The 205566-nt window shown below is 41.3% G+C and overlaps 5 protein-coding genes across 18 annotated transcripts; 2 read left to right on the forward strand and 3 right to left on the reverse strand.

Moving 5' to 3' along the window:
• Positions 1–23309: 23309 nt before the first annotated feature.
• On the forward strand, positions 23310–50204 carry TUBGCP5 (tubulin gamma complex component 5). 4 transcript variants are annotated; one of them, XR_012670557.1, is made up of 25 exons: positions 23310–23577; positions 27536–27589; positions 27668–27776; positions 29866–29962; positions 30563–30673; positions 31231–31310; positions 31803–31938; positions 32964–33081; positions 34510–34599; positions 35148–35241; positions 35545–35791; positions 35980–36182; positions 36934–37049; positions 38392–38660; positions 39656–39854; positions 41284–41472; positions 42416–42598; positions 42966–43050; positions 43154–43274; positions 44255–44433; positions 45225–45350; positions 45944–46032; positions 48523–48623; positions 49736–49851; positions 50148–50204. XR_012670557.1 is itself a non-coding variant. In XM_075134724.1 (24 exons), the coding sequence occupies exons 1-23, from the start codon at positions 23417–23419 to the stop codon at positions 49812–49814; spliced, it is 3135 nt and encodes a 1044-aa protein (XP_074990825.1). In that variant the 5' UTR covers positions 23310–23416; the 3' UTR covers positions 49815–49851; positions 50148–50204. The 4 variants fall into 4 exon arrangements, 3 of the variants coding, with proteins under 3 accessions (XP_074990825.1, XP_074990813.1, XP_074990832.1); XM_075134724.1 differs by lacking the exon at positions 48523–48623; XM_075134712.1 differs by lacking the exon at positions 50148–50204 and having other exon boundaries at positions 49736–49960.
• On the forward strand, positions 50154–137308 carry CYFIP1 (cytoplasmic FMR1 interacting protein 1). Of its 7 annotated transcripts, XM_075134666.1 has the most exons (32): positions 51686–51758; positions 54800–54867; positions 76610–76733; positions 76911–77000; positions 78399–78476; positions 79586–79687; positions 81110–81291; positions 82674–82770; positions 82910–83038; positions 84347–84451; positions 84626–84717; positions 85928–86045; positions 86732–86854; positions 89338–89463; positions 89737–89903; positions 91302–91449; positions 93309–93462; positions 94680–94836; positions 95399–95495; positions 95859–95935; positions 96029–96137; positions 96703–96822; positions 98538–98737; positions 106215–106302; positions 119251–119394; positions 120931–121021; positions 128944–129074; positions 131986–132058; positions 133242–133336; positions 134477–134715; positions 135619–135766; positions 136234–137308. In XM_075134666.1, exons 3-32 carry the CDS (start codon positions 76617–76619, stop codon positions 136396–136398), a joined length of 3762 nt encoding a protein of 1253 aa, XP_074990767.1. In that variant the 5' UTR covers positions 51686–51758; positions 54800–54867; positions 76610–76616; the 3' UTR covers positions 136399–137308. The 7 variants fall into 7 exon arrangements, with proteins under 7 accessions (XP_074990776.1, XP_074990759.1, XP_074990767.1 ...); XM_075134675.1 differs by lacking the exons at positions 51686–51758; positions 54800–54867 and adding an exon at positions 50154–50204; XM_075134658.1 differs by lacking the exon at positions 54800–54867 and having other exon boundaries at positions 51671–51758.
• LOC142074243 (fibronectin type III domain-containing protein 9-like) lies at positions 112031–112981 on the reverse strand. Its single transcript, XM_075134765.1, has one exon. It carries the CDS (start codon positions 112979–112981, stop codon positions 112151–112153), a length of 831 nt encoding a protein of 276 aa, XP_074990866.1. The 3' UTR covers positions 112031–112150.
• Positions 137309–139716: 2408 nt separating the features above from the next.
• NIPA2 (NIPA magnesium transporter 2) lies at positions 139717–153437 on the reverse strand. 5 transcript variants are annotated; one of them, XM_075134755.1, is made up of 8 exons: positions 153162–153437; positions 150327–150384; positions 145545–145605; positions 144956–145178; positions 143204–143260; positions 142330–142420; positions 141587–141747; positions 139717–140684 (listed from the first exon to the last, which is right to left on the reverse strand). In XM_075134755.1, exons 4-8 carry the CDS (start codon positions 145092–145094, stop codon positions 140047–140049), a joined length of 1086 nt encoding a protein of 361 aa, XP_074990856.1. In that variant the 5' UTR covers positions 145095–145178; positions 145545–145605; positions 150327–150384; positions 153162–153437; the 3' UTR covers positions 139717–140046. The 5 variants fall into 5 exon arrangements, with proteins under 5 accessions (XP_074990856.1, XP_074990864.1, XP_074990838.1 ...); XM_075134763.1 differs by lacking the exon at positions 153162–153437 and adding an exon at positions 152748–152961; XM_075134737.1 differs by lacking the exon at positions 150327–150384.
• A 3645-nt stretch (positions 153438–157082) lies between these two features.
• NIPA1 (NIPA magnesium transporter 1) lies at positions 157083–173379 on the reverse strand. The gene is given in 6 exon segments (XM_075134778.1): positions 157083–162374; positions 163663–163823; positions 165122–165212; positions 169119–169166; positions 173017–173269; positions 173272–173379. Coding segments are annotated over 6 exon segments (1173 nt in total). The 3' UTR covers positions 157083–161862.
• Positions 173380–205566: the final 32187 nt, after the last annotated feature.

The raw sequence follows: 205566 nt of genomic DNA on the forward strand, positions 1-205566 counted from the left end.
ACCCAAGCTTACAGTCTACAGAATGACTTGAAATAAAGGCGTTACTTGGCAGTGGTATCACCTCGCGTCTTGAGTAACTCAGCCATAGCAGACTTTCACTTGATGAACACTGAGGATCTTCTTTGAGGCTCTGGTTTGAGTCATCTCCTGAGGGACACTTCTTGAATACACAGACCCGGTCAAGAGTACATGGCCCTCTTCCTGGACCCTGGCGTCCTGACTTACTGACAGTCATCAAGGATATCAGCCAATCCAGCCGTGCCTGGTACTTTGAGAAACTCTTTAATCTCAGTTCCCTCATTCTTGATCCTTTTTGTTTGTTGCTCTTCTTATAAAACTCCTGTTTTGTTTTTTTTTTTTTCCTAATTTACAGCATGAACTGTCTCTGTCCAAGAGTATCTTGGGCTTTGATGTACCACACACCTTATGGTACCAACAAAAAGGTTTTGTAGGGAAATCTAAATCACTGCTTTTTGCAGTAGTTTTAGCTTTACTGACTTCAAGGGTTCAGATGACGCCTAGGGATTGCTCGGGGATTGCTCAGTGCCATCTCTCTTCCTCTGGGGAAGCCTGATGGTTATTCTGCAAAGAAGTCAAATGGATCAGTTTGCTTAAATGTTTTGTCTGGGATTTAAGATGCCCTGTGTCTATTTACTTGGTTAATTTATCTTTATCCTGTCGGAGACCTAAAAAAATTGAGTTTCTCTTTAAAAGGCTCCTGTGTAAACAATTAAAGTAATTAAAGTTATCTGTGTTTGTGTTAGGAGACCTGTTTTCAATCCCTACATGGCCCAGCTAAGAGCTCCCTGCGATCTGAGTTCCAGCCCTACATGTTGCAGCATGGAGTTTTACTGCCTCGACCACGATTCCTTCTGCCCAACAACATGCTCAAATAGAAAGTGTTTAACGTCTTTTCTGATTTAATTAGCGATGCCTCCAATTGACTCATGATGAAAGTAAAACTGGTGTCAACATCAAACTGTGTGGCGTTGCTGAATGCTGTCTGTCTCAATTTCTGCTGCCATTGAATGAGAAGGTAGTCAAGAAAATTAAAACTATTTGATAGGTTTAATAGATTATAGTGATATGTCTCTAGTTTTCAAATGATGGACGTTCGTCAGTCCTCAGTACCCTCATCAGCAATCAGTAAGTAAGGAGATAGCTTCTCAGCTGAAAAAATACACTGGTTTCCACTGTAATCCAAAGCATCTTAAACAGTATTTACAGGAAATTAAAAGTGTGAAAGGATCTTAAAATTCAAAATAGGTTTATCTATTTCAGTTTGGGAAAAACCCAAACCAAATGAAAGAGCACGTGGCTAATATTTCAATCCCAATTAATTTGCCAATCAAACTGGACTGCTGTCTTTCTATTATCATTTTAAGATGTGTAATTTTGCAGTTCAGGAATAAAAAAGAATTCATTTTCTCAGTCTCTCTTTGAATAACATAGCTTTTGCAACAGACCGAAACAAACTACTTACAACAAAACTAGAAAGGGTATTTCCCTATCTGCACCTTGCAGTTCTCCCGCTCGTATTAACTCTGTCTGCTCTTCACATTATCCCTCTCTGCATCAGCCTGCATCAATCCAGAAGCAGCATTCTCGAAAGGCGACTCTTTGGCTGCAGCTGCAAGAATTATAAGCTTATCAACATGAAACAGTTATAGTTTCAGTTTGGTAGAGTGGGGTACTCATGTTACCCGTGTTACCTATTGACAGAAATGTGATTTATTATGTACTTCTGATGTAGAAAACTGTATTTAGAGGTTGAAATACAATAAAATTAAATCAAGAAGAGATGTCACCAAAGCTACACTACATATTATAATACTAAGTTGCAATAAACCCAATTAAAGCGTAAATGAAATTTAAATCAGGTCTCGATTTTTTTTTTTTTACTATGCTATGCTCAGTACAGTTAATTGAAGATAAAAATCATTCTGTTAATACTAAGATTACCTTTCCTTATATAAACTCTAAAAATGACTTTGAGTGATGAGGAAGTCTAGACTAGAGAATTTTACTGAATAAACATAAAATGTAGCTGAATAGAAAAGCAGAACTATTGGTTTTTTGCATCACAAACTCAGAACCAGTTACAGAGCTCCCTTTAGTTTTTGTTATGATGACGGGATTATTCCTGTTACTCTCACATTACTGTCACAGAGCCTTTATAATACAAACATTAGCAAAATAGTTTCAGTAGGACTCTTAACAACCCTTAATTAAACAAGAGCACATGACAGACTCCAATCTCTGGGTTATTTTAGGTGCATAGAATTCAGAGACTCTCTTTAAGAAAATATTTAGGATCATGCTAAATCTGGGGAAATTTTTCTCACCTACACTCTCCTATCATTGGCCTTACTGACAGCTTTTTTTTTTTTGCTCAACCCTACAGCCTTCAACTCTAAAAATCACTCTGTGCAGTTCGGGACCTCCCTGCAGCTCTGGTTGGGACGCTGCTGATGTACTCGGAGCTTCTGCACTCTTTCAGCTTCTGGTGGCCCACACCATTGCCTGTCCGGGCATCCTGGACAAACTTAAAATGGTTAGTTGGACTAACGGACTAACCATCCGCAGGCTGGTCGCAGGAGCCCAGCTCATCTGCATATTCACAGCAAATTTGACACGTCTAAAAGATGTTGAGACTTCATGGTCTTACCACTAGTCTCTCTAGCTGCTGACGTTGGCTGGGCTGCCTATAGATATATGCCTCTTACACATGGCATGTGCAAAGCTGTCACTTCGCTTGTCACAACATTAAAAAAAAAAGAAAAAGAACATGGGGATGGACATCCCTTCGGCAATAATAATAAACGAGTGAAAATAAAAGGTGGGTAAAAGCCGGGGGCTCACCTACTCTGTTTCCCCAGCCCCGGGACTCTGGAAGGGCAGAGTCTGGCACTGCAGGCAGGGAGCTTGTCATATAAAATGATGTCTTCTCGCTGCTTCAAGGGGAACTGGAGAGCATCTGGGAGGCTTAGCTGTTGACACTGGGGTGTCATCTTTTCCCATGGTTATCTGTTTTGGAGAGTCTGGAAAGTCAATCTTTCCTCAAATATCAGACATCTCAGACTCACTTGATCCTTTTTTTAGGAATTTTACACACTCCAACCTCCAAGGTTTACTGATCCATCAGGTATGAAACTCATGAAGACTCAAGTCCACTTGAATTTGAAGCAGGTCACTAAAAATGCAGTTATTTTTAAGCAAGCAACTTAAAACGTGCTCACCATTCTCCACATGACAGACTCTGTTGTTCTGATGTCTTTCTCCAGAAAAATAGTATGACAGATACAAACAGGTTTTAAATTCTCAACACAGCCTTATCACACTGAATGGTCTTAAAAACATGTTGCCATTGTTTTAGTAGAAGTCACGACAGAAATTACTATTAGAAAAAAACCTCTAGCACAACAAAGCCAGTTGCTCAAACATCAACTCATTGGAAAAATAAAACTAAGAGCTACTGCTTTGCCTTAGTATTACCTAAAACCAGATGTCTATCCTTGCTCTTGGTAACACAGCAGGTGGGGTAACTTTCCTGTTTAAAACTGGGTCATGGATCACCTAACTCATTCCTTAAATCTTGATAGAGGAAAATTGCGTGAAAGCTTACCAAAAGGAAACAATTTGACATATAAACCTATTCCTAGGCCAGCTTTTCTCTTCTCATGAGCCTGTGCCTTAGCAGCTGCAGGTGATGTACCATCACCCCACTGCGGTACTTATTAGCCCACACTGATTTTGCAGCTGGTGCAGACTGATTGTCATCGGGATTTTGTACCCGAGGCAAGCCTGACTCAGCCGTGTAGCTCGTAAGCCCAGATAGGGGTTTGAGGGTGTTACATTGGTCATTAAAAAGAATTACTAAATTAAAATCCCACTGCTCAGTTTGAAAAATCCCCTGTGCCAGCAGCTTTCTAATTTGTTCAGGCACTTTGGCAGAAAACATCTGATGGAAGTAGCTGGCATAAATGAAGGAGGGTATCAGAGCAGACTGCAAAACATCACCTGATACAGCAGGAGGATTTTTTTTGCATGTTTGAAAATATATGAATATGCCAGTGTGTCTCATTATTATTCTGATATGCCCCTAAATTTATGGGAGTTGCAGTTATGAAATGCAAATGATGCTAGTGATGTTCTGGTTATTAAGGTGCTAAAGACCGTGGTGATATTCCAGGCACCTGAGCGTGGTCTTAATGTGCGCCTGATACTCTTTGTCACCAGTGCTATGCACGGTGTATGTAATATTGCAAGTATATCATGGCTTCATCCTGCAAAATGCTGAGCACTCTTACTTCTCTGTTTCTGCTGAAAGTGAAACGTGCTCCTGCCGCACTGGAAAAAACTCAGTTTATATTCTGCTGGATTGAGCCTTACATTAACCTACTATAGTTACTTTTATTTTAAGTGCAGTGGCGTAGTCATACAGCTATGCAGCCTTATAAAAAAACAAAACCAGGCTCTGTTTAAGAAAATAAAGGTTGGGAACACCAGCTGTGTTAATTAATTGAAGTTCATTGTGCGGAACATTTAGGATTTAAATGTCCTAATATAAAGTGCTAATTCAAAGGATAAGTGACAGCCACATAGCAGACAGTGTGTTGTTAGGGATAAAGCATTAGAGTAGGATTCAAGCTATCTGGATGCCATCGCTTTTTCTTTTATGCTGAATTACTGCATGGCCTGGGACCAGTCATTTCCCATGTCTGAGCCTCTCAGCGTTTGTCTGTGTCGATCTTGATTGGGAATACTACTGTAATAAATAAAATAAGGACAAATATGTAGCTCTTTGCAAGGATTGAAAACAGTATGATTAAAAGGACACAGCATAAATATCCACGTTTCAGGATAAATTGGAAATTCAGTGCTCCTCTAGCCACACCATCTGCTGAGACCTAAAGGCAGACCTTGACTGGTGTCGTATCTAGAGATAAAACAATTTGCAGCACAAGAGAATAAAAGTATCTCTGCAGCGGACAGATTAAGCTGCTTTTTTTCGCATTCTAATCTGTTAATCATGCACAAGGCTTAAGTATAGCTCAAGGCAGACCAGACATTGATTTAATTTTGCGCTATTTATTGAACTGGATTTAATTTGAAGATATGCTGTTATCCGTTGCGCAGCAGTTCTTCAAAAAAATGAATGTCCATAATGAGATTTCTACCATGAATCAGTGATTGTGCCTTTAAAATGGGTCACGAGTCCAGCCTTTCCAGGCTCCTGCGACTGCAGCTGCCTTTACGACAGCCATGCGGCTAACCTTCGCAGAATTCACTTGAGGGTCAAATTTAGGGGCACTCCATTTAAAGTGCTTACCATCCCTTTTTTCTTTTGTTTAAAAAATAAGTGATGGGGGTCAGTAGCTTAAAGCAACTTCAGCCAGCACAGAAAGCAGAGAATAAAAATTAAAAGAGGGAGTCATGTTTGGAGGTGAGGGGATGAAGTGGTAAATCTGCGCTCAGCCAAGAAGATGGAAGCCGGTGGCCCTGCCGGCGCAGGAGACAGTCCGCAGTGGTGCCTGTGGAGAAGGGGACAGGCCCCAATTTCAGAAGCCGAAAAGGGCTGGGATGCTGAGAACGTGTAAATGTGGTCTGCCACCCATAATGCATGTAATTACTGACAGCATCACAGCAAATCCCAGAGGAAGAGAAACAACCAAACACGGAAATATGCTTCAGGACAAGATGGAAAATCAGCTAAGTAACAGAGACTATTAAAGCATGCTGAAAAGGGGCTTCTATTAATTTCAAAATTTTTGCTTTTATAGTTTCTGGAAGGCTGTGAGCTCCTCCTGCAATGCTTTCACCAGCAAAGCCTTTCTTGGATTTTCTTTTTTTTTTTTTTTTTGGCGTGTGTGTGATTTTAGGGTTGAGTGCACCAAAGACCAGAAGATTCACTGGCCAGCCCTGGAGACACTGTGCTTGTTCAGGGTAGGGTCAGATATTCTGGAGGCATTGCAAGATACAGCACAGTGTATTTAAAAGTGATCGGTGTCCGCACCACATCCTTGCTGACGCTGTACACAGGAGAGCATGTTTCTGAGACTTAGTCCTGGTGCACATCAGTCCTGCTGTCGTATCTGCTGCTGTTCCTTAACTCATCTCACACATGGGACTTGGAAGTGCTGACCAGCAGCAAAGCCTGTGTGCTCCTTGGGGGCAGTGATTGTTGGCTGCCATTGAACATTTCTTTTGCCTAGGAACATGAGGAAATACTTTTGTGAGAATCTAAGAAATTAAATGGGACTAACCTAAAATACTCAAGTAAATAGGTCTGTTAGATCATCTACTCCCTTGCCACATAAGCTGGCTGACTTCATTTAGCACAGTGAAAGATATGGGTATTACCTTCCACGATTTCCTGATTTAAAACTGGATAGCAAAGCAGAGAATCAGATCCCTCATGAACTGACTATATCAGGAAAGCAATAAAGAGGTTGAATATAAAATTGCCAGTGCCAACCTAATGCATCTGTCTTTCTCTCTCTACCTGTTCCTGAGCAAGGCAAGGAATACTTTCAATACTCACCAAGAATTTTGATGTTTTCTTTTTCCTTCTTCTCCTTCTCTCCTCAGTTTCCTCTTAGCCACGTTCCTGGCTTGGTTACAAAATTTATTCGGAGAGTAAATGTACATTTTTGGGATATGAATTGGAAAGAAATGCTAACCACCAGAGGGAAAACTGTGTTGTGGAGATGAATGCATACCTCACCTTGCAGCCCAGAGAGGGCTATAGCTCTTGAGTAAGGTAGGTGGGATTGGTGGGGTGGGGGAATTAGGGAAACAAATTCTTTATTCATTGTCACTGTAGTCCTAAATATTTTCCTTGGGTTTACTGATAAAATCCTCAGGGCTGAAACTGCTGAAAAGGGAAAGGGTATATAAAGCAATATAAACTCTTTCCTTCTTCTAAGCAGCCGTTAGTCCAAGACAGCCGCCATGGATGTCCATCTGTCCAAGTTACTTGCTGGTACTTAGCAGTGTTTTGGACACATGAAAAAGGTTCCTTCTGATTATTTTTTTTTCAAATTCATTAGAAGTATGGTGGACATTTTAAGTTTTTTTTTGGGTGGGAATTATGGCCGTCATAAGTCAAGGTGCTCCTGGAGGGCATAGCCAACTGCATTAAAACACAAACCTAAAGAATACTGAAAAACAAATCCTCTGATGATTACCAAGGGTATTACATTCCCTCTGTAATGCAGTCAACCTATGGGCAGTTAGATGCTGTATCTGACAGCAGTCGCAGAGGAGCGCTTTCTTTTCCTCACGCCTCCGTACTTCTCCACACCCTATCAGCCCACTTTAATCTCTGACTCATAAACAGCTTGGAGATGTTTACTTACTCCTCTGAGTTGATCTATTTCCAGAAATTAGTGGCAGAATGAGACTTTTAGGCAAATAAGGTGACCTTTTCCAATTTAGTTGCTTCTTTGGCCATCACGGTCTTCTCAGAAACATGCCATTTTGGTCGCAGGCCTCCATCTTTCCCTTTTCCTATGGCAGCTGCACATTTATTCCCTGCAGCCCAAGGCACTTTATATTCCTCAGCAGCTCAGACATCAGTTCAACATCTGTTGGTCTGGTCACACAGGGATAAAAAAAATGATTATTTAGTAATTGGCTATCTTTCATAATGTAAAAAGCTGTTTATTCAGTTCCCAAGTGCCACAGTTTCATGACTATCTGTTCTTGACAATGACCGATGGCACACAGATCAATATCTTAACAAAATCAGGGTTGTCTGTAATAGGACCGACCCTTCAATAAGTTTTCCTTTACTTCCCTGACAATCTCTTCATGAGCTTCTGCATGTACTATCTTGTCAAAGCTTGCATTTTTTTACCCAGAGGAGTAAATGGAGAGACAATATCACTGACCCCTCATGACTGTCCTGTTATCATTTCATTTATCGTATGACACCAAATCCAAGAGACTGGACTAACAGCTAGTTTGGCTACATAGCTTGAGGGGCAGCTGCCTTTGGCTGCTCCGATTTTACATGTTGGCAATTTGCTTGGGCTTCACAGAATCACAGGATGGCTGAGGCTGGAAGGGGCATCTGGAGGTCGTCTGGTCCAACGCCCACTTCTTCTGACTTGGTTTTATACATCTGTTAGAAGTATTTACAGCTGAGCCCATCACCCTGTCTACCTTTTACAGTCAATGGAGAGAAAGTGGCAAATTCAAGGTGGAGATTGTTTGATCTAGTACAAATACCAGTTTTCAAATGGGATGAGTCATGCCCAGAAACATCTGTTGCTCTCCATTGACTACAGAGCCCAGAGCCCAAAGCAGATATCTGTACTGGGAATGTCAAATCTGAGCAGATTTAGCCTCCTCTCTCATCTTTGTATTTGCCTTTTAAAGTCTCCTGACACAGCTCTGTACACTCTTTGTGGTCTTCCTCCTTGCTGCTGAACTTGAAAATTTCACCCATAAGGACTGGGTTGAATCTGCATTGTCCTGTCTAAATCAGTTCTCATCTTGTAAGTGTATTGAAATTCCAACTAAGTGATGAAGGCAGACTTTTCCCATGCATCTTCAGATCCAGTGTTTGCTTACTAAGAGTCCTTAAAGAAATCAAAGGGCCTCTGCACATTGACCATACAAGTCAAGCAGGACAAGTACAGCACAGTCCAAGAAATCTCTTGGTGGGCAAAGTGGAAATGGGATACTATCACACTGTAGGCATGTCCTTTCCTACTTACACTTCAGTAATTCACTTGCCTCTTCCAGCTAAGTCACTTTTTTCTGACTGATGAAGAACAAAGTCCAGTGCCTCTTACTTTTTCACCACCCTTTAAATAAGAGCAATCTGTTTCTACTTGTATTTCCTTGAAAGAACTTAATTTGCCAAACACACTGAGCGATATCCCCATCCCAGACATAGTTTGTGCACTTAATCAAGTAATTGCTTTCTGGCAGCCTTCTCTAAGAATCTGCCCTTTCTTTCCCAAATGTCTTTCTGCATATTTCCTGCGCACGTGAGGAAGTTTCCAGTATTTTTGACTGTAGGTGTCCCACTGGGTTGACACCCTTAGACTGGAAGATGCAAGATCCTCTTCCTGCCCCCAGGCAGGTTCTCTCTGACTCCCACCTACACGGAGAGCAGATGCGATACGAGAGATGGATGTCTCAGCCTGTGCAACACCGAGCCAGGCTACTGCTGGTTTAGTCTGGAGACCCACCTTCAGTAAAGCAAACCACTCCTCAGCCTCTCCTTGCTTTTCAAATTTTTCTTCTGTTATTATAGCATTAACTTCACTGTGTTTTGGACACAAGAATATAATGTGAGCATTCAGTTAAAATCTAAGGTGGCCAAATTGACCTTTTATCATAAGAACTTCTTCAAGTTTGTAGTAACCCGAAAAAAGTTACATCTGCCCTCAGATATCAGATCATCTTATTTCTCAGTGTTGAGCTTCCTTATCTTAGTTCCATGATTCTGGGAAGCCGCCCCAATTTATTGCTGTCTGCTTCTTGGTCAACAACTTCATGGCACTGCTGACTGATTTTCTTGCTCTTCACTTTCCATCTCTTCTCCTTTTTTTTTGTTTTTTTTTGACGTTTCATGTTTTATTTAGCCAGCATTAGGCTGACTTCTCTCCTAGTTTGACTTGCTTAGAAGGCAACTCTTCCTCTTCTTTCACAGCTTCTTTTCGCACTACTTTCTTCCAGAAGGTAGCAGGACAGAGTCTAATTTAAGCATGTGTGGCTTAATACCATAGGTGCAGCTTAGTGGAAATTTGCTGTATTGCTCTCCCCTGAAGACAAGCCACCTGAGCTATTGCCAGCTCCCTCTGAAAGTGTTTTCCAAACCAGGTGACATTCGCCAGATGACCAGATGAGAAGTAAAATAAATTAAAAAACTAGCAAGTAGATTCAGAAAACAAACAAAAAGAAACAGAGCAACCACAAGCTTTATTTGCTATCTGTGTTGGAGCGATTCCCAAAGCCCTCTCTGTGTTTTGTTCAGCTAGGAGCTGCCGGGACACGTCTGCGGCTGGCTGGAGCCAGGAGCTGATTCCCTTGAATCTGCCAACCCTCTGCCAACAAATTTCTCGGCACACTGGTGATTCAGCTGAATATAAATGCGCTTCTGGAGACATCCTGTATCCCATGGTCATGACACTTCAGTTTTAAACATGGTATTAATTTGTGACTCCCCAATTTGTGAAACACCGTCTCAGATGATAGCATTAGCTTGTGATCTGCCACCGCACTTTGGAGAGTCCAGGCTGGCCACCTGGCCTGCTCTCTGTTAGTATCAACTTATCAATAGATGGTTTACTTACCTAGTGCAAACATCTCCCTTTTGACAAAGAGCTTAATTAAAAGCTGAATTTATGAGAATCCAAGCATATGAATTTTCGATATTGCAAGCCTCAACAGCCACTTATTTCACGATCGTTTCAGTCGTGAAGAAATATAGCTTATTACTAGCTTTAGACAAAGAGTAATTATGATAAGTTGGGGATTGCCCCGATTACAGCTTGCAGGATCCCGTTTTTGCTGACAGGAAGATGACAAGTTTGAAGGGGCTTGTAAGAATTTGGAGGTGATAAAGTGAGGTGCTCTTTCTTAAAAGGATTAGAGTCTCATCTCAGTGTTATAAAGCAGAACGAAGTCCAATGAAAATACGCAGGTGTTCCAGCCTCGGAAGGAAGTTCATGCATATGCGACCAGGCAAGGTAGGAAGGACTTGTATGGCTTGTGGGACCTATAGGAGTACAAGTTACTAATGTATACCTGATCATAAGATCATAAGATCACCTGCAATGTACTCTGGAACCCACAGCCCTTCTACAGCTTTTCTGCTGTTCATGGCAGCTAAAAAGGCGTTTCAAAATTGTTAGGATCCATCATGACAAATGATGGCAAAGCCAGCCAGCTTAAATCCTTTCCCTAAAACCTTGCAGAACTAAACATTCGCTCCCCCAAAGCCCTTAACTTTCAGAACTTCTCCACCCATAAGTGTGCTAAGACTGTGTACGAGCAAGAGAATTTTTATTATATAAAAATAATCACAGTCAGGAACTTGCACAAAAAATAGCAGGAAAAAATAGAGATCAACTTTGACAGCAGCTCATCCACATCCAACTCCCTTTCTGCGATTTCCAGATGGCATCCATATTATCACTTGTTATGGAAGTCATGTTGATGGTGTCCTAAATGTGCCCGTCAATCATCTTGCTGTGCTTGATGCTGATGTGGGCTTGTCCTAGTTAGAATTCTTGATGTTGTAAGAAGATCCTTCTCTGAGGATTTCCTAAGAGCATTTACTTCGGAATAAGTCAATCTTTTTATTAGTCACCCTAGTGGTTTTCCATGTCCCCTCACCAAAAAGTAGGAGGTCTCCATTGAAAGCATGTATCTCTGGGACGTTCTTAATTTATGACAGTTGTTTGTGGCTTAGACATTCATTGCTCATTGCCTATGCAGATAAGTAAAACTATTTTCTTCCTGTTCTTCCTGTAATACTTCTCTATGCATTCAGGTGTTTTGGAACGCATATAGCAATACTTAGATTTCTTTTATTGAAGAACAAATTTCTTTTGCACTGAATAATATTTTTAACAGATCAGAGCATTCAGAATAATTAAGATAAAGAAATCCAGCTACTCACTATAGTTACCCTCTTCATGGCTAGTAGTGCAGAAATCATACTGCAGTTAGGGTGATGAGAATCACACTTCTGATTCTGGAAAAGTTACCAGTGGCAGGTGCCATGCTCTGTGAGTACAGCTTGCGTCCAAGCTAGTAAGTCCTACCAGTACCTAAGCTGCCATGCAGAGCTCACTGCCTTAGTCTATATGGAAACAGTCTATAAGTGGAAGGGCGTCATCGAATCATGCATGTCAGCATTATGAAGCAGCACTTCAGTGTCGTATTGCTGGGCTCCTTATAGCGCTGTGCTCCTTATTGCAGCTGGAGTGTGGTCTAGACACACCTCCATAAGCTAGGTGTGGAAATCTATTTGAACCTGACAGGTTCAGGTTATTCACTTGAGTTCAGAGTCATAAGAAAGTGTTTATGTTGTTTCTGGACTTTGATCCCAAAAGCAATGTAGCTACATTCATACTGTCTGGTACCCAAGCTAGTAAGACATGCATGAAACCAGCTGTATGTCTGGCTGCACCTGCAGCACTCTTCTATATAAGACCAGTAGAAAGTGGCAAGCAGAGTGTATACCTTCCAGCCACTGCTGGTGGCCTGCTCAGCTGCTCTACACAGAGCTCAGGATATTCTTTGGGGACTGCTTGTCTCTTTACCTGTTTTGCATTCATGAAGCTTGCTTTGGTCTTCTTTCTTCTGCTGCTTCCTGTTAAGCTGTTTTGCTATTGCTGTTATGCTCCCCACTTTATAAGCAGTTCTCTCATGGTTTTGCATGTTTTGCTTTTCACAGCTGCCGTTATGAAACTGAAGCAGCTCTTCAGTTGTAGCTGAAACATTGAGTGTTTCTGTCTTTTACTGGTGGACCACTGGAGAGGTGTCTGTTGGCCCTCTCCATTTAAATGAGCTTCCAGTTACATGCTAGTGTCATGACCATGTTTGCCAGCCAACAGGGCATGTACATTTGCCTGTAATTGTTAGACTTTCCAGAGATGTCTTTTTGCAGCACGCTCTGGAGAGTTTCATGGCATTTTATGTATCTGTAAGCAGAGCTCCATGAACCAACAGCAAATTCACACAGTAAAATTTTACTTAATCATTCACCATTTTGATTAGACTCAGAACCAGTCCAAACATGCCCAAGATTTTAAACAAACCATCATTGTTATTTTACATTAAAATTGCTACCTAGGCACTAGATATCATCCCTAAAGACCTCAAGCAACACATGTTGTAGCAAGTTATAACAAGAGCCTTCTCCTTTTCTGTTTTTAAAATAGGTTTTCAATACTGTGTGGTTGCTATTTTCTTCTGATCTGGAAATAAACTCTAGTAGTTCTTTCACTGAGGGGTTCTCTCTGAGTCAATGCTTGCTCTGCTTCCAACAGCACGGAGTCAGCGCTGCCAGATTTCTGTCACAGAAATTCTGGAAGTAGACAATGGTGATTTTTGTTCTGATGTATAGTTTGCTCGAACTGGGCCACCTACTAATAGTAATTTTAAGAATATTAAAAGCTTTCTATTTTACCAGACATTTTACCAGTTTCCCTCACTAATCTCACATTCTTCAATTCAATTTTCATTACTGATGTGGCCTACAGGACTTTTCAGGACCTGGCTTTCTTCTGTGTTTTGGCAAAAGGCCATTGCATTCTTCAGATTAAGCTGATCTCTTGTTGAGGCCAGCTTGGCTCCCAGTATTTCTTTCAGCAGCAAGACTTGTTTATGCAATGGGAAATCCTCTGAGCATAGAGGTGTTGGGTGAGGATGAAAATATTACAGCCTCCCTAGCAACAGAGCTACCTGGGGTCTATCACTTGGGAATGACCTGCTAAAAAACCATTATTATCCATTTCCAAATCCTCCCTCCTTGATTGTGTCTGGGAATGCTGTGTGAGTTCATGGTGGGTAAACTCTGGTTAGTCCCGTAACTCTCATGGAAAATCATGTAAGTAACTTGGTAAACATTCCCTGCCCCCACTCACCAAATTTAAACACTTGTGGTATTTCAGTCATAGATCAGCTGGATGAAGATTTCTAGTTCCCAGATCACCTGGATAAAAGGGCTAGTAAAACCTTCATAATTTATATAATTTATGCTTGCTGAGCATCTCCAAAGGTATGTATTTGCTAAGATCAGCAAAATGTGTAAGCCAGCTATATTGTAAGGCATAAAGTAAATGCTAATTTGTCTGTAAAACTGCAGTCATGATCTAATGCAAATACTCTTTTTTCTATAGTGATGTGCTACCTGCACAAGTTGTGGGACTAAATTGCATGCAGGCATAGATTTCATCCCCACTAATGCAAAAGTTGGTGCGGTATGTAAGTGTGGGATTTCATTCAGGTTAGTCGACTTTAAAATGAAAAATCATGAAGGATCCTCATCTCCAGCACAGTTCTCTGTAATAAAAAGAATGTATAGAGTTCTGCTTTTTTGAACATACAGAGAATCAGAAAAATTGACAGAGTTTTCATCACCAAGCTGCTTCTCACCAAGCACCCCACAAACATCTCTTCTCAGGATCATGCTGCTATGTTTGTTTAGACTGCTCTGAGGTCTGCCTACCTCTTTCACCATCTGGACTATCTCTCATCCTTCCAGATGCCGCTAGATCAAAACAGTTCTTAGAAAGCCCATGGTAGTTCCTGAGAAACTTCTGAGCAGCTGTCTTTTTTTTTTCTTTTAGGCAGGGATATTACCAGTGTTTTGGGTAAGAAGGCTGCCTTAATCCCTGCTGCCAGCTCAGATGATAAATTAACTTGTAGATTTCTTGTAATTCTCTCAAATAAAGAATAAAGGTTGCTTCCAATTATTTCAACTTGGTTTAATCCATCTTGTAATCATATTAAATTACCAGTGATCTCATAAACAATTTTTTTCCCTCAATTTAGCCCTTCATATAGCAATTATGTCATTTGCTATATGTTCATTAGAAATTTTCAGCTCAAGAAGAAGTTCCAATTAATTTCTCGTACTTCATTTATTCTTAAATTTCATCCTTACAATGTGTCTTCCATTCTATGCCTGGAAATCAGATTCCAACCCCACCACCACCACTGGAGCCCCAACTGCAGTTCTGTTATTCAGCTCAATAAAATGAAATGCCCTTAACAATACCAATGTTGTCACAACTTGGAATAGCCCAATAGACAAGGCATTGCTCATTCCAGCATAGCACCTGAAATGACTTCAGATTTGCTGATTACCTGTACACCCAGGGGCTAGTAACAGATTCACCCAAGCATAAGGTCTGGAAATAACTGAAAACTATGTAGGCTTTTCCACAGAGGTATGAAGAGGTCTTTTCCAAACAACACCCCTTGGAAACTTCTGAGGGCCATTCAAGTCAATGGGAGCCCTTTGCGCTCCCCTTTGCACGGCTGCAGATGACTGCACGAGGCGGAAGGCAGTAGCCAACGGGGACCAGGTGACTGAGGTGTGTTTGGGTGCCAGGAGCAATGCCGCTCACTTGTTTCAAATAGGACAGGGAGCGCTCACTAGTACCATAATATCAAATCCTAGCCCTCTCGTTGTTTGTCTTCGCTTGTATTGGATTCTTCCTAAATGCAGACAGGTCCAAGAGCAAACACATGCTTTTCATTTCCGACTGTTTGGTCTACCATATGTGAGAAACAGTGGTCAAGGACTTGATATCAGCTTGTCAGCTAATGCCAACTGTTAGGATCACGGAGCTATGCAACCTACAGTAGTTGAGGATTTCTCTGGAGCTCTTTTCTTCCAGGTGAATGACTGGACATTTTCTACCATGATGCATGCCCTGGCATGCTGTGCTGCAGTTCTAGCAGCGAAAGTAAAACTTGTGGTGATAGGAAAAAGCCTAGTGAACACAGAGTAGTGCTACAAGTTAGGAAGGGGTCCATGGCCAGCGGTGGATAGAGGTTACAATGGGTACAGAATCACGGAATGGCTCAGGTTGGAAGGTACCTCTGGAGATCACCTGGTCCACCCCCCCTGCTCAAGCAGGGCCACCTAGAGACAGTTGCCCAGGACCACATCCAGACAGGTTTTGAATATCTCCAAAGATGGAGACTCCACAACCTCCCCTGGCAACTTGCGCCAGTGCTCAGTCATCCTCACAGTGAAAAAGTGTTTCCTGATGGTCAGAGGGAACCTCCTGTGTTTCAGTTTGTGCCCATTGCCTCTGGTCCTGTCGCTGGGCACCACTGAAAAGAGCCTGACTCTGTCCTCTTTGCACCCTCCCTTCTGGTACTTATACACATGGATAAGATCCCCCTGAGCCTTCTCTTCTCCAGGTTGAACAGTACCAGCTCTCTCAGATGTGCCTGATAAGACAGATGCTCCAGTCTCTTAATCATCTTTGTGGCCCTTCGCTGGACTCTCTCCAGTATGTCCATGTCTCTCTTGTACTAAGGAGCTGTCGTGGTTTAACCCGGCAGGCAGCCAAATACCACGTAGCTGCTCGCTCACTCCCCCGCCCCCCGCCCCACAGTGGGACGGGGAGAGAATTGGAAGCGTAAGAGTGAGAAAAACTTGTGGGTTGAGATAAGGACAGTTTAATAGAACAGAGAAAGGAAAATAATAATAATGATGATAGAATATACAAAATGAGTGATGCACAATGCAATTGCTCACCACCCACGCTGACCGATAACCAAGTAGCGATCGGTACTTCCTGGATCACGCCTACCATTCATATACTGAGCATGACATCACATGGTATGGAATACCCCATTGGCCAGCTGGGCCAGCTGTCCCGGCTATGTTCCCTCCCATCTTGTGCACCTGGTAGAGCATGGGAAGCTGTCCTTGACTAGGAGGGTACTTAGCAACAACTAAAACATCAGTGTGTTATCAACATTCTTCTCATACTAAATCCAAAACAGCACTAGGAAGAAATTTAACCCTATCTCAGCCGAAACCAGGACAGGAGCACAGCACTGGACCCAGCACTCCAGGTGTGGCCTCATCAGTGCTGAGTAGAGGGGAAGGATCACCTCCCTCGACCTGCTGGCAACACTCCTCCTAATGCAGGCCAGGATACCATTCGCCTTCTTTGCAGCAAGAGCACATTGGTGGCTCATGTTCAACTTGGTGTCCACCAGGACCCATAGGACCTTTTCTGCCGAACTGCTTTCCATGTGGGTGACCCCTAGCATATATTGGTGCTCGGAGCTATTGCTTCCCAGGTGCAGGACTTTGCTCTTCTCCTTGTTGAACTTCATGAGGTTCTTGTCAGCCCATTTCTCCAGCCTGTCAAGGTCCCTCTGGATAGCAGCACAACCCTCTGGTGTATCAGCCACTCCTGCCCATTTTGTGGCATCAGCAAACTTGCTGAGACTACAATTCCCCATCATCCAGATCATTAATGAAGATGTTGATCAGGACTGGACCCAGTACCGACCCCTGGGGTACACCGCTAGTTACTGGCCTCCAACTAGACTTTGTGCCACTGATCACCGCTCTCTGGGTCCAGCCAGTTTTCAACCCACCTCACTGTCTGCTCAACCAGCCCATACTTCAACGGCTTGTCTGTGAGGATCTTATGGGAGACGGTCTCGAAAGCTTTACTGAAGCCCAGGCAGACGATATCCACTGCTCTCCCCTCATCTACCAGGCTAGTACATGCCTGAAGAAACTTAAGGGATTTTGAAAGTTAAATGCTCCACTATTTCATAGATTAAAGAGTTTTACAAAGAAAGCTTATATGGCCAGATCCCTTTGTAAACAAGAGAAATCTGCATTTAAATCTGAGAAGATTTAGACGGTCTTGAAAGCCCAGATATAAGGTATTTTTTCTGTATGAGGGAAGAAAGCTGTAATCACATTCTTGTTTCTCTATCAATAAAGTGATTGCACATCAGTGCAGCTGACAAAACCAAGCAACCATACTGCTACACAAGTTGTAACATTTCTGCACACAGGAACAGAATAACCACATGCTCCCAGAAGGATCTGTCATAGGTGGAAACTTAAGCCAGTGCGTTTACAATGAAAATAAAAATCAAGACAGTTCTAGAAAAGCAAAATATTTTTAGTTGGAAAGGGTACAATAAAAGAAGAAAGCATCTACGTTTTTTACCAAAAAGAAAAGCAGCGTATGGTAAAACTGTCTAAGAAAGTTTGAAGGCTTTAATGAGTGGGAAAAGTGAAGAAAGCAGAACCAGAATATAAATGGCTGTGACAGGCTCCACAAAAGGCAACACTTGCTAGCATTCGTGAAGGCCAAGCCCAGTTCCCAGAGAGGATTAAAAGAATGGTTCCTCAGCCTAATCCACAAACAGGTAAGAAAACCTGGGGCCCAGGGCAACCCCACTCACCTTTTGGAATTACATTACTGAAGGAAAATGCATTATATCCAAGTAAAAATTCAGAGTAAAGCGTCATTATTCCAGCAACGAGGCTTTCCATGGATCCAGTTTCACTAAGCTACAACCTGACTGTTGATGTGCAACTATTCAGTAACATTAGAGATATCTCAGCATTCCAACAATTTGCTGTTGACCGTGAGATAGTGACCTGGGATACAACATGACTTCTATGTTCTGTGACTGAGTCTTCCATGAAACCAAACAGCACAAGGTATTACAGCGGTACCACTACTGCCCTGATGGGATGGATCACATAAACCGAGGTCGGACCTCACAGTCTGTTACCCTCTATCTATGTTATTTAATCTGTACCAAACTATGTAAATATCACACATCTCTTGCTTGTTCTTTGTTTTTAAAAAAATGGGTTTTTTGAAGTCTCCTGCCCATTTTTCTCTGTGCTGGCTGCATCCCTTAAGGTTTCCAGTATCTGCTTTCTACCTCTTTCTTTACCCATCATGTCATATATGTTTGTGTGTTTTTTTCTTGATTTATAAAGAAAACTTTACAAGTCTTTAAGATTTCAGCAATATGCATACCTGAAGGGTGACTGCTGGCCCACCCTGTCCTCCAAGGTCTGTAAGAAAAAATTATAGTCATAATTTTATCTAATATTCTACGCTGTAGTCAAAATAATGCTTTAGGTGCATCAGAACTGTACAATGATCTTTGCTGAAGCTGATCATAACTGTGTAATTAGAAGACTGGCAGTATGCAATCTGTTTCAATAGACACATGACATCCTTGAGTGGAAATTTAACTGCACAGTAAATACTGATTTTTAAGCAGGACTTTAATACAATAGCAAATTCCTCAAATTACCCTTACTGTCCTACTGTCTTCTTTTCAGTTAGTCAGCTTGGTACCATTACAATTTCTTTATCTGCACTCCGCTATTCTCCTTTTCCTTTAGGACTACATCAAATCTTGACTGGTCTCACACAAAAATTTGTTGATCTGCAATTAATGATACTTTTAACAAAGGCCCTGAAATGTCTATTTAAACATATATCTAACTAACAGGAAGCGCAAACCATTATAAATTGCAGACTTAAAGTCAGTTTCAGCAGTTTTTGAAATCTGTCCTACATTATATTCAGTTGTGAAACTCCACAAGATGAAGAATTAAGAGTATGAAGTTATGGTGCACTTCAAAAACTATCATAGTAGAAAGTTATCAGATGACCTCCTTCCTGTTAAGGATAAAGATCAGGTACATCATCTTCCTGTTGCTTTTCAGAGGTATTTTTGTGTAACTTCTGGTGTAAATCATGAGCTTATAGCCTCCTCCGGTATTCAGTCACCTGGATTGATTTTTGCATGACCATAAAGGCAGGTCTTTACTGATAGCTCAGCACTCACATTAGTCTCATACATCCTAAAGTTAGTGTTAAAGGGAAGTACAGCCACAACATATTTATGATAAACACATGTTTATGATATAACAGTTTTCTGTAACCCCCTCCAGCTAATTATTAATTATTTCTATAGATGATACATTGAAAATGAAAAAAAAAAAAAATCTTAAGTACTTCTTTAAACACAGTATTTTAAATATACTCTCCATCAGTCCTGTGGAATTTATGCTATGCTTTGCTGGTAACAGAGGTGACTGATGAAAGTGATGGGAGACCTGACCAGTCTCCTGCATGAAGTGTGAACCTTATGTAGCTGGCTTGTCTAACGGTCCACTGCAGCCTGACATGTTTCACCTGATGGATTGCTTCTCCTGCCTTGAAATCCTGCTTGACAAATTGGCTGATCAATTGGGGTTGAGAAGCAGGGGAGAGATTGCCTGCTCAGAGAAGTTTCTCTAACGGACACAGTTCATGCATTGTAATTCCTACTCCAATATGTGACTGGACACAGGTGTTTATATGACATTACAGAGAGGGACACATCTCCCAAATATGACCTAATCCTATGAGCCAGGGGATCTTAGTTGAAGTGCATCTACTTCACAGCAGTGCGACGTGGAAAGACAGCTGGGTGCAAAGTGTCAGTTATCACATGAAAATCAAGGAATATAAAGGAAACTATTAAGCTTCCTACCATAAAATCTTATTTAAAAAAATAATTTAAACCTACTTTTAGGAGGGCCTTTTTGCCTTCTCCTTGCCCAGTGCTCCCTCCCCCAGCTGAAATCAAATACCAAGCCTTGCTCCTGTAAATTGGCAAAATGAAAATAGAAATGAGTCTTATGATGAAGGAAAGAAAAAAGAAAAAGATTTGCAGCATTAAAGCCTTTTATGGCTGAGGCAGGACAGATGTTATACATTTGTCCCAGCCCTTGTATCCTGTTTTGAAAACCAGCCACAGATTTCTGATTCACCAGCCACAGAGAGTGTACTTTCATTGCCTGGGAGCTTTACGGTATGTGGTTCTTCCCTCACACCTCCAAGGGAATGGATCAGTGAATTGACTTGGGTTAAAACTCCTGGCAAAACAGAAACAAGACTATTTTTAACCTGGATCAATTCCTTCATTCAGTTCACTGTGTTGCTCCACAAACAGCACAGTCGAGGGTGTGGTGTGAGGGGAAATGGACTTGTACGGGGCAGCCGGGAAGCAGGAAACCTTTCAGACAGCAGTGTCATTAAAGCCCATGTTTCATGGTACTCAGCTTGTCACGAGGCAGTTGGTAAGATCTGGAATCTTTCTTGCTGCAGAAATCCCTTTGTTTTTTTCTCATGGAGTGCTGCCATGCTCCTCACGCCACAAAGGGCACAGGTGACACACGCATGCTCTTGTCATGCTGCAAAGGATGGAACTTCCCCTCTGAACAGCAATCGAAGCGATAGCACAGATGTGCTTTTTTATATATATAGAAGTTGGGCGTGAGTGTTGATCTGCTGGAGGGTAGGAAGGCTCTGCAGAGGGACCTGGACAGGCTGGATCGATGGGCCGAGGCCAACTGTATGAGGTTCAACAAGGCCAAGTGCCGGGTCCTGCACTTCGGCCACAACAACCCCAGGCAATGCTACAGGCTTGGGGAAGAGTGGCTGGAAAGCTGCCCAGAGGAAAAGGACCTGGGGGTGCTGATTGACAGCCGGCTGAACATGAGCCGGCAGTGTGCCCAGGTGGCCAAGAAGGCCAACGGCATCCTGGTCTGTATTAGGAATAGTGTGGCCAGCAGGAGTAGGGAGGTGATCGTGCCCCTGTACTCGGCACTGGTGAGGCCGCACCTCGAATACTGTGTTCAGTTTTGGGCCCCTCACTACAAGAAGGACATGGAGGTGCTGGAGCGTGTCCAGAGGAGGGCAACGAAGCTGGTGAAGGGCCTGGAGAACAAGTCTTATGAGGAGCGGCTGAGGGAACTGGGGTTGTTTAGTCTGGAGAAGAGGAGGCTGAGGGGAGACCTCATCGCGCTCTACAACTACCTGAAAGGAGGTTGTAGCGAGGTGGGTGTTGGTCTCTTCTGCGAAGTCACTAGTGATAGGACGAGAGGAAATGGCCTCAAGTTGCGCCAAGGGAGGTTTAGATTGAACATTAGGAGAAATTTCTTTACTGAAAGAGTGGTCAGGCCTTGGAACAGGCTGCCCAGGGAAGTGGTGGAGTCACCATCCCTGGAGGTATTTAAAAGACGTGTAGATGAGGCCCTTAGGGACATGGTGTAGAGGGCATGGTGGTGTTGGGTTGACGGTTGGACACGATGATCTTAAGAGGTCTTTTCCAACCTGTATGATTCTATGATTCTATGATTCTATATATATATGTTAAGTGATAACCACAGTTACATTGTATAAAGAACACCTGAAGCCTTTATATCTAATAATTTTGTTTAAATGCCATTCACAGTATTCCAACTGTTAATTACTACTGTACATACCATTGCAGTGTCTACTGACTGTGTAGACCTTTAGTTAACATCTAAGATAACAAATTATGGCTCAAAACATCGTTTGGCTACGTCAACTAAAGAGTAAAAAGACTGCTGCTAATCTACAGTAGGAAACACATACAATGTCAGAGGAGATGTAGGAACACCAGTCAAGTTTTATAGATTTTTCCTTTGAATGTTTAGTAAGTTAAGGCTTTATAAGAAAGGTGCACTGAGGCCGTCACTTCCTTGCAGTTCTGCATCTGAACCCTACGGTAAGATTTAGCCTACCCAACTAAAAACGTACTAGTGTTTCTTAATACACAGTAACTTACAAGAATTTCAATGTTATTTTATCGTTGTTAGGATTATGAAATTATACTAACTACTGTATTTTTACATAATTCTTCATATTACATTGGTACATTAAATATATTTTAACTTAAAAAAGACATTTCTGAGGCCTTCTTTCTACTGTTCCTCCTGATCCATTGGCTACTCCTTTCATTGTGCCAATATAAATGTTTTAATGGAGAAGAGGAATAAAAAATTTTGGCGGGGTGGATCAGAGTCCAATATTTGTTGATGAGATCAAGCAAGACAAAGCCCAACAACGAAGGGCTTTGCAGCACAGCAGGGACGGTTACAGGAATAGGTCAATAGTAACATTTCCCACCGATTTGGTTAGTTTCTTTCTAGAAGGAAGCTCACGGCCAGGCTGTTGTGTTTGCAGCCCTACAAAACCATACGGAGGGACAAAAGCATTTTAAGCGGCTCAGCAAACGTTTGATATGGAACTAGGACAAAACTGGTTTCCTACTCCACTCCCGACATGCCCGCTCGTGCCCTGTGTACCGAATATCCGCTAATGGTTTGTCCAGCTGTGCGAAAGCAGAGGTTCAGTGGGGGAGGAGGACACCCAGCTGCCTCAGAAGAGCCGGGTGGCGGTGAGGCCTGTTGGTGCAGGGTGGTCTCAGCAAGACGCTGCTGCAGTCTCTGGAGTAGCGCGTACTAAATGAGTACGACTGAAAAGGGTCACAGGGCAGCTGGTGCGACGTGGAGCGCGCAGCCCTTGGGAAAACCTCTGAGCGACGGAGCGTCCTACCCAAACTAAGCGACGTCTGAGCCTCCTCTCAAGACAGGGATTGCGTTTTGGTTTGCTGAAACGAACTCTGCAACGCAGAGCCAGCCCCAGGCCCTGACTTGGACGGCTACTAATAGCGAATTACTCATCCCGGATGATCAAGCCTCTATGGGGGCGTTTCCGAAGACAAGTGACATTTCCGTCACAGGAAGATGCTGCAGAAGTGGGGCCGGAGGGCCCCAGGCGACGCACGCCCCCGGCCCGGCCGCTCCAGCTCCCCCTCCCCCGCCACCGCGCAGGGGAGGCGACCGGCGGCGTCCCCCTCCCCCACGGTCCGCGCCCCGCGCATGCGCACGTGCCCCCCCGCGAAATCCCGGGGGGGAGGCTCTCGCGAGAAGCGAGAGGGAAATCTCGCGAGAAGTGCTGACCGCCCGCGCGGCGGCGGCGGTGAGGGGAGGCTCGGTGGCGCCTCCCGGAGGTGTCGCCCCGTTTTCTACCCCCCCCCCCCCCCCCCCGCCGCTGCGGCCATGGCGGTGCCGCTGACCTCGCCTGGCCGCCGCAGCCGGTTCGAGGAGGAGCAGGACCGGGCCGTCCGCGCACTGGTGCGCAGCGTGACCGGCTTGCCTGAGGAGGAGCTGGGCGGCGGCCGGTTCCAGACGGCGCTGAATTTCGCTTGGTCCAACTTCAGGTCAGCGCCCGCCACCCCCGCCCCGGGGAGAAGCTCCGCGGCTGCGACGGCCCCGCGGTGCCCGTCAGCCACGGGGCGGGAGGCGATCCAGCGGGTCCCTTCGCCCCGCTCCCGCCGGGGCCCACGGGCGTTGCGGAGGGAAGGAGGCCCCGGCGCTGGGCCGGCACCCGGTACTGGGCCGGGCCCCCCTCCTCTGTGCTGAGGGACTGCGGTGGGGTGTGACCCGCTGCCACCGGCTCGGCTGGAAACAAGGAGGGTGCCTTGTGGCTGCTGGGGTGTGGTACAGGGCCGTGTCCTGCCGTACCCTCCGAGCAGGGTGTCAGGGGTAGCACTGGGGGGCGTTTGCGAGTCCCTGTCAGAGGGCCAGTGGCTATCACTCCGTCGCCTCTAAATCTCAGTCTTTCAGGGCTTTTCTCCTGATCCATAAAAAGGTACCTTTCAACATCTTCATTCAGCCGTCCAAAATTTTGTTTGTTGGAAGGAAGTAAAGAAATAATTGTTATATGTAACGAGCAAATAAAGAGAACTCCATCTGATGGAGGTAAAGCTTCTGGCCAAGAATACTATGCTGCTTATACGAAAGTTTATCAGTCTGCAGAAGATAATGTGTTTGATGTTATTTGAGCTTGTCATAAACATGGTCTTTATTAGCCTGTAATATATATATTATCTGTAACCTTTTAATTCTATTACACTGCCATCTAAAATGTCCTTACTAAAGTTTTATACACTGCTTTTTTAGTTACCACAGTTATTGTTTCAGTGTCTGCTGCCTGTTTTTATATGATCTATTTCCAATTTCCCATACTATCACCAACTGCTGCCTCTTCGGAGTCTTAGGTACTTGCTTAACTTCATGCAACAAGTACCTAATCCATTTAATATCAATGCTACTTACATTTTTTTTATGCTGTTTAAATCAGTTTTTTGGGGTGAGCAATAGCATAACTGCATTGCCTCAAGTCAGACTGTGAATTCTAACTACTAATAGGCTCAAATAAGACTATTTTAATAACCAAATAGCCATTGGTCAACAGCAAAGGTGAGTCTGAGGTGTGGGAGAGCTGGGCTTGATCTGTAGCCGGTGTTTTGACAAGTTCAGCTCTGTGCTGAATTTTGAGGAGGCTCGTTATATACTTTGGGAATGTAGGAATATGGTATTTGTACCTGCTGTCTCCCTGTGCCTCACCAGGTTGGGTGGGAGTGTTGATCTGCTGGAGGGTAGGAAGGCTCTGCAGAGGGACCTGGACAGGCTGGATCGATGGGCCGAGGCCAACTGTATGAGGTTCAACAAGGCCAAGTGCCGGGTCCTGCGCTTGGGTCACAACAACCCCATGCAACGCCAGAGGCTTGGGGAAGAGTGGCTGGAAAGCTGCCCGGATGAAAAGGACCTGGGGGTGCTGGTTGACAGCCGGCTGAACATGAGCCGGCAGTGTGCCCAGGTGGCCAAGAAGGCCAACGGCATCCTGGCCTGTATCAGAAATAGTGTGGCCAGCAGGAGGAGGGAAGTGATCGTGCCCCTGTACTCGGCACTGGTGAGGCCGCACCTCGAATACTGTGTTCAGTTTTGGGCCCCTCACTACAAGAAGGACATGGAGGTGCTGGAGCGTGTCCAGAGGAGGGCAACGAAGCTGGTGAAGGGCCTGGAGCACAAGTCTTATGAGGAGCGGCTGAGGGAACTGGGGTTGTTTAGCCTGGAGAAGAGGAGGCTGAGGGGAGACCTCATCGCGCTCTACAACTACCTGAAAGGAGGTTGTAGCGAGGTGGGTGTTGGTCTCTTCTGCCAAGTAACGAGCGATAGGACAAGGGAAAATGGCCTCAAGTTGCACCAGGGGAGGTTTAGATTGGACATTAGGAGAAATTTTCGTTACTGAAAGAGTGGTCAAGCCTTGGAACAGGCTGCCCAGGGAAGTGGTTGAGTCACCGACCCTGGGAGTATTTAAAAGACGTGTAGATGAGGCCCTTAGGGACATGGTTTAGTGGGCATGGTGGTGTTGAGTTGATGGTTGGACTTGATGATCTTAGAGGTCTTTTCCAATCTTAATGATTCTATGATTCTGAGTTCTTTATATTTACCAGAAATATTTTGTGTAATGCATCATAGGATTGCGTTTATTGGTTTTGTAGTTGCATCAAAATAGTTGCTTGTAACAGTTGTTATTCTGAGTCTGCAGACTGGTAATGGTAGCAGGGTTTCTTGAGCCAGGTAAATGCACCCTGTCTTCCACTCCTCTTGTGACATCTCTCCCTGTTTCGGTGACCCAGTTGCTTGTGTAGCTGAGTGCTATTTTAGATTGGGGAATTGTTGGGTTGGGTTTTTTTGAAAAACAACAGGGCAGGAAAACAGAGGGGGTGAGGCAGAGTTGACAACAAACTGTTTTCACAGGGAGGGTTGGGAAGAGGAAGGTTTTTATGCCAGAACTGTTGTGTAAGAAATGTGCGTGGAACTTCAGCCTGAGATTGACTAATATTTTCAAACCATGAAACCTTAGGTTGTAGCAGAATCTCTCTTTAGTTTCAAGTTTGTGAAACTTGTGGTTTGTATTGTTAGATTTGATGATGTTTCTATGCTGTAGTTCTCAGATTCATCTGTTTCTTTCCAGGCAGCACACTAGTCCCATTCGTGATGTTCCCAACTTGCCTAAAAAAATTGATACTTTTTTTGCGTGTGTGTGTTAGGGTCATTAATTAAAGCTTTAAGTAACTGTAAACTGAAGGAAGTTCACTAATAACTTCCCTTCAGCTTAATTTTTCTTCTCAGTGCAGATTCTTTTTTTATTGTTGTCATTCCGGTCTGTTTTTCTAAATCTTCCAGTTCTTGTACTTGCCATCATTTTCCGTTCGAACTAATGATTTCCTATATAAGCTAATGTGCTGTAATAATGAGATAAGCTGTATTTCTTTAACGTAAATGTCAGCTACCTAGTTAATGTTACATTTTATCGTGCTTTTATTCCAAAGCCTTACACATAGCTGAAATCAGACTAATGGGTCTGTAGTTAACAGAGTAATTTTTTCTTTTCTTTAATATGGGCATGTCTTCATCCTCCAGTGAGATTTATTAAAAATCCTTGCTACTTGACTTCCAGTTTTATTTTCTAGTTTATTACTTTGACATTGAGGTGATTTTAGATTGTCTTTCCAAATTCAGTCTATTTAGCTTAACTTTTGCTCCTGATTCAGATCCAGTAGTTTTCATTTCTGTCCATGGTCATGAAGGTTTTACTCCTGTGTTCTGTACAGTTGTTGCTGGAAGCTGAGGCAAAATAGGTTGGCTTTGAGGGCCTACATATAGAGTATCTTGACCTTGTGCTCACTGCTGTCACATCCCGTTCCCTGGTTTTTCTTTCTATATAACTGAAGAACCATATTCATATTCTAATTTCTTCTGCAAAGTCCATCTTATCTTTCACAAGTTCTTATTTTGTCCCTATACATGCTACCTTTGGTGGTATATCTTTCTTTCTTTTGATTAAGCTCTCTTTTCTTTTAGGCACTCTCCTTCAGTATTTATAAAGGAGCTTCATTTGGGTTTAGAGGCCTTCCCATGCGGGTGTTTGTTTTGCCTGTGCTTGTGATGCAAGTCCCAGATAATTCTTGTGCGTTCGACACAGATGCCTTTGACAATACAGTTCTTGATCTCCTTGCTCCACTTAATGTAATGACAGCATACTTTAATTGCTTAGTTTGCTGATACAGTAGTAGTTTTCCATTCAGCTTAAAGTGCTGGTTAAATGTAACCTGCATTCCATTTTTCCATCTTTAAGGTCAATTGTAGGTAATCCTTCTTGAGCTAAGAGACACTGAGATTAAATTTTGTGGATGCTTAATGCTGTTGCTGTATTAAGCATGCATTATTAAACTAATAATGTTGTCCTCATATACGTTAATCAGCTTTATTTTCTTCCTTACTTAAGCTTCCTTTTTAAACATGTTCTAATACAGATTTCTTATACAGATTTCACCGTTTTCTTGATGTGAACAGTCACAAAGTAGAAAGGACGATAGAAGGGTAAGTTTTATGCTTATGGATTAATAATGCATTAGTTAACTTTTTCTGAAGCATTTTTGATACTATTTTTGTTATTAGAATACATGAAAAATTGATAGTTCATTCTGACCTTGGAAAAGCTGCAAGCTGGAAAAGACTAACAGAAAAATTTCTGAACTCGCCACTCCCAAGTATTGAAGAAACAAAGGTATGCATGTTGCAACTTCCTTGTTCTTTTTTTCCAGCACTCTTGTGTTTATACTGACAATGGGGATGTCAGTTGTAATGTTGTGTTGGAAATTGCAGATGACTTAGCAGTGGGGTTTGCAATTGGTGTCTGAGTCATGGATTTGCAGGGCTGTATTCTTTAGTTTCCTCATCTATTTTAGAAATGTGTTTATTGTCTTGTCAGGGTTTCAGCACACGCAGTTTCATGACTTAAAGGACATCTTCTCATTGCAGAGCAGATATTTTATGGTCAACATTGTACAAATGTTGTAGCTAGAACCTAGATGAATCTAGATTCCCATCTATTCTAAACCAATGGCGAACTGAGCTGTTCTTACTCTTCACCCAATTTTTTTACCTTAAGTAATGCATCTGGATGTTTTGATTTTAGTATTCCAAACAGAGTGCTCCTGCCCTGTAGCTTCCTTACTGAGACTATGTGTTTGTTTCACCTTTGATACACTTTGTATCAAATCAGTTTAGTGTATGGACTGGATGGATATGGCAAAAGTTGTCTCACTTAGACTCTTTCCAGTGTGGTAGTTTAATAATGAATTTAATCTTTGAAAACTGAAAGTTCCTGCTATTGGGAAATGCTATTGTGATTTAAGAGATGGTGCTCCATATAATGATATTCTTTAATAGGGCTGTGTGTTCTGAGTTGTAGTCCAATTTTACTTCTCATTGAACTGACATTTACCTTTCTTCGCACTGTTGTAGGTTTCCTCTAATTTGTGGGCAAAACCCCGGAAGCCTCAATAGCTTACACATATCTTCAGTTATTATACTGTACTCTGTAGATTTTTGAAAAAGTACCTTTAGTTGTGTTTGTTTTGAGAGTCGAACAAAAGCCCAAACAAACCAAACCAAAAGCCCAAGCAAGCACTTAATACTTGACTGTTGCAAGTAACATTTGAAAGAGCCTTTTTTTTTTTCTTTCTCCTTTTGAAAATGCAACTGGGGTATAGCTGGAGGTAGATGATATCTCACATTTGGGAAGTTAAACTGCATTTAGTTTTTAGGAGTGGCACGTAACTGGGAAGATTGAGTATTTATCAGTTTTGTGGCGGGTAAGTGAAACACCAGCTCGCACGTGATTCTGTCAATGACCAATGGCGTTCTTTGACAAACTCTTGTAGAGTCAGTAATGTTCGGTAGAAACATAATATATTCCATATATACTAGATGATTATGATGCTGCTTTATCAGAAATTTGATTTTTTTTTTTTAAAAATACAAGTGGATCTCATTCCGAAACAGCTTTTTAAGTGTGTGTCTGTATGTGGCAAAGTATATAGGATGTAGATAGCAGAATCTCCATGTGTCCAGATATGAAATGGTCTGCTGAAGAACTTTGGAAAGTTAGAATTAGACCGAAGAAAAATCTTTCTTTAGTATGAAATGGTTGTGCTGTAAGCAGATATTAGGGAATAGACTGTAACACAAATCTGTGCAGCATACCAGTGTTGGCACAGTATTCTAATCTGATTGAAGGCCTCTGTTTCACAACTGCATTAGTGCAATATGGAGTTAAAGATGCATCCTTAATGCTTTTTGTAGATTTTCAGATAAGGGAAGATAATATGAACAGGATATAAAAATGTAGCAATTTTAGCAAAGTGTTTTAGCTAACTTGATTTTAGCCCCTGTTTGAAATAATCAGCCACGCAAATAAGGGAACCTCAGACTTGGTTTCCTGCAGGACTGTTACCTGTGTCCTTCTGCCTCATCCATGTTAATGTAGCTGTCCATTATCCCTTGTCCTCTGGTGACTTCTTACCTTCACAGTACTTCAGTGAAGTACTCTTTTCCATATTCTCTGATTATCAGCTCAATAAGAGGCAGCTTAGGCTGTGGCTACTTTTGAAATATTTGTATATTGATTGGCTAATTATAGGCAAAAGAGAATGATAACATTCAATATCATGTTGCAGATGTTATTTTTGTAATTCAGGATTGGGGAATGGGAACTAATGGGGAGCATTCCTGCAGGTAATAGCAGGAATTTGTTCCTAACCAAAATCTTTTAGACCACTTACTGACTTACCTTTTTTTAATGTGTTTTAAAGACAGATACACACTATTCCATACTGTCTCTTCTGTTGTGTTTGTCTGATTCTCCATCCAACACCACCTATGTGGAAAAAGCAAGAGTCAAAGAAGTGGGTAAGTTTACAAGATGTTTATATTGCTAATGAAAGATACAGTCCGTTAATGCAATTGATAAGAAGGACATTTTTCCTCTCCATTTTATTATCTCTTTCACTTCAAGGTGCTTTATTGATTGTCTTTTTATGATTTATGCATTTAAAATAGCCTGCAAATCTTTCCTACCCCATTCATGTTACATCGCCTAAATGAGTTTTCCAGCCACCAAAGTACCTCGGGAGCTCTTTTTGACTTGTACCGCTATCACTTACTAATGTTCTCCACCAGTTCAGCAGTGCTTACATGCTCTAAGACAGACAACGGGTTTCTATCCTCAGCCTCTGTCTTGCCCCTCGATAGGAGGTCTGTTGAAACAGCTTTGGTGATGTAAATTCCTATGTTCCCTATGTAGTCAGGGAAATGGAGATACCTTTGAAGGTTTCCAAAGGGAGGTCCCAGCTCCCTCCTTTCTAAAGTAGGACTGTTTCACTCAGTGCCTAAAAATGAGGCTTGTGCTTAAGTTTGAGTGGATACCATCCCCCATTTGTTTACAGTGTTGTGTCATAGACTGAAAGAAGAATATTTCAGACTAACCTAAAGAAAATCTTGCATCTTAAGATTCCTTTTTGAATGATCTCTGCACATTCCCTCGGCGGTGTTTTGAATGCACTTTCAGCCCATTCCAGGAATGTGAATATGAAGAGGTTATCTCAAACAACACTAATTACAGTTGAGTAAGCTTCATGTTTAAGATATAATATATTTTAAGTGTGATTGTTATTTTTAAAGTATTACACATCACATCATGGATATGTGGTGTCTTTTTTTGGAGAGTAAGACAGTTCTGGCTTTATGTTGTTTGCAGTCCGGGATCCTTGTGCATATGTAAATTATACATTTAGAATGTTTCCACTGAGCTAAATGGGACTAGTCACAATAAGTGATATGTTGCTTTCTTGCATGTTTTTCCAGGATTGAGGTATAGGGTAGTGTAACATAATGCAGATAAATGTGCTGATGGTGTGCTATGTTGCATATTTTGACTGTATAAGCAACAAAATTGAGAATTATAAATACGGAATATACATGGTCGATACGTCACAATTTACATGTCATGTTGAAAGTGTATAACCTTGTTAAAGGAACAGTGGTGTAACCTTAAGTGGAAGGGAATGCCTTTTGTTTTAGATTTAGAGTAACAAGGTAATTTTAACTTTGGAAATGTTTTTAGAGGAAAAGAAAGTCAGAGTTACATGATACTATTTTTATATTTGTACTTCTTTTAGAAAAGGAAGAAGAATTTGATTGGGGAAAGTATCTGATGGAAGGAGAAGAAATTTTCTTTGGCCCAGGCGTAGATACACTAGTAAGTAATTTCTTAAGGTGAAAAAACCAAACTGTGTAAACCGGTTTGAAGCATTCTAGAGACCTGGTTGAGTTGTCCTAGTTTGTATGCTTTGCATGTTGATTCTCACAGGATTCCCAAATACATTGCTTCTTACTTAATACCATGAAATACACGCAGACCCAAGCAGAGTAACAGTAATACAAATGCTTTTGATTTTCACCATGTTTTGACTTAGTCCTGCAGCTAAACTGGCTCCTTCTGCTGACCTCTGCCTGCTCCTAATCAGAACTTGCTGTAGTTCTGTGATCTTTTGCAGTTCTCTCATTTGTCCGGTTATTAATGTTATGTATAACTTAAACCAGTCTCTGGTAGACAGTTATGTTAGTCTTAGTGTCCTGAATTTACTTGATAGTGGAAGAACGGAGAGAATAATTGGCTTGAATAGGAAGTGAATATAGATCTGTCTGCCATGTTGTACTGAAGCGTACTGGGTTTTGTTGCACTTAATAGGATTGGTCTGGAGAAAGTGAAGAGGAGGAGGACACTCAGCCTTTGAGCAGGGAGGACTCGGGTATTCAAGTAGACAGGACACCTTTAGAAGACCAAGATCCAAATAAGAAAACAGTACCTAATGTTTCCTGGAAAGGTTAGACTAAGCTATAATTCTTCTGATACAGTCATACATACTCAAATTTAGCAAGCTAATGCGGCTTTACTTATTATTCTTTACTGAGGTATTGTGTTTTAGACCTATAATTGTAGTTTTAAGGTGCAGCTTATTGTTCACTGCTGCTTTTTTTTTATTTTTAACAGTAAAGAAACAATATGGAAGGTTTGATCTGATTTCTGTTGTTGCTAATAGAGAAGAATTGTGTTTATTTCTGTGGACCTATACATGGATATTCCAATATAGCAATGAAAACTTATACAGTAAATGTAGCATGTAGTTGTATGGATATAATGTAAATTTTTATTATTAAGTATCAGAATGCTGAAACAAAATTTGGTTGACAACAGAAACAGTTGACTCAGTTCTGGGTATGAAGCATTTTTGAAAAAAATAGTTTTATGTAATTAAAACACTAGTGGCTTACTCTTGAATAGCTTCAGGGAGTATTAACTGTAGCTGTATATTTTTGCATAGACTATTGCGGGATACAGGGTACCTTGTTTAAGACAACTGCATAATATTCACACGTTGTATAAGCAGTAGCTATCTAACAGTGATTAGGTGAAGTTTTCTTGATAATCACATTTAAGAAAAAAACGTTTTTAGGTGATGTACTAAATGCATAGTAAAAAGGAATATAGTGACAAAGCTGGTGATATTGGCAGTTTATTTTTTAAGTTAGCTTGGTTTTGTATGTATCATTTGAGAATTGCCCAAGACAGAAGCAAATTTTCCGAGGAAAAATTGGAAACTGCATAAATCTCCAAGTTTATTTTTTAGGACTTTTGCAGCTTTTAGGAGATGAGGCATTTCTATGTAAATTAATTTGTGCACAATGGTATCGTATATATGAGTGCAGTAAGGTGAATACTTGTAACTTATTTGAAAAGATCAGTGATTCTGCAGCTGAGCAGATAGACTTATTAATAACTTTCCTGTGTTTTATAAGCATTTCCTGAAATAAATAAAAATACCTCACTGAGTGTCACGTGTTTTCACAGTTGGTGAACCTGATGCCCGCAGCTGGCTGGAGCAGCATGTAGTTCCTCAGTACTGGACAGGAAGAGCTCCTCGCTTTTCACATAGTTTGCACTTGCATTCCAACCTAGCTGCAGTCTGGTAAGAAAACTTGCATATTCCTTACTGGCATATAATGCTAAATAATCACATCTTTGCTGTGGAAGCATAAAGATAGTGTAGTTATTACTGATTTAGTTAAAAACAGAGTTAAAAGGGTACAAATTAATAAGATGAACAAACGAGCTGGTTTTTGTTTTAATAGACTATTTTCCTTTTCATTACATTTGACATGTCAGAGAGAAGGTTTTTCTTTTTCAAAGAAGCAAATCTTATTGTTGAATTTGGTTTGGGTTGACGTTTACGAAGGTCTCTGAGGAGCTAATACAGGTGGGTTATAAGTGGTCCTGAAAATGAGGAGTTCCCTAAAGCTTAACTTTTTGTTTGTTTTTGGTGCCTCCCTTACAAAGTTAGTCTTAAACACAGGTTTTCTTTGGGGAAGGAGCATAAAGCAGTATATCATCGTGATCCACTGTGGTTTTGAAAAGAAAATGAGAAGGAAGTTCAACTAAAAAAAAAAAAAAAAGCCTGATTCTTCCCTCTGTCCCAAATTCTGATGTATCAGTATTGCAGTAATACAGATCATTAGATTTGTCTTTGGTTCCTTAATGTAATAAATTTCTTAATCAAGGAGTTAAATTTATTTTAGTGTGGGTTGGTTATCTAGCTAGTTATGAATGAAAATTTACAGTGAATATTAGGAAATCAGTAACATAAATAAAGCAACGCTGTTTCTGTGGCAGTGTTGTTAGCAGATGTATGTTATATATATGTATGATAGATAAGCAGTATTACTTAATTTGGATTTTTGAATTTTGAACATGATTACATAAATTTTGCCACTGATGATATTAATAAGTCAAAATACTACAAATGCGAATAATCATTCTATACTTTGATAAAATATTAAAAATACTGTGGATGTTTGCAAAGAATTGTGTAACACAGGGTCATAAGGGAAAGTTCTTACGTGGCTGTGGAAGTTTCCATTTTTTAAGTAAACTTCTGGACTAAAGTGTGAATTTTCTTATACAGGTTACGGAAGTTGATATTTTGCTTTTTAGCTTAGTATTTTTAACAGAAAGTAACTCTATAATTCACACCATTGAATGTGAAATAATAAAATAATCAAGGATCAAGAATTTTAAAAAACCCCAACAAACCACAAAACTGAAACCAGCCCTGATTCAGTAATTCAGGTATTTGCTACTTAATTGCTTGTCTTGCTATGTATGACTACACAATATTTGAATGCTTTCCATAGTATTTTGCTTAATGTGAAAACAAACTGCTTTTGTTTATATACTTAAAATACCCCCATGAACACTGAATCTACTCAGATACAATTAGAAGAAAAATGAGCCTTAAGATTATCGCTTCATTCTTACTTTCAGGTGATTCAGCTTATTCAGGTTACTTCTTTCAGGTTATTTCAGCCATTAAAGTGTTTTCATTTCCTTTTTTTCTAAGGGACCACCACTTGTACGCCAGTGATCCTTTATATGTGCCAGAAGAGAGAACACTGGTCACTGAAACTCAGGTTATACGGGAAACTCTTTGGTAAGAGCAACATGAAAAAAGCTTGCATTTTAACTTTTAGTATTTCTCTCAAGGAAATGAGAGATTTATCTTCGAAGTTGTGTCTGAAGAAAGAATTATTACTGAGCTTTTAGCTTGCACCATTGCTGACAATAAAGATGCTGCTTATGTGTGTTAACCATTCAGATTCACAAAGAAGAAAACAGCTTACTACTTTTTGTAGGCGTTGATTCTTCAAGTCTAACTGTTAAGAAGAACCAACTTGTTCTTATCCTGCCCCTATGGCTTTTTAATAGTGTGTCCAATTTTAGAAAGTAGGTTTGAGTCATCCTACAGCTGGAAATTATCTCAACTGGAAAGGAACTTTAGAAGATGTTTGCTTGATGCCAGTGTTTTATTGTTCTTGTTCTAGCAACAACTTACAGTACCAATAGCATCGTAGTTGATCTGTGGTCCCCTTTTATTTGAAAAGAAGCTTTCAGGCAAGGGAGAGCTAATTCTTTTATTAATTACATAATTATGAGCCCATTAAGGGGGGAAAATTACTACTCTCTCTGTTTCTTTTCAAGGCTACTTTCAGGAGTGAAAAAGCTTTTTATATTTCAGCTGAATGACGGAAAAGTGGCTGTGCGGAATGATATTATTGTAACTCATTTAACCCATGTAAGTTGTTTCTGAATCTCAGCTGAATGTATCTGTCATTAGGAAGATGTAATTTTGGGGAATAGGAAATTAAAGTGCTTGTTGGAAAAATCATATTTCCACAATTGTGTTTTGACTAAATTAAGAACGTCTGACTTAATAAAACTGAATGGGCTGTTCCCATATCTGAGAATGTGATGAAGCGATAGAGGTGACAGAATTTTATTATATTTTTATTAATAGAAATATCTTGTGATTTAATTTTTAAGCTTTATAAAATACAGATTTTTATTACATGATTCTAAAAAGTATTTTTTTTTCTAGAATTGCCTGAGATCTGTATTGGAGCAGATAGCGGCATATGGTCAAGTTGTGTTTAGACTACAGAAGTTTATTGATGAAGTGATGGGTCACAGCCCAGAAAGCATAATGCATGGAACAGTTTCCACTCCAAAGAAAACTACCGAAGCCCCGTTCAGAACCTACCAAGCTTTTATGTGGGCCTTGTATAAATATTTCATTAGCTTTAAAGAAGAACTTACTGAAATCGAAAAATGCATTATCAACAAAGGTACGGTGCAAGGGAAATTTTACAAGAGGGGGGCACACAAGGAAATTTTTACGTGAAAAACATTATGCAGATATATTTTGGAACTGTGAAAGATGCCATGCTGCATTTTAAAACCTCATTAATAACACTGACAAAATCTGATTTTCTGTTGGATGTTACCTTTATACATCTTTGGGGTTTTTTTCCAGATAAAACAATCACACTTTCAATAGTAATAGATAAGTTGTCTCCCCGACTGGCACAGTTGAAGGTACTTCACAAAGTTTTCAGCACAGGAGTAGCGGAAGTGCCACCTGACACTAGAAATGTTGTACGAGCATCTCATCTGCTTAATACTCTCTACAAAGCTATTCTTGAATATGACAGTGTTGGAGAAGCATCTGAGCAAACGGTAGGGGAAATCATTTCTTCCTTGATAGAATGAGACACTACACACTAGAAAATTTAGTAACTTAAATTTCTTTATGGTGATGGAGTACACTAGCCTTCAGCTACTGAGAATTGAGGACAAATTTGATAGCCGTAATGCATTACTGTTTTCTGACATGAGTTCACTCAACCTGGACGAAATCAGATTTATGAGGAGATCAGCAGCAGTGTGTTTTTAGGACTGAGGGGAGGAACTGTGGGGAATCAGAGGCCAGGAAGCTGTTTATGAAGGAGGGAGCTTTGGAATAGCTTTCCCTCCTTCTATTTCTACAGCTGCATAATTCAGTTAATGCTGAAATGTAGGAGTTTGGATTTTTACAGTAACTTGTTGATTATACTACTGAAAATATAGTAGATGTCATTATGTCCTTTTGTTTTCCTGTTTTCTACGTTATAAAACCACAGAATGTTTTATGACTGTTCCTTACTGTTTAAGAGATGTTAGAGTGAAAAAAAAACAAAACTGCTGTTTGGTCTAACTGTGATGTCAAAAGTAGCAAGAGGAAGCATGCACAATGTGGGCTTCCATTAAAACTACTAAATCTGTAATTTTTAGTTTAACGTTTTATCTTTAAAAATCCTTAAGTGTAGTTATGTATATCTGATAAACTATAATTGCACAATTAAGAGGTTAGGCTTTGCTGTATTGCTTCTAATGCTTAGTATAAAAACATTCAGCCACTTTTTTTTTTTTTTCCCCCCTTTAAATTCAGGTATCTCTTCTGTTCTCTCTCTGGGTTGAAACTGTGAGGCCATACTTACAAACAGTGGATGAGTGGATAGTCCATGGTAATTTGTTTGATCCTGCAAAGGAATTTATCATTCAGAGGTAGGGTTGCTGATACTGGACACGCATAATACTGTGCAAGTATGAATACAAAACCTGCTGTAGAACCTAGGAAGTAAAGGGTGACAATAAAAGTAGGTTTTCATGTTTGTTATTTTACTTAAGTAGAATTAATTTCTTAATCATACTTTTATAACTTGTCTCAAACTTCCCGTTAGGGAAATTGCATTAGATACGGAGTCCTACCAGGTATTGTTCTGGAATAGAAATCAATTGTTTTATTTTTTCCATCTATAATAAATAATCGGCAGTCCGACTCTGAACATGTTGACTTTTTTAAAAGCAATTAACCATTTTTCAAAACCAAGATGTTTGCAAAAATTACAAAATTTACTTTTTAATTCTTCTACTAATCTATAGTTGTTATAAATCAAATGCTATTTAGAATTAAAATACTCATTGCTTCTAACTTGTAGTACAAGTTAATATGGTGTCTCGAATTACATTCATATATCCTGAATATTATTTGAGCTGTTAATTTCTCTTCTGTTTGTACGCTACATTTTGCTGGTCCCTTTTTTGACAGCTTGAAGTGGAAAGTGAATATAGAAATTAGAATTTTGGCTTGTAATTACAGATCCATTTCCCCCATCTGCCAAACTTAATTGAACCTCTGTCTGTTAGGGCAGGTCAAGGTGAGCATGAAGTCAGAGAACAGCTCTAGTACTATTGTAATAAATCCTTAGTAGCTGAGATCTTTAACATCCTTATTATGTCCTACTTGACTTTTCTTTCTGTGGTTCTGTAGTTGTGTTTTCAGTGCTACCAATGGGGGTGATTTCAACTTTTACTTGTATTTGTGCTTCATTTTAATTATCTAATTTAGGTTGTTTTCCATTTGACTTCAAAGCCCAGACTGTGTATCTGATGTAAACAACACAAAAAAGCAAAGTGAACTAAGAATTGAGTTTTACCTACTCTAGAATTTTTCAGCTTTCCCAGTAATATTTGCTTCTTTGTGGGTTTTAAATAAATCTGCAAGTCAATCATCCATTATTAAGGATGAATGCCACTGAGAATAGTTAACTTCCTGGACAAATTTAATTATAATTACTCCATTTGCCTTGTTTTGGGGGATTATTTGGTTATACAATTGTTTTATCTCCTGTGAACTGATTCTTTATCCTGCTAAAGCTATCATCCTTTCTAGAGGTGTCTAGATAGTTTGTGATATGAATAAGCTTATTTTATGCGGTTTTGAAAGTGCTTCTTGACTAATCGAAGGGAAAGGCAAAGCATAGAGCAAAGATGATACGCATCTTCTAGTAACGAAGTTTCATCTTTTGAAAAGTGAAATACTCAACAGCTTTTTATTTCTTCGCAGAAACAAAAATGTTCCAGTTAATCACAGAGATTTTTGGTATGCTACGTACACATTATACAGTGTGTCAGAGAAGACGGAGAATGAAGAGAAGATGAGTGATAATGCCAGTGCCAGTTCTGGCAGTGATCAGGCCCCTTCAAGCAGGCAACACACTATGGTCTCTTTTCTGAAACCTGTGCTAAAGCAAATCATCATGGCTGGAAAATCCATGCAGCTGTTGAAGAATCTTCAATGCAAAGATGGCTCTCCGCAGCAGGCCGCGTCAAGAGGTGAGATGTCAGTTCATGGACTATCATGCCTTAGGGTATCTAACAGCATGGGTGTATTTTTTGTAGTAGTGTTTCCGTGGTTTTAGAATAATATAACGCTCCGTGATGAGTGTCAGTATCACAGTTGGTAACTTCAGGTCTGATTGAAAACACTTACTCTTCCAATGCAAACAAGTGAAAAGAGCAGAGTGAATAAAGATTGAGTGTTCCCTTTGCTTTTTATTGCTTTAAATTTTTCTTAAACTTGTTTTCATGTGCTTTTGCAAAACATACTTTTTTTGTTATGAGACAAACGAAAACAGCTTGTATGTTCTCATAGTAAAGCAGTTTTGTTTTAATAAATAGTTGTTTTCCATTACTCAGTGGTAGAATAATTCTGAAATAGCATCTGGAACTTTTTTGTTTTTTTTTTTTTTAAAAAGCTTACTAATAATTAGATGAAAGATATTTGGATATTTAGGATATTTATCTTGAATGGTTGTAAAGCATAGTACAACAGTGTAACCGATGTTGACTTTTTTTTTCTTTTTTTTTTTTTTTGAGGAAACAAAATACATTTTTTGGTTTTGCTGATTCTTGATGTTTTGAAGTAGAGATAGTTAAATTATTTTGGAGACTCTCTAGGTTTATTTCCCCCTTTGGTATGAGAATATAATCTGTTCTAGTGAATACTGAAGAGTTGTTTCAGGTGCTAAGAAGTAACTGCCTTTGCACGTGAAGGAGGAGGTTCTCTAACAGTCTCAGAAATATTTCATATTTCAGACACCCATTCAGCAATCCATTTGAACATATGCCTGACCTTAAGCATTGGACTAGTCCTACCGTTTTAGCAATACTTATTTAAATATATATTTGAGGTTTTTCCTGAATAGTGGCCTAAATTTAATATGTTAAAAGTTAGCAAGTAAACGTCGGACTATGGAGTTCTTCTTTTAGTTCAGATGATGTTTTCTCTTAGAACAAAATCTTACCATGGAATGTGTTGCCCAGTTTAGATGCTGAACGAAAGAGTTTGTATACACTGTTCTTGGAATCAGTGCAGTCTCGCCTGCGGCATGGGGAAGAGTCTGTTCCAGATATTATTACAGAACAGCAGGCCACAAAGCAGAGCCTGATAAAGATGCAGTCTATAGCAGAAAGACACTTGGAACTGGATGATGTCCATGACCCACTGCTGGCTATTAATTTTGCGAGGTAAATGAATGATCTTCCTGCTGTGTTGTTGAGAGAAATGTTCTGCCTGGTGACATTTGGTAGACCAAATTTTTATTGCTACTGAAAACAAGCAAGTGCAGAATAAAGAGGAGCACCAACAGTCAGTGACAGAAGCTAAATAAACACTACCCTTGGGCATAGTTAAAGAAAAACAATTAAAATCAGTGAAGAATCTGCTATTCACATCTGTTAGCTTAGAAAATGGGAGTAGTCTTTTATTATAACAGGCTTTTAGCAAGTAAGTGTTTTAATAGTGAATGCTGTTGTAAAATCTAAACTTTTAAATGTGTTTGCTTGGAATTTGTACACAATGTCTTTGATTTGCACCAAGTGTATTTGAAGAATGCAGCTTCAGTTTTGCTGTGCTTAAATAATTTAACTTTAAAAGTCTTCCAAAATTCATGTTAATTGTGTAAAAATTCCTTATTCTTCATAATGAGGGAAGTCATATAGAGGAAATCAACAGGAAAGACAAACTCTGAAAATCTTACTTATTTTGTGATTACAAATAAGAAAATAGCTATTTATGTTTTTCCTAACTACTAGTTGCCGATTTACATGTTCTCATTTCAGTCCTAGGAGGAATTTGTTTTAAAGAAATCATAATTAATAGTAGATAAGACTCTATTGCTTCCCTTGTTTGTTGGGACTATTCTATTTGTCAAAATTGATAGATTAATTCAATGTCTGACTCATCCGGTCCATCAAGGTAATAGCTGGTATGAGCTGGGCTTCCTCTTACGATGGATTCAGCTAGCGAGTAGCTTTTTACAAATTATTATAATAATTTGATTCTTTCTGTGACAAAATAATTAAACTTACCAAGTGTAGACTGCAGATACTCTCTTCCCATGATGTAATATTACAGATAATATACAGGGACTCCGTATTCAAGGTGCCTCAAACCAATTCTCTGTGTGTGTGGTGGGTTTTCTGTTTGTTTGTTTTTTGGTTTGTTGTTTTGTTGTTGTTGCGTTTTGCCGTTGTTGTTGTTCAAATTTTTACTTTGTTTCTTTAATTTTATTTTTCTTTCCTGGGAAGTTCATCTGTCTGCCCTATATGCACAATATAGTTTTAAAAGTTCCTATAATAATGGGTTTGTTTATTAAACTGTGTAGTGTTTGAACTTGATGTTGTTTTTCAGAGTTATTCCTTGAGCAATTATGTGATTATAGTATGCCATCCCTTTTTGATATTCTTATGCCTGGTCTACAAAACTAATATGAAGGATCACTTAATAGGCTTGATATGTACTATAGTTATGAAACAGCTTTTATTATTTCTGTACAACATATTTTAGAGCAGAGGATCCAATTTTGATTAAAATCTTTGAAGGTATGACATTTTTGGTTTATATATTGTATGAATTATGAACCTTCTTCCCTAAGTAGTTTGTTTTATTTTGAAGATTATATTTGGAACAGAATGACTTTCACGAGAAGTTTACTGGTGGAGATGTTTGTGTGGATAGATCCTCAGAATCTGTGACCTGCCAGACTTTTGAACTGACATTGAGGTCTTGCCTTTATCCGCACATAGACAAGCAATATTTGGAATGCTGTGGTAATCTAATGCAAACTTTAAAGAAGGATTATAGGTAAGAAAGTAGATTTGGTTTTCCTTAACTTTTTTTTTGATTACCAGTAGTATGCCATACACTGAAAGCAGAAATTTTATGTTATGTTTCTACTCTAATTTGATAATCAACAATAAAATCATAAAGGGGGATCTAACATGGTAGAATCCTGGGTGAAAACGTGGTCTAGCTTAAATCAACAGCAGAGCTATCACTTGTCTTCAGTGGATGTCCAATCGGGAAATTGTTTCAAACGGTACTTTTAATAGTGTTGTTATTTGAAACTGGAAGACAAATTTTAGGAAGCTAGAGTATATTTAATATGAGATTCAGTTATGCTACTGTAAAACGTATAGGAGTCAAAAGAATATTATGCGGTATTTTTATATTAGTTAGAGTAAAATGGCCTATTCCTTTTACCTTTCAGGTGGTCGTAAGTTGTCATACTTTTAATCTGTCTGAAATATTTAATGTATTTATAATCACGGTTCTTGTGAGAGTTGTAGCGGTACTATTCTTCCTACTTTATCAGAAAAGGAAAATCTGTATCATAATTCTCTGGGGCTCCACATTAACGTCTCTTCTTAGACAGAACTCTCCCTGAAATTGCGTCTCCTTCCCTAAGTTCTGTTTAGGGAGAGGGATGGGATTTCCAAACTCTAAGCTATTTCTGAGAATTGCCTAGCCTGTAAGATAGCTGAATACCATGAGCACTTCCGTTGAAGTTAGTGGGGCTGTTCAAGCTTACAGGAAAAAATGGCTTGGTTATTTTGTTTTATTTGAACGTATGTGAAGGCTATCTGAGGGTTAAGCAAAGGGTTTACTGTGGACTTCATTAAGTTTGTGTTCAATACTGAGTTCTTGTAGTGAAGAGTTTTTATGATTTTTGTTTCTGTAACAGTTGTGTTTGATTTCACTTGTGTGATTAAGACTGAGGAAATGTTTTATGTTTGTTCCTGTTTAGGCTTGTAGAATATTTGCAGGCAATGAGAAACTTTTTCTTACTTGAAGCTGGAGATACCATGTATGACTTCTATACATCTATTTTTGACAAAATTAGAGAAAAGGAAACTTGGCAGAATGTTGCTTTCTTAAATGTTCAACTTCAAGAAGCGGTTGGGCAACGCTATCCAGAGGACAGTGCAAGGTAAAATGCAAAATCCTTCAAATTATAGTTTAGTTATATTTCTTTCACACTTACCTATACTAATGTACTTAACTTGCATAGTGCAATACGAATTATTGCGTACTCATTAAAAGAATCTGTTTTAATGAAGTTTTGAGCTGTTGTCTTCTCTTCTACCCAAGTCCCCCAGATTATATCAGACAGTTGGTATTTAGCAATAAGAAATAAAAAAAAATTAATGAAACTAACCACTAATTTAAAACATATTATCACCAATTAAATCACTTGTTTCCTTGCATAGGTTGTCTATATCATTTGAAAATTAATGAAACTAATCACTAATTTAAAACATATTATCACCAATTAAATCACTTGTTTCCTTGCATAGGTTGTCTATATCATTTGAAAGTGTTGATACAGCAAAGAAGAAACTCCCTGTCCACACCTTAGATGGTTTGACATTGAGTTACAAGGTAGTGAGTTAATATTGCTGTAGTTCTTATTCTAGAACAGATTTTAAATGTTGTATTAAAGTGACTTACATTTTCTGTCTTGATTATCCTCTCCTCTTCTTAGGTTCCTTGGCCTGTGGATATAGTTATAAGCTTAGAGTGCCAAAAAATTTACAATCAAGTTTTTCTGCTCTTACTGCAAATAAAGTGGGCTAAGTATAGCCTAGATGTTTTACGATTTGATGGTAAGAAACTTCTTCAATGAAAGATACTCTAAAAACTTGTTCTGTGGTCTAAAGACTAAAAACTGCTGCTTTCTGCAGTTAGAATTTTGATTCATTCTATAAAATATTAATCTCTATTAGCTTCGCAAATTAGATATATTAAGCAGGGCATGTTTTTCACTTCTTTTCAGCCTCAGAGACAACGCTATTCATGCATTCCCTTTGTCTCTTTGATTCAGGTCTAGTTAGTTATATTGGCAACTTCTTACTTCATTCTTCAGACCTTGCTGTTGAAAGAAGGTCTGTCTACCATACCCTAATGTTTTGCTTTATGTGTAGTCCAAGTTTTTATGAGCAATACCTTGCAAACAAATTAAGAAAACAAGATGAAAAAAATACTCTATTTGAGATTGAAACAGTAAGCTAGCTAGTTGGGAGTACATACTCTAAACTGCAATTTAAATATTTGGGGATTGTAGAAAGAGATGTCTTAGTGTGTCCTGCACCAGGATAATGTTTATACTCTTCCTGTCGCATATAAAGTGGATACACACTTTATGTCCTAGAAAAATAAATAAGAAATTTGATGGGTTCATCTGTGTTTTGTATATCAGTTAAATAATTCTCTTCCTAAAAGCATGTGGTTTTCTGTTGTTTAAACTTTATGGGTATAGCTTTGTGCTTAAGTCTGTTCCCCTTTGTGGACATAGTATATACATTTATTTTTAATGTAGATTTTTTTTAATCCTTTCACATAATCTTTAGCTCTTAAATAGCATTTCCTATTCTAGTATTTATCAAATTGCATTGTACATATACCGTCAAACTATTCAGAATATTGTTGCTATATTTTAATAACACATCTGAATTGCAAGAAAAATCCTACATCAGTATTGTGTGCAGAATAATAAGAAATAACAAATTTCAGTTTTAAGTAACATTTTAGCTACAGTTTGTCTTCATAAGCACTTCAATATAATACTCTTGCCTTTTCTTTTTAGAACTAGTCTGTGCTGCAGAAAACCCACAGGTTAAGGAAGGAGCTTTATTAGAACAAGGAACGCTTCCTCTGTTTGGACCACAAACAGAAAGTATAAAACAACAAATACATCGAATGTTCCTCCTAAGAGTGAAACTTATGCATTTTGTTAACAGCCTGCACAACTACATAATGACTAGGGTTTGTCTTATATTACAATTTCATTTATATTAAGAACATGTAACTGGAGGTGCAGTATTAGTTTTCCTTTAAAACATAAAAAACAAAAATAAAAAGCAAAATCTTTGTCTGATGTCCTTTCTGCAAAATGATTTTGAGCTAAACATGTTTCAGTTTTAACTTGGCAGTTCTAAAGCATTTTTAGAATTACTGATTTAAAAATTCTACATGAATATGATTGATCTTTGGATATTACTAGTTCTTTCTGACTGTTTCTCTCAGATGTAGATGACTGAACCAGAGTAATGTAAAAATAGGTTTCTGTAAGCTGTTACTCTCTTAAGAGTATTATGCTTATAAAAGTGTTACTACAGACATTTTAATTAAATGGATCCTTCTCAAAAACCTCTAGTACACAGGTCTGAAATTGTATACATAACTTAAAATATAAAGGCAATGCCTGTAGAATCATGTTTGCTCTACTATTGCCTTTTTTTGCCTTTAATAAAATTAATATACTCCAAATGAGCTCCTCCGGGAATAGTCTGTCTGCCCTTGTGCAATGGCAATATTCCTATTTATATGAGGAATGTCATTGTTCAGTTATGAGAAGAGCTTAAATTTTTTGCTATTGATGGTATTTTGCTATTGATGGTAATTTGGAGGGTGAGCCTAAAATTCGAGAGGGAAGAGTGAATGAATCAGGCAATTCTAGGCTCTTAAAAAAAAAAAAAAAAAAAGAAAGTATTGGAAGGGAATAATAAGCACTTGTGCGCAACATGGAATTTAATAACTACGGTCTTCTTTTTAAGATTCTTCACAGTACAGGCTTGGAGTTTCAGCATCAGGTGGAAGAAGCCAAAGATTTAGATCAATTGATAAAGATTCATTACAGATATCTATCTACAATCCATGATCGCTGCCTACTGAGAGAAAAGGTGGGTAAAAAAATTGGCATATTTGATGTATTGAGTTTAGCAGGACAAGGAAGTAGTTTAGTACTAATTATGCTTCTATTTTGCAGGTCATACATACTAAGCAATATATAGGTACTCTTGGGGAAATGGTAGCTTTTCCAGAGTTAACATTGAGATCCAGTTTCCCTTGCAAGTCTCGACTCAATTCTATCAAGGAGAGAAGATAAAATTAAATTTTTTATATTGGGTTTTACATGACTCATTTGTTTGAGAGGTGGGAGGATTTGAACTAACTGAGGCTTGGTAATGTAATAAGGATTATACATACTGGCATGGCAGGAAATGGAGGTACCTGGATAGGATTGTAGCCTTTGGTCCCAGATACTGTCTGTGCATAGTAAATGCATCGAAATAGACAGCCATGAAATAAACTAGAGAGCAAATACAAAACACGTCTTAAATTTGGAAGAATCACATTGTACTTAGGAAATGGTTTTTACAGATCAGATTAAATGGCATAGGAACGCCTTTGTATTGCAGCTTAATGATGAAAATGATTATGCTTAATAATGAATTTCTGACTGTTATTCCTTTTGTTTTAATTATTATGTTAGGTGAGCTTTGTGAAAGAAGCTATAATGAAAGTGTTAAATTTAGTACTGATGTTTGCAGACCGTTGGCAGGCTGGTTTGGGGGCTTGGAAGTAAGTATAAATACCTGAAATTCTACATGGTCATAATTTCACAGCTCAGAACATGATTTCGAGATACTTTTTTTTGTGTGAAATAACAGGTCTTTGCTCAGTGTTTAACAGCAGATACCAGAGGCTAATTGCTATTTCTTAGCAAAAGTGAAATTTATATTAGATAGAACTTAACAAGTTTCATGCACTTGTGTCAGTGTATGTTCAGTATTTTCTAATTAAAAAGGTGGCCAATATATAACTTCTAAGTGTTTGAAAAGATTGTAGAGCATAGCAACAAAGAGGGTTTTCTTTTCCTTCATGTTTGTTCGTAACGGTAAAATGAGAGTTTTACAGGTTTGGTTTATGATCATATTTCCTGGCGATGTTTTAAAATTGTAGGCACTAAATGCTGACATTCATTAATTGGTTTATGAAAAGTGGGATTATTTAGTTTGGCCTTCATTCTAGAAGGCAATAATTTTTTGTTTTTCTTTAAAGAAAAAATCATCTAAATCTAATCTCTAAACCTCCTTATTTTTCTAATCGGGACTGTCTAAATTATAAAGCCTTTGTAAAAAATTTGTGGTAAAAATGTGAAGCTGTTGAAGTCAATGAAAGTTCTGCCATTGACTTTGGAGTCAAGATTTTCATGCAGAATGTTTGATTCCATTAGTTCAAATGCTCAGATTTTGTATTATTGGTAAAATCTGAAGTTATTTTTGGTCAATCCTTTCCTATAATACCTTTTCTGTGGAGACAACCTGAGATGGGTGTCATAGTTCGGATTTTTAGAAAGGATGTGTGCTTCCTTCTGTGCCATGATTTAAGTTAGAAACCCACCTGTAATTTCCAAGATAAGATTAATGTGTTGGTCTGTGAATCAGTTGCTCTTCTCTAAGCCATCCCTTACACAAGATTAAAAATAAGATATGGTTTTTTTGGCATAGAATAGTTCAGTTGGAAGGGACCTACAATGATATCCAGTCCAACTGCCTGACCACTTCAGGGCTGACCAAAAGTTAAAGCGTATTATTAAGGGCATTGTCCAAATGCCTCCTAAACACTGACAGGCTTGGGGCATCAACCACCTCCCTAGGAAGCCTGTTCCAGTGTTTGACCATCCTCTCGGTAAGGAAATGCTTCCTAATGTCAAGTCTGAAACTGCCCCGATGCAGCTTTGAGCCATTCCCACACGTCCTGTCACTGAGTCCCAGGGAGAAGAGATCAGCACCTCCTTCTCCACGTCCCCTCCTCAGGAAGCTGCAGAGAGCAGTGAGGTCACCCCTCAGCCTCCTTCTCTCCAAACTAGACAAACCCAAGGTCCTTAGCCGCTCCTCACAGGACATGCCTTCCAGCCCTTTCACCAGCTTTGTTGCCCTCCTCTGGATGCATTCAAGGACCTTCACATCCTTCTTAAATTGTGGGGCCCAGAACTGCACCCAGTGCTCGAGGTGAGGCCGCACCAGCGCTGAATACAGGGGGATAATCACCTCTCTTCACCGGCTGGTTATGCTGTGTTGGATGCACCCCAGGATGCGGTTTGCCCTCTTGACTGCCAGGGCACACTGCTGACTCATATTGAGCCTGCTGTCGACCAGCACCCCCAGATCCTTTTCTGCAGGACTGCTCTCCAGCCACGCCTCTCCCAGTTGCTTGAAGGATGAATGATAGTGGGCAAGTCTCCAAGGCTATGTCTAACACTCAAGGGTTGATCTATGGCCCTGAGGCCAGCTGATGTGGACTGGCTCACATCCATATTTTTCAGGACTAATTCTCTTTGGCATAGATGCTACCTAGAACTTGGATCCTGCTGTCTTGTGGCATTAGGAAGTTGCTGGATTTGGAGTGCTTTTCTGCTTCGAAGTGTCAGAAATAATTTGTGAAGGCTGTTGATAAAGACTGAAACTTGGGGCCTGTGGTTGCTTGCTCTTGGATGTGGCAGGAAAAAGTCATAGCTGATGTATTGTCATCCGTATCTTCTTGGGAAAGGGGAAAAAGGAAAGGAGTGACTATTGTGAACTACATCTTCTCCCGCCTCTGGTGACCGCTAGCTAGTGGAATTCAAGACTGCTTTGGACCGCTAGTCCAAAGTGGAATTCAAGAGTTTGCTGATAGTAAAGCAGTGTGAGTGTCCCTGTTTTATTTGGCAGTGTAGATTTACCCCAAGGAGCTCTGAAGCAATAGGGACCAGGAATACTGTCTTGAAATACAAAGCTGTGTAGGAATAATAGCTGTCAGTTGGAACCACACAGTTCCTCCTAGTCATTGCAGAGATTTCTAAGATGATGAGGAAATTATTAATGCCATTTGATAGTGCTCAGATGCTCCTGTCAAAATTGCCTTTGTTTTCTAGAAGTAGTGTATACAGGCATAACTGAAATATTCTAAGTTCAAGCCAGAATGCTAGACAAAGAGTACTTTTGTCATTTACTGTGAAGTTTTGGTCATATTTTGAAGATAACATAGTGGCTAGTCTGTTAAGCATTCCTCTGTTACACTGTTTCGTAGGATGGAATCCATAGAGAAGATGGAATCTGATTTTAAAAACTGTCACATGTTTCTTGTAACTGTTCTCAACAAAGCTGTCTGTCGAGGCTCTTTTCCTCACTGTAAGTACATAAGGCTTTTCACATACCTGCACTTACAGGGACACAAGCTTTACTAGGAATGTATTTACGTTTTAATCTGGTTTAATGTTTGTCAGTACATCTTAAAGAATATCATTTTGTGAGGTATTCACAAAGGGTCATGAAGCCTTACTTCTTAATAAGTTAACTTTATTATTTTTTAGAGTGTTCGTGCCATGCTTTTTTTATGACAGCTATCTTCAGTTTACCTGTTTTCTTGACGAGGGGATGCTGATGTAGCCAAGCAAGTGACAAGCAGTTTTCTAAACGAATGAAACTAAGTTCTGGAGGGCATAGAAGAGCATTCTTTTTGTTGTTGTTGGATGACAGCTGTGATATATCTTGAACAGATAAAATTTTAGTATTATGGTGCCTCAGCTGCAACTGCACCAAGCTCTTGGCTCTGCCCATCTGTTGGAAGTTACTTCCTCAGTAGCAGAAACAGCAGAAGACCACATGTCTGTGCTTCTACTTGCAGCCTGATACTAGTTTAAATTGCAAATCGGTGCCAGTTTGAGTTAGGGGGGTAACTGCTGAATGGGGTTAGCTGGGATGTAGATGCGTGTTCTAACAGGTTTCTACACTATGTGTAGATGTGGTGCTTACGGACATGGTTTAGTGGTGGCCTTGGTAGTGCTAGGTTAGTGGTTGGACTTGATGATCTTAAAGGTCTTTTCCAACCTAAATGATTCTATGATTCTAAAAGAGGTAGTATCTGACATCACTGCTACTTAGTCTACAAGAGCTTGTCTGCAAGAACTGTCAGTGAGAATGGCTTACTGCATATAACCCCCCCACAACCTTTATTCATTTTTTTGTGTGTACAGCAGTTAGTATTTCAAACAAAGGAGCTAATTTCTTACCAGTTCTTACCGTCTGAAATAACTAATGGAAAACTAATGATGAAAGTGGTGAAATATGATCTAAACTGTCAGAGATTCATTAAACGTCTTACCGTCTTAAATCCTGAAATGTTACAATTTAAAAAATAAACTGGTATCTTCCTTTTAAACTACAGAATTGAATATTGCAATAAATATTTGCGACTGCTGCAAATGCAAATACTAACTACTTTTTTATGGTTTGGTTTGCAGTGGAATCTTTAGCTTTGTCACTGATGGCTGGCATGGAACAAAGTTAACACCTGAGTCCATTGAATTAATAAAGAACTGAAAGCAGCATTTATGTTGAAATCCCCCTGTTAAAAACTGTAAGCATTTTACACTCAAGTTTGAAATGTGTATAACTAAATAATGCTGATGGTTTGGAGCTGTGTAAAATATTTTAAAATGTAAATAATATACAGGTATTTAAGTGTATTGGTTATGGCAGTATTTTTCTCTGTATGCATATGCTTCAACATCAAAAAACATGTACAGTGTAAAATTCATCCTGTGTAAACAGTCTTACTTGAAAATACATAAAATGTATTTCATGCTGCAAAAGGGATTTATTTTTGTTTAATTATGAATAATTGCTGATTTACTTTTTCCATTAATTTTGCAGCTGAATAGGTCACAGGGCACTGTGGAGTGGGGTGACTCAATTCTTGTTATTCAAAAGGTTGGTTGAGTTAATTTTTAGCCTTTTTTCCTTTGAAAAAAGGCTAAGAAGCATTCATCTTTTTTGCTTAATGGTTCTTAAGAACTGTTTGGGAACAGTTATGACTGTTACAATAAGCTAACGTAAAAAATACAAGATTAACTTACCAAAATGGATTATTGCAGACCATAAAATAGCAATATTTTTTATGTTAAATGATCAAATGCGTACTAATTTTAGTGGTAACTTTTGCCAGTTTAAGTAGGACCAAGATCACAGTGTGTAAATACATTAGTTTTAACTATTGGATTGTTGAGATGTTTCAGAGGTGGTCAGATATGATTTGACCATTCTTCTCTTTCTAAGCCTTTTGCAAACAAACCTTACATCTAATAGCTAATCTCTTGTAAAGCAGTAGATTGTAATACAGAAGGATACATTTCTAGAGAAGTAAATGTGGAACGTGTTCTGCACAAGATGAGTTGCTCTGTCTCCTCCCCGTGGAAGTTTCTCTGTAATTCTGGCATCAGTACACCTGCATTTAAAAAGAGAAAATCAATCACAGCCATTTACCTCTTCATTTACTTGAATAAATACAAAATTTAACAATTGGAATTTCACCATTGTCTGTGTTTCTGCTGAAATCCGGTTGGTAACTTAAAGTTTGAGAGCTGTTTCTGCAAGGTAAATGAAGTATATTACTACCAACTGTGAGACTGTGTGGCTCACATTATAAAACTTTTTTTTTCAGCTGTGAACTAGTAATTACTGTATATAAAAATGAATATTTGGGTTCTTGTATGAACAGGAGATCTCAAAAGGTTCTTCCAAGTTATAGCCATAAAATGTTTTCAGGAAAAAGAATTTTTTTTTTTTTGAAGAAGTAGTATAACACTGGGAAATTTTGTGCTGCCCTGTAGCATGTTCTTTTTTGTTTGACTGAGTGGAGGTTTTGCTGTAGAGAACATTATGTTTGTATTTTCCTCTTCTACCACATGACATGCTTTTCCAAGTGGATGTTTTGTGTGGTAGGTGGACACCTATTAACAAAAGTAATTTGTACTTCCAGTTTACCATGACCGGTTCTCATTTGAGATTCCATGTTATTTATTGCAATCAGAGACGGTGTATGTTCTTTATTAACTGTTTCTTGCTCATTCAGCGTAAAACTGAATAGCATACTAACAGTTTTAAAAGGCATACTTGTACTATGAAGTTCAGTGCTAGTATGCACTGGTTCGTTACTTTTTGAGTATATATATGTCTTGTACTCTGTTCTTTTAAAAAATCTAACAAGTGGTTGCTTTATTTCTCTTTTCTGTACAGTGGTTACCTTCAGTGAAATTACCTACAGTGAAATTAGACTTACCTTCAATAATACTAGCTAGATATGGGAGAAAAAAATCCTTCAATCCTTCATGTTGTTGAAACAATAATTCCTAGTAAATCCCTTTGCAGATTTTACTCATTTTATTTGACATATCCCATGCAAGTGAAAGATTTTGCTGTTTCACCCAATTTCCTGCTTAGGAATTAACCTTGCATTCTGCAGAGAGACTTCTGAGCACCTTGGAGGTGGGTGATGCCTGCACGCCATTTTTCAGCCAGCTTCCAATATTTGTTTGCTCTTCTGTCGTCACAAAAGCACGGTGGAAAATCTAGCTCTGGCAATGTTGGCTGATTCTAGTCACGGACATTCTCCATGCTTGGCTTTTTGTGTGTCAGTAATACTCAGCTGACAAATTCCCTTGAATGAGTCCGTCTTATGGCATCCCTTTCAGTTTCTTTAGAACCACAGAAAAATAAGTCCTTTCTTTTAGGGTGCATGCCCTGTGATGCCACCAGGACCTTTTCATCAGTCCCCTGGCAGTAGTTAAAATGGCTATTTACCTGTTTGGAAAAAAGAAGGCTTTTAGTGAGGTTTGGGGTATTTAGCTATTTATTTGCTCAAATTTCCTTGTAATGTATTCTGATTTCTTTACAGAGCAGTGTTGTTACTTGAATTCTGTCCTGGGTCCATTCCTTCTGGACATTTTTTGACCCTGTTTTTATCAGTTATCTCTGAATTGATTTGAATCTTAACTTTTGGACACTTTTCCTCTTTGAGGGAGGCCTAGCATTTGAGTATGCTTTACTTGCACTTCTGGAATTTCAAGTAAGCAATTGCAGAACTGTTAGAAAAACGAGGCCTAATTTATTGCATGTGTGTATAGATTTAAGGGGGTTGTCATAGTCTGTGGTTTTGTAAATTGTCAAGTCTAACTAAAGGAAAGCATAAAAAAAAAAACCCAGCTAAGCTCAGTTCATGTAGAAACTGAACTTTCTCATCTTCTAAGGGGGGTATCTTCTAATTTAAAACCGTATTGTTAAAAAAGCCCACTAGGTGGCAGATTTCCAAATTTCAAGGGAATTTTTTGTATTAGTTAGTCTCTTTCCGAGCTCATGGCTGTTGCTTTCATAAAGTCAAAAGGCTAATCTGTATTTAAATGAGAAAAGGCATGTTTTCCCCTAGATATGTCTGATCTAAAAAGCATAAAATAAATAATTATTTTATTGTTTTAAAAAATCATTCTTAATTATGGAGAAGAGGTTTTAATGAATTATTGAAGGAGAAGAAGCATAATTGGTTTATTGTCATAGCCAGATTATTCTGATCCTAGAGAACTTGAAAGTAGAAAGAGAAAAAACTGTTTAGATCCTGGTCTCAGCCATATTCTTCTATTTTATGCCACAGCACAAAAAGGCCTGCTTGGGTTTTTGAATCATGAGAATAAGTACTTAAATGATGCACAAGGTAGAAATGAATGGCTTTAAAAAGCAGCACTGTTATGGGTGGAACAGCAAGCATGGATTTGGGTGCTTAAAAGTAAGGGTTTGGTTAGGTGGTATTACAGGAGATTATAATATTCAAGGTAAGATGTTAGGTCTGATGTCTAAAATTCTTTGGGAAAGAACACACTGCATTATTGGATGCTGTCACAGTTTCATCTGTATTTCATTTCCACCTTTATTTGTTTTCTTTAACTTCTGCACTCTCTCATAAAAGTTGCAGCATAGAAGCCCTTATCTGTCTGGCTCAGTACTTTTCTTCTTTCTCCTCTTCTTTTCCTGTGGGCTTCTATAATCTCTAGGCCACATTTTAGCACAGACTTAATAAATTCTCTAATGCTTTCTTTGCTGTTTAGTTTTAATAACCTCAAATTTACCACTAGGTCCTTGAGGACCTTTGCTTGTGTCAAGCTATTGATATCAAAAAAGTCAGCAACCAATTGTTAATTGCATGGTTTCCATGGCAGCATGGATTAAAGTTATCATCTCTAAATTGCAGGCTGAATAAAAATATAAAAAAATCCCTCTGACATGCTTTTTAATCTTACTAACCGTAGAGATTTACAAATTTTCCATCTTTCCTTCTATACTCTTTTGCATGCCTACAATGCATATTTATTGGATTGTGCAGTGGCTTGTTGCTGCACTGTGCATTTACAGCTGGGAAGGCTGTAGGGGATCACAGGTCTTGGGTCTAGATAGCTAATAAAGTTACCAGCATTAGGGGGCCAGGGCTGGGGTGAAGAGTGGGTGGGATGAATTGCCTGACACAGATGCCCTAGTTTCTGTACTGATGTCTTACTGATGAGCAAAATGAATGTAATTTGTAATAGAATCAAGAAGGGATTTAGTGCTTGTTCATGTCTGTCAGGGAGTTGGTAGGTGGACTCGCGTGGTTGGCAGCGCAGCATGCAGCATTCTTGGAAAGCAGGGTGGGGAGACATGGGCCCGTTTTACAGACGAAGAGTTACATCCTTCCGAGTTAACAACAGAACGTTGGTCTAGCATTTCAGAGAGCTGGAAAGCAGAACCAGGAAACGCTGCTTGCTCAGATCCATTTGAGGTGGTGGCATTCAGCACTAGGAGGGAAATCGGAACCAGAACGCTGCACGTGTCGTCATGTGCTAATGGTATTTATGAATATGCAGCACGCTTGCTGTTGGCAGCTGCGCTCTTGGCAGCACATGTGCTCTCAGGGGTAGGAATCTGGCTTTTCCTTGACTTACAGGTAGGCGTGGGTGACCAGATCACTCTGCATTTGCGTAAGGCCTTGTGAAGCGGAGAGCTCCTGGTGGGAGTGATGGTAGGAGTTACGTCTCTATGTAGCTGGCCAGGCTTCCTGCTGTGGGCAGGTTCTCACTTTCTGAGCTTGCTGCTCATTGAGACCTCTGAGATGGTTGCTGCTTTCCGCTCAGTCTCTTCTGCTTAAACTCTCCCAAGCGCTGTGCCCTTTACATAGGTGCCTATCTCCTCCTGAGAGCTGAAACAACAGGTTTGCTATATGTAGTGTGGAACCATATAATCTTTTCGTAGCCTTGCTATGCTTTAAGCCATTTGCCACGCCTGACACAAAATGAAGTCTGTGCTGACTTTTTGGGCGAAAAATCTTTTCCAGTCCTTTAGAGTATGGACAGGGGCCGATATGTTGCCAGAGGTTGGATTTAATTTTTTAACTGCTTTATAGACAATTACCTATTTTCTTTCTTTGTAGTTTTGCATGGTGTCCTATTCTTGGGGTCATTGTGGCCATTGCCCCTCGTGGCTTCATAAATACCTTTCTGTGTCAGGTCATGGCAGTTTCCTGTGTTGCCTTACCTCCTTTCTGAGGATGAAAAGATCTGTGTGGACTCAGCAGGTAAAAAAAAAAAAAAAGAATAGCTAGATATGCTATTAAGCTTAATCACTAAAATATCTGAGTGGAAAGGTGCAAAACCAGAGAGTACATCAGCATCTTGGACATAGCAGACACCTTGTGGTAGGACCACAAGATTCCTGTTGAAGCTCTCAGGCTGCTGTGGAATGGAACTCTTCCATGGATTCCTGTGGGCTCCTGTGGAAGATTTTCTTTCATTGACTTTGGATAAATACCATAAAGCCCAAAGAAAGAAATTAAAAATAAAATGAAAATAGCTGGAATTCAGGAAGTAGACTTGTGGGTGTTTGTGGCTAGCATAGTGCCTTGAACAAAGGCTTTATCTAGTCTTCAAACAATCGCATTAAAAGCTTGTTACTACCATAGTATCTGATGTTCATCTGGTTTAGGTGTAGGGTACATAAATTGCCAGGAGCATGTTACATTAGTGTTATAGATCTTGCTAAAGATCGTTGACAGGCGTGGGTTAAATATCAGATTTAAATAAATACCACCCAAGAAAGGGCTGTTTGAGATCCTAAGTCTAGCCATTGGCCTCATAAAAACCACACCTTCAGTGTGGATAGCAGATCAGTTAATGGCTTGATCAGGAATATATTGATACATATATCTTCAGCTAGGCCCAGAAGGCCCGCATTCAGTGTGGCAAGGATAATCAAGAAGGATGGATACAGTAGAGGGAGAAGCAGGTCATGGAGAGACCCACTGAATGCCTTTAATCAAGTACTGTCATTGCAGTGCTTAAATCGCACAAAAGTGGAAAGAGCAGGGAGTCGTGGGGGCATTACAGAATTAAATCAGGCAGCTGGAATGGTGTGATGTGGGCTCTTTTAAAATGGTTCTGATAAGCATGCCTCATGTTACATGAGAACATAGACATCCAGATGGTAAAATGTGATTGTCCTCTAATTCCAACAGCAAATAATAGAAAAGCAACACAAATCTTGACTAGCTGCATATCATCATCAGTATTTTTTATCTGACCTTACGGGTAGCTATAAACTTGAGCATGGGAACGTTGATAAAGAGCAGATTGCTCCAGCGGTGGGGAAGTAGCTCCTTCGCCCACTCAATTTAGAAGGAGCATAGCAAGACCTGGGGCATCAGCCAATCCTTAGGACAAGCTGTTATTGCTAGGACAGTCTGGCACCGGTTGGCAGCGTCTTGCTTTCCTGCAAAGCAGCTGCTCCTGGCACCAGGTGGCTTTCGGCAAGTACGGGAGCTGCAGTGGCAGTCTCACACAGGAGCACTACGAAGCGTCACCCGTCTGGGGGCAAGCTGCTCTAGATCTCGCTGGGAGCTTTTGGCTTTGCTTGGAGCAAGTTCCCTGTCCTTGTCGCTCTGTTGTGGCTCGATAACGGAGGTCTTACTGCTGATGTAGGCCAAGTGGCTGTGTTAAGAAGGGCTGTTTGAATTTGCACTCGCCCAGGACAAGGAAACAAAACTAATCCTGCATTACGAAGGTGAGTTGTTCTTTAGCGAGCTTGTTGCGCCAGGCAGGGTTTGTGGAAAAGGGCACAGGACGGATTGCGTTGGACAGTATCAGCTGTCATTTTAGAAACAGAAGCATCCAGCTCTGGTTGTGTTTTGCAGTTTTGACTGAGCTGGGTTTAGAAGCTAGACTGATAAGGAGCTGTGATGGGTGAAATTCATTCATTTGGTGTATGCACTCGAAATATTTATGAATACATAAAAACAGTTAGAGAAGAATAAGCAGCCACATCCTAGAAAAGAAATTGTTTCACAGAAAAGACTATATTGCAGCACTGGGAAAAAAATGACTGTGAAGATGTGTCTGTGATATGATGAAATGGTAACAATAACATTTTGCAATGATGCATAACTTCTCCACAAGCTGTGGGAATTACTGATGATATGGAATGAGTGGAATAATTGGATTACAGAGTACTTGAAATAATGAGAATTAGGGGGTTTAGCAACTTACTCCCACTTTCCAAAGGCTTTCTTGTAGATGCCATTACAAAAAAGCTATTTAAGGAAACTTAATACAGTGGAAACTTGTTTGAAAAAAACAATAGATGAAGTAAAGGACTAATTATTCTGTTCTCAGCACAAAAAGCATTAATAGCACAGTGTCGCGCTAACAGCTGTTGAAAACGGAGACCTAAAATTGCTTGCTACAGCAATACTGTGTAGTTTGCTGATGATTAGAGAGGATTTTCAAGAGTAAATGAAATGTTGGATGCAACTTAAAGCAGTCAAATACAGGCAAATAGGCTTTGAGGAAAAAACGTTTGGAAGTTCCCATGCAGTCAGCTGACGGCAACCCCTATATATAGTAGGTTTGTGGATTCTGTCTGCCATAAAATAGTGGATGGAAAGAACAATCGTGACAAGCTTTAGTGAAAAGGGCTGGCAGTTTCATTTTGTGGTGCAGCATCAAGTCCATTAGACGAATCTTGAAAAAATAAAAGAAAAACAGAACTTGGGAGAACATTGCATGGAAAAGGTAAGCGAACTTTAAAATGTTTGTGGTGTTTTACAGAAAAATAAAAGTGGGAGGTTGTTAACAGCCAGGGAAAAAGAGCTATTCTTTTTTTTTCTATTTTTAGTTTCAATGAACAGTGGCATTTCGGATAGGAAAGAAAGATGCATGAGCGTCCTCTAGAGGACACGTAAAACGGTTTCCTACGGGATACCCTTCGCTTCTTTAAGGTTAGGTCGTCCGTCCCTACTGCCGGGCTCCTTGCCTCGCCATCCTGCCGAAATTGTGACGTGGGAAAAAACGGGAGACCTGTTAACGCCGACGCCGGAGCCGCCGGGGCGCTGGCTGTCCCTGCGGGGGCTCTCACGGCGGTGCTGGGGGCGCCCGGGCCCCGCTCGAAGCAGGGCGCGGATCCCGCTTTCCCTGGGTTGTACACAAGTGCGAGGGGGGGCACGGCCGTCTCACATATAGATTTGTCTTCCTGTATGTAGGTTTCCCTGTGCATATGGCACAGAAAAGGTCGCTTTCATTAAAAGCAAAGAGAGGGATCACGCCGTGGCAGCCGAGCACGCAGCTCCGCCGCCGCCGGCGGGAGCCCTGGGACGGCTCCCGGCTGCCCGGGAGGAGGAGGAGGAGCCGGAGCGGGCGGGGGGGAAGGGGCGGCAGGTTTGGGATGAGGCGGGAGGAGGAGGAGCTGGGGCGGCAGGAAGGGTGTTTCCCTGCGCAGCTCCCGGTTGAAGTGACTCAGACAGGAAACTCCCCGCCAGGCGCGGCCCAGGAGCGGAGCCGCCGGGCCGACGCGACCCTCGGCGGCGGACGGGCCGGGCCGGGTCGGGCCGAGCGGAGCCCCCAGGCGGGCAGACAGACGGGCCTCTCCCGCCGCCGGGCAGCGCCGTTCCCGGGAGCCGGCGGCGAGCGGGTGAGCAGCGCTTCCCGGGCCCGGAGCGGCCTCCCCGCGGGGTGGGGGCCGTCCCTGAGGCGGAGGTGGCGGCGACTCCGCCGCTTCGGGTGCGGTTTCGCCCCCCTCCCCCGTTTATAGACGCTTTATCCGGGGCACCGGCGGTTCCCTGCCCCCTCCGCGCACCTCTCGCTAGTGACCGCCAGCCCCACACGCGTGTTTCTGTTTTATTTATTCCTCCCGCCCTGTTTTTGGTGCTCCCCCGGGCTCAGCCCCTCGCAGCAGGCTGCGGGCCGCTGAGCTGCGGGGCCGGGCCCGCCGCGGGGGCGCGGGGCCTCTCCGGGGCCGCCGGCTTGGAGGTGCCGGTGCCGCCGCGGGGGCTCCCGCTGCTTGGACGGAACCGGGCCGGGGGGTGCCGGGCGTCGCCTCGCAGGCGCTGCGGTGGCGGGGCGACGGGAAGGGTCGGGCTTGGCCGGGCGCTGTGAGGCGGCTGTCGGCGGCAGGCGGGCGGGCAGGCAGCGGGCAGGTGGCCGCTCCCTCAGGCGGGACCCCGCCAGTGGGTAAAGCCTCAGGGGTGGTTACTCAAAAGCCAATTTTAGTCTCTTCTTCTGGGTGTGGAGTCTGAATTGTTCTCTCTCACGCGTAGGCCGTGTGTCCGTAACACAGGGGTGGTCGGAGTTCGGCTTCCTAGGCTGTCCGGATTAGATGGGAAAAAATAAAAGTAAAAAGCCCTGTGCAAGTTCCTCCCGCTCTTCAGATGAAGGAGATGACCTAGTGCCTGTCTAAGGACATAGAGTAACTTCCTCTTAAGGAAGTTGAGTTTTATCCAGTTAAAATAACTATGCTCTAGTGAGAGCAGCAATGTAAGCACGAAACTCCCCAGGTGGATGGTCTGGTACCCGGTCCCTCTCCTGCCTGTCTCTGACGAGCAAAGGGATGCAGACAGACATGCACTTCATCTGTGTGAGTCTTCCTGTAGTTCATCAGCAACTCTGCTAATCGTCTTTGCCTTTCAGTAGGCTCTCATTGCCTTGATTTTTATTCCTGCGCCGTTTGATGACAGGTTTGAGTAGCATTTAGACATGTAAATGGTTGGTTGTGCCAGGGAGGCTGTTAGGAGGAAGTTGTCTTTGTGGGATGTAGCCAGTCTGCCTGAAGCGGTGGCTGGAGAGCGTGCATTGGAGGGGGAGGAAAGCTGTCTGGAGGAATTTCTTCTTAATTAGAAGCTTTGCTGTAAACTGTGGGAAATGGAAAGCTTACGCTAATGAGCGACTCCAGCCCTTATTGCATTCCAGTTACATATTTGCCATAACTTTATTATAATAACCTTACTGAACAGGTACACATGCAGTGTTGTTGGTTAGCATGTTTTTCAAAGTAGAACTTCTAATAATACTGTAATGCAATTCTGCGATCTCTGGATTATGTTTATATTAACTGCACTTACACAAACTGGTCTGTGCTCAGACTATCTCTGAGCTCTATGCTAGAAAATGCATTGCTAGTCGTTACTTAAGTGTTCTGGTTCTTGGCTTTATTTAAATCCTACTTTTAACTTTTTAAAATTCTTTTTTGCATTTGCAAACAAAGAGTTTCTCCTGATCTAATGTAAAAGGCTCTTTAAGCGTTCCCAGACAACTGGTCTGTGAAGTCTGGCTGGTGGAGGCAGCCAGTGTTTCTGTAGCTGCCAGGAAGGAGGAGGAGGAATTCAGAAGCGAGTTGTACAGCTGGGGTACAGCAGGAAGGTTTAGTCCCAGTATCATCAAAGTTTGCTCTCTAAAAAACGTATAGTAGGCTTTCTCTGCAGCAGCTTGATTTTTTTTTTTTTTTTTTTTTTTGTAAAGGATTATGTGATTGATGGAATATCTCAATTATACTTTGTGGTTTTCAGATTGCTACACCTAACTTTTTTTTTTTTAAAAAAAAAAAAAAGAATAAACCTCTCAGAATCTTAGACAAATAAACGAGACTCTCCCCCCATTTGCCCTGCTGAAGATGAGTAAGACTTTGTGTGTTTTGTTTACAGACTTTGGGTTTGGTCAGTTCCTGTTGAGGGTCCTGATGAGGAGAGTGGAGTGGTGTTTGAAATGTGTTCAGCAGTGTTAGCTTAAAACCTCTGACTTAGGTTTAAATACTGTGATATCTACTAAGTGGAGCTGAATTACGTAAGTTGTTTTTTAAAAAAAAAAAATCTACGTTATAAGAAAGGGAATGTTCCACAAACAATCCCGACTTTTCAGTTCTTAACTTCTGAAGGTGTGACTTAGAAAAGCTGGTAGTCCTTCAGTGATGTATGTGTAATATCCAAAGCGTTCATTAACAAAATTCTTGTTTTTTCAGTTTGCCTTAGGTGGCAATCGGCCCCTGGGCTTGAACCCACAAATCCTCTTGACCCGTTGCACAGACTTTAAAGCATAATTAAATAATTAACAGATATCTGTTCCAGCTACGTGTTTTATGTTAGAAGTTTGTCTGATATACTTCTTAGTTTTGGTTAGTACTTTGTTTATTCGTTCTGCGAGAGAGGTGCCGTGGAAAGTGGCTAGTTCCTGAGGGTAGGTTTCACGGTCTTGTCATAACTCTCTTTGCAGAATCATCCAATTTTTATTTTTTGTTTTGTTTCTCGAAGATTTCCAAGATGCTCAGGCTGAGGTGGAAGCTTCAGAGCAGTTGGATTGGAGCTGCAAAGTTGGAACAAAAAGATGGAACAAAAAATCCCCACAAAGCTCCTTTTCTTGGATTCAGTTTTATTCATCCTTTGGCCTGAAAGCTGCTAGAATTGCTTGCAGTGCTATACAAGAGAGAATTAATTTTAGCATAATTTCCACACATATTTTGTGTGCACATGAAGACGGTCTCATTTTACAGTCGTTGCTCTGCCTTCTCAGGGCAAGTCCTTCATGTGGTTCCTTTGCTGTACCAACAAGTAAAGTAAACTTTAACGTTGGGCAGCATGTTATACCATAGTGAATCAGAAGTCAACCGAATGATTGACTTCGCTTCTCTTGAAACAGTGACAGTGTGAGTTTCTGAATTTTTATTGTTTACATATTTTTAAATAGCTGTAGTTACTATGGCAAGCCCCAACTTAGTAAGCAATTATTCTTGAACCAAATTAAGCGCTTGTTTACCTAGGGATGCTGCAGGAGCTTGACACAACCCAAGCGTGAATGGCCGGTGAAGTGGTTTGGGTGGATCCATGCATGCACTTGGAATGTGATTCATTTAAACAGTCCTGAGCTTCCATTCGGACATGCTCTCGGTTAGGTCACACAGAGAGGGAGTAGTAAATATAACAGATTTGGAGACTATTGATATTTAGAACATATACCTTGTTACAAGTGGCCTCTGGCAGGCCTTATTCTTGCAGGGCATTCTGTTAGTTTTTCGCTACATTGTTATTTGAATACATAAAAAATGAAAGCCACCTATATTGGTCCTTTTTTGTGCATGTGTGCAGCTCTGACACAGTAACATGAAAGAAGGACATTTCAACATTGTGAAATATGATTGTATACCTACAAAAACTTACTGACAACTTAGTATTGGTACTTATATTTTAAGCTACGGACATCAGTTTAGGATTCTTCTTTACTATACATCTACCCTTAGAAGCTGATGTTTGTAGGGCTCAGGGGTGCACTTTGCTGTGTAGTACTGATAACTGAGAGTGTGTATTGATTTGCTGAGTTTAAGTATAATTCCATTAATCCACATCACCTGCCTTTCTAGTGGTAAAATTGACATATGGTGCATTGATGAGACTTGCTACAGGAAGGCAGAGGGTGCAAAATAGCAGATAATCTTTCTATCTCTTGGCACCAAAAATGTTGTAACTCATCTTTTGGGTAGCTCCTTATCTCTCGTAAACACACTGGCAAAAAACCCTGAAGCTTGTTTTCTTCATAGGACTTAAAAGATTTTCTCTGTGTCAGTGTGTACTGTTTGCTCTCTATTACCTCTATTATGTGCATTCATAAATGTGTGCCTTGTGGAGAAAATCCTGTCTTCGAACAGTTTGGTGTTTTTTTGGAAAAGTGTCAGTCTTGGACTTCTAACTGTAAAAAGTAGGATGATGGTAAATGTGGGTATGGCACAAATAATTGTGAGGCATTTGCCACCTCAGCAGAAAGCTCCCTCCCCTCAGGCTAACCGTCAGCAGGACAGCAAGTGAATTTATAGCTGTGTAGCCTTTCTAGAGAAAGACCATTGCAGGGGAGGTGATTTAAGGTTGTGGGCAGCAGAGTTGAGAGCAGATCTGCCTGGGGAGGGAGCCCAGCTCTCTGAGCCTCCATGGCTGGGAGGTGGTGGTCCCAGGGATGGCTAGGAGCAGCGCTTGTGCTGTGCTGCCATATCCCTTCCCCACATCTTCTGTAGCTGTTTCATCCCACTAGCACTCTGCTCCTGCTGTCAGGGTCCCAAATGGGGCACCGGTCTCGTGGCCTGGTGGGGCACTGAGCTCAGAGAGGGCTCTTGGGGTGGAAATCCCTCTGCAGCCAAACAAGCTGCTTGCTGGGGGCTCCCTGCATGGGACTTACCTGGCTGTGGTCTGCCAGGTGTGGATCTGCAACCCTCCAAGTCACACAGCGAGGGCCCCGTTAAACTCTTCTCAATTACCTGAGAGAAGTAAAGGTGAACATGGTGGTCTTTCAGTTGGGTGGTTGCTCTCTGCTTCTGCCTGTGTGTTGCCAGGGCACCTGTCCCAGCATAGGCACAGCTTAAAGTGAACAGCCTCCCCCAGGAGGGGAGGTTCTACCTACTGACTTTAATAAAGCTTTTCTTATTTCAAATAATTGGGTAACACTAACATGTGAGGAACTGACACTTCTGTTCTTGCTTTTGTTCGAGGTTTTGTTTTGCCGGGGCAGCAGGCTGTGGTGCCTCCCTTTCCCTGGTTTACAAAGCAGTTACTCGTGGAGTGAAGTTGCACAATTTCTCTGTGCTTGGACCAGATGTTGGGAGATTTTCTCAGTTTAATGGTGTGTCTCTTAGCAAGCCTTTCACAGAGCTGGTTTCTGCAGGTCTGCTTTTCAGGAGTGTTAGTCAGGAGGTAGTAGAATGACCAAGCAGCTTTTTAAAGCCAAGAATCACTCATTGGGGCAAAAATTGCCATTTCTCGTTCCCTTCCTCCACAGAAAGGCATCTTAAGACTTCAGACAGCGTGTAGACTTATGCTTATTAGATGGCACTCTCTACAAGTGATTAGAGTTCTCTACAGGGTTGAGTCTTAGTAATGTTCTTATGAATTAGTACAATATTAAGTAAAAGAAAAAAATTAAGTGGTGCTTTTGGTTTTGGAAACAAATACTCCGATTTCAAAACCAGTACTGTGCTTTTATGTTAGGACATAAGTCTCAAGACTTGACATGCTAAGTAGTGATTCCAGCTGTGTAAATGGTACAAGGAGCTTTTGGAGATGCTTACTTTATGCACTACAGGTATACAAGAGATTTGTTTCCAGGGTTTAGATAAAAATATGGTAGTGCTGTATGTCACTTTAGAATACTTTATTTCTGATAAGGACGTGGACACTTTGTTGGCAGGAAATAAAAATGCTGTAGACCTGAACTTGATTTATAGTCGTCTTTCAGTGTAGCTCTAATTATTTTAAGTGGTTCACTGACATATTAAATCAGTAAGGAGAGTACACTCATTATATATTCAAAATTCAGGTAAACTATCATGACACATTGCTCAAGATAGATGTGGATGCTCATCAGGTGATATCAGAAGTAAAGCTTTTGATGAATTTTCACTGAAACTGCATATTTTCATGTATTGTATAGAAATGAAAGTATAAAATGTTACAGATGGTGATCTCTTTTAGAGGAAAAAGAAAGCTTAAGAAACTAAAAGCTATTTGCTTATTTCCGTTTTCCCCTCCACCCTGTCCTGTAGTATTTCCTTAATTTTTTAAGAGACCTATTAAATTATAACTTGCTTCTTGTCTGATTCTTCCCCACCTCTCCAAAATGCACGTAGCTGATTTTTTTAACAGCTTCTGAAGCCTGTTTTTTTAAAATAATGTAATTTTGCAAAATTGTACATTATTCTTGTACTCTGGATGTTAAATAAAAAGCTACTTTTAAGCATGAATAGTAACAATTTGCCTAAAATATCTTCCAACTTATTTTTCAGATAAAGAAGCATACATTTTTTTTGCTTCAGTTAAAGTCGAGGGAGTTGTACTGCTGATTTTAGTAAATACTTTCAGGTAGAGGGAAGGAGTGGGAATGACAGTGTGCAGCCTCTGTTTTAAAGAGTCATTTTTATTGAAGCCTTTGTTCACTTTTTAAACTTAAAATAAGTCCGTGCCAAAGCCAGAGCTTCACCTGCAGGTTTGCATTGAAAAAACCTGCTGGACATAATTAACGCCTGTCATGTATGCTGTAAGGCGGAGCTGGGTGCATAACGCGGAGGCGCTGCGGCAGGGGAACGGGGTGGCTGCCCTGGCCTGGGCAGCTGCCCTCCGCGGTGCTGCGGCTGGCGGCCTCCCTGCAGGCAGGGGCTGCTGCCGGTGAGACTGACCTTGGAGCAACCACATCTGGAAATGGACTCGACAAGAGGGTGTGCGCGCTCTCTCTCCCCCGAGAAAACAACGTTTTCTTCTTTGTTTCTCCCCAGCCTTGTGGACGGAAAGTACAGTTCAAGAACTCACATGCTTAAATAAACAGTTTGTCTAAGGCTGAGGGGTTGCATTATTGCTTAGATTGAAATCTAAAGACTCCAGACTCCTGTCTTTCTCTCGATCTTTGTGGCTCATCTCCCTCACCTGTAATGTGACGGACTGGTGCTCAGCCCACCATCCACTGCTTCTTTCAGCATATGCACACAGGTGCGCCCTTTTTGATTAAAGTAACAGCAGTCCCCCCACACCAAATACAAAGGGCGACCAACCAAACCCCTGTTGAATAGGCATCAGTGACGGCAGTCTTTCTGCAGGATGAAAGGTGCTGTGTCTGAGCAATGACGGGTTAATTCCGAGCGCACGTGCTTTCTCCTCTTCTTTCTGGGGTGGTTATTGCTCTTGCTGCTTCCTTCCTTGTTCTTTGCAGAATCCTCACATTGGGAATCTTACCCTTGCTAGGAAACGAGAGAGCTTTTCACAACTGCTGAACGTGCCGTAAGCGCTGTGCTTCAGTGCTAAATTTTAGTCTTGCCCAAAGCAATGCCGTGCAGCATTGCTTCCTCACACACCCATGCAACAGTAGGAAGAATCAGAAACAGAAGTATGGAAGAAATGCGCATTGAGGACAGCTGCAGGAGATAGCAGCAGCAGCACAGCAAAATGGCCAAAGCAACAAAACAAGAAGGGAAGATTAAACAACAGGGGAGGGGAGGAGTGAACTGGGTGAGAAGAAAAGAACATGAAAAAGAGAAGAGGAGGGAGTTAGTCAAGAAGCAATAAAAAGGAAGAACTGGAAGTTGAAGGACAAGCAAAACATAAGTTGCAGCTGATGCGACTCAAAGGTGTAGTTTCAGGGGAGTGTTAAAGGGGTGAGGCAAATAAGTGTAACAAAAGAGATCTCAGCACACCTAACCTAGAATGAGACAAGAGTTAAACCTTTTAACTTCATTTCAGCCTGAAGAGAGGCCAAATATTGTGGAAGGGTTTTTAATATGTATGTAAGTTTAGGATTAATACAGAGCTGAGTTAGTATTCTGAGTGAACATGGAAAAAATGTAAGACTTAATTAGTAAATCAACATGAGGCCCCTCAGCCATCTAGCTCCACCAATGGCAGATTATTAAATTTTATTTTATATTGGCGACTTATATCTTGGGCTTCAGGCTTAGGTACACAGGTGAAACAAACCAAGCAAAACCCCTCTATGAATCGTTGTATCACAAGCGCCATCACAGAGCGGGTTGCGTGCTGCAGACCAAGCTGCAGCGACAGGCCCTCCCTCCTTGTTCGCATGCGTGGGATGTCTTTGGAGCAAACTTTACAGGGCTAGGCTTCTCCCATATCATCATAATGGATTCTCAAATAAAACAAGTGGCAACAAGCAGAATCAGTTTCCCATTTTTTGAAGTTTGTGTATCGCACTACGCTTGAGATTCCTGCGTGGGGATAGCATTTGACCTTATGTTTTATGATCAGGTTGTTGCACCTCTCCTCCAAAGCTTCAAGGTGTGGAATGACACTGCAGATGCATTGTACTAGCCAGGCTGCGTATCGAAATACCTGGTGATTACTTTCTGCATCGTCCGCTGCAGGTACTGCTGCAGTAGAATTACTGTGTGCTCATCCGTGTGCTACTGCTGGCTGCTAGCACAGCAGGAAAAGACAAACCTACTCGTGTGCTAACTTGCTAGCAAGCATATAGTGACTCCAGCCTTGTGCTATGTTACGGGAGTGCTAGGGTTACACGATGTTCTCTAATTGTGGGAGAGTTTTCTTACTGACGCTTTAAAAGGGAGTCGCTAGTAGACCTGAACCTGGTGGCAGGCATCAAGGAGGGCGATTCTGCCCCACCGTGGCTCACCAGTCTTGATGTAGGCTTCATCTAAAGAGCCTGAGAGTTCCCGTTCATAACGTCTTGTGATGATAGTAGAGTGTCAGGCCTTCCTGTCATTGGAAATGTGCTTGAATTCGTCCAGGGGGTTGGAAGGGAATGCCTATAGTTAGTTGACAAGCGTGACCGATTGTCATCTGAGTGCTGGTGTTTCAGCTACATGACAGCATCCTTAGCAGTGATGTCCTCCTGACCTTGATTATGGTGTGGGAGGGAGGGAGGAACAGTACTGACTCATGAAAGTGTGGCTTTTAGGTTGCATAAATGGTGCTGCCATTGCTTACCGCGGTGTCCTTGGTGATAAGACTGGTGTATCACTGAGCACTTGAACCTCGGTTGCACAGTTGTAGCGTAGTTATTGCTTGTGTAAAGGGAAGGGAATTGCTTGTCAAGATGTTTCCCTGCAGGGGACAGAAGCTGGACCGGTAGCAGCGTAGGCTATCTTAATGAAGGTTGCATGAAAAATTCACACGTGACTGAACACAAAGTGCTTTTGGTTTGGGAAGTTGCGATTTTCTAAAAAAAGATTTCTGTGCTTTAGCATTATGTTTTCCTCCAAATCTGTGTCTGCTCTCGGAAGCCTGCTTCTTCCCCTCCACCCCTCCAACGGCAGGGCAAAGCAGTTAATGTGAGCCACGCCGCCCCACGGGAGTCTAATACTAAATTAATTGTTTCCATTATGTGGCCATTCTTCTGGGACTTGCTATGGTGCTGGGATGGGGTAATTCAGCACCGGAATTTGTGTTTTCCCTTTTGCACCTATTGAGCCTTTTTTATTCCAGTCACAGACATATTTTTGAAAGCTTAGCAGTATGTCAAATCTGTTGCACAAAGGACTGTCAGCTGCTGTTTGCTTTCTTCTGTCTTTTACTTTAATCAGGGGGGCCAGTAAATGATGTGAAAAGCATTTTTCTTTGCTTCTTCAGCTTATGCAAATCTGTTGCTTAGGAACGAAGAGGAGCTCCAGTCCCAAAAGGAACCTCTTACGCTGATCCCTTTGGCAAAAAGGCGGATTGTGCTGTCCAGAGCACAGAAAAAGAGCATTCAAACAGAGAAGATGCAGTGCATTGCTGTTCTCTGAAGCACTTTAGTTATCAGTCTGGTAAAATGTTTTCTGCTCAGTCTGAATTGATAGGTATGCAGTTGAACAGCTGAGGCTTTTGAAGTTTAATTAAAATAGAACTAACCGGGAGTTTTTGAGAGAGATCTTGGAGGTTTGAAAGAAAAGTGAGTATTACAGTAATCGCTGTGCTGTTCTCAGAAGAGAAAATCCATTCCTTTTGTTAGGTCTTCCCTTCACAAGAGTCTTTTGTGATTAGTCTCATGGTTTAACTGGAGAATGAACATTACACAGAATATTGAATCAACTTTTCTTCATAGAAAAATGATTTAATTGATTTTTTGCAAGCCAATGAAATAAAAGAATGACACAGTGGAACAGAAGGAACCTGAAAATGTTGTGTTGCTGTAGGGATAAAACTTAACTTCTGCTGCTGTGTAGACCCAGCCTATTCCTGTGGGAATGTTGTCATTAGTTCCCATGGAGTTCACTGACATTGGTCCCATAGACCCCAGTTCAACAGGCCATTCAATATCTTTTTATGTTTATCCCTATTTTAATTTCTCTCCTTCTGTGCATGGACTGCTGAATGCCTTTGTTCCTCCCTTTTGAAGGATATGCTGCTTTTCCCTTTCTTTAACTGCTGTACGTAGAATTTTCCTGATTTTTATCATGGTATCCTGTCCTGTAAAGTAGGGTAAGCTTTGAGTTATTTATTTATTTATTTATGCCTATTTTAAAAAGGCAAAACAACTCACGTAGATACATGTTTCGATTCATGGGTTGTACGGCAATTGTAATTTGCAATATACATGCCAGGCCTGAGATTTTATTTTAATTTAAGATTCAAAGATGCTTTTGCAGACTTAGGAAAGAGGAGAGGCAATGTCAAAGGAAGTGCTGTTTAAAGTGCAGACAGACTTCCTCTTTGTTTTATTTTGAGCCTGGGAACATGTACAAGCACTTGGAGATCAAATGCATCTATTTAAAAGCAAAATGAAAAAAAGTGTCCAGTGGACTGCAAAAAGGCATGGGCCATCCCTTCCCAACACCTGTTTTCAGTCAAATGAAACAGTGTTCTCATCTGCAAAGTCACAAAATATTCTAAAACTTCTGTAATCCAGCAATTTTTTCTTAGTCGTTTAAACTCCACCTTAATTATTTCACTCTTTGGCATGAGTCTTCTCCATTTTTTTGGATATGAAATAATTTTATCCACTTACAAATTTCAGTGCTTGAGATCTTTTGGGGTTACGTAGAGCATGGTCTTACCAAAAACAATTCCCTGAACGTTCCAAAACATCTCTTTCTTGGGCTGTATTCTCACGCTAATATTTGCACGTGTTTTACTGGTGTTGGATGTATGCTAATTTCAAGAGCTTACGTTGTACTGGGTGCAGCTGTGGCCCGTTCTGTGCAGCAGGAGGTGGGGCATGCTGCAGCATCTCTTCTTGCCCCACTTGTGCAGCTGCACTAGCATGTGGCTGAACACACTGTGGTAGCTTCTCCTGCAGTGGAGAAACTGCGCTCGAGTGGGTCAGGCTTTGCTGATCCTAGCTCAAGAGCGTGGCTGCAGCCCTTTTGTCACCAGGGGCCCCAACCTCTCCTCTCCAGCGGTGGGAACTTGCCCTGCGGTTATGGTAGCCATAGGGTATGTTTTTCCTGAACTGTTTCAGGCTGTTTGAAGTGCATTTTGAATGAATTCATGCTTCTTTTAAACTTAACGTTTTCTTGGAACTCATGGTTAAATGACTGAAAATACTTGTTTTTTGAGATGTGTATTTAAGATACTGGTGTCCAAGAACGGTGAAGAAAATGAGTCCCTGTGGTCTAACTTGTACGGTTTGTAAAAATGAAGAGTTTATGACAATTTCAGTGCTCAGGCCTCTCTTTTGCACATGAATGATGACTTTGTTTTATGCCTTGTTCTAGGAAAAGCACTTGCACTGTCTGCGTGAAGTTGGGCTCTTGCATTTCCCTCTGCTCCCTGTTGCTTTTCCGTAATTACAGAGGACGATTACCCAGCGCTGTTACTTGTCTGGCTCTTCTCACCCTGAGACTCAGCTCTTTGCCCATTGAGCTCTTCCCGCCCACCTGGCCCAGTGCGGCCGGGGGTTGTGGCGTGTGCGTTTGGGGCAGGGAGGGAGGGGGTCTGTCAGAAGAGAAAGCAGCGGTAGGTGGGCTGCTCTGAAGAGGGTAGGACCTCGGGAGGGGTTTGTTCTGCTACCGCTGCCGTGGGGACAGGCTAGGCAGCTGGCAGTTCGTTCAGGAGCAGATGGGACGTGCCTCATTTTCAGCACGTGTTTTCAGAGTCCGTCCGAAAAGTGGGATGAACGAGTGGAGGAAAGTTACTTCATCCATCACTTTTTCATCTACCGCTACTAGCTTTCTGCAGCCTTTCATGCCGGGGCAGCTTGAGGACCCAACTGAGCCCAGCTGAGCAAAGACACTTGTTTTACCCTCAGACTGTTGGGACGTTCTGGTAGTTCAGCTGAAGTTAAGCTGAAAAAAGTGCAGATCCTTTATGTAATTGTCTCTTTCATACTTTTTTTTTTTTTAATCGGAAGTTAATGATAAAAGGAAATCGCCATTCATGAACAGCTGTGCTGTTGCCTAAATGAGAGGAGCCTTTGCTCACCTTAGCAGCTCAAGTGCCCCGGCTGGTGAGGTTGGCTGCTGCGCCTCCGTGTGTAATACCGGTGCTGGGGAGAGGTTCCCTCTCCGCGGCATTGCCTGCTCGCTCCTTGGATCTTTCCCTTGCCATGCTATCGGCTAAACCCTTCTTTCATTTTCCATGGAAGTTTAGCTTCCAGGGCACGAGATGAGCATGTGCTAGCAATAGACCCAGTTGTGTCCGTCGCCTGATCGTTCTGGTATGCAGCAGTATGGCAAAAGATGTGCTGTAAGGAGCTGACAGCAAAAGCCACCTGGAAATTGTCTCTGTGTCCGGGTTGTTACCTGCTGCAACCCGCTGTGTTTCAAGCGGGAAGACTGCTGGCTCCCTGCTCTGACGATTGTGTGAGGATAAATCCGTAAAGACTTCAAGGTGAGGGTGCTCAGGTGTTCCCAGGGTGTCAAATCTTTGAATGAGTGATGCAAAGGTAAAAATTCCTGTCAGCAATGGGATTTAGGTCTTAATTATTTTCGTTTATTTGAAGGAAGATTAACATTGTTAGTCCTTTTTCCAAAAGAGAGAACAAGGAATGCCGTAAAATGAATGCCTCTGTTTGCTGTGTAATAGTCTAAATCAGTGTCTTCTGAAGAAAAGTTGCTTTCACTGTAACTTGATACTCTTTACTTCTTTTTTTTTTTTTTTTTTTTTTCTTTTTACCCAAAGTGCTGAATTATACTATTTATCTGTTTTCTGTTGGAATGGTCACTTGACAATCTTAGTCCAGGGGATAATGCCAGTTTGCAAGTAATTTAAACGGCATATGTACTTGTACCTCTGCAATGAGTTACTTCACGTTCTTTCCCTATATATTTTCAGGATACTAAATAGACCTTTTAATTTTTTTTTTAATGTTTTGTGATAACACGATACCATCCTCATCATCTCCTGATCTTGTCTAACACAGCCATAGAATTTCATCTGATAATTTTTGTGGTGAAGGGCTTTATTCTTCATCTGTAAGTAGGTATTATCAAACCCAGTTATTCGAGGTTGATCTTTTTATGTTGGGAATCAATGTCTCTTTAAAGCTCAGCTGGATAGATTCTTAAGGCCATTAGAGGCCGTTTCTGGGGAAGTCTTGGCCAAATGATTGTGGCAGAGGCTAAAGAGGAACTGTGTGGTAATTTCTGCATTTATAACAAAGTCTCAAGAAGCCTACGGTTACCTAAGTTCATTTGCTTTACCCGTATTAATTTTTTTTAAAACTTGGTTGCTAGCTACAAGTTACATCTGTTGGATTGTGTGTGCCGTTGCTGAACACATACAAGAACTATCTCCTGTCATCAAGCATCGTTTTCCTGTTTTAGCTATTTATAGACTGAGTGCCTAAGTTGTCTTTTGATCTTCTCTTTGATAAATAATCTGACCTGCTTAACTCTGGAAGAAATCTTAAAAACTTGAAGGTTTTTTTATAACTACTTAACTCCCTAGAATTTGGGGGAATTTTTTTAACTTTGAGCTTGAGAGCTGAACAGTGTTACAGCAGTCCTCTCTCTCACAGTGATTCTGAAGTTAATGCTCTTTTCTTTACTCTCTGCTTTCTCAGTCCTTACCTTCTGTTTTTTTATTATTTCTTCTGGTCACTTTTTTATTGTCTTGTCCAAAAGACTTTTTGCCATAATTTGCTCCTGTTGATATTTTTTTCCCAAATAGTCTGAAGCCTCAGGCGGCCTAAAACAGCAAGGCTGAGAGATGCATGCTGGGCGTTTTCTGATGCGCTTGGAATTAAGAATATAGATCTTTTGCAAAGACTTCAACATTACTCTGTAAGGATGGAGATTTGAAAACGGTGTCTCTATTACGATTGACACTCCTCTCCTAAATACCAGAGGAATGTTGTGAGCAGGGCACTGCATACTTGGCAGTTGCATGGCTGTGAACAACAGTACAGAATTATGACATTTAAAAAAGATTGGCAAATCTTTTGTTTGAATATGTTTCAGTAATAAGCCAGCTCTGAAGTGAAATCAAAGTGTAAACAACGCTAAAGGGACTTCAAGATCTGGTGCCTTTTTTTGTTTTGTTTTTCTTGTGGACAAAATGCGATGGGGGCGGCTCTGTGAGCTTCTCTGCAGCACAAGCTTTTCTGAGCAGGTCAGGCCCGGCTAGTGCTCATCTCCTTCAGAACTGAAGGAAAAGGAGAAGATCTTAATTTAAGCTAGTCAGTGCCTTGCACTAACAAAGTTTCCCTAAAAACCCTGTGATTGATACCTCTGATCCTTGGACACAGTGGGACTTGGCACTGTAAGGCTGAAGCTTGTCTGTGCAGGAGACAGGGATTTTCTTGCTTTGAAATCTGGAACAAGGAGCTGAGAATCAGCACAGATGCTGCTGTCTCCTGCTTAGAAAGCTGGGTGTGCTCATCAAACACCAAAATTTAGCAAAACAGCATGCTGGCATATGTGATTCTCTCTGCTGGAGAGAGGATGTCAGATAATGAATGGTTTTTAATTAAGTTGTGTACATCCAGGAAAACGTGTTCTTGGAGTGCATTTTTACTTTACTGCTGTAATGATGGGTTCTGATACAAAGATAACAAAAAGAAAAAGAGGATTATTTCAGAAATAATTCTTACACGTCTTCTACTTGAGAAAATCCACCCTGGAAAATCTCAGGTAGGTACAAAGCTGAAAACACAACATTGTAGGAATTTAGTAAGAAAGTAATTCTCACAGCTTGGGTAAACTTATACTAGTATAACTATAATTATTAGTGTGACTACAGCATTTTAGTCTGTTCTCATTTAGGTAAACTCCTAATCAGACTGCAGCTTCTGAATTTTTTAAGTAGGTCTTTGAAGTTTCTTATGTTCTCTGCCATAAAGGAGTCTGTTAAAGTATTTGTTCTCCTGCCCAGTAATTTCACCTGTAAGAACTCATAGAGAATGACTCTTAAGGACGCAAAACTATCCAATTTTGCGTCTTGGGAATTTCAGTTTTCTTAAGTTAATTTTTCTGAGACTTAGGAGGAAAAAAAAATCAGGTTTTGCCAGCCCTCCATCATTGTACATTAGAAACACCCATTGTCTTTTGGAGCTGGTTTTATTAACAACAGCAGCAGAAAAGAAAGGGGAAAAAAACCCCGAACTTCAAGGAAATATTTTCTGTCCTGGTCCCAGGACTTCTGCATCAGGCGAGGAGGTGGCGCGGACCGTGCGGTGGTGTCACCTGGCTGTGGGACGTTGTCTCCGGCTAACGCGGTGTGAGCGTGGCCGAGCTCCAGCTGTCCCCCCGCCGACGCCGTTGTCAAACCTCCGCTGCTCGCTTCCCGGGGGGCGGAGGGGAAGGGTGAATCATGCCCTCGCAATGTTTGCGAACGTGTCAAAGCTGGGCAGGAAGGTGCTGCTTCCTCGTTCATGTCCTGCTAGGTACCAGAGTAAAAAGCTGGAGAACAGGAGCATTGAACTTGGCCAACGAAACACCAGGCGTGCGGATACCTTTGGCAAACTTACAAAGTGGAGCTATCAGCAAGCGACCGTAAAACAAGAAGGCTTTTGTAACAGTCTGCGCCCAATTGCTTATGTTTTTCTGGTTCAAAAAAAGCTGATCTGTCTTTGGGAAATCATGCTGAAGGTCTTGGAAAAATGTGCCTTCCCGTATTTCTTTTCACAACCCAGAGGGCAGCAGGAAGCTTTTGTTTCTTAGCCTTGTGCCTCTGGCCTGCTAATGGGGGTTTCCCTGACGTGTGCTATTAAATAGATGGCAGTGTAAGTGAGATGGGATTTTGGTTTTGCTTATGCTGTGGTTTCTGTTTTTAAATTATTTTCCCAGTATTAAAAAAAATCCACAGATAGTCTAATGTCTGGTAGTCTGAACATAGAAAGCTGATGCTGGAGGATAACCCCTGTGCAATTGTAAATATTGAGGCCAAAAACGTGCAGGTATGCTTTCTGAAATAGCATGTACGGGGATTAAGGGCCATACCTTCAGAATATTTGCTTGTGGTGCTGAGGAGACACAAGTCAAGAGCCTGGCTTTTGTGGATGCTAGCTGTCTCCTGCACCAGGGACCTGAATCATCAATGGACCATGTTTTAGGAGGAGAAGGAAGATGTGTGCGTTGGGGAGAGGGTGCTGATACTTTTCTTGCACTCAATGACAGCTCTCCTTTAGTAGATAAGAGCAGTAAGTTTTGGTGTAGAACGGGCAGCCGTTTTTCGCTATGGTTTTCAGAGCACGGGTGGAGCACTTTTTTGTAGCATGCCCCTCTTGTGCTTTCTTGGAGCCGGTGCTTTGTGGCCATTTGCCAGTCCCGCGGTGCAGGGGGGGAGAGGGCTGGGGGGCCGTCGGTCCCACCGCCGGCCCGGCCCGGAGCAGCCGCGCAGCCAGGTGTTTCTGCTTTGATAGAGGGAGGCTAAGAGCAGGAAAAGTTTCAGGTTGGAAGGAGCCTCTCAGTTAAACTAACCTATGTAAGGCGTTGTGTTGTTTTCTTCTTTAGCTAAAGCTTGATCTATAGATACTCAGACCAAAAATTAAAATACTGTTTATTTGAAATGCTCTGTCTTCTTAGCAACTCTCTTCCGTTTCCTTTAGGGTAAAACCATTGAGAGTCTGACCTCCTCACAGGACTTTTGCCCAGACGTGGAATTTTTTTGGCATTTGTTTATTTATCGAAGGGAGGACGCCGTGGTTTTTGCCGGTCTCTAATTTAAGAATAACTGTGGTTCTTGGGAAGGAGCTTGAGCTGGGTGTAGGCAGGTGTTGGGCAAGTGTCCCGGCGCAGGTCTGCCAGCCAGCACTCCTGTCAGCCCAGTCCTTCCTCGTTTTTCGTCAGGGATCGCAAATTGCACAATATGGGCGTTTATTTATTCATTTATTTTAACAAAAACTCATATGCTCAGGTTTGAAGCAAGGTTTGGGCTGGGGTGTCAAGAAGCAAAAGGCCTGTGGACCTTTCCGATGGTGGTTGTTTGAAGTTGTCGGCGAGCTCCCTCCATGCGTGGTGCGTTAGCTTTGTGGTGATGGCTTGGGGCGCAGGGTTGGTCTCTGAAGGTAGATAGGTAATCGCTTCTGGTGGCTTCCTTTGCTTTGCTTTGGGTTTTGGGGTTTTTTTGTCAGCTGAGCCCTTCTTTGGAGGTAAAACTGTTGTTTCTGTGGGGCTTTCCCCAGGAAACCATAATTAGGTAAGAGAAAGTGAGGAGGTTTTTTTTGCCAGGCTGCTAAAAGGGCAGCAAGTGAGGGGATCGCCAGCCCATCCTGGCTCTCTCTGCTCGTTCCCCCGCTGCACACGGGGATGGCACAGCTCCACGGGGGTGACATGTGCCAGGCAGGGCCCCGCTCCTCTGGGGTGCGGGTGCTCGAGCTTCAGGGGGTGTTCCTGCCCTCCTGGTTAGAGCCGAGGGCAGCGCACAGCCACTCCTTTCGCAGTAGGTGCATGGGTTTGCTCTGGTAAGTGGGGAAAAATAACTTGCAAAGCCCTATAGAAAACAAGAGACAGCTTGATTAGAGGTGTTACCTTGAAAATGAGGAATTTTTTACTCCACTGAGGAGGATGAGTGGGTCACTATACAAAAGTGGCAGATTGGGTCGTTCTTCACCCCACACTTTCTTCATAAAATTTCTTCTCGTTGCTGTTCTTGGTTCAAACCCCCATGCAGTGGCAGCAGTCGGAGGTGTATGAAGATTGCCGTGACCCTGAGGGGCTTGGGGCCTCTCTGTCACTAACTACTCAAAGCGGATCTGGATGTCCTAGGGCATGAGACACTGGAGACTGCTGGCACCTTTTCACAGCCAGGTCTCCTGGAGACGGGCTGGTGGTAGTATCTGTGCATAAGGGGTTGAAGACACATCGGCTCAAAACCAAGCATTAGAGGTCATCCTTTCCTCTATTTTTGGTGTATTTCTGGTGTGCAGCAGTGGGGGAAGAGAAATATTTCTCAACTCATAAAAGTAAGGAGGAGGATATTAGTCCTAAAAGTCTTTTTTAAACTTGTATACTAAAACCAAACTGGGTTCCAGTTTGACTGTTTCCCTTCTATTATGGTGGAAGGGAAACTGCACACTTCCCACAACGTAAGTAGTTCCCTGCTCTTCATATTACTCATTTGTTTTTGTGTATAAAATAACATATAAAAAGTTATATGTATGTGTGTGTACATATCCATATGTATGTATGTATTTTTTAACCAGGTGCAAAATGACTGCTCAAGTAACCCTGGAGGATGCCTTGTCCAATGTGGATCTCTTGGAGGAATTACCATTGCCAGATCAGCAACCATGTATCGAACCCCCGCCATCATCTCTGCTTTACCAGGTGTGTTGTCATTGCAGGAAAAAGAGTTTTTCCAGTTCCCATTGCTTTTAAGAAAAAGTAGTATGTGCTTTTCAAAAAAAAACCAAAACAAAACCCAAAGTGTGTTTATATTTGCAATATACATAAGAATTCTTCTCCCTACCAAGGATAAAATTCTGCATTTTGCTTTCTCTGCAGCCAAACTTCAACACTAATTTTGAAGACAGAAATGCATTTGTCACTGGCATTGCAAGATACATTGAGCAAGCTACAGTCCATTCTAGTATGGTAAGTAGATGTTCAGATATATACTTTTGTGTTAACTTGGCATAAAAGGAGAGGACATGTCTTCTTGCATTTCATTATAAGAATTGTGGTCACAGAAAACCAGAAACCTACAACACTTCTAGGAGGCAGTGAGATGAAGAAGTGTGTGGCTTTTCTTTTTTCAGACGTGTACTTCTTGATAATTTTAAAATGGTCTCTCTTCTTGATCAACCAATGTTGCTCAAAAGTTTCTTGCTTTCGTTGTGCATTTTTCCAGTATTCTGAGGTGACCATGTTGTATTGACAGATAGCTGCTGTAACTTGAGTGAAAAATTACCTTCCATCCTCCCAAATTTCCACTATTTCTCTGTCAGTTTAGAGGTGTTGAAGGGTTTTTGTTGGCTTCCTCACTGTGGGGTGTGTATGTTAGTGGTTTATTGGCATGCTTTTGTGTAAGGTATTCTGTGGTTTTTAACAGTTCCACAATATAAGATAAGACTTCATACTAGTAACTTCATCCATCTCTGCTGATGGTGTTGCTGTTTTGGGATACAAAAGAACTTGCAGGCTGCAAACGCTCATCTGTACTGAACTTGTCGTCGTTTCATGGCACTCTTGGAAAATGAAGAATAATAAGTCTTGTAATTCTAGAAGCCTATTCACAAACAGTGGAATGGGCAGGTTAAGCACCTGATTACATGCTACTGAAAATTATGTAAATTTACACCAATCTACTCTTAAAATTATCTGATGACTCCTTAGGCTGTTTTGATTGTTTGGATGTTGTAGGCCCTCTCCTTTGACATGTAAAAAAGGATATTGCTCTGCATGTGCTGACTTTCATCCTTGACCATTCCACCTGCAGTACCTCAGTTTAAAAAGAAAAACAAACACCCCACCCCCCTTCAGATTAGCATTTTTATTTATAGATCACAGTGTCTCTAGTTTTGGGAAGAAAGAACAACACAAAACCCAATCTGATCTGGGGAGATAATATTTTTGTCATTAGGTAGGCATAATTGCTGCAGTTGTTGATTAGTGATCTGGTAGGTGTTTGTTGGCTTACATGGTATGAAGATGGTGATGTGAATTCTCTCAGAATTAGGTTGGGTGCTAAAACAGATGACTGAGAATAAATGAAATTTTTTTTAGCTGTTGGATTATAGCCAAGCTGGACATCAGTAGCTGGTCAGCTCTAATACAGGTAAAATGCCAGCTGAGCCTATGCATTATGGTAATATTATTTTACATACATACTGTATGATGTATTATTCAGCTGGCAATATATTTGTGTTTGTACATATACATTCTGATAAGAGAAATAGATTTGTTTGGACAAGGTTTTGGAATGATGGAAGACAGGTGGATTTAGCCCTTTTCTATTACAGTGCCTAATTATGCTGAGTGTCTTTCTTACAGAATGAAATGCTAGAAGAGGGTCAGGAATATGCAGTCATGTTATACACATGGAGAAGCTGTTCGAGAGCCATTCCTCAGGTAAAGGATGAAAATTAAACTGTCATGCATCGTGTGAACTTCTGTCTTGTTTTGGTGTGGAGTTGCACGGATATAGCTTTATCAAGGAGCTATGAAATGTAGTTTACTTTGACTCCCGAATAGGCAAGCTGGGCATGCCATAGTGTCTTTTAGCACTTGGGGACCAGTTAGTCTCTTTGGTTTTTGGGGTTTTTTTGTTTTGTTTTTTTTTTTCCCCTAAAGGGAGCTGTAGCAATACCTCATGGGTTTTGTGTTAATCTTACTGATTGATTCAAATAGGGGTAATGTGTTCTAGAAGGAAAATCTTTGATTGTCAGATCTGTTTGAGGTAAAAATTTAATTAATTTCATTCAAGAGAATGGACCCCCCCCAACTTAAATATTAAGTTCAGAACAGGTTTAGCAGGTGGCATAGCACGTAATAATTACAATTCAGGTTAAACATTTAAGTTTCTAGACATCCTAGGTAGTAATATTCTGAGTGTCAGAGCTATGCAGTGTTTTATTGATCTGTATGCAAATTAAAACCTATGTGAATAGGTGAGAAGTCCATAGGCAGCCTCAAGTGTCTGGGAATGGTGGTACAGTGGTGAGGTGGGAAAGAATATTAAGATGCATCAGAAAACTGAACAATATTATAACCATGAGCTGACACCTGCCTGTTTTATAAGGCGTTTGTAATGCAATTATTTTTGTACTGAAATGCAAGGAAGGTTTATCCTGTGGTTTAAATATTCAGAGTGGAAATCAGGTAATCTGTTTTAATTTCTGGTTTTGGCCCTATTTAGTGCATGACTTTCAGCAAGTGGCTTAATAATGTGGAAAGAATATTGTCCTAACCATACAGAGGTGTTTGAAAACTAAATTATTTGCTGTGAGGTAATAGAGAGAAAAATCTTAGTGTTTTTTTGTTTTGTTTTGTTTTGTTTTTTTAACACACAGAGTTAATCTTAGAAGACTAGCATAAAATTACCAAAACCGGCAATTTATGCCTTAAGTTTGTCTCTTCATGATGATAATACATTTTCTCAAGTTGTCATTGGGATTCTTAGTTTCTGAGGCTTTACCAGGAAAAGCTCCAAGTGTAATGATCTCTTTAATTGTCCTCAGGTCAAGTGCAACGAGCAGCCTAACAGAGTAGAAATTTATGAGAAAACTGTGGAAGTTCTGGAGCCAGAAGTCACAAAACTGATGAATTTTATGTATTTTCAGGTAAAAGGAACAGAAACAAAATTTGTCAGTAGGCTTGTATTTTTATTTTCCTATTTTGTATACTTGTTATTGTATGCTCAGATACTGAACCTAGTCATGGAATCATAGAATCATTAAGGTTGGAAAAGACCTCTAAGATCATCGAGTCCAACCGTCAACCCAACACCACCATGACCACTAAACCACGTACCTAAGCGCCTCATCTACACGTCTTTTAAATACTCCCAGGGATGGTGACTCAACCACTTCCCTGGGCAGCCTGGTCCAATGCTTGACCATTATACTTTGAAAAAAAAAAAACATATTGTCTCACAGAAGGGCAGAATTTCTAATGCCTATCTTAAAAACTTCAGGCGATCTCCATTAAGACTTTCAGCATAAAATCAAAGGTAATTGCATATGGTCCCTACGTAGCACATGGGGACAGTTCTGGCACTTTAGGAAGAAAGGAAATAGAAATATAATACGTTTCACATCTATACATAAAAGCGTCTCGGCACAGAAACCGTTTGTTGGGGGGTGAGGGGTCCACAAGTCTGGACACCAGAGCAGCAGGTGCAACTTTGCAGCAGAAATTCATAATTGAGGCAAGCTAACCCAGCTGTGGTGACCTGCCAGCCACCCGGGCTACACGGGTGCTGGAGAACAGCAGTCTGTCTTGCTTTCTCCTCCCGTGCTGGCAGCTTGCCTTTTGGTTCAATGGACTGAGGATGCTTACAGGCATTATTCGGAGGGAGCCAGAGCAGCTAGAGCCCGCGAGCCCCAGAGCACACAGGAAGAGGAGACGGAATGAAATGTAATATTTCCTGTCGTCTTCCCCAACTGGTGAATCTTACTGACTACAAACAATCTGCTTTTGTTCAAGGAGACTAGTGCTCTAAACTCAGAACAGATTCCTCTCTACATTCGAAGTTGCTGTCTTTTTTGTACTTGTAATGTCCATCTCAAATGGCCCTGATGTTCGCTTGGAAATAAGCCCTCAAATAAACATGTGGCAGGATGATTTTGCGAGTTGGCATGTACTGCTATTAATCAGTGTGCGGTGGGGTTTTTTTTGTTTTAAGAGAATATACCTATAATCTGCCTTTTAATGCATATACACTTTCTCACTAAAGAAGATGAAATTACTTGTTTCAAAGGGATTTAAAACATTTGTGACTTTAATCTGCAAAGAAGAACCTTTCCCCTTGTGCCAGGCAAGCTCTGTGGCAAAAATCACTGGTGACACTTGTAGCACACAGCAAGTACACAGAGATGGAGCTGGAAAGTCTGTGCTGATGACTTCTTAGCCTTGCATGCTTTAAACATTTTTCTGCTTCAGTGGCGCTTTTCATTGGACCCGCTCCACTTCCACGATGAAACTTTTTTCCTGGAAACGTCATGGCTTTTACTCCCTGTTTCTTCTCTTTTTTTCCCCATTAGAGAAACGCGATTGAACGATTTTGTGGGGAGGTGAGACGCTTGTGCCATGCGGAGAGGAGGAAGGACTTTGTGTCTGAAGCATATCTGATCACGCTGGGCAAATTCATCAACATGTTTGCGGTATTGGATGAGCTGAAAAATATGAAGTGCAGCGTGAAGAACGACCATTCAGCCTACAAGCGGTAAGTGGCAAGGAGCAACAGGACCTGGGTTTCTGCTGCCGGGATACAGGCCTCCCAGGAGATGGCAGCAGTTGCTCTTTTTCTGGCAGCTATCTCTTCAAAAGTAGTCCCTTCGCGTGTGGGACAGATTACCTTGAAACTAGGGATGACTGCAGTTAGGCAGTTGAGTAAATCTATTTTCTTTATGCTGTTCTTCCAGCAGCAAAAGGTTCTTCTGCCCTTTAATGCCAAGCTGTCAAATAGTTCTGTCTTGGTGTACGTTAAGCGTAATGAATATACTTTGCTCAATAAAGCTTTTCTTCTTAAGTTTGAGAGAAAACCGGCTTTCTGGTCGCTTGTGCCACTTCTGTTCTGTTCTATTCTATTCTGTTCTATTTTTGGCATCCACTTTTGACATTTGTAGCTGAGAGTTGTTACACTTGTACTTAAGACGTTTCAGCTTTGCCGTTCAGGGTTGTCGTGACTGCAGGTGTAGCAGGGAGGGGAAGAGGGTGGGATATCAGTGGCCAAGTTTTGTGCTTGAGCTGCCAGATAGTGTTGGGTATCTTTAGTCGAACACAGTGGCCAGAGCAGCAGGGGAAGACAGTCTTTATGCCAGCTGTAGCATCTGTGGTTTTTTATAAAGGAAACCATTCAGGCAATGACTAGCCAATTTTATCTATGCTGCTTCCACTTACATGAGATTTAATTTCTACCTCTACCAGTAGTCACCTTTTGTAGTTGTTGTTGTGCCTGGAAATCTCTTAAACTTACTTGGTTTGCATTTTTTTAATTTGGAGGCATGCTTCTGGAGAACAAACTCTGTTTTCTGGAAGGCTGATTTTTCCTGGATTGTTGCATGGCTTGGGTCTATAGAGCCACTGCTGCCCCCATCAGTTGAGGGATATCCCCAATGGTTTTTGGACTGGGTTGGATTGGGTCTTTTAACTAGGGTGCAGTGGGAGATTTGGGATTGGAAAACAGTTCATTTGGGATAAATTAAATCCATATCTCTCTTATAGTGAACTTCCACGTTTCTGCTCAGCTATTTTCCTAAAAACCCTTTACCTTTTATAAAACAGGCTCTTGACACAGATTTGTCGAGTCCATAGCCTGTGTTTTGATAACTCACTTTTATAAAGCTGTGGCAAAAAAGTACTGGCTGTGTCCGCCAAGTCTCTTTCTGCTTGATTCAGGAGTTTGGAGGTAGGAGATGTACAGGATTGTCAACCTCAGTGCGAGCAGTGAATGATACACCATTGTACTGGCGGTTACAGATGTGCTGACAACTTACAGTTCCCCTGGCAGATTTGGGGATGAGTGTATTTCTATTGAGAGGGGATGGATTTGGTTACAAGCAGTCCTGCCGAAGGGAAATACTGTTTTTTCTTCTGTTTTCAAAGAGCTGCTCAGTTCCTGCGGAAAATGGCAGATCCTCAGTCCATTCAAGAATCACAGAACCTCTCCATGTTCCTTGCCAACCACAACAAGATAACACAAGTAAGCTTTAATTGTCTTTCTGCAAAATATCTAATGCTTTACAAAACTATTAAAATAAAACTCTTCCAATTTGGTAGTAATGGTTGTTCCCCTGGGAGTATGACTAGTTGACAAATACCCTTTTCTTCTTTTTTTCCAGTCTTTACAGCAGCAATTGGAGGTGATTGTTGGCTATGAAGAACTGCTTGCAGATATTGTAAATTTGTGTGTGGACTACTATGAGAACAAAATGTACCTAACACCCAGTGAGAAACATATGCTTTTGAAAGTAAGTTTCTTTCTGGTACAAAATTAAAAAAGAATTGTTCAGGCAGGACCCGGATGTCTGAATTGCTGTTCTTTTTTGTTTTGCTTTTTTTTTTAAAAAAAAATGAACCAGAGTAACCAAATAACTCAAATTATTCCTTTTTTTTTCCTCTCCATTGTGTTTTTATTATATTGCATGCTAAATCTATTTAGAAAGTTTCTAATCTATTTTTGTTTTTCATAAATTGAAGTTATCTATTTTTGTTTTTCATAAATTGAAGTTGACCCAATTGAACTGCAGCCTTGCTAGAAAACCAGTTCTACGGAATTGTGTTTCTATCAAGTATGACAACAGAAAGGAACTACTAAGTTTTATTTTTAGATATGTGGCAAGTTTGTATAAAAAGCTTTTGGCGGTGAGGCTGTGTATCAAAGATTTCAGGGAACAAGTATCTTAAAATTAGGATTAGTAATTAGGTACGTTTAGTTAGCTGGAATATGTACATGTAATAAGAGAGTGCTGGGCAATATGAAGTGTGGTTGATCTTATCAGCTGCATGTCTTGCAGTGGAAGAAAAGGTATGGGCTCAGAACTGAAAATTTGCCTCATGACAAATATTTTGAGTCACTTTACTGACTCTGTTTATTAGGACCAAATGGAAGCATCCTGAAACAATACATGAGCTCTAGAACATTTGCGTCCTGTCTGCAGGGATGTCCAACATGTCATTTGTATTTAGGCCTTTTGTTCGGTAAATGCATGCTTAGAACACATTAAGTGGCTAGTGCTCAGCTCCTGCTATTGTAAATACTGAATTATAACTTCATGTTAATGAATAACTTGGACAAAATGTAATTAGATTTTTTTTTGGATGCTTCTGAGCTCTTGTGTGTATAATTCAGAGATAGGCTGAAAGCCATAAAAAGCAATAGCTCAGAGATGTTAGATCTAAAATTCTGTTACAGATCAGTTTGCACATACAGAATTTTAATAAAATGGAAGTGAAAAAAAACCTGTCTAAAAATAGCCAGACTCTAGTTTCAGTGAGATTTTTTTGTATGCTAAACCTTTATACAAACAAGTAGCATTTTTTAAAGATAACTGATCGGGCTAATGTTAATGCAAAAACTACCAATATACATATAATAAAAGAATACTACTGAAATATATGTATTTGAAAATACATTCTATCTGGAGGAGGGTGGGTGTTTCAGGACTGTGTTTTTTTAAATATTACTTTTTTTTTAATGATATGAAGAATAGTCTTACTGCAGCAGGTTTTTACCTCTGAGGTCCTTTTGCGGAGAGGTTTGGTTTTTTATTTTTCAGGTTATGGGCTTTGGATTGTACCTGATGGATGGAAGTGTCAGTAACATCTATAAGCTGGATGCAAAGAAAAGGATAAATTTAGCCAAGATAGATAAGTTCTTTAAGGTTAGTTAAGATGTGATCTTAATATGAGATTTTAAAGGTAATTCCCCTTGCATTTTAAATATAATTAAAGAAAATAAAGATCACTTTGGACTATAATATGGGTGAATAATGGTTTCCTTTCAGTAAGATTTGTGTTTAATAATTTATCTAATCTGATTTATTCCCTGTGTACAGCAGTTGCAGGTTGTCCCACTGTTTGGTGACATGCAGATTGAACTTGCAAGATACATTAAGACCAGTGCCCATTATGAGGAAAATAAATCCAGGTAAAGGGGAGAAGGAAACAAAGAAGGGAGAGTCTGGGCTGGGGAAAGTCAGACCCTTGGAGTATATTTTCATAATCATCCATTAGTCTGTGGTAATTACTTTAACAGGATTTTCACTTTGGTCTGCTTTTTGGTGTGGGTATTTCACTGTTAATGTACTACATGTAATAGATACAACTAAAGAAACAAGTTGTTTAAAGACCTTTCTGTGGTGCTGAGCTCATTCTTGCATCTGTGACGTTTCTTATCACCTGGGCTGGAGGAAATGAATTTTATCTTACACTAATTTCATTTTTATTTTTTCCTTTAAATATGAAACTTTCTTTAAAAGAAATGAAGGATTTTACTAAGCAAGGTGAGCAGTGCATGGGTAAATAGGCATGTGTATATTGTATATGGAGCAGCAACTTAGCTTGTCTCCCCCCTCTTTTTTTTTTGGCTAGGTGTGCAGCACAGCAAAATAGCTGGAAAATGCAGCCAGTTTTTACATAAATGGTTCCATGGTTTATGGTTATTGCTTTGTTTTAGTGAACGTTTCCATGCTCCTCCAAGACCTTCCCTCCATGCAGTTACATGAATTTAGAATGTAGTGCTTTGCATTTTAATTCCTGCAGAAAAAACACATAACCTGCATGTAATTGCTAAGAGAAAATCAAAAGCAGTGGGCCTACTGAGCTACTAAAAATATGAGGCTACTTAACATGACATTCTTGGTAGCATGTCTTTTGTGTCCCTCTTGATAACATATTGATAGTATTTCATAATGCCTTTTTTTTATAGTTGAGAGCATACTGTAGGCTCTTCATAGTTAAACAAGAATAACGAAAAGCAGTCTGAAGGTAGCTAGATGTATCTTGCAGCCTATACCTATACTTCTGCCCTGCCTTTCAATACTTTTTGGTCCTGTGCCAAGTGTATGCTCCTGAAGAGAGATGCTGGTTTGTATTCATAGCAGTAGCCTTTAAAAAATACAGAAAAGAAAAGAAAAAAGTTTTTTTAAAGACTTGGAGGAAGTGCTGTTTGAACTCAGAAAGGCAATCCATTCACTAATGATTTTGCAGGGTCAGAGGTAGAGGTGTGAGGACAAGAAAGGCCTCAAATAGAGGAGAAGGAAGATTTTTTTTAAAAAGTGGTTCTTTCTTTGCAGTATTAGTTGTACTGTTTATTGCCTAAACTGATTTAGGTGAGTTTTTTTTGTCATCTGAAACAGATGGACATGCACGTCTTCCAGCAGCAGTCCCCAATACAATATATGTGAGCAGATGATCCAAATCAGAGAAGACCATATGCGTTTCATATCAGAACTGGCTCGTTACAGCAACAGTGAGGTATGTGGGATTAGAGCTATTCATGTAAATTTCACATCACTGATTAACAGTCTTTGTTAAATATCTGAAGAGCAGGTAAACCTCAGGCTAGGTAAATGACAAAGCTTGACCACCTGAATCAAGAAAAGCTGGATGCAGGGCTAGTACCCAGTCTCTGCATGATATTTACACTATTTAAACTTAAAATAATGATACATCATACAAACGGTGGTATTTTTCTGCTTATCTATCTATCTATCTATCTATCTAGGATATATATCCTAGAACTTCTGGCATGTCTCTTTTGGAGTAGGTTGTCTAGCCCTTACTCCAAATGGGTGCTCATAGTAGTTTAAATGAAACTAAGTTAACAGATTAGCTAACAAAAAAAAAAAAAAAAAAGAAATGTACATGTATACACACATGTATATAGAACGTATAACATATATAATTAGTGTCTTGAATTCATCCGCAACAATATTTTGGTGATTAGGGATACCAGTGGTTACCATCATTTGACCAAAAATCTGTGAGGTTTAACTATGTAAGTCTCTGGAAGCAAAAGCTGATATTAATGCAGGTGTTGGTACATGATGCTGTTCTAATGCTTAAAAGAAATCTATGTAGGAATTTGGCTATGGATGCTGGATACAGCATGTTCTGATGTGGGTTTGGTTTTTTTTTGTTGTTGTTTAATACTGTTCTAGGTGGTGACTGGGTCTGGTCGACAGGAAGCTCAAAAAACAGATGCGGAGTATCGGAAGCTCTTTGATCTCTCTCTCCAAGGCCTGCAGCTTCTCTCCCAGTGGAGTGCACATGTCATGGAAGTGGTATGTTATCTGGGGAATAAAACCGGATGAAAAAGAGGCGGTTTGTGCGGTTGGACAGGCTTTGCTTCAGTGGAACGAAGAATGTGTGTTGCGTTTTGTTCCCTTAATTCCCCTCTTCCTTCTTCCTTCACTCCTTTTCTCATCCTGCTCCAAACCACATTCTCGGAGGAAGGCACATGAAGTTCTGAGAGGCTAGGAGTAATGTTGCTGCTTTGAAGATCCAGTAGCATGTACCATCTCATACAGTACATTCAACTTGTTATATTTAATGGATAGGTGATCACCTGTGAGCCTTGACCAGATGTTTTTATGTTGCTCTTGATACATACATTTTGTAGACTAAGACTTCATTATTTTCCTCTAAACGTTGTTTAAAATTATATGCCGTTAGAAATATCCATACCAACATGCAGTCACACAGGAGGTGATAGAACAGCTTCAACTGGCTATGTTTAGACATTATCGCTTAGTAAATTGAAGCATGTAAGGTCTTAACCAAAGACACAAAAATGAATGGAAAGGCTCCACTGGCTTTAGATTAGGCCTTTAGTCAAAAGGAAAGTAAATGTGGGGAAAGGAGAATTTGAGAGGAGATGAGGGAGGGGAAATAAAGAACCTGCAGAGTTGTTTCTCTATATTTTAATAATTTATTTTAAAAACAGATGCCAGTTAGAAAAGTGACTGTGTTTTTTCCAACAAGAAACTGCTTAAGGCAGAAACTGAAGAGGAGGATGCAGGAGTCCTTTTTATGCTGCAGACGCTTAGATAAAAGCTGCATGTCTTACCTGCACCAAAGCATGTTCTAGGAAGGGTTGAAGCAGATGGCGTATTGTATGAGAGAAGCCAGACTTGCTCCTGCTCTGCCTCTGATGGCTGAGGGAGCATCAAGCCATTTGCACTGTGTGAGTCCACTGCGGTCACAGTGGGCATAGCTAGAGACCCAGTTTTCTTTCTCTTCTGTATTTTTAACTGCCTCTTTTGAAAGCCAGTAGATGAGTCATGCTTTTTCCTGTATTATCCTATTCCTCTTTAAATCAACAGTGTATTTTATGGTGAAAATCTTGTTCTCCTTTTCCCCTCCCTAAGAGAGGTTGCTGTCATCAATTTCTGGCCGCTGCAACTCCCAGACTTGCTCCCTTTATTTCTGTCATTGCAAATTGCTGCATTCAGACTCTTTCTTCACAGTGACAATCTTCCTATTTTTTTTATCTCTATAGAAATTATATTTTATTATCTCTCTGTAGAAAGTCTCTCGTTCTTAGCTCTGTTTTTATCCTCCCAGTTCCAGAGTAAACTTTCTTTGAGGACCACAGCAGTTTTTTTTGCCTATTATCACTGCTTTTCTTTGTCTTTCTGATTTGTATGGATTCCCTTGAGTACTTCATGTAAGTTTGTGTTCACTTTCTCGCTGTCCTTCTACTGAGAATTTATTCTGATCTGGAGTATGCTACTCATTTACCTGTCTTTTGCATTCACTCAGTATCCATGAACCTTGTTACATGCATCATGTTCAGATAAAAAATTTCAGCATACATTTGATGTCCAACTTAACCCTGTGAACTTAATGCCCCCAAAATACTTAATCTTTGTTTAATAATTTCCCCAGTGTCCTCTTTGTAGCACTTAGGTTGCGGGGTATGATGCTATTCTTTGCCATAGGTAAATTGGTGCAAATATTAATCCATTATAGTAGGCAAATTTATATTGCTCTGTAATCTAACACTTATGCAAAGATAATATCAACCAGACCTTACTATTCGCTGAACTCAAACTGTGAGAAAATTGTATTTGAATGTGACTAGGATTTTTCACTAGATGTACCCTGATGGATGTTAGATTGGCCTGACACTGCTCAGGAACACGTTGAGCTGTGTTTGCAGTGACTGAAAAGGCAGTATTTAAGAGAAATGCATGCTGTGCAGATGATATTGTCACAGATAATACAGCTATTTCCACACCTTTAATCCTAGTAAACATAAAAAAAAACCCAAAAAACAAAACCAAAAACCTGTAGTTTTCCAGTTGTCTTTTGAATTCTGAATGTGAATATTTGGCCAAATTGGAAGCTCCTCTTTTTGTGTGTGGGTGTGATGGATTTTTTTATTATGCTCTGAGGTCTCTCTGTGTTTCTGGTGCCTGAAGTGGAGAAGAAACTTTTGCCTATGCTAGCATTTAGTCAGTAGAAAATACCCTGAAGTGCATTACCTGCTGAGTGTAAATTGCATTTTTTGAGCTAATACAGGATCGCTGGCTTTCAAGAAAATTTGTTAGGCAAATTATTGTTTGGCATTTCCATTAGATAGTAATTTCAGAATTTATGCAGGTTTTGAGAATAGTACCAAATACTGTTTTTCAAATTCTTGAAAACACTCGAATATTTCCTAAAGTATGTTATTTGTGTCCAGCTATGTTTTGTGTTTCTCAGGCCTTTTTTCTCCCTCCCCCCATCTTTTTTTCTCCCTGTTCTGCTGTGTGAACTGCAGTATTCCTGGAAGCTGGTACACCCAACTGACAAATATTCTAATAAAGATTGTCCTGACAATGCAGAAGAGTATGAAAGAGCAACAAGATACAATTATACTAGTGAGGAGAAATTTGCTTTGGTTGAGGTAAGATAATTTTTTTTACAAGGATTTTCCAAAGATAAATTCTATACAAAGGAGAACATTCTTCATAAGCATTTTCTTGCCCAGTGCAAAAAGACAGCATGCCCTGTGTTGACTCTGAAAGAGCATGTTTTCCTCCATTCATTCTGTAGGAGGAGCACAGGAAAACTATCCTTTATCTTTTGGAACTTTATCATTTTCTGTATTTAAAAAAGGGCCTTTTGAACAATTATACAAACAAAATAAGAAAAATACACAATTTTTCTTTTCTTGCAGGTGATTGCCATGATCAAAGGTCTTCAGGTGCTGATGGGAAGGATGGAAAGTGTTTTCAATCATGCCATTCGCCATACCATTTATGCAGCTCTTCAAGATTTTGCCCAGGTCACGCTTAGAGAGCCGTTAAGACAAGCCATTAAAAAGAAGAAAAACGTCATTCAGAGGTAATATTCTTGTTTTCATCTTCTCTTGTGTTCTTTCCCCTAAATCTTACTAAATTTGTTCCAGAATTGCAAAGCTGTTAAATTTTGTCTCTTTAAGTCTGTACTGCCCTACTAGTCTGTCTGGTATTCAAAGCTAGCTTGGTTGAATATGTATTGGCAGTTGAAGAAGTCTGAAGGGTGGACTGAAAAAGGAATGGCTGCCAACATGGCTACAGTAAGAGTCCAGGCTGTCTTGAGCCACTTAGGACTACGCAGGAAGCCTTGCATTGCCTATAGTTTATTTTTATTTTAAGGAAAGATAAGTACTGTAATGTTGAAAGCAAGACTAGTATTTTTATTTTGAAGAAAGGTGTAACTGTCCGCCTTCTTTATGATTCCAGTGTTTCCTCTCCCTGTGTCTCATGTTTACATCCCACCCCATAGTCTTATCTCTGCCCCCTTAGCATCCTGCCTTCTTTCTCAGCTTCTGCTGCTATTGACTTATTCACCTTACACTTCTCTTCCGAGTGCTCTGTCTGCCCACGCCGATTGGTGGCATTTCCCCTCCTTATTTTTTTGTCCCTAATTGTTTGCTGTTAATCTTGACTTGTTTACCATTTGCTTACTCCCACGTTTCATTGCAAAGCTCTTAGAGGTGAAAGTCTTTGGCTAATTAGGCTATTGCTAAATGCTCTGACTGCCACAAAAATACCATCGTAAGCTAAAAATAAACAGATTACTCGAAATTACCAAGTTTGCAGGGAGAGTCTTTTTGTCCCAGGGACTTTCATGCAATAAGGAACTATTACTTTCATACCTGCTCGGATCTGGGAGGAGGCATTTGATTGATCATTCAGCACGCCACAGGATGTGGCAGGCTGTGTTTCTGACAAGTTTCTGAAGTCCAGTTCAGTATTTGGAGTTAGAAGTATAAGACTGTTTGTATAAATTCCAGCTGAATTCTGGAGTTCTGCTGGAAACAGGAATTCTACTGTTTCTTTTCATTTCAAGGCCGAATCGTCTCTCTTTAGTTTGGTTAATAATCTACTTTGGTTTGATTGAATAATCTGCTTTTTGTGGTTCAGGAGAACAAAATGGCTTGATGTGCTTGCTAAGGATCCCAGAGGCGGGTTCTTTACAAGTGACTTTTGTCTCTGGTGAACCAGTTTCAGAGGTCAGCTTTCTTCTGACAGAGGAGAAGGGCTCTGGACTATCCTTTTTGATAAACAGCGATTGTTTTGTGGATGTGGCATTCTTGAAGCTGTTGGCGAAATTGTTTGTGGTTGCTATGAGTTTGCCCGAGCTCCCGAATGCTGTTGCAAAGTTTCTGGGCTTGTGGAAGAATGCTTAAAAAAGTAAAATGATCTCCTCAATGCGCTTGGATGCATGCCGGTCTGAAGTGGTGTGAATTGTGTTCAGTGTTTTGCAGGCCATCAGAAAGACAGTCTGTGACTGGGAGGCTGGTCACGAGCCGTTCAATGACCCAGCTCTACGGGGAGAGAAGGACCCCAAAAGTGGTTTTGACATCAAGGTCCCAAGGCGTGCAGTGGGACCCTCCAGCACTCAGGTATTTTCCTGTCTGGTGGTTGTGATATCTGTCAGCAATTACTGCATGAAATGTTTTCTCTCTGGCCTGAACTATTTAAAAATTGCAGGGTTTTTTGTTTTTTTTTTAATGTTCAAAATCTACTCTGATTAGATTTATATTTACAAAATTATATATACTTAACCAAAATCCTCTGTCTGGGTTGCTGTCACTTTCTACTCTGATGCATAATTTTTCCAAGTGTTCAGTCTCTTTAATTTGACTTACTGGGAAGAAATACTTTCTCACTGAGCTCCTAATATTATTTAAATAATATTTTTGAACTATTTGAATTATTTCTTGACTGACTCCCATCTCTGGTGTGGCTGGTGGATTTTTTTTTTTTTTTTGCTAAATCCCATTATTCAATATATGTCTATGTAGTTTTAAAATATAAATGATTGCCTGTAAAATATGGGAGAGTATTTGACTTCTGACAAGATCCCTCTTACTGTTCAAGTAATGAATGATAAAACTGCTCCCTAAAATCTATTTAATCTGCTGCTGCCCCTAAAACAAGAGGTATTTCAAGTGTTTTTTCTGTGATAGTCATTGAAATCCCGTACCTAGATGTTCATTCTTGTTACCTCCATATAATTCTCTTTTTTTATTTTCTTTGTGAATTTGTTTGGAGAGTGTATGATCTGGTATTCATAGCTCATCTGAGAAAATGAGGTACTGAGCACTTGGGGTAAAAATTGGAGGCAACTGTGGTTTGTAAATAGAATATTTTAATCTGTGAGGAAGAGAGTATGTACGAATAATAATCTTGGGTAATAAAAAGTTGCTTAAATTGTGCTAAGATGGGTTTAATAAAAATTTTGTTTTGGGAATGGGAAAAAACTGTTTTGTTTTCTAATTTTCTGGGTGCAAAAAATCAAATATCACCACCAGTGTGCTTCTCCTGTGCTTGGTATGTTTAAGGGCTTTGTTTCACTGGCTGCAACAGGCTGTTTAGAGTACACGGTTCGGTCTGCTTTTTCTGCTCTTGGGCTGGCACACTTGTCTGTCTCAGCTGACAGGAGGAAGGGAGGTCAAATATATCGATTTTTAGATAGATTTTTCTCAATTTCATGCAGTTCTAAAATGGCTATATATGAACTGGTGACACTTGGAAATCTTTGTGAAATCATTTGAGAAGCTAATGGCTCCCTAAGCATCCTCTGAAGTGAACGGGAGCTTTTCCCTTCGCTTGAGGGAGCACCAGATTGCAGTGATTATTCTGAACGAAGAAACCTTTCTGTATGTCCTCCTCTGCATGCTTACTGTGCCGCTTTTCATTTTTAACAAACTAACACATTTTCTCTGCTTCTGTTTCCCCTTCCTTATTTACCCGTGTGTTTTTATTAACGGATTCTCTCTCCCCTGCCTGCCCCTGTCTGTTGGTTTTTAGCTCTACATGGTTCGCACTATGACAGAGTCCTTAAACTCTGCTGAGCTGTTGAAGCAGCTCAAGTCTCTGGGATTGGAAAAGCTATTGCATGTGACACACAAGTTTCTGAGGCAGTCCTACATCTATCCGCCTCTTTTAAACTTTGGTGGTAAGACATTACTTATTACTTTTACTTCTGTGGTGATGTGAACTGTTCCACTGCAAATGGTCTGCTGCTGAGTGTCAGTGGAGGTCCCTTGGCATGGGTAGGCATTCGTGCTGGTGCGTAGGCTAGCGTTGCATCTGTTCCTCTCGCCTGAAAGGCTTTTACCCGCACAGTGTCAGTTTTCAATTTGAAGTGGAGCAGTCGCTTACTGATAGTAATTCTCAGTGTTGCTCAACTAATGTACCATATGTATTTTCCTTTTTCCCCCCCTTTCCACCACAATTGTTTCCTTTAATGATACAGCTTTACATGGTGAGAACTATGTTAGAGTCCCTCATTGCTGACAAAAGTGGTTCCAAGAAAACCTTGAGAAGTAGCCTTGAGGGGCCCACCATATTGGACATAGAAAAATTCCATCGCGAGTCTTTCTTCTACACTCATTTGATAAATTTCAGTGGTAAGATATGTAGATGATCAGTGTCCAGCTTAGCATGTCCTAACACCTCTAACACGACCTGGAAAATGTTTCCGATTGCCTAAGCCAACTTACCTTTGGTTTATTTATCAAAAGCCTTGGTCTGACCAAACTTTTTCTGAGACATGATATTCAGTATTGTGGTGGGATTTTTATTTTGACTTGTTATACGTTTGTTTATAATGCATCAAATTCCATATTGTTACCTCCCTTTTCTATTTTTTTAATGTACGTTTTTATATAAACAAGGGACAGATAAGTCTATTGAAATTTTAAAAAGGAAGTAGTTTTTGTGTTTTGGGTTTTTGGGGGTTTTTCAGTTTTGTTTTAAGTACAGAGGAAACAAATTCTCTGTGGTGGTAAATTTGATGTCATTTCACTACTCTTACTATTCAGTTAATTGTAATCGGAAACATGCTGTCCTAAAGAATTCACCTACTGACATTGAATGTATCTAGTCTTTGTCATCATCATGCTGTGTTGTCTTTCATTTTTTGTTTTGCTACTGGACTCCTTTACCCTCAGAGAAGGGGGAGCCTGTTGATGTCAGTCTTAATGCTACTGGGGAACAGCACTTCAAAAGGCCTTCCCAAGATCTAAATGTAAAGAGTTAATTCCCATTTTGGTTCTCAGGCCTCCTGCAAAAGGCGGCTTGTGCCAAGTGTTTTCTGGAGAGGTGGGAAGCACACCTCCACATCCTTGACAGCGGCCTTAGAAACTTTTTGTTTTAATCCCTCCTTCATGTGTCTGTCTGTCATTTCCTGCCCATCTAATCGACGTGTGGAGCGATTCAGTCTTCCAGAAGGAGAGATGGTATTGGAGGATCTGGTACAATTTTGTCTCCTTCGCCTGCTGTTTCCCAAGTTCAGTGTATGGCTTTCTCAGCCACCAGCTGGGAAATTAAACTAGAAATCCACCTTTACTGGTGTACATAGTTTTTCTGTTTAACTGGTAGTCTGGTCCACTTCCACGTTTTTTTTCTGTAATAAGGCACCACTTTGGGGGCCAACGTGAAGTTCAGAACTCTGAAAAAGTCATGGGCTTTACGTTTTGAATTTGGTTTACATTATTTGGCTTATGTATAGCTCTAGTGACTCATGCCTACTTTTTTGTTTCACATTGCATCACCAGAATCACAGTTTTATTATTCTTAATGTATTTCTATAAGAAGTATAATTCTTCCTTATTTATTCTGAAAGAAACCCTGCAGCAATGCTGTGATCTGTCCCAGCTGTGGTTCAGGGAATTCTTCTTAGAGCTGACCATGGGCAGAAGAATCCAGTTTCCCATTGAGATGTCCATGCCTTGGATTCTGACAGATCATATTTTGGAGACCAAAGAGGCATCAATGATGGAGTAAGACCTACTTGTGCTCTTCAGCTGAATGATCATTCTTAATGATTGTCTCTCCGTATTATAATGTTACTGCTTTAATTGCTTTTAACAAGCAGTCACTGAGAAAGTATTCTAAACCTTCATATGCTTTTCCTCTTACATTTGCTGATTTACAGATTCTCAAAGTTTTCTTTTTGAAGTGAATAATTGAAATAAGACACCTTTCATATAAGTATCATTGCACCAGCCAAATATGTTGTTCCCTGAGTGAGTTCTCTTTACTTACTCCTCAAAGATATAATGCATAGTGGTAAAAGCATAGTTCCATTTTGATGGAAAGCTGCATCTAGAAAACAAGTTTCAGACTGCAAACTTATCTATACAATTTCTTGAACTAACAAAAGACTTTCTTAAAGGAGAAAGTGTGATTCTTTTTATATAAACTCAAACAAAAATATGATCCTGTTTGCATGAACCACATGTAGATTACAATACTGGCTGGCTTACATCACCTTGACTGCACCATCCTAAAGAATCATAATTTCTATAGACATGTAACTTTTTTTTATTCTTTTTCATTCAGGTATGTTCTGTATTCTTTGGACCTTTATAATGACAGTGCTCATTATGCACTTACTAAATTTAAGAAGCAGTTCCTCTATGATGAGATTGAGGCAGAGGTAAAGTAACCTTACCTACTGGAGACAAATAGTCTGTACCCGAATGTGAAAATTATGCTAAAGGCCAAGACCTATTATAAGAGATTCAAAATAGTTGGAGATAATAAACAAACTAAGAAGAAAGTCCAGAAGATGGGTGATATGTTGTGACCACTGGTTGGGTGATATGTTGTGAGGAAACCTGTAGACCTGTGCAGAACGCCTCACATTAATGGTGAAGCCTGAATGTCATCTTCTCTTGTACTGGGAAAATTGGATGCATTAATTTCCTTAATTATGTTTGATAAACAGTGGGAAGTCTTGGATAAGCTCCCCTCTTTTAATTTTAAGTATCTCTAAACGCACAATTTTTTTCCCCCCAAGGTAAACCTATGTTTTGACCAATTTGTCTACAAGCTGGCAGACCAAATATTTGCGTACTACAAGGCAATGGCTGGCAGGTAGCTATTCCAGTAGTCAGAACTTTTATTGATGCATTTCTGCTCTGGTTTGCTGTCTAATATACTTTAAGCGTTTTCTTCCTTTCTTACTAGCCTGCTTCTGGATAAACGATTACGTTCAGAATGCAAGAATCAGGGAGCAACCATTCAGTTGCTACAGTCCAACCGCTACGAGACACTGCTGAAACAGAGACATGTCCAAGTGAGTTAACTCGTACTCTGTTGTATTCGAGTTGCTTGGCAATTTTCCAACGATGTTGATTTCTGTAGGTATATAAAACTCTTTCTGTGCTTTATGTCCTGTCATCTAAGTGGCATAAATGACATTTGAGAATCAGCTTTTTTGTCATATGGAGTAAATTAAGAAAAAACCGTTAAAGATCCTGTTTTAATGCAAATGTCTGTTGCAGTTAAGCAAACACAAGCCAAATAGGAACGTCACGTGTGGTAGCGTTGTCTTCCTAAGAATGTCTTTCACCAGTTTTCAATATGTTGTCGGCACCATGTCATAGAAGCATAAAATGCTTATATAAATAGATGTAAATGCAACATGTGGTTTTACTTGTTTTTGTGAGAATTGGGATGTAAATTGTAATACTTCATTTGTTCATGAATTTATAAATTTTATCCATCTGCTTTGTTTCTGTGTGTTTGGAATGCAAGTTCACCATGTGAGAGTCTGTTAATCTGTGCAGTCTCATAGTCCTTGTACAGCTTGTCTCGTAATTTGAATTTCAGTTCAAAACTTCGTGGCATTTTTTCTTTAGCTTCTTGGTAGGTCAATAGACCTGAACCGACTGATCACTCAGCGAATTTCAGCAGCCATGTATAGGTCGATGGAACTGGCAATTGGTCGATTTGAAAGTGAGGACTTGACTTCCATTGTGGTGAGTGTTGTGTTGCAGTTTTGCCAGAGCACTAACACTGCAGTTAGAAGTCTAGAGTGCTAGTTCTTTTTTTTAATTATTATTATTTTAAACTTAATTTAATTTAATTTTTTTTTTTTTTTATTTCTTTTATTTGTATTGAGACTGATAGACATCTAGCGCTTTTTTTTCCCCATTATAAATCTGTTTGTTTTTTAATGGCAGAAGCAAAAAAGTTTTCTCAGGTTTTGCTAGACGTCCTCTAAGTATTCTCTCAGCAAATAGTCACTCCTGAAGGGAGAAAAGGCTGAATGACTAACAGGCAAACTTGTTTTATCCCAAACCCTAATTAAATATATATACAAATAGGAAAGAATTTAAGCAGTCTTATTAGAAAAATAACAAAACTTTTCACTCTGATGCCTTGTTTTCATTTTTCTGTAAGCGTGAAATCATATGATGCTATGGTTGAACTTCGTCTGGTTTACTAGGTGTAGATTGACAAAACCCCTTACCAGAGAAGCAGCTTGTTCTTGCAAAAGGCATTTTTTTGTGATGTAGTTAGTCACCTGCAGTTACACCATAAATTATACTGGCAAATCCTCTGTTGCCTTTGTAGTATATTTTGGACTTTATTGATTCTGGTGTGCTATGATTTTTTCACTCCATACCTTCACCCGTATCTCTGTTCAAACAGGGCTTTGGCCTGACCTGACGCAGTACTCTGGAGTACGCTGCTGTACATGAGACTGTGCAAGTCCCAGTCCTTTTGAGACTGAGAATCTTGTTCTTTCCTTGCTCGGAAAAAAAAAACATGCTGCAAGCGAGGGCACTTGTAGAGAAGGCATATACTGGGGGCTATGAGGAAACAAGGCAAATGAGTATTCTTGTTATTTAAATTTTTGTAAATGCCCGCTTTTGTCCGTGCATATAGATAAATTGCAGACCACAACAAAACAGCCCTGTGCCTGGTAGAATCAAAATGAGTTTTTTTACCCAGGCAGCTTGGTTTTGTAGCATGACAAACTAATAATAATTTTTTTTGTGGAGGAATGAGATCTGACTCGTGCCTGGGGAGGGAGAGCATCTGTGCAATATTGAAGTGTCTTTTTGAGTAAGTTTTCTGATTAAAATGCTAACAAACAAATTTTATTTCCAGACAGCATGACTTTGACAAGTAAATAGGCAGCCAACAAGAAAAATATCAGACACATTGAGTTCTGCTGGAATGAGACAAAATTAAAAGTTGTGCAAGAAAGTTTACCATTGGTCTTTCCGTGAGAAATTTTTTACCTGTGAGATTTTGTCATGCAGCTAACTACCTTGATTTCATTTCATTCTTTACTGAAGATAAATACTGAGGCCATAGAGCTGTGCAAGGAGCTTGGCTTTTCATGACTTTTCAGTGCTTGGTGTTATAGCCTTTGAATTACTTAAACGTAGTTTTTCTTTGTTATGTGCAGGGTTTTCTTAGTAGCTAAGTGAACAGAAACTGTTGATGTGTTTCTTAGGTCATAGGTTCTCTCTCTTTCTTGAGTTATGAAGTGGCAGAGCTAAGGTGTTGTCACTCCACCGTCCTTTTTTTTCTTTTCTGTTTTTTTTTTTTAAATGAAAATAATTTCTGCTGAAAACTGCTTAGTTTCCTCAGTAAGCAACTGATACTAATAGTTTAACCAGTAAGTTTCTCCACTGTATTAAATGCACTGCTCACTTTCTTTCCTCTTGTTTTTTTGTAGGAGCTGGATGGTTTGATAGAGATAAACAAAATGACTCACAAGCTTCTGAGTAGATATATGACCTTGGACAGCTTTGATGCCATGTTCAGAGAAGCCAATCACAACGTTTCAGCCCCTTATGGAAGAATCACTCTTCATGTCTTTTGGGAACTCAATTATGATTTCCTTCCAAACTACTGCTACAATGGATCCACTAACAGGTTAGCGTGGCAGCTTGTTGTTTGCAGCAGTTTTTCTACCACCCTCCTGCAGCGTCTTTCCTAGCAAATGCTGACAAGTCCGTCTCCATTCATTTAGTGTGTTTTCTACTTCTGATGCTTTAATTGAAATGAAGCAGCATGAGTCATTTTACTAAGTACTGTCAAATGTATGAAAGCCTGTTATTTGTCCACAATAGAAGTCAAATGTAACCGCAGCATCCAAATTCTGACATTTTAATGACTTAGCTATGACATGCTGAAAAATAAAGTGTGTCCAAAACCATTGCAAACTGCATATCAGGAGGATATTTTGGTAAACAGGATCCTCAACTGTGAGATGATGGAAATAAAATTATATTCCTTATTCTGCATTAATGTGAAGAAAAGGATTGTTTACTGGAGAAGGGAAGAGTTCAGTGTCCACTGCAACTACAGTTGCAGCCTTTAAGGAGAGTGAGTAATAGAAACAGAAAGGTAGGATCTAAAGTCTGAATGAGTGGAAGGTGCAATGCTTGGGACTTTGCATTTCTGGGCTTCCTGCTTGTGTGCTGGTTTTACGATTTGTGTTGCTTTTAGCCTTTACTCAGGTTTTGGTTAAAGCACTGTGAAGTGACAGTAAAATGCTGTTGAATATTGAGCTGTAGAAAGAGCAGGAAGCCTGTTCTTATCTTTCACTGGTTCCTTGGAGAGCTTTCCCTATCTGACAGGTTCCATGATGGTTACATTGCATTTTAGATCCAGGCTTCTGTCTGTGCACTCACACCCAAGAAAGAAAAAAAAAAAAAGGGTGTGTGGTTTTTTTGTGGTTACATTTTAGCCAAGAAACTTCTGTTACGTGAATCTGTCTGCACAGGAGAGTTGCATGTATTTCCGAGGAAGCTACTGTGCAGTTGATGTATCTGGAGATCAGTATGGGAATATTCAGTGCAAAGTATTAAGAATCATATAAGCATAATATTAAAAGAAAATCTTGATGAAATGCTGGTCCTTCACTTGTCGGCTTTAATGAAAAATATTCAATAGCTCCTATAACAATTCAGTCCATGTTCATCCAGGACTGCCGTACTGCAGACCACAGTGCTTGGGAATGCCGAAGGACACCAGCACGATCCCGTAGGGCTGTTGCTTGTCTGTTTAAAAACTGTACGCACGAATTGAGTTAGGCTGATCCTCAAGCTTGTTGGGTAATTAATACAGAATAATTAAATTAAGAGATGATAAAGGGAGCCAGATCTTAGGCAGTATGTGTACCATGTGTCCAATTTCATCATAGAATTGCTTTGGTTTCAGTCAAAAACAGCAGTGTGGAGAGAATTAATGTGTGTGTTGCACACGCTGTATGGTGCCCATTGATATTTTTGCTGGGAGAGGGAACAGGGAGTTTCTAGCTCATTATGTCTGTTGCTGCCTTGCTGTTAGCATGAACTTTAAATTGATGAGCTCTCTCTGCGTTCAACTGTACCGGTTATGGTGTGCAAATACAGGAGTACATAGTGAGGAGCACTGTGAGAGCTGCTAGTTTAATTCTTGACTCTTGATAGGTAATGTCTTGCATGAAAGCTACGTGTAAACAAGCGAAGAAAAGTAACAACGAAAAGCTGAAAGAAAGAGAAATAAGTATAAAAAGCAAGAGAAGTTGCTTGGTGGTGAGGGGTTGGAGTGCTGCCAGGAAATGTGTAATACCTGTGGCTTGCCTTTTATGAATTTGAACACAGCCTAGGTGTAAGGGTCCTTCTTTTAAAGTTAGTGTTTTGGTCAGATTAACTTGTGCCCAGTACCTTTTGAAGCTCTTTTTCCAAGAATGCTTGAATGTGATGATTTCAAACATTTGTAAGAGTTCAAGTGTTTGGAAACCCTGCAGGTTTGGTTCAAAGGCTAAGGCTATTCACACAGAAGTATTGAAACCTGTTGCATGTTTAATTATTTGGGACTTAGGAATTTTTTTATATCTGATAATGTACTGAGATTAAACTGTGAGGCTGTTATTAAAAGATTTAGCAATTTAATAATTGCTGAATAATAGCAATAGTTGCCAGTTTTCTGGAATTTAGTCTCGTTAGTGGCACAGCTGTGTCCAGGCTCGGGTGCAACAGTGTCTGGAGAAGGAATAGGGAGATGACCGAGGGGACCTCTGCGGATGGGCATTAGCAGTGAAATCCAAGGGTGTTTTTAATCTACTTGTTGTCCATCAGGAAAGAAAGAGAACGAAGTTTTGGATAATGGCATGAGCACCTGAACTGCAGGTGAGGTCAGTGTCCTGATGCTGGCAGCAGCCATGCAGAGGCTGAGTATGAAAACAAGGGAGGCTTGTGGTGATTTTTTCTCCCAGGGAGCGTGCCGGCCTCTAGCAACAATCAGGTGTTTCTGTAAAACAATAATGGTGGGATGTTAGTGCATTTCTGGCCCTTTACAGGTTTTTTTTTCCCCATTGCTTTGTCCAGTCCTGTTTTTTAAAGCTATGTGAGGTTTTGGCATTCATGACGTGCTGTACTGAGGAGTCTGCAGTGAAGTTGTGTGCTGCACGAAAAAGTCTTTTAGTTTCCTCTCAAGCTGTTGCCTGCCAGTTCTTATACTGAAAGTGACTGTGAACAGCCGTTTCCCCACTTGTTTTTTCTGTGCTGCTTGGGATTTTTTTTACGAGCCCCCTCTCATGTTGGCCCTCAGTTGCATGTTTTTCCAAGCCAGGAACCTTTGTCATGCGTACGCCTGAGTCTGTACTTTTTTAATTCCCCTGCATCTTTGTGGAGTTGGGAGGACTAGGGCTGGCGAGAGGATTCAAATGACATAAGAACAACTTACAGATTTTTGTTCTTGGTTTCTTTTCCACTATCTGTAGTGTTCCTTTTTCTGCCTTATTTTCTTTACTAATTCTAAGCTGGTCTTTTCCTTCCATGATAGCATATTTTGTGTTCAGGGTTAACAGAGGAGCAAGTGTGAGAGAGCCTAGACATTTATTTGGATTGAGGATTTTTTGTGCTTTCTTGACACAAATGAGACAAGCTTCCTGAGACAGTAGTCAGACTTGTAGCTCCATCTCCTCTCAACACATTATCCAAATCTGTATTCTCTGCTAAAAATTCATGTGTATAGCACTCTTCCAAATGCAGTATGACATGTTTCTTCAGAGGATACAGATTTGTCACGGAATGAACAAAAAGACCAGCTTTTTATTTTTCGTTCTTCTTGCCTGCCTCCCCCTTCCTTTTGCGAGCTCTCCGTCCCTCTCGTACTGCTTTTGAGACTAGTTTTCACAAAGAACAGCTGTGTCTTCTTGTCTTGCATATCATCTGTGATAGTCACTGTTCAGAAGGATTTTCAGCCCTTTCAGATGCTGCTGCAGCAAACCTGAAAAGCAGCACTGGCAGTGAAAACTACCTAGTTTCGGCTACAAAGAGCCAAATGGTATAGTTATATAGGCTCATGCAAAGTAGGGGTGACCGTAGTCAAATACTCCATCAAATTTGACAACAAGCACCTTATCTTCCCCCACCTCAAAAAAAAAAAAAGAAAAAAAAAGTCTTCTTTCTGCCAAAATGAAAAGTGATAGCGACGGAGTGTCAGGTGTCTGTTACTCTTTTGTGCTCTGTTTTGTCTGCTGTTGCCTCACACTTAAGTTTGTAGCCCCCTGTTCTCTCTATCTTGACATTCATGTTCAAGAAGGGTGAGTTAGATCTAGCATTCACTAAGAGAGGAGGTGTAGGGCTACCCTTAGATCTGGTAGACAGGACAAGCTAGTTTGAGAAGGCTGGAAGTTAAAAGTGTTCATACCAATTAGACAGGGAAGTGCAGAGGGACACTTTCTGTATGAGCAGGGAGGGAGGATTGCGATATCTTATTACGAGATGAAGCTCAGAAAGTTCATGAATGAGATTGATCTGGTTCCTGCAGAAGCAAGGCAGCAGGCTTATTGACCAAAGTGGTCTCTTTCAGATTTCTCCCTATTTGCTTAAATAGATTATGGTAATTAGAATCATAGAATCGTAGAATCATTTAGGTTAGTTTGTGTTGTGGTTTAACGTGGCAGGCAGCCAAACACCACACAGCTGCTTGCTCACCCCCTGCCCCTGCAGTGGGATGGGGGAGAGAATCAGAAAAAAAGTAAAATTGGTGGATTGAGAGAAAGACAGCTTAATAGAGCAGAAAAGGAAGGGAAAATAATAATAATAATGATAAAAGAATATACAAAATAAGTGATGCACAATGCAGTTGCTTACACCTGCCAAACAATGTCCAGCCAGTTCCCAAGCAGCAGTCACCGCCCCCTGGTCAACTCCCCCAGTTTATATACTGAGCAGGACGTCATATAGTATGGAATATCCCTTTGGCCAGTTTGGATCAGCTGTGCTGGCTGTGCCCCCTGCCAGCTTTTTGTGCACCTGGCAGAGCATGGGAAGCGGAAAAGTCCTTGACTATGTAAGCACTGCTTAGCAACAGCTAAAACATCAATGTGTTATCATCATTCTTCTCATACTAAATCCAAAACACAGCACTATACCAACTACTAGGAAGAAAATTAACTCTATCCCAGCTGAAACCAGGACAGTTTGTAAAGTGCTTACTATGAACTCCTTACTGGTGGGTATCACAGAAACGCTGATATAAAATGATTTGATCCCTAAAATACTTACTTTGGGGCTGATGTTGTCCCTTAGCAATCACTGTTGCAAAGCTTTGGTAAGCCAGCAGGCTTTTCATCTGCTTAATCTACTTTAACTGCTTACAACCTGCATTGATTAAAATGGATAAATTGCTGTGAGAACATCAGCACTGATTAAAAATGAAAAGAACTGATTATCTTGGGGTATGCCAAAACCTGCATCCAGCAGTATCTGAGGGAAGGTAAAAATTTGCCTAGCTTTAGCATTGATATTCAAAGAGCTTCAGTCCTTCAAAGAGATGTTCCTGTTTCTTGGAGGAGGAGCAGGAGGAAGCCAACCAGCAGGATGTCAAAAAGAAAACACACACACACGTTGAAAAAATTTGAAGAATAGCAGATGATATATCTGAATGATATATTGGGATTAGTCACATACCTCACAGAATGGTGCACGCTCTTTTCCCTTTTGTATCCTCAGTACTTAGCCATAGCCCCGCTGTAAGATACCAAATGACCGTATCTCTTGCTCCTACTTCCTTTTCTTGACCTCCTTCTTCCTCTCTCGGCATCTTTCCCCCACGTCCCTCAAGAAAAATGGGTGCTTGCTTCAAGTCTTTAAGAAACCTTTAAGATTATTTTGCTACTATTCTAAAACATTAGAGATGGAGAAACCCCCAAGAATGTAGAGGAGCACTGGGGAAGACACAGGAGTTACTTGTGTTTTTACAGAGCTAATGAAACTTAGACTGTGTCTCAGAAGTATTTCTCTGATACTTGATTTTTGAGGCTGTGATTTCTTCTCAATCCAAATATAGTCTGACTGGTTAGCTCCCAGAACCTAATGACACTGTAGTTCAAATATATTCATAATACCTTTTTGAAAAGAGAAAGAATAATAGTTACAGCTTCCCAAGTCATGGTATGCACCCACATTTATATTCTGAAACACTCTTTTCCTTATGAGGGTTTTAATTTAATCAACTCTTGCATCTGCACACTGAAACCCAGTCTTATCTCAAATGACATGGTGTCTCTTGATTTCTTTCATTTTAGAGATTTTCTTAGGGCTTGAAAATCTATGTCAGTTTAAAAAGGAGTAAGATGTGGAGAGAAAGAAGGGGGAATAGAGTAATCCCTGGGACTGTCATATGTTGCAGATTACTTTGAATTCCATCAAATGTTTACATCATCTCTGGTAAACTCGTTAATGAAGTATCTGTGCAGAGAACAGATTCAAGTAATCTCAAGAGGAAGTTTTCGGTTGCTATGTAAGTGAGAGAGAAGGGGGGGAACTTGTAAACTGAGGAAATGTAAATGTAAGGAGTTTAAAATTATATATATATAGTATCAAAAATAATACACATAAATGATCTTTTTTTCCTCAAAAGCTCTAAATGCAAGCACTTTCTGGACTTCAGCAAGTACTTTTGGAAAGACAGGGCTAAAATACATATGAACAAGTAGCTGAAACTGTGGGTATACCTATTTTTGAGCCGGTTAAAAAAATACAGAAAACCTTGTCCTGAAGTTATAGATTCTCACAAGAATGATTCAGATTACTCGGAAATAAAACACAGTGGAAATAATTGTAAGCAACACGGTGCAATTTATACATGTTTGGGTGAAACAATTTTTGATTAGCATGGCTGTTTTTGTTTTCAGCTAGAAAATGGATGTATTAAAAATAGAATTTATATGTTCTTTCTGGGAAAAATTATTAATGAATCATTTATTTTGTGTGTTGATTAAATTCAAATATATTTTAAACAAAAACAGATCAAGGTATAATTGTATCTTATGATATTATAATGTACTGCAAACTTCCTTTCCTGAAACCTTTTCCTAGATGCATTTATTTTACTCAGCTATCATTCAGAACAGCCTGATCTGATACAAACGTTTGATGTACACTTCTTAAATAGCTGTTTTTCCTCTTTGCTGTGTATATACAGTTTTGCACCATTTACCAAGAAATCCTTTTTATCAAGTTAAAAAATAAAGTAGCCATCCAAGGCGCCAATAATTTTGCTCGGTTTAGTAAAGTTAAGCAGAATCAGAATTGTAGTAGATGTTGATTAACTTCTTTCTGCACTAAAACCATCGGGCTGCAAAACGTGCATTACGCAGTTCACCATCAGGGGAGCAGGTCTGTGCTGCTTGTTCACGAGAGGACTCATGCCTGCAGAGTTCTGCCCAAGCACTGTTCTTCAGACTCTGGGCGGTTTGATCCTATCATTTGCAGTACTCCCTATCTTTGTGGTTCTCTTGTCATGCTCTTAGCACTATACGAAGGTAAAGCTAAACATGATTTGTATTGGTACGTGCTCACACTAAAGTATGATCAAACTTTTGAAACATTAATTTTGCTACAAGGATTATACCCTTACTCCTGACCTTTTTTTAAAGGTATTAACCTAAAGTATTTCTCCTGCTGTGAGTTTCCTTTGAGGGGGGAAAAAGCTCCAAAACATTAAGTAGAAATGTCATGTTGTTCTTTGAAGGTGTATTTCATTCTCAAGGACTTAATTTTGGAAGCACAAGGAACTTCCTTACTCTCTGTGAGAGGCTGTTGCTACTTTGTTAGTTGCTTCACGTTTTGCTGGGCTGAGCTAGCGTAGGGGTGAGAAATGTTTTGGGAGCCTGCACACTACTGGAAGAACAGGGTCCCAATAAGCGATGGAGAAGTGCATTATGATTTGTGTCCAGGCTTTTGGGCGGTGCAGGCTGAGTGCTTCCCCAGTTTCAACTTGGGCGGAAAGGCTACCGGTCTGGCTTTGATTTTATATGTAGACAAAAGCAGTATTATACAGGGTAAGGTGCGTTAGGCGCACATGTACTAACCTAAGAAAAATTAATGAATTCTTTATTTTGGTTTTATAGATTTGTTCGGACCGTGCTACCATTTTCTCAGGAGTTTCAGAGAGATAAGCAGCCTAATGCACAGCCACAGTATCTCTATGGATCAAAGGTTGGATTTAATTCCCTTTATATTTATGGTTTGCTAATGTTTAAAGGTATCTTTTTTAATTATAGAAATTATAGAATATGAAAGTTATTAAAAATGGACTCAAATACATTTTGCGAGTGTTTTAAATTCAACATACGCTTTTTTTTCAGACTTTGCTGTGAAGCTCACCACATGTTTCAGCCAAAGTGCAAGTGATTAGTCTGATGGTTAGTCTTATCTGACATAGCTAAAAATAAGTCCTTCTCTCAACCACCTTGCATTGCACAGTTGCTTATAGTGGCACAGCAGACTCAAGGAAAAGATTAATTAGTCATCTGGTGAAGTGAGAACAAAAGCCCATCTTGGGTGCAGCTGCTCCCTTGTTACAGCGATGAAGACTGTGATGGCAGGAGAAAAGGGAACAGATAGGAAAAACTGCTTCAGATGTTATCTGACTTAAAAGGAATATAGATTCTGACCATCCTAAAATATCAGATACCAAACGGCTTAAATTGTTTAAAAAAAAAAATGTAGCATTTCTTTGGCATCTTCAACCCAAAGGCCTCGAAGTCGTCGTGATGAACTTGGCCTCTGGCCATCTCATTTCCTCATTAGTATCATCTTCCTTGCTTTGCAGGTTAGGAGTGCCTAGAAGGTTTATGCAAGTTTTCAACAGACGTGTACATGATATGCAGTCACGTACTCTGTGCCTTAAGGCAATGCCCAGTTCTGAGGCTGGAAAGGAGCTTCTGTGGGTGACAAGTTGAGAGAGTACTTGGCACAAGAGAATAAGTCGTGGGCTTTTGTGGAGCTACCCAAGTGAGGAAAGTTCGCCTGTGTTCACAGGACCAATGCTATGCTCATGTGTGCAGTATTGTATGTTGGAGGGATAGATTTATTCTCCCTGATCACTGCAGATTTATTTTCTTATGCTTCAGAATTATTACCTGAGCCTTAATGACAGGTAAAGGCATGGCACATTAACATATATCTGCATTTTAATATCCATTCAGAAATACTGAGCTACTTCCAACAGCAGTAAAAACCAGCAGTGGTATCTTCAGCAAATCATTTGAGAATATTTAACAAGATGTCACTCTTAATTTTGCACTGTTCTTGAGTATCAGGGAGGCAAAATGAAAGTATGGAAAAGATCAATAAAAATACCAGGATTAAATTAGAGGATTGTTGACTAAAAGAAAAGTTTTAAAATTATGTACTCAATTATCCTTGTCATTTATACAAGTGCACTGTAAGTGTCATTTTCATGTCTAGCTACTTTCATTATCTAGCTCCTACTTAAACATGAGCATAATTAGTCCTTGTCTTACTGTTATTTTCTGCACATCATATCCTAGTTATATGGTTCAATCTCTGTGAAGTAATTTGCCCAGCAAGGTGTTTTTTGAGAGCTGAAGAGGTAGGTCAGAAGTTACAAATTTCAGTCCTAATATATCTGCCGCATTTGTAAAATTTTCATGCTTTTAAAATGTAAAGGAGGTGGAAGAGCATTCGCATGTGTTTAATGTGGAATGTAACAGCTGATTGTCTGGTACTGTGAATAGTGTTTTATATAATTGTTCTCCAACAGGGAACAGTAAATTATAAGTAAGTGGGATTTTCTTACATTAAAGTTATTATGTTTCTTGCTATTTTAGGAATTCACCAGATACAGTGTAAAGAGCAAAAACCCCACTGAATTTAGTAGAGATTGCTAACTTAATTTATCTAAGTGATGATACAGTGGGGTGAGTGACAGAGGATTAACTGGAGAACCCTTTTTTTGTCAGTCAGGTTACATTATTAAAATGAATTTAGCAATCTTTACTCTGAGCGCTATACATTTTCAGAAACCTGATTATTTTTCTATATGAGCAGGAGCAATCAAGAGGGTTCTTAGATGTATTTCTGGAGCAAGTTTCATAACTAGATGTGCCTATATTGGTAAATATTCCTGACTCTGTAGTTTTAAATTTTTACAAGAGTGTATTTTTATTCTTGAATCTAATGTATTTTGGAATTGAGGATATCTGAATGGAAGTTTAGGAGGACATTTTTACTGTATATAGCAAGTAACAGGTAGTAATTCTTATGTGATGGAGGCTACACTTTCTAGCGTATGATATAATTGCATGATATTATTCTGTGTACTATATAGCCAGGCTTGTCACAGAGAACATCCTTGTTTGGGTCTTTTAATGGTTATATTGTTGAATTGCCTCCTGACTGGATAATAGGGGGTATGGAGTAGCTATGTATTTTTTATTTTATTGTCTTTTTTGAGTTCTTAAACTACTCAAGATATTCAGCTGAGCACTTCGAATTGATCATACAGCCAAGGAATATGACTTTTTATTCTCCTTATTGGACTTTGTTGTTGTTGGTTGGTTTTGGGTTTTTGGGGGATTTTTTGGATTTGGGGTTTGGGGGTTTTTTTTAGCAATCCATGGTGTTTATTTAGGTCAAGATAAGAGCATTGTGGTTTCTTGTGCATATGTACACTCATACATGCATGTATTGGACTGTAATGGCTAAATACTTTCTGTGCAGAGGCTTTGCACGAGCAATGTGCTTGCTTAAGAGTAATTAAAGAAATTTTTAGTTTTGATCTCAAAGTGTTCACATATTCTCAGATATTTCTAAATGGATCAAAGCATTTGGTCTATATTAATGTGTATTGATGCTTAGCATAGATAGTTGTGTCCACATTCTCTGTTGCATCTGAAGTTTTCTGAGCAGTATCTTCAAGCAATTAGCAAAATAGAAACCCACAGATACAACTTACTTCTTGGGGCTGACATGGGAGCAGAGCTCTCAAGTGGGAAGGAGCCGACCTGCAAAAGCTCATCAGCCTTTTAAGTGAGCTGGAGTATTTTAAAAGCTCGTTGGGCATGGTCATTGAAATCCCTTTACTTGGGCGAAGTGTGCGTAGGGTTAATGAAATGAATGTTAGCAGATTAAAATTTGGCAACATGGGCTGGATGCATAAAATACTTGATAGTGTACATATAAGAAAGAGTCTCTTTTGGGGGTTTGAAACTAACTTTGCACGTTAATGAAATACCTGGTTCTATAGAGGTTGTGTAGACCAGAATTTAAGAGCTTCCTTTCTGGCTTATACAACATTTTCCAAAGATTTTCGTGTTTGTATATCTTCTGCATTTTGTAGATGCTAACTCATTTGTTTTGTGAAAAAAGACCCCTTTGGAAAACACTCCTCAATGTGAATATAATGGTTTTTATCTACTGCTGGTGCACAAATTAACATCAGTTTGCACTATGTTGCATCTTGTTTATCACTTCAGTAATCACTTAGAATGTTTGCCCCTTACTAGATCACTGTTAAAACTGGACAGTGAACTACCAAAACACAGAATTGCCAGAATGAATCAGAATGAATCTGTAATAAAACTTTCTGAACAAGAGACAAAGTATTGTGTAGCTCTGTGAGTGTGTGGTGACATGAGTTCTTCAAAACTAGCGTAGAAGTCAGATGACACTCCGTATGCATTGCTCATTTGCAGCGGGTGTGAGATGGTCCATTGCTCGTGAGGTGATGTAAATGTTTATTGTAAGTAAGTAGTGCACAGTAAACTCCTTGGGTGGAATGGTTTTATATTTAGATGAGGTAAATCCTATTCCTGGGAGCAGTCCCATGGTAGGTCCTTGCCTTCTCAATCTGATATATACGTGTCTCTTTTTGTATTTATGTGTTTGTGTATAAATAACAACATTCAGTAGGAGAATTGCCTCAAAACTGCTTTAAGACTGAACTGCTCCTTGTTCTCAGTATGGTATAAACATGTGTGTATGACATATAAATGCATGTAAATATATGTATTGGACTGCCTTAAAACCCACGTAAAGAAATAGAGATGCAGAGAAGTAAACAGGTTTTCAAGGGCCCAAGATCTTGGCAGAGATGAGAATATATGTCTCTTGGCTCCATCCCTTTAACGTTAAAATCATCTTTTCTCTCTGATGACATCCTAGTCAGAGAATTGTTACCATTAATTTGATTACAAAATCATTTTAAAGCATTTTTTTCTGCCCCCGCTACCCAGCCGCCCCCTTTTGGCAGTAAACCTGTAGTGTTGGGTTCATGCTCTGAAGAGAGTTTTTCAGTGTCTGTTTCGTGAAACACCTTCATCTGAAACAGCAGTAAACTGTTGTCATCCTCACAGATTATTTAAGAGTGGTGTGTAAGACAAAGAAAAACGTGTCAGCTGGAGGAAATGCTGTGTAGGGCGTGGAGAACATGTTATTGCTAACTTAACACAATAAAGATGCCTTTTGAAGTGTTTTCTAAAAGTAATACTCACCCCCATTCAGCACGTTTCTTTGGGTCATACCTATCCTAGTAGAAAAAAGTAAAGATGACGCATCAAACTTATGCCAGCTCGTGTCTTCCCAGCAATATGAGAGTTGACGTCTTTCACAAGTTGTCGGAAATGTTGTCAAAATACGGTAGCTGAAAAGACCCACTGCCTGCTGTGAAATATTTGGCAGGCGCTCTCTTGCCATTGTACAGCACCTCGGCTTCCAGGGTGCGGTGGAAAGGGATGGCAGCTGCCCAGCCAGCAGTTCTCCAGCCTTTACTGGTACAACCGAACTGTGTCAACAAGAGCTGATTTTACACGTATGTTCATATCAATAGCTGTTTAAAATGCCTGCAGTCACAGTGTATCTTCGTTTTTTAGATATACCATATTATACAGCAATCCTAAGATTTATTATGTTTTTATGGAACACAAATGCACTTAAGAGATTTAAAACGTAAGCCAGACAAGACGCGTTGTGTCATGAGGGTGAACAGTTTTTTGTCCGAAAGGCCTTTCTTGGCACTTTGCCGTGGAGTTCAAGGTAGAGAGAATCAGCAGATTTGATTGTTACAAAAATAAAATGTCTTTTGTTACGTCCTTGCCTCTTGGTTACACAAAACGTACTCTGTGCTTGGATAGAAATTTGCAGTTGGTGAATGTTTTATCATTAAAACTGAAAGGGAAAGAGAGAAGGAAGGGCCAGGAGTTGCTTCTCTGAACTCTGTTTCCTCTACAGGGAGTCACGTGCCCGTGGAGCAGAAGGTAGCTTGCGGTGCATGCAGAAGAGTGCAAAATATAATAACCCAGGATATTTCCTTAGCTTCATTAGAAGTGTCCTTACAGAGTCACTATCTTGCTTATGGTTTTAGACCGAGGGGAAATTTCAAAGACAGGCGAAAGTATACCTTTAAAATCCTGGTGAGTTTAGCTTACACGCTGAGACTGACCTCATTCTGATGGGAGCTGTGGAGAGCACCATCGTCGGCCAAGTGCGTAGTCGGAGTGTAGTAGTTTGTGGTGTGTAGTTTGCAAGGCAGTTGGGATTGTGGGGGTAAAACTTACACTGGCAAACCACCGCACTCGGGGTGTATGTTCCAGTTGCTGGTAGTGTGGCAGTCTGGGTTGCCATCTGAAAACTTCTACTCAGTTTTAGTTTATGCTAGTAAAAAAAAAAAAAAAAAAAAAACAAAAAAACCGAAAACTCTTGGTCACTTTTGATTCATTTTTCTATTTGTTTGCTGTTTTAGACTAAAGAAAAGAAACAAAAAAATCCCCTCAAAATGTAAGCCGATTATTTGCTACATGCTTCATTTTTAAATAACGGAGTGTAGCTGAAGTGCTCACTTATTGGGGGTCTGAACCTTTGCCTCTGAGTACCTCTGACTGCGTACGGGCAGCTGGAAAGGGAGGTGACACCGGAGGTACAGCCGGGAGCGCTGCGGTGAGCAGTCGGAGCTCCCTGTCGTGAACGGTGACAAAGCACATGATGCGTTTGAAGCAGTTGGGATGTCGTATGTAGTAAAAATCTCCTCCCTGACAAAAGGTTTCTAATCTATAGCAGAGCACTGTCCTGTCGTTGGCACTCGTTCTCGGCTTTTGGAAGTTGGCATGACGGGCTCCTTGCACGCTGCGGGGTTCTCTATGATTGTGGCCAGCTGAATGCCACCTGGATGGTTTTCCTCGGTGTTCTGCATCAGTTGGCTCTGCCTGCCACGCTCCTCCAAGGCGTACACCGCGCTTTTGGTCCACGCCTTCCCGTGGTCTCGTTCAGAGGTCCCGTTTCGCCCTTGCAAACGCTCGCGTCTCCTGCGGCAGAGGAGGTGCAGGCAGCCGTAGAGGAGGATTGCGGCGATGATGAGGAGCAGGACGCCGCTGGCGAGCCAGATGCCCAGCGCCAGCTCTTTCTTGGTGTTGCTCGCGGATGCCGGGTCTCGTTCCAGCGTGTTAAAAACTCTGCACTGGTCGCTGGAGGGGTTTGCGGACTGGCAGGTGACGCACAGGGTGTATGTTGTCAGTGGAGTTAGGTTTTCAACGACAAAGGAGGAGCGACTGGTGGGCACTCTCTCTTCCTTCTGAAAGCTCTTTCTCGAGTAACTCGAGAGCATGCTGTTCCAGTTGGGGTGGTACATGACGCTGTAAAAGCTGTCGGAACAACTGGCCATTTTTGGCCAAATTACCATTGCGGTGTTCCCTGTGATGTTTTGGACGGTTATTCCCATCGGGATGTTGCTTAGGTAGGTTTTTTTCTCTCCCGGTGCTGATCTCGCTGCGGAAAGGGGAGATGTTCGTTTCCCAGGGAGGTAACGGAGAAGCTGCAGCACTGGAGATGTCGTGTGGATCTTAATCGTAGTGCTCTGTAATTTAGGAAAGGAGTTCATTAGGAAACTATGCTCTAATTGTTGGTACTGCTGCGTCAAAGTGAGAGCTGGCAGTTCATAAAGTTTGGAGTATTTTAAACTGTGTACTTTTTTTCCCAAGTGAAAGGCTAGATGTACGCTTACAGAAATTCAACCGGAGCTGCTGCCTGTCCAGGTGATCAGCTGTATCTTGTCTCCCTGAGAGACGGTGTGCTTTGCAGAATTTGCAATTGGGGAACCACTTCCATTCACAGATTTTTTTCAGGTGACTGTGCACTTGCAACGGGGATCAAGGGGATGCTGGCCCTCATCCCCCATCCCGTTCAAAATTTGCCTCTATGTCAACGTTGGTATACACACTGCCTACGTATTTGGGACAGTCCCTAGAATAAGGTCACTGGATATTTTTGTCTTAAGGAATTTGTGGTTAGGTAACGTTACAGGAAACAAAACCTCTTCAAGACTATAAAGGGGAGAGGTGAATATACTTTGTACTTTGAAATGTATACCCCTCCCACAGGGAAAAACAAATGATCAGAAGTTTAAAGAGATGCATTAATAAATGCCTCTCTCCTTTGGAGCAATGTTTGAGTATTCTCTTTAATAGAACAAACATTTCTAATAGGAAAAATAGTTTAATATTTAATGTAATTTTATGTTATGAGTCAAACTCTCATAAAAAAATGTCATTGAAATCTAAACTGAATTGAACCACTGTCTGATTTGGCATTAAACTAAAGACTGACAGATTGACCATCCAACTAATTAACTCTTTACCTGTCACACAAAATACTTGCCTAGTGACTATGTTGATAAGTGGGGTTTGGATTTCTTTGTTTGTTTGTTTTTTAAAGGAAAGAAATGCAGCATTTGCTTTTCTCTCTAGTCTGAGTATCTTGCATTTTATTTTACTTATTTGGTGTTTTCCGTAATCTCAAAGCTTGCTTTTGAGAGCAGTGAATTTTCTTATGGTAAGTGGCAACTGAGGGGTGGCAGGAGTGGATCTTGAGGGATAAATTCCTCTGGCCATCCACAAGTCTTGATTTTTGCCTGTCACAGTCAATTGAAAAACAAAACAGTATCTGGAAACATCACCAGATATTATTTTGTCTCCAGTGTAATTTTACATCAGTTTCTTACTCGCCGATACTCTCCGTCTTTTGCTGGTGAGTTAGCACACCCGTAGGCACTGCTAGAGCAGCGGCTGTGATGATCGTACACTGGTGGCATCAGCGTCACAGTATTTAGCCTTGATGCTAGTCAGCCTCTTGGAAAAGCTTTCTCAAGCTAGGCTTAGTTGGTGAAGTACACCCTTCACTGTAGATACCCTTTGGATAGATAGTGTTTTTTAAAAAAATAACTAATACACTTTCCTGTGCTACGTGATTGTATGTAATTCTGTAGTCTGTCTGCCCTGAACTAATACTCCTCCTCATAATAAAATTGACATTAGAAAACCTGCCAATATTTTGAGATTCTGAATTTGTGTTACCACTGTAAATAGTGTAAGGAAAACATCTATTTTCTGCAATTTTTTAAATGCTTCTGTTAAAGATTATCTTCCTTTCAGAACAAAAAGTTGGCTTCTGCCTTGGTAGACTTTTAATTAAAATTGTTATTTTATAACAAAACAAACTTTAATAATAGCCAGTGGATATTTTCGTTCATTGGGTGGGTTTTTTTATTTTACAGTGGTGAGGGTAGCTTTTTCAAAAGCGCCTACCTCAGCAATTTAATCTGGTTCTCTTGTAGTTTAATACTCAGTTTCTAGTGGCACTCATGTGAAAGTTTTTTCCACTGTGAAAGTTTCTTGCTTTTTTTATGAACATAAATTCCCATGACAGTAACACTCTATTTCATTGTTTATGACTTCGTTATAAAAATTACTTTTTTTTTTTTTATGATGAGGTTTCAGATGCTAAGTCTCCTGGCTAAATAACAATTTACTATTGAAAATTTTCCTGATTAAGAAAGCTCACAACATTTGCTCATAACATATTCTGAAATTATTCTGTAATACTTTTATTGTATTTTATACTAGATAGGAGGCTGGAAAAATAGATATTATTTTAGTGGGATCTTGATTGTTACATTACATTAATAGTAAGAATTCTGTGACTGTTTATGTATGAAAATTGTTGCTCGAGGCTTTTGGATTATACTTACTGGGAAGTGGGAAGAAAAAGATGTATGTTCATTTTCATTACAATGTAAAACCTTAGATATGATGATCTGGGTAGATGCTGCCTTTCTAATCATGTGGTAAGTGCACCCTTTTTGATACAGCAACAATATAAAGGAATTGAGTTTGCTATTGAATAAACTTATGAGACAGACACATTTTGGCATCTACCCAACTTCTGCAGATATTAAAATCAGGCACATTAGTAAAATCAGAGCTTTTACTTGCTCATGTGTCTTCTCTTTAGCTGGTAGATCCCAATTACTTAAAATTATAATTTATTTTTATAGAACACTTCCTAACACAGTCTAGAAACAATAGTTTCATCCTTACAGCATTTTGTAAGTTGAATGTTTGGATTTTAATTAAACATCAATAATACTGTTTTTTTTTATTATTACAAAACATCAGTTATTAGAAGATATATAATTACTGGCATGTAAATGTTTGGAAAACCCATTTGATGTTTTATAGATTATAAAGTCAGTACTTACCGTCACTTCCTGACGGAAATTTCAGAACAGAGTTTTCATACGGTGATGCTGCTGCGAAAATGACATAAACACTGAATTTTCTGTATCCTTTTTCACGTGAGTTATCTCCTGCCTGATCTCTGCTTGCCAGTTTGCTTTTTCTGCTCCCCAGATTCCCTGGACTGAATTCTCACTGCTTGGTGCTTTCAGTTTTTTTCTCCGATGCTACTGGTGGCATGGTTTCTTTGTCTCTTCCACTTAAATTCATGCAAGAGCACACCTTGTCTAAAGATGCTGTTGCCTTGCTTTTCAAAGAACATACAGGAGAAAAAATAATGTCTTTTCCCCCCTCTCTTGCTTCCCCCCCCTTGGACAGTGTACTGCCTGAACATCCCGGTTATATGCTCTTGTGCCTGTACCAATGATGCTGTGAGTGATTAATGTTAGCACTTTGATGACATCAGCAACTAGCAAATCTCTCTCCTTTTTTTATTTAATTTAAGTAGGGGGAGGGAGCAAGCATAGCTTAAAAAAAAAACTACAGAGCTCCCTCTCTCTTTCCTTCCCTTCCTCCCCTCCCCCAACTTTGTCAGTGGCTTCTTCCCTAAGCATTTTATGCTTTTGTGCATCATGGGAGGGAAGCGGCGGTGGCGTGTGATGGTGTTTTCTAATCCCTTGTCACAGTTTACAAAGCTCCGCTCATCCAGCGTGGACCACTTTAGGTACTTCCCCATGAAGGTTACATTAAAGAAAGATGTATTTTTAGATTGGCTGCCTTTTTATTGTTATGTATTGGTGAGTTTTTAAATACTGAAAACATGTTTTTAGGGCTTGCTTTTCTATGACAAATTTCTGCTGTGTGAAGAGGAGTTCCCTCCCCTTAACCTCACAGCAGTAAAATGCTTTAACCGACTGGAGTAAAATTCTCCTTGCGCTATAGGTGAAATAGTTTGGACACATTTATTGTGGAGACCTACCTGACCAAAAGCACCAAAAGCAAAAGGTGAAATCTCACCTTTTAGGGACAACTGCATAAATGCTTAGTGTATCAGGACGTTCATCTGCACGTATTTTCTTAAGGTTTTACCAGTTCTCTCCCCCGTCGATGCCCCACGCCCCTTTTCTGTAAGCAGAGAGCACACGTTGTACTAGAGGGATGCAGCTTTAGGCTGTCCGCCCGGCGGGGTGTGTTTGGAGTTTAGCCAGCTCTGATCTGATAGCAGGACTGTGTCGTGTATTAGGAGTCTAACAATTAGCCAAGTGTCTATTTTAGTTTGCGTCCACAGAAAAGATGGCTGAGTATTTGGAAACAGGCCTCCTCCACAAAATCAACACAAGCCCACGGTCCTTAGAACAGAGCTTCCCAGACTGACGGACAACCCTCCAGAGCAGGGTGACCTGCAGCAGGTTACCCGGGGACGTGTCCGGTCTCGAACATCTCCAAGGACAGAGACTCCACAGCCTCTCTGTTCGACCACCCTCACTGAAGTTTTTTCTGATTTTGAAAGGGATCTCCTGTTTGTGCCCCTTGCCCCTTGTCTTGTCACTGGGCACTGCTGGGCAGAGTTGGCTCTGTCTTCTTTACTCCCCCGATGATCAGTTGCATGTGGATGTGATCCCCCTGAGCCTTCTCTTCTTCAGTCCCAGCTCTCTCAGCCTTTCCTCACAGGAAAGATGCTCCGGTCCCTTAATCATCTTTGAGGCCCACTGCCATGCCTCTCCATGTCTCTCCTGTACTGGGGAGCCCATCACTGGACCAGTACTCCAGGTGTGTTTCGCCCAAGCTGAGTAGAGGGGATGGATCACCTCCCTTGACCTGCTGGCAGTGCCCTGCCTGATGCAGCCCCGCTGGCTGTTGGCTGCCTTTGCTGCGAGGACGTACTGCTGGCTCCTGGTCAGCTTCTTGTTCAGCAGGACTCTCGAGATAAGAAAAACCCCAAAAAAACCCCAAAACCTGACCTTCTGCAGGTCAGGCTGTCTTGCTTCACACAGATGGAGACAGAAGTTCAGCCACGTAAGAAATATAACTAAACCTTTAAGTAAATTTCAGTACTGGCAACTTCTTGGATTTTCACATTGCAGAAACAAATTGCTAGTTATAACTTTCTGTGTTGTTGAAGCATGATAAAATTTATGTTATTTTCTATGTATATGTGTTTTAATAACATATGCAAAGTTTCTCACTTAGGTCAGTTGCCTGATTCAGAAAGTTGGTTTTGGATCTCTAGGTCTCTCTTCTTATGACCTAGATGGTCCCTTCTGAGCCTGTGCTTTCATGTATTTCTTCCATAATGTGACAATTTTTGACCCATGAGGGTTTGTGAAGTACATCTTCACAAACTTCACAAAAGGTGGCCAAGAAGTGTAAACCTGTTGCCAAATTTGCATTCGCTCTATGTCAGTCTAGAATCCAATTTTTAAATTTCTAAGTCCACAGTCCAAAACGTGTTGGAAACTGGTGTTATATAGAGATTTACAACATAAATAAAAATGTGTATCTTCTATCCTGATCTCTTCTAAAGATTATTTCTTTTATGAGACTAAAATCCTCCAAGAGCTTGGTAGAGTTTCATGACTTGAATTCCTAGTAGTTTCTTTGTGCAATGCCATGTATTACAGTATCTGGTATTGACTTGCATGGATAATTGGGGCAGGATCTGCATTGGAGGGAAGGTCGATGTTCTTCCTGGATATTGGTGAAGGAAAATTTTCTGTTACAGCTGATGTGTGTGGAGTTGAAAGTCCAACAGTATGCTGTCTTTCATGAATGTATTAGAGAGAATGAAAACTACAGAAAAGAAAAGAAAAGGAAAGACAACAGAACCTTCGCAGGAAAGGTTGACAAGATTCCCTTTTAAAACTAAATTTCAGGATATTAGGAGAACAGCCCACTTACAGAAGTGGAAGATGTTAAGTTAGCTAACTCCCCTTTGATCCGTGGCTTCAGCAAACAGTTCCTAAATCCAGCAGCATCAGTCTGTACGGTTGTGTTCACTTTGAAGAAGCAGTCATTAATATGGCCAAGCACCTGATCCTATTTATACACCTCTGGAAGAACTTCCATGAGGTTACATCCCAGACTTAGATTTGCTTTGATTTTGTGTACAGCTAAGGGATTTGAAAAACGAGATCCTTCGTAATTAGTTGCAGAGAGCAGTAGCTGCAGAAGGCTGTTTTTTTGTAGTTGAGTCCTCAGAGACTTAAAACACCTATTATGAACTGAAAATTGAAGTAACTTCTTTCAAGATGTTTTGTACATAAAATGGACGATATAGGAATAGAAGCTGTGCTTTAAGTTAAGGGATCTGAACACTGGCATTGACTACTCTTAGCCTTTTATACCTGTATAAATAGAAAAATACAAGAGAGGAAATGTTCATGGCTTTATAAATGGTAAGTGGAAGATGCCTGGTGAAAAAAAAGTGTTTACAAGTTTTTCTTGCTAATACAGGGATTTTGGTTGGAGTTCCTGCCTTACAAAAGGGAAGCTTTGTATTTTAACTTCCTGGAGAGAGAGTGAGATACAAAGTTATTATTTTATTTTTAATATGCTTTAAAATGCTGTTTAAATGAGATTATTGCAAAGATGCAGTCAGCAAAAATTGTCATTAATCATATTTGTTTTCTCGTTTTAGGCATTGAATCTGGCATATTCCAGCATCTACAGCAACTACAGGAATTTTGTTGGTCCCCCTCACTTTAAAGTCATCTGTAGACTTCTTGGGTATCAGGGTATTGCTGTGGTGATGGAGGAGTTGCTGAAAGTTGTCAAGAGCCTGGTATGCCAATTGTCTTTCATTTTCTGCTGTTCCAAATGGCTTCTGATAGATATGTCTCAAGAAAAACAAAGTGAAAGTATGATATCAGATAAAACTAATTTAAAGTGTTACTTCCATTGAAGTTCAATAGAAGCTGTGTTTGAGAGTACTCAATGTCTTGTGAAAGCAATAGATGATGTGCCTTGGTAGCCTGAGCAGTGTTTTGAAAACGTTGGATTCTGTATTGGAGAGATGAATTTCATTTGTGCAGACCTATGCTGTTAGGTCCTGGGTAAACTCTGGAAAAGTATGAATGTTTCAAATTAAGTTGATTTCAGCTTAAAGATTGTACTGTAAATTCAGTTTCTCGATATTTTTTGAGAACAGCTGGAGCGTGCTTTCTGCCTTGCCTAACTTCAGGCTTTCATTAATAACATCATTGACAGGTGACATCTTAATAACAAGGAAGGTTTAATCTCTGTGCTTGATGTAGTAATGGATAGCATCAAGCCTATTTAGAAGAGTGCTCAGACCAGATGTTGAAGAAGTTATCCATACAGCCTGGGTATCTTGTATTGGAAAGGGCCTTTTCTGTAACTAGGAGGAGGTTGAGGGGACTGGCTGTTAGCTGTATTAGTATTGTCTGTGTGTACAGTTATAAAGTATTGCAGTTAAGTTTAAGCTAAAGAAATGGTCTTTTCCTCCCTGTTTCTGTTGCCTGTAAGGAGCATGCTGCCAAAATAATCCAACTCTACCAGGGGATAGCTGTAGTTTTCATAATCTCACTTCAGACACTTGACACATTCAGCAGTTTGTTTACAGTAATTCCCACAATGTTCTAAGTACGTTTTTGACGTTCTAGAAAGGCTAGAGCCTTCTTGAAGGGGTACTATGGTCTAATCTTCAGGAAAAGAAGAAAACACAGATATTTTTCGTGGTTTAGGGTCGAGTGTTGGTTTGTTGGGGCGGGGGGGGTTTATTATTTATTTAAGTGGTAAATCGTCCCAATTCATTAAAGGTAGCATTGAACGCTTGGGCGTTTATAAAGGAGGTTAAAAGGCCTGGGGGGAGGTGTCCTGCTGATGCCTGATGCAGATGCTCAGATGTGAGAAAACAGGTATGAGATAGGTGTCTAGTGGGAGGAAGGCAGACTGACTGTAGGCTGGGACTGTGTCTGAACTGGTATGTCCAGAATAGCCAGTTTGAGCTGTTACAGACATACCTAATTAAGGATTTTTCTGTTGTTGCTTTTGTAAGCATTCCAATGCAAGTTTTTTTACCAAAAATCTAAAAGTTGGTTAGACAATAGAGACAGTCTACACGAGAAGAACGTGATTTCCTCTTTTTTACCTTCCTGGTCTTAGCTGTTGTGCCACTCTTCCTGCAGCAAAAGGTGGCTAATGCCACATGAAGGAAAGTGCAACTGTATTCATTTGAAAAAGTTGCCTTTTTGAAGATGATGACTGACAGAATTAAATGCAAGATTTTTAGAGCTTGTTCAAATCATGTGTAGTTTGAATGCAATTTCTTAGTTCAATAACATCTGTTTTCTCTTAGTTACAAGGGACGATTCTTCAGTATGTCAAGACCCTAATGGAAGTGATGCCTAAGATCTGTAGGTTACCAAGACATGAGTATGGTTCTCCAGGTTAGTTCATGTTTGGTGTTGCCATAGTAGCCTTAATAAGATGATACTAATCACTGTCTTCTGGATCATATGTACCTCTCTCTTTCCCTCCCTCTCTTCTCTCTCCCGATAATCAGCACTTAGTCTTTTTTTTTTTTTTTTTCATAACAAGAATCATTGAATGCTGGGCTTTCTGGAAGTGCTTAATAAAGTTTTAAGTCTTCCCTGCTTAGGGCAAATAAAAGGATGACAGTTTGTATATAGACAGCCTTATGACATAATTGATCTTGAGCTGGATCATCTGGATCTTGTTCACAATAGTTTCTTTTTCTAGTCTTTCTCATAAGCGTGTGGAGCTTTTCCCTCTGCAAGTTAGCCTCTCACACTTTTTCTTTTTAAATGCCTGATTTAGATAACCCTGATTCTCTGGAAGAGCCTCTATTACCTCTTTCTTCGCCCTTATCAACTGTTAGATAAAAGGAGTGCTACTGCTGAGAGGCAAACTGGTCCTGCCAGAATAGTTATGTCTGAGGCTTGTGTGGGGCGCATCTTAGCCACTTAAGAGGAGGTGTGACAGTTGCAGAAGAAGAAATGACTTTGAAAGCTGCTTGCCACTGTGGAGAAATAATTGGCTAATTAGTATTTACCACATTTTTCACTGAAATTCTGAAACTGCTTCCCCCCCTTCAAAATATTCCTCCTCCACAACTCCACAATTAACGCAAATTAATCCTTCCATGTGCCACCCACCTCCTGAATATATCTTTATTTTTCCAGAGTCGCTTAGGTTTATTAAATGCCTCTCCAGCTGGAATAGGTTGGGTTTTTTTCTGCTTCCCTCAGCTTGCTTGACGCTCATTACCAATGTTAAACAAAATCGAGGACTTGCTAAGTGTTTCCTTCCTGTTTTTCTCCCTGGAGCATAGAAATGGATGAATCATGGTAGTTAGCAATAGAAAAATAATCTATCTGAGGTTTTTAGCCCCTCATTAAGGTCTGACCACACAAGCAGTAGGTATTCTCAAATATAGATTATGCATCACCAGGGTCTGCGATGCTGCAGGTGACATTAGGAAGCTCATAGTCTCTTGCCAGAAATCCTCACCTGTAAGGAGTAAGTATTTGGCAGGAGGTGCCCAGGAACTTAAGCAGAAACTTTCTCTTGAGATTAAAAGGCAATCTATCCTATAGGAAAGGCAACGGTAGCCTTCACAGGATTGATTAAAACATTTTAAAATCTTTCATCACTTTCCTGTTTTGTAGGGATCACAAACTGCTTTGATGTCATATTTACTCTTGCAAAAGAAATCCCATATATTTTAGATGCCTACTGTACCGAGAGATCAGAGTAATTCTTGGTGTTACGATGGAAGATCTCAGCAACTACATTTGGACTGGATCTCAAAAACCAACCCGATTCTGTGCTCCTTCACTGCCCCACTTCCTAACAGATTTTATCCTGACACATGTGTTTTTCCTGTTCTGAACTATTTCTAGCAGTGGACACTTAATAACGTCCTGCAGAGACTCTTCCAAGAAATGGCAGAGACAGCCTTTATAGCACTGTCACGCCACCTCTCCCTTTTCTTTTGAAGACACTAGACAGAAAACGCATGTGGAAGCTGCATCCCTCTCTCACATCACTGAAGAATCGCATTGCACACTCTGACGCCTCTCCATCATGGAGCCGTCCGCCCTTGGAGCAGCTCTGACTGATAAAGGAAAATGCTCTCTGCGACGGGGAGGTCCTGTAGATTTGAGCCCTCATCTGGCATCTGTAGCAGTCTTTGCCACTCCTTGTTTACTTGGTTCGCCACCGAAAATGCAAGCTAATGCACACCAACAGTTGTCTGTTCCCTCCTCTGCCTCCAAAAGTTTCCTGCAGAAGTTAGTAGTTGTAGTAGTAAGTCAGCGTTACAGAGCATGTCCGTATGCTGCTTCTGTTCTTTCACAACAAGTAATTTCTTTATAATGGGCACTACTTACACATACAGACCAAAACTGTGATTCTGATCTACAGATTAAATATGTAGATTCTTGTCTGTCTTGATGTAACATGCATTTATCAATTCAGAATTAATTTCCTGAGTCCATTCTCCATACGCAAAGCGATTTAAATATGCTCAGTAAGTAAGCCTCTAGCTATTTCATGCACTTCAGACTTTTCATTTGGAGAGCTTTGTTTGGACTCTGTTGATTGCAATTCCTTGAGCCCTACATAATCAGCCCTCTAGACTTGTGGATTTCTAAACAGTGATTTATTCCTGCTAAAAGGAGCAGGGTACAGACAGTGGCATCAGAGTTGTTCAGGACTCCTGTTCGCCAATAGGTTTGTTTCCATAGGAACAGTCTAAAGCAGTGGGGAACTTGCTCATCTTGTAGTCATAAAAATATTTGTCTAAAAATACATTAAGCGTAAGGATTTTTAAAGGGACCTTTTAAAGTCACTAAAGCTCTTAAAGGAATATTGGCCTATAAGAGTTTAAACTTGAAATCTCATCTTGGAGGTAACATTTTCTTCTGCTATTTTTCTAGTATTTGAATGCGGCATTCCTGCTTTTGATAAATGAGTATTTCATGTCCTGCCACTTTGAAGTGTCATTGGACACGATGAGGAAAGCAGTTTGTCAGCTCTGCTGTGAGATGAGGCTTAGATTTTTGTCACTGGTATATCACCCCTCCAAAAGAAAGTTTTTAAGAAAAATCAATGAGCTTAGCAAGATACAAACTTGGTGAGAAAACAGCCTAATGGTGTATTTTTTCCTAAATATAGCATTTCCATGTTTCTTCTCTTAAAAAAAAAAAAAAATCAAAGAAACAAAAGACCCGAAGCTGGTGCAGGGCAAAACACTCATTACACCAGGCCGTGATCTTTTGAAACCCCGTGTGTTCGCACGGCAGTTTGGGGAAGCCTCCCGGTGCCCCGTGCTGCCGGCGGCTGTGTTCCCGTCTCTCCCTGGGCTGATTGTGCTGCTGGCAACATCTTCTGAGCTGCTTCAGCGCAGCAACCTGGCAAAAAACAGTCTTCCAACCCTCCTTTTTCTGGAATATTTTGGGTCATGGTCTAATAGGAACTGGAGCTAGGCTGGGCCGGGAAGCGTGGTGGAGGGCAGTAGTGGCTGGAGGCTGCTGGGGAAGCATCGCTTGGGGCACAGCAGAAGGGCTAGGAGTGCTTCCCGTTATCCCAGGTTTTTGATCAAATTGGATGAGTAGGACAATAAGTTAATTCTTGGTTGGGGGCGCGATGACTTGAGTCCTTGTGGAGAAGAATATGAAGGGAATTTATTCATAGGTTTTTCTGGAACCTGTCCATTGGAGAAAGATTTGGGAGGGAATCACAGACTTATTTGAAAGAATTTGGGAGCAACCCAAATCACCTAGATGGTTGTGAAAGGGCAGTAAGGACTGGTTAGATGTGCAGAAAAATAGGATATTTCGTTCTAGCAAAATAAACACAGTGCACAGGCTCTGTGATCATAATTCCCAAATACATGTATATTCTTAAATCTTAAATTTCTGTTGAAAGGAATGACATGATTGCTGATATGCAGAGTTAATGATGTTTCTTGTGAGCCAAAGAAGTATTTATAGCTACCATTTGAAGGTCTATATGAAAGTGAACATAAACTAAAGGTCATTTTAACACCCAGTTTCTTGGGAGCAATTTTGCTATTGCGGATTAGCAGATTTTACTTGACAATAGTGAAGCCAGTACTCTGCAGAAAATAATCCATAACACAACTAGACCGAGAATTATATTCAAGATCTAGTTTGTTGTTAGTCAACAATTCAGTTCTAGAATTAATAGCCAATTTTTATCCTAATCTTTTAGGTACCAGAATTATTACAAGCTCTGGAACATATCTGATTTGAGTCTGTAGGTGTGAACTGAGATTGTTTTGTAGAAAATGAAAGGTGACCAAAGTGAAGAAATCCAACCAGCTTTGTGTTGCATGCGTTGATTTGGTCTGACTTCTTAAATTAATCAGTGTACAGACTGCACAGCTGAAACTTGGCATCTGCTGTTTGAGTGCTGTTGAGATAGGATTTTGGAAGCAGAGATGGAACCAAATCCTTTACTAATCTTCTATACTTTACTGGATCTGTTTTATATCAACAGCCTTTGCTTTTGTTGAGATCTGTGTAAATCAGAAACTAGGATTATAAAATCGATTATTATGACACCTAACATCATCCCATCTGCAGGAATAGAGGGGTTTAGTTAAAATTGCTTTCTTGGAGAGAAAGAGCAAAAAGCCTTGATCCATTTGCCTTGCAAAATGCTATGTATATATAACAAATTCAGTAACTTATGAATCGCACCCACAAATAAAATCAGGGGAAAGAGGAAGGTTGCATGCAGTTAAGTGAAATTAAATTTCCTGAGACACTTGTTCTTTTTCCAGGGCTTCGGTATGCATGCATAGTCTTTCATAAAAATACAGTTCTGCGTACTATACAGTAGAAGGAGGTGTAATTGGGAATGCCATTGCTCAAACAATAATGCAAACAATATTTCTGCCACAGGACTCCATTGGGGAGCAGATTGTGCTTTCAGTGTCATTTCTGTTCCATCAAAAATAGCCTGTGTAGCTCTGTAAAATTCCGTCTGTTTTGCCGGTAAACCAAGCCCTTCCTCTAAGGGGAAGCGGTGCACTGTTGATAGTGGCATTTGGAACAACTGCATGCTAAATACTGGGTGTCAGATTTTCAAAACAATGACACAATTTGTTCATGAATGCATGTGTGTGGGTGTGTGTATTTATATATCTGTATATGGAGACTGGGGCTTTGGGTGAAGAAGTAAGGATCTTTGTTAAGGACTTTGAGAGGAGCTCTAACTGGGAGTGACTATAAAAGACAATATGTAATTTTTACGGTATGAATCTCAAGCCTCTTTGACTTCTGCTGTCCTGCTGCTTTTGGGTGGACTTACTGTCTTGCTTTGGTTTCAGTCACACCTTCATTACGAGTTCCTTGTTGCCAGCTCAGTCCTCTGTGCTGCTCCTGGTTTCTCTCTGTGCCATCCTGCTCCTTTATATTTGCTGTAGGTGACACGGGTCATTCTCAGAATTTCACTTCAGAGCTGTCCTTATAAAACTGATGAAATTTTCTCCACATCATTCCAGGCACAAATTTCTTTTCTGAAACTCCCCACAAAATCCACAGGCTGGGAGGGGGATTGAGAGAGTCTGGCACTGCCCCACCACCACCACCTTTCCATCCCCTTCATGACCAATGGTTGTTGCCATGTTGTGGTAGCAGAATCATCCTTGCTGCTCAGCTCCGTTTCTATTTCTCACCAAATTGCTCCCCACTCGCCATACAAGATAAAGGGAAAAACATCCCCATGTCTGTCCTTGTCGCCAGTATCCTGCTTGCTCGGGTAGTGCTTTCTCGCCATAGTAACTATGTGGAGAAGTCTACAGTTAGTCACTGTGTTTCGGGGAGTCTTCCAGCCCTTCTGTTGGTTCACCATCAATCTCTGTGTATGTGCCACGGATACTAAGACCAGAAGCGTTGGTAGATATTCTAGTTTGATTTCCTCTGTGGCACAGACCTAAGACCAGGATAACGCAATGGACTTTTGCTTCCAGAAGGGCATCCAGTCTTGGTGTGAGGAAAGTATTTGACTTGACTTCTAGCAGTTGATCCTTAGAAGACCTTTCTTGCTAGGCGTGGAAGCCCTTTCATCAACAGAGAAAAACACAAAAGAAATACTAGGGTGTGTAACTGAAACACAGTGTAGACTTGCAGTAAAGCTTGCTTCAATGCCCTCGGTCTGCATTTTTTTCCTAGCATCAAAAATTTCTTCTGAAAAATTTTCTGCCATATCAGTCTGCCTTTTCAACCTCATCTTTAAAGTAGGAATCCCAGTATTCAGCACTGCAGCATCTCATTGCCGTGGTGGGCAGGTGTGTTTAAACAACAAACACAAGTGCTCACTGCTGCTCAGACACCTGGGAATTGCAGTTGGCTTGTATACCGCAGCATTGAATGTACACCAACAGCCTTTTGCAGAGCTTTTTCATTACGTGGTTCCCCTGTTATGGGAAGGGGGGAGTTGGTGATGCACTGGCGTGACTTCTTTGCTTTTTACCTAGATTTAAATGTGTTTTCCTTCAAATAAATCAAGCTCAGGAAGCACTCGTTACATCTGACCTATCTCCATTAGTTTTTCAGTTCTGCTTTTCTATTGAGTCACTAAACTACTCAAGCTAGGTCTGAAATTTATCTCCACTGAACATGTGTGGGAACACTCATTTACTGCAAATTTTCTATTGACAAACAGTTCTTTGAGATGTAACAGAGCCAGCCCTGCATCCCCTCGCCATGCACTTTATTGACGTTTCGTGTTACTAATTTTAATGATGTGAGGCTTTCTGTAGAAGTGTGTGGGTTAGCTGTACGGTCCTTCCTTCACTGTACGTTTTCAAGCTCCTCTGCTGAATTTGGGGGATTTCCTTAGCATAGATACGCTCCAGGTTGTATTTTATGTTTGCACCCTCCCCTCTCAGCCATTGCCTTGCGGGGTAAATACCAAAGTCTAATCTCCTGCATGGGAAGTGTTTGTCAGCTGCACCCAAGGAACACATGGGAAGGTGGTGGGGGCATCTGTGCTCTCTTTCCTTGTCTCCTCTCAATTGCTTTAGATGCGATTGGGTGAAGATTTAACTGTGTGACTTAATTCAGTGTAACGGAAATGAACTGCCGTATGTAGCATGCAACTCGAAAGCTTTGTGCAATGTATTTTCTTCTGTCATCAGTTGAAGTTTTCTAAAAGGGCCAGGCTTGTGCAGACAGATGGAAAAATGCTGATAAAGATTAACTTGTAAAAAACTGGAGAGCTACTGACCTACTGCAGTTCTCTGCTCTTCCTCGCCCACTCTGCACATCGCCTTAACCTCTGCGGTGCAGACTAGGTTGGGTCCCTGCAGAAGCTGCCAAGCCCAGGCTCTCCTGGGCTTGTCTCTAACCAAGGGACTGCGCAACCTTTCTGGGGCTGGGGGGAAGGAGCTGGAAATCCACCAGCGCGTTAAGCGTCACCGTTGTTTGGGAGAGATTTGGTGGAAAAGACATATGTTTATGTAAATTACGTGTTTTTTAAAATCATAACGTAGCTGGGTTTTAACAGCTTTTGGCAAAATTTTGACAGAAACAATGTTCTGACTGTGCTTGTCAGCAGGATCTGATGTACCCTCGCCAGCAGAGCTTGACTTGAGATTTCTGTATTTAATTGTTTTGTGAGGTTGCAGATCACCTCTGGCTGGCTGTGGCACTGTCAGAGTCGTAGCCTGACACCACCCCTGTGTCCTGTATCTTTAGCGCTCTGCTCCTTGCTGGCTCTGTCATCCTTGAAAATAACAGCTGCGAATTGAACGTGTTGGGTGGCGCGGCAGGTCGGGGACGGAGGCTGGAACAGGACTAACAGCAGACGAGAGCCCTAGTCTCTCTTCCTGCCCCTGGAAATTATTTTCTTACCCCTTACACTGGCTCCCTTTTCTAGGAGCGAGAAGCTAGGCACTCCATTTTGCATGATTTATCCAGTTAAAAAGGTCAGCACACCACTGCCTTAACACTTCATAACCTCTGATTTTTAATGTATTTCAATACTGCTCCTTTCAGTTTCCTGTAGGCTGCACTTCTGGAGATGAAAAATCTCATGTGCTGATACATGGAGAGAGAACTATAAACCTGCACCCTTGGTTAGTTGTGCTCTGATGCAGTGTATTTATGCACATTCAATGCAAGCTTTGAATAGGCAAATTGGTTAGAAAATCGGAGTGCTTTTGAGGCAGAAAGAAAAGTTAGTCCTGATCCGTATGACTCTTAACCACATAACCAGAATCTTTTGTCTGCTTTCCCAGCGTGCCTGTGTGATTATCACTAGATTTCGTTCTGGCTTCTGAGATTTAATTTTTTTCCTTCTCTTTTGATTTCAGGTATCTTGGAGTTTTTTCACCATCAGTTGAAGGACATTGTTGAATATGCAGAACTGAAGACTGTCTGCTTCCAGAATTTGCGGGAAGTGGGAAATGCTGTCCTGTTTTGCCTCCTCATTGAACAGAGTCTGGTAGGTGCCTGCTGTGCTAGTTGAAAACCCATCTGTCTCTCAAAATATACTCTCAAATTTTGTTACTAACGTCATAAATAACAAGGTTGAAATCTGCACGTTTGCTATTGCTTATGGGCAGATGGGTAGAAACAGTTCCTTGCTTTGATCTCTTACAGTCCTGCGGGGGCTTTCATGTCTGCGAGATAGCAGGGATGCCTGACTTTGCTGGGTGAGAGACATTGCTTCGTGTACGGTACCTGAGGATCAAATATTATGACCTTCATCATAAATTATGATCAAATATAGTATTCCTGCAGTCAGTCACAGGGTGGCTACTCTCTTTATGTCAATGAGTTATGCATCTGGTACCGTTATTTTCCCTCTCTGTTTGTCATTCCTGTTGTCATCTGAAACATCGCAAAGTTAACGTGGACTTCTTGGACAGCCTTCTTGCTGCTAGGATGGCTGACAGTGGCACCCGCTCTGCCAGGCATTCATCTGTCCTTGTTTGAATGAAGCTGTGAAACATGTCCAGTTTTTCAGCTGATTCCTATACGCCTAGCCTCTACCTTTCAGCACGCGAAGCTGCCCGCTGCTGAGGGCACGGTGCTACAATTGCTCTTTATCCTTACCTCTCCTTTTCTTTTCCCACTCTTGTTCCATGTTATACAATCTGCTGTTCAAACAAAATGGCCAGACGTGTAATTTCTTTGTCTTCATGCTTTTGGGTGCTTACAGAGGGAAAGGTGGGCATTGCTTATGGGCCAGAAAAGCAAGAGGTGTGCTGTCTTCCCTTTCTTGCTCTCCATTGTGCCTTCGAGACTTGGGTGGGGGGTCTCTCCCCTGCCTGTGCACGTGGGGTGGTCTGCCCACGCTGTGCAAGCACACGCTGCCGCGGAGGCTGGGCTGCCCATCATGTAGAGATCTTTGCTGACGGCAAACCAGCTACAACATTTCCTCAGCAAGATGGCTGGGGGCCTGCCGTTGCACAAAAATAAATACTCGTGTAAGACTCCTTCTCTAGGGTGTATTAAAGCTGTTGATGTTAGATAAGGTAACAAAGACATGCTGTTCCTCAGAGTACTGTTCATGGTGCTAGAGGATCCCTTCCACGTGGTGGAGAGTAATTGGAGGGCCAGGTGACAAGCAGTGAACCCATATTCAGTAATGGCGTAGCTGAAACAAAATGAGAAACTGGATTACTTTGGATTCAGGCTAAAGGGGTACGTGGTGAAAGGCCAGGCAGGCGAGGGTCCTCGCTGCTTGAGGGTGTACCAAAGTGACAGCAGTGCTGGAGGTACCTTTTTTAGGACACCACCTTGGTGACACTTTATAGAATCACAGAATCATAGAATAGTTTGGGTTGGAAGGGACCTTTAAAGGTCATCTAGTCCAACCCCCCTGCTGTGGGCAGGGACATCTTCAACTAGATCAGGTTGCTCAGAGCCCTGTCCAACCTGACCTTGAATGTTTCCAGGGATGGGGCATCTACCACCTCTCTGGGCAACCTGTGCCAGTGTGTCACCACCCCCATTGTAAAAAATTTCTTCCTTATATCTAGTCTAAATCTACCCCCTTTTAGTTTAAAACCATTACCCCTTGTCCTGTTGCAACAGGCCCTGCTAAAAAGTTTGTCCCCGTTTTTCTTATAAGCCCCCTTTAAGTACTGAAAGGCCGCAATAAGGTCTCCCCAAAGCCTTCTCTTCTCCAGGCTGAACAACCCCAACTCTCTGAGCCTTTCCTCATAGGAGAGGTGTTCCATCCCCCTGATCATTTTCGTGGCCCTCCTCTGGACCCGCTGCAACAGGTCCATGTCTTTCTTGTGCTGAGGGCCCCAGAGCTGGACGCAGGACTCCAGGTGGGGTCTCACCAGAGCAGAGTAGAGGGGCAGAATCACCTCCCTCGACCTGCTGGCCACGCTGCTTTTGATGCAGCCCAGGCTACGGTTGGCCTTCTGGGCTGTTTACTATTACTATTACGTTCTAGTAATACACCTCTGCTTGCTGCCCCGCCTCTTGTTTTTGCCCTCAGAGGTGCCCCGACGTCCTGCCACATATTTCAGTATTTTTCCATTGTGGTCATCTATCATAACTAAATGAGACTTTACCCCGGTGCAAAAGGTAGGTCTGTAGTGCATTTCTGCTAGTGGGTGGGTCTTGTTAATCCTGACTGCCTAGCACATGCATTTCCATGGTGTGACATCAAGGAATTAGACCTGGGAAAGGCACATGAGCCCCGTAGCCTGGCCTTGCCGAGGGTATGGCTGATGAACATATCTTCTAATACTAGCGCTGAGGGACTACAAATGAGCAGGGTCTCTGCTCCAAAAATGAGGAGAGGGGCTTAGCAAAATCATGCGTCTGCTTCTGGTCATCTCTGCGTTTTCTCTGCGCGTACATACAGCAGCCAAGAACCAGGAGACATCTGTCTTCCTTTCCCCCGTCCCTAAAGATGTAAAATACTTCCTGAGAGGCGGTTCACCGCTGCTGTCGCGTGTCTCGGCCCTCCTGGAGGGGAGATGTGCCTGCCACGATAGATAACGGGTTGTGGAACAGTGTTGGTAAAAATAACCAAGCAGTGAGTCATCTTCACCGCTCTGTCTGCGCAGGAGCCGCCTGCTGCTTTCACACCAAAATTACTCATTCTGCATTAGTCTTTTTAATAAATACCCTGTCCTTTACAAACTGCCAGCTGAGGGTGGGAGGAGAGCTGCTGGAGTTTATTTGGGAATCCAAGGTAACCTGCTGAAATCAAATGGTCTTTGGGAGGGGTCCCGTGAGGAGAGCGAGGGCTCCGAGCGGCGGAGGCTGGCTGCCCTCTGGTGTTTCTGCAACGGCGTTGGCGTGCTTTTTGGAAGCCCGTTTTGGGGATCTGGTGTGGTTTGGGGATTCTTCGGTCCTAAATGCCTCTCGTTTCCTTTTCGTTCCAGTCCCTAGAGGAAGTGTGTGACCTGTTACACGCGGCGCCGTTCCAAAACATCCTGCCCAGAGTTCACGTCAAAGGTATCGGCTAAGTGAAAACACCGTCCTCGGGTAATGCTTTCCACTTGTCTTGCCTGCTGCTGTGGTTTCGGTGACCGTCCCCGGCCATCCTTTACAACACTGCTGTTAATTACGGTTCAGAGGTAACAGATTCAGGCCTGTTTGCCTGGCTGAAAAATATGTGCTGCTTAGCAAGCTCAGTGCAAATTACAAGAGGAAGAGGAGGAATGCCGGGACAGGGAAAAGTGGGGTGGATACCCAGGGCAGTGTTACCCCTCTATGTGGATATGGTGAGAGGCTTTTCCGAAGGTGCTGTTCAGCTTATGTGATTGTCAATTAAATGGGGTAGGCTTGATCATACAGGGTGTAGGAAATCTGTCAGCAGAGGAAGTAAATACAAGTGATCCCTGGTCCCAGTAGACTTTTCACATGCCGTTTTACTAAACTGGGCATGCAGTGGTGAATGTTTGCAGGATTGGTTCCTCTAGTATCTGCTTTCCTTATCCTTCATCATCAGAAAGTGAGCTCTTTTTTCCCCTCACGCTGCTCTTCTTTCTGTGTTGCTCCTCTGTCTCCTTTCCTTTCCGTTGCTCGCTGCCAGAGCAGCTGATTTGTTCTGCTTGGAGAAATCCCATCAGCTAAAAATCTTGGAGAATATTTCCAGACTCACCGTAGCTACTTGCATCTCTGCATAAAACTAACCAGACCATTGTAAACAGTATTTTCCCATTTGCCGGAGAACGTTTCCTACTTGCCAGTGATGAGGGGGTGCCAACTGCTTTTTTAAGCCTTGTTATACACAGAATTCCACCCTCATTATACCCCATCTTCTAGAGTCAAGCATTTTATGTATGATAAGGACAATTTAGTTGGCTTAGTACAAGTGGGAGTCAAATATGTTAGCAGCAGCAGCATAATAGAGCCCTATATTCTGTCTTCAATTTAGTTAATTAAATGTATTCTGCTACAAATCCTTGGTTTCTTTTTGTTTGCACATGCAATGCAACATTTTAAAATATTTTTTTTTCTAAAAGCACATTGAAAATTAACCAACTATTTAGACCTATAAAAATAACTTACCCAGTTTTCTACTGCACTGAGTACAGATTGTGTAAAAATAGGAATTTTCTTGCTTAATTTCAATTTATAAAATTAAGTCGGCTACCAATTAAATGAATCAGTGCTGTCTTTTTTTTTCTTTCAGAGGGTGAAAGACTTGATGCTAAAATGAAGAGGCTAGAATCAAAATATGCTCCCCTACATTTGGTTCCTCTCATTGAAAGACTAGGAACACCCCAGGTAATCGCTCTCATTTGTGTCAGAGGCAATTCAAGAAATTTCTGAGCACTAGAAAGCCTCTCCTTTCACACGTGCCAATAGCTGTGTCAGAACTTCAACCTGCACATCCAGCTTGTTCACACAACAGATTTTTTTTTCAGCTCCATGGAGCTCGTAAAGCTGTTAAAGCTCAGAAGTTTAAAACATTTGAGACTGGGGTGGAATTGTCATGTTTTGGGGAAAATGCTCATTTGTATGTATGTTGCTATGTGATACCCTCTCAGTATAAGGGCTGGCCTTTGGGAGGTCCTAGTGCAAATTCCACCAAAAGCAATCAGTTTTCTTGTGCGCATATATATATATATATAAAAAACCCCAATTTATTCCTCTCTCAGCCAGATGATTAGAAACTCTTGGAAAATGAGCTGAGTTGAGCTCACAACGACCAAAGAGAACTGCCTTTGCAGCTTCAGCACTATTTTCCTTTCTCTCAGCGTGAGGGTACATTAATTCCCTGCTAACCTTAGCAGTTTACAAGTGATTTGAGATGTGAATAGTAGAAACTGAGAGCGGAGTGCTCTGAAGCAGACTTGAGACTGCTTTTATCATCACATGTGCTGCAGCTCGGTAGGTGCTGTTGCACTGTAGGCGAGAGCTCTTACCGTGATGGCACAAGCTGGGACGAGCCCTGGCCGGCGTTGCCACGTGTGGGTTCTGTCTGAGCCTGTTTGTGCTGTCTTTGGAGCTTTCCCATCTCTAACAGCAGCAGCTGAGGGAGATGCGCAGAAGAGCGCAGGCAGGAGCTACTGCCCATCCTAGCAGCAGAGCACCGAACTCTTTGGTTTTGATTTCTGCCTCCATTCAGGCAAAGAATTCTTTAAGATTCCCTGGGACTAGTCCAGGATTAGTATTACTGCAGTTAGCATTACTTACTTTCAAGCCTGTCTGCTTGAAGAGGCTTTTACAATTTTCTCTGAACGTTTTTTTCACTGAGCTGAACCCCAGGTTAGTGGCCTCTGACCTCACTTAAAGTCAGGAGAAATATCTCCTAGAATAAACCCAAGTGAAACTGAAAAACGTGGTGGTGTATTTTTTTTAAATAAAGTCTTGTGGTCAAGTGGCTTTTACCAGGATTTTGCACGTTCTTTCTCTCCACCTTAGCAAATAGCAATCGCAAGGGAGGGGGACTTGCTGACCAAAGAACGCCTCTGCTGCGGCCTGTCCATGTTTGAGGTCATCCTGACGAGGATCCGCTCCTTCCTGGACGATCCCATCTGGCGCGGGCCCCTGCCCAGCAATGGGGTGATGCACGTGGACGAGTGCGTGGAATTCCATCGCCTCTGGAGCGCGATGCAGTTCGTCTACTGCATCCCCGTGGGAACGCACGAGTTCACGGTGGAGTACGTACTGCCAGCTGCCAGCGGTCCGGTCCACCTGCGGGCAACAGCACTTCGCTTGTCCTCCCTGTGACTGGCAGGGGGTCCAGAATGGAGGCGTTTGTTTGCCTGTCCGCAAGAGCTTAGTGCGAAAAGAAGGGAAAGTGCTGTGATCACTGGGAGGGGCTCATAATCCATGAACACAGATATAATTGTATCTTTAACAAAAATAACCCTCTGTTTTAAGTATTGCCACTGTATAATGAATGATCCCATGACAAAAAGGCCCTAGCACGCGTCTTTCAATAGTAGTCAGACCCCTACGGATGCTGAACTTAAATAAAATAGCTGAACATGGTGCATGTATTTCTAACAAGTATTTTCTTCTCTGAATTAAGAGCAAGAATGAGCACTTGGAAGCTAACATGATTAATATGAGTTAAGGAACTGTAGTTCTTGATTTTGTTAATTCTGATAATATCCTTATTTTGAAAAACTGTTGAGCTGTAACGTGCTTGTCACTGAGCAATTATGGAGGCAACAGCATAGGACGTTTGCTTCCTTTCTTGCCTGCAGTCCAAAGGAGCAGAGTGGTGTTGAATTCCCAGTTTGTTTCCTTTGCAAATGAAATATAATGCCTCTGGAGTCTAACGGGGAGTAAATGTTTTTGGAGTAACTCTACGTTGTGTAAAATTGGGGGGGACACTTCTGGTTTTTTGTTAAGCATCCATTTGCATCACTTGTGGCATCTGGAAAGAGAACCTAATTTACTACAGATTTTGCAGTATTTTCTAGATTAATGTCTAACATATTCTAGAGTGATATATATGTAGTTTAGCATGATGGCTGATTACCGAGCATTTCCTGTGGATATGTTTCTGAAGATTTAGGTGAAACGTGCTTTATGTGGTGTGTTTCCTGTTTCAGGCAGTGCTTTGGAGACGGCTTGCACTGGGCTGGCTGTATGATCATTGTGCTTTTGGGACAGCAGCGTCGCTTTGATGTGTTGGATTTCTGCTACCACCTGCTGAAAGTCCAAAAGCACGATGGCAAAGACGAGGTTATAAAGAATGTGGTGAGTTGAAAACATCTGTTCTGTATTCGCTGTAGTAATAAAGACGACAATGAATCGGAGCTGTTTGTACTCGGATGCAGTGTAGGTGTAGCAATCGCTTTTTAGAATGAAATGCTGAAAATGAGGGCGCCAGGGTTTTTAGGAGCAAAAGATTAAGGCATTAGTACTGGAGTTTGAAGACTGGTCAGTGAGAATTCCGATTTCCTGAATATGTGGGATTTTTGTAATGCTTTTTCTGTCTCCTATACATGCACTCATATTATGACAAGACTGCTGTAAATTGCCCTTTTTTGTACAAAAAGCAGCACTGTCAAAAACCAACATGCACCTTGGATTTTCACTGGATTAGCAGTGGAAGGGGAACATTCAGAACATTGCTGGGAGGTAACAGCATTTGCTGCTTTCGTGTCTAAGGCTTTTTATCTCCAAAGCTAATTCCTGTGTGTCTGTTTTTTTGATGTTTGCAGCCTTTGAAGAAAATGGTTGAGAGAATTCGCAAGTTCCAGATTCTGAATGATGAAATAATTGCTATTTTGGACAAGTATTTGAAGTCTGGTGATGGAGAGAGCACACCCGTGGAACACGTGCGCTGCTTCCAGCCACCTATTCATCAGTCCCTTGCCAGCAACTAGACTTCCCACCTAACGATACTTTTTGCACCTATTTAGGCTAAAAGTATGAGAAAGAAAAAAAAAAAAAAACAAACCACAAAAAACACCAACAGTTTTAAGGAATACTCTCATCTGCATTTTTCAATATGCCTGTGCCATTCAAGTGGTGCACTGTCCTCTTCAGTCTCCAAGCACAGTAACTGTATACAATCTATACTTATTTTTCTAGACTAAAATTTTATACACTTTGATTAAAAACCTGCGACTGTAAAAGATTTTTGAAATCTCTTTGCATTCCTGTACTGAGGTGGCCATTTTAGACTGGACTGGCATAATTTCGCCCCAAAGCTATCCAAATAATAGCTGTGGGGGGATAAGAAAAGTGGGTTCCGTAGAAAAAAAAATTTTAGAAATCAATTACTAATTGTTTGTATTAGAGCATTAATTGCTTAATTAGCCTTTATTAAAAAAAAAACAAACTGCTGGTGCTTTGTGAATAATTTTTCTAGTCAGTTGATTATTTTTCCTCTTTGCAAAACTATTCTCTGAGATCAGCAATTATGGAAATGAAGGCTAATTAAGGTGATTGTTTCAAAGTTATTTAACATGGAGGTGACTGATAGTATTCTGATCTTTTTAAAAGGCAGTAGCTTGATTGATTAGAATGGGGACTGTTTACTTTTTCCTAATGAGAGCTTCTAACACAATTTATATTTTGGTTGGAGATATGTACCTGCGTACCAAAATACATGTTTACAAGCGCTAAGGAATTCTTGTTTACAAGAATCTTGAATACAGTGATCAGGTGTAATCTATCCCAGTACATAAGCTCTAATGATGTTAACCATGATTTACTTACGGAAAGTATTTGTTTAATTACACTTACTGTATTATGCAAAGACTGCATCAGTAAAATTGTTTGTAAAACTTTGCAACTGTAAAACTTGAATTTTCAAGCAACCTGTTCAGCCAAAAGTAGTAACTCCTGCTGGCTTACTGCAGGATCCTAACTTTTCAGTGGTGTTGGATAGTCAATCAGCTATTAGGATCAACCCCAAACTATTTTCCCAAAACAAATGAGAGTTAAGATGGCTGGAACAGACACAGACAGATGATTACACGTTTTACCCAGGATATGGATTTCTGGAGATGTTATTTGGTTAATGTTTCTAACCCATAGTGTGGAACCAAGAGCGCATCCCTTTGAGAAGCCGTTTTTCTCCCCTCCCTCTTACTAGTTCAAGGTTAGGTTACAGCCCATCTTTTCTCCTGCTCCGCTCTTTTCAGATGTTTCACCGCAACGGAATCAAGTCCAGTAATGGGTAGAAATGAGCATCTGACAGAGGAGGTATGCAAGAGATGAGGAATGTGTAGGTACGGGGGTGGCAGGGAACCCGATTTTGAGGAAAGAAAGGAAATTAACTGAAATTCCTCAGCAAAACAGAGGGTAGAGATTTGCCAGGCAATCTGTAAGCACATCTCCAGCACCACAGGTTTCCCCAGGACATCCGTGCTCGAGAGCTGCCATTCTGGCCTGGCCTCTGTTGTGGTGAGAGCGCACACAGGGCTGCCAGGTGTGGGGGAGACAGAAGCAGGAAACACTTGTGCTTCGTTACGCCAGCTCATGGCAGGATTTCTTTTACAAGATGCTTAACACACAGTTTTCTTTAGGAAACATTTCTGTTTTGTCCTTCAGAGCACTCTGCAAAGACGACTTCTAGCCAACCAAATGCTTCTCTGTGCTTCAGGCTTCAATTAAGGAAATGAACAACTTTCTTAATTTGTTGAGATAATCATTGGTTTAGGGATGTCTTGCATACTTGAGCCTTTGGCTTGGCACTGTGGCACAGAAACAGTTAAGTAATCAAGCCTGATTTTTTTGTGTAAGAAATATTTTAAAATAACTAATCATGGTGTGAGTAAAGTCAATTCTAATTCTTACCAGTTAACTGGCAGCAGCAAGCAAATTGGTCTCTAACATCTTAAAACTACTAGTGTTAATACAGATTTTAAGATCTTTTTTTTTTCTTTTCCCTTTAGTTAGTATGGGTTTAAGATAGTTCAGACATTAGTCCTACGAGATGTTTGTTTCACATTTTTAAAGGTAGCTTACTATTTTTTGCATTTTCAGCGGAATATTAGACTTTAAGTGAGTTAAAACCTCTTCACTGGTTTAACTGCTTTTCCTACCTAAAAGCAAGGAGCACAGAAGACCTAACTTTTTCATTTTAAATTCTCTCTCATCAAAGACACTGGGTCTGGAGGCCAAACCATAAAGTAACAGACTCTGCTGTATGAAATTGTAATCTGCTCTTTGGTTAGGCTGGTGCTTTGGTACTAAGTGTGGCAGCCAGTTCAGCGACTCCTCGGCAGTTTGACTTCTTCCCTGCCGCTCCCTGTCCTGTGCTCGTTATTGCGTAAGCGTTAGAGGGACGCATTTGTGTTTCCATGACTGAGCACTGCTGGCGTGATGTCCCATAAAATTAGGCAGAAGTTCAAATCCCATTCTTCAACTGGAATTTAAAGAACCTTTTCCTTGCTGACACCATGGCTCCTCCAAATGCCTTGGCATATGACATGTACCAGAGGAAGGCAGCAGAGTTAGTTTCACAGGTAGGAGATGTTTTTTTTGTCCTGGGAATGATCTTAAGCTATACTGTTTTAACAAAAACTTGACAAATTACAGCAGAAACTCGTTGACTCTGTCCCAAATAATTTCTAAGCTTCACATCTGCAGTAGAAATTTTGTTATAAAAGTATTACTAATTTTTATTTTCTGCCTTTGTGAACTTAAACTACCACCTACCTTCCCCACCCCTTTTTAAGCAATGACATTATGTTCCTTTTTTTTTTTTTTTTTTAAACTTACAGTGTCACAGTTCTGTGAGTTCAAGCTGCAACATCAAAAACACAGAGCAGCTCTACAGAGCCAGGACAGTGTGGTCTAGCAAACAGACAGAACCTGACCTCTTCCACAGAAGAGGGAGTAGCTTTTTTGGCTACTATTAACAACTCAAATCCTTCCTCCTGCATAGGCTGGCATGGCAGGAGCTACTGCCTCACCTACCCAAGCAGAGCAGAAGCTGCTGCCTTCCTGTTGCTGTCAGCCAGTTACTCTGATTTTTTGATGTAAATCCTGCAAGTTTCGCATACACCTTTAGTTAAGCAGTATTTTCAAAGGATTAGTCTTACTCAGTTGTAGCTTTCCCTTTCCTCTTTTACAGACTGGGACAAGAGTACTTACTGCAGCTCCTGTTCTAGTATGTTTACAGTCACTCAGTGTTCAGTCAGGGCACCAAGTACAAAGGATTCAGGTTCACTGCAATTTTTTACCACCACTGCAGAAATAAAGCGATTTATTTTTGATAAAATTGTCATTAGTGCAATACATCTTAAAACAGAAGAATGAAATGAAAGTATTTACACATAACTTAAGCAACAAAGCCAACTGTGGTCTGAGGTCATTTTAGTATTTTTCAAAGTAAAAATAAGGCCAATAAAAACCCCTTCAAGTGTTCTTTATCCAACCTAATCGAACTTAAAAATTAACGATTGTCTACACGTACTGTTAAAAAGTACATGAGTTTCCAGACAAGCTCAGACATTTCACAGCAGAAAAAAACTTCCAGAGACAGAATTGTTCTTTTCTTCCGTAACACGTAGGTATTTTCAGAAGGCTGACAGACTTCCATTTCTCCTGGCTGAGAGACTTTCAGTGGATTGCATTTCACCTAGACAGGCAGAACTTTCTTCATCATGATTAAAGCAGTCGTACGTGCTCAACAAAGTACCATTTGCTGCTCTCTCATCTTTCCGCAAGGAGAGGGGCAGATTTGCTAGGGTGAAATTAACATCTTTGAAGGCATGCAATAAAAAGATCCCCACAATAATAGTCAGGAAGCCACTGAAGGTGCCAATAATGTCATCAGCCGCCATGTGTTGCCATTCCTTGAAAAGGATGGCAGAACAAGTTAAAACAGATGTTGTAAAGATTACATAATATATTGGCGTCACTATCGAAGTGTTGAATATATCCAGAGCCCTGTTTAAATAGTTGATCTGCGTGCTCACACAGACAATAAGGCTCAGCAGCAGAATCCAAGACAATGGATGTTCCAGCACAGGTTTTCCTGCAAAAAGTTCCTTTATAGCGATGCCCAAACCTTTTACACAGGAGACTGATAATGCTCCAATTACAGAGCAAATTGTTATGTACACGAGAATGTTGGTCTGTCCATGGCGAGGTCCCACCACAAATATTAGAATTAAAGACACAATGACAACAAGCGTTGCGAAGACCACAAAACCTGTGGTTGGGGAGGGAAAAAAAAAATATCTTGTTATTTACGTACGCTATCAAAAGCATCGTAGAGGTACCGAGAAAACACTCATTAACACTGCGATCGGCTCAGCTTAAACAGAAGAGTTCAGGATGTTTCGCATTACTCTTCCAACACCAAAGTTAAAACAATTTTATAGTAAGCTAGCTAAAACAAAGAATGAAACTCAGGCATGCTGTATTACCTTTACCAGTCTATCAGCAAGATGACTACAGGATTAGGTTGCCAATTGCGTTACACACAGACTCACTGAGGTGTAGCTGCCACTGGATACAGGCTTGTGTCTGAATGCTTTTTAGAGAGGTACGTTTTGGCACGCTGCTACATTCATCAGCAGATTTCCAATAAACAGGTCATTCCTCAAGATCAGCTTTTTAATCTCTGTGCTAGCTATTTCCTCCTGTTTAAAATGGGAATTGTCTTTGCATATATAGTATTTTGCAGATGTGTATTTGCGAGTGCCTCATCTTCCATGTAACCATGGGAGCTAGTCTGCAGGATTACTTTTCTCGGCAGACGCTTACCACAGCACCTACTTTCTCATTTTAAGGATAGCTCAAAGTTGGGCTTAGAGACTGACACACTTCAATTAAAATTTATAGAAGCTGCATTTATACAACTGTGCTGCTGCATTTGTTTAAACTGTCATCTCATTGGTTCACGTCAAGACACTTTGTTGAAGGCCAGACAAGTTCACTGGCATCATGCAAAGCTCCCTATGGAATTATGTCACAGAATTCAAATCTCTACTTCATTTTGACAACATGAAGCAGACACAGGCTATATTCCTGGAACTTGAAAGCAGCAGGAATGAAACTATAATAAAGAAACGATGGGCTGCGTACATATCAAGCCAGCATTTTTCTTACCTGGATCACCTAGTTTGTGGGACATTTCATTCAAAGTTTCTACTTCCTCCTCTTGTGGAGCGTGAATTACCATCACAGTTGATCCCAGTATACTTAGCAAACACCCTATTTTTCCATGTAGATTAAGTTTTTCATTTAAAAAGAAGGATGACAGAATGGCACTAAGAAGAAAAAAATGCACCAGCAAACATGGAATTAGTAATATCTCATTCATTTGCTCATCAACTTACAGGTTGCTTTGACTGTATGGGTCACTTACATACACAATGTGCAGCTTAAAAATAGCTACACAGTTTATTTTCTATCTCAAGGTACTTGCTATGGACAGAACTACCTGTTAATATTTGGCATCTCTCGCCAGAACCCCTTTTTCATGCTGCCCCCCAAAAAAACTCTGTATCTAAGCACTTGTAAAAGTAATTTTAAAAAGACAAAAATCTTAACTCTACTTAGGAATGAAAATACTATTCTGTTGTATACAACGCGTTTTTGAAATGCAGAAGATGATAGCTTTTCACAGATCGAGGTGTAGATGCATTGCTAGCACAGTCACTTCACATTTGCTAGCACATTGCTAGCACATTGCTAGCACAGTCACTTCACATTTGGAGAAACTTAAAGTTACTCCTGATGTTTATAAGCACTCTCTATTTATTATTACAGCATAATTCAGTGACATATTTCTAAATAAATATTTTACTTCTCTCTCTGAAATCACACTGCTTTCTGTTAGTGTTTCTTACCTTACAAGAACACTGAGAGCTCCTAAAGGAGTCACTAACGTAGCTGGTGCAAAAGCATAGGCAGCAAAGTTAGCTACTTCGCCAGCTCCCACTGCAGAGTAATAGTAATAATTAAAAAAAAGGAGTTAGGCTGTCTTACGCAACAAACTTGTGAATCAGAGCAAGTGTTCTTGTAGACACAAACATGCAGTAAGGGAACAATGGAAAATTCTAATGATAGCGTTCAGCTAACAGTACTAGCAGAACATACCCCTCCTCTCCCCTGCTATTATATTTTAAAATCAGGCTGGGGGACTACAACAGGTATTAAAATTAATTCAGCCAAATTAGAAGGTGTTTTATTTTGGTGTCTATGTTGTAGCTCCCCAGCCTGCCAACTTGAATCATGAACTGCTGCATGGAGAAATCGGCAACAGCAGGATACAGGGCAATGCATACATTAAGCCATAGTTACCTGAACACAGCCAGTAAGTCAAGAGTTTAAGCAATGCAAAAATAAAGTTCAGAAAAGAGACATCATCCCAAAATATGCTTCCCTCTAAAGAATCCTGTATATCTAAGCACTTCTCTGCTAAGACAAAAACCAGAATGCATATGCTAGCAAAGAGATACAGGAAGACCAACGTCTGCCTAGTTCCACTGCCCAAAGAGGGCAGTTAAATTAATGAAAGAACTTCTGGTGCAAGAGGCAATATATTAAGATCATTAGAGTTGCACCCATCAAATCACCAGATAGCATTACCATACTTCGTAGAATCCTCATCTCGCTCCTTTTTTGTAACCATTGCTGCCATCTGTGGTGTAGTTATTTACTTAAATTATATAATGCAGATTATATTTTTGATGCTTACTTGAGCATATTTTTGATACTTACTTGAAAGAAGTCCAGCCCACCACAGCCACTCCTTAAGGTATGCATGACCACCTTGACCTAAAATTGAAAGAATGTTTGCTACTCCATTAAAAACATACACCAACAAACACTAAGCCCTGTCACTGATAACATCACCAAAATAATTTTTGCAGCCCATGCCCTTAAAAACATGGGTAATCTTTTGATACTTAGGCTTTATAGTTAGAGGGGCTGAAATAAAACCTTCAAATTTCTGAAGTGCAAAGGCCTCCTACAGCCTACTTTGAAAACTAGTTATTTTATTTCTTTTGTATTAGAAATGGCACTGATGACCATATCTGCATGACCCTGAAAAAGAGTTCTTTCAACTCATTGTGATGACATGAAAAGCCAAGTTTTGTGTCTCTTATGAGAATGCTACTTTGTGGAAATCGTTTGTGGTTTATGCGGCTGATTACAAACATGTGAAATGCAGTCACACCTTCCCATTCCAAACCAGTAAGCATGAATTACCTATCTTGAGATCAATCATTCTTTACAAGCAGAGATGACAGGTACTGAATTAAAAATATTCAGATTCAACCCTCTGAATCATCTGAGGATGCTGCAACCGTCCTACCTAAATCTATCCTCTTTCAGTTTAAAATCATTGCCCCTTGTCCTGTTGCAACTGGGCCTGGTAAAAAGTCTCTCTTCATCTTTCTTATAAGCCCCCTGTAAGCTTGGAAAGGCCACAATAAGGTCTCCCTGGAGCCTCCTCTTCTCCAGGCTGAACAACCCCAACTCTCTCAGCCTTTCTTCACAGGAGAGTTGTTCCATCCCCCTGATCATTTTCGTGGCCCTCCTCTGGACCCACTCCAACGGGTCCATGTCTTTCTTGTGCTGGGGGCCCCAGAGCTGGACACAGTACTCCAGGTGGGATGTCATGAGAGCAGAGTAGAGGGGGAGAATCACCTCCCTCGACCTGCTGGCCGTGCTGCTTTTGATGCAGCCCAGGCTACGGCTGGCTTTCTGGGCTGCAAGTGCACGTTGCCGGCTCATGTCCAGTTCTTCATCCACCAGTACCCCCAAGTCCTTCTCCGCAGGGCTGCTCTCAAATCCATTCGCCCCCCAGTCTGTATGATACTGGGGATTGCCAGGTGCAGGACCTTGCACTTGGCCTTGTTGAACTTCATGAGGTTCGCACGGGCCCACCTCTCTGGCCTATCAAGGTCCCTCTGGATGGCATCCCGTCCCTCTAGCAAATCAACTGCACCACTCAGCTTGGTGTCATCTGCAAACTTGCTGAGCATGCACTCGATCCCACTGTCTGTGTCATTGGTGAAGATATTAAATAGTACTGGTTCCAGTATGAACCCTTGAGGGACACTATTCACTACATGTGATCATTATATGTGATTTTTAGTTTTCTAAACCAATCTCCTGACACTCAAATGCAGTTAATGTTCTCCTAAATTCACTTATTCAGGAGCGTAGATGTAGTTAAGAGTGCTGGTTCCAAGTTCAATTTGCAAGTACAATTCAGATTTAACTGACATGCGAAGGAATCATTCAACAAGTGTCCCTAGAGGGCATTACATGCAAATTAAACAGCATGTATCACACACAGAGTTAGGTGTATCTGACACCAGAGAAAAAACACATCAGCTCTGTGTTTTAGGTCTCATACACCTGTAACAAACAAAAAAAAGTCAACACAAGATCATAGGTTTAGTAAACTTCTGTTAAACAGCAAAACTTAAACGTCAGCAAGTTTCTTAAACCTGTATTTACCTGCTCTCATGGAGCCTTTCCTAGCTAACCGGAGAAGGCCTTTCTTTTTCAGGATGAAACTTCCTCCAATGAAAATGCTGGAACTCATAGCCAACACCAGACCAATGCAGAAGTCATATCTCCCACGAGTTTGGCTCATCTCGTAAACTACTAAAGACTGTCACATTGATCAATGAACAGTAGAACTTCTGTTACTCAACACAAGATGATGCAACACTGAAACCTGAGCAAAATAAACACATCAAAATTAAATTACTAGAAATACATACTGTATAGGAAAATCCTCAACAGCTCATGTGACTGATTCTCCTGTGAATGGTCTCTGCTATGAGTGTTTAAAAAAAATAGGCAATCTTTGAAGCATGTGTAAGCTTGAACCATGGATGAGTGACATTAACAAGTCTGAACACACGGAAGGGCTTCCGACCTGGCATACAGAAACCTAAACCCGAACAAATAAAAGTTCTTTGAAAAAAGTTAAAGAAAGCTTAAAGATGTGTGATTTATTTTTCTTTTCATTAACTACACAGATCTATGTCTGGCACACCATGTAACTGACAATACTGATCAAACAATTACAATTACTTACATTGAAATCAGTTTGTAAGAGAGTTTGGGAACAGCCACAGCATTTCTTCCATATAAACTCACTAGAAAAATGAAAGAGAAGATTAAAATGGGTGTTTAATCATATCGTAATTTCCCCAACACAAACAAGCTTGAGATGTATGTGCAGGCATTTACTCTCTAACAAACAGGGAAATCTGGAACAAAAAATAAGGCATCTGTTTGTTGATATATTTCACAAAGAGTTTCCCATATCTGTATGAAGCATCTTTTCAGCTTAGCTACAGTAACTATTAGAAGTTTACAGTTTAAAAGCTTTCACCTAGCCTGCTAAGACTCCAAATTTAGTTAGGATCCAGATTTTACATATTCAACCTCCAGCTTAACAAAATTTATTTCCGTGCATCTTTTCTCCTGTTACAAGCTGCAACGAGGATATCCTGGATTCCATCCAACACACAAGATTTTGAATTTAAGGTATCTCTATAAAAAACTTTTAAACTGAAGAACAAAAAGCTCAAAGTACTTTCAAGGTGATTAACCTCTCTATAGTATGAGGGCAAATGAAAACTATTTTTAGGCTTTGATTTCAAGACAACTGATAATCATGACAGTATAGAGAACTGCTCTAAAGGAAGAAAACACCTATAGATAAAACAATTTTTATTTCCTGGGAACACCAATCACAGATGTGCCAAGACTAGCATTTAGTTCCCTAAACAATTATTTTCCAGATACTCAGAAGCATGGCATATGACATAACATGCATTAATAAGCTTTTGATTTAAAAGTAAAAGGGGGTAAAGAAGAGGATGGAATAAAATGTTTCCATTTCAGTGCTTATTGGAATCTGAATTCCACAGCTTTAATGTTGAGATACAGCAGCAGCTTCCCCAGGCAGGAGTACAATACTGGTGTCAAGGCACTGCAATATCAAGCGCCCTTTTTCACGCCCAGGCAGAGATGGATGCCCCCGCTGGGAGTCCAGGACTAGATAAAATCATATTCCAGTCTGCCACACCAGTTCACAGTTCTGATTCCTGCACCTGTTTCTTCAAAACCTGATTTCTTCCACAACTACCTTTCCCTGTACGTTCTTGCTTCCAACTTTGACTTTCCCCGAGGGAAAACCTAACAGAGAGCTACAGGTAGGTTAACATTAAAACTGAACACAGAACCTCTTACTTGGATCCAGTTAGGCTGTGAAAAAGTATAGGAAAATAGTCCCATTTAATAAGCACTCAACATGGCACTATTCAAAATGCTGCAAGATCCACAGTTCAAAATTCTCAAATCCTCTTCCCTTAACCCTTGCATAGTAATTTTTAATATCTTGTTTTGTAGGAAAAATTTAAGTAAATGAACTGCTTTCATTTCCTAGCAACTTTTAAAAATAAACTTAAGTAGATTCTTGCATGATACAAAATTCGTATCAAACAAAACGAAAAAAGACAAATCAAACTGCATCAAATATTTCTCTGGTTTTGAATTCAAAGCAAGATTTTCAGTCCCCTGAAGAACAAAGGCATTTTTTAATGCAAGGAAAAGACATCAAGAGACTTTTGTGACTGTTCTCTCTACCCTCTTTTCTAGCAGTCACACTATTCAGCTAATCAAGCTAAGAGTGCTCGTCTAGCTCCAGCTGGTGTAAAATGGGATACTGGTATAGCATCACCTGGGGCAGGTGGGCTTCTTTTGCTGAGCTTTTCTACAATACTAGTGTTTTCAACAGTTGCTACTCTAGTTATATTACTAATGGGAGTATTTTTACCAGTGTAGCTTTTTACTAAAACAGAACTCCCCATACTGGCAAAACCACTTTTTTTCTTCTCTCCCTGGCTTGCATAGCTTCATCTACACAAAAACATTTCCAACAGAGGTAAAGCGCATCAGTTAGTCCCATCTTGACATCTTCCACCCACTGCATTTCAGAGACAATAGAAGCAGCACAGGCTGCTTTTCTTTGGAGTAGAGGAAGAATTTGATTGCAGAAGAATGAGGAAAACTTCCGAGCTAACAGGTAATTTTCTGAATTTAGACTGAAAAACACCCTAAGGATGCTACACTTCAAAACTAGTAGTTCTACCCTCCCCCATATCCCAAATACATTAAAGAGCTTTTGATTCCCTGTCAACCACTTCGTTAATCTTCTAAACGACTCAAATCTTAATCACTTCTTCACATAAATTACTGCTAGCTCTTCTTTCTAAGTTTATTTGTCCTCACAGACATGACCAGTCCCATTTCTGCTTGGGCTGGACTGCCATATTCCATCTAAGGTTTGTACAGATGTCTACATTTGTTGACCATTTCTGCCGCACAGTCATGGTGAACCAACTCCTCTCTGAAGAGATTTGGTTCACTGCATGCAGCGCAGATCTAATTTGCCCGTGTAGAACTGACATGTATAGCTGCAAAGTCAAAGCAATAGCAGGCACAGGAGGTTTTACACTTCAGGAAATCAGTAGTTTAATTCAAACCCTAAGACCTGGTAAAAGAAGAGGAACTAATGTGTCCTTATAAATATCATCAAGAAAAATTATTATGTTTGGAAATAAGAAAAAGAAAATGCCATGAAATGAGCAGTTTCTGGAATGAATACTCCTCTCACATTTCAGCTTTGGGACATGCCAAAGCTGTCCCACTCCAGCAGCCAGGGCCACTATTAAGTTATAACCAGGAGGGAAGACAGAAAATGTAGGAGTTAAACAAAGCTGCCAGTGGTTTTAGTTGTATTTGGTGTAGTTCTGCAAAGGTTCTTTAATCAAGGTCACAGCTCATTTTCACACAGAGAGTATTTCATCCATCCAAGACTAGCAGGTTCACGGAGGAATACTAGTTTGCTGCTCTGATTTCAGAGATGTAATGAGGGGATGAGACTTTCCTATCCACAGAAGCTGCAACATTTACAATGCCTCGAAGAACCACCCATTTACGAACTGCCTGTGGATCATGTAGTATCATGAGTCATAACTCTCAGTGTGCAACAGTACAATGACAGACAACACAGGGAACGTATACTGAGTTTGAAGGTTATCAGACAGGGAGAGATGGAGAAAAAGCTTTCTGAAAAAAACTGCGGGACATAAGCAAGTCCAGATTAGCCACAAAGTTTGCTTGCTTATTTTTAAGATGTAACCGAGAAGTATCACAAATGCTGACAAGATACAGACTCTCTGGTCTAAAATACAAGGTAACGCTTGTCTCTTTGCTCAAAAGTCCTTTTCTCCCAAAAGCAGCACATACACAGTGCTCAAAAGATGTTATATATTTATTGTAACAAGTAAGCTCTCTAAATATTCAGAAACACTAAAAGTAGTGTCATGAGATGAAATAATATTTTACATTTAAAAGCAGATAAGCATAAGTAAGTATGAGGGAGTTATCAGCCAAAGAAAATTAGTATCACTTCCACAAGCTGTATGTTGTATGGAAGGAATAATTATAGTTGGTAAAAGTAAACACGGTGGATTGTTCCAACTTTGCCTACTTGGCCACCAGCCCTCAAGAGTTCAGTAGACAGTCTTTTCTCCTAGAAGTAATCTAAATATATGCTAAAATATTTAAATGCTAGAACTCACCATTTTCTTGTCTAACAACTGATCTTAACTGTGAATAGGATGATGTCACTAAGCTAAAAAGGACCTTAACAGGCCATGCACTTCAATGCTTTGCCACGTAAAGCATCATTCACTGCTGCTCCTCATTACAGATAATTCAGCCAAGCTTCTCCCGGGAAATACTTACGAAGGAAACGTCACAAACACTGCAGCCATGCTTTGATGCTGTTAGGAACTCTAATTATCTAATGATCTTCATCTAGATCTTCACTTTGACTACCAAAGCCCGTTATGTTTGTCCACTCTGGACTTGGAAAAGATACAACTCCCTTTATCTTTGCACCCGTATCTTAACATTACTCTGCAAGGTACGTGCTTGGCGCTTCCTGCTGTGCCACCCTCTGGGTCCTTTCCCAATAGCCCACTTTTTTTTTTTTAAAGAAGTGCAACTCCCAAAGCCGCATACAGTATTTTAGCTGAGTTATTATTACTTCCGCAATACTATACTTCTTTTCATACAACCAAAAATGGGTGGTTTTCTTAGCCCTTCCCGAGCAGTCATCTACTGTTGACTCATCTTCAACTTCTCTATTAGTATAACCTCTAAATTCTTTTCTACAGAACTACTGTTCTCTAAACTGCATTTGTATAGCAAGTTATTCCTGCCTGGGTGTAATAACTTTCATTTACTTCTATAAAAAAGCAGGTCTTTTTTTCAGATATGTTTCCTGAAAATACTCATCTGAGTTTACACACTGGCAACCTTTCCCTGCTCAATGCCATTAATTATTTTTCGTCCTTTCAGCCATATCATTAATATTAAAAAGCACAAGATTCGGACGTGACTCACACGGAAGAATTTTTAAACAAAGGCCTGTTTTGACAAGACATTAGTAATAGTTACTCCAAGTACAGCCATTTAGCATTTTTTGAACTGTTCTGTGGTATTTTATTTTCAATTCTGCTTATTTACAAGAGCTCCATGAGAAGTTTCATGTTTCTAGCATTGAAATAGAGTACCTATTTAATGCCCTTCTAGCCATAAAGCTTTTCATGGAAGAAAAAGGGGTTGAATCAACAAGTTGCTTTTAACAAATACACATTGACTACTATTTGTCACATTGACGATTATGTGTTCCCTTCTTTCTTTCCACAGGCATAAAACCACAGGAAACAAAACCACTCCCTAACAACAAAAATCCAAATGTTCAGTGATGAGCCTTTCAAAGGCTCACGATACATACCAATTTTGTTCAAAAATCCAGAGGCATTCACTTCTTAAATAATTCAAATGTTAGGTTTCTAAAATATAAGTTAAAAATAACATTAATTGGCATTTTAAGAATTCAGCTAAAAAAATTATGTCCATCATTTCAAGTTAATTTCATTTTCATGCATGACACACAAGGCTGTACATTGTCTCATCTATGCTTTAAAAAGAGACGGGATTTTTGTTTTAAAAACACTTGAAAAACAAAGTAGTGTGATTTTAAATTTGATCTTCCTTAGGTATATCTCACCTGAAGCGTTACAGTTCTTTTCATCCCTTTGCTTTTCACTTCACTAATCAAAGAAACTAACTTGCAATCTCAGCTATTCTTTAGAAGGTAACATGCTAAAGTTGAACTGAAATACTACCCTAGTCCTTTCAGTTTTGTTCTGTAACTTAACTGCTAATGCACTTTTATTACAAAAACTGATATAAAGTTTTAATTACTGGCTTTGTTATGGTGAGTTTTCAGAGGATGTTTATATACAGAACTCTCGGGTGGCAAGGAATATGAACACAGAAATATTCTCAGTAAGATTACTAAAATCTCCAAAATACACCTAACTCTTTAATCCAAATCTTCCTCAGTTATGTTCTGTCCACTCTTGAACATATCTTTTAAACACAAGTATAGAGAAAACATTGAAAAGACAGATATAACACAGCATTAAGATAAAAGAGCTGCTGGTTCGAAACTTAGTCACGTGCATCTTTAAAAGGCCAAGATGCACGCATACAGTACCTAAAGATTCTGTATATATTATCTAGGAAAGAGTACCTTCAATTTTGCACTGTAAATCTGTCCCAATAAGATACAGTTTTCCAGCTTTGTCAAAGTTAAATGAGTGTGCAAACTTACACACATAATTATTTACATATTACATAGGCAAGGTAAAAAAAATTAATTTGTTTATAAAGATGTTATATATATGCATATATATAATATAATGTTAGATGCACTAGCACAAGTACTCAGAAAGCAAAACATACATAGTTGCCTATTTAAAAAGTTTTAGTTAAATTGTGGGGAAACTTATCCTTTACAGCAGATTTCTATTAATAAAGCAAGAGCAACAAGCATTCCATTTTAAGAAACAGGAGAAAACAAGAAAAATGCCACACTAAATATTTTTGTACATCTTATTCTTTGTATTTGCTATTTGTAGTTATTCTCTTCTATAAAAAGAACGACCTTCCATTAAAGCATTTTCACATAAAACTAAAAAGTATCTTCACTAAAACAGAGTGCTATTCATTAAGTGAACACCAGCTACAGAGGGTGCTTTATAGCTGATACTGTATTGACTGTATTTCCCAGAAGTCTATGAAAACAGACTCAAGATAAGAGTAGACGACATGACTTGCTTCATCTTTGCTGTACCTAGTACACTAGCTCCCCTCTCAGTAGGATGAGTCACCAGCACAGGTTCACTGAAGTATTTAAGTATTACTTAGTATTTAAGACAGGCAGTTTCAAATTTAAGATAACTGAATAAGTTAAAGTCAAATCTGGACATTAGTCACTGTCATTCCTTTGACATGACTGATAACCTGTTATAACCTGCTTTCTATTTGCTGGGATTTTATCCTGAGAATTAATAACTTCAATGAAAGCAGAACTGATGTGACACTGAATTCTAAATACAATGATACTGATGAAAACTTACGCAATAATCTCCTATCAACAAACATGTTACCCTTCAGGGAAAAAAAAACCTAACTGTATGAGGCACATCAAAAGCATTCAGAAAGAGCCATGATGACTTACGTTTATTATGTTTTAATTAGAAAAAATGTTAAAGATATTGCTGGAAAATGGAGGAAGTTGACTGGTTGGAAAAAAAAAAAAGATCAGAAAAAAAATCAGGGACTAAAGAGTCAGACCCAGCCTGTATCTTCACAGTATAAGAATGAACACAAATCATTCCGAACTACAATGCAAAACTAAAATTATTTTTTTCCACCGCAAACTAAAGCGCTGCCAGGACTCTGAAGTCCTGCTGAAGTTGATTTGGAACCAAGCTGCACAACCCTCAACCTCAGCTCAACTCAATCCTGAACCAAACCACAAAGACAAACTGGTTTAGCTCCCTGATTAACAACACGCACACTCCATTAAGAAGTACAACAGCTCTGGAGCTCTGGCGGAACTAGCGTCCTGTAGCTTGCCAATTCTGTCCAGTTAGAGAACCTAACAAACATCCGGATTTATTTTGTTGAATCTTGGCCTTCTGAGCCCAAACCACAGCAAGTTTCCCACTGCGGAGAAACCAACACGGCGAAGGCCTCCTTGAGCTTCTGCAGCCAGGTTCAACGCCCGGAGCCGTGACAGCCACGCAACCACCGCCGCCCGCCCGGAGGCAGCACGGCTCACCCCGGCCTGCTCGTTCCTCACCCGCAGCGCTTCCCCACAGCGCCGAACGCCAAGGACCTTGCGCGGCTCAGGGGGAGGGGGCCGAGGCGGGGAGGGAGGCACCCAGGCACCGGCGCTCCCGAGGCAGCATCAGGAAGGTAGGCAGCAGCCGGAACAGCCGGGGACCCTAAGCGGCTGGGCCGGCCCGGAGGCGCGGGCAGGGCCCCTCCCGGCCGGGCGGGCCGCGGCCGCACGTGGGGGCGGGGACGCGCCTCGCGCCCGCAGGCACCGCCCCCCCCCTCCCTCCCCGCGCCTCGCACCCCCAACCACCGCCTCCTCTACTCACCCCGCCCTCCGAGGGGCCGGCCGGGCCCGCCACCGCCCCCGCCCCTCGGACAGCCCGCGACCAGCCGGGCCCCCTCCCCCCGGCGGGCCCGCCCGCCTCTTGCCGGTTACCTGCCGTCACCGCCCCTCACATCCCCGCCGGGAGGGGCCCCGCGGCCGCCGCCGCGCGCGGACAAAGAGGAGGAGAGGGGGGAGGGGGAGGCCGGAGCGGGCGGTGGGAGGGGCCGGTGCCCGCGCGCTCCACCGCCATGAGGGGAGGGGGGGGACGGGACCGGCAGTGGGGCGCGGCGGGCAACGACGGCGGGAGGCGAGCGCAGACGGCGTCCTGGGCCCGGGCGCCCCCTCCCCGCTGATTCCGGCAGCGCCCGCCGGAAGGGGCGCGGCCCGGCCCAGAGCGAGGCAGCGGCAGGGGCGGGCGCCCCGCCCATCTCGGGTCACGTGCTTCTTCCCGTAGCCCCTCCCCCTCCATTCCGCGGGGGCGTTGCCGTTAACTGCCCCGCCGCCCCCGCGGTCACAGGTGGGCGTCCGGACAGCGGCAGCCCGGGGCAAGGCGGGCCAGCGCTTCCCCCCGGGACCGGGGAAAAACTCGCCGTGGAAAGGGCTCTGCCTTAGCCAGCGTCGGCGCCGGTTTTTCAGATACCCTGTCATGGATGGCGGGCAGCGTCTGGCGGCGACGCCGTTGAGACACAAAGCTGTGTCTAGTTCATTCCCGTGTCCTGCCTCAGGCACTCCCGCCAAAATCCATGTTACCCAGTTTTTACATTCTCACAGAAAATAAATACTTACACTTAACAAACCATACGCAGTAAGGGAAAGAGGCATTTTACAGGGTTGCATAAGTGGCATGGTTTATTAATCTACTTAATTCACACTCTTACTGCTTTACAACCAAAAATGCTTTAATCTCCTATGAAGCAGAATTGATGCACGTGGTTAGACAAATATTTCTCCTCAGTGAAGAGCTTTTGAAACGATCGTAAGAAGCTTCAGACTCCGAGGGCTCTTCGGTTTCCTCAGAACTATTTAAACAAGCTTTACAAAGCTGCAGTGTAACATTGGGTCTAAGTAACCTAACACTGCAAGTGTATACGTGTGGGAGCTCCACATGGAAGACGCAACTCTACATTTTCCAATAGGACGGGACTGCTTTGTCGCATCCCTTGGTGACAACAGTTTCTTCTTCCTTCCTTGGGATTTGTGTTGATATTATAATCTGCACAAGCAGCTGCTTCATTTTCACTAGACTTGGAAACAAAAGCAGAGAAGAAATCTTGGCTTTCCCTCACAGGATACCCATAACAAAGCTATTCCTCATAACATTACCTGCTGCATTGTTTCTCATTAAAAATGGTCCGTCACTCTGTCACAAAAATAAAATTTCTACGCCACTCAAAGCAAATGGATAAATTTTAGGCCTATTTTATGCCCTAAGGCAACATTTCATTCCCCAATTTAAAACTAGCCTAGTATTCATGACATGAACTTTGCACTTGCGAAGTAGTTTTTTATGTGTGTGTGTGTATATATATATATATAAAAATACATTTTTTATATATAAAAACCATATGCAGTTGTTACCTATGTAATTACACAGTAGGAGGCTGGTTTTACAAGACACCAAAACTGTGGAGTCTTTGAAAAACTTCGACAGCTAGTGAAAAGGATTCCTCAAATGGATTAAAAAAAAATTAGCAACTGTACCACCTAAAACAGTAAATGGATCATGTAAGTACCAATATCCAAGACAGTTTAAAGGAGCTAAAGAAATTAATGTGCCTGTGATCATGCCAAATTTTGGAAACACATACACATACATATTTCTGAGTTAAACGGTAATGGTGTCTGAAGCCAGTGAATTTAGTCTTCTCCTTCCACTCTCCTCTGCTTCTACTCTCCTGTCTTCCCAACCAATCTAAAACAATACTGACGAGAATAAACACCTGAAAATATTAACTGAACTCCTTTAAGCATTACAGACTCTTGTGGGACTTCAGTCATTATCTGTTAATCATCTTCCTCATGTTTCTTCAGTTCACGTAACATACTGTCATCTGTTCACACAAAATAAGAATTTTTGTAAGTGCTCTCAATTTGGCACAAATCATTAAATTTTTACTTCAAAGCCAGGGGTTGTGCTCAAAGCATCTCTGAATCATTTACAACAGCACGGTACTTCAGGCATGTTTGCAGAGTATCTGGAAGGAACTCCAAATATCAGAGCGGTGGTGACCTGCCTAACCTAACCCGTTCTTGTCAGGTAACTCAGCAGCGCAATCCATCTTTGTGCTCAATGGATTGCACAAGAGAGGTCAGCTAGTGTAGATACTTGTGCAAGGCTACGGACGGGATGTTTTAGGGCACAGTATCTACTATGTGTATGAACAACTCATAAGATTTAAAAAGGACAAAGAGCAAAAACGCCACCCACACCACCTTGGGAAACATTACTGGGTCAGCAGGTAGCCTAGCTTGTGTTGCACACCGACTGACCCTCGTGCAGGAATTTCCAACTGCGTACACGCAGTGAAGGGGTTGCGATGGAAGCCGCCGCACCCCAGCTGCCCAGAGCTGCTCTCTGGTACACAGCCCCTGGGCAGAACGGTGCCAGCTGGTAGAGATTTAGAGCATCCCACCAGGGTGGTGAATTCAGTGAGGTCTGCCCCTGGCAGAAAATTGAGCAGGGAATCGGGCAGAGTCCTGTAACAGGGTCTCTGCTGGCCAAGTCCCTGCTGCATTTAATGAAGACAGCTGAGCAGAACAAGAAGCCATGTCTGCGAGTCTACTCGTACAACAGTTGCACTGTCACATAGAAGGGACTTAAGAGACCCTGCTTAAGACTTAAGCTCTTCGAAGAAACCCTAGAAAAATCAATGGGACTTTTTTTTTCTTTTGGCACTATCAGATTTTGGTCTTTAACGCTCTTCCCAGATGAACTGTGTGGGTGAGATACATACACTCAGCATCGGTTACGTCCCAGACTTTCAGCGATAACGGTAGTGTAAATGGCATACTTGCTGTCCTGGTTTTGGCTGGGATAGAGTTAAATTTCTTCCTAGTGCTGTGTTTTGGCTGCCTGCCAGGTTAAACCACCACACTTGCCTTCACCACAATGCTGCCTTAAGGCCTAACTCCAGAGATGCACGAGAAAGGAAAGCCTCTCTAGTTTTCTGGTCTATGTACATTGCATTAATACCATCAACACGTTTAAAAATAAAATTGCAATGACATACCAAGTAAAGAATCCATGCCAATCTTTTCCACTGCATACAACATTTTATATTGGAGAGGAGCTAATTTCCTTGTTTAAAAATAACTTTCAGTTTTGACCAGCAGCAATACTGATGCACTCCCTAAAACATAAGCACAAAGACAGGAACCGTTCTTAATCATAAATCCCACCATTAAAAAAAAAAAAACAAAACAAAAAAAACATGCCTGAAAGTCAAAGCCATGTATTTGCCAGTACCTAATATGAGGAGCTAGGAATTTCAGGTGAAGGATTAGATGGGCAGCCACTGTAATTTTCCAAGTGATTCTTTCTGCAGGAAGCTCTCGTGACAGTAAATTAGACTGGCGACACAGACTCCCTTACAGCTGTTACCACTCGATGCACACCCAACTGTGGAGTAGCAGATCTTGAAATAAAAGCTCTAGCAAGTAGCCAATGTACAGGAACGCATGCACAGAGCACATGATAACCCTTAAGACACAGTTTGAAGTGACTCAGGCCCCAACAAACATTTCTGCCAGAGAAGCGTTCATTTTACCTGTTAGCAAACTTCAGTACAATAAAGACATTAAAACTCCAGCTTGATGGTAGACACCACTATACAACAACTGAGCCCTGATCTTACCCATGAAAGAATCTGTTACTCTCAGTAAAAGCAGAGTGCTATTTTATTAAAGGGTAATGGAAATAGTTTGGGCTTAGGAATTGAGATTAGGCTGTACAGCATCTAGATGTGTGGGAAACTGATTCCCCCCCCCCCCCGTGTGATAAAGAGGAGGAGTCACGAAACAAGCGTTGAGCTAGAAATAAATCATTTATTTTAAAACAATACAGGTTAATAAATAGATTAGTTATCAGAAAACTTAATAAATAGCCTTTTATAATTTACACAAGGCAAATACAACATGCCTATAACTATTTCTTAAAAAGCAAAGAGAGTAAGCTTGACTTGTAAGCCATTAACAAATCTATATGTACATTATTTGAAAGCTAATAAAATAAACCATTTTTATGTAATCTGTAGTAACTATATTGCAATAACATTGAAGCAACCAAACCTGACACTTACATTTGTTGCTGTCCACCTTTTCCCCATATCCCATTAGGACTATTTTTTACATTCCAGGAAATAAAAAAAAAAAAAAAAAAAAGAAGAGAGAGAACGTTCCACCGTTGAAAAAGGATTTAACTTAAAAATACCCCTTTTGTGTAATACTTTCCACACTGTAGAGCAATTGTCTAGGGGTAGGGGGGTGGGGAGGGAACCACAACAAAAAACAATTGAAAAAATTATTTGCAGCTTTTAAAAAAGATTTCTTAATCCATAATATTTCAACACTGCTGTCTGAAACTCTTGGGCACTAGTAATAATAACTGTTGACATCATTGGTGCCTACTAAAATTCTGCATCACTTAAGCCCATATTCAGTAGCACCAAAGAGTTATTACGAAGACTAATCTCTGTAAAGAAAAGATAACAGGTAATAGATAAACATTTGATAACATTTGATTTAACAGTAAAATTTCTGCAGTTGCACCATCTCAAGACAACTGAGGAAGATCTGTAGAATCCTTGATGGTTTATATTTATAAAACAAGAAGGTGAGAGGGGTATAACGTGCAAAGAATGGCCCATTTTAAGCACCCCATATGTAATAACCCCAAATCTTCCTTCAAATACAACCCCGTTTTTTAAATAAAAAGGAAAGCTAAATCTCAGATTCTAGTATTTCAACAAATAAAATCCAGTGTTTTCATTTTTCAGTGCTAGTTACTTCAGAAAAATACATATGTTTATATAAACCCAGATTATTAATAGGAAGCCTCACTTGTCAAACTGTGATATGACAGGTTATTATTAATGTTAGTTGCAGCTCACTAATAAATAGGCTCTATTTACACATACAGAGTCCTGGAAAGTCAATACAGATAACTTGTTTAGATTTTTTCTTTTTTACATAAGTAAGATGTAACAAATTTTTTTTTGGTTGTATCAAAAAGGTTTCTATTCTCCTACTGAACATTTGAGGGATTTTTGTGTTTCACACCTAAGAAAGATAGTGACTGACACATGTAAATCCTCTACAGACTGAAGGGATAATGATCAAAGAGCTACCTTCAAGTGAGTACCAAGTAAATATGTTTGACAAGTATTAATAGGAGCCAGACATACGGAGGGAAACGCCTTTCACATCGATTTGAATTTAATTCAAATGCATCCCACCCCTGTAATGAGTCCACTTTTTGTATGTATAGCCTCTCCCACTTCTACTTTGGAATCGGAACTGTGAAGTCACCTGGCTCGTAGCTATTGATAGACGTAACGCAAAGAGAACGTGAAAAGGGCAGACCCATGAGGGACACCAAAGCTCAGGAGACAACTATGCACATTTGCTCCCTGAGATGATGGAACTCAGATATCTGTCTTATTCAAAGTGCTTACTTGTCAAAGGGGTGAAAAAAAAAGAGGGAATGGGTAAAATTCAACAATGTCTCCTTTTAAATCAGAAAAGCAATGGGACTAAAAGGTAGGACACCTAGAACGAGGAGAGTGTGGGATGGAGGGGAGAAAAATCATACCAACAGTGACAACAGAAAATGCTAATACATTTCTAAAATTAGAACCGAACCAGATCCAGGTACAGCAGAACTCAAAAGAACACTGCTGCATACTGAACAAAGTAGCAAAAATAAAGGTTTCCATTATTTAGCATTCATGATGTAAAAGGCTGCAGATATAAATGATGCGCAAGGCCACGAGAATTTCTTTCACCTTATGTGCTGGCTTTTGACATCTCTGTTTTAAACAACAAGGTTAACTAGACATTTCTAGAAAGCTCATCACAGATGAGGAGCAGCTGGGGAGAAGAGAAGAAACCTATGCAGACATTTATCAGCTGTAAGGATGGTCAGAGGACCACAGAACACGGCTGCTACTTTATTCTTACTCTGCATAGTGAATGCTTATCAAGTAAACTTGGGGGGGGGGGGCAGAAAATGGCACGGTTTAGACAGGGCAGTCAAGTTATTTTGGATCTAATATTCACTAATAATTTGCATACGCACCTAACATACTAGGATAGGCACTTTCTAAAAAAATAGGAATGAATTTTAAAACAAAACAAGACAAAAAAATATGGCCAAAGGAGGACTAAGATGGGACCACAATCATTTCCATTCTGACCTAAAGATTTTCACAGAAGTCTTCAGAGATTAAAGGCTAGTACAAAACTAACATGCAACTCATGAACTCTGAATTTGAATTTTGAAAAGACAGCTTGACTGCTTCAGAAAATATTGTTTTAAAAAGTAGGTCACTATAGATCTCATAACCTATGTACAATTCCAGTTTCAATCAGAAAAAAGGGAATTAATATGTCAAAACATAACTGTCTGCTGAGAACCAAGATACCATCTTCCAATCAATAATGGACAGAGGTTAGTTTTAACCAGCTTTCATAGTCCAATTCCCCTCATCTACATTCTACAACTTTCTAGAAACCATACACAATATTTGAAAATCCATGAAGATGGCCTTTTCCCTGCTAGCGCTATTTTATTTCACCAAGATACCCAGTTTCCCTGCTGGCCTATAACAAACCTACGTTTCTGCCAACTCAGGGTCATTCCCCCCCAGTCTGAGTTATAAAACAAGCTTCCAGACGATATAGCGGGGCTCTTACTCCCTCAGAACAGTCCCTTCAGAATACTAAATCTTTAGGATTCACTGTTCACGATTATTGCTGCCATCTGAAGGGCTTATAACATTCCTTTTAAATGAAAACGGAGGCTGAGTTTTAAGGTAACATTAATTCAGGTCCACAAAAAACATCATGAGAGTGGACAGTATTACTCCCCATTAATCAACGTCCACATTCCTGTCAGCCAGCCACAAAGCTACATGCATGATTTCTTGATAAAGTGTCATGAACTTTTTCAAGTACTGTCTTGTAATCACGGTGGGGTTTTTTGTTTGTTTCAAGAGATGTTCTGAATTAGAGATGTTGAGTTCCACTGCACCCTTCCATTTTTGTACTGAAACGGAAACCAACGTTCATTACTTTTCAGCTTTCCTTACGAGTTTTTGACTCGTGATGTTTTAACTACCAAATACAAGTAGAACTTGAAAATTAGCTATTTCTTTGACATATCAATACTCTCTAAATGGTTTAACGGAACAGTTCAGAATCATTCCAATCATAGCTTAAGCTGTCTGTACTACTTGTCAAAATATTACGGCTGAACTGTTCACACAGGTCTGTAAATTACAGATCTGGATGTATATCCCTGTTGGTTATCTGAAACTCAGCTCTCTGAATGCCTAGGCTTTTTCAGTCTGTAACCTCCTTCTCCCACCTTACAAGAGGAACAGACCATCTTTTTTTGAGCTATGAGAAATCTCATGCTCTTCCCTCTCAAGTTTTCTGTGGTCCCTCCTTATTAGCTACTTCACAAAATGGTTTCCTGTATTTAGTGACTTAACTAAAATAAAGGAATGCTGGACTGCTTTAAACAGTCCTCCCCTAGATTACCTCTTCCCATTAGGACTATGTTTTTCAGAAGCTGTCAAGGCATCTAAGGGTTTCAGTTCAGGTTTGTGAATTCTTTCAAAAATGTGGGGCTCCTTCTGGATGCTTTATGTGTTTAGAATTTGAATACAGTCCAATATTATAGACAGTGAAATTGGATTATTAAACCAGTGTAGGCCACCTGAAACAAATACATTCACATTTATGCAGTATTTTTGGATTACAAAGGCACTGAAATAGTTCTGAGCTGCTTACAAATAAGCCACCATACAGGCAATGAGTCTGTGCATCATTTCCACATCCTTCACAGTCTTTCTGTCTGCTCTCAATTAAAAACTTTCAGATGAATGTGGTATGTCTTAATGCACATAAGTTACAAAGAAAAATGCACACCTGGACACTACCATCAGCTGATAAGTAATTAGTGAAAGATTTTTAAGGGTCCACTACTCTGTGTAAAGAATTCAATTTAAAACTCCCCAGTGTCTTCACCGCATGGCAGACCAAGTTGCCGAGACAGTCACTAAAAAGGACAAATCTGCAGTCCATGGTTCAACCAACATTTGTCTCAGAATTCACAGCCTTGACGGTGAACACATTGCTATATTGAGATTAACAAATTGTTCCACTCACTTTTTTCCCCCATATTTTAAGGTGTACATCACTCATGAATGGTGTCAGATTGAGTGCATTAGAAACTGATGTTCTCTGCCCACAGAAACGGTACCTCAGAAGCCACAATACAAGCTTTCATACACAGGTCTGTCAGAATATCGCCAGATCTTTTCTGATGGATTACCTTTTACAGTAAGGAAATACATCGGTCTCTATGCTGACTCAATCAGTGGTTCCAATTAAGGTCATTTATTGTGTTGACTGGGGTAGACGGACAACTGTTCCTTTGAAACTGGATGGAGGCCTCCAATTCATTTCACGTAGGCCACCAAATCGTCAGAGGGTAACTACCAACCTGAATCATATTTGGATCAGTGACCTGGAAATGAAAGGCTCTGCATCCTTCCCTGAGCCATCCAGTTTCCCCTCAAAAAATATTTTAATCTGTCTTCATGTTAGGTTTATTTAAATCCCCGATATTGAAGTTGAATTCCTTGAAGACTTGTATGAGAACAATTCCAATAGATACTGTGGTGAATCCACAAGCCATTCCCAAGAAATCTACCACTCCTACATTACTCCATTCCCTGAAAAGGATGGCTGAAGCCAGCAGGACTAGGGTGGTAAACACAACGTAGTAGATGGCACCAAACACAGAGGAGTCGAAACATTCCAGTGCCTTATTGATGTATCTGAACTGAATGATAATGCTACATCCTAATACTGCCAGAAGTACCAGGCAGAGGTACAGAGCCCTTTGACTCGAGGGGTTATTGTGAAAGATATCTTGAGCAGCCAGCCCAATGCCTTTTGTGCTGGGAACAGTGAAACTGCCCAACAGAGAGCAAATACTGATGTAAACCATGATATTAGTAGGTCCATGAGCTGGGGCTATCCAGAAGATAAGCAGGAGAAGCATTAGCAGCACTATGCAGAGATAACCCACGAAAACTGGAAAACAAAAAGAAAACAAGATAATAGCAAGGTGAGAACTCTTGGTCTTCTAAAGATTTTGGCAGGCAAATCATGTCATATCAGTGAACTTCAGATATACACCAGGATTAAGATTTGCTATTGAATATAGATCCGAATCACTGAGCTTTTAGAGATGTTGTGGGCATCTGCAACTGATGACGTCATGTTCTTTGGGTAAAACAAAGCACCATGTAGCAAAATACACACTGTTGCACATTTGAACTGGATTTAAGATGGCTTTTTTTTTTTCATTCTCTCTTCCATCAAGATTATGGTCCTTAAAGCCCCCTATGACAGCAGTGATAACACCTCATTAATAACCAGTTCAATAAAGCATGGTGCGTGGATCTAGGACAGAGCTTAAACATGAAGTTAGATCCCATTAAGGTGAGTAGGGAGAGTTGGAAGAACTGGGAGGCCCTATCATTTACATTATAGCATCAGTACACAGATTAGACTGGTGAAAAACATTTCATGCTTTACAGTTTTAAAGAAACATATTTCCAATTCCTTTTGGTCAGATTGAAATGGTAAATTTAGACCAGGGTATTTGTTTTCTTTTCTTTGTTTGCACTTTTTTTGGATAGCTGATGTTATTAGGTTTGAGTTTCTCCCACCTAAAGCAATTGAAGGAAATAACAATAGTTGGCAGTTTAGCTCATGCAAGAAAAATAAAAGTGGGTCTGGCACGTATTAGCACTAGTCTGTCCCCTCCAGGAGCTAGTGGGGCTTTACATTCTCTGTGAGAAAGAACAGGCACTTCAGCATATGTCTTAACAGCGTATTTCTACACACCTTTATTGTGCAAAGAAATCTGCTGGGAACATAACTGGTATCTAGTGTAAACATTTAATAAAAAAACAAATGCAGAGTTAAAGAACAAAAGACAATCAGTATTTTTTGTTTTGTATAAAACAACTTAAATTGAGACCCTAGAATTATACCTTTCATCTCTAAGTAGCAAGATACACTTTTTCATAATTTTAGAAAAGTTCAAATGGCCATTGTTCTGAGCTTGCTGTGCAGGATAACATTTTCAAAAGTATCCACATTTTCCTTTCTGCAACATGTATCAATAAATCTGACAGTACCAAGCACAGCAAGGCACAGTCTTCCCACAAAAAAGCTGTACTGGCTTGCCTCTGTCACATCATGGTTTCTTCAGAAGTCAATTTTCCTACCTGATGGAAGCGGTAAGCCTCTTCCTCCTGAGTGCTCTTGATCACTCTCACAAAATCATTGAGTTAATAAAAGAACAAAGTACCTGGATTTGTAAGCTTCTCTTCAAGCTCAGCCTGAGTTGTTACACTCTCGGACTTTGGAGAATGGATGATGAGAACAACAGACCCAGCGCAGCTCAGCAAACATCCCAGCTTGCCAAGAATGTTCAGTTTTTCTTTCAGTAAATAAGAAGCTAAAATGGACCTTTCACAAAGAGGAAGAAAATTGGAAGTTTGACTACATCCTGTTAATAATGCTCCAACAGTGATGTCCCACATGCATTTCCCTTTTAAGGAACGGTATCAAATGTCGTTGGATCCTCAAAATGCATTTCTGACTTATCTTAGGAAAGATTCATCCAGTCTCAGTCTTAATCAATTCTTGATGTTTCATCTCAGGAAAAAAAACCCAAACAAAAAAACAACAAAAAACCCAACCACAACATCCCCAAAACCAACACCAAATCACCACCTCCAAAAAAACCCAAACCCCAAACCAGGCATCTGGCACCCAAGGCAGATATCTACCCGTTAACAATTTGGCTGTCATGAAGCCCCATTTTATAGGTGCTACGCAGTCATGAGATATAAGTGGTCCTTGGTTACAAAGATCACAGGGCTCAGCTCAGACACGTAGTTGACCGAAATACACAAAATTATGTCGCCTAGGATAAAATGATAGGTGTTAAGTAGAGCACCATCATCGCTGTGCTTCGTGGTGTATAAAACTAAGACAGCTGTGAAGCCCACACAAAGCAATCTGCACTCAGAAGTGGATGACCAGGGCAGCCAGAGACATCGTTCAGCAGCCAACAGTAGGCAACAGAAAAATCTCCAGGCAATGCACAGCTTTGTTTTTAAAGAATTGTACTTTTTCACTGCAGTAGGTTCACAACTGTAGTTTAGCTATTCACCAAACATTTTAGTTGCATATGAAACTCCTTTTAGGAACACTCACTGCCTTTTTTGTTCCCTCCCTTCACATGAGCATAACATTCAAGAAGCTGTGGGCATGCATATGCAAGGGACTCCCACTTCAGGAAACGGGGCCAAATCCAATTAAATGAAAATCAGCCTCAATAAACACATGTGGGTCGGGATAGCAGGGGAGAAAAAGAATGTGAGACAAAAGGACAGATCTACATACTAAGGGAACTGTGAATAAGAGAGTAAGTAGAATAGTCCAGATCAACTGCAGTGAAAGGGGGAGAGGGGGGAAAAAAAAGGAAAAAAAAAAAAGAAGAGATGTTTATCTGTTCCGGATCATAGTGATAGTTAAAGCAGAAGGTACTCAGGAGCCTTTTCTTCACCATTGCCTTTGCCCCCACCCACTCCCCCACCGCCACTTTGCTGGGGGGAACAGGAATAGCTGACATTATAACACATCATTAACACTCATAAGCCTGACATCTTCTCAGTGGACCTCCGGTGACCACCGAGTCTCTCTGACATTTTATTAAGTAGCAACAACGTTAGATAAGAACAAGAAAAGCAAACTCTTACCCAAATGGAACGCCAAGAGCTCCCAAGGGCGTCACTAGCACAGTTGGGACTGCAGTGTAGGCCAAGAAATTCCCTATTTGACCCAGAGCCACTGTCAAGAGAACCAGAAATAAGCCTTTAAATCCCTTTGTAAAAAGAAGCAATGAAAACTTACCCAATAGTGTTTGGGAAAGACTGACCTAACTGGAAAACAGATGTTACAAATTTGCTTAGCTCTGTTAATTTTGCACTTAAACAAAATGGCGGGAATTCTTCTATATTTTTTAATTATTTTTTAATATAGGATTTATATTTGCCACACAAGAAGATCCAAGAGGACACAGTAAATAATCTCATTTGGAACTTCTTTTAGTTGAATATAAAGAAGACTATGAATTAGAAACACTCGTGTGTTACACTCAGGTATCTCAATATTACACTCAAATATTTATATGAGAAGGGCTAAAAGTATATATAACCCATGATTTCAGCTTTAAAACGTGCATATGTGTAACACGAATGCACTTCGTTATAGCTCCTAACAGCAGTGTTACCTTTTGGGGGGAAAATAAGGACAGTACTGAGGAAAGGAATCTACTAATGAAATACGAAGCACATGCATAAGGGCTCTTCAATATACAGTAGACCACATCAGATTTTCACACCACTATATAACATCAAAAGTAATTCCTGACCACTGTAAAAAGAACAGACCCCTGACGAGTCACAATAAGAGCCTCACAATCTTATTTTTTTCCTTCCCCCAATAAAAGCAAATTCCAAGATGTACCACACTATTGCACATCACAGCTGTGATAAACAGTTTGTGCGTTCAAGTTTTCAGTTAGAAAAGAAAAGCTGGATGGTTTTGCAAGTGCTGGCAAGTTTGTAATAGGTCAACGTGATGCTCGCATAGTTACAGGGTCTGTGGTAACTGGCAAGAACCTTGAGACTGCACACAAATTACATACAGCTCAAATTTCCAGTTGATGTTAAGAGCCATTATCAGCATTTAAAAACATTTCAAGAATCCAAGCTGTCTTTACGCTCAGGCTGGCATTGCCCTCCACTATCAAATATCGTTACCATCATCCTGGTCTTTACACCTGCAAAGCACTGTGCAAACATTTAATTTACCAAATTAGCTCACATTATCAGTAGAGCTGAAAACCTCTGTAAGCTACAGGAAACACGAAGGAGACAAACAAACTTACAAAATGGCAGAGTGTGGCAAAATTATACTAATTCAATTCACTGAGGCTTCTTCTACGTGCAGGAATGAGCCAGAGAAGTTAGTAAGCAGCATTTCTAGAGCACAAGAGTCAGTGATGGTCTCCTCAATTCTCCCTGCCCCTGGGAACAGAGTAACTCAGCTATCAGCCTCGGGAATGTTTTTCAGCAGACGTACGTGGCAACTTTGGCATTATCTTCAAGGCATCTGAAGGCACTGGGGCAGATCTTGTACGGAGGATGGGACACAGCTAGCAGGCTGTGTTTCTGCAGATTACATATATTTCCAAGCGTCTCTGACAAAAGGTTGCTTTTTTTAGAGGTCAGCTGCCTTAACTTTCTGTTGGAAGAACCAACACCGATCCATAAATTAGGTCTCTGAATCTTCGGTCAAACTGCACATATTGTAAGGCAACTGAACTTCCCAGAAGTTTTCAGTATCACCATGGAGTAATAGTAACAGTCTCTTACCACCACAAATGACAGACCAGGACTAATTAAGACCAATTTAAAAAAAGAATCTCAGTAATTGTTACCATCTACCTGATGTTGAGGACTTTTGCTGCCAACCTATCCAGTCCTCTCTGGATAGAAATTCCTCTCCAGATACATCAATGCTGTAAGTCCATTCATGGCTTCAGCTCTTGAAGGCACATCAAGCTTTAAGCTTGCTAAAGGAGCGCAAATATCCCCAAAGTTATTGCAACACAAAACTTGGCGCACACTGCTATGTCTACATTAGCAAGGAGACCAGGAGTAGAACCGTACAGCAAAAGATGTCTGCTCTAGGCACGTCTGGGGTTCTATGTCAGTCCAACTTCAGCCTGCTCCCACGGACTGAAAGTCTATTCGCAGCTAGTGCGCCTTAGGCATGTTCCTAGGGTGCATCTTCCAGCCTCGTTTCATCTTCAAGTCCAGTTCAGGAGCTCCAACACTGCTCCACAACATGAAAGAAAGCCCAAATCCGTGGAGACAAACAGGAGATTCGTTTCACAAGCGCATTCCCCATCTGTGATAAAACGCTAACAGATGTATCCACTATGAAAACCAGCCACATCTATGCTATCAAAATCTGCACTGAAACTAATTAATTAGCCAATTAATTAGTTTAATGCTCATTGAAATACCTGTACGCATACTGCAATCACTCTTTTGACTTTTAAAAAAAATCCCTTAGCAGAATCTGTAGCCCTTCCTTTGAAGTCTTCAGTAATCCAGTGGATCCCAAGGCCCCAAAATGGTTAGGCAGTGTTATGCCAAGTCAGCATGCCAACACAGAAATGCTTGTTCACCATCTGAACAAATATTGTGAAAACAAGTTGATAGAGTTTATGTGGGTTTTGTTAGTCATCCAGACTCCAAATTCTCTGCTTGAGAAAATTTTGTCAGCTGTTATAATTTTGCCCAGATAACTGGGCATAGTGCTAATTCCCCAAAACATCGCCTTTCTCTGCATCCCATAGGTGCCTACCTGGCCCTTGCTATTGCTGTTCGTGACTCTGTTGCAATTCTGAATCTATAATATCCTTAAGCAATTCTTCCCTTGGTTCCTCTGTAAACTTACTGAGGCTTTGTTTTGAAATACCTGCACCTAGCTACTGGACAAAGGCCAACTGATACCATTTCTTTCAGCTATTTTGCCTTCATTCAATTCTGTCAACTGTTTTAAGCATAAAATCATTTTCTTTGATTCACCAAGATAAACTCCTGTAATAAGACCTCTCTTATTTTAACTCCTTCTGCTCGGAGATTCAAGACTGGAGCCTCACGAGCGATAAACAGCAGTGATCAGTGCACGGATTTATTGCCACTTAAGCAGTAGTGATCGTGGCAGAGGAGGAAGCTGACAAAGTACTACTTAAACTCAGGTTAAATTAGCTGAGGACTTTCCTCTGAAGCTCTGGTGGCTTCTACACTTCTTGTGAACTTTGTCCTTCAAGGGATCTATCAGTTTCCATTCCTTTTGCATAGTTTGAAGACAACAACAACAGAGACTTACCTTGTTGCCACAAAACAAGGGGCACAACTGGATGCATATACTTCTCAGAAACAGCGTCAGAACATTTCCAAATAATTCGCAAAAGGTTGGGTTAGAGTCTAAAAGTGGGGTCTGATTTTAAGCTTGTGGGTAGAACTAGGGCTGAACAGCAAGAGGAGAAAGCTAGCTGTTCCCCATGCTCTGGATTCACATCAGAGAGTGAACTTAGCCTGAGCAGAGTTTACAAAGATACTAAGAGTGAAATTACACTGATCTCATAGCAGCACCACACAAGGCTTCACATTAATCTCGGAGATTAAAAGCAAAACTGAAACTGTATCTGTCAAACCAGAAATCAAAAAGGATTTTTTTTTTTCAGTTGAGGCTGGCTAAGTGCTTTCTGATCTAAAAACATAACATGTGCTCAATGAGCCCTTTTGTGCAGAGCGACAATTTCTTATTTAGCTTTGACTTTTATTAGAAACTGAGCGGACCAGCGCAATCCAGAGACACAAACGGTGCAGGAACCCAGAGTCAGAGCAGCGCACGGCTGCCAAGGGCTCCAAGTACCAAACGGTTCAGAAATCTGGACAGACTTGGGATTGTCCCAGCTCTTTGCCTTCTCAAACACCATCAGAGACGGCAGCCAGAGTGAGAGTTTACTGAGGGTAGGGTATTTCTGAGGGATGGGAATTTCGTGACAAGTGAGAGTGAGATTCAAGATAAGAACCCAGATTTCCTGATGTCTCATTTCACCATCTAACCGCAACTTCTCCCTTCAAATAAAATCAGACCTTTTAAGATACTTACTTGCAATAGTGCCAGACCACCATACTATATCTGTTAAGTACGAAGTACCTGAAAGAGGAAGCATAGGAAGACGTATTAGAAAAATATGAAATTGCAATATTGGAACTAGAAAATAGAATAATTTCAACAGTCTCAACTATTAAGGACCTTCATCTTCACCCTTCTCTTCAAGGCAACAGAGTGGGAGGAAAACAAGAGAGAAGGTGCTCGGATTTGGCCTAAGTGTCCAGGTTGGACCTTCTTAAGACAACATATTAAGTCAGAAGTTCTGGTTTCCAGTGAAGTACCTATGCGATGCTAATGTGGTATTACTTAGAAGAGTGTCCAAAATGCCACCAAATGCTTCTGAGGGTGCCACTTATACATACATGTTAGGACCACTACTAAGAGAATGGGAAACCTATGGAAACAAAACATGATTTGGATCAATTCGTTTGGTAATACAGCCTCAATGAAATTGTATCCAAGAAACTGTAGCAGAGAAATTGTTTTGGCAAGCAGTTTTGGCAGTACCAGAGCGTGGACCAATCCTCCTGCATTTCAGCATTGGAAAATGCTACGACTGAAGCTTCTGAATTCCTGACATACTGCCACATTTCAAAGAGAGGAGTAAAAACCCTGGATTGTCCCTTAGTGTCTCCTAAGCTCAAGGATGATTATTTTCATCGTCAGATTACAGGCTCTTGCCTTGGGATGCACCAGGGGAGCCTGTGCACCACATTTTGTAAGTTCTGCTTCTGTGGAACATCAAGGCTAATGACCGCTTGCTAAACTAAAGCCTGGCCTCCACGAGCACAACCTTGGCATCACGCTATGCTCTTACGTTCTGCTCCTCTTTCTAGCAATTCAGCTCTGCATTTATTTGGTAAGATGCTCTCTCAAGAGCTGCTGGAGCAATAGGCAATATTGTACCTACCCTGAAATCCCAAATGAAAGAAAAACACAGTAATCTATAACTCTGGAGACGTATAAAATATTAAGCGCTTGGAAATCACACTACATAATTGAAATGAGATGAAAAATGACTAATGAAAATGGCCAGCTTTAGAGTGGGTGTAATCATTTTTTAGACTTTTGTTATTGCATATAAAATAAAAACACTCTTGGGGGCACAAATTATAGAAAATATTGACTCAAGTAAGATAACTTTGCAAAATATTTGTCACCCGCTGCTGTTTCTAACTAAGCAAGGATTACTAATTGCATTGATATTCTATTACTGATTCAACAGAGAAGACAGAAAAGACTTGAAAAGTGCCTCCTTGTTAATTATACAACACCTACCGAAGCCAATGGAAAAAAGACATCAGCGGACACTGACGATCTCAGGCTTACAGCTCCGACTGCTAGATTCAAGGCAGAACCTCACTGCTTCACAACATTTAATAGACAGAAACAGAAGGTATTTGCCTGGATGTCTCCACACGGAGCACGGCAATAGGAAATACTACGAATCACTCGGCACGATACACAAATAAACATCAGTAATGGCTTCAAAACAGGATGTTTTAGAGCTGCCAGCACTGAGAAGGCAGGCACACACCCATCACCCACTTAACCCAGTGCTCCACTGAAAGCTGTTCAGGAGTAATTAGACCCAACTATACTGCAAAATGGAAACTTCTCCAACTGCCTTGGGATGGAAAGTCATTCCTCTCTCGCGCGTTTTCTCATTGTTTCCCTTTCTGCTGGTTTTGGCTGGGATAGAGTTAATTTTCTTCACAGCAGCTAGTATGGGGCCATGTTTTGGATTTGTGCTGGAAACAGTGTTGATAACACAGGGATGTTTTTGTTATTGCTAAGCAGTGCTTACACAGAGCCAAGGCCTTTTCTGCTCTTCACTCCACCCCACCAGCGAAGAGGCTGGGGGTGCACAAGGAGTTGGAAGGGGACACAGCTGGGGCAGCTGACCCCAACTGACCAAAGGGGTATTCCATATGACGTCATGCTCAGCATATAAAGATGGGGGGAAGAAGAAGGAAGGGGGGACGTTCGGAGTGATGGCACTTGTCTTCCCAAGTACATTACGCGTGATGTAGCCCTGCTTTCCTGGAGATGGCTGAACACCTGCCAGCTGATGGGAAGTAGGGCATGAATTCCTTGTTTTGCTCTGCTTGTGTGCGCAGCTTTTGCTTTACCTATTAAACTGTCTTTATCCCAACCCATGAGTTTTCTCACTTTTACTCTTCTGATTCTCTCCCCCATCCCACCAGGGTGGGAGTGAGCAAGCAGCTGGGTGGGGCTTAGTTACCCACTGGGGCTAAACCATGACACTTTACAAAAAAAGATTTGTATTTATGATGCAAACATGATCTCTCTGTGGACAATAAAAATGGATTACAGCCATCTTGGAGGGAAAGGGAGACTATGCTTGCAAAACAGTAGTTTGTCTGAGGCCCTTAACCGTAAGGTCATTGCAGAAAAGGCAAAATAAACTTGTTCGATCAGGCTGCCAGCTGGTAGTAATATAGTTGCAAGCTTGCTCTGCCCCACTGCATCCACCCTGAACATGCTAGATGCAGTGGGCACTGGAAATGCACTGCTGCTCTAACGCTAACCATCTCAAATACATATATGTGTATATATATATTTACATACACACACATATACAGAGAAAATACCTAGCATGTCCTAGTCACCAAAAAGGATTTTTCATAAGAAAGAGTTCCCAGAACCTATGGACACATGCTCACACACCCCCAGACACTATCACTATCACCTGCAAAACAAATGGCTATTGACCGCAGAAAGACAATTAAAAGGTCTCATGCAACCTGTGTTTACAACTTTCCCCTCACATAAAAGCATGGTATTAAGAACAAATAAATATATTGCATTTTCCTATATTCAAAGCATCAAGATGCAACTAGCAAAATGCTATTCAGAGGCTGCATGCTTTGGAGAGCTCCAATTTCAGAATAAAATACAGAAAATCTTCATACTCTGTGAATTTACAGCTTTGTTTTGGCTAAACTGTCTAGATAGCACAGTCAGTTCCTGAACATGTTCATCTCAGAAAACAATAATGAGGTATGGGATTTCAGTATAAAAAGAAAAAATTAGTGATTTCATGTAATTGGTGTGCCTTTCTTTTCTACAAAAGGAAACCACCACGTGACCGATGTAACTTGTGGTGTGTGTCTGTGGAAGGGCTAGAATAAACAAGTGACAAGATGTGCTGGTGCTATTCACGGCACGAAACTCTCTGAGCCAGAGAAATGGATAGAAAAGACCTACAAATACATGAAAATACCGCAAGAGAAACCTATGTACGCACACGCACCTACACACGGGTCCCCGGGACTGTATTACAGTGTGACGGAAGACCAGCGAGCAGGCCGTACATCGGGAAGCTGTTGCTGATGACTACGCTCTATACACCCTCACTGCTCTCCACCTGCCGCCTCTTCGGTAATTTATCACATCCCTCACGCCGCGCTCCAGTCATCGACCTCTGATGTCAAACACGCTTAAGGTGACACGCTAAGGCCGGCTCCCCCGCTCCAGCCGCCTGGAAGGTGTCCCCCGCTTCAGGCGACACCGTGACCCCCCCCAGGCAGAAGGCCTGCTAAGACCCGGGGGTGACTGTCATCCGCGCCCGGCCGCGCTCCCACGGGACGGGCTGGGCCCCGCAGCACCCACACCCCCCCCGCCCCGGGCCGGCCGCTGCCGCAGCGCGGGGCAGCCGCGGCCCTTCCGCGGGGGCGAGGGGAGGGAGCGGCCCCGCGGGAGGCCGGGCTGCTCGCGGGGTGGGGGGACCCGTCCCGCACGGTGCCGGGGGCGATGCTCCGGAGGCCGGGGAGGTTACCGGGGGGCGGCGGCGCGGAGGGGAGAGGGAGGCTGGGGAGCCCCGGCAGGGCGCTCCCGCCCGCCGCCGCCGCAGCGCCGGGGCCCCTACCTCGCCCGCGGGCCCGCACGATCCCCTTCTTCTGCAGGACGAAGGTGGAGCCGTTCACCAAGCTGGAGACCACGGCCACGCTCAAGCCCAGCGACACGGCGGCGGGGCCGGGGCTCTGCGCTGCCCCCTCGCCCGCTGCCGCACCGACCGCCATCCGCATCGCCCCGCCGAGAGCTGCTGGCACGGCGGCTGCCCGGGCCCAGCGCACCCGGCAGCGGCTCTGCGCCGGGACCCGCCCTGCGCTGCGCCGCGCCGCGCCGCGCTGCGCGACCCGCCCCGCGGGGGCGGCTCCGGGCGGGCACCGGCGGCAGCCGCGGCTCCTGGCGCCCGGCCGGCGCGGGGATGGCAGCAGGATGACGTCATAACAATGGCATTTCTCCCCCCCTCCCCGCCGCCGCCGCTCTGACGTCACGGCTTTGCGCCGCCCTTCTCCGCGCTGGCACCGCGGGGGGCGAGGTGGCACCGGGCAGAGAGCTGCCGTGCCGGCCCCACTGCCGCTGCTGGCGATTTGCAGCGTTTTGGGGCGTGGGTGGGGGGAGTCCCCGGCGTGGGGAAATGCGGAGCAGAAGCTGCGGTCCCCGCAGGAGGGAGGTGCGAGCGTCCGTGGGCAGGGGGGCGCGGGAGGACGTGAGGATGCGGGAGGATGTGCAGAGGGATGCGGGACAGGGCGATGCAGCAGGACAGAGGGATGCGAGAAAATGTGCAGGGGGACGTGGTCTGCAGGAGGACAGAAGGAGCCCCGCCGGGCCAGGGTTTCTGGTGTGGGAGCAGCGCTGCTCTCCAGCGCTCTCTCTTTCCCTTGGGGTTTTTAAAATTTGTGTCGGCTCCCTGCTCCGGCCAAGAGCCCGGTGCGTTGCAGCGATCCGAAGGCCAAGCAGGGCTCGAGGCCACCACTGCAGCCCCCACCCGTGACCCAGAGCTGCGGCTCAAACCATCCCACCACCAGCTGGGTCGATGTGCTGGGCAGAGATGGAGGATCAGCAAGTGAGAGTGTGGCTATAGACTGAGAAAGCTCAGCCACTGCCAGGGGTTGTGCAGATTGCCTGAAAACTGGGAGTCATAATCACTCCGGTTTCGTCCAGCAATAAATCCCAGAATCTGCATTTATTTCCAGGAAAAAGTTCACTCTCTTCTAATGGCAGCTTCTCAAAATCACGAGTCTCCCAGCCCCTCTCAGCTACCATTCAACAACTTTCAGGCTCTGGGAGGGCAGAACATAAGTCATCCTGCCCTCACGGAGAAGGGCTGGAGGTCTCTCTGGTAGCAGTGCCCCCGGGCCATCACAGGGCCACGTGTCTCTCCTTGAGAGAACTTAGTCTCTCAAAGCATGAAGTGCTGAGCTGAAAGCAATCTTCCTTGCTAGGCAGAAATATTTTGTAGCATGTATTTCATTGCAGTTCTTACCATTCCCAGGTACATGTTGAAATAAATCAATCCATAAATGGATTACTGTGGCAATATCCATCGAAGGAAATGGGATATGGTATCTTGGCTTGGTATAAATGAAAACGGACATTTTTGTCATTCATAGCTATTGGGCATACTTCTTAGCGTAAATTTTAGCACTCCAAGGAAATACGAGTTTAGAGAAGAGGCAAACTCCTGAAAATGTTCCTCTTGCTAGCATATTTCTCAGTTTGCCTACACTGCTTGAGGCAGCTGTCCTAGGAAGGCGCAGGGAGGCTGCAATATGCTTTTGTTTAGGTTTAACAGCAAGAAGGTGTAATACTTATTGCAGTATTGCCCATATTTTCACTTAGGTTGCTTCATCAGGTCATTGTATAAATATTTAATGCTATGGAAGAGAGGATTCATCCTTGTGAGACTCACAAGACCTACAAAATGAGAACACAGGAGGTGGAAGAACAGTTATCCATAGCAACCCTTGGAAACAAAGACAGAGGTGAAGAAAAATACAGGCTAATTTTAAATATCCACTTCTGATCTATATACAGCCTAGTAACATGTACAGAGAAATTTATTACAGGAAATAATTTATGCTTGCACAGTGGAAAAAAGGGTATATATTTAAGAGCCTTTGGATCTAATTATCAGGCAAGTTCCTAAACAAAGCTCAAACCTGACCAATTTTTATACTCAAAATGTCTCTCTGGTGTGGTTGAACCACGACAAAAACAGGTACCAGAGATCTCAAGAAAACAGTTTATTTCTCTCTAGCCATGTGATTTTAATCCCCTAATTGTAAAATTTACATATCCCTTTCTAAAGTACATATTTGGATAGGTAATTCTAAATACACTTAATCTGCCTTATTCAGTTAGTTACTATTACACTTGCCATATAATAGTTGTAGTGTTCTTAAGGATTAATCATAGACTAAAATAATAAGCACAGCGCTGATAAATATTAAATTTGCAAATATCTTGAAAAACAGAGCCTGACTTCATGAATGTCTTATAAGATCACTTGATGCAAAAAAACCTGCATTATCTAGTTTACAAACATTTTGGACCAAAACATAAAGGTACCTCAAAGGTAACAGCTGTTATCATTACTTGAGTGGGAATTAGATGATCTTCCTTAAACTATTACATATATACAGTATATAAACTCCTAAGGTCCATCTAGTTTTCTGAGACTGAGTTTCATTGTGATAGCATCATTCCTCCTGCTGAAGTTGTGTGATCATGTTTGTAGTATTGCAAAACAACACGCTTTCTGTTAGTTTGGCTTGTGCATTGCGATACCGCAGTATTACTGATGTCACAGCGGTCTGATGTCTCATGAACACACAGATTGCTTAGGAGGAACCTGAGATTTATGCGGCATTTCCTCCAACAAACTCTGCTCCTCTCCATCAGTCTTATCGGACTCCAGTCTAAGCACTCATAGTACTTCTACTTCCACACTTGTTGGCCACTTATTGCTTAATTCAAGCAATATGTGAGAGCTGGTATAAAAAGTGTACAGGTTGCTTTATAGAAGTAGCTAACTCTACTCTGGTAGAGTATGGGTGTTCATACACAGGATCAGTCAAGAGGTATGAGCAGTATTTAATAGACTTATACAGGGCTCCTACCCAGAGGAAGGAATGAGTGATTAGGGTAGGTCTCTCGGAAGTGAGTGAGCAAAGTTGGTAGAGGTTCCACCTTTTTTTTTGCGGGGGTGATTGACCTTTTCTGGTTAGGATGGTTTTTTGCCTGATCTGAAGGGGAAGAAAAATGCTTGTCCCTGATCTAAAGGCATGTATTGAAATGCTTGTCCCTGATCTAAAGGCATGTATTGTTTCCTCTGTAATGGTTTGGATTCCTCTGTTATGTTTGTTTTATGTACATAAAATAAAAATGATTTTTTTTTTAATTAAAGAACTTGTTGGAGTGTTTTAGCTAGGCTAAAGGAAAATCAGATCAGTCTGTATCTGACACAGAATGAGAACACAGTAGCTGTGCCCGGAAGATAATCTCAAGCTCCTTATAAAATAGCTGGGAGAGCAGGGTGGAAGTTTACCAACAGCTGTATCAGGCCCTGAGGCAAGAGCAGCAGTTCTGCTTGGCAGAAGCACTAAGAGATCCAGTCTGCCAGCAACTGAAGCAGTAGGAACTGAGACTGCAAAGAAAACAGCACGAAGACAGTGGCAATCCTTGCTATTTTTCCCAGCTCTCGAGAGCCAAAGACCACCATAAGGGCAGTTATATGAAGCCTTGTGTAATGGTCCACGGAACCTGGGCCTGAAGATGACCTAAAAATCCTTTCTAAGGAGTCTTGAGCAGTTGCCTGAAGCATAAACTTTGGTATAAGTGGTATGAGTGGGTCCTGCTTTGGAAAGGAAGTGACTTGAATCTTGGTTGTAATACAGTTGGATTTATGGGAGGTCATGCAAGCTTCTGTGGTCTCTCTGTCCTACGGGTTACAAGAAGAAAGGCAGCCCTTGGGGTAGAGCGGCTCTCTTCCAGGGCGGAACAACAGGCTGCAAATCAGGACGATCCAGTGCAGTCTGAAACCGAGTGGAAAAGTGAGGGCAGGTTAGGTTTCCTTTGTTAAAGGGTCCAAGGTTCATGCGCTGGAGCTTGTAACCGATGTGCCATTTTAAGTCTGGACTGAATGACTAATAGAGGCTTGCTGTCACTTTTGCCCATGGAAGACAAATTCTCTGCTAAATGACAGTGGCCACATATAATTCTGGAGTTTTGGAGAACTTCAGCATCCTTCCTGGAGAGATGGTGCAAGACTGATGTTAGGTTATTGGCGCAGAAAGCATGGCAGGTGTACTGCAGACAGATCATACCGTTGCAGCTCTCCTGCAAGGAAAACACACCTCTTCAGAGATAATCTGTCCTTTGTGCAGCAGGCAGAAGCTAGACAGCTAGTTCTGATGTATGGTCATGATCACACTGCAGAGAACCCACGTTAATTAACATCGTGTCTACTCACATGTGCTGTGCAGAAATCACTTCTAGATCCCCAGTGACTAGGGAACACAGGAAAACACACAGATTTTCCAGTTAATCTTGTAGCAGATGATATAGTCCACCTACATTAGTTGCAAACACTGACCAGGGCATACTCTTCTATGCTGATTTCCAGAAGTTGAATACGCCATCTTAATGTGATGAATATAGGATATGTATATCCAGCTCTTTGTCTTCATATATTAGAAGGGTGGTGAAAGCCTAGCACACACTGGTATTTTAGCATGAATCTTTAGAACAAGTCTTCCAATGAAGATACGGTCAGCACAATTATCTTAAAAAAAAGCAGGCTCTATCACAATCTTACATGTGCAGAATTTGCCTGTCTTTCCCATTCCTTGGCTGTTAATTAGCCACATTAATCTTCTGCTTGAGCTAAAGGGAGTTCTGGACCATGTTTCAGACTTACAGATGTTGTCGTAATGTTATTGTAAGCTTTGACATGGTGATCTACATCACTTCATAAGCTGCATACCAAATTAGCATGTAGTAATCACTAATCTGCCTGTGGTGGTAGTCTCTTCCCATTAAGCAGGTCAGCTGCTGATTCAGTGAGTGGAGACCAAGTTTTAGGGTATACCTTGGAAACTTGGACAATTCAAATTCTCTCAAGTGAAGAACATCAGAGGCACTCCTCCTACTAATCAAGTAAACTCTGTCATTAGATTTGCTGGGTAGTTCCAACTATATACACATGAATTTTCTACTACATTGTTCCTCAGAAAATCATCGTTTCTAGCAGACACCTCAGGGAACATAGCAGTCAGCTGCCTGCTCAGAGATCAATCTTTGTAAGGTTGAGCGCATCCTGTGCAACTCAGTGCAAACCTGAGTTTCATTGTAAAGTTTATTTTTATATGGGTGCTTTTGAATGGGGTTTCAAGGCAATATTGTTGGAAGACTGTAAATGCATTGCAATGTATCTGAATTGGAATTTTTTGTCATCAAACTAAACAATAGGGTACCAATTTCATGATGAGAATGGCCCATATTTAACTACTTGCCTCTTGAAGCTTCACTTTCAACTGACCATGCATTTGCAAACTGTAAGCCATTGAGCTCCCAGGATCCAGTTATTCAATTCTAGGTGTTTACAATATGCCACCATCCTAGTAATATGTTTTATCTACTAAATCTGTGCCTTCTCAGCATCTCCAACTTCACTCACCATTGCCCCAGAGGGCACAAAGAAGCAGCCTGTCTGCTCTGGGACAAGAGTACTGGGAAGCCAGGGTTCCCAGCTAGTCAGCTTAAACAGGGTCCTAGCAGGAGAAACAGTGATGGGCTGATGCAAGGGTGATGGGCTGATGTAAACTGTTGCTAGGGAGAGTCTACCAGCCAGTGCATGGAGAAGGAGGCTTTCCACGAAGTTCCTCTGCTCCAAATCAGAGCAGCTGCAGAGCCAGCTACTTTAGTATTTAATAGTTAATATTTAAAACTGAGTTTAATATTTTAAACAGAGCTGGTTTGAGAGTTGTAATGAATGGCAACTGTGGTAGTTACTTATCTAAGCTGGAAGGAAACCAGTTGGCATGAGGTTAGTCTCGCTGTGTTCGGCAGATGTTCAGTGTTATCACACAATCATCACACATGCTGATCTGCACCTTTTCATAAGATAAGGCTATATTTATATTAAGTGTAACATTAAGATCTTAGGCAGTGTCAGAAAGGCATTGTCAGCTTCTAGGGAAATTCATTCATCTTCCATAAATCCTGGCAATGTCTACACTTAAAAGTCATTTCTCTTGGTAGTCAAGGTGCCTATTATATGATAGGTCAATATTAATACCCTGTTGTATATCATGGATCCTAACATAAAGTGGGTTTTAGTGATGAATAAAATGGGTTGGGTTGAATTTGGTCTGAGTTCACGCAAAGCAGCTGATAGGAATGCTAACTAACTTAGGTGAAATAGGAAGTAATTTTTCTAGTCCTTAGCAGATGAGGTACCAGGGATGTGGAACAATTAGTAGACTGAATTACTGCGTTTCTTCTTATTTCAGCTATTTCACTTATGCATTTGGGGTCTCTTTGACACACACCTGTCTTAAGATTTCTCAGATACTGTTTATCCCGGATATAGGAAGATCGTGATTACTGGTACCCTGACAACAATTGACTTGCACACAAAAGGTAATAGGGGTTGCTAAAGTTTCAGAATGAGATTCGAGAACAGGAATCCCTGTGCTTGGTTGTCGCTAACTTTGAAGTGCCTAAAAACATTTACTGGCTATATGACATGTCCAGCAAATATTGTAGGTAGCGTCAACTATCAGGGCAAGTCTTCCTGTGTACAGACTGCAGAGAGATAAAGCGGTCTTCAGTGTACATCATACTATCTCTAGCTTTAATGATAAAGAGTATTTTAATGATGACTTTAATGATAACCACTGCTGAAATGAGATCTTGTGGTTGAGAGTCATGGAGGACTGTAAAAATAATAGTGTCTCAGGTCTAATGATCTAATCTTAAACTCAATGAAATGATGAGGTTCCTTTGTCAAATAAATGTGACTTAAAAAAAAGAAACAGAACAAAACAACACTTTTTAAAAGGGACTTGCAAACAAAAGTGTATTTTTAAATCTTTTGTCTCAGGACATCCTTCCTTCGAATGAGACTGACTGCATAATAGCACTGTGAAAGGCAGATAAGATAATTGCTACTTCAGCAATAGAACAGCAGGAACTGTCTGAAGCTCCTTCCTCTTTGTGATTTAGCCATAGCTGAAACAGAAGAATTCTCTCCCTTAATGTTTCTTTTGGACTCTGTTTGGCTGACTTCAGTTTTGCCAACCCCCAACATTAATATTTGGGAGACTTCCCTCTTTTGGCCCTTAAATAAATCATTGTTTTGACTGTTTGTTTTGTTCTTTTCTTAATTTTTTTTTTTTAACTTCTTCTGCCCTGCTCTGAGCTCAGGGACAATGATAGGTGCGGCAACACCTGCCAGGTTAGATCAGGGAAGGCTTTCAACCACCGTTGTCAGAGTTCCCTCTCCTCAAAAAGCAAAAAGCCAGCTGGATTTTGAGAAGGGCATTAGTCAGATGCGTAGGGAGAAGGAAATATGCCAGCTGCAGTATCAAGTAGGAAAACAGAGATCTTAGCTCAGGAACCAGAAGTATACTTCACTAATACTGCACTGCACCCAGGACTACTGCCTGGCTTAGGAGGAAGACACATTTTGGGTAAAGGCTGGTTCTTTCTGCGCGTTCCTACACCCATGCCAATTCTTCCTGCTGTGGGAATGGCTGAGGAGCGCTGTGCATATAAGCTATCCTGCACAAGTCATGGGGGGCCACCAAGCATTAGCCCATTCTTCCTTCTGCCTTTGTGATGAGAGTGTGGCCAAGTGGTTGCTGACAATATAGGGGGATGTAAAAGTGCTCTTCACTATAGAGCCTGGGCACCTATATTGTAAAACACAAAATCTAATCAAATGATCTAAATAATGAGAAAAACAGTAGTAGCAGAATCAAAACCATGCTTGCCTTGCTGCTAGATGGTAGGCTACAGCCACGCAGTAGCTTGAGGAAATGACCACCATGCCGAGATGCTGAGACAAAGTGGATGGAAATTTTGTTTTCTATCAAGTAGGAAAACAGCCCGCTATTTGCAGTAGCGCTTAAAGTGAATACATGCAAACACTTCCTCATCTGAGCTGTGAAATGAATGCATTACAGTTAGCCTCTGAGACTCAGTACTGAGCTCTTCTCAGTATTTGAGATTAAGCAGATGGATCTACGAACACCAGGGTGCTGAGCAGGAAGTGGCACACCTACATGCCACCTGAGTGTCTGGGCCACGATCCTTCTTCTCCACAGGTTCACCAATATTTGAGCATCTTTTTCCATACACAGAGGATTGCAAGCAGGAATATACAGGTTTTTCAGTACACAACAATTAATCATGGTGAAAGCACACAGAAGATAGCTAGGTCTAACAAGCCTAGCATGCAAGCATTGCTGCTCTCAGCACCCCAGTGCAGGGTGACATGTTCTCGTTGGCCACACAGTTGTCAGTCAGGTGGGAGAACACCAGGCTTTGTTGTTCCTTGGAGCAGGCTAATCCTCTGTCTTGCTGAGTTGCTGTCTTATAACTACTTTCTGTTTTTTTCCTCAGTTTTATAACTTTCACATTAGCGGTTTTCTCTTGAGGCCTTGAGTTAATAACCAATATGAGTCAACAGTTTCACTTTTTTCTTTTTTTTTTTTTTGGTGCTTTTCTTATCTTGCCTGGCGCTCTCACTGCCTGACAACAATTTTCTTTAGTAAAGGCACACATCTTAATTCATTAATTGGACCCTGGGCTGTGGGCTACTGTTTATGATCTTTGGAGAGGGCATGGCATTTTAGCATGGCTATTCTCGAACTGATACTGGTTTCTCCATTAGGGACCTGGGGAATACATCTCCTAGTGAGGGAAGGTGGCCTGTCCCTGGGGAGCTGCTGAGAGATGAGTAGGGGAGGGAGAAAAGCATGAAGATGGCCTGGGAACAGAGGCCAAGAAGTGCTTAAAAGGTTCCCTCTGCGTGAGGAGACAGGCAGCACCAAGAAGCGTGGCTGAGGCAATCCATGGATTTTGAGAGCTGTTGGGGAAAGCCTTCTTCTCCTATTGTCTCTGGGCCTGGGGAGCCTGCTGAGGGGTACTGGTTTGGCTCTGTGGCTTGCAGCAGTCACAGACTTCTCCTGCTTCTTTTCTCAGCCTGGCTGTCAGGAGCTCCTTCGCCCCCTTCTCCCTCTGCCCTCCCTTTGCCATGTCCCCTGCTACGCTGTGCCCTGCGCCCACCCAAACCAAAAGCAACTCTTAGGTGGGAAGAGCACTCAAAATCCAGAATGTACTTATGGTGAGGGGGACGTAGAAAAGCAATCTGAGGACTGCTGGCTCAGTGCAACTTCTCCCACACTGCCGAGGAGGAAGTGGCACTTCTCTGCATCCCAAAATAGCACGACAACATTCGAATGCCCAAATGGCACTGTGTGCATGTATGACAGGGGCTTCTCCTGTGTCACAGGAAATATCTCTGTAGGGGCCAAGTCATGCTGGTACCTGGCTGGCTCCCAGGGGAAGAGCTAGGGAACCTGTGGGGACAGATGCTCACCCTGAAGAAATTTGCTGATAGCATCCATCCATCTTCTCTGGCCCTTCCAGGCAGTTGTCCAGCCTGTCAACCCTGCCTAGCAGTGACTTAGGTGTAAATATTTCAGTGCATTGTTGTTGGTAAGCTTCAGCCGTCCTTTGGGGTGGTGCTCAGAGGTGCTCCCTCCATCAGAGGGAGCCTTAGGTCTATCTCCCGTCATCACGTGACAAGAACTACGATCTGCATCATTCATACAAAACCTAACAGCTGGGAAAACTGTCATTTTGGCTGCTGATTTTTACTTGTTATTTGGGTGTTGACAGAGTCCCTCTTCTCTGGAGGGACTTTTTTTTAGTGTTTTTTTTTTCTTGGATTTTTTTTCAAACTTCAAACTCTTCTCCTGTTCTACTCTGATAAATATTTTCTGTTTGCTTACCTGTGTTCCAATGACTACTGTTTTTGAAGGAGTGAAACTTTGTACTTTTGTCGTGGTTTAACCTGGCAGCAGCCAAATACCACGCAGCCGCTCACTCACTCCCCCCACCCCCAGCGGGACGGGGAGAGAATCGGAAGGGTAAGAGTGAGAAAAACTCGTGGGTTGAGATAAAGACAGTTTAATAGGGAAAGCAAAAGCCGCGCACGCAAGCAAAGCAAAACAAGGAATTCATTCACCACTTCCCATGGGCAGGCAGGTGTTCAGCCATCGCCAGGAAAGCAGGGCTCCATCACGCGTAACGGTTACTTGGGAAGACAAACGCCATCACTCCGAACGCCCCCCCTCCTTCTTCTTCACCCAGCCTTATATGCTGAGCATGACGTCATATGGTATGGAATAGCCCATTGGCCAGCTGGGCCAGCCGTCCCATCCATGCTCCCTCCCAGCCCCCTGCACATCTGGCAGGGCATGGGAAGATGAAAAGTCCTTGACTAGCGTAAACATTACCTAGCAACAACCAAAACATCAGCGTGTCATCAACATTATTCTCACACTACATCCAAAACACAGCACTATACCAGTTAATAGGAAGAAAATCAACTCCATCCCAGCCCAAACCAGGATAGTATCCACCCCTTATTCCATACCATTTACATCATGCTCAGGTCCCACACTATCCAATACATTCTCATTACCCACCATCCCCCTTCCCATCCTTTGATATAATACACAGATATCATTCCCTTAGTCTATGGACCACCCTTGTAAAATGTCCATAAAATATCCATAAATATACACAAAATTTCCACTGCGTTCATTTAGTCCATGACTTTGGGCTCCATCTGTTATGGTGGTCACTCAGGTCAGCAGAGGTGGTGTGTTGCATGGAGTTACTGGGCACCAAAGCCAGCTCAGGTCGGGTCACTGCTGCACCTGCGTTGCTTCTTGTAAAGTTTGTCCTCCGTTGGTTCAGGTGGTTCCTGCTATAGTAATTCCTATAACATGCAACTCAAATCATGGGTTACAACAATTTAAAGGTATATCCATTACAATGTCCACCCCTGGTCCCTTTGGGCCAGACCACAGGTTTAGCATTGCAATGAACTCCTCCCCTTGCCCCTGCTCCGGCTTGGACTTATCCACAGACTGCAGTCTCTTAGGGGTGTACCTGCTCCAAGTGGAGCCTTACCTATGAGCCACAGTCTCTCCAGAGGTATACCTGCTGCGGCATAGACTTATCCACAGCCACAGTCACTTCGAGGTGCACCAGTCCCAGCGTGGCCTTACCCACAGCCACAATCCCTTCAGAGGTATACCTGCTGCGGCACGGACATAATCACGGCCACAGACGCTTCGAGATGTACCTGCTTGGGCATGGGCTTATCCACAGTCACAGACGCCTCGGGGTGTCCTGTCCCGCATGGACTCAGCCACAGGTCACAGTCCCTTCAATTCGAGTTCACGCTGCAGTTCCAGCCTGTCCAGCACAGCAGCACACAAGGAGCAGCGATGCCCTGGCCATCTGCCAGCCCAGGCGCATCCCATTGCTGTTATCAGAACGTTCCCAGGCACAGCACAGTAAGACGATAAGCAGTGCAGCAGTACAGCAAGCAGCGAGAGCAAAAAAGCAGCCACTAATGAGCACAAGACTCTAATACACATTAAGGCAAGCAAGCCCCATGGCAAGCACAAGAGCCTGCGAATTAATAGCTAAACAGCAGTAACAGCTATAAATTCAATCCAGCACATTCCAATCAAACCTGTCGTTATCTCGAACCCTTCGAGCCCCACCTTGGGCGCCAAAAAGGACTGTCGTGGTTTAACCTGGCAGCAGCCAAATACCACGCAGCCGCTCACTCACTCCCCCCACCCCCAGCGGGACGGGGAGAGAATCGGAAGGGTAAGAGTGAGAAAAACTCGTGGGTTGAGATAAAGACAGTTTAATAGGGAAAGCAAAAGCCGCGCACGCAAGCAAAGCAAAACAAGGAATTCATTCACCACTTCCCATTGGCAGGCAGGTGTTCAGCCATCGCCAGGAAAGCAGGGCTCCATCACGCGTAACGGTTACTTGGGAAGACACACGCCATCACTCCGAACGCCCCCCCTCCTTCTTCTTCACCCAGCCTTATATGCTGAGCATGACGTCATATGGTATGGAATAGCCCATTGGCCAGCTGGGCCAGCCGTCCCATCCATGCTCCCTCCCAGCCCCCTGCACATCTGGCAGGGCATGGGAAGATGAAAAGTCCTTGACTAGCGTAAACATTACCTAGCAACAACCAAAACATCAGCGTGTCATCAACATTATTCTCACACTACATCCAAAACACAGCACTATACCAGTTAATAGGAAGAAAATCAACTCCATCCCAGCCCAAACCAGGACAACTTTCTATTCCATTTTAGTCAGACACTTAAATATTACTGCAATAGGTCTCCTACACTGAAACGAAGTGTAGGAGAGATGGGAAATCAAGATAGTTTCTTGAACTTTTATGCAACAGTAATCATTAACTTTGACCCCCTAGCTATATGCTAGAATTAAATGAACAAAGTCCTTGCTGTGGAACTATTTTTCTTCAGTATAACAAATACTTGCAAACTGAATCAGCAGCTTCACTGTAGCATGTGTATTTTTATAGCCATTAGTTTGACAGGCTGACCAGCTTACATGGTCCGTGTGGGTTAAACACAAAATATATTTAAAATGACGGTTCAGACAAGAAATGCCCATATTCATCCTTCCCATGCAATTGTAATATGGCCCTCTAGTGAAAGTATATGCTGATATAGCAATATTGTATCATAAAGCTGTGAATCACTGTACCCGTACAAGATGGGTAGAAGCCAGGAAGGAGGCTACTATGAAGCGGAGGTCCTAACCTTCTTGGAGAAGTTGAAAGATGTCAGATGATGTAGGGTCCATAGGGTGGAGACTCTCATTTTCTTCAACAACGGAATATCATGTGGGACAGCTGGACTGTATTGCTGTCAGTGCCATGAGGGCCCTTGTAGGTATGACATGCCCTGACCAGCTTCAGCTGGGACCCCGACCCACACTCTCTGCCCATTGATGCAGGAGCTCCACTGAAGCTCGGGCCCGGGTGTAAGCTATGTCATAGCGGTGTGTGCTCCCGGCCAGGTCCCTGACATCCCTGAACTGTTGTTTCCATCTCCAAGACTCACCTCAGACCTGACTTGTCACCTTGCCTTTGCCTGTCACCACCCTGCCCTGCTTGCCCAGCTCAGGGACTGTGCCCTGTTGGTGAAGGCACTGCCTGTGCTCTGGTCACTCTCAGCTCCCGGCTTGCCCTCCCTTCTAGAGTAGCTCTGCTCCTGCTGCTCCCTGGCAGTTAGCTCAGGTCTTCCAGAGCCTGTCCCCCCAGGCTGTGCCAGGGTCTGTCCCCAACAGCTTGCCCGCTGGCTCCCAGGCTGCACACAGGGGCTTGCCCTCGTGGTATCCCCTGCTGCTCCTGGCTGACCTCCAAAGCCTGCAGAAAGCTGTGGTCAGCATGCAGAGGCAGACAGCAGCCCGTCAGCCTTCTTTCACGTCCCCTGCACCCAGAGCAACCTCTGTTCCCCGGCTCCTTGAACCCTTCAACTGGAGGTGGGCAAGGTGTAGTGGTCCTGACCGGTGGACCATTGTACACTGAGGAGTTAGTGATCCACATAACAGTCAACCTCAATAGGCCCAGGTCTGTGCTTTGCTGCACGTGCTGAAGGTTGGCCTTCAAGCTTGTCCCATGCTGCATATACCCTTGGCTGCAGGACAGCCTTGGCCAGCTCACTGCAACAGCTCCCACTCGGTACCGGTGATTACACCACCTCTATGTCCTTGCCCAGTGCAGCAAGAAGTTCTCATGTGAGCATCCTTTCTGTTTGACAGTAGAAATGATGAATAGCGTTGGTTTTATTAAGAAAATTCCATAGTAGCTTGAATGATCAAAATGGTGTAACCTTTTCCACGGACAGGGTCTGCACATTGTGCTGTGCATGGCTCAGAGGCTCATTTAATGCTGCATGAGTGGGGGTTCCCAGCATCTAAAGGGACTTAAGATTATCTATAGTATTCTCTCTTTCTTTATAGTGTTCGATTTAATAAATAGGATTTTATATGACACTTTACAGAGTCTGAGTGACTTACTGTATCATCATGGACTGGCATCTCCCGGTGCAAAACTTAAGGGTACAGGAATTTATTAGTCAGATGCAGCTAATCTTCACTGCCTACTCAGGGACCCACTCAACAGATACCGGCTGCTCAGCAGTGGCAATCGGTGCACCAGAGAGGAGCATACCTGGACCCTTGGAGGAGCCCTGCCATGTCACAGAATCATAGAATCACAGAATGGTTTGGGTTGGAAGGGACCTTAAAGATCACCTAGTTCCAACCCCCCTGCCATGGGCAGGGACACCTTCCACTAGACCAGGTTGTTCAAAGCCTCATCCAGCCTGGCCTTGAACACTTCCAGGAATGTGTTCCATCCACAACTTCTCTGGGCAACCTGTGCCAGTGCCTCACCACCCTCATAGTAAAGAATTTCTTCCTTATATCTAATCTAAGTCTACCCTCTTTCAGTTTAAAGCCATTACCCCTTGTCCTATCACTACACGCCCTTGTAAAAAGTCCCTCTCCAGCTTTCTTGTAGGCCCTCTTCAGGTACTCGAAGGCTGCTATAAGGTCTGCCCGGAGCCTTCTCTTCCCCAGGCTGAACAACCCCAACTTTCTCAGCCTGTCTTCATAGGAGAGGTGCTCCAGCCCTCTGATCATCTTTGTGGCTTCCTCTGGACTCTCTCTAATGTCCTTCTTATGTTGGGGGCTCCAGAGCTGGATGCAGGACTCCAGGTGGGGTCTCACCAGAGCAGGTTAGAGGGGCAGAATCACCTCCCTCGACCTGCTGACCGTGCTGCTTTTGATGCAGCCCAAGATACGGTTGGCTTTCTGGGCTGCAAGCACACATTGCTGGCTCATGTTGAGCTTCTTATCAACCAACACCCCCAAGTCCTTCTCCTCCCTTACTACCCCCAGAGGAGGAACCCACAGAGGCAGGTGTCATCCAACCTCACTCCTCACCCCAGAGGCAGGATGCAGACAAAAAGAAGGGGTGAGAAGGGCCACCGTGCTGGTAGAAACTCTACCACTCCATTGCCCATACGACTGCCCCATTGACATGATGACAGGAAAGGAGGTGCCCTGTGGGCACATCTATGCCTTGTCGCCCTCTGATTTAATGAAGTAGCTCGAGGACAATCTGGCATGTGGGTTCGTCCATCCCCCCTGCCTCCCTTGCTGTGGCCCCTATGCTTTTCTTGTCACGAAGAAGGATGGGGTCTCCACCCCTGTGTAGATTGCTAGTCTATAGTATTAGACTAAATTAAATAGCTGTGAAAGTCAACTGATTTGTGGATAGTTTTAAAGGTATCAGCCTTTAAAAGTTTGGGGATAAAACATGATATTTTATTGAATTTCTGGTTTGAGCACCCTAAGAGGCAAACCTTCCTCATACAAGCCTTTTCTGTCATTAAAGGCTCATCTTATTTGTAAGATGCAGCCTCAGAATCTGTTTTTCACCATCTAAGCACACTATGAAGTGACAAGGAGATGGGCCCAAGCTGCAATGTCAGAGTGGGAAGGAGAGAGAGGCTTATTGCTCGCTAAGTTTTGATGGAAGATTAAAGGGCAGTAAAAAAGATGATGGCTGGCTTCTCAATGGTAAGGAAAGTATTGTGAGCAGGAAAAAGGTGATTAAATTGGCAACTGCAAAAGAAGTGAGACTCAGAACCAGAGAGAAAATGGGTAAGTCAGCATATGGTGATGAGAGGGGGTGATTCTGAGATTAAAAATTGTGCGCCACCCAGAGGTAGCAGAATTTGGCCTCAAGAGGAAAGGTGTCACGGGGCATAGGCTGGCCACCATCACAGGATAGAAGAAATTAGGTTTGTTTTTTTTAATTAAAGTTTTTGCCAGGTACAAAATTGGCACAACAAAATGTCATCCAATCACCGCACACAAACCAAATTTCATGGTACTGAGCAACTTCATTTTTAAAGGTCATGGCATTCTGATTCCCATATCCTGCATTTCAGTTAACTAATAGACAGTGCCTCCTTTATTACCTTTTCTTAAAAATGAGGGAGGTAAGCATGTGCCTTAGAATAAGCCAGTTTACTTTTTAATGTCTAAAATGGATTGAGGTACTAAACAGGTATGAAATGACAGCATAGGAAATTGTAGTACCTGCACTTTCTAAATACATCATCGCTTCAACAAGATGAAAACATTTACTAGCTTCAGATTTAGTTGTTTCTGGATGCTGATCTGTGCCTATGGTTCCAAGACATCTAAACTTACCTTCAGCTTAGCTGGGTATGTATTTAAATAGCTGGTTGATCACTCTGCCTTCCCCATTTCTGTGCTGTATCTTCCCCTAAGAGCGTTGACATGCTCGGGAAGAGTAGAGTAAAACAATGTTGCTATCATAGGTCTATCCCCTTTGAAAGAGAGATTAGAGTTTCCGGCTGACACTCCCCTCATGAAGAAGTGATTGGTGAAATAGCAGGGTAAGTTCTGTGCAATGCTTTCCCTTTTCAGCATCCCTTATTTTCATTGCTCACCGTGCACGATCCTCCCACAACGTGGAGCTCTCTCACCAGGGAAATGGGAGGATGGGCTGGTAAATCCTGAACTTGCACTGAAGAGCAGCACTATACTAAACTCTTGAGTAGTAGGCCATCATTTTGGAGGGGAGGATGGTTATTAAAGAGGGGAGCATCAGTGCTATATTTAGCACCTTGTTCTAATGCCTTAAACGATTTTCTATTCACTTAGTGAAGGAAATCTAATGTTTCAGATAAGCATTAGCTGCAAACCATCAGGCAAATACTTCCAGCTCTCAGGTTAGCTGCAGCCCTTCGTTCCCAGGGTCCTCTTCCCTTCCTTGCCCAGCACTGAACTGGATTTTTATAAATTATGGCACACTCAAGGGCAAATGTCAGAAAGCTCAACAGCTCAAAGACACAGGCAGCTCTTGTGAAATGTGCAAAAAATAGGTTCTTAAATACATGTGTGAAAGGAACACCTTATGTTTTTTTCAGAGAGAAAACTCATTTAAAATCATAGAATCATAGAATCATAGAATCATACAGGTTGGAAAAGACCTCTAAGATCATCGTGTCCAACCGTCAACCCAAAACACCATGTCCACTAAACCATGTCCCTAAGGGCCTCATCCACACGTCTTTTAAATACCTCCAGGGATGGTGACTCCACCACTTCCCTGGGCAGCCTGTTCCAAGGCCTGACCACTCTTTCAGTAAAGAAATTTCTCCTAATGTCCAGTCTAAACCTCCCTTGGCGCAACTTGAGGCCATTTCCTCTCATCCTATCGCTAGTTACTTGGGAGAAGAGACCAACACCCACCTCGCTACAACCTCCTTCAGGTAGTTGTAGAGCGCGATGAGGTCTCCCCTCAGCCTCCTCTTCTCCAGACTAAACAACCCCAGTTCCCTCAGCCGCTCCTCACAAGACTTGTGCTCCAGACCCTTCACCAGCTTTGTTGCCCTTCTCTGGACACGCTCCAGCAGCTCCATGTCCTTCTTGTACTGAGTTGACCAAAACTGAACACAGTATTCGAGGTGCGGCCTCACCAGTGCCGAGTACAGGGGCAAAAAAATTCAAAGCTGGGGCTGAATCTGTTCCTGGAGAATTAATTTCGCCCAACTGGTCTGAAAAAACTAATTTTACCCAGAGGAAAATAAATCCACCACAGGCACGTGGGTGTGTGTATACCCACCCACCCACATGTATGACAGCGCTATCACAGCAAAGCATTACTTTTCAAGCACTGCCATCTCCAGTCCTTTCCTTGCGAGCCTGGATCATCTCCTTTGGAGCCTGCTTGCGGTCAGTGACTAACCCCAACCAAAACATGAAGTCAATAAACCAGGTGGTGGGGTTGAACGTCAGGCCCAGCTCGCTGGCTGAGTAGTCGAATGGGAAGGTGTGGTGGTAGTTGTGGAAACCCTCACCAATGGCTCCCAGAGTGACAAAGGTGTTCTGCCTGGGGTTGATGTACTTGTCGTAAGGGCGGTTGCCGTACATATGAGCGGCGCTGTTGACCAGCCAGGTGACATTGAGGGAGATGGTGTACCGGAGGATGGAGGCAAGGAAGTAGGCATTCCACAGACTCTCGCCCCAGAGGTACCATGGCACAAAGGTAGGGATCACAAAGCACATCAGCACAACCGAACTCTTGTAATACTTTCTTTGTAAAAAAGCAGCTCCTTTGGAGCTAAGAGCTGACCTCAAACCCTGACAAATTTCATTTGTAAGCCATTTCAGAATAGCTTATTTAGGCCAGCGGCCTTTATGGCAAAGGAGGGGAAAGGTGTCTGAAAGATTTTGGCTGTTGTACAAGTCTTGATATATTTTAATCTTGTGCTACGTGGCTACAAAAATGGAGAATGCCAGTATGAGTATGAAGTAGTATCCCCGTGACAGAATTATTTTTAACTCGCCTATGCTTCAACGTGGGAATATTGCGTGTTGTATACCTATGAAAAAGTCGTGTCAGTGGGCAGCAGGGAGAAAAGCTGCCTGTTTACCTCCTCCCCAGCTGCTGAGCTTCGCTTATGCTGGACCTTGTGGCAGGGAGGCAGGAGGGACCAGGGCTCCTGCGGAAGGACTAGCAGAATGGATTCGCTGCCAAAGTGGGGAGGAAAGGAGTCAGCAAGAGGGGAACAAGTATGAAGAGGGGAGAGAAACTCTGGCTAAAACAGGGAGCCTGTCTCTGCAGAAGGCAGGCCCACAATCATGCTTCAGAGGTCATGGAAAGGAGAGTTTCCGTATATGCTTCTCTGGGTCCCCCTGTGCTTGGTTAGCACAAAAACGCAGTGTGAGGCGCTTTTAGCCTTCAGAGAAATGGGGGTGGACCCCATGGTTCAAAGGACACATTTTCAAGTCTTTTTAATATGGCTCAGCCAGCAGATCTGAGGCTGGGTGATCTTGCTCCACTACAACACACAAGATTCACACAGAAGCCCTCCGGCATGTTTACTTCAGGAGAAAAGGAGGAAGGAGGGAAATCCAGCACTGCTCTTGGCTGACTCATGGTCCTCTGAGCCATGGAGAAAGGTGTGGCCTCCAGACAGACTGTGCATGGTCCTACAGCCATGACATTCAACATTCTTAATCCTGTGAATCTCCATACCAAAACACAATGCTACTTGTATCTACCCTTTTATTTTATGGGGTGCCATTTATATGAAGATAGTGGAGCCTACAGCTTGTTATTTACATTGCATGCAGAGTAAGACCATCATAAGTTAGATATTTTATGTTCAACTACCCTACTAATGCTTAAATCACCAAGATTTATTTAAAGGATTTCTAGAAGTTGTAACAGGTGAAAATATACTATTGCAAACATCGTTGAAGTTCAGATGGGACATAAACCCTTAGATGTATCTGTGAGAAGGGAAAGGTCTGGAGGAGAACAAGGACTTACTTGTTCCTCTACTAAAAGAGCTTCAGGGCTTTATAGTGCCTGCTGCCTCCTGGGGCTTTTGCTCTGTTTCAAGGAGCGGCCGGGTAGGCTGTCGCTCCTAACTGGTACTTTTGTGAGTAATCTGCATGAAAACAGAGAGGAGTGTTCCTAATTCTACCACTCACTGTGTGTAAGTGCTCACTAATGTGCAAGAGGCTTATGGTCTAGTCTGTGCTAAAAAAATAATCAGCTATGCAATCTTTCATACAATTGTTAAGATGTGTGCTAGGTAAACACTTTTCACTTTCTTGTAACTCTGAATGATGCACTTCAGCTCAAACTTCTCATTCTTGGTCTCAACCCAAGGGAGACCGAATTAAAGTTAGAGGGTCATATTTTTTGAAACAGATTCCTGTACTGAGAATTTAACCATATGCAATATTACTGTGATGCCATTTCTGCCTTAAAGAACACTTAACAGAAGACCTGTATTGTTACAGAGTTAAGGCTTAAAATATTGATGCATCAGACACTGAGACAGAATCAAATATATATGCTTCCTTATAGTATTAACCTATGTGCAAATATATGTGTAGCCTGTTATTCCTAAAGCCTAAGGGGAAAAGATTTACGGAAAGGAAGTGTCAAATGGGAATTCCCATTTGTCCAGGTTTCCTTCAGGCCCTTCCCTGAAGCCCAGAGCACAGGCAGCAGGAAGGAGACTGGAGACCAAAGGCGGGCAGGGTTAGATGACAATTAGTCATCCCCTCGCTGCTCAAGGACTCTGCTGCCAGTAAATGTCGAAACTGAATTCTCTTCTGGAGCACTCGCTTGCCTATTGAGGAGCAGGATTTGCAGGAGGTTTGCTTTTAGTAAACGAGCAGATGCTGCTGAGGAGAACGGACGTGCTTTTGAGTGACAAGGTCCATTTATAGCAGAAGCTAAAAGCAGCACAGGCAGGTGAGTCCCTGACAGCACTATGTGGGGGAACTGCGCTGCCTGGAAGGGCAGCCACTTATGGCCCTTGCTGCTTCTTACTGGACACGTCTCTAATAGCCTTTTCCTCCCTTGGAAAAATAAAGCTTGAGGATAATCCCTGTTAACACAAGCAAGAGTCCTTCCCCTGTTCCTCACAAATAGTCTTTCCCCCCAAATCCAGTTCCTGTGAAATTATTGTATGAGTAGATGTCTTGGAAATGAGACATAGCTGGCTCTGAGGCATTAAGTAAAAAGGGAGAAATGCTTGTTCCATTTATGTAATTCCTTTCTTTTTCCTTTTTTTTCCCTCAAATTCCAAGTACAAACAGAAGTTGATTTTTTTTTTCCCCCTAGAATAATTCTCTTCTTGTTTGGACTGGAAAGGGAGCTGGTTGTCTCTGAGAGCACGGAGGTAAAAATGAACTCATCCAACAATTTTAGTAAGACTAATGCTGACAGAGGCACTGAATCATTTGTTTTCCTGCTCACAGTGGTATCCTACATATAAATCAATAATTATATTTCTTGGCTCGATCTCTAGTGTGATGAAGTAGGAGCAGTATCTGATGCTGCTGCATTACAGCAGCGACCGTAAAGTCAAAGAGCACGAAAGGCGAGGGTAAAGCCTGTTAGCTTCCTCAAGTCAGAGAATGAGGTGCCTTGCCTTTCTGACACCCCTTCTGGGAAAAAAAGTTGGCCAGTCAGCTCCAGAGTGTTTTTGGGGCAAATGTTTGCCAATATTAGACATCTGACACTGCCAGCCAGCCAGAGGAGCAGCAGGCAAGACCCCGAGCTTTTTTGGCTTTCATCCCGAAAGTGGATCCAGCCATCTCCCAGTTCAGAGGCTCAAGATAATTTTGACAGTAATTAAGAATACGTCATCTACTATAAAATATGATTTTAGGCTGAGGCTAACAAACATTAGGACAATGTTCAATGTGAATTTTGTAATTATAAATGGCTGTTCTTTTTTGATTAACTCTTAAAGGCTGTTGCAGGAATAGCTGCAGTTACAAGACCAGGAAAAGATGAACAATAGCTAGATTTAAACTCAAAGAGCACTGAGCTCTCAAAACAGTTCCAAACGAATACATATTTCTGAAAAGCATGATAGAGAAATAAAAGCAGGAGGACAGGATGGGATACGACTTAAATTCATTTCCTTAGAGAGACAGCTGATACTGGCATTGGTCCAGAAATGTAGTTTAAAGAGGCTGAAAGAAATATTAAAAATAAATCAGTCTGAAGCGTAAATGTGTGGGTGTTTTGATAAAGTGGAAGGGATTCTGGAAAGATGATGGGTGGGGGAAATAGGCTGAGTTTCTGACATTATGAAGAAAAATTTAAACCTATATTTCATTGTGATTAAAAGTGCAAATCTAAGTCATATTGGGCAACAGGTGTGGATAACTTTTATCAGCCCTGTCTCTAATAGGTAAGGTACTTTCCTGCTATGCCATGAATGAGGGGCTAGTGCAGCAGCACCATTTCCATCTTCTCTGGCATGAAGAAGAAGAAACTCTTATGAGTTACCCCCAGATCTCTTCACCATACTACACAAGCCATTTATCCTTGTGTAATAAGTTCATAATGTATGTAGGAAAGGGGGCGCATTCTTTGGCAGTCTCCTACCTGTAGCTTTTGAAGACTCTGTGCCCAAGCCCTGCAGTGTCAGCCTGTCAGTGGTGCAGGCACGAGGTTCTTAATGATTATCTGAAGTCATTGTCTTCCAGGCTTTGTACGTTCAGCTCTTTGGGGCTGTAGACTTAAACTCCAGTCCTTCAACTATGTAGGACCTATCTGAGCAGTTCCAGCCAGCAGCAGTGTGTGTCCCATTGTGCTGTATGCCCTCTCCACTGGGCATCATTAAAATCCCTGTTCTTCTCTTTCAGGAGCTAAAGATTGTGGAATTAGGCTGTCTTCATGATCACATGATTTCCATGGACACTTTGGAATTGGCAGGTCTATGTAACTTCCCACAGAGATATTTGAGATGATCTCTGCATTGCTTATGCTAATACAGCTGGAAATAATGTGGAAATTAAAGAAAAATGGGGTGTTAATGGCAGTCCCGTCTTAGGACATCTCACTTACCCTTTTTGGATAATTAAGTTTGTTGGATTGACATTGATTGTAGGCAAAATAACGGGGAAACTGATATAGCACTACACTACAAGAGAGTAGGAAGGGATCGATGTAAGGAGATTTGGAAAGCTTCCTTGTTAAGCAAAACAGATCTTTGTCTTTGCTGAGATGACAAATTTGATAAAAGTAATTGTATATATTTAATAGACATAACTTTCTTAAGACATTAGACTTTGTTTTGACCGGAAATTAGTTTTGTACAGCATTAGGCAAGTATATATCAGATGAAATAATTGGGGGGTAACTGAGAGATATCAAGATCACGAATATACACTAATATAGCTGTCATTGTGGAATCACTGAATAGACGTGCTCCAGTGAGGCTCTGCACTATTCCCAACATGGAGAAAATGAAACTTGCAGATGACACAGGGACAGGAAGAATGCCCCGCTCTCATCATGCAGAGAAACCTGCACTGTCACATAATCTGGGTTTCTTCAAATTCAGCCAAAGAACAAGGAAGGCAAATTACCACTTGCAGAAAGGGGCTGGGAGCTGAGGAAGAAGAGGAAGGGGAAGCGTATCCTCAAAAGCAGTTTGCTGTGAATAGGATTAGGCACATTAGTGGACAAGCACAGGAACATGTAATCTTGATATGCCAGAGCAAAGAGGACTTATGGAAGTAGGTAATGGGAGACAGAATAGGACTCTGTATGAGGTACTGTATATAGCATACTGAAAGAGGATGTGTAGCTCTGCTCATAATGTTTTAAAAGCATGTTGAAAAGCTAGTGATGTAGAAAAAGCTTCTAAATAATTTGAGAGAGAAAAGGTCTGAGAGCGAACAACTTCAAGAACTTGGTTTACATTTCAACAGGCAACCAAAAGGCGATTTGATCAAAACATATAATCCCTTCCTTCATAGTAAGGGGGTATTGATGTTCTTCAGTTCAGCGGGAAAAGCAGCAAGAATGAGTAGTTACTAGTTAGAAAGAGGTGTATTTCTTTGATTTTGTTTAGCAGTGGTGATGACCTGCTGGAGCAAACTCCCAAGGGAAGTAATGGAAGATCTGGTCAGGGAGCACCAACCATGAGCTGCCCTGCAAAGGAAGGGGAGCCAGGTGTGACAGCAGGGCATGTAGAGGCAGTGACCTACTGACAAGGGTGCAGTCCCATAGTAGGGTGAGTGTAACCAGGTTCATCCAACAGTCCAGATCACTGGACAAGTCCAAAGTGGTGAATCAGGTCTGAGGTCAAGCCTGGAAGACAAGACAGCAAGTCAAGGTCTGGATCACTGGTAGATGCCAGGCACGGTGGAGCTATCGTGTAGCTTAGGCAGAGACCAAGGGCAAGAGTCTCATCTTAAAAGCATCTCTTGAGAGAAGAGGGGTTACCCACCACCAAGGCTTCTTACAGTTCTGATTCAAGTCTGGACAGCTGCACTACAGATCAGCCTGGAGCCCAAGCAGCCAAACTGCCAGGAGCTGGGGGAGGATACACTCAGTCCCATGATAGACATTTGCCTCTTGATGGCTTCACATCTAGGCTGGGTACATATTTTATGCCATCCATATTTGATCCCAAAAGCATAAATTTTTACAGCTTATGCTATACTGAAAAATGGACTAGATGATGTAATAATTCTGAAAATAAGGTCTACAATTGTATGCATGAGCAAGTTGTAGAAGTTACATTCATTTAAGATGTGGAAGGTAATAATGCAACACTGTGGGAGTTGATCAGTGAAGAAGAACCCTTGTATCTGGCCAGCTTTTTTTGTTCACCTATGCAAGCAGGTAGTACAGTAATTACAGCCACAGTTTCTTTTTCTTGGTCCTTAATTGCACTGAAGTATTTTAATTCATTAGATTCTGTTAGAATCTGCAATGTTAGGCTTTTCTGGTTCTAAAACCAGTAGTTCATTGCCATCTCTTGGTTTGTGTTATTCCTTCTTGCTCCACCATTTTTGGTAGCTTTGTTCTCATGGACTACAGCACCTGAGTTGCTCGATCCCACCTCCCAGTATTTGCCTCATGGCTGCCTGAAGTGCTGGCAAGTGTCTCCCTTCTGCCTCTGCTGCAGAGAAGCCCAGTGCCCCAGAGCCTCTCCCAACGTGCGAATGAACGCTCAGCCCCCCAGAGCGTGTGTCTTCCAGGCTGCTCTCACGCGGCGTTTATTCAGCCCGTTGGCCGTACTCCAGGCCGTTGGGTCTTTGCTCTTGACAGACTCAGCTGCATCTTGCGACACAGTCTCTGAGCCAGGGCCTGGGCTAGTCCAGCATCCCTTAAATTATACAAACAGGCCTTGGACAGAGAGGCAAAAGTGGCTGTATTTGAATTCCAGGAAACTTATGGCTGTAACCCCTTCTAATAAAAATACATCAAGGCGAGCATTTCAGCAGCTCTTTTTGCATGGAGAGGCAGATGACCTCTTGTACAAGAAAGGCATTGAATCAACCACTTAAATGGGGTCTTCGTCACTATAGCTTTTACCGGCTCGAAGCTAAGGAATGCCTTTGTGATTATAGTGGAAACACCCTGGTTTCATCGTGATGGGAGGTCTCTCAGATATCCCAGAAATTAACAGGCCTTTCGCAATGTATATTTATTTAGTGCATTTTTTTTAACTGCTGCAGTGTAATTCCACCTCTAAATATATGGGTAGAGTACTGGAAATAAGAATCTAATTACCTGTAAGGCACCCAGCCAGTGCTGCAGCTCCTAAAATCTTTCTTCTGTCCAAAGTCTTTCTTCTGTAGGGCAGGTAAAAATCACCCTCTCCTGTCCTTGATCTCCACAATGTCCTGGGTATGGTGAAGTGGATGAGTTCCGTAATTGTTGTACAGTTTCAAATGCAACGGTTGCATAAATCTCTGGCTCTTCTCCCAGGCATTGATCCTGTACTCCAATAAGCCTATTCTAGAACAGGAGCGGGTTTTTTCAAGATCATTGAGATCATCTGAGATTTTTCTTGCACTATTTTTACACACTGAGATTACAGGGTTTGCTTAAAACTTTTAGCAGTCCAGATGTGGTCTCAGCTTTGGCCATCTGGTTGCTGCAACTCAGAAATTTTTAATTGATTTTTGTCCAAGTATTCTGACTCTGGAGGTCATTCATCTGCTTATGCAGTATACTGTAAATCCTGGTGAATATTTTCAGCAATCTAAGTAATTTATGAGAAGTTCTGTTCAAAATATGCAAAAATAAAATTGTTCCAGACGTAGCCGTGACACAGCAGTACAGTAGGACAGAAAATGTTTGCAGAGTTTGAATTATGTGACTTGTGAAGGCAGAGTCTAGAACATCTCAGCCAAGTGGATAGTGGTCAAACAGATGGCTACCAACCTACTTTTCCTTCAGAAGTTTTGGCCTGTGCTGTTTAGTTCTAATATTCAATTTTCCTTTAGTGCCATTCTGATGATCAGGGATGGCTCTTCTGCACTTTTCTTAACCTTGTTGATGCTGTCTGGTAATACATTGGCTTTTGAATGTATTTCAAAATAGATGTTTACATTAATGTTCATAACACAAATAGGAGAAGTCTGGGAATATAATTTTAGTTCAGAATCACACCAAATAAAAAAAAATCAAACAAAAATTGGCTGATATATTATTACTGAAGTCCACAACAAGTTACTATACATTATAGTGATGAAAATAATAAAGCTTGTGTGGTCTGTATGGCAGTCTAATATTCTTAAGTGAAACACAGAAAATAAGGAGTGCTCAAGAGTTGTAATCTTTAACTTAGAGGATGAATTCTGTTAAGTACTTAAGATGGCTCTGCAAGATGCTTTCATTATAAATGGCACTGATCGGTATAAAAATGGATCGTTTGTTACTTTATTTACCAGTTGGGTTGTTAGTGGAGACTCTGCACCATTTGTCATTTCTTTTCATGTCCAGGACGGGTGTGCCAAGGAAATACATGGGATGCTGCTGAGAACTAAATTTGAATGTAAAATAACAGGCAAAAATGTCTTACAGTGCAAAATCATATTTACTCTGTATCACCAGCACAGTTCTGAAACAAGACTCTGAAAAACTAAACAGCAGAGCTGAATTAATACATGCAAAGTAATTTTCATTGGCAGAGTTACTTGTTTTGTACTTTTTCCATTATTATTATTCTTCATTTTGTTGTAGTAACATTTTAGACATTATTGACATGTTAATTTTTATTGCAGTTACATGATGGACACTTAATGCTTTAAGGGTCAAACGTTAACTTAATTTAGCCTAGTAGCAGCCCTTTCCAGCTAAACTAATCTAAAAAGACTGTCATGTAGATTGAATATCAGGCATTATATGCCAGTGGAGTAAGGCAAAGCATCACTCAGCATTTATCCAAATTGTCTGTCTTTGTGATCACTGTAATCTAAAATACATCCAATGTACCAAAACGTAGTCTAGTAATACAGAAGCAGCTGTAAAAGAACTGGGACTAAAATGATTTCCTTTTTGTATTAGAGCAGTGAAATATTAAAGCTATGTTGATGCCCTCTTTGCTACTAAACTGCCACTTGACCAGAGTCAGCAGTCAGCAAGCCTTTGTTACATGCAGAGGAATCAGTGATGTTAGCTACTGAAATGATAGCTTTTTGTATAAATGCAAGTCTGCAGAACTTCTGCCCATATGTAGTTTTGACCACTCAAAGTATCATCTGTGAAGCCACTTACAACAGTTATGTTAGTTAGTTGGAGGTCCGTTTACTGCTGATCTTACAAAGAGCTAAGGGGTTGGCTAATATTGGCTCCATTGGCCTCTGTCAAGGAAGCCAACATACAGCTAAGACAGTGTGCGACTCTTCCACAGAACAGCAAAAGACGCTAAAATCAGACTTAAAATATGTTTGTGCAAAATGTCGAAGATAATTAAAACTTACACTGATTTCTGAGTATGTGAAAAATCTGCCAGAATACATGCAGCCACGTATGTGCAGCATCTCCTACCTTACTATACTATATATATAGGTAGGGGATTGAGATAGTGGTGAGGATATTACCTCAGCATTGTCTCTAATACTCTGGACAATCTGTAAGAGGTGAAAAACTAGGGCATGAGCTGGTTGATGTGCAGCAACATTTGCATGGGCAGGCCTTTTTACCTCTTCCCTTTTGTTTCCAATTAATTTGCCTTCATTCTGGGGTAGTCAAGCTTTACCTCATCCACCCTGCTCTGTGGAGTGTTTCTTCTTCTGGTGACATCACCGCATTAGATGGTGGATAAACTCCCTGAACTTTGCAAAAGGACCTAAAAGGAACCAAGGGGCTTTTTGGACTTGTGGTCTGAATAACTCCTGTATCTGGTACCCAGAAGGAAAGATAGAAGCAAATTACTATTAATTAACCAGTTAAGGAATAATGAAAATAGACATCAGACACTTCTGTTTGCAGCCTCCTTTTGTATCCAAAGACTGAATGAAGTAAGAAAGCAGGAAGACTCCAGAGAGCAATCTGCTCTAACGCCTCAATCCAGCATGGTTTCACGCCAGGGTTACAAGTCAGAATGCGCTAACGTAACTTGTAAAATGGAGGTTTCTGGAGCTTCTCCTCAGTGCTGGAGAATCAGCGATAGAGAAGAATCTCACTGTAGAACAGCCTTCAGTAAAAGGCACATCCTAGTGAAACTCGTGTTGGCTGAAGGTCTGAGAAAATAGATGATCTGTGGCTATAGGTTTAAAGGATGGGCTTTTTCCCCAGCAGGTTCCCAAGTGGATAGAGTAACTGTTTTGTTATATATATTGTCATCTTATATTTTGGAATTTCTTTTTTCTAACAACTTGTCTTGTTATTTTACTATTAAACAATAAAAACTTAATATGACAAGAAGCATTGCTTTTGTATTGCTATTTTTGCTGGGCTGGCTTAGGTTAATAAAATTTGTTTAAACTTGGGTAGCATAATTCTCTGCTGGAAAACTATTCTGATACTTCAGGGAAGTTGTAGTGACAATTTTGAACTAGCATTTTCTGAACAGAGACTTCTACTGTCAACACATAAAATTCAGTCAGTTGTGCTGACTGAATCCAGTTTGTAATTTCCTGGGAGCAAGCCAGCTCTAACATAATGTAACAGGACTAACATAACTGGAGTGAGCGGAGTTAACTTATTATCAGAATTGATTTTAGAAATGAGATCGGAATCCTGTGACCTTCCTTCTTACAAAAAAAAAAGTATTGCATATTTTTCTCAAAGATCATTGAAAGAGCCAAGAAAAAATTTTACTCTCAGCACCACCAGTGTAAGTCCATTCTTTCAGCCTTATTATCTTGCTGTAGAATTCACTTCACTGTCTGTCTGTCTTGTGTAGTGAGTGGAAAGATGCCTGTACTTCTGAGTACAATTCCTCCATCCCGCTTTAGGGGGCAATGAGTTGCATTTGAGGTGCCTATCCCTTGTCACTGGCACTAGTAGTCTAAGCTAGAATGGGTAATACTAACTAAAATGAATCCTACTTGTATCTTACAACAGTGTAAGTGGGAGGAGAATTGAGTGTCACTGTCTATAATAAAAACAGTATGTTTCTAGAGGATTATTTCTGATATTTTTGTATTTTATATGTATAATCTGGGTGACAACCTTCCAATTACATCTAGTTTATGCCACTGTAAATCAGTTACACCTGATTTACTCTACATCAAACTTTGTGTCTGCAGTTGTATTTCCCAGGCAAGAGGTAAACACAACTGCAGGCTGGGATTGCAGCTGTTTGTCCTCAAAACAGAAAGGAAGCTTTTATGAATTGAATAACTCATAAAAGTAAAGGGTTCTTTTTACCTATGAAATGTTGTTCATTAATAACATATTAATACACAACTTCATTAATGTCAGCCTCAGAACTAGTTCATTATAAATGTGACAGGCTGTAAAACTAGATTTACCTTTTGGCTCTGCTTCAAACATAATATATTACCTTCAAAGCCAGCTCAGATTTTCTCAGGTCCTCTTGAAGCTATGTTAATAAATAACAATATCGGAGAGAAAACAGACTCAACAAGCAACTGAAAAGAATCTAAAATCCTATCAGTAATTGAGAGGGCTGATGGTACGAGTGACAAAGGCTAAAAACTTCATTAAAAAACATTGCTGTCTTAAATGTCTTATGTTGAAAGTTAGAGTCCATCTGGGAAGAAGTAGGAGCAGGAATCAGACTCTCCAGGTGATGGTGGAGGAAGACATGCATTTAGTGTTTTGAAATGGGGGTGTATACAGAGCCAAAAGTGCACACAGTTACTAAGGGCCGTTCTGTGAGTGGCAGGGATCCTGTAGAACGATCCTGAACTTCTTTGTGATGAAGTTGGAATCTTACCACCACAGCATAGACATCACAGTTTTCTATCATAGTGGAGCAGTCAGTCAACCTTATAGCAAAGGCTTCATAAATGTTTGTTAAAATCTTATATACTGTCTGTAAACGGAGCAGTAATTTGAAATTGGTACGGAAGAGTCACAGCAGCTTATTGCCCAGTGTCGCAATTTCCCAGGCTCTAATTTTCTTCAAAGGATTGTAAACGAGATAAGATGAAAAAGACATTCAAGTTCTAATTTTTCAAAAATACTGATAACTGATATGTTGAAATGACATGGCATAGAGACAAATCTGTGGTCTGGCTAAGAGACACAAAACTACAGCTCTGAAGAAAGCATTAAAAGATGGGTCCAACTGCTATATAGTATTTAGTGGTGTTAATACTCTTGTACTGAAAGCAGAAAAGATAACAGGTGCGAATGCTGTTGGTTGCAACAGTTTATTGTGCTTGCAGCGAACACACCACAAGGTCAACAGAAGACTAGTGCTGGAACAAGCTGAAGCACACATTGTCTTAGTGGATTGTTTTCCTTCCTGTTTGAACTAATGACTTCATTTTAGATCACTAACATTGTTGGCATCCCCTCCCCAGACTTTAAGGGCGCAATACACATTAGCATGTCTGAAATATCGTGTGATTCTCCCTTGAGGATAGAACAGTTTCTGAAATTGTAGTAAGTGGGGTGGGGATTGGCAAAACAGAAGAGGTGCAAAAAAGTCCCCTTATAAATGGGCATGTTGGAGAAACACAGCAGAGATTCTCCAGAACTGTTTTTACACATTTGTGGAAAGGGAGCTGTGGACAGTTGCCTGATTCATAACCCAAGGAGACTGATGGTGTTTTGCGTTGGTATTAATTTTACATCTTAAAGACAGACCTAACAGTTTGTCTTGATTCCCCTCCTTCCTCCCCCCGCCCCGGCCAATATCCCGGGGCTTGTACTTTGACCAACCTGTCCTTGACCTTTCTATTCCGCTGCTAATGCCTCTCCCAACACCCTGCAGCAAGGACAAAACATGGCATAAGTCCAACATGTTCTAACTTTTTTTTTTAAAGTAAATTTTTTTCCTTATGAAGCATTTTTGTATGAAAGGATACCATATGGCTCTAGGTTAACAAATCCTTTATAGAAATACTGCTTCCTTTCCTGCTTAAATGAGTAAAGATTCCGATCAGTATTCATAAAGTGTTTCCCTATATATTAAGCAATGTATAAAAGATAAAGTGGTTTTGGCCATCTTCCAGGCATTAGGAGAAACTCAATACTTGGTAGCTTCTAAATGGAAAGAATTAAAATTAGCATCATGCTTCCTTCTTATGTATGAGGAGATTTTTCTCATGCTTTGATTATTGGCTAAAGGATACTGTTCCCATCTCTGTCTAGTAAGGTTTCATCCTACTGCATCCACCTACCCAAACTAAAGGGCATAGAGTTTTTTCTTTCAGAGATCTAATGGATTTAATGCTTTTCTCATTTTGCCAAATCGTTTCCATTTTGTTTCTATATCTTCTGCAATGAGCTATGCTTTGCATAACAATTTAGGAAAAAAATGCAACATTCTTGTTTATTTGCTTAAACTCAAATATTCGAAATGTTCTTGCTGCTCAAAGTGCCTACTGAACATCCCTCCATCATATTAAGTGATTGTGAAGCATGTTGCATTGCCATTGATGGGTTAATTTGTAAATGTTAACTAGGCAACTAGCCTCCTGTCAGAAGGTATTTGAATACTGATAATCTATTTGCATGGTATTATGATAATACAGAATCACTCTGCCCTCAATATATAGGTTAGTATAATAGTGAGGATATATTTCAATTTCCAGTGTAATACCATGTTGATTTTTACTACCCTTAGCATTGCCTTGATGTTTGGGTGGATTTTAAAATTATATCTTGATCATTTCGCAAATCTAGTATTTGTAGGTGAACAGTTTTATGAACGTAGCTTAATACTGTAATATATCTTTCGATGGCATTATTAGCAAATCTTATACAGAATATTCCTGTAATTGAAAAGGCCTTTTAAATGCAAACATTTTCTGCTTGGCTTTAAGTTAATAATTGTATTTAATTTGAAAATGATAGAGAGCTTATAGAGGTTGCTATTTTTTAGTATATGGAATATATATTTTTTCCATCTGAATTTCTGCTATATTCCTTACTGTACACTAAATAGTTTTAATTTCAACAGGTCTATAATGGATATCTCAATATTTATGTAATGTTTACTTCCAAAGTCTCCTGAAGATCTGTTCAGTGAGCATACTCAAGCTGGCATTTCCAAAGCTACTTTGCAAGTCGGAGAACAACCTCCATCTCAAATATTTTATGAAGTGATTATTTTGAATTGATAATTTAAAGAAATAACAGCCATAGAGAATTCATTATTGTTGTTGAGTTCAGAGGTGTAGGATGAAATCAGATCAGACTGGTTTGGGTTGTAAAGTGAGAGACTCCCTGGATAGAAACACTGGGGCTAGCCTGGGGGAAGCAAAACAACCTTTCGTCTCTGTAATGGAAGACATAACCCGGAAAGCAAGCTTTTGGGATTGTGTTTTTCTGGGAGACTAAAAACTAGCATGGTTGGCATTGGATAAGAAAAATAAAGGATATATGAGGCTGAATTCCTGAGCTTAATGAAGTCGATGAAAATGTTACTGCTTAACAAGGACAGGATTCACTCTAATTTTAAAAATAATTAACTATGCAAAATGTAATTAACAATGGATTCTAATTAGC

This window comes from Calonectris borealis, chromosome 1 (genome assembly GCF_964195595.1).
Source record: "Calonectris borealis chromosome 1, bCalBor7.hap1.2, whole genome shotgun sequence".
NCBI classification, from domain to species: Eukaryota; Metazoa; Chordata; class Aves; order Procellariiformes; family Procellariidae; genus Calonectris; species Calonectris borealis.

Bases quoted from the DNA above. Each gene is read 5' to 3' on its own strand.
- TUBGCP5 (XM_075134712.1), top strand. From the start codon at position 23,417: ATGGCGGTGCCGCTGACCTCGCCTGGCCGCCGCAGCCGGTTCGAGGAG. The intron at 34,600-35,147 runs GTAAGAGCAACA...TTTCTTTTCAAG, and splicing joins GTTATACGGGAAACTCTTTG to GCTACTTTCAGGAGTGAAAA. The intron at 43,051-43,153 runs GTAGTGAGTTAA...TCCTCTTCTTAG, and splicing joins GTTTGACATTGAGTTACAAG to GTTCCTTGGCCTGTGGATAT.
- CYFIP1 (XM_075134675.1), top strand. From the start codon at position 76,617: ATGACTGCTCAAGTAACCCTGGAGGATGCCTTGTCCAATGTGGATCTC. The intron at 95,496-95,858 runs GTAAAGTAACCT...TTTCCCCCCAAG, and splicing joins ATGATGAGATTGAGGCAGAG to GTAAACCTATGTTTTGACCA. The intron at 106,303-119,250 runs GTTGGATTTAAT...TTCTCGTTTTAG, and splicing joins AGTATCTCTATGGATCAAAG to GCATTGAATCTGGCATATTC.
- LOC142074243 (XM_075134765.1), bottom strand. From the start codon at position 112,981: ATGAACTCCTTTCCTAAATTACAGAGCACTACGATTAAGATCCACACG.
- NIPA2 (XM_075134737.1), bottom strand. From the start codon at position 145,094: ATGAGCCAAACTCGTGGGAGATATGACTTCTGCATTGGTCTGGTGTTG. The intron at 141,748-142,329 runs GTAAGAAACACT...TTTTCTTCTTAG, and splicing joins GCTCTCAGTGTTCTTGTAAG to TGCCATTCTGTCATCCTTCT. The intron at 140,685-141,586 runs GTAAGAAAAATG...CCCCAACCACAG, and splicing joins CCACAAACTAGGTGATCCAG to GTTTTGTGGTCTTCGCAACG.